Genomic DNA, 217018 nt, shown 5'->3' with positions numbered 1-217018 from the left:
TTTGTGAGGGTGTTTGCATAGGAAATTAACATTTTAATTGGTAGAGTAAAGCAGCTTGTCCTCCATAATGTGAGTAGGGCTCACTCAGTCAGCTGAAGGCCTGAACAGAACAAAAAGACCAGCTTCCCAGAGCAAGAGGGATGTCTCCACTAGACTGCCTTCAGACTTCACCTGCACCCTCCCCTTTGCTGGGTCTCCATGCTGCCAGCCTTTGGACTGGAACTGCACCATTCGTTCTCCTGGGTTATCCAGCTCATACTGCAGATTTGGACTTGACAGTCTTCCTAACTGCATGAGCCAATTCCTTAAATATATATCAAATAAATAAATAAATAATCATTCTGTTTTTCTGGAGAACCTTGACTAATATAGACTTTGGTACCAGTCTGGTTTTAGAGGACTAGAATCTTCAAGATTAATTTTCTGAATTGGTTTTGGGGCTTCTGGAATTGACTGTCCAATGTGATTAGAATTAAGCACACTAATGACTATCTCCATTAGTAAAGAGAGCACTGAGAGTCCACGGTGTGACCTGGCAATAGAGAGATGCAAAATATCACCATTGGATACCCTCATCAACCTAATCAACTTTAAGAAGAACAAAACATTTTTGTCAACCAACAAATATGTAATGAGATTGGCTGGTTGCTCCTGGCATCACTGAGCAAAGTGGAAGAAGAAAAAGATGAGATCAGGGATTCAATTTCCCAGCTCAAACATCATATAAATGACCTCACAGTGTCTATGTCTGCCCTGAAAGAGATGTTTATCACCTATGGCACAGCTGATATTGCTGAGAGCCAAACTCCGAACCTCATCATGGGAGTGGCTGACTTATAACACAGATGGCAGTCCCAGCCTCCCAGGTGTCTACTGTTAAGATAAAGGCACTGACTGGAAAGGAATGAGGTCCTGAAAACTTGAATGCCGACATGTGAGAAAATTGATGGAGTTGGGAGCCTATGACCATTCATTCTGATTCGTCTTTGCCCATAGAAGCAGCCTCTCTATTCCCACCTGTGGAGATTAACTCTGCATTGCTTGGGGAAACTATAATGGCCTCCCCTCTTTCAAGGCTGTTGCCTTGAAAGATGAGACTGATTCTCCTCAGGACCCACTCCCACCACCCCTCTTTGCTTCTAGGCAATGTCTTAGTCTCTTTGGACTACTGTAACAAAATACCATACACTGAGTGGTTTATAAACACCAGAAATGTATTTCTTACAGCTCTAGAGGCTGGGAAGTCCAAGATCAAGGAGGTAGCAGGTTCAGTGTCTGGTGAGGACCTGCTTCCTTATTGACAGTCCTCTTCTCAGTGTAATGTCGCATAGCAGAAGAGGCAAGTGATCTCTTTAGAATGCACAAGCATTCATTCTATCTATAGCAACCTGTAATTAGACACAAGTCCCAGCAGGCCACTAAAAGTGAGGTGCAAAGTGTGACCCATGAGGTGCACTACATTCCAAAAGAACTACTTAGATTTTCTAATTTATACAGACAGAAATCCAGAGAGTATGTGTGGGAATGGATACAAAGTGTGTGAAATAATGTTAGAAGAAACCTAAAGTTGGGTCAGGGCAAATTTATTGATGTGGGCACACTAAGCAGGGATTCTGCATTGAAAGTAGCTCTGAGGGTTAGAAAGGGGTCTGACAATTTGGTTGGCTGAAAAATGGACAAAAATATGGCACACTGTGAGCAAGTTAAAAATGCTGGACCTGCCTTGGTTTAATATAAAAGAAAAGAAAACTCAAGCCTGGTTTACAAATGGTTCTGCATAATATTCAGGCACCACTGCAATACTATAGCCCCTTTCTGGGACATCCTGAAGGACAGTGGTAGAGGGAAATCTTCCCAGTGGGAAACACTTTGAGCAGTACACCCTTGTTCATTTTTCTTGTTAGGAGAAATGGAAGATATGCAATTATATACTGATTAATGGACTGTGGCTAATGGTTTTGCTGGGATCAAGGACTTGGGAGGAACAGAAGTGGAAGATTGGTGACAAGGAAGTCTGGGGAAGAGGTATGTGAATAGATCTCTGTGGAATGGTAAATCTGTGTGTTGTGTCAATGCACACGAAAGGGTGACCTCAGCAGAGGAGGATTTTAATCAGTTGGATAAAATGCCCCATTCTGTGGATAACAGCCTCTTTCAGAGCCACCCCTGTCATTGCCCAATGGGCTCATGAACAAAGTGACAGCAGAGGCAGAGATGAAAGTTATGCATGGACTCAGCAACATGGACTTCCACTCTCCAAAGCTGACCTGGCTACAGCGATGCTGAGTGCCCAATTTGCCAGCAACACAGACCAGCACTGAGTTCCCAGTATGTCACCATTCCCAGGAGGCATCACCCACTACCTGGTGGGAGGTTGATTATATTGGACCACTTCCATCATGGAAGGGGAAGCATTTTGTTCCTAATGGAACAGACGTGCACTGGATATTAATTTGCCTTCCCTTCACACAGTTCACCTACCAAAACTACCATCCTTGAACTTACAGAATGTCTTGTCTATCATTATGGTATTTCAAACAGCATTGCTTCTGATCAAGGAACTCACTTCATATCAGTGAAGTGTAGCAATGGTCTGTGCCCATGAAATTCACTGGCCTTTCCATGTTCTCTACCATCCTGAAGCAGCTGGCTTGCTAGAACAGTGGAATGACTTTTTAAAAAATGTTTATTTATTTTTGAGAGGGAACGAGAGAAAGAGTGCAAGTGGGGAAGGGACAGAGAAAGAGGGGGACAGAGGATTTGAACCAGGCTCTCTACCAACAGCAGAGAGCCTGATGCAGGACTCGAACTCTTGAACCATGAGATCATGACCTAGCTGAAGGTGGACGCTTAATTGACTGAGCCACCCAGGTGCCCCTGGAATGTCTTTTTAACTACTCTGTTACAGTATCAGGGGGGCAATATCTTACAGGACTGGAACAAGTTTCTCCAAAGAGGCTGTATATGCTCTCAATCAGCATTCAGTATATGATGCTGTTTCTCCCATAGCCAAGACTCACTAGTCTAGGAATAGAGGTGTGGAGATAAGATTGGCACTACTCACTATTACCCATAGTGACCCAGTAGCAAAATTTTTGCTTCCTATATTTGTGACCTTACACTCTGCTGACCTAGAGGTCTTAGTTCCAAAGCAGCAATGCTTCCAACAGGAGACACAGCAATGATTCTGTTGACCGAGAAGTTAAGACTGCCACCAGGCCATTTTAAACTCAGGCAAAAAAGGAAGTTACTGTGATGGACTGGAACTACCAGGGGAAATGGGGCTGCTACTTCATGGTGGAGGTAGGAAAGGGTGTGCCTGGAATGCAGGAGACCCCCGTGTTATGTCTTAGTGAGATTAACATTCAAATAGGTGGACTTTGAGTAAAGCAAATTACTCTCCAGAGTGTGAGTTAAAGTCTTCATAGAACAAAGACAGACTTCCTCTGCACAAGAAAGAATTCTGTCAGCAGACTGCCTTCAGACATGAACTGCAACTCTTCCCTCAGAATCCAGCCTGCCAGCCCCACTCCCCATCAGATTTTGGACTTGCCAAGCTCTCTCAATCTCTCTATGTCTGTGTGTGTGTGTGTGTGTGTGTGTGTGTGTGTGTGTGTGTCTGTCTGTCTGTCTGTCTCTCTGTCTCTCTCTCCCCCCCCCCCACACACACTTTTGATTCTGATTATGTTTCTCTGGAGAACCCTGACTAATATATTGGTCAAGATACCTAACCTTTCTGCACCTTAGTTTTCCCAACTATAAAATGAGGATTATATACTTCATGGGGTTTCTGTGAAGATTCAATGATACGACACTCGGAGCATGGCCCAAAACATGCCAAACACCCAGCAAATGTTAGCCATTGAATGGTTATCTGTTGGGTTTTTGCATTGAGGAAGCCTCACAATTTTGTTAGTGTGATCCACCTAAAAGATCTTGGACAATTTGATCACCTAATGGAGCTTCATTTTTCCATCCCCCACCCAGCATTAACTTCCTGGCATTGAGGCTGTCTTCATTCTTTCTTGGTTGTATTTCCTACACATTCTCACCTCATTGAGTGTATGCTGCTAGTCTTCCCACCACCTTCCTGCCAATTCAGATTACACTTTTTCTCTCTCCTCTTCTCCATGAATGTCTTCCAGAATGTGAGTGCAAACTGGCTCCTCCCACTGTCATCTTTCATAGCATTCCCTGACTTCTACATGGCATCTCATCTTCCATTTCATTATTCCTATGAACATTCTGTTTAATCTATCAGGGCAAGCTGGGTTTTGCTATGGTAATAAATAAATGCCTGAAATCTCATTAACTTACTGTAAATGGGGTTGGGCTACTCCCCAGGGATATCCTCCATAAGGTGACTCAGGGCTTCAGCTGCTTTCTTCCTGTAATTCTGCCAGCTCAACACATGACCAGACCATTGTTACCAAAAGGAAAGACTGAGCAGGAGGGATGTCCTGGGTGGTTTTTTTTCTTAAAAATTTTTTTTTAATGTTTTTATTTTTGAGAGAGAGAGAGAGAGAGAGAGAGAGAGAGAGAGAGAGAGAAAGTGAGTAGGGGAGGGGTAGACAGAGAGGGAAACACAGAATCTGAAGCAGGCTCCAGGCTCTGAGCTGTCAGCAAGAGCCCAACGTGGGGCTCTAGCCCCTGTACCATGAGATCATGACCTGAGCTAAAGTTGGATGCTCAACTCGGGTGCTCCAGTCCTGGGTGTTCTTAAAGTCCAGGCTTGGTTGTGGCTTATTCATTTCCACTTTGGTCCATTTGACCAAAACCCAGTCACATAGTCCCAACCCAACTGCAGAGGAGATAAGGAAATATAGTCTTGCATGCCCAAGGATAGGAAAAGGAAAGAGGATTGGTGAACACATGGCTTTGTCTCTGCCACACTCCTCAGCAAAGTTGCAAATCAAATTGGTAAATACATATTTATGGTCCACAGTCTTTGCTATGTATGTTGGGTACCATAAGCAAAATAAATTATTTCTCCCAAAGAGCCTACCATCAGTAGCAAGGATAAGTGACAGCCACAAAATATAAAATAATAAAATAAGTCACAGTTTAGCCAACAATAAATAAGTCTGATATCACGGTGTATGACTGCAAGTCCAAATGAGCTGCATAGATAATAATTGCTACAGACATTGAGAAAAGACAGAGATCTAGTCATCTAACAGGGTCGTCAGATGATAGGGAGAAAGAATACACTGAGTCTTGCAATAACAGTAAGATTTGATTGAAAATAAAGAGGTGTGGAAGGAGATACTGTAAGTTCCCTGGAATCCAGCAGATTCTCAATAAATACATTTATTGAATTGAATTCTTAGAGCAATAGTTCTCAAAATGTGGTCCAGAGATCCCTAGGGTCCCAGAGACTCTTTTGAGGGGGACTTGAGGTCAAAACTATTTTTATAATATTCAAGTGTGATTTACCCTCTTCACTTTCATTCTCCAAGAGTATAATGGGATTTTTCAGAGGCTATGGGATCTGATATCTTAACAAATTGAATATCAGAAGTAGATGTGACAGTAATCCAGTTGTCATCTATGAAGCCAGACATTGAAGGATTTCAAAAAATGTAAAACAATGTCATTCTTCTCACCAAATTTCTTCTGTTGGGGAAATATAGATACTTTCATAAGATAAGTTAATGTGCATGAGTTTCCTGCTATTTTAAGTCAATTAATAAATTACTATTTTAAAATTTTCTCAAGTTTGATTTGTAACATGGGAAATATTGATAGATATAATGCACAAAAGCCCCTTGGAGTGGTCATAATTTTTAAGAGTATAAAAGAGCCCTGAGACCAAAAACTTTGAAAATCTCTGTCTTAGAACATAAAATGGAAATGGAATCTACATGTTTCTGCTCTTAGAAACAATGCAAAGCTTATTTTTCAATTTTCCAAGATTTTTGTATATTCAGATGTTGTCTCAAGTGCTCCTTGCTACCTAAAACACTCTGCAATCATTATCACCAAGTACAAATAATAGCTACAAATGAACATGACACTGGCAAGCTGACACACAAACATGTTTGTTGATACACATCCTATCTCTGTTGAACTTCAGACTGGAGCTCAGAAATAAAGGTACAGGAGGGCAATACAGGGATGTAGATAACCAAAAGATGTATTTTTTAAAGTTTATTATTTATTTTGAGAGAGAGAGAGAGAGAGAGAGAGAGAGAGAGAGAGAGAGAACAAATGGGGTAGGAGCAGAGAGAGAGGGAGAGAGAATTCCAAGCAGGCTCCACATTGACAAAGCACAGAGACCAACGTGGGGCTCGAACCCATGAACCGCGAAATCATGACCTGAGCTGAAATCAAGAGTCAGGCACTCAACCAAATGAGCCACCCAGGCACCCCCCCAAAAGATTTATTTTTAAGGCCGTAATATACACATTGCTAAATTTATTCAGAAAGATTATTTAACTCTAAACTTTCTCAGTGTATACTCATGCCTTAAGTTAACCAAAGAGCTATAACAATAAGTAGTGTACTCCAAAGTATGTGAGAAATAGAATCTGTGGTCAAATAATTTTGGGAGCTTTGGGTTAAATTGAGCTGAGTAGACTGCAATTCTATGGCCCTCTTTGAGCCTTTTTGTATGCCCCATTTCTACATTTCTCTAACCATGGGAGCCCCCCACCCTTTTTTTTGCAAGGCATTTTGCAGGTTTTGTATCCCTGGAAAACAGTGTGAATAGATGCTATAAGTGTAAGTGTGTACAGGATGCTACTGATGTTTTAGCAAGCTTTGGCTGCCTGTACTCAGGTTGCCAAGAATAGGATTTGACCAAAACCGTGAGTCTAAATCCATACTTGTTATTACATGGATTTAGATGACAAATCCCATGCTCTAAAATGTAACCCCAAACAGTCAAAGCCTGCTAGAACATGATTCGCTTGTAAAGCAGGTACAAGATGTCCTAGATCCAGCACTATGAAAGGGTCCTACTACATTTTATTTCCTAATATGACATCTGAGAAAATTCTGGCAGATTTCTGTTTAAGGCCACAGGTTGTATTGTCTCCTAAAGCAAAAGACAGGGAGTTGACAGAAGGCACATATTTCAGAGTTGAATGGTAATAATTCCCTCTGGGTGTATAAATGGGGGAAGCTGGCTAGAAAAGACCTTGTTTAGAGGATAATGTGTAAAGCACTCAGAAGTGTTGAAGGTAAGACCTCAACCCTACAAGCTGATAAGCAGGCCCAGACTTTTATTTATAGTGACATGAGTGACATTTATCTGCCTTTCACTAGAACATCTAATCCACTTGTCAAGGTGTGTCTTGAACAGAGACCTGGTTTCTGGCCATGGTTGGCAGGCTTCGCATACAAATGTGACTACCCTGGCTGAAATTCCCGATTGAAAAACACATCAATGGTATATGAAATTATGGAGTAAATATATCAACCCAGTTTCAATTTGCCTCAGAGACAACATTGTCTGAAAAGGGTCTTGGCTTTGTGATAGAAATTATAGTCTGTCCATGAAAGTAAAAGTAGAGATGAATTACTGAGGGGTTCACAAATCCCAGTGTCTCGCTCCTTAGTCCCAAAGTACAAGCATAACAGGGCCGTAGATGTCTCTTCCTTACCCTCAGTTGTTAACACAGTTCACTTTTAGGAACTGAAAATCAGAATGAACCGAGAACACCTAGAAAAACTGCCCAGCTGCTATAGTTAAGGAACCGTTAGAGATTCAGGATACAGTGCTCTCTTAAGGAGCTTTTTACAGATTATAAGGCATGACACATTTAAAGTTAGCAGTGATAAGCAATTTGAATAACAGTTAAAGAAAAAGAAGGCCATGGTTATTTACAGACAAATTAAACTTACTAGAAGAGTACAGAGGAGAGAAAGAAGAAATGGTTGCTGTGGGTAGGGACTCCAGCTAGAATTTATGGAGGAGGTGAAATTGGAAGTGGGTCTTGATGGAAGAGTAATATAAACAAGATCTTCAGCAAAACTGATATGTTATTAATTAATTTCAGGCCATAGGGATCCTTACACACCCACCCACACACACACACACACACACACACACACACACACTTGCATGCACACTCTCCTCCTCTATTTCCTGTTCATATGCTGCTTTGGTCACTTAATCCACACTGCCATTTATTGTTCTTCAATGTAGGGTCTTTATGTCATAAGACTTCACCTCATCTTCATACTAGATGACAAGTACCTTAGGAAAGTTTCTTCTGTCTCCTCTTTGCCATGTGTAGAACTGTGCCCAAACAGTTCTTTTGTTCTTCACTAATCAACTTTATTAAGATATCATTTACACATATTAAAATGAATCCATTTTACATGTACAGTTCAATGAATTTTGACAAATGTATGTACTCGGGTAACCACCACTACAACCAAGATATAGAACAATTCCATTGCCCCAAAAGTTCCCTGTGCTCCTGTGTTGTGGCAACTCCTTCCTCACCCCTGGTCTCAGGCAACCGTTGATCTGCTTTATATCCCTGTAGATTCGTTTTTTTCTAGAGTTTCCTATAAATGAAATCATACCATTTGTAGTCTTTTGTCTGCATTCTTTTACTCAGTATATGTGTTTTTAGAGTTCATCCACGCTGTGTGAACCCATCATGTTTTTACTGCTGTGTAGTATCTTGTTGTGAACATGGTACCATAGTTTGTTTACCCATTCACAAATTGATGGATACTTGATTTGTTTCCAGCTTCTTGAAATAAAGCTCCTATGGACATTCCTGTACAAGGTTTTTTTGTTGTGAGGAAGTACATTTTTACTTCTTTGGAGTAAATACTTACGGATAAGGGTTGCACTGGAGGTATATGTTTAGCTTTGTAAGAAACTACCAAACTGTTTTCAAAGTAATTGTACCATTTTACCTAACTATGTTTGATGATTATAGGAATGACCTCCATGAGCATTTTTGTCACTGGAAACCTTGGAAGGCTCTCTGATTTCCATAGAATAGAATTCACACTCCTTAGGCTAGCATCCTTGGCCCTCTACAATCTCCCTTTATTTTATTTTATTTTATTTTATTTTATTTTATTTTATTTTATTTTCAGACTTTGTCTTCCACTGCTCTGGTATATGCTCACTTCACTCTCTCATGCACCACTGTACTACTTGCTTATCCAGAGATGAGCCATACCTAAGTCACAGTGCAAGTGGATTTGTACAAGTCCAGCTCCTCTGTTTACCTTGTTGTCCATGTGACCAATGTCACATGCTTGGCAGCCAAATGGCCAGGGTTAGGGCTCAACAGGGTCAGGATTAGGCAACAACTTACATGTGTGACTCAATACAGCCCTAAGACAGATTTCATAAACATTATTTTTTTGAAGTTTTTATTTCATTTTATTATATTTTTTTAATTTACATCTAAGTTAGTTAGCATATAGTGCAACAATGATTCTAGGAGTAGTTTCCTTAATGCCCCTTACCCGTTTAGCCCATCCCCCCTCCCACAACCCCTCTAGTAATCCTCTGTTTGTTCTCCATATTTAAGAGTCTCTTATGTTTTATCCCCTTCCCTGTTTTTATATTATTTTTGCTTCCCTTCCTCTATGTTCATCTGTTTTGTATCTTAAAGTCCTCATATAATGAAATCATATGATATGTGTCTTTCTCTGACCAATTTCGGATAGCATAATACCCTATTGTTCCACTCCACCAAAAGTCTGCTAGAACTGATACATGAATTCAGCAAAGTCGCAGGATACAAAATCAATGTACAAAAATCAGGTGCATTCTTATACACTAATAATGAAGCAACAGAAAGACAAATAAAGAAACTGATCCCATTCACAATTGCACCAAGAAGCATAAAATACCTAGGAATAAACCTAACCAAAGATGTAAAAGATCTGTATGCTGAAAACTATAGAAATTGAAGAAGATATAAAGAAATGGGAAAACATTCCATGCTCATGGATTGGAAGAATAAATATTGTTAACATGTCAATACTACCCAAAGCTATCTACACATTCAATGCAATCCCAATCAAAATTGCACCAGCATTCTTCTCGAAGCTAGAACAAGTAATCCTAAAATTCATATGGAACCACAAAAGGCCCTGAATAGCCAAAGTAATTTTGAAGAAGAAGACCAAAGCAGAAGGTATCACAATCCCAGACTTTAGCCTCTACTACAAAGCTGTAATCATCAAGACAGCATGGTATTGGCACAAAAACAGACACATAAGACCAATGGAATAGAATAGAAACCCCAGAACCAGACACACGAAAGTATGGCCAACTAATCTTTGACAAAGCAGGAAGGAATATCCAATGGAAAAAAGACAGTCTCTTTAACAAATGGTGCTGGGAGAACTGGACAGCAACATGCAGAAGGATGAAACTAGACCACTTTCTTAAACCATTCACAAAACAAACTCAAAATGGATAAAGGACCTGAATGTGAGACAGGAAACCATCAAAACCCTAGAGGAGAAAGCAGGAACAAACTTCTCTGACCTCAGCCACAGCAATTTCTTACTTGACACATCCCCAAAGGCAAGGGAATTAAAAGCAAACATGAACTATTGGGACCTCATGAAGATATAAAGCTTCTGCACAGCAAAGGAAACAATCAACAAGACTAAAAGGCAACCAACGGAATGGGAAAAGATATTTGCGAATGACATATCGGACAAAGGGCTAGTATCCAAAATCTATAAAGAGCTCACCAAACTCCACACCCGAAAAACAAATAATCCAGTGAAGAAATGGGCAGAAGACATGAATAGACACTTCTCTAAAGAAGACATCCAGATAGCCAACAGGCACATGACAAGATGCTCAACGTCGCTCCTCATCAGGGAAATACAAATCAAAACCACACTCAGGTATCACCTCATGCCAGTCAGAGTGGCTAAAATGAACAAATCAGGAGACTATAGATGCTGGAGAGGATGTGGAGAAACGGGAACCCTCTTGCACTGTTGGTGGGAATGCAAACTGGTGCAGCCACTCTGGAAAACAGTGTGGAGGTTCCTCAAAAAATTAAAAATAGACCTACCCTATGACCCAGCAATAGTACTGCTAGGAATTTACCCAAGGGATACAGGAGTGCTGATGCATAGGGGCACTTGGACCCCAATGTTTATAGCAGCACTCTCAACAATAGCCAAATTATGGAAAGAGCCTAAATGTCCATCAACTGATGAAGGGGTAAAGAAATTGTGGTTTATATACACAATGGAATACTACGTGGCAATGAGAAAGAATGAAATATGGCCTTTTGTAGCAACGTGGATGGAACCGGAGAGTGTCATGCTAAGTGAAATAAGTCATACAGAGAAAGACAGATACCATATGTTTTCACTCTTATGTGGATCCTGAGAAACTTAACAGAAGTCCATGGGGGAGGGGAAGAAAAATAAAAGAGGTTAGAGAGGGAAAGAGCCAAAGCATAAGAGACTCTTAAAACTGAGAACAATCTGAGGGTTGATGGGGGGTGGGAGGGAGAGGAGGGTGGGTGATGGGTATTGAGGAGGACACCTTTTGGGTTGAGCACTGGGTGTTGTATGGAAACCAATTTGACAATACATTTCATATTAAAAAAAAATACCCTATAGTTCCATCTATGTGGTAGCAAATGGCAAGGTTTCATTCTTTTTGATTGCCGAGTAGTACTCCATTGGTGTTGTGTGTGTGTGTGTGTGTGTGTGTATACACATATAATGTGATATACATATATATATACACATATATATACATACATATACATATATATGTGTGTATATATATATGTGTGTGTGTGTGTGTAGTGTGTGTATATATATACGCATACACATCTTCTTTATCCATTCATCTATTGGTGGACATTTGGGCTCTTTCCATACTTTGGCTATTGTTGATAGTGCTGCTGTAAACATTGGGGTGCATGTGACCCTTCAAAACAGCATACCTGTATCCCTTGTATAAGTACCTACTAGTGCAATTGCTGGGTCGTAGGGTAGTTCTATTTTTTAATTTTTTGAGGAATCTTCATACTGTTTTCCAGAGTGGCTGCACCAGTTTTCATTCCCACCAGCAATGCAAAAGAGATCCTCTTTCTCCAAATCCTTGCCAACATCTGTCGTTACCTGAGTTGTTAATCTTAGCCATTCTGACAGGTGTGAGGTGGTATCTCCTTGTGGTTTTGATTTGTATTTCCCTGATGATGAGTGACATTGAGCATTTTTTCATGTGTCGGTTGGCCATCTGGGTGTCTTCTTTGGAGAAGATTCATGTCTTTTGCCCATTTCTTCACTGAATTATTTGTTTTTTGGGTGTTGAGTTTGATAAGTTCTTTATAGATTTTGGATACTAATCCTTTATCTGCTATGTCTTTTTGCAAGTATCTTCTCCCATTCCATTGGTTGGCTTTTAGTTTTGCTGATTGTTTCCTTGCTATGCAGAAACTTTATTTTGATGAGATCAAAAATTTTGATTTTTGCTTTTGTTTCCCTTGCCTCCGGAGACGTGTTGGGTAAGAAGTTGCTGTGGTTGAGGTCAAAGAGGTTTTTGCCTTCTTTCTCCTTGAGGATTTTGATGGCTTCCTGTCTCACATTTAGGTCTTTCATCCATTTTGAGTTTATTTTTGTGTATGGTGTAAGAAACTGGTCCGGGTACATTCTTCTGCATGTCGCTGTCCAGTTTTCTCAGCACCACTTGCTAAAGAGACTGTCTTTATTCCATTGGATATTCTTTCCTGCTTTGTCAAAGATTAGCTGGCCATATGTTTGTGTGTCCATTTCTGGGTTCTTTATTCTGTTCCATTGATCTGAGTGTCTGTTTTTGATTTCACAAACATTAGTAAGTTTGAAATTATGTTTGTCTCTAAACATGCCAAACATGTATCTAGGATTTGAGAAATCCTTTTTTGAAAGGGAAGCGAGGGGCGCCTGGGTGGCTCGGTCGGTTAAGCGTCCGACTTCGGCTCAGGTCATGATCTCACAGTCCGTGAGTTCGAGCCCCGCGTTGGGTCTGTGCTGACTGCTCAGAGCCTGGAGCCTGTTTCAGATTCTGTGTCTCCCTCTCTCTCTGCCCCTCCCCTGATCATGCTCTGTCTCTCTCTGTCTCAAAAATAAATAAACGTTAAAAAAAATTAAAAAAAAAAAGAAAGGGAAGGGAATACAGAGGGCATTCTCTCTTCATAGATGCAGTCCACAAACATTCAGTGAGCATCTTTTATGAGCAAAGCTTTGTGGGACATACAGACACATGGTGTCTCTGCAGGATGAGTGTGAGTCACTGCAGCAGTAGGAAAGGGGAAATAGCAGATCGCTCTTAGAGAGCCTAAAGTATCTAAGTGGGTAGATGTGACTTTAACTGAAGCACAAACTGGAAAATTAGAATATATGATTCATGACAATTACAAAGAGGAAGAAAAAAGAAAAAGAGCAATGTAGTTCACCCTGCCTCATTATTCATTCACTGCTTAAGCAAATAAACTTAAAATCATCCATTTGGTGATGCTGAATTTGAATGAAGTCTATTGCTATTAGAAATGTCATCATGGGCAAGATTAGGCTCCACAATGTCTCCTGGGCTCAGCTTGTGGTTTCTTCAAGGTAATGCTAATCATGAGAATGAGAACAAGGTTAGAAAGGAGCAGAATCGTGCACTTAAAAAATCTCCAATGGCTGATTTTGCTTGTAACACAATGATATCAATTTGAACAAGAAAATACATCAATAATTTAGTGTATAGAGTGTGCAAGCACTATTTCTCATTTCTTCTCTCTTTTTTTAAAACCTGATTCACACTGTTCTGCGAATCCCCATATTCTTTCCCGAAATGAATCTTCCACCTGAACTAGTGTGTTTCTTTGTCCTAACAGATGTTGCTTAAATAGAATCATTCAAGAAACTTGAATAAGAGCTAAAAGATAGAATTGGACTCTTGTTTTATGCAAAAATGAGTCATTATTTGGTTTATGACTGCACAATATGTAGTGCTCATACTCCAGATGTAGTATAGCATAATAGAAGAATGCCTTAAATTAATTAGCACTCTCAGAAATGCAACAAAGGTGGGGATCCAAAAGCGTTTCAGTGAGTGAATAGCAGTAAACATGTTTCTATCTTTCTATCATGGAATCACTTTCCTGAGAATTGGCTCAAATCTCTAGCATTTACAGAGAGTTCTTTAGCTGATGGAGGGGTTGGGGGAGGAGGGTGGGAAGGGAGAGGATTTTATGATACCAAAGACCAGGAAACTTTTTCACACAGCTTATCCCACCACCCAAGGCAAATCAAATGACCTGAAAACTCCAAAAGGAATACATTGCCCTTCTGTGTAGTACACAGAGATTTTGCCCAACACATGAGCCTGAATTGTATCATTCAATTCGTATCATCCAACTCATAGTCTTATTTCTAAAATCTCATTTGTTTGTGTCCAGCCAGCATTGCCAGGCTAGGAATGCTCATTTCCAAAAAGGTGCTGTACTGAAGAGAGGGCTGTCCTTCTCTAGAAGAATAAAATACCTGGAGTTTTAACTTTACCTTGTTACCCAAGTCATGGAGCCTGGTTCCTAAACCTACTGCTGTGTGACCTTGAACAAGGGTCTCCCCTCCTTTGGATCCTACCATCTTCACCTGTAAAACGAAGAGCAACACCAAGTCACCTCTAAGGATCCTTCTGGCTCTAATGGCTCAGAATTAGACATTCCTTCCATTGTCTGAAAGCCTGTGACAATTGTGATCTGTATTTAAAATGTTGATATACATGTCCTTAGTGCCACTTATTTTCTGCTGTGTGGGTCTTCCTTTCCTGGAGTCATTCAATGCAGTCAATAACATTTGAGAAATCTGAACTGAGCAGCTACTGTGTGCCAGACTCTGTTGTATGTGCTGAATATTGGGCACAAAATGCCTGGTCTCCTAAATTTTACAGTTTTATTTGGGGTGGGGGATGGGGTGGGAGAGAGATAGCAAATAAGTGAAAAAACAATGTGTAAAACTATGTTGAGTTGTGGTAAGTGCTTTTTGTTTTACTATAAAACAGGGCAAAGGGATGGGAGGTAATGGTGGGGTGGGGCCTCTTTTTTAGGGTCAAGGAAGGTCATTTTTCCATTTTTTAAATCGGGCTATAATTGAAATACCATAAGATGAACAGTTCTTAAAGGTTCAGTCAATGGGTTTTGGCAATTGTTCAGACCTGTGGTGTGTTAAAACATGTCTGACAATTCTGTGGCCTTAGTAACTTGATTCCAATGCACAGAATGTGGTGGAAGGGACATAGTGTGACTTTTGAGGTTAGGTTAGAAAAGGCAATACAGCTTCCATCTGACGCTCTTTCTCCCTCTCTTTCTCTCTCAACCCATCGACCATGCTGTAAGGAAGCCAAGCAGTCACATGGAGAGGCCAGTGTAGGTATTCCGGCCCACAGCCCCAGCTGAGGTCCCAGTCAACATCAACATCAACCACCAAATATATAAGTGAATGGGCCTTTCCAGCTCCCAGCCTTCAAGTTTTCTAGCTGAGGTCCCAGATATCACAGAATATATTGTTCCTGTTGTGTTCTGTCCAAATTCCTGTCCCACAGAAATTCTCAGAGATAATAAATAGTTGTTTTGCATAACTGAATGTGGGATCGATTTGCTACACAGCAATAGATAACAGAAACATCCATGGGAGAGTCACCATCCAAAATGAAATATAGAATGTTCTCTTGTGCCCCTCCAGGCAATTCCCCCTCTACCCAGAGGCACCTCCCTCTAACTTTTACTGTCATAGATTAGTTTTGCTTATTCTAGAGAAGGAAGACACTCAGGATGAAATGAGTTTTGATTAGACACCTGCAGGTAGTAAGGGAGTGAATGACACTGGCAAAGATCCATGGGATGTAGACAAAGGGAATAGCCAATGCAAAGGCCCTCAGACAGGACAATGACTAGGGAGTTTGAGAAACATCAGGGACTAATTTGGCCTGAATGAGGTGAGTGGGAGATAGGAGCTGGGAAAGGGGGCAAGGATCAGATGAGATAAGGTTGACAACCACAGTGAAGAATTGCAGTTTTAGTCTGGACAAGAGGAGAAGCTACTAGAGAGTTTTTAGAATAGGAGTGACATGGTCTGGCTTATGTTTTCAAAGGAAGTCTGGAAGTTATGTGGAGAATTATGGGGTGGTAAAAGTGGAAACAGGAGCTATGGGGGGTTAAAAATGACCACAAATTCTTGGCTGCTCTGCTCATCCAGAGGTGGACTTTATTCCTCCTGATTTAAATCTGGCCCGTCCTGTGACTGCATTGACTAAAAGAATGCACAGCAGTTATTCTGTGTAACTTCCAAGACTGTAATTTAAGGACTGTGCATTTCCCTTTCGGTGCTACTCCCTCATAGAAGTCATGCTGTGTGGCAGCCTAACCAGACCCCTGGCTAATAACTCCAGCTGAGCTCCTAACTGGGAAGTCATCACAAACTGTCAGCCATGACAGTAAGGTCATAATAATCCTTCTAGCCATCCCACACCCCAGCTGACACCACATTAAGCTGTAGAACCCCAAACAAACAAACAAACAAAACAAAAGCTGTAGAACCACCTGTTCAACTCACAGAATCATGAGAAATAATAAAATGGTGTTGCCTTAAGCCATTAATTTTGGGATTGTTTGTTACACAGCAATAAATAACAGAAACAACCTGTAGGAGACTGTTAGTCTGGGTGGGAGATAATGGTGGTGTGACCTAGAGTAGTAGAAGCAGAAAACAAAGATGACAGGATTTGTTATTATGTAATAAAAGAGAGAGACAAGCTCTGGGTGATGCTGAGGATTTAAGCCTGAACACTTAGAAGAACAAAGTAGTCATTTACTGAGATAAGAAGAATGCCTGAAAAGCAGGTTTGGGGAGAAATCAAGAACTCAGGTTTGAACGTGTTGAGTGTGATATGCTGATTAGACTTCCAAATGGAGATGTTGAGTAGGCAGGTAGATCTGTCGGTCTGAAACCCAGGGGAAGAATTTGGGCTGGAGACTTAAATTTGGAAGTCTGCAGTGTATGTTATTTAAAGTCATAAATAGAGATGCCATTACTTTGGACTAGTGCTAAAAACAAAGAGAAGAGTTCTGAGCACTAAGCCTCCAGGGAACTTCAATATGTAGAGTTCATAAAGATGAGGAAAAATCTCAAAGGAGACTGAAAAGAAACTGCCAGTGAAATGAAAAAGAAATCAATGGACTGTGTCCTAGAGGCCAAGAGAAAAACATGTTTCAAGAAAGAACAACTGTGCCCAGTGCAGCTGATGGACTCCTTGAGTACAGCCATGAAGTCTGCTATTTTACCAATCATTTTATATTTGTTGAAACTTGCTCTGTGGCTGAGTATGCAATTGATGTTTGTTAATGTGTCTTCTGCAGCAGAAGGGAGCAGTATTCTGTACATGTCAGATAAAACTTGCTAATTGTTTTCAAATCCTTTATATTTTTCATTATTCTTTTGGCCTGTTTGATCTATTACTGAAAATAGCTTATTAAAACTACCCACTAATGGGTGATTTTATATATTCCTCTTTGTAGTTTTGTTAATTTTTTCCTTTATATATTTTGAGGCTATGTTATTAGGGGCATTCAGTTTTAAACTGTTTAGATTATTATAGTGTTACATCCTTATGAAGTAATTCTTTATTTTGGGAAATGCTTTGTGCCATAAAATCTAATTTGTATAACATTAATATAGCTATACTAGCTTTCTTTTGATACTTGTCAGGTATATAATTTCTCCTTTTTCTTTCACTTATCCTATATTTTGCTTTTTTTATGTGTTTCTTTCAAATGAAAAACAGCTTTTTTTTTTCCTTTTTAAATCCGACCATCTCAGTTCAGGTGCCAGACAGAGAGTTAAGAAGCCATCCTAGACATCCAGCCCAGGTGAGCATTCAGATGACTCCATGTTCAGCCATGGGGTTATCAATGCAAGATCCCAAGCAAGCACCGCCAAGCTAATCCCAGTCAACCCACAGAACTGTGAGAAATAATAAATTATTATTTCAAGCCGTTAAGTTTTGGAGTGGTTTGCTACACATCAGTAGGTAGCTGAAGAGAAAACTAATAAGAGAAAATAGAATAGTGGAAATACTCCCTCCCCCATAAAAAAAAAGAGCTAATGATTTGACTATGTATAAAATATTAAACTCATGTATGTTCAAACAAAAAATATATAGAAAGATAGAGACCTATTCTGCTTCCAGTATCATGTGAAACCAAGAGCTCTGGGCCCCTCTAGCCCCACAACAGGTAGATACTACACATTCTTTTATATATATATATATATATATATATATATATATATATATATATATATATATATAATTTATTGTCAAGTTGGCTAACATACAGTGTATGCAGTGTGCTGTTTTGGGGGTAGATTCTCCTAATTCATCACTTAAAGACAATACCCAGTGGTCATCCCAACAAGTGCCCTCCTCAATGCCTATCACCCATTTTCCCCTTTCTCCCACTGCCCCCCGCCCCGCATCAACCTTCAGTTTGTTCTCTGTATTTAAGAGTCTCTTGTGGTTTGCCTCCCTCCCTCTCTGTTTGTAACTACTTTTTCCCCTTCCCTTCCCCCATGGTCTTCTGTTAAGTTTCTCAAGTTCCACAGATGAGTAAAAACATATGATATCTGTCTTTCTCTGACTGACTTATTTCACTTAGCATAATACCCTCCAGTTCCATCCACATTGCTGCAAATGGCATGATTTAATTCTTTCTCATTGCCAAGTAGTATTCCATTGTATATATAAACCACATTTTCTTTATCCATTCATCAGTTGACGGACATTTAGGCTCTTTCCATAATTGTTGAAAGTGCTATTTTGCTAAAGTGCTGTTGTGCAATAGCTAAGTGCTATTGTTGAAAGTGCTGCTATAAACATTGGGGTAAATGTGCCCCTATGAATTAGCACTCCTGTATACTTTGGATAAATTCCTAATAGTACTATTGCTGGGTTGTAGGGTAGTTCTATTTTTAATTTTTTGAGGAACCTTCATACTGTTTTCCAGAGTGGCTGCACCAGTTTGCATTCCCACCAACAGTGCAAGAGGGTTCCTGTTTCTCCATAACCTCCCCAGCATCTGTTGTTTCCTGAGTTGTTAATTTTAGCCACTCTGATTGGTGTGAGGTGATATCTGAGTGTGGTTTTGATTTGTATTTCTCTGATGATGAGGGATGTTGAGCATCTTTTCATGTGTCTGTTGGCCATCTGGATGTCTTCTTTGGAAAGGTATCTGTTCATGTCTTCTGCCCATTTCCTCACTGGATTGTTTTTCAGGTGTTGAGTTTGGTAAGTTCCTTATACATTTTGGATACTAACCCTTTATGCGATATGTCATTTGCAAATATCTTCTCTCATTCCATCAGTTGCCTTTTAGTTTTGTTGATTGCTTCCTTTATTGTGCAGAAGTTTTTTCCTCAATGAAGTCCCAATAATTCATTTTTGCTTTTATTTCCCTTGCCTTCGGAGATATGTCAAGTAAGAAGTTGGTGCAGCCGAGGTCAAAGAGTTTGCCGCCTGTTTTCTCCTGTAGGATTTTGATGGTTTCCTCCATTTAGGTCTTTCATCCATTTTGAATTTATTTTTGTGTATGGTGTAAGAAAGTGATCTAGTTTCATTTTTCTGCAGGTTGCTGTCCAGTTTTCTCAGCACCATTTGCTAATGAAGCTGTCTTTTTTCAATTGGATATTCTTTCCTGCTTTGTTGAAGATTAGTTGGCCATATATTTGTGGGTCCATTTCTGGGTTCTCTATTCTATTGCTGTATGTGTGCATTTTGTGCCAATACCATGCTGTCTTGAGGATTACAGCTTTGTAATACAGGCTAAAGTCCAGGATTGTAATGCCTCCTGCTTTGGTTTTCTTTTTCAACATTACTTTAGCTATTTGGGGTCTTTTGTGATTCCATACGAATTTTAGGATTGTTTGTTTAGCTCTGTGAAGAATGTTGGTGCTATTTTGATTGAGATTGTATTAAATGTGTAGATTACTTTGAGTAGTATCGAAACTTTAACAATATTTGTTCTTCTAATCCATGAGCATGGAATGTTTTTCCATTTCTTTGTGTCTTCTTCAATTTGTTTCATAAGCTTTCTAGAGTTTTTAGCATATAGATGTTTTACCTCTCTGGTTAGGTTTATTCCTAGGTATTTTATGGTTCTTGGTGCAGTTATAAATGGGATCAATTCCTTCATATCTCTTTCTGTTGCTTCATTATTGGTATATAGAAATGCAACTAATTTCTGTACATTGATTTTATATCCTGCAACTTTGATGAATTCATGGATCAGTTCTAGCAGGGTTTTTGGTGAAATTTTTTGGGTTTTCTGTGTAGAGTATCGTATCATCTGCAAGAAGTGAAAGTTTGACTACTTCTTTGCCAATTTGAATGCCTTTTATTTCATTTTGTTGTCTGATTACTGAGGCTAAGACTTCCAACACTATGTTAAACAACAGTGGTTAGAGTGGACATCCCTGTCATGTTCCTGATCTCAGAGGGAAAGCTCTCAGTTTTTCCCCATTGAGGATGATATTAGCTGTGGGCCTTTAATATATGGCTTTTATGATGTTATGTTCCTTCTATCCCAACTATCTTGAGGGTTTTTATTAAGAAAGATTGCTGTATTTTGACAAATGCTTTTATTGCATCTATTGACAAAATTATATGGTTCTTATCCTTTCTTCTATTAATGTGTTGTATCACATTGATTGATTTGCAAATATTGAACCAGCCCTGCAGCCTAGGAATAAATCCCACTTGATCATGGTGAATAATTCTTCTAATATACTGTTGAATTTGATTTGCGACTATCTTGTTGAGAATTTTTGCTTCCATGTTCATCAGGGATATTGGCCAGTAATTCTCCTTTTTAGTGGGTTTTTTGTCTGGTTTGGGAATCAAGGTAATGCTGGCTTCATAGAATGAATCTGGAACTTTCCTTCATTTCTGTTTTTTGGAACAGCTTCAGAAGAATAGGTATTAACTTTGCTTTGAATGTCTGGTAGAATTCTTCTTGGAAGACATCTAGCCCAGGACTCTTATTTGTTAGGAGGTTTTTGATAACTAATTCAATTTCTTCGCTGGTTATGGGTCTGTTAAAATTTTCTGTTTCTTCCCTTTTGAGTTTTGGTAGTGTGTGGATGTCTAGGAATTTGTCCATTTCTTCCAGATTGTCCAGTTTATTGGCATATAATTTTTCATAGTATTCTCTAATAATTGTTCATATTTCTGTGGTATTGGTTGTGATCTCTCCTCTTTCACTCATGATTTTATCTATTTGAGTCCTTTCTCTTTTATTTTTGAGAAGTCTGGCTAGGGGTTTATCAATTTTGTTTATTCTTTCAAAAACCAGCTCTTAGATTCATTGATCTATTCTACTGGTTTTTTTTAAATTCTATATTATTTATTTCTGCTCTAATCATTATTATTTATCTTCTGCTGGCTTCAGGCTTTCTTTGCTGCTGCTTTCTAGTTCCTTTAGGTGCGAGGTTAGGTTATATATTGGGGACCTTTCTTCCTTCTTGAGATAGGCTTGAATTGCAATGTATTTTCCTCTTAGGACTGCCTTTGCTGCATCCCAAAGGGTTTGGACTGTTGTGTTTTCATTTACATTTGCTTCCATATATTTTTTAATTTCTTCCTTAATTTCCTGAATGACCCATTCATTCTTTAGTAGGATGTTCTTTAATCTCCATGTATTTGGGGGCTTTCCAAATGCTTCCTTGTGGTTGATTTCAAGTTTCATAATGTTGTGATCTGAAAATATGCATGATATGATCTCAATCCTTTTATATTTGTTGAGGGCTATTTTGTGACCCAGTATATGATCTATCTTGGAGAATGTTCCATGTGCACTCAAGAAGAATGTGTATTCTGCTACTTTTGGATGAAAAGTTCTTAATATATCTGTTAGGTCCATCTGGTCCAATGTGTCATTCAGAGCCACTGTTTCCTAATTGATTTTCTGCCTAGATTATCTGTCCATTGCTATAAATGGAGTATTAAAGTCTCCCACAATTATGGTGTTATTATTAGTAAGTTTGCTTATGTGTGTAATTAATTGATTCATATATTTGGGTGCTTTATATTGGGGGCATAAATATTTACAATTGTTAGCTCTTTTTGATGGATAGACCCCTTAATTATGATATGATGCCCTTCTTCATCTCTTGTTAGAGCCTTTGTTTTAAAATCTAGTTTGTCTGATATAAGTATGGCTATTCCAGCTTTCTTTTGACATCTATTAGCATGATAGATTGTTCTCTATCCCTTCACTTTCAATCTGCAGGTATCCTCAGGTCTAAAATGAGTCTCATGTAGACAGCATACAGATGGATCTTGTTCTTCTTCTTTTTTAATCCATTCTGATCCTATGTATTTTGATTGGGGCATTTAGTCCATTTACATTCAGAGTGATTATTGAAAGATATGGATTTAGTGCTATTGTATTATCTGTAGGTTTTATGTTTGTGGTGACACCTCTAGTCCTTTGTAGTCTTTACAGCATTCCACTCAGAGTCCCCCTTAGAGTCTCCTGCAAGGCTGGTTTAGTGGTCGTGAACTCCTTAGTTTTTGTTTGCCTGGGAAAGCCTTTATCTCTCCTATTCTGAATGACAGCCTTGCTAGATAAAGGATTCTCAACTGCATAGTTTTACTATTCAGCACTTGAATATTTCCTGACACTCCCTTCTGGCCTGTCAAGTTTCAGTGGACAGGTCTGCTACTACCCTTATGTGTCTACCCTTGTAGGTTAAAGTCTGTTTGTCCCTAGTTGCTTTCAGATTTCTCTCTTTATCTTTGTATTTTGCCAGTTTCACTATGTTATGTCATGGTATTGACATAATTTTGTTGATTTTGAAGGGAGTTCTCTGTGCCTCTCGAACTTGGATGTCTGTTTTCTTCCCCAGATTAGGGAAGTTCTCAGCTATAATGTGTTCAAATAAACCTCCTTCCCCTTTATCTCTCTCTTTTTCTTCTAGAATTCCTATGATATGGATATTATTTCATTTCATTGAATCACTTAGGTGTCTAATTCCCCCATTGTGGTCTAGTAATTTCCTTTCCCTCTTTTTTTTCAGCTTTATAACTTTCCATAGTTTTATCTTCTGTTTTACCTATTCTCTCCTCTGCTTCTTTCATCCTTGCTGTCGCTGCATCTGGTTTATTTTGCATCTCATTTACAGTATTTCTTAATTAATCGTGACTATTTCTTAGGTCTTTGATCTCTGCAGCAATAGATTCTCTGCTGTCTTCTATGCTTTTTTCAAGCCCAGCTATTAGTCTTATGACTAGTATTCTAAATTCTTGTTTAGATATATTGTTTATATCTGTTTTGAGCAATTCTCTGGCTGTCATTCCTTCCTGGAATTTCTTTTGAGAAGAATTCTTCTGTTTCATCATTTTGGCTAGGTTTCTGTCTTTTTTGTTTATGTGTCCTGTACTTGTAAGTACTATATTAAGGGGTCATATGCTGTCCAGGGCCTGGCACTTCAGGAAGTGTTTTTGGAGTGTGTTGCGTGCACTCTGTTGTTGCATATTTGGCTGCCCTATTCCACTACGAGTAGTGGTGGACTATTTGGACCTTCCACCAGGTGTGCTTTGATTTGCTTGCTGAAGTAACCCTGGAAAAAAGGAAAGAGGAGGACACCTTATCCCATACAAAGAGAGAAATGAAAGGGGTGGGGAAAAAAAAAACACCAGGCAGAGCTTCAAAGAAACTATAAGGCTTAATTTAGAGAGGGGGGGGTAATAATGAAGAAAGAGATACAGGAAAGGTGTAAAAAAAAATAGAGTAAAAATGCCTGATTAAACAAACAACGATAACAGAGGAAGGAAGAAAGAAAGAAAGGAAGAAAGAAAGAAAGAAAGAAAGAAAGAAAGAAAGAAAGAAAGAAAGAAATATATGATAAGAATGGACCAAAAATCAAATCAGAAACTATGAGCCTGATTCCAAAGGAAAAAAAAAAAAGAAAAAAGAGAAGGGTAGAAAGAAAAAGAAGGGAAAAGAGACGAGAAGAAAAAAAGAGAAAATAAAAATTAGAAAAAAAAACAGACTAATGTACAAAACCGTAGGACAGTTGTCAGTTGGTGCCTGGGACTGATGGCTGTACTGGTTTGGAGGTGAGGCCAGCTGGTTCAGTCAGTGTTAGTCCCACTCAGTATACAAGCAGTTACCAGGCTCGGAGAGGTGAGGCGTGGTGTAAGTTGTCCCGCCTCCACTGGGGGCCCTCTGTTCTGTTCCCTGAAGGAAGATGGGGAGAAAAATGGCAACAACCCAATCTTTTATCCCCAGACCAGGTGCCTCAAACCACACTGTTTAGGCAGCCCTCACAGAGTAGTGTAGGTGACCAGCTTGCACTGCTCCACAGTCTCCCTCACCTTCCGGGCACTCGGCTGAGATTCAAACCCCAATGTCTTAAAGGGTCTCGTACCTCACAGACCTGGTTCTGGGGTAGCACCACTCTGCCCTTGCCCAGCTGACACAAGGTCTTGAACTCCAGTTTCTTTTGTCTTAGGGGTGGCAACAAACTCTCTTCCCACAGTGCTCAAGAGAAGGGACTGTTGTCTCCCAGTCCGCCCCTGAGATGGCTACCGCCCTCCCCCCACCCCAGGGGCTGGCTCCCTCTCCTCCAGATGCACCCACAGGGCAGGAGCTCCCGTCTAGAGAACATTGGCTGTTTGTAAAGTAGAAACTGTATTTATTGCTCCCCAGCCCATGGTCTGGAGAGGTTTTTCTCTTGTCCAAACACAAAATCCCACACTTCCACAGCCTCTCTTTCTCATCCTTTTGTTTCTCCACAGAAGGGGTTCCCTTCCTTCCATGCCTACGTTTTATCTCTTCCAATTCACGTAAACGCACCTCTGTCCAGCCAAGTTGTCTCCATCCACCTGTGGAGATTTTTCTGTCACTCCACAGCGTGTATACCCGGGTGTTCCAGTGTTCTGACCTCACTACAGCTGAGTTTGAGGGATGAGGGCAATCCTGGTGCCCCTACTTCTCCACCATCTTAACTCCTAGTCTAATGCAATCTGCCTCTGGTCGTGCCTGTGGCTGGCTCAGCCTCCAAACAGACTGCAGTCTGTGTCTTAATTATTTGTAGTATAGTGCATTGTAAAATACTTATTAAAAAGAGAGACTTTTGGTCATGGTCTCATGGTTCGTGAGTTTGAGCCCCGTGTCTGGCTGTGTGCTGAGAGCTCAGAGCCTGGAGCCCACTTTGGATTCTGTGTCTCCTTCCCTCTCTGTCCTTCCCCTCCCCCCCATGCTCTCTCTCTCTCTCTCTCTCAAAAATAAACATTGAAAAAAAAATTGAAAAGGGAAACTTTGGGGCACCTGGGTGGCTTAGTCGGTTAAGGGTTGACTTCTGATTTCAGCTCAGGGTCATGATCTTGCTGAGAGTGTGGAGCCTGCTTGGAATTCTCTCTCTTTCCCTCTCTCTCTGCCCCTCCCTTGCTCATGCTCTCTCTCTCTCTCAAAATAAATAAATAAACTTTAAAAAAAATTTAAAAAGAGATATATTTGATGTACTCTAGATTTTTAAATGTCTTATGAAATATAATAAATATAATATGGTTTCCTACCTTTTGTTTCGGATAAAATGAATATTTTTGGCCACACAATGGGTACATAAGCTTCTATAGGCTTATCTGAACACCTTCCTATAATCATGTAGAGTACAGTATGGGAAAATGCTTTCTGATGGTAAAAACAACCAACTTGTAAATGGACTTTGAAAGATAAATTATTCATAAGATGGGTTCAAAGGCAGTTGAACTACCCAGTAAAGTTTAAATTCTCCATTACTCCTGAAATTCTTCTGCTTCTATTCATCTGTAATTACCTTTAATTGGGAACCGACTCAAAGCTTGACTCTTGCCATTGTTGGATGGTATTATTTTAGCATGTAACTCAGCTCTTCTATTCTTTTCCATGTTCTACTAGGGATCAGTTCAGAAAAATTGTCTAATGAACTGCAAGAAAAAAAGGGATTTTCTACCATGTCACATAATTTGGAGACATGGTTCTCCCAAAGTATGAGGATGTGCAAAGAAAACAAGGTGAGAGAAGGTAATCGATGCCACAGAGATCTAAGGCAGTGTTTCTGAAACTGTGGCCCCTGGACCACCAATAATAGCATCTCCTGGAAACTTATAAGAAATGTATGTTCTCAGTCCCAACCCCCAGACCTCTGGATCTGAATCTTTGTGGGTGGGGCCCAGGAATCTTGGTTGTAATGCTTTCTCCAGGGGATTCTGATGATTCTGATGCCACTCAAGTTTGGGAATTGATGTTCTAAGGAGTTGGGGAGGAGGGTTAGAGCCGCACTGCCTAACAAGGCAGCTGGTTTTCCAGTGGATACAGGCATGCAAGCAGGAAAGGGAAGCATCTTATACTAAAGGGGCAGGCTCAAACAGTGCCAGGTTTGTGCAGATTCAGGTGTTCAGGTGAACCAGAAACTGCAGGAACATTTCCAAGTAAAGAATTTTCTATGTTCACAGAAAATCCACAGGGAACATGTTAAAAGACAAAGTGAGGCATATTAAAAATTATAAGTTAATTTTTGGAGTGCCTGGCTGTCTCAGTTAGTGGAGCATGCAACTCTTGATCTAGGGGTTGTAAGTTTGAGCCCCATGTTGGGTGTAGAGATCACTTAAAATCTTAAGTAAAAATTATAAGTTAATTGGAGGAAAAATTGATTTGAATCAGGGAGCACCAAACAGGAAGTGGTTAGGAGCACTCCATGCACAAGAGCTAGAAAAGGAAGGACTTCCCTAAAGAAGAGGCTGAAGCAAAGCAAGGAAATGATTGATTGGCTGTAACTTGAGTGGTTGCCTTATTTGGAAAAGTCTAGTTGACTGTGATTGCTTGTCTGTGGGTTTTGATTTCTAAACTTTGAGAGATTTATAGGCTTGAGTTTTGGTTTGTTTATGCAGGCTACTAAGGCATTAAGGCTGCCTCGTCGACTGGCCTCCTTGTTTAATTAATTTAACACTAGTAAGAGCAAAAATAATTTCTGTTTGCTGTCTCCACTGGCTCCCCAGCCTATACCTGATTCTGTTTCAGAGAAATCTTCTTGGGATGTTGGTTTTCTCATTGTTGAGTCTCACCAGACAAGTAAGAATGTGGAGGTTCCAAGACAATAGCTATGGGAAGCCTTGGCAGAATAATCTTATGGGGAAAAGTTTGGGGGCCAGGGGCTGAGGGCTATTGGGTAAAGACAAAGGTGCAGGGAGCTTCTCCCTGACCTTGTGGTCTGCCTTTCACAGGCCATGGAGCATCCCCAAGTCCATCCCTTCAATAAGAATGTGGCCACCTCAGAATCTCTGTTTATAATCATGAGGATGGGAGAAGATGACCATGATCCCAAACTGCAGCCATAATACTATTTGACATCTATTTACAATTTCAGGATTAAACTTTTTGCTGTCCTAGAAAAAGAGACTGATGGGTTTGGCAAATGGATGCAGAGTTACAATGGAGGGGTGAAGAATGGTTTCAAACAAGCCTTGTAAATAAGCTATGCAAACAGGACCTGGTGTGCTATTCTGGACTCATGTGGGCCAATGTTATCTCCCACTTTCTGCGAAGAGAGGCTCAGAGTGACTTAAACCTTAGGCTTCTTCAGCAAATTACAAAGCTAGGAGCTGTGACAAATGCTTTCCTGACCAGGGCAACAAAGGCAGCATGAAGATCTAAACACTTTGTATTTAAAGATGAATTCAGGCCAAGACTGGCCTCAGAGGGAGAACCGCTTAGTCTCTTTCTGCCCACTCAAAGCCAGGCTTGAGAGTCCTACTGGGCTGAGAGGCTCTTCAAGGATCTCAAGTTTGCCCAGCAGGGATGATGTTGACCTTCTGTTTTAATCAACGGTTCTTCCCCTGAGGCCACACGGAAGATGGAGCCTGCAATCTGTCCTTTCCCCTTCTTTTCTCTCTCTGAAGCCCTTCCTTAGTCCTTGCAGAGCTATTTCCTTGGGAAGAAATAGGTAAACATTTACATCTGACTTCCATGGTCCTAGGGATAGTCTGTGGGGTTCCCATAGTGGTCTGTTTTCTGATACTTTCCTGGGGTAGAAGGTGGAAGAGGGGAACTGTCCAAACCAAAGGTCATGCATGGTCCCTTTCCCTGCAGGCAGAGGACTTACAGGAAAGGGACTGTGCCTTAGAGAACTGAGAACATGAATAAACCTTCCAAAGACCTTGTACACATTTTGGTGTCTATTAGAATAAAATAATGACTTCCCTACATGATGCAAAAGCAGCAGAAGCTCATCAGGACCCTTCAGGATCCTTCCATGCAGTATCAATAAGAAGCTTGTGAATTTATTTGACTTTAGGCTAGATAATGTGCAAACCAAGAAAAATTAGAACAGTGTATGTCTGGTTCTTCCTGCAAAAAAAAAAAATTACTTTTGTTAATGCCATGACTAGTGTTAATAGACTCTTGTATTCTGGACTCCTCCCTGAATGTGGAGATATGCCACCATCCCTTCCACCAACAGAAGCAAGAAGGTCCTGAGCTGACTTACTTTCACTCTCTTGATACCACATTGCAAAAACTGTCCACCCTCTTTTCTTCCTAATCACCGGGTCTCATTCTTTCTAAGCATCACTTCCCAGAGTGATTAATCTCTACTCAAAAAAGGTACCCTGAAGTAAACATTAAGGAGGTAGGCGTTCCCATAGAGGAAATAACTTGGAATTACTAATATTATTACAATATACCATATAAGCAAAGATACTAAGTGTTTATGTATGACCATAAGTGAAAATAATATATATGAAACATGTTATAACCTAGAAAAGACTAGTTTAGAATAGTCTTTACCACAAATGATAGCTCCCGTTAAAACTCAGGACCTGTGACAAAGGTAGAACAGGTGTTGCTCCCCATTCTGAGAGGAGCAAATTGCTGCCCAGGTAATAATCACACTGTGAATTTCTAGTTATGATCCTTTTCTTCAGTAAGTTCAAGAATTCTACATGTCTCTAAAAACCAAATGCAGTGAGTAAGCCTCAAGTAGCTTCTGCAGCTTAAAAAAAATTGCCCTAAGGATTCATTTGGGCACAAATAACAAAATTCAAATATAGACTATCCGTTGAATGCCATTGCTGAGTTAATGTTAATTGTCTTAAATATGACCATAGTAACGTGATTAGGTAGGAGATGTCCTTATTCTTCAGAGATGCAAGCTGGAGGATGTAGAACATCCATCAGGGAAAAGGGTACCACAGAGGAAAGGAGAGTAGAGGTATCAGAAGCCCCCACTGGTTGGCTCAAGACCCCACTCAGTTAGATGAAAAACATACTTTTTTGCACATCTCTTGCTGCATAAATAAACCAGCCTGAAACATAGAGGCTTACAACAACAATTGCTTGTTTGTTCCCAATCTGCACTTTGGGCAGGCTGCTAGTATCTCCTTTGTGTGGCATCACCTCTGGTGCTCAAAGGGTTGAGGACTGGACTTGCTGTTGTCCAGGTTCCTTGGTTCTCCTCCTCAGATCTTCTCATGTGGTTAGATTGGACTTCCTTACAGCATGGTGTTCTCAGAGAAGTCAGATTTCTTACACAGTAGCTGATTGCCCTTGAGCAAAAGTTGGAACCTTCCAAGTGTTCATAAGTCTTAGGCCTAGAATGGGCACTGTGTCAGTTCTGCTGCAGGCCATAAGGCCAGGCCAGATTAAAAGACTTAAATACCAGAAGGAGAGGCTCATTGTGGGGGTCACTAAATGAACAGTTTGCCACACATAGGGATCAGGGACTGTGACCAGTGATATTTCCAATGGGCCAGGAACGGCTGGAACAGGGTACATGAGAGGTGACTATGTTTCAAAAATCTTTGGCTCCTTGATCTCTGTTAATAGTAGTTGAACTGTTCCGTAAAAACAGAGGGAAACAAAGGTATTCTTCTTGCAGCTCCTCTACAAGAATTGAAGAAGCTCATCTACATTGGGATATAGTATAAAATATTTCCCAGACATATTTGACCATGGGAACACTTTATAAGAGTATGCTTAGAGACATTAAGAACTGTAAAGACTCAAATTTGGATGAAAGTAAATTTAAAATTTAATAACACTTTAAAAAACTGTGGTAAAATATACATGACATAAAATTTACTATCTTGGGGCACCTGGGTGGCTCAGTTGGTTAAGAATCCGACTCTTGGCTTTTGCTCAGGTCATGATCTCGAAGTTCACAAGTTTGAGCCCTGAGCCGGACTCTGTGCTGATGATGCAGAGCCTGCTTGGGATTCTCCCTCTCTCCCCTCTGTCTTCCCTTACCCCCCCCACCGCCCCTCCCAAATAAATAAATAAATAGAAAAAAATTACTGTCTTAACCATTTTTAAGTGAATAGTTCAGTGGTATTAAGTGCAGTCACATTGTTATGCAATGATCACCACCATCTGCAGAACTCTTTTCATCTTGTAAAACTAAAAGGCTATATTCATTAAACACTGATTCCTCATTTCTATCTCCTGTCAACCCCCCAGCAACCACCACTGCACTTTCTGTCTCTACAAAATTTATCCACTCTTAACTATGTAAGTGGAATCATACAGTATTTGTCTTTTTGTGATTAGCTTATTGATAGCCACCCTTGCTCTCTTTTTGTTACTATTTGCATGGGAGATATTTTCCATACTTTCACTTGCAATCTGTTTGAGCCTCTAGGTTTAAAGTGAGTCTCTTGTAGACAGCACAGAGTTTGATCATGTTTTTTTTTTTTAATCCATTCTGCCAATCTCCGTCTTTTGATCAGAGAGTTTAGTCCATTTACATTTAAAGTAATTACCAGTAATAAGGGATTTGCTTGTGTTATTGTGGTATATTTTATATGCCTTGTAGCTTTTTGGTACCTCATTTCCTTCATTATTATCTTCTTTTTTGTTTAGTTGATTTTTTTTTTGCAGTGAAATGTAATTCTTTTCATTTCCTTTTGTGTATATTCTATAGCTATTTTCTTTGTGGTTACCATGGGAATTACACTTAACAGTCTAACATCATAACACTCCAATTGAAATTTATACCAGATTAACCCCAGTAGCATACAAAAACCTTGCTCCTATACAACACTGTCCTCACCCCCTTTCAGTTATTGATGTTACAAAATTACATCTTTATACATTGTATGTCCAAAAACATAAACTAGCAATTGTTTTTTAATGCATCAATCTCTTAAATTATGTAGGAAGCAAAATGTGAAATTATAAAACCAAAGCTATAGTAGCTTCTAAACTAATAGTTTTAGAAAGTATATTAGTCTCTTAAATCATGTAGAATACAAAAATTTGAGTTATAAACCAAAGTTAAACTAATACCAGCTTTTACACTTGTTTGTGTGTTTATATTTACTGAGATCTTTATTTCTTCATGAAACTTCAAGTTACTGTCTAGTGTCCTTTCATTTCAACCACAGCATTCCTTTTAGCATTCTTGCAGGGCAGATCTAGTGGTAACCAACTCTCTCAGCCTTTGTTTATCTGGGAATATCTTAATTTCTCCCTCACTTTTGAGGGACAGTTTTTCCAGATGTCAGATTCTTGGTTGACCGTTTTTTTTTCCTTCAGCACTTTGAATATAACAGCCCACTACCTTCTAGCCTCCAAAGTTTCCAATGGGAAATCTGCTAATAATATTACTAAGGATCCCTTATATGTGATGCATTGCTTCTCTCTTACTGCTCTTAAGATTCCCTCTTTGTCTTTGTCGTTCAACAGCTTGATTATAATGTGTCTTGGTATAGTTCTCTTTGAATTCATCCTACTTAGAGTTTGTTGAGCTTCTTGGATGTTCATATTCATGTCTTTCATCAGACTTGGGAAGTTTGGGGCATTATTTCTTTGACTAATCCCTCTGCCTCTTTCTCTCTCTCTTCTTTTTCTGAGACTCCCACGATGCATATGTTCATCCAATTTATGGTGTCCTACATGTCATCTAGGCTCCATTCACTTTTCCTCAGGCTTTTTTCTTTCTGTTCTTCAGACTCAATAATTTCAATTGTCCTATCTCCAAGTTCACTGATTTTTTTTTCTTCTTCTGGCTGCTCTGCTATGCCTTTGAATCACTCTAGTGAATATTTCTTTTCAATTATTGTACTTTGTATTTCCAGAATTTCTTTTTAGTTTCTTTTTATGTTTTATATCTCTATTGATATTTCCATGTTGTTCACATTATTTTCCTGACGTTCTCCCTGTCTTTCTTTAGTTCTTTGAGCATCTTTACATACAGTTGTTTTAAAGTCTTTGTCTAGAAAGACTGCCCTCTGGTCTTTCTTTGTGACAGTTTCTGTTGGTTTCTTTTTTTTCTTTTTCCTTTTAATGGCCATACTTTCCTATATACCTTGTGATTCTTTTTTTTTTTTTAAATACTGGACATTTGAACCTAATAATGTAGTAACTCTGGAAATCAGATTCCTCCATTTTCTTGGGATTGATGCTTTTTGTTTTTGTGTTTTGATTTTTGTAGGCTGTGTCTGTGCTGGGGATAAGCCTGAGGCATAAACTTAAGGTCTTTTCAGGGCTTTTTTAAGCCTGTGCCTTTCCTGGCCATGTGTGGTGATTTTTTAAGTGCCCTCATATATGTGATTCCTTTTGAAAGTCCTAGACTTTATATGTCTGGCTCTCATAAAGGGGAACGGAGAAAGGAGAAAAATGAAGAGGATAAAAAGAGGGAAATAAAAGGAGTGCTGGCCCTTGAATTCCCCTGGAAGTTGTTTCAGTTGGAGTGGGAAGGGCTTGCAACATTGTGAGGAGAGGTGCAACAGTGGACACCTGCCTATGTTTCTGCATCTCCAAGATCAGAAGCAACAATCAACAATCAGAACACAAATCCTCAATTTTTGGAAGACAGTGTCCTTATTGCCCACCCTGGCACCCAATAGTTGACTGATGCCACGTGCTATATGGCTGAGTGCAGGAGGAGGGGAGAGTGCTACAATGTTGGGAGCTGAAATTGTCCAGAATTAACTGCAACAGGCATTCCAATTTTCCTCTGGAAGTTGCAAGTCTTGAAGCATACTCCAGAGTTCCAAAATAGTTAGATCAGCCAGATTCTGCCAATGCAATCACTGCATAGATCAGGAGACAGATTCCTGGTGCTTTCTACTCTGCCATCTTCGCAGAATCATTTCTTCTCTAGTTTGGACTCTTGTCCTCCAAACATAGAGGATGAGTTTCTCATTGTATTATAATTCTGGTTTTTCTGCTGTCTGTCTTCAGTGCCAACATGACACCTGCCCCTGAGTCTCATGATGTATGTTGATAGTCTTTCTTCTCCTATATCCTGCCAAGGGGATCTGAGGTTCAATGTCACTATAGAGTCAGAATGTGAGACTCAGGAGCCTAATATGAGCTCCTTTGGTATAAGAAAATCCTAATTGCTCAAAGGTAAAAGTAATTATGTGGTCACGTAGTCCCTTTGGCACATGCATGCCCAGAATGACTGAACTCCCACTTGCTCAATTTCTATTGGTCCTTTGAGACTTAGCCAAAGTTTACCTTCTTATATAAGCCTGATAGGACTCACTCACAGACAGTAGTCTATTTAATCCTTTAACTGTATTTCCATGGAATGGCAAATAATATTCTTATCTAATACTAATCGGGTACCTACTATGTGAATGATATTGTGTTGTGTACTGGGATAGGCTTGTTTGCCTCCTGAACCTGAGTGTTTAACCATTTCATGATTTGGCCTCTCCAGAGATGTTCCTCTATCAATATTTAGCACATAGCATTGTGTGTCAAAGGCTATCAGTTTTCCACCAAAATCCATTTTCCTCTTTTTCCTGGCAATATGGCTGCCCAGCTGGAGATTGTTTCCCAACCTACTTTATAGCTAGGTATGGCCAAATAACTAAGCATTTGCTGATGAAATGTAAACAATAACCATGTCATCCCTTAATAGAAAAATTCCTTTCCTAGGACTTCCAGTCTCTACCTCCTCCTGTATCTGCAACCCAGTTTGGCCATGCAGACCAAGATGATGCCCTAGGAATGGTAGAGGAAGAAAATGGAAGGAACCTGGATTTATTTTTTTTAAGTTTATTTATTTATTTTCAAGAGAGAGTGAAGGAGCAAGGGAGGGGCAGAGAGAGGGAAATATAGAATCCCAAGTAGGCTCTATGCTGTCAGTGCAGAGCCCAATGTGGGGCTCAAACACACAAACTGTGAGATCATGACCTGAGCCGCGATCAAGAGTCTGACACTTAACTGACTGAGCCACCCAGGTGCTCTGGAACCTGGATTTCTGAATGTGTAAGAAAAGACCATATGCCAAACCTGGGGCTGTTAATGAAAGAGAAATAAATTTCCATATTCTCAAAGCCACTGTATTTGGGGGCCTATTTGTCATAGCAGCTAAAACATCACCCTAAACAATTTGCATATAGATGACCTGTTTCTTTCCTATGAGACAGGGAAGTCCTTGATTCATCTCTCCATATATTTGGCCTGGCATAATGGCTGGGGCATAGCAAGTGCTCCAGAATGAATGCTCTTGTTAAACAAGTGATTGAATAAATTGTTACTTCTTATACAATTGCAAAGATGCCTGTGAGAAATGTTTGAGCACTGAGAGTACATACAGGCATATCTGAAAAGGGAGAAAGAACTGGTCCTTGGCAAGAACTGGGACCAGGATGCAAGACTGACAGCATTCTTGTTGCACCAGAGGGAGGGATGTATTTTGATTTCAGCTGATTTCATACAGTTGCCGTAAGTATTCTTGCAAGTGCTATTAAGGCCTGGCCAGCAGGGTCCTATGAATACCATTTAGTAAACTACCATGGTGATTAAACCACAGGATGCTACAGAATGGCTTCCTAGCTCTTTTCTCCAGCATGTTCCCTTGGTTGAGAAGCATCCAGCTTTAAATTTGGGAAGGCAGGGGATGGCAGCCATACTGTCCATCAGTATCATCTGTCGCCATCTTTGAGCTGCCAGCATGACAGCTGGGGTAGAGCAGGATCAGGTTGACTGGCAGAATGTTTTACATCTAATGAGTTTGTGCACAATAATAGTATAATAAATAAGGCTCTAGAGGAACTCGGTTATCGCTTGCATTCCAAAAGTGAGATATGGCCTTACCAGAAGCTCACAGAGCCATCTGTCATCAAATATTAGTCTTTGTGTCAATGGCTGGACTGGCCTGAGGAAATGGAAAACATCAGTGCAGTGAGGCAAATGGCGACACCACGTCGTTCAAAAAGATTTAAAGGGAACTACCTTAAGGAGCCAGAGATTTCCAGATGATTCTGAAATAAATACACAGGACCACTACCAGAAGCAGTTAGACTTGAAATATTGGCTGCTGAATGCTAATGAGTGTTTCTACTGGATGAGTTCAGTTTCTGTCACTCGGGGTAAGTTCTTGAGTAATATAATCCTTATCTGCTTGGATTTGGGGCTGGAATTATTGCAATCTTCTTTAATGTGTTTTTGCCAGTTTGATACATCGAAATCTGATCATCACCGAAGCACTTTGCTGATGACACAGCTGTAGTGACAGGAATATTGAAAGTGGACGAAAGCTTGAGAACTGGATAAAAGCTTTCAGGATTCATAGTTTGGTTTCCTTATTTTTTCTTGAGGGTAGGGAGGAGGGAACTCATGAGCTGTCACCAACGGAGAATTGGTCAGTTAATAACTCCACTAATGCTGAGAGTGGCAAACCACACGGTAATGAGAGAAGCCTGGGAGGACATAGTGGCGACCAACAATTTAAAAAGCAAGTGCAGTTAGAAAAGCAATTCACCGAGATGAAAGGTTCAAGGCTAGCCAAATCCCAGTGGCAGAAAATGTGGGAGATTTTATGGGCCTTTTTCTAGATCATGTCTTCATCCAGCACTGACCTTCATAGGATTTATGCCTGGAGGAAATGTGATTTCCCACTGTTGTTGGAAAACCCTGCCTACACTTCCGTGGGGAGCTACAGGGATGGATCCCAGGGACAGACTTCAGTGAGGGCGACTTCGGTCATTCAAACTCAACGTAATCCGCCCCTGAATATGGCTTCCCTGTTTAGAACAACCCTTCCCAAGTGTATTCCAGGACCAGTACTGGTAGATCTTTACAGTAGATATGGTAGGATGGTGCTTAGCTGGAAAGCTAAAAATTACATTTTCTAGATTCCCCTCAGCTAGAGTTCTTTGTGATTTAGGCAGGTCCTACCAATCAGATGTATGGGATTTGGACAGTGGTTTCATAACAGTGGCTGAGATGGGTCAGTTGGTGTTTAATAGGCACAGAGCTGCAGTTGTACAAGATGCAAAGAATTCTGGAGATGGATCGTGGTGATGGCTGCCCAAAAATGTGAATGTACTTACTGCCACTAAACTGTGCCCTGAAAATGGTTATGATGGCAAATTTTACTTTATGTGTGTTTTACCATAATTAAAAAAAAAACTTAAAAAAATATTCCACTTTTGTGCACATATAAAAAGGCAAATGTAGTAGACCAATTAAATGTCACTGCTTTCCTAAAACTCCTTCACATATAGAATGTGCATCTTCTAAACCATTTTTTTTTAAATTTTTAAAAAATATTTATTTAGTTTTGAGAGAGAGAGAGAGAGAGAGAGCGTGAGTGGGACAGGGGCAGAGAGAGAGGGAAACACAGAATCTAAAGCAGGCTCCAGACTCCGAGCTGTCAGCACAGAGCCCGACACAGAGCTTGAACCCATGAACTGGAGATTATGACCTGAGCCAAAGTCAGACGCTTAAGTGACTGAGCTACTTGGGTGCCCTTAAATCACTTTTTGATTCAGAGTTGCTGATGTCAACAATTCTCCATGTTTTCCTTGTCTGTGCCATGAGGTGTGTTGGCAGGGTAACATTTAAGAGTGCTCCCCAGGGCACCTGGGTGGCTCAGTTGGTTGACTGTCTGACTCTTGATTTGGGTTCAGGTCATGATTCCAGGGTTGTGAGATTGAGTCCCACCTCAGGCTCCACACTGAGCATGGATCCTGCTTAAGATTCTCTCTCTCTGTCTCTATCTCTCTAAAATAAAAAAAAAAAAAAGAGTGCTCCTCTAGTGTCCCCATAATTTTCACCAAGTGGCTGCCGTGCATTCTGCACATTGGTGCATCAGCTCAGGCAATGACGTCTATGCCCCAAGTGTTAACTGGACAACACGATACATGCCAATTGCAGAGTTATTCAAATAAAAATGTGTTAGAAGCAATGACATATTTTTCCTGACTGTTATTAGATGATGAGCTGGATAAGCCTAAGATAAGAGTGCAAAATTCTCTCTCTATATGTAAATCTCTTCCTCTGTTTAAAACTCTTCAATGGGGGTGCCTGGGTGGCTCAGTCGGTTAAGCGACTGACTTCGGCTCAGGTCATGATCTTGCGGTCCGTGAGTTCGAGCCCCGCGTAGGGCTCTGTGCTGACAGCTCAGAGCCTGGAGCCTGTTTCGGATTCTGTGTCTCCCTCTCTCTGACCCTCTCCCGTTTATGCTCTGTCTCTCTCTATCTGAAAAATAAACAAACGTTAAAAAAAATTTAAAAAAACAAAAAATAATAAAACTCTTCAATGGCTTCCAAATACTGATCAACAGAAGAAAGTCCAGACACCTTAGCATGTGATACAAAGTTCTTCATGACTCGTTTCTTTAAAAAATTATAAACTATTTAATTTAATTTATTATTTTTTTTAATGTTTTATTTATTTTTGAGAGAGAGACAGAGACAGAGCATGAGTGGTGGAGGGGCAGAGAGAGAAGGAGACACAAAATCCAAAGCAGACTCCAGGCTCTGTGCTAACAGCTCAGAGCCTGATGCAGGGCTCAAACTCAGGAACGAGATCATGACCTAGGCTGAAGTCCGACACTTAACCGACTGAACCACCCAGGTGCCCCCAAAAATTGTAAACTATTTTAAACACACAAAAAATGCAGAGAACAGCATTACATGAATGACATGAAACACCACCCGAATTGGACAGATATTTGACAAACGTTAACATTTGGCCATATTTGCCAAGAATATTTGCTTGTTAATCTAAAGAAAGAAGCTGTTACTGATGCATTATACTTCTCTATTTACCACTCATAATAGTGTCTTCTTTTCTTCCCCAGAGCTAATCACTTTCTTGGAGATGTTGTGAGCCCCTTCCTTGCATGTTTTCATACTTTTGTCATATACAAACCTTCTCTCCCCTTTCTATAAACAACACACTGCATTGTTTCATGTTTTTCACTTTTACATGTATTTTATGAACTGTATAAATCCTCCAGCAATGTGTTTCTTATTGTTTTCTTGTTGGTGGGCACTAAATGTCCAAATTTTTACTATTTCAAACAATACTGCAGCTAAGTTTTTGTCTCTCTGTGTACTACAGTGAGAGTTTCTCTTTGTCCCATAGAGATATCAGAGAGCCACAAATGTGTGTCACATGGTAATTTAAATTTTCTAGTAGCCACATTAGAAAATGTAAAAAAAAAACAAAACTGGTGAAATTAATTTTAACAATATATTTTAACTCAACATATCCAATGTCTCTATTTCAAGTATAACCAATATACAAATTAATGAAATAATGAAATAATGAAAAATATAATGATTTTACTTATATGTGGAATCTAAAAAAACAGTTAAGCAGAAACAGACCCATAAATACAGAGAACAAACTGTTGGTTGCCACAGTGGGGGATAGAGGGATAGGCAAAATGGGTGAAGGGGAGTGGGAGATACAGGCTTCCAGTTATGGGGTGGCTAAGTCATGGGGATAAAAGGCACAGCACAGGGAATATAGTCAGTGGTACTGTAATATTGTTGTATGGTGATAGATGGTAGCTACACCTGTAGTGAACATAGCGTAATGTATTTACAAAATTAGCGAAGTATGTTATGTTATTTCTTTCAGAGACAGTCTTGAGATCCAAAATGAATTTCTCAGTTTGGACTAAGCCAAACTGCTCATGTGCTCAAGAGTCACGCACGACTGGTGATGACTGTATTGGACAGTGTGGCTCTATATATTTAGAGGGAGAACCATAGCGTCATAGGATCTGATATGCCATCTGCAACCTTACTTGATGTGTGTTTCTTCATAGTTAATGAAAGTCCTTCTTTCCTGCTATCCTACCCAAACCTCAGAGTGATCTGCCTCCAATCTTGGCCAGTCTACTGGCTATGAAATGACACCCCACTGTACTTTTCTTTTGCTGTTTGGTATACTAGTAACTCTAAGTACCTTTTATGTTTACTGATCATTTGGTTTTCTTTGTCTATGAATTGCTCATTCTAATCCTTTTTTTCATATTCTGCTGAGTTGTATTTTTTATTGATCTATGCTTCTCTATGTATACAGATCTTTGATGGGCATGTATCCTACATAAGTCATCTTCTAGCCTATAATTTGTCTTTTAATATTGGTGTTTCAGTTGTACGGAATATTTTCATTTCAATGTGGTAGTATTTATCAATATTTTCTTATGTGAGTTTGTGCATTTTCCTCATGCGTTAAGAAATTCTTCTTTGTTCTGAAGTCATAAAATTAATTGCCTATTTTTTTATTTAAGAGTTTTCAAGTTTTTCTTTTTTACATTTGCTTCTTTATTTGAGCTGGAATTTCCTTTGTATTGAGAGTGAGGGGGGTGCCTGGGTGGCTCAGTCGGTTGGGCATCTGCCTCTTGATTTTGGCTTAGGTCATGATCTCATGGTTTGTAAGATTGAGCCCCACATAGGGTTTTGCACTACAGTGTAGAGTCTGCTTGGGATTCTGTCACCCTCTCTCTCTCTCTGCCCCCCCCACCCCTGCACTCTCTCTCTTTCAAAATACATAAATAAAAAAACTTAAAAAGGAAAGAGTGAAGTAGAAATTTAATTTTACCACCTCACCACCTGAGGATGGTTACTATCAAACAACAGAAAATAACTGTTGGTGAGGATGTGGAGAAGGTGGAATCCCTATGCACTGTCCTTGAGAATGTAAAATGGTACAGCCACTGTGGAAAACAGCTTGGTACTATAATTATCATTAAACAAGCAAAAAATAGTATGGCGTTTCCTCAAAAAATTGAAAATAGAATTTGGGCACCTGGGTGGCTCGGTTGAGCTTCCTACATAGGCTCAGGTCTTGAAGTTTGTGAGTTTGAGCCCCAGATTGGGCTTGCTGCTGTCAGCACAAGCTGTCCCCCTCTCCCTGCCTTTCCCCCACTTGCACTCTCTCAAAAATAAACGTCTAAAAAAAATAAATAAAAATAAAAATAGAATTGATGATCCATATGATCCAGCAACTCCACTTCTGGGTATATATCCAGAAGGCCTGAGATCAGGATCTTGAAGAGATGTTTGTACATCCATGTTCATAGCAGCATTATTCACAATAGCGGAAACATGGAAGCAACCCAAGTGTCCATTGACAGATGAATAGATAACCACATATCCATTCCACATATCCATGGAATAGATAACCATGTATATGTGGCATATACATACAATGGAATATTATTCAGCCTTAAGAAGGAAAGAAATTCTGACACACATCTCCAGTGTGGGTGAACCTTAGGGACATTTATATGAGTGAAGTGAGCTGGTCCCAAAAAGACAAACACTGCATGATCCCACTTATATGAGGTACCTTGAGTAGTCAAAATCATAGTGACAGAAAGTAAAATGGTGGTTGCCAGGGGTTGTAGGGAGGGGGAATTCAGAGTTTTAGTTAAACAAGACGACAGAGTTCTAGAGATGGATGGTGGTGATGGGTGCACATTGTGAATGTATTTAATACCACCAACTCACACATTTAAAAATTCTTAAGATGATACATTTTATGTTACCTACATTTTGCCACAATAAGAAAGCTTGGGAAAAAATGTACTGGGGGGAGTTGGAAGGGCATCGAATGTACCCTGAATGAATAAATGAATTAATTAATGGTGGGAAGGAGTGAGGCAGGGAAGAGGGAACGGCCTTTACTTTCTTTAATCTGGAAAGAAAGGAGATGTCAGCCACTAAGAGGTTGCATCAAAAGGAAAACAAAGCAGTTTATACTTCAATCTCAGCAAAATAGGGGACAGGTTACATCCTTCAGCCAGGGGAACAAAGAGGTTCAGAAGGGCTGGGGCAGTGGCGTGCCATTGATAAAGGGCCCTAAAGATGTCACTAGGCACTGAGAGTGAAATTTATGCAAAAATAAACATTTCACGATGACCATTTAAAAAAAAAAATTAGCTTGGTGTCTTGCCACGTGGTTTGCCAATTGGTCCAGTACCATTTATTGAAAAGTCTGTTACCGCCTCCCTGATTTCTAAAACTACATCTGTCTACACTCAGTTCTCCTGCCTGGGAATATCACTAGAGCCTCCCTTCTGCTCCATGTTTTTATCTCTGAGCCACTACCACAGGGACTAATTACTATTCTTTATAATAAATCCTAATGTTTGCCACCACAAGACCTCCTTTCTATTCTTCAAACTTGTCATGGCCATTTTGGTCCTTTAAATTCCTTCTCAGTTTTATGACCAGTACTGCAAAAGACCTGTTGGGATTTTGATTGAAATGGAATAACTTTCTGGATTAATTTGGACAGAATTGTGAATTTCAAGATATAGGATTGTCCCGAAAATGGAACATGTCATTCTCTCTTGTCTCAGTGTGTACAATTTTGTCTTTCAATAATTCCTTAAAAAAAATTTAGATTTTTGATACATCATTTTGGTTGTTACTGTAAATGACATCTTTCAAAAATTTAGTTTCAAACTGGTTTTCCTAGTGCATTGCTGAACTGTCACCAACTTTGCTGAGCTCCATGGTTCTAATACTTTGCCTTTAGAGTCTCTTGATTTTCTTTGGAGATCATCAGATTGTGTGAAAATAAAACACACACAGAGACCAGTCTTGAAAATTCTGGGCAGGGGCACCTGGGTGGCTCAGTCGGTTAAGCATTTGAGTTCAGCTCAAGTCATGATCTCATGGTTTGTGGATTCGAGCCCCGTGTCAGGTTCTGAGCTGACAGCTCTAAGCCTGGAACCTGCTTTGGATTCTCTGTCTACCTCTCTCTCTGCCCCTCCCTCGCTCATGCTCTGTCTCTGTCTCTCTCTTTCTCTGAAAAATAATAAACATTAAAAAAACAGTTCTGAGCAGACAAAACCACTTCAGTCATACAAGCAAAGCTTAATTTAGCTTAGTTTGTGAGACAAGCGAGGCTAACTTGACCTTTACCTCTTGCTTATACTTTTGAAAATCATAAGTGAAACTTAAATTGTTACCCCAAGTTGATAAGTGGTAGCCACTAACCAATTCCCTTTCATTTAAGAATATTCTAACGTGGGACACCTGGGTGGCTCAGTCGGTTGAATGTCCAGCTTCAGGTCATGTCATGATCTTGCGGTTCATGAGTTCGAGCTCCACAAACTGCTGTCAGCTTGTCAGCATAGAGCCTGCTTCAGATCCTCTATCCCCTTCTCTCTGCTCCCCCCCCCCAACTTGCACTCTCCCAAAAATAAATACAAAATAAAAATAAAAATAAGAATATTCTAATGGAACCAATCACTATGAAGAATAAGTCACTGGTTCTGCACTAAGCTGCTTGATGAAAACAGACCCCTGGGCCTCATTCCATGTTTTGGTTTCAGTGCTCCTGGTTTGCATTTTGGCATGTGCATGACAAACTTCTATGAATTACTACTTCAGTGATTGAATAGTTTTGCTTCTCGTCTTTTCGAAACATTTGACATCTGTGGCTAATGAGCACAAATTCTTTCCCTCCCAGCCAGAGTTGCTACCTTCTCTTGGTGTGCCCCCCTGCCTTCGCAGATGCGTGCTCATGCTTGCTGCACACATGTCTTGTGCTAGCCTCACGCAAGCATTGCTTGTTTACACACATTCTTTTGGGTCTCAGTCTTGCAAGAGTCATCTCTCTGCCTATAGTTCCTTATTCCTCCAGCACCGCCCCATCCCAACAAATGTTACCTTCCCTAACTCAACCCAGGAGGGACAATGTTTTCACTCCTCTGAGCCTGTGTGTGTGTTTAAGCTTATCTATCATCTGTCATCATCTTACTGTACATAATGTACCTCGCTTCAAGCTTTGTCTCCTTTGTTGAAGTGTGAGCACCCTGAGGTCAATGACTATGTTAGATTCATCCTTGTATTATTCCCAATGACTAGCACAAACAGTGCCTGACATGCAGAAAGTGTCAGAAGAGGCTTGCTAGTAAGCAGATATTAAAGCTGTGTCTGAAGCTAGATTGGTAGGTGCTGGAAGGGCAGTTACCTCTGACATAGAGTTGGGTCCTTAGCACTGAGCTATAGCACTTGATTTTGTCGGGTGTTCAGGTCTCCATGCTAACCAAGCTCACTAAAGTCTCATTTATAAATTTGAAGACCACTGGGAATTAATAGAGAATGTATATTCTGGTCTCTGCTCTCTGGTTCCTGACACAGAGCTCTAAACAGTTTTAAACTCTTGGAATTTCCCTGGGTGACAGGAGTGTCTTTTGTTCTGATGAGGTGATTCTGGGTGGGCTCCTGGTAGCTTCAGATTAGGGGCTCGTCATCAGGAAGACCAAGTCATGATGAGAAGCTTGGAACTTTCAGCCCCATCCCCCCATTCTTTGGAGAGGGGAGTGGGGCTCTGTAGAAGTGGGGTTGATAATCTATCATGCTTACATGATGAAGCCTCCATAAACATCCCAAAAGTAGGAGGTTTGGGAGCTTCCAGGTTGCTGAACACAAGCAGGTGCCAGTAGAGTGGCCCACCTGGCCAGGGCATGGAAGTTCCGCACCTCTTCCCACACACCTTGATATGCACCTCTTCCATCTGCATGTTCATCTATATCCTTTATCATACCTTTCATGATAAACAGGTAAAAGGAATTGAGTGTTTTCCTTAGTTCCATGAGCCACCTAGCAAATTATCAAAACCAAGGAGGGGCTGTGGCCATCAGATTTGTAGCCAAGTCAGACAGAAGTTGTGGATAACCTGGGGACCTACTACTTGTGACATGTGTCTGAAGTCGGGCGGGGGTGGGGCGGTCAGCCTTGTGGAACTGTGTCCTTAACCTGTGGGGTCTGCACTAAGCGCAGGTAGTGTCAGAACTGAATCGCATTGCAGGACGCCCAGCTGGGGTCAGATAATTGGTTGGTGTGGGAAAACCCCACATGTCTGGTGTCAGGAGTGTTGTGAGTTGTGGTAGTGGTATGAGGGGACAGGAGAACGCGGTGGGGGGAGGGTGGTTCATACAAATAGTTTACAAACTTACATTGTCCCACTGCCTTTACCTGGGGAAACAAGACCACCTATGGGCCAGTGCATGACCCTCCAGGAATTTAAACCCCTGGAGACCCCAAAATGGACCAGAGAGGTGTCTGGTGAGCACAGCACAGTGGAGCTTAGTTAGCCAGCCCCTTAGCCATGCCCACCAATCACTTGTCCTGTTATTTTCATAGTATAATTTAAAAAGTCAATTATCTTCTTTTCTTTACAATGTATACAAAAGGGAAACTTTGTATTACTTCTATGCATTTTAAATCAGGGTCACTTGAGGTCAATAGGAAGGAAAAAAAGAATGTTACTAAATTTAGCTGGAAAATTTGCCTGCGAAGGGTGTTGGGTCCCAGGCCTACTCTACCACTATTCAGAAGTAAGATTAAGCATTAGGAAAGTGGTAGACTGCACAAAGCTAGGCTTTGTTCTGGGTCATCATCAGTACACATGACATGTGATCTCCAGCAAAAGGTGTTCAGATGTAGGACTCTATATTCCATGAGCACTGCTGACAAATACCTGGCTAGTGTGCTGGCTGAAGGGCTGTGTTATTGTCTGCTAAGATTTAAGAATTAAAAAATGAAATGTTCAAGATAATTTGAAAAACAAAGAAAAGGTAAAAACATAGAAAAGGTCTAGAAGGGTATCACCCAAATGTTCATGTTTACTGCTGGATTTTTGTGTGTGGAATAATTTTAGATTTATAGAAAAGTTGCAAAGATAATACAGAGTTCTTGTTACATCCCTCTGATCTTACCTTACCACAGTACATTTGTAAAAACCAAGAAAACAACACTAGTATAATAACTATCAACTAAACTCCAAACTTAATTTGGGTTTCCCCAAACTTTCCATTAATGTCCTTTCTTGGTTCGAGGATCCAACCTAGGATCCCACATTGCATTTAGTTGTCATGTGTCCTTTAGTTTGTGACTGTTTTTGTACATTTTCTTTGGAGCAATGTCGATTCAGAACTTTTGCTCATTTTTAAATTGAGTTTGTTGTCTTTTTATTGAATTATAAAAATTCTTTATATATTCTGGATACAAGTCCCTTTTTAGATATATGATTTGAAAATATTTTCTCCCATTCTTTTCACTTTCCTGATGGTGTCCTTTGCAGCAAAATGTTTTAATTTGGGTGAAGTCCAATGTATGTATCTATTTTTCTCAGTTAAGGACTTTTGGTGTCATATCCAAGAAACCATTGCCTAATTCAAGGTCAGAAAGATTTACACAATGCTTACTTCTGAGAGTTTTATAGTTTAGCTCTTACACTTAGGTCCTTGATGCATTTTGAGTTAATTTTGTATACAGTGTGAGGTAGGGATCTAACTTCATTCATCTGCAGTTCTTTGGCTCTTCAGTTGTCCCAGCACCATTTGTTGAAAAGATCACTCCTTCCCCATTGAATGGCTTGGCACCTTTGTCAAAAATTAAGTGACCATACACATGAGGATTTATTTCTGGATTATCAGTTCTAGATTATATATAAATTGATATTTCACTGATCTGTATGTCTATGCCAGTCCCATACAGTCTCAATTACTACAGCTTTCGTTTGTTTATTTCAGCTTTTAAGTAAGCTTCAAAATTGGGAAGTGTGAGTACTCCAACTTTGTTTCCTTTTTCAAGGTTGTTTTAGCTATTCTGGGTCCCTTGGATTTCCATATGAATTTTAGGACCAGCTTGTCAATTTCTACAAAGAAAGCAACTTACATTTCAATGGGCATTGCATATCACTTTGTTTTTTGATAACACTTCAAATGAATATGCTAGTTTATGTTTATGCCATGGAATTTCACTCCAGTAGCAATATGGTCCCAAGTGCTCCTATTAAACAATTAGGAAGCTTTAAAAGACATGTTTGTTTAGGACATCACATACAAACACAGGGTTTTAGGTTATTTAATGACTTTATTTCCAATGGTTGTTACTGCTTATTAGTCATAAAAATCACCAAAGTCATCGGCAGATGTGTTATGGTTTCTAGGGCGTAAAGCAGCTTCAATTTCTGAGTTACTGTCGTCGGATTCATCCCAAAAGGCTGGAAGAGAAAAACAGACAGCTATTTAACATCTCTCCACTCTGATAAGCTTGGCTTCATCAGTAGACTGGTTCCAGTGGACTGGAAGCACTGGCCTGCAAAAGGCCTACTAGGGGCACTGAGGGCTGAACCTGACCAGGTACATCTGGATGCATGTCCATACTGCACAAATTTGCACATCTCAGTGTGTTCTATGGAAACACTGCAGAATATTTCCTTCCCCTTTTGTTGTGCTCAGCTCTTTACTGCAGGATGGGGATTTAAATCAGGATTAACACAGAAGCAGGGTTAGCCAGGTATTTCACCAGGCCCGAGACCACCTCAGCTTAGCTGCTCTTGCACTTTGATCCCCTTCTATACTTCACAAGGAAGACATGGTGGAAGAATAGGAGGCCTTGGGTGCACATGGTTTACTTGGGAGGTGATCCTGGGAACGATGGGAGGGGCTGGAATAGTGACACAGGAAGACAGGAAGCCAGCAGAGGGTGTGTTAATGAGGGGGGCTGGCAGTGGACAAGGCAGCTCAGGCCTGCAGGGCACTCTCTGAGAAACTCAGAACTCTCCTCAAATTGTCCCAACAAAGAGTAAGGCAGTGGGGTTATTTATTGACCAACTTCCATTTCTCATTGGTTGAAGGTTATTCTCATCCTCAACCAGGGCATCAACTCCCGGGTACTCTGGGCTGCCCCATTGGGGCTGGGCATGCGCCTGCAGCCAGAGAAAGCCCTTAGGCAGATGCACAGCTGCTTGTGGTGGAAGGCCACAGCATGCCCGCGAACTGCACTGTGATCTCCAGCGTGGTCGGACAGGATGTGGTAGGACACGGTCTGCTATACAGACAATCTCCATGACCGCCACTATCTCCACGGCACTCACTACCTGCCATTCTGTGATGACTTCTTATACACAACCCCATTTCATCCTTGTACCAACCTGGGAAGGTAAGTGTTAATGTCTCCATTTACTGAGCAAATGGGCTGAGAGAGGTTAAGTAACTGGCCCCAATCACAGAATTAGCGGGTGTTGAAGCCAGGAGTCCCACCCAGGTTGTCGGACTTATACCCACGCTCTCGACCACAACCTACTGGGACGGGGGTCTAAGCAGACAGGAATAGAGCAAGCCCAAGCTCTGCATAGGATATGCCACAGTGTTAGCATGGAAGGTGGGGCTGAAAGACGAATAGGAGCTCATGGTGCTAAAGAAAAGAGGGGAACAGCATGAGCAAAGGCACAGAAGTACAAGCGTGGTATACAGGCATACCCCATTTTCCTGTGCTTTGCAGAGACTGTGTTTTTTTATAACTGAAGGTCTATGGCAACCCTACACAAGGCAAATCTATTGGTGCCATTTTTTCAACAGCATTTGTTCACCTTGTGTCTCTGTGTCACATTTTGGTACTTCTCTCATTATTCCAATTATTATTATTTCCATTATTATATTTCCTACAGTGATCTGTGATCAGTAATTATGACTCACTGAAAGCTCAGATGATGGCTAGCATCTTTTAGCAATAAGGTGTTTTTTAATTATTTTTAAAGTATTTTAAGTTAATTTAATGTTAATTAAAATTTTTTTAGACATAATGAATGCTGTTGTACACTTAAGAGACTACAGTACAGCGTAAACACAACTTTTACAGGCTTTGGTTTACTGAGAAACCAAAAAATTTATTTGGCTTTATTACAGTGGTCTGGAACCGAACCTGCAGTATCTCTGAGGTACATCTATATTTGGAAAAAGCTGACTGTGAATAGATCCACAGAGGACAAGATCTTGGTAGGGACCGAGCTGGAAAGTAGGGATGTGGCCAGACCACAAAGGGAGAAAGTTGTGGACTCTATCCTGCACGTAGCAGGAGGCATTAGCAATTTTTAACCAGGAAGGTAAGAAGTTTACATGAGATTTTAGATGCTGGTGGCCAGGTGGGGAGTGGGAGAGGGGCCAGATGGGAGGAAACCAGTTAGTGTCTACTGTAAGAGCCCTGTCATGTCATGAGCAGTGGGTACTCTCAGGGCATTAGCCATGAGGATGGGGACAGAGTCAAAAACCATTTCACAGGTAGAATATACCAGTGTTGTCAATCAATTGGATGTGGAGGCTGGGATACCCTGCAAATTCATACTTGCAAGTTAGAATGCTATGCCACCGTGGCCCATGGCACCCCATATGTTGTCAGCTCATAGCCCTGTCGCTGAAGGATGGTTCCTCGATAGCCCTCCAATCCCCCTCAGAGACCATAATCACCCTGGGGAGAGCCACAGGGCGCCCAGTGATCGCACACACGCTTCACAGTCCTTACAGGAGGGTGCAGGAAACAAGAAACACGTCACAAAACTCTGGGTTAAAACACAAGATGAAAATCTAGCCTCCAGTGATTTCTCTTACCTTTAGACTCTAAATTGGTAGTTAGTTTCTTTTCATTTTCATGCCTGAAAAATAAAGAAATAGCCTGAGTCTTGCAAAAAAAATGACAATCAGACTGATATTTTTACAATGAGCACATTAGCAAAGAAGTACTGCACTGAAAGGCCAGAAATTTTACACGTTCTCCCTGAGTCTTAAGAGCAAGAAGAAAATGTCAGGCGGCGCCTGGGGGGCTCAGTCAGTTGAGCTTCTGACTTGTGATCTCAGCTCAGGTCATGATCTCTCGGTTCGTGGGATAGAGCCCCGCATTGGGGCTGTGCTGACAGCATGGAGCCTGCTTGGGATTCTTCCTCTGCTCCTTCCCTGCTCTCTCTCTCAAAATAAATAAATAGAACACTTTAAAAAAAGAAGAAGAAGAAAATGTCAGGACCTCGGTGGCCAGAGTTACTTGCTGATGCTTTGGTGGGTGGGTCCCCATTGCGACAGCATCACCAGTATCCCTGAGTGCATTCTCTGCTGGCCCTGCAGACACTGGGTCATAGTGTGCCCTGCAGGCATCCCTTGCAGCGCAGGACAATGAGCACCTGGGCGGTGAGGTAGAGGATCCACTTCCCTTCAACAGCCTTCCCAAAACATGTCCAGGCAAAGCTTTGGCACTTTTAGACAAGCTAAAAGTGAAATACCCGAAGTAGAGAATCCAAGATAGAATACAAGGAGAAGCTGGCGGGGAAGATAAGATCCTCATCTCCATCAAGCCAGTGATACCAATCCTTAACGGCTTGACAAGGGAGTCCAAGATAAACTCTCAGTCTGCTTAATTAAAAACACTAACTTAAGACAGAAAAACGTAAGTATCCTGGACACCGAGGTGTAGGTTTCTGGGTATCACATACACAAAGATGCTAGTGTCTATGGCATCTAATACCTAGCAACCTGTTCTTGCCAAGGTATTTGCTGGGATTTACATTTATATATTATTGCATTAAAACAGATTCCAGTCTCTTAGAGGAGAAGAATGTCAAGAAAAGACAGACCCCAATGTGTATGGTCACTGCTCATGGCCAGAACCCTGGTCCTCTTAACATAGGAAACCCTGTGAACTTATCTTCTCCCTCCTTTGTGTCAAGTCTGGCTAACCTATGGCTTAAAAATTTGCTGTTTTCCGTAGCTGCCATACTTGGTTTTTTTTTTTTTTCTGTAAAATAAGCTCCATTTAGGTATAATTTTCTAGGCTCAATATCTGTCAATGCTTCCTTTAAACTTGGTGCCTGTTTCATTATCTGTCATGACCAACTAGTGGCCCACAGCTGCTTCTCCATGAAGAGTGGATGGTCCTATGAAAGGGCCCAGCACTAACCATCAGTCATGGAGGCTGCAGGTAAGGTGGCCACTGACCATATGAATCCATCTTTCATAAAGTACTAGGGTATACACACACACACATACACCCACATACACACACACACACACACACACACACACACACACACACACAATGCAACTGTGGGTTGTATGTCTACTATTTACCTACCTCTCATTTCATGAGGACTAGTCTAGATGCTGGAGGCAGAGGTGGGTTAGAACAGTGCTGGTGGGGGCCAGAGAGTCTCCAGCTGTAGTCCAGGTAATAAGAGCCACAGCGGGGAGAGGGATAGAGCACTGAGGGCTAGGAGAACAGGGAGCAAAGGGTGGGTGATGGGTGGCTGCAGGACCCCTGAGGAAGCAGGGCATCTCCTGGACTCTGCTTTGAAAGCCAGAGAGGATTGCACAGGCCAGTAAAGGGGTGGGGGGATGCAGTGGGATGTAGTAGCAGGGAGCCCTTGTTAAGAGCAAGGGCACAATGACAGATAAGCATGGGCCAGATCCCCGTGGCCCCAGCCACTTCTCTGAGCTCCAGAAACATGGCCTGTGCTCATGTGCTAGTTCTACTTGGCCACCTCCCAAGCACCTTGTGGGTGCTCATCCATGACCAAATTCACAATCTCCCCACTGTGATTCTCTTCCCCTGCCAGGCCAGGTCCCTCCTGTTTCAGTCAAGGGCACTCGGATCCTCTGCTCCCTCCCCAACCCTTTCCACTCCTAGGCCCTCCTGCACCCAGTCAGCTCCGATGTGTAAATCAATAGACAGGGCTGTATTACAATTCAATCCTTGCTCTTCCCTCCACACTGCCACAACCTGGCCAACTACACCAGCATCTCTTGCCTGGACCTTTGTAACAGCCCCTAACTGGTGATGCCACACACACCCTGTCCCCTACAGTCCATCTTCCACTCAGCAGCAAGAATGAACTTCTCACTCCACTTCCTTGCTAAAGCTCCTTAAAGCCTTCCCATTGTTTTTTGATGAACTCCCTAAATCCTAAACAGCACCTCAAAGGCTGATCCCCAGACTTGGTTGGGTCCTTCTACTACAGCCTCACTTCCCCTACTGCTCCCCCACCCACCACTGATTCCTCACTCAAGTTGCTGTTTTACACTCATTTGTGTAACTAATGCATGTGTGATCACTTCTGCTATAGACTATGAGCTCTGTGAGGGAAGTGATGGCACCTGCTTCAGCTCCCCTGGGTAACCCAGGGCTTTGTGCTTGGTGATTATGTGCAGAATGAAAAGATGAAGCTCACCAAGAGCAGGGCCCTGCTTAAAGACACTCGACCTAGTTGCTGGCACATTATTTGACTTTCATGTTTCTACTTCTGTGACTTCAGAATCAGGTTAAGTTTCTTACCGGAATCGTGCAAGAAACCTGCAGAACTAAATGCATGTAGGTCACCCACTGAGAAAGGTGGACGCTGCTTCCAGGTGTCTTCTACTCCATCCCCATGCACTAGGGGCAATTATGTTTCCCTTTGGGAAGCCAGCTCTGCCCACCAATGTGACACCCCAATTCAAAGCTGACCTAGAGTCACATGCAATTCTTAGGGTCAACGGTTCTTTCTGAGTCACACCTAATGTGTAAAGCTAAGACAAGGCCAACGGGCATAGTGGGAGAACTTTCCCTGGAATACTGGATATAGTCAACTTGTTGAGCTACTATAATAAATAAGACGAGGAACACATTCACTCTGGCAAAGTATAAGAAATGGAAGAGTTAGTCTTATAGGCCATGGGATTGGGTCACACATACTTGGAGCCTGACTGCTTCGTCTTTCCTAAGAGCATGAAAGTAACATTTTCATCTTGTAAAACAGAGGTTGGCAAAGGTTTGCTGTAAAGAGCCAGAGGGTAAATGGTTCAGCTGTTGTGGGCTATATGGTTGTAGGACAACTCACCTTTGTGGCTGTAGCATGGAAACAAGCCATGAACACGATAGGTGGGGCTGTATTGTAATTCAACCTCACTTATAGGCACAAAAATTTGAATTTCATAGAACTTCCAGGTCAGGTGTCATGCAACATCATTCTTCTTTGGATTTCCTCCAACCATTTAAAAATGTAAAAACCTGGGTGGCTCAGTTGGTTAAGCGTCTGACCTTTGATTTCAGTCCAGGTCATTATCTCATGGTTGTGAGATCGAGCCCTGTGTTGGGTTCCATGCTGAGTGTGGAGCCTAAGATTCACCTTCTCCCTCTTCTTTGCTTCCCCTCGCCCCCCAAAAATGTAAAACCCGCTCTTAGCTTGAAGGTGTACAAAACCAGGCAGAGGCCAAGACTTGGCCCTGGGGCCACAGTGCACCGAGACGGTTGAACAGGTGACACTGCCATACTTACAGCACACCAAAGGGTCTGCCTGTCCCCTGCATCGTCTTTCATGGGTAACTCTTAAAATCCAAGATGGCAGACTTGATTTTTTTTTCCCCAGAAGGTTACAATTAGATTGGAGGTCCTACTTCAAAACAAACCATTTTCAGGTAAAACACCACAGACAATGGATTAAATTAAAATGTGACCATGTTCTGCTGGTCTCATCATAATGGGACAATGACCTCCGCAGAATTTCCCAGCAGGTTAGGTAATTTTTTCCCCATAGCTGTGCAATGAATACCACATACCCATGAAGGGGATGCTTAATTTACCTTTTGCTATATTGGCTTTATCACATATCTTCCCTCTGTCTACCCATCAAGCCATCTCATTTTTTGATGCTTTTCAGTAATTGTTTATGAATTCCCCTGCTATTGATAAACCAGATTAGGACAACTCTAATCAAAGTCACTTTTGTTCTCATCCTTGCTAAACTTAAGAAGTAAAGGTTGGTCAGGGCCTTAACAGTTTTTATCCAAAGAGCAGCACCTGGCACCCACGTGCACTATCCGCAATCGTGGTGAAACAAGGTATCACTGAAATTATGTGTGTCAACTATTCATGTTATATGAGCAAAAGGCTAATGTAGCTAGGAATACTTAGTCAACACAGTCAACATAAATACAAAATTAGATGGCAAGGCCTACTGTAAGCATGAAGTTTTGCTTTGTGGAACTGGCAAGTAGAGACAAAATGAGAAGTGGAAAACCTATGAGCTTCTAAGAAACCCATTATTAAATTATAGCAGAGCACTTATAGATTATCCAGCACTTTCACTGTATGGGTGGTGGGGCCCAGAGAGGCTGTGAAGGCTGTGCTTCAAGACACACAGAACTGTCAGATGGGAGTGGGGGCAGACGAGGACAGAGCCCCCCAGCACATGGATGCTTCCCAAATGCAAACACCTGTCTCACCTCGTGAGATGTGATCAAACAGCAGGGTGGAGAGAACCTGGGTTGGGGCAGCCGGTCCCTGTCCCAGTGCAGGACTGCTGATGGGAGACAGTGTCAGCTCTGGGGCCAGACAGCCTCTACTCCCTTGATGCTCTACTCTGCTCCCTGTGTGGCCCTGGGCAAGCTCCCTACCTCTCTGAGCACCTGTTTTCTGTCTGCAAAATGGGGAAGTAGGCCTTCGTTGCAGTGTTCTGGTAAGTTTAGAGAGAATCCTGCTTGACAGCCTGGCTACGGCAGGTGTGGGGGAGTGGTGCTGCTCACTGTCACAGCATTCGGGTGCACAAAGCCATGTGCTTGGTTTGGTGATGGCACAGTCATGGGTTCTAAGTGAAGGTGACAGGTACTCTGGCACAGTGGCCAAGGAAAGGGAAAATGTGGGGACAGAGAGAAAGGAAACAGGCCTGAGATGCATGAAGTCTACTCCTTAAGGAGCCTGATGGGCAGGAGCACTTGGGACGGGGAGGACACAGGGAAATGGCCTCTGCTAGGTCTTGCACAAGCAGGTCGGCAGAGCAATGGTTTGTTCATTCATCCATTCCCTTACTCATTCACTGTCTCATAGGTCACACTACACATCAGCTCTATGCTGGGCCCACAGCAACAAACAATACCCATTTGATCTCTGTATTTGGGCCTCTCATGCTCCAGTGGGGAGACAGATACCAAAATAACTGTGACACAAGCCAAAAAGGGCAACTGTGGGGTAAGCTGAGAACTGACAGCAGCAGAATTAGGGGGTAACGTCCAGGCCCCTAGCACATACCAAGAGCCCATGTCAAGTTCAGGGCCAAGAGCCAGATATCCTTTTACCAATAGACAGGACAGCAGTTAGGTGAGGACCCCAGTAATGCACTGTATGAGGGTTCATGCCCAGTGTGTTTCCTGGAAGCCAAATGCAGGGTGCACGATTGGAGAGGGTGCAATCGAGGTTGACTGCAGGAGTCTCCCTTGGGAAATGTGTGTGTGCCCTCCCTCTCCTATACACTCATGCAGAGACCTTTGTGGAATGCATGATTTCCTGCAGCTTGGGTACGTGATGCCACCCAGAGGTGAGGGCATCTAAGACAAATGCTTGAGTGAACAGTGGAGCTATACACAGAGGTTCACTTACTCAGCAAGTCCAACCGTTATTGAGCACTGGTAATCAGAAAAGCCCTCCAAGCCCCCAGTGAGGAGCTCACAGTGAGGGGAAGGTACCTGCAAATGGCTACAATCCCTATGCTACAGATGATGGTAGAAATAGCCATGGGGCCACAGGAGGGGCGTCTTGTATGACCAGATCCTTTGCTTAGGAGACTTTTAGAAGGTTAATAGTTAAACCCTGACAATCTAGCAGGCATCATCCAGGTGAAAGTGTGGGGCAGAAGCATTCCAGCAAAAGAGCAGGAATAGAAGCTGGGGCTCATGACATAGCTGGTTGTATGAGGGCATGACATGAGGCTGTCAAGTGGGCACAGGGACATGGGGGAGCAGGCTGGAAGGCGCTGCAGACTGTAGGCCATGCAGTGCTTGAGGGGGGATGGGTAACAGAAGCCCTTGAGAGACTCACAGCAGCAGAGGTGCAACAGTCAGTCTAGGATTTCAGACACTCATTCTTGGCCCTGTGGGAGGAGGAATCTGGAAAATAGCAGACCTGGGGGATGTCCTAATATTAGTAACACAATGATTCTCAACCTCATGGTCAATACTGTGTTGAAGGAAATAAGTATCCACAGCCTGTCAACAAACTACCCAAGTTATTGTGACCTTGAGGTCATGTCAGTGGAGTCTGGCAATGAGACTCTGAGGGTCCTGCCAAGAGCAGGGGTCTATGGGTTGGGAGACCACGAGGGGGGGGGGGCTACTAGTGAGAAGTGTCCTTCCTGTTCTAGGGTCTTACTATATAAGACTGAAAATATTAACTAATGAGAAGATGTGGTCTCTAGACTCCAAAATCTGTAATTTTTAATGATTTTGACTGCTAGCTAAAATCGGTATTAAAATGTCTCAAACAGCATCTTCAGCTACAATTTTGCTCAAGAGACATATATTTCTGAAAAATAGAAGGCATAAAATTATTCAGGAAGGAAGAACCCCATGAGTATGCCAACAAATCTCTGTAAATTCTAATTTTAAGGGCTGACCAAAGGCTGAGACAGTTTTAATTTGACAAAGTCCGAGCGCCCCCTGATGGTTAGCCAGGGACCCTGCAGCAGAAGCCTTTTTTTTTTTTTTTTTAAGCTGCCTGGGGTCAATTTGCTAACTCCTTCCCTTCGGCTAATCTAGCAAGTTACTGTTCTTTCATGCTCTGTGTAGAAAAAAATAAAGTAGGTGGGTCTATGAGGAGAACACGTAGGATATTTAGGCAGCTGCTTATTCAGTAGGATTTAAGGCGATTGCAGATTTGCTAAGCCAGAGACAGAGAACGGGTGCTTTAATAAAACCTACAGGACTTCCAGGAATACCTGATTTTTATTTCACTGGTATTGATTCCGTGCAATCTTTGTATTCTCCCAAGGGAAAATGGCCCAGTGACCAGGCAAGGAGAGAGACACGGCATCAGCTGCGGCCAGGCGCCCTCCGCTGGCCACTCTGGTGGTTGCAGGGTGGACACAAAATGCCACCCACAGCGGCCCTGCCAGGGTGCCATGGCTGGGTGACTTCTGCTACCTTTCCCCCAGGCAATTATGTTGCAAGCACACATCCTTTTCTTCGGTAAAATGTTATCTCGATCCAGACGGTAAACTGAAGTTATATGGCAGGCTGTTAAAATATACTCTCCATTGAATAAATGGATCCGGGAGCGTGAAAACCGCTTCCTGGGGAAGGTAAAGCGAGACAATGTTTGCAGAGGAGAGGAAGCTCTGGCATGCACCCCTGAACAAAAGGGAACAAGTGGTCTTTACTTGGAGAACGGCTTCCTATTAGGACTCACTCCTTCGTACATTATGCCTTTCATCCCCACTCAACCACAAAATGATTTTGCTGAAGCAAATACAATGGTAGAAAAAGATTTACACTGAAAGAATCTTTAATAATAAACTGTTGCCGATCTGCCTACTTGCCCGTGATTTATAATACAATAAACATCGGATTCTATTACGGCTCATGCACTGAAGCTGCTGCTCGGAAAAACGGAATATGAAAGCACCCGGATCCCACCACCATCACAATGAAATGAGCATGGATAAATGTGCTAAGAGTATCTCTTTGCATCTTTTATAGCTGGTGTGTATTAATCTGTAACGCTTATTAAGAAAGTCATTGCTATGCAAAGCAGCACCCAATCCCTTTCTCTGGCTTTTCAACAGAGTGCACTGTTTAGCCAATAGGACGGACCCTCTGGCCCTCATTCTGCATTCATCACAGGCAACATTTGCACAATGTATCTCTCAAAGGCGGCTGAAAAGAAGGCCTTAATACTCATGTAAACAACTGCAAACCAATTACTTAATGAATCAGGCCCACACATAATGAGGTGCAGACAAAGAGCTATAAATGCATTTTTGCACCCAAGCCGCTGCTTTAAAGTAAAATCCCTCAGCTGTAGTTTGGGCTTAACTAGCACATCATAATTATTGTCTCTAGGACATCAGAAGAAGCCATTTTTTTTTTTTTTTTAGGTCCAGCAGGGTCTTTTTTTTTTTTTTTTTTTTTTTTGAGGTTGCTCATCAGCTCACTGACAAAATAGAGCAAAGAAGAATTTTTAAAAGTGCTACAGCAGCACTGCACTGTTATGTTTATTCTCAAGTACTGGGTTTCGAGACCACTTGTAAAAGCAATAAAGCACGAGGAGTGACTGCAGTAAGTGGGATCCTTAAATGTAAGCCTCTAAGAAATTTCAGTGAATCCAGGCACAAACAGCAAAACCAGAGCTCTCCAAAGCCCAGGGTGGTGTATTAACAACACCAAACCCAGCAAAAGAACTAAACCGTAACAAACAGCACGCCAAACCCACACACTCAATGCCCAGACCTTTTTCATCACTGGATTATTATCAAGTGTCTAGAACCAAATGTTTCTTGAAGACCTTTTTTTTTTTTTTTTCTTAAAGAGGGTTATGAGATTACTCGTGATTTATTTAGAAAATTAATTTCATGCAGGAGCAATAGTAACACAAGGTCCCTGCCTCAAAATGGATGGGGAAGAAAGTTTGAATTTAGTTTAGTGAAATATATACACAAGACATGAAATTACCAGGCCGAGAAAACATTCTTTGGGTCTAGCTGCTTTCTGAATGTATTTTAACATTGCCTGAAGAGTATATACATATAAAGACAAGTTCAAGAAGAATTGGGTTTTTTAATGCCTCTAAAATATAATGGAGATGACCATTTCCAATGATCTTTTAACAACTACAGGATGTGTTAGTGAGCCAGATGGTAACAGTGAGGGCTGACACCTACCTGTAGAACTTACTGTCTTTTAAAATATCCTTTAAAAGACCTAGAACTTGAATTTACAGGATAATCAAAAATATATAACACTTGAACATTCTTCTTGTCCCATAATTCATTTCCTCCCACTTCTTTCAAAACCAAGAATGAAAACCCAGATATTAAACATGTTAATTTTTGGTAACTACATGAGTAGTTTTCTAAAACTGAACTCGTCGGGTTTCTAAAAGCAACAACCTAATTTTAGAAAATCCATCTCATTTTAAGATATTCCAGTCCTAAAAATAGTATAATGTTTTTCAAAATATAAGTGAAAATAGGATTTTTTTTTCATTTAAAAAATACTACATTTCCGGATCAAATCGCTTTATATTATGGGATACTGGATATGATGTTAGAAATGTAAAGTTTGTTTTAAAATTTTGTCAGGGCAAATTAATTCTAATGTAATGTAAGCATCTAAAAGACACCTTTTTAATGAGAAATGTTATTAGAAAAGGAAATTTGTGCAGTTTTAAACAATATGCAGCCAAAGCCTAAAAGGCAGGTATTTCCTCAGACAATTGCTTTGATTCCCATCTATACATTTTTTCCGACCCAATGCCATCGCATGGCTAGTATTTTATGTCGATGACAAATCCAGCACACAACTCACCAACTCACTTACGTTGCTTGAAAAACTTATAAGAGGTGCTGGGGTTCAGCAAATGTTGGATACATCTTGTTCTTTATGGACAATAAGCAAGGAAGTATCAGAAAAGGGAAGAATAATCTTGCCCAAATGCCTGGTGAAAAAGAGGAATACAAAAACAAATACCCAGCAATTGCCAGTATATATATCAGCCGTCTCAGAAAGCAGAAACGGGCCACTTTATTTCTCTTAAGGCCCGATGTTTTCTCTCTGCCCTTTTCCGACACCCTCCATTGTGTGGTCTCTAAGCAGCCCTACTGCGAGCAGCTGTAGACGCTAATTTGTGGTTCACTGAGGTGTCAATTGAGTCTTAAACCAACGAAACAACAGCTGCAAAACAATACTTGGCTCTCTGGTACAAATATTTTCAAAGGTAGACTGGAGTTTCAACTGTTATTTTAGATAAACAAAAACCCAAACCATAACCTTCCCTCAAGTCACACAACAAAATAATATGCAGCCAGAGTTGCATTCATTACGGAGTGACAGTTCTCATCTTGTGACCGCTGTTCAGAAAGGCTTTCACGACTTTACCTTGACAAAGGACTTCCTTCGCTCGATGAAAAACTAGCCTCCGAGGCGATTTTGTTAGTTGTCTTTGTCTTGAGTATACCGCTGCCAATGTTCAAACCTGTGATAAGCACAAACGTGGAGAGTGAGTGCTGGCCGCCACGCAGCAGAGAAATGCACTGAATGAAGAAGCAGCCTCACAATAACTTTGGTGAAACAAACGTCGACGGGGGAAGATGCTGTCCAAGCCACAGAAGGCAAAGGAGCTTCTGAGGCAAGGAACAACATGTTGGCAGAATACTGAAAGGAAGTGTGTGTGCATGTGGGTGGGTGGAGGGGCTTCCTGTGACATGCAGAAGCCACAAAAATGAAAAAACAAAATCATTCAAAGACCTAAATTTTAAATGACCAAGTCACATGTCTGCGCATATGGGTCTCTCCTATGACACTAAATGCTGATAATTTACCTTGTTGTAACACATGGGCAGTGAGAAATCACCAAAATGATGGGTGCTGGGAACCAGGTCTCAGAAATCACTGACATCCCAGGATGACAGATACCCCTCTGCCAAATCCTCTCTCTTCCATCTTGCAGAGAAGAATGAAACTCCACTGAAAGCCATCAAGGCCACTCTTTAATCAGCCTGAAAAGGTTGATGGGGAAGATGACAATCCACATTTTCTCTGGAGCAGGGGAACCAGACCATGCCCATGGTACATCCAGCTTGCAGGGCAACCCTCACCTCATCTCCTGGGTGCCCTTAGATGTCAGCTACCAGTCTGATTCTCAACTGGTGGTCACTGGGGTCATGGACAGAGAGTGCATGGGCATTGCTGGGAAAGGCACTGGCAGAGTTTCTGACCTGTAACCTGCCTGTCTCACAGAACCTCTGCAGCCAAGTGATTCCCTTAATGAGGTGTCCGTGTTTGCCCAAAGAAAGTCCCCCATGCTTAACAAGACAAGGTCTTCTCAGACATGAACATGAAGGCACAAGGTTTAAGTGGCTTGCCTTAAGTGGTCCAGAGACACAGCATAAGACCTATGAGCAGAAGTTAATTGAAACCTGAATTTCTTCAACAGTTAGATGAACTCTTGGGTTCAGGGTCCACAGCGCTATGGCTACCTATAACAACGCTGTGAGGTCTAATACGAGTACGTGGCTTCCATTTCCCTTCACCGTCCCATCCCACTTCCTGCTTTTCTTTGGAGCTCAGAGAAGTCCCTAGGCTCAGAGTAAGCATGAAAGTGAAAAGGTAACCATGACCAAAGGTAAAATAAATACAAGAAGCAATGTCTAACTACAATGACAGCCAGGACCATCAGAAGCACCTCTGTGATCCCAGTGTTAGAAAATATGGAATCTTGCAAAGCATATAGTATAATTAAGGGTAGGTGAGGAAATTGGATCTAGGGCTGCTTGACTTGATACAACCTATCACTTCACTTATGAATAGATTAAGAAATGAATATATTAATTATTACTATCTTAACAGTACCAAACTGTTTAATATACATCCAAGGGACTATAACTTATGTCAAACTTACTTATCCTTTGAACCTGTCCATGGAACTATCATGAATATACTTAGCAGAAACAGACTGTGGAGTCCCCTTCCAAATGTGTGTCTGCTAACAGGCTGTACTGTTCTGAGAGAGACATCACTGTCTTGGGGCCTCATTTGTAAAATAAGGGGTTGGATAAATACTTTCTAAGATCCCTCTGGACTCTAATACTGTGACTCAAATGTGAAGAAGGTGATGAAAAGCACAGCTGCAGGTTCACAGTGCTGTATCTTTCCATCCGGGTAAAGGCCCTGCATTATACAGCAATAGACTGCAAGGTCTCATGTTTGCGGAGTTCAAATAATAACCACCATTCTCCTAAGGGCTTTTCTCTAACAGGCACTGTGCTGGCATTTAACCTGCAAAGACTCACTGAATCCTCAAAATAGCCAAAATAACTGAATTTTACAGTAACTGATTCTAATACTAATATTATCTAGGAAATAGCTCTCCAAAGACAGCTAAGTCTGATACACCGTAAGTATGTCCCTCAAAAGAAAGGTCTGTCTCATGAGACAACTGGGAAACTTGGATATGGACTGGAAACTACATGATATTAAAAAATCACTATTCATTCTGTTAGGTGAAATTATGACACTGTGGTTTATGTGAAAATAAGGTCAATTAAAGTATACTTTAATGCATTTACTTTCACGAAGGGAGCTGAGGTGACTCCAACTAAAAAAAAAAGGTACAATAAGATAAAAACCACTGAAAATAATAAAAATACAATAACACAATATATGAAAACAAAGAAAGTTACAGTTGAAGGAACTACATTTAAGCTTAAAATTTAGCTTTACTGGGATTTGCAGTATTTTTATTTAAAGAACCAACATTCTAAGGAGGGAAGGTAGCCCAGCCTGATGCTCCCACTGATGATTAATAAACTGGGAGGGGGTGCCTGGGTGGCTCAGTCGGTTAAACATTCGACTCTGGAAATCGGCTCATGTCATGATCTCATGGTTCGTGAGTTTTGAGCCCCACATCAGGCTCTGTGCTGACAGTGTGGAGCCTGCTTGGAATTCTCTCTCTCTCCCTGTCTCTGCCCTCCCCTCCTCAAAGTAAATAAATAAACTTAAAAAAAATGAGAGAGAGAGAGAAACTGGGAGATATTGGGAAAAGAAGGAGTTTGGGGTGTTTCCAGTGGTACTTAGTGACAAGTTACTATCATGACATACCAGGTAGAATCCAAGGGACTGTTTGGGCCATTGCCATGCTGGGGGCCTGTACATATCCAGGAGGGAAGACTTCCAAACTGTTGTTCATTAAGAACTGAAAAAGTATTGGCTTATTCTGACCTGATGGCAGCTTATTACAAAGCAAACTCCAGAAACCTTCAGAGGGTGACCACCCTTGCTTGAACCAGGCACTGGCTGCCCTCCTAGGTCCCCTGGATCCTCACTTGGAGCACTGAATATGCCCTTGCTTACCTGACAGTTGTATTACAGAAACATCCGCTTTTTGGAATCTGTCTTCAGTGTGATTTATATTATCCTGAAGGGTAGACTGCTTCAGCAACTGGTAGGCTTTTGTTTCTACAGATTAAAAAGAAAGACACAGATAACTGGAAATTCACATGCAAAAGAATAAATTTGGACCCTTGCCTTACACCATACACAAAAATCAATTCAAAATGGATTACAGACTTAAACATAAGACCTAAGACTATTAAATCCCTGGAAGAAAACATAGCAGAAAACTTTCAGGACATTGGAGTTGGCAATGATTTCTTGGATGACACCAGAAACATAGTCAAGAAAATTAAAAATGGACAAGTGGGACTCTAACAAACAAAACTTTTGCATGTCAAAGGAAAAAATGAACAGAGTGAAAAGGCAACCTATAGAATGGGAGAACATAATTGAAGTAATATATTTGATAAGTGATTAATATCCAGAATATATACGGAACTTCTACAACTTGGCAACAACAACAACGCAACAATGACAACAACAACAACAACACAAATGACCCGGTGAAAATGTAGGGAAAGAACTTGAACAGACATTTCTCCAAAGAAGGTATACAAAAAGCCAAGAAAAGATGCTCAAAAATCACTAATCATTAGGGAAATGGAAACCAAAACCACAATGAGGTAATCAGGTCTGACCCATCAGGATGGCTATTATCAAAAGAACAGAAAATAACAAGCATTGGCAAGGATGCAGAGATGTTGGAATCCTGTGCACTACTGTTGGGACTGCAAAATGGTGCCACTATCATGGAAAACAGTGTAGAGGTTCCTCAACAAATTATAAATAGAACTACCATATGATTCAGCAATCCTACTTCTGAGTATATATCCAAAGGAATTGAAAGCAGGATGTGGAAGAGATACTGGCACATCTGTGTTCACTGCAGCATTATTCATAATAGCCAAGAAGTAGAAGGAGCCCAAACATTCATCAACAGATGATACACAAATGTAGCATACACCTACAGTTGAATATTAAGCAGCCTTTAAAAAGAAGGAAATCCTGACACCTGCTACAACATAGATGAACCTTGAGGGTATTACGTTAAGTGAAATAAGCAGTCACCAGGAGACAAATACCATATGATTCTGCTCATATGAAGTATTGAAAGGAGTCAAAATGATAAAAACAGAAAGTGGAAAGGCAGTCACTGAGGGCAGGGGTGAAGGGGAAATCAGTGTTTAGTGGGTAGAGTATTTCAGTTTTGCAAGATGAAAAAGCTCCAGAGATCTGCTGCACAACAATGCGAATGTATTCAACACTATTGAACTGTACACTTAAAAATGGTTAAGATGGTAAACTTCATGTTATGCATTTTTATTCACAGTTAAGAAAAAAAAAGGAGAATGACCAAACATCGCAATTGGTCCATGACAATTCAAGTTTGTGCCTGTTGTCCCAGTATAACTATTAATAGAATCCCCTTTTGTTACAAAATGTTTCCTTATTTCGATGGTGACTTATGTGGTCACCCAAACCAAACACAGTGTGTTGGCATAGTCTGGCTACTGACTCAAGAAAAAAAAAAAAAAACAACTGTAAGGAAGAGTAGAACACTGATGGGATAGTTGATGATACTGATACATTATCATTAACTGTTTTAATTGTGGGGAAAAAAGACACGTAAATACAGAAAATTCTACTGCCCAGAAAGAAGTTTCTTAAATTCCTCCTGTGATGATACTTTCAAATGCATGCAGATTATTTTCTTGAACTGTCACTTTTTAGAAATTCTGAAGACAAACAAAAAACAATTTAGTTGAACCCAGGTTTTAAAACTCGAAGATAAGTTGTATGAGTTTATCTGAAGTGGCCAAATTCCAGCCATTATTTTGAGTTGGTCTGTGGGTAGTCTCAACATCATAGTAAAATGGTTTCTCTCCTCTTTGGGCCTTGCAGAAGCCACTAGAGGAATGAATCTCAAGAGACAGAACTGATTTCCTTGGTTTCCTGGTCCCTCCAGAGCACTCCTCACCCTGGAGTGAAGGGGAACCAGAGGAGAGGCTGGGTGGGGATAGGAAAGTCAGGAAGACTAGCTGCCACAGGATGAGCTCCGAGGCCCGCAGCTGAGAAAATCGAATCTGGGCTCATCGTGCGGACAGAGTGTTTGCAGGGAGCAAAGCCAGGCACCCCTGAGGGATCAGCAGCAGCACAGACCTGGCTCAGGTCCACTTGACTGAGGTTCCCACAGGGCTTCTCATCGTGTCTGCTGTGAGTTAATGTGGGGACGACTGTTGGGAACAACGACAAATAAAAAGAACCTGAGTGACACAACCTTCTGTATCCCCTCAAGTCTCAAGGATACCTGAATGAAACTGATAGCACAAACATAACAAAACAACATCCATGGCTGTACCTTCAACGTGGCCACAAAATAAAAGGATTCCTGCTGTCAGCACTGGGGGCTGGCAATCAGCTGCATCCCTGTGTTTGCTGGCTCCATTTAAGAACTTAACCATGAGGCCCTTCTTACTGGATTAAAACTACCATCACACTGAAGAAGAAGAATATAACTTCTCTTGCCCTACTGAGAATCAATCAAGATAAAAATAAGTATTGAAAATGAGCATCATATTTTGGAATGTTAAATGATATATAATTAAAAATATGTACAGATCAAGGACTCTTAACTCTGAAAATAACAAATTCTAAGGCAACATTTTTTTTTAACACTGCTGGATTGTGAACACACTGGAACCAGATTTAGTACAGAAAACACCAGAGGCAGTGGATGCAGAATGGGAAAGTATTGTTTTGTGTGATGCGTGTGTGTGTGTGTGTGTGTGTGTGTGTGTGTGTGTGTGCATGCATGCGCGTGCGAGCTGCCCTGGGACAGAAAGTGTTTCTTGCTATAGGTTAGTCTCATTGTCCTAGGATGGCTTCAATAGGATGGCATCATAATACTCTCTAATTAAAATCATCACGTCCATATTACTCCAGACTTGTAAGGTTATTTTGGAAGAGGGGAGGTATTAATAAAATCAAAGACAGAGCATCTGGATTCTAAGTAGGTAAAGAATCATTGTAAAGGAGGTGAAAATGCACAGTTTTGTTTTTACTATATAAAAACTTTCCAGCCTTTAGGATATGAGTCCAGAGCATAATGACCATATGCTATTTCTGCATTCAATTACATTTATTTGGTCAAGGAAGAGATAGCAAAGCCAGACATTTAACAACAACAACAGAACACAAAGATTTTGTTTCCTGGCATCTGGAAACTTGAAGTGGGGTTTTCTCTCAGCTGCTGTTTTAAGTGAATCATTTCACCCCAATGAGCTGGCTCTCCTGCTCCTCAGAAACCAGGAAAATGTGTACCTTTTATTTTCAGCTTGAAAAATGGCAAGCCAGTAGTTGAGAGGTAATTTCAGATTTGGGGGGATTAAATGTGTGGTCCAAATATTAGTGCTGATATTGTTACTGGTCTGAGTCTAGCAAGGGAGAAATGTAAAGTGAGTTCATGCTTAGCAGTAAGGGGCCATTTTACTACTCTGGAAAGATAAACCATTTCCACGTTCTGTGTACTTTCTATTCTGGTTTCCTTCCCTTCTTCTTTTTAAAAATTGGGGTGTAGTTGGCATACAACATTATGTTAGTTTCAGGTGTACCACTTAATGATCTGATAGTGTATATATTGTAAAATGATTATCACAATAAGTCCAGTTACCGTCCATCACCTTACACAGTTACACTTTGTTTTTTCTTGTGATGAGGACTTTTAAGATCTACCTTCCCTTCCTTCTTGAGGGACTTGGGCTCTGTAACTGGGCTCTGGCCTTTCCCTTCAAGGTTGCCCCGAGTGTGCTTTCAACTTTACAACAGTTTTGGAGGGAGATAGCTCATCTCTCCTGTTCTTTTCAAGCAGAACCCAACCCCCTTCCCAAACACAAATCCTTGTTGGTATTTGATCCTTAAACCTCCTGTGGCCCTTCTCTGAGCAGGGTCATCGAAGCCCGCCTGGAAAACTTTTATCTTGGATGTAGCTGCCCTGAACTGAGTGATAGAGGGAGGGTTGGCAAAATCAAGCTGGGGACTGCTGGGCACATCGCCTGCCCCATCCCCATGTGTGATTCTTCCAATGGTTTCATGGCAAAGTGAAGCTTAAAAGGTAAAAGGATTAAATGCATTCACTTGGAGGAATAAACACCAGAGACACCAAAACAGCTGGAGGCATTGGAGCAGCCAGGCGCGTGCTGCTGGCTATGAGGAAGTCTGTGTTGGGGATCAGACACTCAGAGCTGGGAGTCACTCTCCCATGGCATGTTCACATCCTTATTTTAGCCATTAGAGCTGCAACAAACAACATATGAAGGGCTGGGAGTGGACTCGAAGGCAATTTGCTGAAAAAAATAATCAGGGGAGGTTGAAGCCTACAGAGCCTGTAAAGAAAGAGGGGAAGAAGGGTTCAAGTCCATAGATACTGCATACAGACTGGACAGGGTGGGACCATAAATGCAGACACTTACTGAGGCCGAGCATGTACCATACAGAAGTAACTCTGGCGTAGTGGGAACAGTGGGCAGGGGAGCCCTGTAGCAGGGCTGGAGCCCTATCCACAGGGGACAGCTATTCTCTGGTGACAGCCAATTGCTGCCAGTTGGGAGAGTGGGCCAGACTTCTTGCCAGACTTCTGGCAAAATTAAAAAAAAAAATGTTTTTAATGTTTACTCATTTTTGAGAGACAGAGAGAGACAGAGAGTGAGTGGGTGGTGGAGGGGCAAAGAGAGAGAGAGACAGAGAGAGAGAGATAGAGAGAGAGAGAGAGAGAGAGAGAGAGAGAGAGAGAGAGAGAGAATGAATCTGAAGCAGGCTCCAGGCTCTGAGCTGTCAGCACAGAGCCTCACTTGGGGCTCAAACCCATGAACCACAAGATCGTGACCTGAGCTGAAGTCAGACGCTCAACTGACTGAGCCACCCAGGCGTCCCTGGACTTGTCTTTTTAAAAAAATAAAACACTGCACGTGTCAAACAGAGAATACCTGTAACCTCAAAACTGAAAGGCAGTGAGCAATTTTTTCTTCACTGTGTAAGCACAAGAACCCTTAGAGAAAAACTTCAGCCAAGGGATACAAGTTTGATGTTAGGAAAAGCTTTTTTAGCTGAAAGTTGATTGGAACATATTATCAAGGGGGGCTGCAACAGCTGTATGGAGATTTTTAATGAGCCATCTTTGGAGGCAAGACTCTAGTTTTTGCTAGGGGTGCTCCAACAATTCAGACATCCTCTTGGAGTGGTTTAGAAGGTGAGTATATCAACTTTATAAAGCAAAAGAGCAAAAGTTACTGGCATGAGGTTTGTGGCAACTAAGGCCCAGGCATTCCTGGAAGGAAGGGAAATAAAGGATCAGGCTGTTAAAAGTTGCACTGTGTTGCCCAGCAAATTCATAGCTACTTAATGAATGAATGAAAAACAAAGAACGAAAAGTAACAAATGTAGAGGTTCGAGTTAGCTGGCTTAAACAAGGTAGGGGCAAAGTTCATATGGTTCCAAGGGATAAGACTTTAGTTTTCCCAACTGCAAGTAAACTTTAAATCTGCAAATTGGAGGCCTGGGTGGCCCCTTAAGTCTTCACTTTCCAGCCTGTGACTTAGAACTCCAGAAAAATGTTTCTTCCCATTGGTAATGTCAGACTCTCAGGAAATTATTGAGTAGTGCAAACAGTTTGATAAAACAAATGTTTCTAAAGAATAGATTCGGGGGCGCCTGGGTGGCGCAGTCGGTTAAGCGTCCGACTTCAGCCAGGTCACGATCTCGCGGTCCGTGAGTTCGAGCCCCGCGTCAGGCTCTGGGCTGATGGCTCAGAGCCTGGAGCCTATTTCCGATTCTGTGTCTCCCTCTTTCTCTGCCCCTCCCCCGTTCATGCTCTGTCTCTCTCTGTCTCAAAAATAAATAAACGTTGAAAACAAAAATTAAAAAAAAAAAAAAGAATAGATTCGAATGTTCTGGTGTACACAGAAACAAATACACATGTGTCCTCAAGCCTTCCTTTCTGGGTCTCTCAGTCAAGCATCCATTGTATACTCAAATCTGAGTCAAGATTTAGTTTAAAAAGTAGAAAATAGTGGAGGTTTAAAACATAAAACATGGCAAGAGGTCCCGGGGGGGTTAATATCTATCCTTGGTGATTAATTCCAGAGCAGTGACACAAGATAAATATATTTTTTCCTACTTTGTTACTTAGCTGGCCAAACCCAATCATGTCTTCCTGCAAAGTGGTGAGGGATCACTGAGACTGTGTTTTTCTTTTGACATGCATTTTGTGTCTAGAAAATGGAACAGCAAGGGAAAGAAAGAGAAAACATGCTGAATAAAGGGAGGTAGGAGATGATATTGGTGAGAAAAGGAGAAAGAAAAAGCTTCAACTTCTTATCGGTCGTTCTCTTTTATATGCAAATGTACACCTGCTAAAATACTTCTAAATCTACAAATAAAAAGAAAATATCTGATGAACAAGTGCTTTTAACAACCCGTTACAAGAGCCAGATAAATGTGGGGTTCACCAGCCTCGAAGGGGTGTCTCCGAGGCAGAGAGTCTGCCCAGGGCTTTCGCAGAAATCCCCCATGAAGAAAGGGAAGAGCTGGGCCCGGAAAAGGAATAACAAAGAGGAATGCAAACAATACTATCACTCCGGCTAGAAAAAAACGACCTTGAACTGACAAGAACTGGGCATCTTCGAGTACAGAAGGATAATTACTATTCCCATCTGAAGTGTGCAGTAATTTTAAAATGAAATTTGAAAAGTACTTTCCATCTGCTGAGTTTCCCACTGCTATTACTCACATATTCCTACACCCATGCAATTTTCCCCCCACCCTGTGCTAGATATGTGGCTGATGCAGCAAACCCAGTCATCTTTGCAAAAGAAAATAAAAATTGGGGGATGCATTTCTAAAATTAATTCTGAAGATAAAGATTATCGCTTAAAATTCAGAACTATTCGTCTAAGTGTAATCTGCTCAAATGAAAATGAGAGACTATGAGGATATGGGTGCTTCCATGATCTGAAAATACAGAATACTCATTATATTTAGGATTTTTAAAGTTAAAGGCCGTAAGTCTATGTGAAGGTGAGACATACAAGGTTGGATCCATAACTACAATCGCTTTTCATGTCCAGATTTTCTGCCATTAACCTCACTCCATCAGTTGTCCTGGGCTGGTAAACCATCGCCAGGGAGAAGGCTGATGCATACAGACGAGAAGAAACGCTGGATTCAGCTGACTTGCCTGGAGCTGCTTCAGAAAATAAGTATTTACATCACATTCTTAAATTCTATGGAGCAATTCAACAATTACACCTGAAAATAAATGGCAGGCTTGAAACTGCCCTTTAATGAATGTTCCAAAACCGAACTGAAACACTTCTGCTGGTATTACTTCCCATGTAAACTTACAGCTCTAGTGCCTGCCACTTAACACTGCTCAGTCCTGGGAGGTAAGTTTTCAACTCTGAAAGTCATAGAAGCTTTAACTTTTCAAAGATGGCACAATCTGATGAGGAAGCTGTATTTTATTGGCACTATTTGTTTTTCAAAACAATATTTTTAGTGGCTTTGCAGGCAATGATTTATATGAGAAGAATCAGAAATAAAGACAGTAATATTATTATTTCATCATTTATAGTAGAACCAAGAATAATTGCTGTATAAAGATGAGCTGGATGCTAGAAACATAAAATACACAGAAAACCCCTCCTCATCCAGTGTAGTGAGTTGAAAAGTATCTCTCCTCAAATTTATGTCCACCCAGAACCTCACAATGTGGTCTTCATTGGAAACAGGTTCTTTGCAGATGTAATTAGCAATGGACCTTATGATGAAATCATCCTGGATTTATGTTGGCCTTAAATCCAATGACTGGGGTCTTGGTAGGAAGAGGAACAAACAGAGACAGAGAAAAGAAGTCAGTGTGAATATGGGGCAGAGACTGGACTGATACTGCCACATGTCAGGAGCCATCAGCAGCTGGAGCAGCCATGGAAGATTCTCCCCTGAAGCCTTCAGAAGAGCACAGCCCCCCTGACACTTTGATTTTAGACTTCCAGCATCCAGAACTGTGAGATAATACAGTTCTGTTGGCTTAGGTTTGTGGTACATTGTTATAGCACTCCTGGGAAAATAATACACTCCCTGTTCCCCAGTTTTATTGAAATATCTAAAGCCCAATCTCTCTTCTTTCTCTTTCTTCACTTGAGTCTCTTGTGTAAAATGGAAGTGTTTCACCACCTGACTTGCAAGGGCTCTCTCAGCTTTGAGACCCCCTGCTCCATGGTCCTCAAACTTGGGGGACCACCTGGGTCTATGTAAGACTGATGCCTGGGTCCCACCCCCTCAGGGGTTCTGATGTCACCGATCAAGGGTGTGGCTGGGGCACGGATGTGTAAAAACCCTGCATGGGATTCTACTGCACAACCACTGAGAAGAATTTCTCTAGGCTCCTATGAGTTGATTACCTTGAAGGCAGGAGCATCCAATCAAGAGCACTCTACAGAAAGATATCTTTCATTCTTTACTGACCACTTTAAATCAACACCACCACCCTCAATGTCACGAGTGAGGAATATTTTGCTCTAGCAAGCAATAGGCAGTAGGCCCCATGGGTGAAGCCCCAGCAACCTGACCCCTACCATATAGGAGGGCCATGGGGACTGCACTGGACAGCCCAGCAGCACATGGCAGGTTCCCTCGGTTTTGCACGAGTTGGGCGCTCCCTGTCTCAGGTACAGCAGGTAACATGTCTTCACATGATTTTTGTGCATTTCTGGGACAGGACAAGTGAGACACACTCTTAGAAAAGTCTTAGCAGTGGAGGTTGTACTCTGGCCACCAGCAGTTGTCACTGCAGTCTTGGCTTCCAGGAAAACTCTAGTCACCAGCGACCACCTGGCTGTTGTGTGTTTCCAGCCCTTTCCCAGTGTGATGAGAAACTCAAGTAATTGTGTTTTGGGAAGCAGCGCCCAGAACCCCAAGTGGCAACCTTCAAATCTATGCTGACCTCCCACAAAGCTTTTAAATGGACGTACCTCAGTATGACCTTGAATATTTCAGCTTGCCAAAGAATATCAGTGAGAAATGGCACAGTCAGGCAACCACTTTCAACACAGCTTGACCAAGAGAATTGGTGTCAAAAGAATGAGAGGCTGAATGGACATTCTTAGAGGCTTAATCCTCTTGAGATAAAAGCTGAGAGGCCTTTTCACATGGAGCTTAAGGAGATGAGTTTTGCCAGGATGGGCACGTGGGGTGGGAAAAGAACTGGTGGAGTGAATGACTGAAAGAGATAGTATTCTGGCCTGAATCAACAAGCATTAAGGAAACTCCTTAATACTCTCATTTTTATTCATTCATTTGACGAAATAAGTACCCACTGTGTGCCAGATACTGTGTTAAGGGATGGGTTTTTATGAAATTTAGCATAAGCATGCATTACTTGCTGAAAAACTCATTTACCCCGCAAAGGTAAATTTAGTGCAAATACAAGGAAAATTCCCAATGTGGTAAATTTTATTCGGGGGTACAAGCTGTTCAGAGGGAGACTTTCTCTCATAAGGTAGGTAAGTATCACTTTAATCCTGGCTTAAGTGTTTCAGGGAAACACTGAGCTGAATATCCAACTACTGGCACATAGTCTCAGGCCTAAGTGCACTCAGGCTCGCCCCTCTTTATCAAGGGCAGACCTCTGGTACAAGCTATGCCCGGAAAGCCTCACAAGCTGCCCACCTCTCTAGGTCTAACATAAGGGAAATGAAACACACGGCTTTGTTCATCAGTGCTCTCAAAGCATCCTTTGCACAGCTCCTCTTTCGCTGGGATACACACTGACATTTCACTGACCCAGACATCCTGATGCAGTCAACTCCAACATAAAAAGAAATTGGAAGAGTGGTGGGATGGAAGGAGTTCAAGGCTTAAATCTTAAAGTTTGTGTTCAAGATCTAACACTCTAGCGACATGGCCTTGAGCTGGAATCTTAACCTTTGTAAATTTCTGTTGGACCATCTGTAGAACAAGGCACTGATGTTTATCTCACAGGGCTGTTATGAAGATTGGGGGTGATGGAGGCTTAGTGAGGGCAGGGTCGCATGCAGTCTTTTGCTGTCCTGGTATTTCCAGGATGCAGCCCAAGTAAAGATGCAGCATACATGCAAATGAGAGACTACTTAGTGTACACAAAAACCACATATTCACTGATATTCAAATTCATCTTTGATTTCTACCTGGATTCTTTAGTGTGAACAGCCAGACTAATAGAAGGAGCAGACTGCATTAACAACAGCAGATCATACAGGCTGTGAATGTGGGTGTGGGTGTGTATGGAAGGATTTCTGTGTAAATTTAAGCACAGATTATGGGAGCCAAAGTTATGAAACTCACACTCTCCCAAATGATGATTAACAAAGCAGATGCCTTCAGAGTGACAGCAAATTCTTTAAAGATGAGCCCCCTTGCCAAGAAAACCTGTGTTTGAGAGTGATAAACAAATAAGAAAAGGAAAAGAAGAAATGAGAATGGTGGTACACTTGATTCCTTCAATATGGACTGAGGATCACAGACTTCTAGCATTAGAAGGAATGTCAGCATTCCCAGAAACAGGAATCCTTCCACAGAGCCCCTCTAGACAGTGCGTTCCTGCCATGGTTCAACCACCCGGCAGCTGGAGGACACACTTGCTTTTGCTGAAATGAAGAGTGAGGAAGTTCTTCCATGACTGAGCTGTGAATTCCTTCCTGCAACACTCACATAAGGGCCCCCTGGGCTACATTCTGTAATTATGCCTGATAAATGTTTGGTATGTGGCAGCCCCACAAATATTTAAAGATAGGTTTTGTGCCCTTTTCAGGTTAAACTTTCCCAGGACCCTTGTCATTCTGAAAACAGTTCTATTTCAGAGCTTCCCACCCATTCTGCCCAGCTTCCTGGTGCCTGCCCTGAATTTTGCCTCAGCCTCTCTCTTTACTACATCTCTCCTGAGATGGCTGTAAAACAAATAGTGTCACACAGAGGACCCACGCTTAAGAGGAGCACTTTGGACTGTCATAAGTTACTACTGTAACCTGCTGGTTGTCCATTCGGGGAGCATTTTAACATATAACTAACATATAACTTTCAATCATATCATCTGGGTTTAGTTACACTAAAGCAGCCCAGGGTCTTATTAGAAGCTAGCTTATCCATGAGGGATGTTCCCACAAAAAGGAACCACAGGAAAACACTGAAGATAAATTTAGACTGCTGAGAAAACCAGTGTCCTCACTAGACTTAAGGTTTTAACAAACGTTTCACATATATGTGTGTATATTTGTATTTCCCAAAATGTGTCTCACAGAACATTAATTCTGTAGGCCATTTATAGGAAGGATTCCATTTTCAGATAGGAGATTATTTGAAACTCTAAATTCACACTTTTAAATGGCTCATTTACAGGGCACCTGGGTGGCTCAGTCTGTTGAGTGTCTGATTCTTGACTTTGGCTCAGGTCATGATCTCAGGATTGTGGGATCGAGCCTGGACCTGGGCTCTGTGCTGAGCATGGAACCTACTTGGGATTCTCTCTTTCTTTCTGCCCCTCTCCCTGCTCACACATGCTCACTCTCTAAAATTAAAATAAATAAATTGTTCATTCACTGAAAGTTCTAAAAGTCTTTAGCAAGCTCCAGAGCACTGTGCTGGCTGTAGAGAGAAAGAGGGGTCAAATAGGGTTTGGTCACAAAACACATATTCCTTGACATATCTTCTGGGTGGAGCACTGCACAGAGCAGATTTGGGGAAATGCTGCATCAGCTCATCAACACCTGTGAGACCACACCAAGGGAAGACTTCTCTGGTGATGAAGGACGCTGCAATGTCCTCAACCGTGGGCACCTCAGGCTTATGGTGCATAAGCCCTCACAGAGACATCCGGCCTCCACCAGGGAAAACTCCAGGAACTACTTCATTAACTTCTTCATGGGACTAAGTAGAAGTTCCTAAAATATCATGGGACTCTCCTTAAGATTCTTTTTTGATAAAGTAAACATCCTTCTGGATTCAAACCATCCATTGAGTTTTCAAGTGGAAATTTCCTGCAGAAACTAATTTAGCAGTACTATGCAAAGTACTGTCTATGAGAAATTATGGCAGCAAAAGGCTTTGGTGGGTCTTGGTCCCAAGTGGTTACTACAGTTCAGGAGGTAGCATTCATGTATTGAGTGTGTAGTACATGCTTGGTGCTTTCACACACATGACCTCATTTCAACTTTAGGACAACTTTTCCAGGTAGTATGTCTTTCCCAATACAGAGGCTCAGAAGGGTGGAGAAATAGAGCAGGGAGTAAAGAGCTGACATAGACAGCTGATGCCAAAGCCCAGGCTCAGCTGCCACATCTCTCCCAGAGGACAGCCCCTGGAATATTCTTTTCCTTTGGAATACTCTAGAAGGAATGCAGCTCATACAACAGGAAAGCCTCAACAAAATTATTATGAAGAGGGTGGCGGACTGTATCTTAAGCCAAACAGGACACCTGCCCTACTCTACCAAAGGCCAAATCTCCAAATAATTATGCCAAAAGTCACAAAGACCTAATAAAAAGACGATGGTCAAGAACTTGGAGACTGAACTAATACAATGTTATATGACAATTATATCTGGAAAAAATGAAAAAAAAAGAACTGAAGATCAAAGTAACTTCAGTGACACATGATACAATATAGTATTAAGCAGAACCAAGGTGCCTGAGGCCCTCAGACATCAACTTCATGGGAGGTCTGGTGGGTGGGAAGCACAGAGGAGAGTGTGGTAGCCAGGACAGAAGGCAATGCTCAAACAAAGTCACTGGCTTTGCAAGTTTTTTTTTTTCTTTCACATTTCCCAAGTTAGTTTATGACTACTACTTTGGCATAGAACCAGGCGCAAGGCATTTTTTTTTAACTGCCAACTATCAATGGGTCAATGGCATGATGATGGAATTGCAATTTCTTTAAAGATCCTAATGGCAAATAATCCTTGTTACCTCTAGGCTTGTCACACCCCTTTCTTCAGGAAGAGGAGAAAATTTTGAAAGCCCAGTATTTAACTATCTCTTCTATTCTAAAGAAAGTCTATGAGAAAATACCATCTGCATTAATTTGGGGGAGAGTCATATATGCAAGGGATGATTCCAAAGAATACTGGAGAAGTAAGAATGGGTAAGTGGATCATTTCCTGGTTTCCACCCAATAAGCCTTTGTCATTTCCTCTGAAATAACTTCAGGGGTCATTAGATACTTGTGCATTCAAAGGTAAATTGCAAAGGAAAAGCATCTAAATGACTTCTTGGTTATTTGCAGTTTGGAATCATCCATACTTCTATTAATAAGAAGAGACTCTACCAGAGTTCTCTCAAAACAAAGAATAAGAAAGCAATAAACATCTCGCTGGGAAAAGGTTTAAAAGAAAAGAAAACCTCTGCATTTTGGAGTGAAATATTATCTGATGCAGAATATATACAATAATTGCTCTACTATAAACTCCCTTTTCAAAACCAGAGTTCATCACAGAAACATGGGCTTAAAAAATTAATCATCAGGCCATGAATTGTACCGCCATAAAGGAATGCCATTCTTTTCTGCTTATAAACAACAAAACTACCACATATGCAGATGCATGCCTCAGTACCTCGGTGCAATGGTGTATTTACTTGTATAAATATTTAAAGTCAGACCTTTGAATTTCTAATGAAGTAGGACACCACTTTACAAAATAAGGTACTAGTAAATTTAGATGTATGACAAATAGAACTCTGTTCAGAATACTAATTGCTGCTGTTGATATTCTAAAAGTAAAAAAAGTAATGATATTCAGATTCCATATAAACAAGCCTAATACATGTGCAGAAATCTTAATAGGTCTTGATGAAGCCTTACTGCTAAAATTGTTAAATTATCAGACAGGCTAACCACCTCCTATTTTTGGTTAGTTTTAAGTTATCAGAGGTACAAGGCAAGCTTCCCGGATGGCATTTCCCCCTTCCTGCTCTTATTTTAATAATACACATTCAATTATCACAGGAAAGAAAAGAGTAACATCAGAAACATCTGTAGTTTGCCATATAATGACTGGGTGCTCCCCATGGAGACTGACCTTGTCACCCAGACGCAGGTGCTGAAAGGCTGTGTGATGGGGTGCTCACATGTGTAAATGTAAGACATGATTATGAAGAATTCAATAGACGCGGTTATTTTCCACCTTAGTTTATGTTAACGTAAACTCAGACATCCTGCTCTTACAATTTAATCTCCTGCTCCAGCACGTAGCAGTTGAATATCCTCGCTCTTAGCGGAGTCCACAAACCACTAACCTAGAAGGTTCTGATTACATAATAAGGTTGAATCCTGTGTTTGAAACTCACAGGCGACCGTAACTTTACCTGTGATGGGGATCTTTGCTGCCATGCTTTCTTCCCTGCTCTCGTCTCCACAGCCACTGGAAACTTCTAAAAACAGAACACATGATGATAAAAGTGTATTTCAAGGATATATTTATGGAGTAGACCTTCATCCTTTTATTTTAACTGCCATTCCTTTTATTTTCATTGCCTCTCCATGTCCGTTTTTTGATTAGTTTATTTTTTTTTTTTTGTCTGAAATAGTACTGTTTCTAAAAGGAAACTGATTCTAAACCAAAAGTTCTCTCTATGCTGTTTTCAAGCAAAATAATTTAGCCTGACATCTATCAAATTCAAATGGGGCTTAAAACAAGTAAGCTTCAAATCCTGCACATGTATATCAACCGCTGAGTATGTCCTGAGCAACTCACAGCTCTCTTGGAAATACCATCACAGCAGTTTACTGGCATGAATTGACAGTAACACTAAAATTATCACAATTTCTGGACACTAAACATTGGTTATTAAATTTGGCAGGCATAAACTCAGATTCTTGGTCATCTGTTTAGACTTTTATGAGGTTCCATTACAATTAAAAAGAATGTTTACAAATTATGAGTAAATTTTACTAAGTGATATCAAAAACTTCACAGTATTGTATGGAATCATCTTCATCTTTGTGACACAATCAAAATGATCTACTGTCTAGAGGTTAGTTTTGCTAAGATTTCATTACTTATGAAAACTTATTTTGTTGGAAATTCAGCAGAACTGCAGACCTACGATTAGGTTTTCCATTCCTGTTAGACTAAAGGAAAACAAATACATTTACTAAAAGGTGGCTTAAAACAAGTAAGATATTATGCATATTAAAATCAGAGGTATTCTCTGGTCAGCTTAATTTTATACGTATACCTTGAGAAAGAGGGTGTTATGGTGACTCTGAACGCATTTCTTCTGTGGACAGAATTTATAACAATAGTTACCTTGTTCTCCTGTACGAACACTGTTGAGCCACAGAGCGGGCTTTGCTTCCTTTATTCCACTATTGTCATTCAGAATAGATGGCAGGCTGCAAGATGATTCATTACTGTGAATAGCTGACCTATCATCACACTCTTCCGTAAGGGCTTTTTTCAATAATGCCGTTGCCTACAGTGTTTAAAAGAAAGCACAAAGAAATAAAAACAAACTCTAGTCACATTACTCTTGGTCTCAAAAACCCAGCCTTCAAATGTAATTTCAGGTTAAGCTTTACTTGGGATTTAATTTGCTTCCTGACATTTAACTGAAATTTAAATGTCTTCAAGATAAGACAACATCTGATTATTTTCCAGCATAATTTCTTTACAACAACTTGCACTTGCAGTGACACCTTTTTTGAGGACTTACGGAATGCGTAAGTGTTGACTCATGAAGTATGTATATGAGATGTGAGCGCCTCTGTTAATCTGGGCTTGTTTATCCAAGATTTACTCTTTCATTGCATGAATCTGTTTTTCGGGCATGTAAGACAGTTGGGTTTGGAAAGTAAAAGAGATCTGGAAAATTGTGACCTTAAGATATCCCCATCCTTCTGTTTTTTAAAAATTTATTTATTTATTTATTTTGAGAAAGAGAGTGAGCATGAGTAGGGGAGGGGCAGAGAGAGAGAGGGAGGGAGGGAGGGAGGGAGGGAGGGAGAGAGAGAGAGAGAGAGAGAGAGAGAGAGAGAGAATCTCAAGCAGGCTCCACACTGCTTGAGCTCAATCTAATGAACCATGAGATCATGACCCGAGCCAAAATCAGGAGTCAGACACTCAACCAACTGAGCCACCCAGGTGCCCCAATATCCTCATCCTTCTAGAAATGACCCCTGAACTTCCCCCAAACGGGAAGATTACAGAAAAACTTTGTGGCTAAGGAGGATATACTAAAGCAAAAAGAGAACTAATCTTATTCTAAATCATAGTCTTCAATCAAGGATAAAGACACTCTGCACTTTGCCCCTCAGTCTGCTGGGGAGCTTGGGAAACTTGCCCACCACACTGCCTATCTGTTTTCAAAGGGCCCTGAAGTGTCTTACCTGTATCAGCTCATGCCTCACGGGCAGGCAGGTGGCACAGATTTCATCATGGCCAACTTGAGCAGTGGAGAACAAGTGGCAATTAACAGGACAGGTTAATACTCACGTCTATTTGTCAGGTCAGCACTCTCCTCCCAAGAAATAAAAATACACTGCTAACAAGAGGTAACCAATGATGACATCACCTCCTTCCAGAGAATATGTTTTTACCTCTCTTCCTACTTAGAACTGATGATTTGCCCAGTCTTTTGGCAGAGGAAACCGAGGTGGTGGTGCTGACCTATCACTGGTATCAGACAACAGGAGTAAACACAGGGTGGTGTTGAACCCAACCTGTGGGAAATGAACACAAGACTCTAGAAGAGTGGAAATGCACAAAGCCTCACAGGTTATCTTTAGTCTAAGTGAAAAGTGGTAAAACCATAATTATCTAGTAAACAAGAGGGAAGATAATAATCTTTCCTGTGATTAATATGAAAGAAAGTGAAGATGCCCTGACAAAGGGAATTACTGAGGCAGAACATGGAAGATCCAGCCTTGTGAGTTTGGCTTGGAACATACTTTGAGGTCACTGCTGTCAGCTTTGACATTCCTGCAAGGTTCTTGCCTTCTGCCTTTCCTAGGACCAGCTGGCCTCCTGGACTCATGCCCATTATAGAGGATTGCCATGATTGTAGAGGATTTAAGGAGTTCTGGTCTAACTTCGCATCAGGTTAGACTTATAGCAAGAATCTGTCTGTAGTCCACTTCTAGTAACCAGGTGCTTTTCCTCTATTTATTTAAATTTGTCCTTGATTTTACTTTTACTCCAGTTATGGTAACTCTGTACTGGGATGATCTGCACAGTATCTGTGTTTCTGCAGACTAGAGTTCAGGTGTAGAGTCCTGTTTCCGAAGCTCAAGCAAGAGCTGGTTCCCATCACTGGCTGCCATAGTGCCCTAATTCCAGTTGCCTACATGGACCACTGTGCTGCACCTGCTTCCAGAATCTGTCCAGGAAGAGAGGTATAAAGAGTAGGACCACCTCTTTGAACTGCCATCACTCTGTCATTATGGTCTCTGGACCATTCCAGCATGTCTCAGTTCTAGATCTCCACCCATCCTGATCTAGTCTCTTCCCCCAGAGAGTTAAGCTCCAATTCTGTGTCCCCAATAATGCTGGCTATGTGAAAAGCATTTTAGAACGTGAACAAAATGATTTCGCCCAAAATTCTGTAGTGAAAGCTGTACATTTCTTTTTCTGATAGTTAAAATAATCCAAACATTCTGAAAGAGCCTCAAATATGCATTTCTTCCCCATCTTACCTTATGCAATAGCTGTAACTAATAATTTCTTGGCATGACTTCATAATAGCCTCTGTCTTAACACATATCTTAAGAATAGAATTGTTCAAGGGCTATTGAAGCTTCTTGTGCTTTGTGCTGTAGAATTTGCAGATACTAGAAACTGGGGTTGCCAGTGATTCAAACTACTTCTCACTAGGTCCTCAGAGATGACACATAATTTATCTCACTGGTTTGTGCATCCCTTTTCATAGAAGGGATCCCTTCCATGAAGCAAATGGGATCCCTTTTGCTTTAGCTGGGTTCCAACTGGGTCTCAGAAAGAACACAGAATAAAATGCTATACTAATACAGTAAATTTCTTTCTAATAAGTCCTTACATGCTTGATAACCATACAGCACTACCACTAGTTCTATACCAAGCACCCCTCTTCTTTCACTCCAGAGAGGTAAGTAGAGTGATAGGCATACTGCAGGTTTTTATTTATTTTGTACATTTCATGCCATTTATCTTTACTCAATACTCCTGTCTCTAGAATTTCTCTTACTTTTTTTCATAGAGACATTTACTAAAAGGACTCATCTTCTAAGATAAGTCTATAGATAATTTCTCTTTTTTTCTAAGTTTATTTATTTACTTTGAGAGAGAGAAAACAACGTACATGAGTGGGGGGTGGGGAGAGAGAGAGAGAGAGAGAGAGAGAGAGAGAGAGAGAGAGAGAGAGAGAGAATCCCAAGGAAACTCCATGCTGTCAGTGCAGAGCCTGACTTGGCTTAATCTCATGAACTGCGAGATCATTAGCTGAGCTGAAATCAAGAGTCAGATGCTCAACCAACTGAGCCACCAGGCACCTCTATGTCTTAACAATGACTTTTTTATATCTGTGAAGATTTTTGGTAGAGGGTCAAATTATAACATGAGAATGGCTAGGTTGGCTTTACTGGATCATGGAGCCAAAAGAGAGCAGATGTGCCCACTGGGTCATCTGCAGAGGAATCCACAATATAAGGCCCTAAAAGCAGGGAATAATGATAAGCAGGACAGAAAGAAATGTCAGCCTCAGACAAGGAACAGTCATAAAGTTTCAAGTAAAAAAAAAACTTCTGCAGAGTCAGAAGAAACATCTGTAATACATTCTCAAGACGTACTGTTTGCAGACCTTTCAGAAGGGCATATTTCTAAGGAAGCCCCCAGTTTGAAGGAGTTTGCAGTCTGAGGCCACAACACTAACCAGTACCTGCAAAGGAACAAAAGCCCAGAGAAGAGAGAACAAGCTACTTTACACAGCTCATGCTGGGACTGAATGGGCTCTGCAAATTGGAGCTCTCTATGTGAAAAATGCCACCAGACAACAACTTTACTAGCGGCCTCCTGATGGTGCTTATGAATGGACTATGCTTGGGTTTCAACTTACCCGTTAGCGAATAAAGGCTCTGTTTGATTTCATGCATTTGGAGCCTAGGAGGGAGATGGAGACTGTCTCACTTCTCTCAGTTGTCTGATGCCTAAGTCAATACCAACAAACTAGTCCCCTCACTTTTCTGGCTTCCCAGGAGCCAGGAGAAAGACACACTGTTTGCAGGATGACTGATGGTGGTAGCTCCACATTTCAGATCTTATGAAAGATAAATCGTCCCATGAATTATACTCAGCAGGACACCTAGTTACTGGTTCAACTCTACTAGAATTTTTCTCAAAGTCCGGTTTAAATATGGATCCTGCTAGGTCTAAAATCCCAAGAGTCATCTCTTAATTTATATCCAGAAACTTATCAATTATGATATTCACATGCATAGATAAATGAAGATATTACTGGAAAAGACATTATGTCCAAAACACCATTAAAAGAAATGAAAGGAGAAAATCAAACTGCTCCAAATATTGTAACAAATCGTACCAATTTATATTAAAAAAGTTCTTACAAGTCAGTAAGAAAAAATATTTCTAACCTAATAGAAAAATAAGCAAAGAACACGGACCTGCAAATTATAAAAGAAGAAATACAAATGGCTAACAAATAGGTAGGGGAAAATTTGACCTCAACTATAATGTAAAGGTCAAATGAACAAAAAAAATTGGATGTCATTTGCACTTCTCAATGCTGGTGCTAAAAAAAAAAAAGTCTGTAGTATCCAGTTTCATAAAAAGTTCACAGAAATGATATTTTCATTCCTTCCTCATAACTGATGACCCTTCCAGAGTGAGATGTACCAGTGCATAGCTATAGCCTGAGAGATGCACACACCCTCTGACTTGACAGTTCCACAGCTAGAAATTAATCCTAAGGAAATAGCATAAACAGTTGTAAAATCTGAATTGCTCAGATGTTCTTTGAAACTTTTTTTTGCTAGAGTAACAATTAAAAACAAATGTTAGGGGCGCCTGGGTGGCTCAGTTGGTTGAGCATCTGATTCTTGATTTCGGCTCAGGTCACGATTCCAGGGTCATGGGATCAAGCCCTGTGTCGGGCTCTGTGCTGAGTGTGGAGCATGCTTAAGATTCTCTCTGCTCTCTCTCTCTCTCTCTCTCTCTCTCTGACCCTGTCCCCAGCTCACACTCTCTAACAATTAAAAAAAAAAGAAACCACAAAAACAAACAAAAGCAAACAAAACAAAACAAAAAAACCACAAATGTTCAACAGAAGTGTGGTTAAAGAGACTGGAGTATCCACACAGAGGTCTCAAACATCCATACAGATGTTTGAAATGATGTGATGTGATGTGATGATATGAAGGGAATGTGATGATATGAAGGGAAGTTCACTTGTGACAAGTAGGAAAAAAAGAAGCTTTGTACACAGCCAGTATAGCCCACGCTTGTCAATACATTAAATATTGAAAACCACACACTGCAATTTCAATTGACAATTTTCTTTTATTCTTTCTGTTTACCTTAATATTCCAAGTTTGGAAGTTTTTTTCCTGTTAGTTTTTTGTTTTTTTAAAACTTATGCTAGCCCTAAAGGAATGTGATTTCTGTGATAGGCAGTACAAATACAAACAGAAAGTGAATGTGAAAGCATCTAGTAGAAATAAATCCTGCTCTATATGTAAATCAGTGCTATTAATGCTGATACAAAAAAGCAAGAGAATTAGGGCTGTCAACAACACATAACATTTTCTCCTAATACACATATTTAACTGACCTTCCTCAACAACCTCACTTTTGCACACCAAAAGTAATTTTTCAGAGTTTAAAATGAAATGCTCTTAAGTTATAGGAGGGGAAAGGGATAGAAAGAGAAAGGGATTTTATCTATGGAGCAATTGGAAGAGAGGGGGAAGTATTCATACAAGCTGGTAAATGAGTATTCAAGAGATAAGATAAAAAAAAAACAAAAAACAAAAAACAAAAAACAAAAAACAAAAAAAACCCCAAAAAACCAGGCCATCATTTAGGAAGAGTTTGAAGGGATTTCTGTGACCAGTCACCTGTCTCTTTTGGCAATGTGTGTGTGGTAGGGGACAGGACTGACCTACTGTACGAATGATACCAACATGCCCCTCTGCTTTTGCATGGAGAAATTCTCTTGGGTGGAAAGAGACATCACTTAGGAGAAAAGGAGTATTAAGGCACTTTGTGTTTTAATGAAGCACCCAACTCATTTTTTTTTTGTCCACATAAAGTAATTACAATTTTTTCTGATTTAAAAGCATGCAGCTCAATTATGTAATTACCTAATAGGTTATGCAGGTGCTGTGGATCTTATCTGGTCTCGAGGGGACATAATCTGAGTTTCGGTGGCTTTAATGATGTATTTACTCAAGAGACGGGATTGACTCCAGCTGACAGCAAAGGGACCCACAGGTAAACATCATTTACATGTGGCTGTTTAATTAGCCATTTACCCAAGAGATCAAAGTAAATATTTCTGAGCTTCATTAGATTCTTAACCAAGTAATTTCTAGCAGAGCTTCCTTAAATTTTGAAAATCTCTTAGTTTCACGATTTTTATCTATGGGGAACTATTTAACAGATACTATTTATTAAATGTGTATATTGTTTCAATGCAGAGAAACAACTCAAAGACACTTGATTTTGCTAATTGTGACAAGATGATGTGTGAACGAAGTAAGTCCTAGGACTCACAAAAGCATTTTGTCATAAAGTTCACAATGCCTGTCCTGCTCATGTCATTTTGTAATGTACTTCTCTCAGGCTGTGCATTTCTTTGGTCCCAAACTAACAGAAATTGCCTGCTTACTTCTATTTTTAAGGACAGACTTTGTCATTAATTTGTTGGTAATTTTTATGATTGTCACTAATATGAGATCAGGATCATTTAAAAAGGAACAAAAAAACCTACCAGGGGACTCTCTCTCTAGAATAAAAAAAAAAAAAATTTTAAAAAGGGGCATCTGGGTGGCTCAGTCAGTTGAGTGTCTGACTCTTGATTTCAGCTCAGGTCATGGTTCCAGGGTCATAGGATCAAGCCCCGTGTTCAAGGGCTTATGATTTTCTTATGCTTGTGATTTCTCTTAAGATTTATGATTTTCTCTGTTTCTCCCTCTGCTCCTCTCCTCCATTCACACTCTCTATCTAAAATTAAAAAAAAATTTTTTTTAAGAATCTAAAAAAAACCTGCTAGGGGAGGCATACTATCATTTGAATCCTAAGCTACTAATTGGGCAGCCCCCTTTCCATTAATAATGGAGTTTTAATTTGAAAAACCATGACTGAATTGTCTGGAACTTGGGACATGTTTTCTAACATGAACAACTTAAAAAAATAAGATGATTAGATAGCAAAGTGAAGTAGACCAATACTTCTTTCACCCCTTTTTAAAAAATGTTTATTTATAAACTCAAAATGGTTGAAAGACCTAAATGTAAGACAGGAAGCCATCAAAATCCTAGAGGAGAAAATAGGCAAAAACCTCTTTGATCTTGGCTACAGCAACTTCTTACTCAACACGTCTCCAGAGGCAAGGGAAACAAAAGTAAAAATGAACTACAGGGACCTCATCAAAATAAAAAGCTTCTGCACAGCGAAGGAAACAATCAGCAAAACTAAAAGGCAATCGACAGAATGGGAGAAGATATTTGTAAATGACATATCAGATAAAGGGTTAGTATCCAAAATCCATAAAGAACTTATCAAACTCAACAACCAAAAAACAAATAATCCAGTGAAGAAATGGGCAAAACACATGAATAGACACTTCTCCAAAGAAGACATCCAGATGGGCAACGGACACATGAAAAAATGCTCAACATCACTCATCATCAGGGAAATACAAATCAAAACCACAATGAAATACTACCTTGCACCTGTCAGAATGGCTAACATTAACAACTCAGGCAACAATAGATGCTGGCAAGGATGCGAAGAGGATCTCTTTTGCATTGTTGGTGGGAATGCAAGCTGGTGCAGCCACTCTGGAAAACAGTATGGAGGTTCCTCAAAAAGCTAAAAATAGAACTACCCTATGACCCAGCAATTTGCAATTCTAGGCATTTATCCACGGGATACAGGTGTGCTGTTTCGAAGGGACACATGCACCCCCATGTTTATAGCAGCACTATTGATGATAGCCAAAGTATGGAAAGAGCCTAAATGTCCATCGATGGATGAATGGATAAAGAAGATGTGGTATATATATATACAATGGAGTATTACCCGGCAATTAAAAAGGATGAAATCTTGCCATTGGCAACTACGTGGATGGAAGTGGAGGGTATTATGCTAAGTGAAGTTAGAGAAAGACAAAAATCATATGACTTCACTCATATGAGGACTTTAAGAGACAAAACAGATGAACATAACAGAAGGGAAACAAAAATAATATAAAAACAGGGAGGGGGACAAAACAGAAGAGACTCAGAAATATGGAGAACAAACTGAGGGTTACTGGAGGGGTTGTGGGAGGGGGGATGGGCTAAATGGGTACGGGGCACTAAGGAATCTACTCCTGAAATCATTGCTTCACTATATGCTAACTAATTTGGATGTAAATTTTAAAAAATAAAAAATAAAATTTTAAAAAATGTTTATTTAGTTTTGAGAGAGAGAGAGAGTGCGTGCGCAAGTGGCGGAGGGGTAGAGACAGAAGGGGTAGAGGATTTGAAGCAGACTCTGTGCTGACAGCAGCAAGCCCAATACAGGGCTCAAACTAATAAACCATGAGATCATGACCTGAGACAAAGTCGGAGACTGAGCCACCAGGGCGCCCCAATACATCTTTCACCCCTGACATGGCTGAGATGTGAAGTATTTGCAGTGAATGGAATGAATGAAAAACACTGTTGTTATAAAATAGTACTAAATAAAATGGACAATAAAACCTGAGAAAATCTTGCTTAAGAACTACATTTATCAACAGATATGGAATGGACCTGTTTTTCCCTAAGAATATTGTTCTTTATTTACTGAGTCCCACAAAATGCAGTAAAATGCAAATGTGTGTGGGAAGGATACATACAAGGTTATCTGTGAAAAGGGAAATGGGATCCATGAAAGGCACATGGGGGCTGTGTCTATATCTGCAATAATTTATTTCAGAAGAGGAAAGGGGGGAGGAAGCAGGTAAGAGGAGAAAGAGGAGGGGTAGGGCAATGGGGGAGGGGAGGCAGAAGGTGAGGTTTGAAACAAATATGGTGCAATGGTAACAACATCCATGAACTTGGGCAGGCATGGGACTGTTGAGATCATTATATCATTCTATGTGCATATTTTGAAAGGCTTAAAGTCTCTCTCCTCTCTTTTTTAAAGAGGCGAGGAGTGGGGGGGAGGCACTTGGTAAGGGCTGAAGGTGCTCTGAAAGGCTTGTGGGGGCGATGGCAGAAGTTCTGGACCACAGTGACACAGACATGTAACTTTGGTGCAGAGGGGGCAAGGCTTGCCTCCAGGAGGGACACATGTCGAATCCTTGAACTTTGAACATGATAAAAATAAAAACTTAAAAAGGATCAAAGCCAGAAAACCCTACATTACAAAGATGAGAAAATATACTTTGAGACAAAACACATTGACAAGACAATAAATTTAGAGGAAGTGCCACCTCTCTCAATAGACGGCGTTCTAGGGAACAAGGAAGACTACAATGGGCACACTCTAGATCTGGGCTTCTGGGTCCTCCCTAGTGCTCCTCTAGGGGATCTACTCCATCGCTTTCCTCTTTCTGTTCAGCATCTTCACACTCACCCACGGGTGCCTCCTTGTCTGGTCAGAACCACTGTGGGGGTCCCTCCTCTGCCTTCTCAGTCCAAATCCAAGGGGGTACCATTCCCTAAGGCACTGCAGAAATCTTATTACAGCCCTGCTCAAAAAGCTCTCAGGGCTTTCCAGGGTCTAGTAAAGCAAACACAAACTCCCTACTTGTGCTGGATGGTCATTGCACACAGGGCCCAGCACCACTTCGGACCTTCTTGCCCACCACCGCTAGCCTGAAGCCTGCCTTTCAGCCAGGAGGACCAGAGCTTGGGTCTACTTCCTGGGTCTGTTCTTTGGCTCCTAACAGCCCTTCCCTGTCACCCCTGCCCCTCCCTGCCTGATGCAACCCCCTGTAATCTTAGCCTGTCAAAATTCTGTCTTTCTCTCTTTTTTAAAGTTTATTTATTTATTTTGAGAGAGAGAGAGAAAGAGAGAGAGCACAAGCAAGGGAGGAATAGAGAGAGAATCCCAAGCAGGCTTGGTGCTGCCAGGGCAGAGCCTGACTCGGGGATCCATCTCACAAACCATGAGATCATGACCTGAAATCAAGAGTCAGACGCTTAACTGACTGAGCCCCATTCTGTCTCTCTTTTAAGGGTCACCTCAATACTTCTCTACTCCCTCCACTGTAAGGTCTGCCTCACTTGTTCTCCAGATGGCTTGGCTCCTTTTACTGGAGGCCGATATTCTCTGATATTTTCTTATTACACACATCCTATTATGCCATTTCCCAGAAGGAAATGTTACATTTTATTTATCTCTTTCCCTTCAATGGATCTGGGCTGGTACCTTTATACAGAAATGAATCAGTACATATTTGCTGAATTAACATGTATGATTGCTCAGTATTTTTTGTTGTTTATTTTTTAGAGAGAGAGAGTGTGTGAATTGGGAGAGGGGCAGAGAGAGAGAGAGAGAGAGAGAGAGAGAGAGAGAGAGAGAGAGAATCTTAAGCAGGCTCCACATTCAGTGACGAGCCTGACTTAGGGCTCAATCTTCCAAGCACAATCTCTCAATCGCAAGATCATGACTGAGCTGAAATCAAGAGTCAGACACTCAACCAACTGAGCCACCTGAGCAACAGGTGCCCCAGACTGTATTTTTAAAGTATAGAGTGGGGAAAGAAAACCAGAATGCTACAAGATGCTTCTAAGTTACTTGGAAAATGTTGTGGTCATTATGCTCAGTTAGGTTACCTCCAGGATCTGAACGTAGGAAGTTGAGATTCCTACACAAAACTCTGCACAAAAGGCCTGAGATCAGAAAGTGTCAATAAACAAACCACAAAACCTCACTTATTACATAACATTTTTTTCCAAATATTTTAACCATGGTTAAGAAGGTGACTTATTTCCTCACATGAATCATTTGTATAATCTTGAAATTTCATTTTTTTTTAAAATAAAAATTACTAACCCTTGTCATCTGGTTCACTTTTTTGACTGGGAAAACTTCAGATGGCTTAACTACTACTTCTCTGATAGAATTATCATGTTCTTTCAAGGTGGCAACATGCTGACCTGGTGCTTGTTCAGATCTATAAAACAGAAACAGGAGACACATTAGACATTGGCAGTACTGTGTGACTTAATGAGATTCCTTCATTTTTAAAGGCCCCATAATCAAGCTAGTGAAGGATTATTTATTCAGAAACATCAGGAACCTAATATATTCTAGACTAAGGTAATTTTCAGAGTTCAGGTATGTTTTTTTAAAATTTATTTTGGTTATGATTTAATTGTTAAATGAGCATTTCAACTTTGACCACATACTGGAACCACCTGGGGAACTTTGCAAAATCTAGGTGCCTGGTGCCATCACTAAAGGATCTAGTCAAACTGGGCTTGGGTGTGGCCTGGCCATTGGGATTTTTTTAAAGGCCCTCAGAGTGGTTCTAATATATAGTAGCCATGGTTTCAAATCATGGGACAGATAGTCCAGCTACTCTTATGTGTGGTTAAGAGAAACCCATCACATTTCTTTCTGAACAATAATTTATCCTTGTTATACTCTCACTAAGGTCTACTTGTAATTAAAAAGCATTGAGATAATATTAGTAAAGAGTTAAAAAGTGAGCATGTATTATATGTGCAGACTCTGGCATGTAGTACATCTCTAGGGTAGGAGATGTACAAGATGAGCCTGGAACATCTGGGCATCACAAAGTAGGGAAGCTCTCAGAGGCTACTGAGTCATGTTAAAAGGCCTCAGAAGCTCCCCTGAAGGGGATCCCACTGGCCCAAGATGAAACAATTTGAGCACCAACAACAATGACTGCAATGGACTGAAACACAGCAAATATATGAAAATCATGAGTTCATTTAAAAAATAAATAATAAAAAAATACTTAAGTTTTAAAAATAATAAAAACCTTTGGATTCAGCCCTGCAAATCAAGTACATCTTGTCACATGCTACATGGATGAATCTTAAGGACATTATGCTAAGTTAAATAAACTAGTCATAAAAAGGCAAATACTGTATAATTTGACTTAACGTAAGCCATCTAAAATGGTCAAATTCATAGAAATAGTGATCATAATGGTGCTTGCCAGGGGTCTGGGGGGAAGGAGAAATGGAGAGTTGATTAATGGGTATAGAGTTTCAGTTCTGTAAGACGAAAAAGTTCTGGGGATCTGTTGCACAACAGTATGAATGTACTTCATGCTACTGCACACTTACTTAAAAATGGTTAAAATGGTAACTTTTGTGGTGCATTTTACCACAATTAAAAATATAAACCAACCAACCAACCAACATTTGGAGGCTGGTAAGGCAACTACTCATTCTGACAATTGGTAAGTAAAGGGACAGTATCATTTATCCTGCCTTTGTGGTAAAAAAAAATGCATTTCAGGGTTACCAAGTAGTTGATGGGCAAAGTTCTTCCAACTAATAAATGCAGACCAAATGAATAAATTAGAAAAGCCACCATTTCTAAGTCCAGATTAATGAATGCATCTAAGAGATGATTATAATTTTGTGAAAATTGTGTAACAGTAAACGCTGTACTAAAGGTATCAGTGTGCCAACACTCGAACCCATGGATTAGTCCTAGCAACACTACCAGTGGGACAACCAGCCATCGTGTGCTGCCTGCAGAGGTGTACCAGAAGTACTAGCGCCACTTATGATGTTGTCTTGCCAAAATAACTGGCCTGGAACATAATCTTGTATTTGTATCGAGCTACCAGTTTATGGGTAATATCACTTGGATCCTGATTCAAACAAATCAAATGTAAAAAGACTGAATCAAAGACTGAGACCATCAAGGCCAACTGGCAAAAAACAGGTATTAGATAAGGAATCTAATTAAACAGTAATGTATTAAATGCTTATAGATTAAAGAGATAAGCATTTGTATTTGTAAATGAAATGTTTTGTCTGTTTTAAATGACTCAGGAAAAAAATGTGGGGAAGGGAAAGAGTTAACACAAGTCTAAAAAAATGTTGACAATTGGTGGATCGGGATGACGAATGCACGAAATTTCATTATGTTGTTATATTTGCTTTTGCGAATTTTTGTTTAAAAGTAAAAAGTTAAAAAAACAGTGCATTAATATCTGTGACTTGATTGGAAATGCATAAAAATAAATGACTGAGATTGATGGATAGATGGAAGGATGGAAAGACAGACATAAAACATCAGTGCAATAAAACGTCAGTGGTAGATATGGGTGGTGGGTGTATGGATGCTCACTGTACCATTCCCTTTATTTTTCTGCATGTTTGGAAATTTTCATAATAAAATGTTTGGGGGAAAAGTAAGTCTATATACAATTCAGAACCTTCTTTAATGCATCTCAATTGTTATAATCTTTGCTTCACCTAACCAAGACTTGCATAAAGTGGGATGTGTCAGGGGGATGGATCCCTGAACTTCTTTAAAAACTTCCTAGAATGATTCTAAAGTTTCTGGCTTGTCTGGTAGAAAGGTCCTTCAGCACATTGAATTTCTTAGTTTCTTCCAGACTTCACTGAAGTCATAATGCCACCCAATTCCTTTGTTCTGATTCTATATAAATGAAGGAACATCCATTTACATTTGGTTTCACAATAGATTTCACTACTGGGAAAATGCACTCACAGGGCATGAGCAAATTCTAGTCTATTCAACTGTTGTATTTCTTATAATGAGTAAATCAATTGTGTTTCTGGTCTGAAAGCATGTTTAGCTAAATTGAATTAAACTTGAAAACAGGTTGATTTTGGATGAATTAAATCAATTAAATTAGTTGGGATGGATTGAATGATCAGAGACCAATCTCTCTGGTGATTGATACACATGACTTCTGTAGAGGCAAAGCCAAGGCAAGACTCTGGCTACTAATACTCCCACCAACTATAACCATCTCTTGGGTCTTGGGATGAAGAACTTGCTAAGGTTTCCTATAATTATTATACATACTTCACAAAAGGACAAAACCATTAATTGACTTGCAGGGGGTCAAACAGCAAAATGAGCTCCTGAAGGAGGTACAGCATCAAGAATTTGTGGCTTTGGAAGAGCTAAGTCAAAAATCAAAGCACAAAACCAGGCTTTTCTGCAGATTTATTTCAGGATAGATTGGGCAAGGAGTCCAAGAGTCATGGCTGCCTTTGTATGAAGTGTTGCCCATAGTTCTACATGAATACACATATCAGAAGATCTGCAAAGTGGTACAAAGGACTTAAAAAGTTTTTTTTTAAAATTTTTCCACCTTGATTGGAAAATTTATAACATCAGTGCCACACAGAAAGAAAAACAAAATTTGGTGTCAGATAAATTATATACTCCTCTAATTAAAATTTTAAATTATTTATTTACTTTTGATAGAGGAGAGAGAGAGAAGAGAGAGAGAGAGAGAGAGAGAGAGAGAGAGAGAGAGAATGTGACCAGGGGAGAGGCAGAGAGAGAGAAGCATAAAGGGAGAGCCTGAAGCAGGCTCTGTGCTGTCAGCACAAAGTCCAGTGTGGGGCTCGAACCCACAAACTGTGAGATCATGACCTGAGCCAAAGTTGGACGCTTAACTGACTGAGCCACCCAGGCGCCCCAATATACTCCTCTAATTAAAAATATAACAAAAGAAGAGACTTTAATCTTTAACTTCATATATTTGGACTGGCTTCTAATCAGAAAATTGCAATTAAAACAAATGTACCAGTTCTTCCTAACCACAACTGATTTATAACAGATTGGTAATTTGACCAAAGTTTTAAATGGAGACAAATTAATAAACAGCCTGAATTTTGTTGTGAATACAGGCAGAATAAAATAAAGAGGATTTTACATACTGTAACCCAAACAATATAAAGCTGACTCAATTTTTCAGCATGATTTTGAGAGTACAATTGGGCAATTGTATTTGAGAATAGCCAGTAAAAGAGACAACTAATTAGTTGCACCTGGAAAAACGTATAAAGTAATAGGTAGTCTCATTATGGTTTTTGTGTAAGATAAAACTACTTATTTAGTAACCATTTTCATTTTAAAATATGTTTTCCTAAAGGCAACGATGAACGGAACTTTTTATCAAGTACCCCAAATGACATGAATCAAATTGTAATAACTCATCATGGTCTAAAATAGTGACTTGATACTCTACCTAATAGGAAGCCTTTCTTTCAAATGAAGGACTTTGAACACTTAATCCTTGATATAGCAAAGATCAATAATGACGATAAGAATCATTTTGTTCTTTTTTCCTTTAAGATGCTTCATTTTATGAGCAGGAATTTGGAGGTCTTCACACTATCTTTTAGAGTATGCTATGAGGCAGGTGTCCCATTCTACACATGAGATTAGAGAGACAGATGTCGATTGCCATGGTTTGGTCAGGGGCACAAACAGGAATTCGGACACACCGAACATGGCTCTACTGAATGGGCTTTAAGGAGTTCATAACCTGTTAGAAGCTTCCCACTCTGCCTGGCTTACACTTCTATGACATCAAAGTCATTAGCAATTGAAGAACAAAAGCACATCATTCTTTCCAAATCTGTGTTTCTGGAATGGTTTGTCTAATTGACTAGTCTGATCCAGGGGAGATCACCAAGCATACAGGAATATTTCACTTAGGGGAGTAGCCAGCAATAACTACTGATGTTGAGGGGTGCAGGGGGTGGCTGGAGCAAGGAGGGCAGTGGGGAGCTGGATGCCACGGTTAAAACCATTAGAAGGAATACGTATTTAAAGACTTGACTACTTGTCTCTCACAGGTCATATAAACACTTGGCACTTTTTCTGAAGCTAGAGAGTGAAGCAGTGACAATCAGAATGCATTAAACACTACTATCCCCAGTCACAGTACATGGGACAATTCTAATTGTAACAGAACATAACACTGACATTAGTAACCATTCCTGACTTCTTTATCTGGCTTTAAAAATGATTGTGGTAACCAGTCTTGAAGGCTCCAGATATTAATTTTAAAATTTGTGTTGGTCATAAAGAAGGCTCATTTCTTAGGAAAGGCTGATTTATACATAACTGTAGGTCAATAGTAATGTAAAATGCAACCTTTCATAATGGAAATCAATGCTTTATCATGCATGTTGAGAAACTATAACAAACATCAGTCTAGTAGATGTAGATATTATATCTTCTCACCCACAATCACACTTTGGCAGCCTAGGTTAAGAGAGTCAAACAATGAATCATTTAGTCTAACAAGTCAGTTTGCACAGAGAATTATAAATGCATATATGCTTCCTATGCCACACGTCACACTATGGTTTATGCCGAATAGTATATCAACAGACATAAAAGGCAGTGAGAAAGAAACAGGAGCCCAGGGAAAGAGCCTCACGACACATAAGCACCGAATGACCTATAGAGCACAGAAAGACTCCTCCCAGCCAGCTTCTTCCACCACCTTGTAAAGGAGTATTTTAAGACTGCTGTTTTTTTTATTTCACATGATAAATATATGTCAGAGGATTTTCTTGTATTTTCTTGCCTTTATTGCTTCAGGCTGAAAAGCTATTGAATAGGAAGGTCATTTCCAACATTTTCCATAACTTGGGGATCACTAGTGGAGATGTAGAAGTTGATGTAAATAAACTCAGGACTCGTGAAGCTCATCTTGTGGTCTGTGAAATGGAACCATTCACTTGGCCAAGTTTTCTTGTGACAAGGCCCTTTTAGAGACCATTATTTATTTGACTTCTCACGCCTTAATGGGATCCAATACACACTAGACTTAGGCTGAACTCTACTCTAAAAACTTGTGAACATAAAACAGCCTACAGGGCACATTAAAGATAGAGAATGATATTGGAGGTAAGATAACCAGACCCCAGAAGCCCCTCCCAGGCTCTCAGCCAAACAAGGTCCTTGCAGATAGACTTTCACAGACACCCTTCTGCTGACCACGCCTGAGTAATCATCTGTTCTCAACTAGTAAATGGCAGGATATATTTTACTAAGAGGAAATAGAGTCAACCCCCAAAATACAAATCAAAGTTACAACACAGGCAACATTTACGCCACATGAATTAGGAACCCACCAGATAACAGTACTGGATAAACCATTACACACATTACAGATTTGTAATTCTACGAACTCGGTAAGCAGCCCAATGCCACAAAACTTCTGAGGCCATGAAAAGAAACCCAACTGCCTAAAAGGCGGGTAGAGGGTATGGAATTGGTTTCTAATTGACTTAGGAAAAGTGTACAAGAGTCATGGTTCATATGTGCTGACTACCTTGCAAATAATTAACTCTCCCTCTCTCTCTCTCTCATCCCAGAGTTGTGGCCATTTAAGGGATATCTCTGAAATGGTGGCTCTCAAACTTGAGGGAGCAGAGTTCCCTTAAGGGCTCATTAAAACACAGGTGGCCGCACCCACCTCCAGATTCCTGATTTAGTGGGTCCTGGGTGAGGCCTGAGAACACATGTTTCTAACAAGCTCCTAGGTCTTGTTGATGGTCCAGTGACCCATACCTACAGATTGGAGACCGGTATCACTAGCACGACCTTGGAAATTAAGGAGTGCTTCCCTCCGGGTGGTGGTTATACTGGATGGTATCCTGGGTTGCTCTCGGGTATACGAGTATGCCAAAGGCTACCTGTGCTCCCTCCCCACTTCCAAAGTAAACCCTTAAAACATTGCTATGATCAGGGATTGAGTGTATATATCCAATTAACAGAAACAAATACATTTACAAAGTAGTAAATGATACAGTTTGTAAGAAAAGGCTAAATTGACAATTATAAGTGACGACCCCAGTGGTGACTGTGTGAATTCTTCTGTGACCCTTTACATTTGGAAGTGTCTGGGAGCAAGAACAGCCATCTCACCCCGCAGTGATTAACACTTGACTTGCTTTTCATCACTGCCACCCCCAGGTAAGAGTTCTGGGGGCTGGTGAAGGACAGCTGCTCTGCAGGCTTCAAGGTCTCCTTTCAGAATGTCACTGTGATTATAGAGCCTATAAAATAAAACAGGTGCTGCATGAGATGTTTATTTAAGCACAGACGGCCCGCTTCTAGAATCTATAGTGGTTTTCATGGTTTATTGAAATATATCTGCAATATAATCTAGACATAAAAATGCACCAACTAGACTGTCTCTCGACAAAAATGTAAAACGGGGCAGTTTGGGAAAACTTGTTTGTGTGCATGTGGCAGTTTTAAATCCATCAGAGGAAGCAACTTTTAACCCTTTGAAGACTTTAATGTTTTCAATCTACAGCTATGCAATCTCATGCCACATTGCACCTGACTGATAGGAATGCTAGATAATCTTAACAGCGGAAAAGGCTAATTTTATATTGTCAATCATAACAAAGTGAGAGCCCCACAACTCATGTGAAATTTACTTAAATTGTCACTGCTGAGAAACTGAAAACTGTTGGCTAGAGTATGGGTTATATCCTCCATTCCTGAATAATAAAAAAAAAAATGACTATTATTTCTTCATTTGGATCTCACTACAATAACATTTTCTTTGTAAGAACAGGAAGGCAAGGGAAGAGGGATTTAGCCTTCATTGTCTACTTCCAGGTAGAGGGGAGGAGTGGCAGAGGCTAACAACTTGGCCACTGTTTCTAGTTAGGTCTGTCATGGTACCAATAGCCTCCAAAGAGATTGGCTAGCAACTTGCCTTAAAAAAAGGTGTCTGTTTGGGGGAAAGCATGATTCTAGAAAGTTATTGGGGAGGATATCAAAAAACAAAACAGTATTTCTACATTAAAAAAGATCACAGTTGGGAATGTTTGATACATGCCCCCAAATGCAAATGAAGCAATTCCTAAGGCAATGGGTTAACAGCAAAGTATTATTAATTTGTAATTAGTTCTATAGTTGGTTAAGTCACTGGATCCATTTGATGGCCATGTGCCTGATATCATGGGGATAAAAGAGATGTGATCTGTCCTACTTGAGGGTGAGAAAAAACTGTGGGCATAGTACCCTCCCTACCCCTCCCCTCCCCCCCCCCCCCCCCCCCCGACACCCCTCACCATTCCCTTACTCTGATACAGGCTTTTACCCTGGGCAGGAAATAAAAATGGATCCCTGGATTCAAAACCTGTTCCGGGCTCTGGGCCACACTGTCAGTGCGCCAGCTCATTGCCAAGTCCTGACCTGTTGTCTAGACTCTGAGTTTGGAGTCTTAGTCCCTGTGGGCCAGACCCTGGGTTGGGCCCTTCACTTATGAGCTCTGCTGCCCAAAACCTTCCAGACTCCTGGCCTATGTCACTTACAGTACCTAGGAATACTTTTTTCTTGGGTAAAATCTGTGTCCTAATTCTTCCCGGAAGGCTTTATCTTACCGCCACTCAATTCACACAATACTTGCCCTTAAGAAGAGGAAGATAAGCCCATCAGTGGTGAGCCAATTTTAGAGATGTAAAGGGGAGCTCAGGATGAGTAGGCAGACAATCAGCAATGATGAGGAAGACCTTCTGCCAGCGATCATTAAGACAGAAGGGGAGATAAGACTGCAAGCTCAGGAGCAGGTGATAGGAAATGCCAGGTAAGGGGGGGTGTGGGTGCCAGTAAGGAGACAAGTTTGGCCAGGTAGGGACTGCTGTTGGTGGAGATAAGCTAGCATGGGTGACTGGTGAACAACACGGGGGTTACGGGCACCGAACGCCCATGCAGTCAAAAATCCATACATAACTTTTGACTGCCCCCAAACTTAACTACTAATAGCCTTCTGTTGACCTGAAGCCTTACTGATAACATGGTTAACACACATTTTGTATGTTATATGTATTCTATACTGTATTCTTACAGTAAAGCTAGAGAAAATAAAATATCATTAAGAAAATGATAAGGAAGAGAAAATACATTTACAATACCATATTTAGTGACAAAAAAACCCCAAAAAAACCACGTATACGTGGACCTGTGCCATTCAAACCTGTTGTTCAAGGGGCAACTGTAATGGGAAATAAAATTCGATATAAAACTCTGGTGAGAAAATAGCAACAAATCTTTCAGATGTCCACACAATGGCTGGTTTCCTAAAAGCAGTGTTTTTGAGAGGGTTAGCCTGGGGGTCATATGCTAATGATACTGGTGAGGCCCCAGGAGCCAGGAGACTAAGCTCATGTTCTAGGAGCCAGCAGGGGGAAAGCAGTGGTGGGTGAGGCAGAGGAGGGAACGATCACCCACAGTGGGGGCTGGTGGGGGCAGTCGTGGAAGGCTGGGGCCCGTGCTTCCTGCAAAGGGCCAGCCACTCACAGCTCCCACTGTGAAATGGGGGTCTCAGTGATGCTGATCTTCCTAGTGTTCAAGAGAAGCTAGAAATCTACAATTGCAAAGTTTATTTTTATTTGCCATGTTCCAGGTTTACAAATGTGGCAGTTAACTCAAAAGAAGGTTAAATACTATGCTGCACAGAGCCTGCCTGTGGGTTTGGGGTCTCCAGTTCGACTGCCTTTAATTTGATTTTCAGAACCAGGTGGTGCACCCTGGACAAGGACCATGGCTTGGACGTTTCTATACCTCCTCTAAAATGTCCCCACGGGTAGTGAAGTTAGCAGACACTCACTAATGCTGGGGTACCAATGTAGGGTGTGGGCAGGGTGTTGCTATGAGAACAGCCTCCCTCCAGGGGAAGAGTGTTTTATCTTTGCCATTCTTAGGAGTGGTGATAAGAGAAAGCAGACAGTTTTTTGTTACTGTTTATCAAATTCTCTAGAGAAAGCGCATCCCTCGTTGCCTGTGTGTGCCTCTCTGTCCCCATCGAGCATGGTGTGCCAGTGTTCAGTAACACCTGATTGTCCAGTCACATAACCTTTGTTCTGTTCTAAATGTGAGCCTCCTGTAGACTAGCTTATCTCACACCGGTCTAGATGCTTCTCTGACCATCTCATTCATCGGGCTCTTTCTTATCCCTGATTTCCTTTAGCACTCACCATACAGACGGCATCCTTAGTTACACTAAACAGTCCCCTAGTTATGTCCTTTCTGCTTAGCCTTCTCAACAAAACCAAAAGCTTGTTGAGAACAGCAATTGGACTTGTGAACTGTTATGTTTTAAGTTTCATGTAGCACTCAGCATGACACTGAAGACACACTTAACAGCAATATGTGTTCAATGGCAGGCCAAGATTTAAACCCAGATTAGAGAAATTCATGACACACCTATTTCTACAGTTTTTACATAGTTGTTCTACCAGCCCAGTACTTCCAGGGCTGGGCAACAAGTGATCAATGAGATGGATAATTACTATCTGCACAGAGCTTACAACTACTCTAGATGAACTCAAGTTTCTCTGGCTGAAAGAAGAGTTGGTATGTGCTGGGGATTTCTAATAGGTATTTCCCCACATGGTACCTGGCTTTAGTTTGCAAAATATCCATCAGTCCTTTGCTAAAACTAACTCTAGTCAAGAATTCAAACACTATGGAACTAAAGATTAAAGACTATGTGTTATGGAAACACTGACTAACTATATTGGAATTCAGGACTCAACTTCTTTTGTGTCTTCTATTTGTATTCCTACCAAAATGATTCCTGCTGGAGGGGCATTGGTCCAGTGAGGCCAAGTCCAGTCTTGCCTGGGGAATGTGTGGACTGGCCTGGCCTCAACACACAGGGCCAGTTTGTTCTTTGTGAAGTCCAGCAGGTGGACAAATCTGCTGGTTGACAGGGAATTGTTAGACACACAAATGGAACCTTTAAGAGGTGTATTTTATTTTACCCAGCAATGGTTAAAGCATACAATACATAAAATTTTGGGAGGGCCTAATTTAAAATAATTCTTCCTAGTTTCATTTTCATCTTTTACTGACACAGAATTTTGGAGATAATTGAAAGAAAACAACCCCATTCTAGGCTAATGTGAACACTCAGTATATGTATTTTAAAGTGAGGAAGAGAGAAAAGTGCTATGCTTTTTTCTTTCAGTATTGTGACCTGAGAATTACTTTTTGACAAGACAAAAACATAAAAATAGACACAAACCCTGTATGAGGGTTACAGAAAGTAAATGATTCCTTAACGCTGCCTGGTAACTCTCACCCATTCCTGTAGGTGTTACCTTTTCAGGGACTTCGAATTTAAGCATTTCAGCTGCAGCACTACAGGCTCAACTTTCAGGTTTTATTTTCTCTAGGGAACAACAGTCTCAAAATAGTATGGTAATCACTGATGGTAAATGGTAATGAGTTGGCTTACAAAATTTTTAATGCTACTGAAAGATTGTAAAGCACCAGGGCTGGTCACAGAGCAAAGTTTTAGTGAAGGAAATCTGTATTTCAAAATAAGCAAAATGAAAAGGCATCATCCGAAGAGGTGGTCCACAATCTGGGAGCTTGCAATTTAGGAATAACCCATACACAGAAAGGTGGGAAAAGAGCAATACATAGGACCTTTGTTTCCAATTCCAGTGCCTGCAGCAACACTGGCTGGAAAACTCAACTTGCTCCTCTTCATCGGTTTGACGTAAACATAAGAAGGCTTTGATCTTTAAGCTAAGAGCACATGTTCGGGACAGAAAAGATTACTTTTTAAAACCGTCGTTTTATCTAGTTCTGGTTATGGTTTTTTACACTTCATTCCCATGGACATTTGTTGATTACAATTAACATTTCAAATCCTAAGAAGCATGAGGATTCTTTAGTTTAAATAGAACAGAGTGCATTCATGTACCAAACATTCAGACCACAACTGCTACAAAATATAACTAACGAACCAAAGCCGACTGTAGTCAGTCAAAACCTGAGACGTTAATTCAATTTGTGGAGCTTACTGGTCATCCTGAGGCAATTTAGCACCTTCACCAATAAGAGAAAACCTCCAGTGACCTCCCACCCATAGGTATACAAATACAACAGAGAACCAGAGAGGTCTCTAGAAGCTCTACCTCCATAAAGATGCAAATTAAGATTTAAACAGTGTAACAATTGGCCAGAGCTAATCCTTTTACAGAGGTGTAAATGGCTATTGAGAACTGAATTCCGGGCTGCTAGCTTTTGTTAAGTATCATTACAGACAAATTTCATCAGAGAGTAATGCCAAGCCACCAACTCTGAGGACTATGGATAAAATAGTTTCATAAATCCAGTGCAATTTGTTTGCTTTGATACCAAATTTCCTGACCATAAATCCAAACAAACGTGTAAATATAAACCACATCAAGAATTAGTGCCCTGGGAAAATAAACTGGAAGCTACTATCTCAAGCCTGACACCCGATGGCTGGAACAGCTGTATGTGCGGCCACAGTGAAGTTTGTATATGGGGTTTTGTTTGCCACACAAAACAGTTGTAGAAAGGACAAACACATACATAGTTAAACAGTATTTTTCTTTTAACGGGCTGTCTTACAAAACCTATGTTTTGGTGGCTACCTCGGTCCCCATTGTGCAGCCCTCTGGGTGGTCCCTTCCAGGGGGCCACTTGAAGGGAGCACAATGACAAAAAGGAGGAAGGAGGGGACTGCGACACAAAGGCCAACAGAGCAGGGCGGTCTGCGGCAGGCTAAGGACCAGGGGTCAGCAAACAACGCTCCTTCTCTTTACCCAGGAAACAAGGGCTCCTTCTCTTTACCTGGAAACAGTGTGATTAAGCTGACAGCTTGAATTATGGGTTACATTTTGTAGGGTACTGTCCGTCTGTGTTAAGGTCCCCTCCATTGTAGCGGAGGCTGCACAAGCAAAACCCTTGCCTTTTCCCCCACTTTGGCCTCAAAACAGACCTCATCACTCTGTAATTTTCAGAACTGCTCTCTCTCCCAGGCCACCTTTTTTTTTTTTTTTTAAATTTTAAGTTCCTGAACGAGACACTGGACAGCCTGAGAGAATTTGTAGTAGGTGTTTTCTTCACCCTTAAACAGAGATAAGCAGCCTGAACTTATAAAGAGATTTTAGTAGCCCAGAATCATTAGTTCCAGCTGCAGACATCCTTTGTGAAATGTGTAAGGGTTCCAGTCTGTTTTCTCCTTGATAATCTATGGATCCCCTACTTAACACTTTGGTTGATAAAAACCCTTGCAAGGAGGGTGAAGACCAGAAACATTTACTCTTGCTCCCTGGGTTTCCTTTCAGTCAGCACTGACATGTTACCAGAGGGGTGTTGTCATTAGGGATGCACTCCCCAGTCTCAGGCACACACAACAGATTTATGGAACCGTTCACTTAATTACACCTGGCTTCAAATATCTGCTGCAAAAGAGAACACGGTAAACGTCCTACCACCATACACCTTATGCCTTTCAAAAATGGAATACAATCAGGACCTTCATTTTGGAAAAGTTTAAAAAATATTATGAACATAATAAATTTCTGCTTATTAGACATTATCATAATCATTTCTACAATTAAGCTCTACGGAGTGCTTTTGGTAAAAGGGCATCTGATATTGTCAGGGTAGTTCCATCTTTGTTGGGACTTCATGACTGATGGAGGACCATAAAACAAAATCAAACTTTTGCTGTGCTGTTACCTGGCTGCCTCTGCATGTGTGTGTGTGCATGTGTAAGAAGGGAAGCATGGAGCCTCAGATTGGGCTGACAAGGGTTACAGCACGGGAGGGGATCCAGAGAGAAGGGAAACCAGAGGATACAATAGGGTGGTGGGTGGGCTTAAGGAGGGCTCTTGCCACATCCAGACCCCATAATAAGTTAGTATGCCAGTTCGTGGGATAGGTGAGTCTCCTTGGAGGCCAATAACTGATGAATGGGAATGAGGTCCAGTGCAGTCACCCTCACTGAGGGGGAGCTCAGATAAGTAGACCAGTTCCCTCTCTGGATTCTGACTCCATGTTCTGGGTCCACCACCATGAAGACAGTAAGATGGAAGTGGCAGCTCCCTGGGAGGACACTGCCAAAAAGAACACTTGGCTGTTGACATTTGCCTTCTGCTATGCCAGGATGGTAGAAGTCAAATGCAGGACTGCTGAGAAGACTGCTGGTTTGCTGCTGGCCCTTCACAGGTCATTGCTGTATTACAACGAAGAAGCTGAATCAACTTATTACTTAAATGTGCATTCACCTAAGAGGCTGCTCAGAAGAAGCCAAAGACGAAAAGAGAAAACAAGAAACAAGAAAGTGGGAGATGCTAAATCATCAGTACGAATTAATAAATGGATTAACTGTGGAGGAAAGGCAGGCAGGATGCAAACAAGAAAATGAAAGCTAACAGCTCCGCCCTCCCACATAGACCTTGGGAGCCAGGTGATAAGGCTTCTTCCCTTTGGGTCAGAGTTCAGGGGATGTCAGACAAGCAAATCCCTGATTCCTGCTAAGTATACTTTTCAAAACAGTGGGAACCAATTCCAAGTGTGCTCATTATTACATATGTAATAGTGCTTCCAAACTACCAGGTGCAGTACATGTCCTTGTAAATACATAACACAGCTCATCAGTAAGGACATAGGATGCATGACTCAATACCAGAAATTCAGGGATTTGATTGCCCAGGAAAGTAGTGCTTTCCAATGTTTAAGGTGGCAGAACACCTGGAATTCACAGAACTTTTTTTTTCAAAATAGCATGAAATATTGATATATTTCATTTCATCATATAAAATAGAAACATTTTTATAAGCAATGACTATATGTATGCAATATAAAAATCAAACCACAGGTACATATATGCATGATTAAAAAACCAATCTGTCAAAGCTAACAAGATCAGCTGCTCCACATTTTGTTATTATTCATCTGCTGCTCTCATGCATTTTATCTTCAAGTAGGCAGGCAGTAGCAGGTACCAAAGTTTTAGTAAAAGGATTTTGAGAAAGTTCTCAAAATCACAAAGATTCATTGTCCTACAAACTTGGAAAAGATCATTATACTCAACTGCGGAATAATTCTACTGAAATACATGTGAGAATCACTGCCAAAAAAATCCCCAAAAAACGAAACCACATTATTTTAAACAGCAGATTCAAACACATTTCCTGTGCATCAAAATGACAAGCAGATTAAAATAAATTTACACTGACAAAGGAAAATAGCAAAAAAAGACAACTAGTTCAAGGCATAAAAGACAGGGGATCCAGAACTGCTCCTCACATCTGGGGCACTGGGGTGACTCGGTCGGTTAAGCATTTGGCTCTTGATTTTGGCTCAGGTCACTATCTCACAGTTCGTGAGATTGAGCCCATGTTGGGCTCTGCGCTGACAGCAAAGCCTGCTTTGGATTCTCTCTCTCCCTCTCTAAATAAATAAGTAAACATTAAAAAAAAAAAAAAAGAATTGCTCCTCACATCTCTCTTACAGGTTAAGGCAACAGTGCAATAGTTGGGAAACTAGAACTTAAACAGTAAGATTAAATATAAAAGTACAAGCAAATATATCAAAGTCTCGGTTTTTGCTTAACTTTTGAGATTTTCCTTGTCTCACCTGCTTGTCCTGTCTGCACACACTCCCTGCAAAAGCCCTCACTGAAGGGAAGGTTTCCCACTCAGCTCTCAGGATCAAATGTTCTTTTTCAAATCCCACCTTAAAATGCATTTGGGTTTTCCAGCAGGCTATCACTAACAGCTCAAAGACTGTTCTTTAAAGGTGAGAAATATAAGTTAAAGAGACTAAAAGGAAAGATGAGCCATAAGGAAGTGAAGGAGGAGGAATAAAATAGGCAGCAAAATGGGGAAGTGAAGCCAGAGATGAAGTGTTGAGGTTTGTCACCCAGCAACCTGTAACATTTCAGTTTTGCTCTAAAGAACTACCACTCCCCCATCCCAACCACTCCCCACCATGGATGGGGCTCAGGGTGAAGTCTGGGGTCCAGGTGCAAGCTAGTGGAGCTCTCCCCTTGCTACAGTGACTGTGGAAGGGCTAGGAACAGGATAGGATCAGAGCCAAAGAAAGATTTTGGCTCAGCACTCCAGGACAAAGGCCACCAGGATGCTGGGGCTGAGAACTGAGCCAACCCAGGGGAAATGGAGCCAAGAAAAAGAGAGTCAGAGCCCAGTGGCATCATCTGAGCCTTGGATGAAGCCAGGCTGCAGATTATCTACCACAGGACTTCTTGCCACATGCCAATAGAGTTCCCTCTGACTTAAAGCTGTTTAAAATAAGTAAATACAACAGAAATAGTAATGGACACAAAGAGTAAAGAAATTTTAAAATAAGTGAAAAGGCAAAAATTTTCAGTAATTCCTTGCTTTTGCCTCAGTTTTATTTTTATTATAAGCATGCTAAGCATTTGATTATAAAATATAAAATACTTTCTAAGGATATTTAACACACATGTCCAAAAAAGTGGCCGTTAAAAGCATCACCGTTACAGGAAGCTTTCCAAGGCTGTCAGTGAAATCTATGAAACCAGCCATATAATCAAAGGTGCCCTTGCCTCCACAGGGCAAACACCACAGAGCTGCAAGACATGTTTTTTAATCTTTGGAATTCAGAAGATTAAAAAAAAAAAGCCCACAACAGCTTTATTGACATATAATTCATATAACATAAAATTCGCTCATTTAAAGTATATATTCAATGGTTTTTATTAACAGACTCATAGTTGTGTAATCTCCCACAATCTAATTTTAGAATATTTCCAAAAGATAGTTTTGAGGGCTTGTTTTTAGCTTAACTATTTTTCTGATTATAAAAGCAATACTTATTCATTATTAAAAAAGCCCGAGTGCTATCTTGGACACACCTCCTTTGGCTGTTTCTGCATCCACAAAGTCTTCTTTTGACCAAGTGTAGCAGCAGTGTGGCTGCCTATTCACTGCCCAGCTCCTTACTTCCCTTTCACAGAACCTCAATTTTGTTTAGGAATCAACCTTCCTCTCGAGTAACTCCAATTCAGGACTAGATCACAATTAGTCTAAGCCAGGGGTAACCAAATCCAGCCACGGCCTTCTTTTGTACAAGCCTGGAGCTAAGATTTAAAAGGGGAAGAAGGAGGGAAAGGCGATGGGGGTGGGAAGAGGAAAACAAAGCCTAAAATATTTACTACCTGGTCCCTCCCACAACAGGCTTCTTTCATCTCAGCCAGTTATAATAACCCTTGCCAGTGATTGACTTAGGAATGGGCCTGTGACTGAATTTAGGCGATGAGATGTTAGAGGAAGTCTACTGAAGGCTTTCCCTGCTTCTAATAAAGAGAATGGAGAAGAGCAAGTGTCTTTCTATCTTTGGTGTCTCTTTACCTTTGTGGTATCTAGATGAAGTTCTTGGCACTTGCATTCGTCAGCTTGTACTGCTATAACAAAATGCCACAGATTGTGTGCCTTAAATAGCATATTCATTTTTCACAGTTTTGGAGGCTAGGAAGTCCAAGATCAAGGTGCAAGTTGATTTGGTTCCTTGGTGAAGACCCTCTTCCTGGCTTATAGACAGCCACCTTCTTGTTGTGTACTCACTTGGCAGAGGGAGAAAGAGAGCTGTCTCAAGTTACTTCTTAAAAGGGCACCAATCCCATTATGAGGGCCCCAGCCTCAATGACCTCATCCAACCCTAAACACCTCTTAAAGCCCCCATCTCCAAATACTATCACATTGGGGTCTAGGGCTTCGACATGAGTTTTGAGGGGCACAATTTAGTCCATAATAGCATTCTGCTGCCATCTGCTCCTGGCCATAGGATAAGGCCAGTACTAAGGCTGACAGCAACAAAATGGAAAGGGTCTGGGTCTCTGATGACAGAAGTGAAGGGTGGCATTAACCAATCTGAGGGCCTGCTTTATTCCTGGACTTCCAGAAATAAGAAATAACAAATATATTTATTATTGAAAGGAGTTTGAAACAGTGTTCCTGTTATTTGTAGCCAAGAACAACCTGATATATCAAGATAATTTATAGTTGAATGTTCAACAAGGCCAAAACACTAACTTTGAAAAACAACAAACTCTTACAGATGGGTTTTCAGTAATTCAGATTCATATTTCACTGAAAAAAATTTAAGGAGCTATCTTAAAATGACAATCCTGCTCCTGTCACCCTGGCCCCCACCATATCTCCTCTTATTTTTACAAATATGAGCAATAGAAGGATCCTAGGCCCGTTTGCTATTAGCCCCATTTTCTTGAAAACCTAGCCATGTTCCAGTCTTTCCTACCTTGTTTGGGTCTTAAACAACCAGGGCCTGACTGTCAGAGTTTCCTCTCCCAACATCTGAAACCATGGTAAACTTGTCCCACTCAGAATAAACTACTTTCAGATCTCAAATTTGTGTTGAAAGAGGTTTAGTTTTGCTACACCCTGAGCAGGATTTGGTCCGTTGTTCCCTCCCTGGCAGAGGTGTAGGTCTGCTACCTTCTCCCACTAGCCTCCCTCATCTTTTCCTCCTCTACCATCTCCCTCCCCTCCCTTTCCAACTCTTGTTTGGCTCCCAGAAAGCTGGGGCAGGGCACCTTCACAGGTCATTGGGAGACTGCTCTTAAAATGTTGTGATTTACCCAAATATCAAATGGTAAAAAGAATTCTAGGAAAATAGTGTCAGCGTACTTTTTTTTTTAAATCTCTCAGAATTCCCCTATAAAATAAAAAAGAAAGACAACAACTAGTAGAGCAAACCAAAAACTCACAAGTAATATCTACCAAAAAATTAGGTGACAGAACACAAGGCAGTGTGACCAACTCAAGAGCAACCCAACCCATTACATCTGCAACTGTACAAAAGGAAGTGGAGGGACAACAAAAAGACACAGGATGTTCCCCAGAACACAAAAACCTCCCCTCCACATCAGCAGGTGGCACTCACCAGAAGGACAGCAGCCCATCTGGAAGGGGGTCTGCAGGCCCATTTCAAGGGTGAGAACAGAGGGGCTTGTGGCAGGGATAGGAGCGGCCCTGTGGTCTGGGACCTCACTGTTCTCAGTGCTTTTTCAGCAGAGAGTTCAGCCCTGAGAAGAAACTGCTGGAAGTGACCTCTAAGTTGAACTGAACTGAGGCAATAAGAAAGACTCTTTCCACTTAATGTGGATGAGGGGAAAGAGGCAAGAGATCCAAGAAAGCTAGAAGCCACACTTAGAAACATTATGGGAGAACCACAGAAGAGGGAGCTCTGGAGCCATGAAAGCAGGAAAGCCAGCCTGGTCCACCTGCTCTTCCAGAGTGCGGGAGAAGGCATCTCATTGGAAGGCAGTCCCAGAGGTGATTCTGGGTCCCCTTATCAGTAAAATGCAGGCAATGACACCTCTACTACATAGGACCATTGTCGTAAATGAGATAATGTGTATAAAGTGACTGGCACAGCATCTGCTATGTAGCAAGCACTATTATTATAAATATTAGCATATCAAGTTTATATGACAACCTTAAGCCTAACCCTAACAAAATATTAAAGATTTTGGGTAGGTCAGGTGAAGTGTGGTAAAACTCCACTGTTCCACTCCAGGGGACACCTCCCGAGTTGTCCGCCCCTGGACTTGGTGCGTCTCTCCCCACATCAGTACTGGAGGTGGAACTACCCAATTCTGCCTCCAGCCTTCCCTTTCCTGGGCTGTATGCTGCCCCTGTTCCACCTGCTCACACATCCTTGCTTCAGACAGACCCTACAGCTGATTAGTCTATGACCTTCCTTGAAAGTAACTTTTCAGCCCTGATTACAGGCATGCCTCAGAGATACTGTGGGTGTGGTACTAGACCACAGTGATAAAGCGAGTATCACAATAAGGCAAGTCAAATGAATATTTTTGTTTTCCAGTGCATATCAAAGTTATGTCTACACTATACTGTAGTCTGTTAAGTGTGCAATAGCATTATGTCTAAAAAGACAATGTAAATACTTTAATTTTAAAATATGGCTAAAAAAATGCTAACCAGCATCTGAGCTTTCAGTGAGTCATAATCATTTTGCTGGTGGAGGGTCTTGCCTTTATGGCTGCTGAGTAATCAGGGTGGGAGTTGCTGAAGGCTGGGGTGGTTGTGGCAATTTCTTAAAGCAATGAAGTTTGATGCATCAATTTACTCTTCCGATCACGAATGATTTCTCTATAGCAGGTGGTGCTTTTTGATAGCATTTTACCTACAGTAGAACTTCTCTCATGATTGGAGTCAATCTTCTCAAAACCTGCTGCTGATTTATCAAATAAGTTCATGTATTCTAAATCCTCTGTTGTCATTTCAACAATCTTCACAGCTTCTTCACCAGGAGTAGATTCCATTTCAAGAAAACACTCTTTGCTCATCTATAAGAAGCAACTCCTCATCTGTTCAAGTTTGATCATGAGATTGCAGCAATTCAGCCACATCTTTAGGCTCCACTTCTGATTCTATTTCTCTTGCTGTTTCCACCACATCTGTAGTTACTTCCCACTGAAGTCTTGAACCTTCAACTTGTAAAAAAATGCAGAATATGTGAGGCTCAATAAAGTGAAGCACAATAAAACAAGGTATGTGTCTTTTTTCTGGAAAGTATCCCTTTTTAAGGAAAACTTCTGGTCACACCCATTTGGATGATGATTTCCTGGTTGAACTCTCCAAGTTCTGGGGCTTTGCTGGTGACCTTATATATTGATGTTAAGTACAAACTATACTTATAGTGAGTGCACCATACCCAACACTTTTCAATGAAAAGGGTAAAGTAAAACAAAATGCCCATTTTGTCATGATTCTGATTATTTGATGCTAGAAAAGAAATTTACCAAATTACCAACAGTCAGAAATAAGAGACACAGAAGCCAAGGTCATTTCTAACTTAAAAAAAAAAATGTTGGCCATTCCTGTTTTACTTCATGTATGTCCCTGGATCTTGACTTCTAGAACCATCATATCAGGTTATCATCAGCTGATAAAGATTCAAATTATAACATATGCCAGCCACTGTACAAGTGCTTTAGCTGAAAGAAATGAATCTGATGAAGGTGGAAATGAGAACTAGAAGTCAAGTTCAATTAGTCAATTTCAATACTGGCCACAAAGAGATACAAGATGACAATTACAAGAGGTCATGGCTTTGCCATTCCTCCTGTGATTTCACATGTCTAGAGCAGGGAGACAGCAAGAGAACATTCCAAACCAATGTGTTCCCGATTTGTTTCCTGTGATCACCTCTAGTTAAAGAAATAGAATTAGCATTAGCCTGACAGGAGAAACAAAAGGAAGGAAACAGGTTCATATTCTGGATGATTTCTTGTAAGTGGGTGTAAACCATAACAACATTTTGAAATAGCATATTCTACAGGTCAGCAGACAGTCATGAGTTTGGAAGGCTTTCCAGTAACTACACATAGGAAAACAAGAAAGTATTGTGTGCAAACTACAGAGACAGACTGTTAAAAGACTTGAGAGGGTTCATACAGGCAAGAAAGATAAAATGGAAAGGAAGAAAACCTTCCAAGTAACAGATTTAAAGGGGGAAAGGCAAACCAAGTTAGGAAGGCCTTGGCCAAAGCTATGCATTTCATAATTAAAACTCAAAGGGGCCAAATGATATCTGGTTTCCTTGGTCTTCAGAAAGGAAGCAGCAGTTAATGGAAGTGATGATGAGGGAGAAGAGTGGGAGGGGGACAAAGAGCAGGCTTTGGGTACCAAAACCATTTCTGGACAGGGAAGGGCTACCAGGGGTGTTCACTCTGTGATAATCAATCAAGCTGTATACTTATAATTTGTTCACTTTTCTATGTGTATGCTATACTGCAATAATAAAATTTATTTTTAAAAGCGCATATGACAAAGACTTCAGGTTCTCCTAATGGCATCCTAGGTAATGCAGGTGAAACCTTGCACTAAGAACAACAACATATATTTGAAAAATCTCCTTGACAGCATTAGACAGATAAGGTAATGAAGGACTACAGGATCAAATGTAAAAAAAAAAAAAAAAAAAAAAAAAAAAAAAAAAAAAGAAAAGAAAAAAAGAAAATTCAGTGAAATGAGCTTAGTATGTGCAGCAACTTTTCTTTGAAGGGCATGTGTAAATTCCAGAACAGGAAGCTGAGAATCTGAGATGCTAAGTAGAGCTTTGGACAAACCCACAAAGTTGGAGAATAAAAACCGACATTGGGTCTACTAAAGAAGGGAACCCTAATAAATCGCCCACACTTTGAACTGGAACCTCAAAGGGCTACTTTCTATAGATAAGGGTGAAATAGAATAGTCTGGTCATCAAAGGGACTAAAGTCTGGCTCCAAACCATCAAAATCCTCACACCTGGATGAAAGAATCCAGGATTGCTTCTGCCCCAGACACATGCCAAAAGCATATGTAAATCCTCTCCAGAGGAAGAGAACTTCTTAGGTCTCAAATCACTTCAAAAATGCTTCTATACAATATCCATTCAAAAATTACCAGAGATTTGAAAAAAACAAGACAGTGATTAAGAAACAAAAGAAAATAGACCTTCAAGGAATAAATGGAGATATAGTGTCTAAGGTACTTATATTGCCCAGGAAGAATGTAAAAACACTAATTAACAACAGATTTTTGAAAGGTCTGAAACTTATAGATCAAAAGTTAGTTAACTCGCAGGTTAAAACTATGTAATTAATAAGCTTGAGCTAATAAAAGTAAGGAAACAGGTTCATATTCTGGATGATTTTTCATAAATGGGTGTAAACCATAACAATATTATGTGAGCTGGGAGGGGCAGAGGGAGGGGAAGAAAGAGAGAGAGAGAGAAGAAAGAGAGAAAGAGAGACAGAGAGAGAGAGAGAAAGAGAGAGAGAGAGAATCTCAAGCAGGCTTCACACTCAGCAAGGAGCCAACACAGGGCTCAGTCTCACAACCGTGAGATCATGACCTGAGCCGAAACAAAGAGTCAAACACTTAACCAGCTGAGCCACCCAGGCACCCCAGAAATGAATGAGTTTTTAAAAAGCAATAGATGGGATAAAATCTGATTTGAAGAAAAGTAATAGCATAGACAAATCTTATGCAGGATTGACTCATTAAAAAATAGGGCAGACAAAAAAATTATGAGTGAGAAAAGGAGCATAATTATGGATACAGTAGAAATCCTAAAATATAAAATAGGCCCACACATTTGAAAACTTAGAAAATGGATCTATTTCTAGCATAGTATACATTTGCAAACTGAGTCAAGATGAATGAAAACATAAACATATGAGCATTTAAGAAGTGGAATAGGTAATCAAACACAAATTGACGGGCTCTTCATTGGTAGAGCTGTCTTGTAAAAAATGTTTAAAGAGGTTCTTCAGGCTGTAACCTTCGCAAGTGTTCCTCAGTACCCCGCAAGACTGTCTTTGCTACAGGTCACTCACCTCATCTGACCCACGCCATCAACATAAGATGGCTGGCAAAGGCTGAGGTTCAAGATGGCCAATGGAGTTGTTGTTTTTTTTATTTCCTGCATAGACACCAAGGAACAATGACTGTGATTATTGCCTATTTTGCTAATGATCAGGTATCAGAACTACTGCCCTCTTAGAAACACGGCCCTGGACTTTTACATTTTTAACCAAAGTAAAGATAAGGAGGTCCCAGATTTTTCAGACTGAAATAGGTTCGCTAAAACAAGAGGCACAAGCAAAACTGGAGAATGATACACTGATGGCCTCACTGCTGGCGCTGGGTTATTTTTCCAGAAATGTAATGCACAACATGACTTTGGGAACAAAGGCAAGAATCTATGGGGTGGCAAGAAAAAGTTCAGGGGACCACCTGCATTGAGGGGTAGAGGTCATATCCAGGAAAAACAAGTGACAGTGGTGAAGAAAAAAAGCAACTGAAAACAGATATCCGAAGGCATCATAGCATCTGAAGGAATGCTGAATGTGTGTGTGTGTGTGTGTGTGTGTGTGTGTGTGTATGTTTTCAGCTCTTAAAGTGAATTTAGGGAAAATTCTAAAGGAACACAGTTATAACCTGTGATTCCTGGCAATTATGATTTTCAGCAGCAATCCTTTCTCAAATATAAGAACTTCCTTCCTATGTTTAACTTTGAAGAGGGGCTAAATTAACACCACTGGATGAGATTCAATCTATGTGATCACGTTTTTATGACCTTGAGAAACCAAGGCTTTCATTTGACTTACCTTAAAAGGCAGCATTACATTTTGCTTTCAGTCGTACTCCAGGGGGGAAAGAACAAAGCAACTTTGCAAGTACTTTGTTCAAGTTTGAAGAAAGGCACACAGCTCTTCACCAGATTATTTGAGACTGGAAGGTACAAAAATCAATATGGATGGAGCAAAAGATCAAATTGTCATGGCTTAGTTTTCCTTTCTTTTTCAATTAAAGAATCTAATTTGCTTCCTGAACTTCATTATTCGACGCTATGAAATAATATCCTCAATGACACTCCAGTTATTTAGGCAGGGGAAGGTTACTGGGAAACAGCCCAGCCCAGGGTACCAGTTAGGATTGTGGAGGCAGCCGAGTTCAAAGTGCACTGAGATACTTTGTAACTCTGAACATAGCCTCTCTGTGTCTGTTTCCTCCTCTGTAAAATGGTGATGATAGTAGGAAAAAATGGATTTACAAAGCTGTCAGAACAGTGCCCAGCACAGAGTTGGTGCTATTGAAGGATACTGTCACCATTATGATTGTGATTTGGGGGATAGAGCACAGAAATTGAGAGCATGAATTCTGGCATCTGACTATCAGCATGGATGCTAGCAGCACCTCTGACTAGCTCTATGATCTGGGAATGTTACTCAGTCTTTCTAAACCCCACCTGAGACACTCCACTTGACACCAACGGCACAACTTCTCGGTTCTCCTCATTCTTCCCTTGCATTCCTGACCTTGAATATGGAGTCAGGCTTGGGCTGTTTTCCTATTTATAATCACTCTCTAATGGCTTCCGGGTATATGATTTAAAAATGCATTTATACTCAGATGATTTAGTAAAATTGCAGAATACAAAAACAACAGACAAAAATCAGTTGCATTTTTATGTAACAACTCAAAAAGGAAATTAAATAAACAATCCCATTGACAATAGAATTAAAAAGATAAAATATTTAGAAATAAACTTAACCAACAAGGCAAAAGGCCCATACACTGAAAACTACAAACCATTGTTGAAAGAAATTAAAGAAGGCACAAATAAATGGAAAGACACCTCATGTACATGGATTAGAAGCCTCAATATTGTTAAAATGTCCAAATTACCCAAAATTATCTACAGATTCAATATGATTCCTATCAAAATCCTAAGGGCATTTTTTTTACAGAAATAGAAAAAAACAATCCTAATTCATATGGAACTACAAAGGACTCTGGAATAGCCAAAGTACACTGAGAAAAAAAGAACAAAGCTGGAGGACTCACACTTCCTGATTTCAAAACATATCACAAAGCTACAATAATCAAAATAGTATGGTACTGGTAGAAACAAAGGCATATAGCCAAGAGGAATAGAACAAAGGGCCCAGAAATAAATCCATGGAGTCAAATGATCTTTGGTCAAGCATATACAATGGGGAAAAGATAGTCTCTTCAACAAATGGTGATGGGAAAAATGGATATCCACATTCAAGGATGAAATTGGATGCTTATCTTATTTTTTTCTTTTTGAGAGAGAGAGAAGAGGGAGAGTGTGTGTGCACAAGTGAGAGCAGAGGAAGGGAAGAGAGAGAGGAAAAGGGAGAATCTTAAGCAGGTTCCACACTGAGCATGGATCTCACAACCATGAGATCATGACCTGAGCTGAAATCAAGAGTCAGGTATTTAACCAACTCAGTTACCCAGGAGCCCCTGGACCCTTATCTTATACCACACACAAAAGTCAATTCAAAATGTACTGAAAATGTAAACATAAGATCTGAAGCTTTAAAACACCTAGAAAAAAACAGGGGAACAGCTTCCTGGCATTGGTCTTAGCAATTATTTCTTGGGTATGACACCAAAAGCACAGACTTAACAAAAGCAAAAATAGTTGTCTATTTGTATGGGAATACATTGAACTAAAAAGTTTCTACACAGCAAAGGAAACCACGAACTGAGTGAAAAAGCATCCTATGGAATGGGAGAAAATATTTTCAAAACATATATACGATAAGGCATTAATATCCAAAAAATATAAGGAACTCCTACAACTCAACTGAAAAAAAAAAAACAATTTAAAAATGGGCAAAGGATTTGAGGATCACCTGGGTGGCTCAGCTGGTTGACATCCAACTTCGGCTCAGATCATGATCTCATGGTTTGTGGGTTCGAGCCCAGTGCTGGGCTCTGTGCTGACAGCCTGCTGTCTAGAGCTTGCTTCAGATTCTGTGTCTCCCTCTTTCTGCCCCCTTCCCACTCATGCTTTGTGTGTCTCTCTCTCTCTCTCTCAAAAATAAACATTAAAAAATTTAAAAATAATAAAAATGGGCAAAGGATTTGAATAGATATTTCTCAAAAGAAGATATACAAATGACCAAGATATATGTGATAGGATATGCATGAAAGGAACTTCAAATTAAGACCACAATGAGATATCACTTCAATGATGTTAGAACACCTATCGTTTGGGGGGGGGATAAAAAGGCCAACAGGAAATAACAAGTGTTGGTGAGTACATAGAGAAAACTAGATTCTTGTGCACTTTTGAAAGGAATGTAAAATGTTGCAGCCGCCACAGAAAACAGTACAGAGGCTCCTTAAAAAAAAAATAAAAATAGAACTACCATATGATCCAGCAATCCCACTTCTGAGTATTTATTCAAAAGACCTGAAATCAGGATCTCACAGTGATAGCATCACTCTCACGTTCATTGCAGCATTATCCACAATAGCCAAGAGGTGGAAAAAAACTAAATGTCACAGACAGGTGAATGGATAGAGAAAATCTAGTGTATATATACAGAATGGAGTATTATCCAGCCATTAAAAGAAGGAAATCCTGTCAGATGCTACAACATGGATGAACCTTGACGACATTATGCTACAAGAAATATGCCAGTCACAGAAGGACAAATACTGCATGATTCCACAGATATAAGATATCTAAAGTAGTCAAACTTAGAAGCAGAAAGAATGGTGGTTGTCCCAGGGCTGGAGGAGAAGTCAATGGCACTTGCTATTCAATGAGCATGAAGTTTCAGTTAGTCAAGATGGAAACGTTCTAGAGATATGCTATATAACATTGTGCTTACAGTCAACAATACTGTATGGTACACTTAAAAATATGCTAACTTTTTAACAAATGGTACTAAAATAATATCCATATGCAAAGAAAAAAAATGAATCTAGATATATACCTTATACCCTTCATAAAAATTAGCTCAAAACGGACCACACAATGTAAAACACAAAACTACAAAACGAAAAGAGAACAAAGGAGAAACCCTAGATGATGTTGGGTTATGGCTTTAACTCTTTAGATACAACAACAAAGGCATTAGAAATAATTGATAAGCTAGACTTCATTATAATTAGAAATTTGAAAAGTAATAGCAAGAGAATAAGAAGACAAGCACAGACTTGGACAAAATATTTGCAAAAGACACATCTGATAAAGGACTTGTATCCAATATATACAAGGAGCTCTTAAAAGTAGACAATAAGAAAATAAACAACTTAATTAAAAATGGGCAAAAAGAGACACCTCACCAAAATATACAAATGATAAGTAAATGTATGAAGAGATGCTCAATATGTCACTAGGGAATTGAAAATTAAAACAACATGAGATATTATTACAGATCTATTGAAATGGCTACAATCCAAAAAACTGACAACAACAAATGCTAATATGGCTTTTAAGCAACAAGAATTCTTATTCATTACTGGTGGGAATGCAAAAAACACTCTGCAAAACAGTTTGGCAGTTTCTTACAAAGCTAAAGTCTTACCATACAGTCCAGCAACTGTACTCCTTAGTATTTACCCAATGAGTTGAAAACTATGCTCACATAAAAATCTGCACAGAGATGTCTATATCAGCTTTATTCATAATTGCCAAAACATGGAAGCCACAAAGATGCCCTTCAGTAGGTGAATGGATAAATGAACTATGGTATATCCAGGTAATGAATATTATTTAGCCCTTAAAAGAAATGAGGTATCAAGCTACAAAGAGACATGGAGGGACCTTAAATGAATATTGCTCAGTAAAAGAAGCCAATCAAAAAAGGCTACAAACTGTATGATTTCAAGAATATGACATTCTAGAAAGGTAAGACTATGGCAACTGTAAAAGGATCAGTGCTTACCAGGGGGTAGGGGTAGGGGTATGAATGGGTGGAGCATGGAGAATTTCTAGTGCAATGAAAATACTCTTTATGATACTCTAATGATGGATACATGTCATTATACATTATTGAAATCTACAGAATGGGCAACACCAAGAATGAACTGTAATTTAAACTATGGATTTGGGGTAATCATGATGTGTCAATGAAGGCCCATCAATTGTAACAAATGAACCACTGTCAAGCAGGATGTTGATAATGAGGGAAACCATGAATGTGTGGGGGCATAAGGTATATGAGAAATCTTTGTCTCTACCTCTCACTTTTGATGTGAACCTAAAACTATTCTATAAAAATAAAGCCTTAAAAAATGTTAGGGTAAATCTCATGTTATGTGTGTATGTGATTTTTCAACACATACATTTATATTTCCAGAATTTGACTACTTCTCACTGCTGCTACTGTGGTCAAGGCACTACCATCTCTCCCTGGATCACTGTGATATTCTCCAAACAGGTTTCCCTGTTCCCACCCTTTCCCCAATAGTTCACTTTCCATTAAGTAGCCAGCGTGATTCTTCATCTCCCTTAAAGCACAATCCAAAATTCTTCCTATAGCCTACAAGACCCTTCATGATTTGGTCCATTGATACTTCTCTCACTCCATCTCCTACCTCCCCCCCTCACCTCTTCTTGTCCAGCTGGATTGGCTTGTGTGCTGTTCCTGGAAACATCAAATATGCTCCCACATGAGGGCCTCTTTACTTGTGATTCCCATTGCCTGGTATGTTCTTCCTCAAGATATATCCCATCCATCGCCCAGATATGTAAGGGGAGAAAGGAAATATAAATTGATAAACAAATAAACCAGGGTGAAAATTAAGGTGACAAAGAATAAAGCAGGTTAAGTGATAGAGAAGGTATGGGTACAATTTAATGTGGCTTACTCACTCACTTTAGGTCTCTACTCAAATATCATCTTACTAAGACTCTCCCTAACCATCCCATATTAACTTGCATCTATGCCATCTTTATACACTTAACCTGCTATTCTTTGTCATAACACTTTCCACACAGACTGTTTATCAGTTTATGGTATCTTCCTCCCCTCTACATGGATGATCATAAATGTAAAAGCAAAATAGTGCCTGGCACAGGGAGGCACTCAATAAATATTTAAGGTAAAATGAACGAAGTCTTATAGTAGTTATCTGTAGACTCATAACAAAGTACCCCAAAACTTGGTATCTTATAACAACCATCATTATATTATATGTGATGATTTTGTGGATCAAGAATTAGGCAGGGCTTGGCTGAGTGATTCTTCTACTTCATGTGTTAAGAGAGGTTGGTTGGGGTGAATGCACTTGTCTAGAGGGTCCAAGAAAGCTTCACTGCATGTCTGGCATCTTGGTGGAGATAGCTGGAAGGATGGGCCCAGCTGGGACTATAATCTAGAGCACCTAACATAATTTCTTCAAGCACAGCAGTCTCAGATTAGTCAGATTTCTCATAGTGCTTCAGGGTTCCAAGAACAAGTGGTATAGCAAACAGGGCAGAAACTGCATGGCCTTTTACAACTCAACTTTTAAGGTCAGAGAGCATCAATTCCACCATGCTCTACTTAGTTAAGCAGTCATTAGCCTACCCAGATTCAAGGGAAATGGACAGAAACTCCATCTTTTGATAAGAAAAGTGTTGAAAAAATTGTAGCCATATGTTTCTTTCCTTTTTTTTAAAATTTAGATTCAAGTTAGTTAACCTATAGTGTAGTACTGGTTTCAAGAGTAAAATTCAGTGATTCATCACTTACATATAACACCCAGTGCTCATCCCAACAAGTGCACTCCTTAATGCCCATCACCCATTTAGCCCATTCCTCCACCCACCTCTCCTCCAGCAACCTGCAATTTGTTCTCTATATTTAAGAGTCTCTTATGGTTTGCCTCTCTCTGTTTTTATCTTATTTTTCCTTCTTTTCCCCTATGTTCATCTATTTTGTTTCTTAAATTCCACATGACTGAAATCATACTTGTCTTTCTCTGACTTGACTTATTTCACTTAGCAAAATATACTCTAGTCCCATCCACGTTGTTGCAAATGGCAAGATTTCATTCTTCTTGATCACTGAATAATATTTCAGTGTGTGTGTGTGTGTTTGTGTGTGTGTGTGTGTGTGTGTATCTCACATCTTCTTCATCCATTCGTCAGTTGATACACATTGGGTTCTTTCCATAATTTGGCTGTTATTGATAATGCTGCTATAAACATTGGGGTGCACGTGTCCCTTCAAATCAGCATTTTGATATCCTTTGGATAAATTCCTAGTAATGCAATTGCTTGGCCATAAGGCAGTTCTATTTTTACCTTTTGAGGAACTTCCAAACCGTTCTTCCCCTTTCTCCATATCCTCACTAACATCTGTTGTTTCCTGAGTTGTTATATTTTAGCCATTCTGACAGGTGTGATGTGGTATTTCACTGTGGTTTTTATTTGTATTTCCCTTATGATGAGTGACTTTGAGCATCTTTTCATGTGTCTGTTAGCCATCTGGATGTCTTCTTTGGAAAAGTGTCTATTTATGTCCTCTGCCCATTTCTTTACTGGATTATTTACTTTTGGGGTGTTGAGTTTAATAAGTTCTTGATAGATCTTGGATACTAACCTTCTTCTATCTGATATTTCACTTGAAAATATCTTCTCCCAGTCCGTTGGTTGCCTTTTAGTTTTTTGCTTGTTTCCTCTGCTGTGCAGAAGCTTTTTATTTTGATGCGGTCCCAATAGTTCATTTTTGCTTTTGTTTCCCTTGCCTCTGGAGACATGTCTAGTAATAAGTTGGTGTGGCCAAGGTCAAAGGGGTTGTTGCCTGTTTTCTCCTCTAGGATTTTGATGGCTTCCTGTCTTACATTTAGGTCTTTCATCCATATTTTAAATTGCCACAACCCCATAGTGCATAGTACCAAGCTTTGGGCCTAACAGGCATTCAGAATATTTTGGTTCAAAATGGAATTATAGAGTGTGATTTTCAATTGTATATTCAATTAGTTACATACTATAACTAGAAGGAAGAACAGTTTGATTCTTTTATACGCAGCTCCAGAAAAAATGATTAATTTAAAACAGTCTACTTAATTGCAAAACCAAAAATGTAAACATAAAACTCAAGTCTGAATACTTGTGATGGCCTCACAAGTAGACAGGACATAGCTGAGGAAGGAATCAATGAGCCAGGAGATATGCTAGTATACAAACCTGCCAAAATGAAATGCAAAGAGAAAGAATGAACAATAACAAAAAAGGAACAGAATATCCAAGAACTGTGAATAATTACAAAGGGTGTTAACATACAAATAATGGGAATATCTGAAGAAGAAAGAGAAAGAAGCAAAATAAATATTTGAAGTAATAATGGCCGAGAATTTTCCAAAGTTAACGACACCAAACTATAGACCTAGGAAGCTCAGAGAACATGAAGCAGGATAAATATCCAAAAAACTACCTTTAGGAATATCATGAAAATCCTTAATGTGTATGCAATGTGTATGCACCTAATAACAGAGCACCAAAATACATAGGCAAAACTGATAGAACTTCAAGGAGAAACAGATAAATTGACCATTACAGCTGAACACTTCAACACACCTCTGTCAGTAACTGGCATATCCAGCAGGTAAACAAGCAGCAAGGATATAGCTGAAGTGAAGAGCACCATTAATCAACTGGATCTAATTGACATTTACAGGATACTCCATTCAACGACAGCAAAATATACATTCTTCTCAAGCTCAAATGTAACATTTGCCAAGGCCAAATATATTCTAGGCCATAAAACACACCCCAAAGAAATTAAAAGAACATAAGTCAGAGAGAGTATGCTCTCAGACCACAATAGAATCAAACTAAAGATCATTAACAGAAATACAGGAAATCTCAAAATATTTGGAGGTTAAAAAACACATTTCTGAAGAACACATGGGTCAAAGAAGTTTCAAGAGAAATTTAGTATTTTGACTGAGTGAAAATGAAAGTGCAACTTATAAAAAGTTGTGGGCTACATCAAAAGCAGGGCTTACAGGGAAATTTATAGCATTGAACACGTATATTAGAAAAGAAAAAGATCTAAAAATGAGTAATCTAAGCTTCTATATTGGGAAATTAGAAAAAAAAGGGGGGTAAATTTTCCAAAGTAAAAGTAGCAGAAGTAATCATAAAAGTAGCAGAAGAAATCATAAAATCTAGAGAAGAAATCAATAGAATTGAAAACAGGAAAACAATAGACAAAATCAACAAAACAAAAAACTGTTTCCTTGAAAAAAAAATAAACAACAAAACAGATAAACCTCTAGCCAGGTGTATTAGTCTTTTCAGGCTGCTATAACAAAATACCACAAACTGGGTGATTTAAACAACAGAAATTTATTTTTCACAATTCTCAAAGTAGGGAAGTCCAAGATCAAAGTGCTGGTTGATTTGGTTCCTGGTGAGACTTGCAGATGGCCACTTTCTCACTGTGTCTTCACATAGCTGGAGAGAGCTCTAGTGTCTCTTCCTCTTCTTATAAGGGTTCTGGCCTTATGGGATTAAAGCCTCACCTTTATGAGCTCATTTAGCCTAGATCACCTCCTCACTGTATTTGTATATCTCTGAATACAGTCACTTGCAGCACTAGAGCTTCAGCATATGAACTTGGGGGGACACAGACATTCAATCCTTAATATAAGGCTAACCAAGAAAAAAAAAGATATACACAAGTCATAATGAATGACAGACCATCATTATTGATCCCATGTACATTAAAGGGAAAAGAAAAGAATAATATGAAAAACTCTAAACTCACAAATTTGGTAACTCAGATGAAATGACCCAATTCCTAGGACACAATATGCCAAATCTTACACAAAGAGAAACAGAGAATCTGAATAGAACTATATATGTTAAAGAAATTGAATTAATAATTGACAATCTTTCAGAACAGAAAGTACCAGGGCCAGATATGTTCACTGGCAAATTCTACCAATCATTTAAAGAAGAAATTATACAAATTCTCTACAATCTCTTTCAGAGGATAGAAGGCAAGAGAATACTTCCTAACTCATTACATAAGGCTAGCATTACCCTAACACCAGAACCAGATAAAGACATTATAAGAAAGGAAAACTACAGATCAGTGTCTCTCATGAATATAGATGCAAAAATCCTTTAAAAAATGGCAAACTGAATCCAAGAATGTATAAAAAAAATTACACACCATGACCAGTTGGATTTTATCCCAGGTATATCCCTGATTTAACATTTGAAAATCAATGAATATGACCCATCACATCCAAAGGTAAAGAAGAAAAATCATATGATTGTACCATTACATGCAGAAAAAGCATATAAGAAAAGTCAATACCCATTCACAATAAAAATTCTCAGCAAACCAAGAATAAAGGGGGAATTTCTTCAACTTGATAAAGAACAAATGTTCTTCAACAGATAAAGAACAAAAAACCTATAGCTAACATCATATTTAATGTGAAAGAATTAGATGCTTTCCCCAAAAGATCAACAACAAAGCCAGAATGTCTCCTCTCACCACTCCTATTTAACATTGTACTAGAAATCTTAGCTAATGCAGTAAGAAAGAAAATAAGGGACATCTGGGTGGCTCAGTTGGTTGAGCATCTGACTTCGGCTCGGGTCATATCTCACGGTCTGTGAGCTCAAGCCCTGCATCAGGCTCTCTACTGTCAGCACAGAGCCCACTTTGGATCCTCTGTCCCCTGCCCTCACCCCTCAGAAAAAAATAAACATTAAAAATTTTATTTAAAAAAAAAGAAAAGAAAAGACATATAGATTGGGAAGAAAAAAATAAAACTGTCTTTATTCACAGATCACATGCTTGTCTATGTTGAAAATCCCAAAGAATCAAAAACAAAATACTCCTGAAGCTAATAATAATTATAGCAATATTACAGGATATAAGGTTAATCTACAAAAGTCAATTGCTTTCTTATATAGCAGCAATGAACAAGTAAAACTTGAAATGAAAAACACAATACATTTAGATTAGCACAAAAAAGAGAAAAGTACTTAACAATAGGTCTAACAGTTTATGAACAAAAATGACATGAAGAAAACTACAAAACTGATGAAAGAAATCAAAGATCTAAATAAACAAAGAGATATTCCATGTCATGCATAGGATGACTTAACATTGTTAAGATGTCAGTTTTTCCCAACTTGAATTCCCAGTTCTGAATTCAAAACAGTATCAATCAAATCGCAGCAAGTTATTTTTCTGAATATTGACAAACTGATTCTAAAGTTTATATGGAAAAGCAAAAGACCCAGAGGAGTCAATACAGTACTGAAGAAGAGCAAAGTCAGAGGACTGATACTACATGAATTCAAGACTTACTATAAAGCTAACATAATAAAGACAGTGTGATACTGGTGAAGGAACAAACAGATCCTCATGGACCAGAACAGAAAACTCAGAAATAGACCCACACAAATAAAGTCAACTATTTAACTCTTCAATGGAAAAAGGATAGTCTTGTCAACAGATGGCACTGCAAAGAATGACATCCATAAGCAAAAAGACAAAATGAATCTGGAAACTGACTTTGTGCCTTTCACAAAAATTATCTCAAAATGGATCACAAATCTAAATGTAAACTGCAAAACTATAATATTTCTAGAAGATAACATAGTAAAAAATCTAGGTCACCTTAGATTCAGTGATGGGACCTCAAGATGGTGGCAGGGAATGTGAGTGGCTAAGCCCTGCAGTACTGGTGGGCCAGCACTCACTGCTGGGGTTCACTGCCCTGGGAGAGGTTAAATAAAAAACAAAAAAAACACAAAACAAAACACTTCTGCCTTGAAAAAGACACTGTCAAGAGAATGGAAAGACATGCTACAGACAGGGAGAAAATATTTATAAAACATATTATCCCCCTGATAAAGGACTTGTATCCAAAATATGCAAAGAATTATTTAAGCTCAATAATAAGAAAACAAACAATCCAGTTAAAAACTAGGCAAAAGAACTGAACAGGTACCTCACCAAAGAAGACATACAAATAGTAATTAACTACATGAAAACATGCTCACCATCATATGTCATTAGAAAATTGTAAATTAAAATAATATACCATTGTGTACCTATCAGAATAGTTAAAATTAAAAAAAAAACTGATAATACCAAAGGCCGACAAGGATATTTACTAATGTCTACACAAAAACCTGCACGTAATTGTCCACAGTGTCTTTATTCATAATTGACAAAATGTGTAGGTCACAAAGCTTCAGTAAGTAAATGGATAAATAAGCGGTGGTATATCCAGGTAACAAAATATTATTTAGCACTAAAACGAAATGAGCTAGCAAGCCATGAAAAGACAAGAGTTCAAAATATGCATATTGCTTGAGGCCCCTGGGTGGCTCAGTCTATTAAGCATCTGTCTTTGGCTTGGGTCATGATCTCACAGTTCAGGGTCGGGCTCTGCACTGACAGCAGGGAGCCTGCTTTGGATTCTGTCTCCCTTTCCCTCTCTGCCCCTTCCCCGCTTATGCTCACACATTCTCTCTCTCTCTCCTAAAAATAATAAATAAACATTAAAAAAATTTAAATGCATAATGCTTAGTGAAATTTGAAAAGGCTATATATACTGTATAATTCTAAGAATATGACATTCTGGAAAAGGCAAAACTATAGACAATAGAAAGTTCAGTAGTGACCCAGGGTTTGGGTGAGGGGGTGGAAAGAGAGATGAGTAGTAGACAGAGCATAGGGGTTTTCAGGAAGTGAAAGTATTCTGTATGATGTAAAGGTGCATATATGATACTACGCATTGTAAACAAAGCAAAACCAAAAAACCATCAATACATTGCTTCATTCACTAGAAAAGTCACCAGAGAAATACTGTTTGCATGAGAAACTGCTTGTTGAGTAATGCAGTTGTGCACACCCACTTTTCTAGGTCCCTACGAGTCGACCATGTTCCATGCCTGGTCACCTGCACGTGGCCATGTGTAAAAATGCACTTGCTCAGATGGTGAGGGTACAGGGCAAGAGAAAGCACGGGTCGGTTGCTGGGCCCAACCCAGGTAGCTGCTAGGTCACTCATTTTGCCACCCTGGCACCATGTGCTCCCACACTGGACCCTGAACACATCTGATTCAGCCTGCCTTGGGTCACTATGGGTAGTGACTTCTACCCATAAAATCTTGCAAAGATACAATCCCTGATTCCAATTTTTCAATTGGATCATAACTGCTGCATAACAAATTACCACAAATTTCACACTTACCATAAACCTTTCTCACAGTTCCCATGGGTCAGAGGTCTGGGTCTAGGTTAGTGGAGCCTTATTCTCAGAGTCCCACCATGCTGACATCAAGCTGCTGGCCGGGTCTGCAATCTTGTTTAAGTCTGGGTCCTCCTCCAAACTCACTGGTTGTTGGCAAATGAATTTCCAGCCAACGATTTCCTACCATGTGGCCTTCTCCACAAGATGGCAGTTTGCTTTTTCAAGGCAAACAGGAGAGTACATCAGCTGCTTTGAATCTCTGACTTCAGTAAGGACCCAGTCCCTTTTAAAAGGCTGATCTGATCAGTTTAGGTCAGGCCCACCCTGGAGAATTCCTTTTTTGATTAGCTCAAAAGCAACTGATTTGGGACTTTATCATATTTGCAAAAGTCTTCATATCTGTCACTTAACATAGAGTAATTGTAGGAGGGAAATCCATCAAATGTACACTCCTGCCCACACTCAAGGCAAGGGGACTATACACAGTACACACCAGGAGGCAGGACTCTGGGGAGCCACCTTAGACTTTTGCCTACCTCGTGGATAATTAATCCTGACAAAACTAATCAAGTCAGATTAATTCTCCTAAGTCAAGTTATGCACCATACTATCCTTCAGCAGTTGTGCAAAAGACAGAAAATCAACCCTAAATTTATTAACCAGATATTCTAGGCCTGTTTTCAGCCATGCCTCAGGCACCATTTTAAACCTTTATTTTAAGGAGTCCTGCTCACTGAGCCTCAATCACACCCTTTGCTCTGCCCACCCATCCCCTCTGTGCACTCAGCATCTACATGCCTGCCAGCACTCCTCTCAGAGAACTAACCCACCTCTTCCTACCTCCTTCTTACTCAAAGCCTCAACAGCCTTCAAGATGACACATCAACACCTGTTATAAAACCTTTCCTGACCTTTGGACCCATGATGAACTTACCTTCATTTGAATTTGTCCTAAAATACTGTGGGAGGGTTGCAAAAAATGGCCATAAGCTTCCCATCCCTGTGTGTCTCCTCTTTTGCAATGTGACTCTGCCACTCATCTTATCAAGAGGTGGACCTCTTGACTTTTTCACCTGTTGACTCTGGGCTGGGCCTTGTGACTTTCTTTAGCCATGGGACGCTTGCAAATGTGACTCAGGCAGACACTATAAAAGCATCTGGGCACTGGGGCTTGCCCTCTTGCTGTCTTGGGAACTCTGCTACCACCACCAGATGACAGGCTAAACGACTCTCCTGGATGAAGAGGGGCACATAGCTAAATTATCCTTGAGGCCCCAACTGACACTGGGCCAACACCCGACACATGAAAAGCAGCAAATATCAGGTTAAGTCATGGAGTTTTGTACCAACGTTTGCAGCAAACTGTTTACTGTTTAAGAATAAAAAGATTCTAGGAGCTCTGGGTGGCTCAGCCAGTTAAGTGTACAACTTCGGCTCAGGTCATGATCTCATGGTCCATGAGTTCGAGCCCCGCATCTGGTTCTGTGCTGACAGCTCAGAGCCTGGAGCCTGTTTCAGATTCTGTGTGTGTCTCTCTCTGCCTCTTCTCCACTCACGCTCTGTCTCTCTCAAAAATAAAAAATAAAAACATTGAAAAAAAGAATAAAAAGATTCTAGGTCTTCCTTTTTGACATTTTTTTTAAGCTCAGATTTATTTTGGTATGCTTTCTTGTGAAAAGGGTTAACTCTAACTTGTGATGAAGGAATTATGCATGAAGCACAGCCTGGTTTTCAATATCTGGAAGTATCCATGGGAGTGGGTCATGAAGCTTCTCAAAAACACTTGGCTTTTAGGTAGAAGCAACCCAAGTGTCCATCAACAGATGAATGGATATACAGAATGTGGTATGTCCATACACCAGAATATTATTTAGTCATAAAACAGAATGAAGTTCTGATACCTGCAACAACATGTATGAACCTAAAAGATCTTATGCTCACTGAAATAAGCCAGACAAGTGCAAATAATGTATAATTACCAACAGAATAGACAAATTTACAGACAGAATGTACATTAGAGGTTACCAGAGACTGGAGGGAGGGAAGAATGAAGAGTTACAGAGTTTATATTTGGGGTGAGGAACAACTTTTGGAAAGAGATAGTGCTGATGGCTGCACAGTATGGTGAATGTAATTAATGTTACTAAATTATATGCTTAAAATCGCAATTAAAAAATTTTTTTTTACATTTTAGCACATTTTTCACAAATCAATAATGTAATACACCCCAAACCCTTGGATTATACACTTTAAATGGCTGGACTGTATGTTATGTGAAGTATATTTCAATAGAGCCGTTAAATTTTTTTCTAAACAAAACAAACAACAACCAAACAACACAAAAATAATCCTTGGCTTCACTTTTCCCCTCTAATGGAAACTATCCAGCATACTGTATTCCTCTTTTCACCTTTACTACCAGGAAGCTTAAAACCAAGTTTCATGTCCAAACACAGCAATTTAGTGGGCATACAGATGTGCTAAAACATAATAACTATCATCATCATCATCAAATCAGAGGGTCCAGTTTCCTGTCTGTATCTTTCTATGTGTTTGCCTTTGTCCCATCTCTCATCTTTCTTAACTAAAATTCATTCAAGTGGCTTTTCTCCAAGCCCCCCAAAGACCCTAAAGCTAATTGAGGTAATGAACCTTTGAGATCACAGTGTCAGCTCTGTAAATACAATGTTATAGCCCCAGATTAATAATTAACCTTCAGAGCAAGGGAGAACAACTCATGCTAAATAATAAATAAGAGAAAGTAGGGCCTCAAAAGCAGTAGGAATGTCAGCAGGTTAACCAGCATCATTTAAAAGCACTTCCAACCTATTCGTGGGAATACTTTCACCACAGACAACCAATAGGCTCAAATTTGATAGCACAGACATCAACCACTGCTGACTGACCTTTTATTCTGGGAACATTCTTTTAAGACAAATATTCAAAAATTCACCAAATGACCATATTTCCCAATAAGTTTTGGAACACAATATCCCAAATTCCCAAGGAGCTTGGCTTTAAGGTCATAGGAAAAAGTCATTCACATAGGAGAAAAGGGGATAGAGTGTTCTTAATTCCACACACATGCTCATCGTTTTTCATCTCAGGAAAAGACTGAATTCTGAGTAAAGACACTGGTACACGAGCCCCCTTGTTAGCCTACCAAAGTGCTAACTTGGCCAATGGATTGGTATGAAAAGAAGCCTGTGAATACAAAACCCAGAAGAGATGATTTTATCTCCGGTAATAAAGTTTCTGATGATATAGTATATAATATCTGTACCTCTTTGATGAGAGAGAAGTATTATGACTAGAAAAATCCATTTGGCTTGCCTCTACAATAAGTAAGTCCAGGAAGTTTGTCAGTGCTTCCATCCATAGTGCAAGTGCTTTGTACTTGATGTGCTCTTAATAAATCTTTCTTGAACTCTCGGAGTCAAACTATAAATTAAACTTTTCACCATAAGTAGATTATGAATGGTGAAAAGCAACATATTTAAAGGTACAACAGTGCTCTAAAAGAGAGTATATATCCCAATACACAACAATGCCTACTTGTCTCTTCACTGCTGCTGAGACCATTGAAAAGAAAGTGACATTATCAGGGCACCTGAGCGGCTCCGTCAGCTGTGTGTCTGACTTTGGCTCAGGTCATGATCTCACAGTCTGTGAGTTTGATCCCCACATCTGGCTCTGTGCTGACAACTTGGAGCTCAGAGGCTGGAGCCTGGAGCCTGCTTCAGATTCGGTGTCTCCTTCTCTCTCTGTCCCTCCCCCTCTCATGCTCTGTCTCTCTCTGTCTCAAAAATAAATAAACATTAAAAAAAATTTTTTTTTAAAAAGGAAGAGTGACATTATCATAGTACAAGAGAAATTTCTGAGGGTAGCATGTAAGTTGAGGAGGCAGGTCTGCCCCAATGGCACAAATGTCATTCCTATGCCCCTGGCCTTGGTTTCCCCATTTTTAAAAGATGACATCTACCTTAGGTTGTTTACTTAGGTTTCTTCTACTCCTACAAGAGATGTGATCCTATCAGTGCTATTTTTCATTGCAGAATAAGTTTCCTAATAGTTTCAATGCTTTCTACATAATTCCACCCAGTATCTCTAGTCAATAGTGAAAAATCGTATGTGAGCTTTTATAAGTTGGATATTAGAAGTGATCAGAATGTTTAACACTAATGTTGTTCCTATTTAATATTAAAGATTCCAGTGTCTTCATTCAAAAAATGAAAGCTGACTTGGAAATATACTTAGCAGAACTTATAAACTCATGTTTAATCGTAAGACACAGTGGCAAGGAATAGAAGGATTAAGCAAATTAATTAGACACAAAGTTCTTAGCCTCTAAAGCTGAACTCCTAGTAAGTTTAACTATTTGTTACCTTCTGTGCTACCACAACTTCAAAAATGATTTACTTTCTAGAACGCTGGAGGGCAGGGTGTAGGGGGGAATGACTTAGGAATTAACCAGGGATTGTTTGGATATAATTATAAACTGCCAATCACCATGAGTCAATGATATTCAGACTTTTAAAGCTATTTCATTAAAAAGAAAGAAAGAAAGAAAATTAAACCTTATCTAAAAGACTGTTTATGGGACTTAAGGAACTTACACATCCATGGCTGGAGGTTCAATAATACATTCCCAGTGGAATGGTCTCTAAAAATGTCTATAATTAAAAACAGAACAGTAAAAAAAAAAAAAAATTGAATGTCTTACTCTCTTGTTGGTGAGTGAGTGGCGGATTCCTTTTTTGAATCAGGAGAGCTTAGGGTTTGCAAAATACAATTATGTTTTTCGGTGGATAGGGCATCTCGTTCTTGCTCAAAGTGGATTAATTTTAAGGCCTCTATTCCATTTTCTCCTTCCATCACGTCACCCGGATTTGGCTGTGGTTCTGAACTCTTGAAAATCAGATCATCTTCACTTACAGAGACTGTGAGATCACTGCTGCTGCTGCTCAAACTTTCCTCCTCTTGCTGTTCCTGCATTTTTCTGAAGGGTTTCTGTGAATCTGGGTCCCCAGGAGGAAGATGATCTATAAGAGGGAATATGAACAGACCACTGATCACTAACTTCAGGGAGAAGTGAGGTTAACACATTTTGCCTCACAGGCAGATAAATTACTCAAGTTAAAAACATGTAGAAACAATCCACAATTAATTATATAGTATGTGAAAAATCATTAAAAATATCTTTAAACCTATCACAGTGGGTTTTAAAATCAGTGAATTAGCTTGCAAAAATATTTCCACCTGTGTATTTAAGAACTCATGAGAATGGAATTTTGTTAGCCAAGTCACTGGTTTGCTTTTTGACAGAGGTAAAATTAAAGTATGTATTTTGTTCTTACAAAAGACCACCACCACTCCCAAAACCTAAACACCAAGAAAAACCAGCAATCTCAGCCTCTCAACCCACCTGGGAAACCTTCCCAAGCAGAGTCCTTCTCTTGAGAACACTTATTTACAGATGCACAGTATTCTGAGGCTGATAGCGGAGAGACTGGCGGTCTGGCTCTTTCTTCCTTGACTTCAATACATTCCTGTGTCAGTATTTCTCCCTCTGATCCCTCTGATCTGCTGCAACTGTCACACTTTAAATCAGTGGTTCTGTTCTCTGGACTTAATCTTTCCCGTAACGGGGAATGGAGTTCAGCAGACTTTTTGCCTTCAGATAAACTACTCCCGCCGTGATGCGTGTTGCTTCCTATCTGTAAGCAATGAGTTTGTTCCTCCTCAGACAATGCGCTGGCTGTGACTGGCGTTTTCTCACCAATCTGAAGAGATGTCTTTCCATCTATTTTGTCAGACTTATTTAAGCACTGTGTGTCACTATTAGTTTGTACTACATAGCTGTCTGTCACATTACCGCTCTGGGCTGTCTGTCGGTGTGAATGTGGGTCAGGAATTGAAAAGTTCTTTGTGGGCTGGGGAGATTTCTGCTCTGTACTGAAACCTCCAATGCTTGAGATGGCTGACATTTGGCGGCCCATAAAGATTGTTGCTGGTTGATACAATCCTCTTGACATGGCTGTCCCCGAGTTAGTTCCTGCCTGCCTTGCAACCTGCAACGCAAGGTAGAGGTGAGTTAAACATACTGTGTCTGAACGATTGGGTTGTTTACATCCTTCTCAAAAATGAAGTGAGGAAAAGGAAGCATGGCCACTGAAATCAACACTGACCACATTTTATAAAACCCACGGCTTCCACAGAATAAGTCAGAAAAATGGTACAGTCCATAGTATTTACTTTGAATCACAATATTGGTTCCCCAAACAAATATTATCTAACAACTATGTAATCTACATTTCAAAAAGAGATGCACACATTGCACAACTATGTGAAAGTACTTAATGCCACTGAATTGTACACTTAGACATGGCTAAAATGGTAAATTTTATGTTACATATATTTCAGCACAATTTAAAAAACTGAATTCTAACCACTTTTCACAGAGAGGCTTGGATTTAATAGAACTAGGGAGATACTATACCAAAAAAAAAAAAAAAAAAAAGAAAGAGAGGGAGGGAGAGATGCATACAAAGGACTATAGGAGTTTTAAAAACTCTTTCTAGTATTATAGGTAATATAAAAAAAAACTTCCACTAATCATATACAGGATTGCATTAAAATATACTCCATTTGTGCAAAAATAATCCTGATTGCCAGTCAAACTGCAAATAACAGTTTTTCCTCCACATCTTCAAGTAATTTTATTTATTTATTTTTATTTGAAAGAGAGAATGAGTGCAAGGTGGGGAGAGGGGCAGAGGGAGGAAGACGGAGAGAAAAAGGAAGAGAGAGAGAGAGAGAGAGAGAGAGAGAGAGAGAGAGAGAGAGGAGGGAGAATCTTAAACAGGCTCTATACTCAGTGTGGAGCCCAATGCGGGGCTCAATCCCACAACCCTAGAGTCATGACCTGAGCCAGAACCAAGAGTTGGATTGTCAACTGACTGAGCCACCCAGGTGCTCCTCAAGTAATTGTAAAGACATGTAAAGCAATTTAAATTTACAGTCATGTCTATGGGGAGAATGAGCATTGTCTCTTTTTTAAAAAGAGAGGGGGCTGGGTGAGGCAACAGAAGCAATCGGTTCAGTGGCTTGGTCAAGGACACACAGTGGGAAGTAGAACTGGGTGTAACAATAATGAAGCCTTGAGGAAGTTACATGCTTTTCTTTTGAAGGGACCAAAGCATCTCTACAGACCTGATAGCATTTAGTTCACAGAGGCTTGCAGAATGGATGGGGAGATATATTTGCATCTCTCTTTTGCAGACAAGAAAATCTGAGGCCCAAATTTTAGAAGAGAAAATGTCACATACACAGCTGAAACAGAATCCAGGTCTTGCTTCTCTTCAAATATACCATCCCTCCCTGAAAGCATAAAACTTCTAGAAGAAAACATAGGCAGTAACCTCTTTGACATAAGCCTTGGCAATAGTTTTCTAGATATGTCTGCCTCCTTAGGCAAGGGAAACAAAAGCAAAAATGAACTATTGGGACTAAACCAAAAAAAGCTTTTGCACAATGAAGAAAATCATCAATAAAACACGAAGACAATCTACTGAATGGGTGAAGATATTTGCAAATGATATAGCTGATAAGGGGTTAATATCCAAAATATATAAGAACTTCTATAACTCAACACCAAAAAATAATCTGATTGAAAATGGGCAGATGACCTGAATAGACATTTTTCCAAAGCAGACAGACAGCCAACAGACACATGAGAAGATGCTCAACATCACTCATCATCAGGGAAATGCAAATCAAAACCACAATGAGATATTACCTCACACCTGTCAGAATGTCTAGAATCAAAAAGGCAAGAAATAACAAGTGTTAGCAAGGATGTGGAGAAAAGGAACCCTTTAGTGCACTGTTGGTGGGAATGTGAATTGGTATAGCCACTGCGGAAAACAGTACATAAGTTCCTCAAAAAATTAAAAATAGAAATACTATATGGTCCAGTAATTCCACAACTGGGCATTTACCCAAAGAAAACAAAAATACTAATTCAAAAAGATATATGCACCCCTATGTTTACTGTAGTATTATTTACAATGTCCAAGATATGGAAGCAACCTAAGTATCTATCAATAGATAAATGGATAAAGAAGATGTAGTGATTACTAAAGTAACACACACACACACACACACACACACACACACACACACACACACAGGAATACTACCTGGCCACACACACACACATACACAAATAAGATCTTGCCATTTACAACAACACTGATAGACCTAGAGGACATTATGCTAAGTGAAATAAGTCAGACAGAGAAAGATAAATACCATATGATTTCACTTATATGTGGAATATAAAAAACAAATGAACAAACAAGCAAATTTTTGTTTAAAAAAAAAGCAGAAACAGGGAACCTGGGTGGCTCCATCAGTTAAATGTCCAACTCTTGATTTTGGCAGCGCAGAGCTTAAGATTCTCTCTCCTTCTCTCTGCCCCTCCTCCCCACTTGCTTTCTCTCTCTCTCTAAAAAAAAACATAAACATACCCATAAATACAGAAAACAAACTGATGGGTGGCTCATGTCAACAAACTCATGGGTGGCTCAATCAATTAAGCACCCGACTTCATCTCAGGTCATGATCTCACAGTTTGTGAGTTTGAGCCCCAAGTGAGGCTCTGTGCTAACAGCTCAGAGCCTGAAGCTTGCTTTGTGTTCTGAGTCTCCCTCTCTTCTCCACCCCTCTCCCGCTCACTCTCTGTCTCTCTCAAAAATCAACACTGAAAAAAAAACCCCCCAAAAAAAACCAAACTGATGGTTGCCAGAGGAAGGAGGATGGAGGGATGGGCAAAAAAGATGAAGGGGAATCAGAGGTACAGGCTTCCAGTTATAGAATGGATAAGTTACGGGAATGAAAAGTACAGCATAGGGCGCACAGTCAATGCTATTGTAATAGCATTGTATGGTGTCAGATGGTAGTTATAGTTGTTATGAGCATTGCACAATGTATACAGTTGTTGAATCACTATGTTGTGTAGTGAAACTAATGTAACATTGTGTGTCAACTATATTTCAATTTTAAAAAGGGAAAAAAGTGGGGCACCTGGGTATCTCAGTCGGTTAAGTGTCCGATTTCGGCTCAGGTCATGATCTCACAGTCTGTGAGTTTGAGCCCCATATCAGGCTCTGTGCTGACAGCTCGGAGCCTGGAGCCTGCTTCAGATTCTCCCTCATTCTCTTCCCCTCCCTCACTCATGCTCTGTCTGTCTGTCTCTCTCTCAGAAATAAACTTAAAAATTTTTTTTAAAAAGGGAAAAAGTGAAATAAATAGCACTAATAAGGGTAACTACATTGGTAAACATAAAAGATAGCATAAATATATTTTTGTAACTTTTTTCTCCTATATGATTTAAAACACAATTGCATCAAGCAATGATTACAAATATATGTTGATGAGCAGCACATGAGATATAAAGACATAGCTCGTACTATAATTACAACACAAAGGAACAGGAAAGGAATAGAACTGTATAGCAACAAAGTTTTGGCATGCTATTAAAATTAAGTTGGTATTGGGGCGCCTGGGTGGCTCAGTCGGTTAAGCGTCAGACTTCGGCTCAGGTCATGATCTCACGGTCTGTGAGTTCAAGCCCCGCGTCAGGCTCTGTGCTGAGAGCCTGGAGCCTGTTTCGGATTCTGTGTCTCCCTCTCTCTCTGACCCTCCCCTGTTCATGCTCTGTCTCTCTCTGTCTCAAAAATAAATAAACGTTAAAAAAAAATTTTTTTAAAAATTAAGTTGGTATTAGTCTGACTAGATACTTATAAGCTATTAGTTATAACACCAGGAAACCCACAGCAACAGAAATGATAGGGAATCAAAATGGCACACTAAGAAATATATATTTAAAGCAAAAGAAGGCAGTATGGAGGATAAAAGGACATAAAAAGATATATGGAAGAGAAAGTACAAAATGGCAGAATAGAATCCTACCTTTTTAGTAACCACATTAAGTGTAAATGGATTAAACACTACCATTAAAGTCAGAGATTAGCAGAAAAGATTTTTTAAAAGCCATGATCCAACTATATGCTATCTAAAGTGACTCATTTTAGATTCAAAGCCACAAACAGGTTAAAGGAACAGGAGAGTAAATGATATATGAACAGAACCTCATGAAAAAAAAATAGACAGTAATCAAAAGAAAGCTGAAGTGGCTATACTAATATCACATGAAATAGACTTTAAGATACAAAATTGATACTAGAGACAAAGGACATTTTATAATGTTAAAATGGTCAATTTGTGAAAAAGATATAACAATTAGAAAAACATATATATATGACAAAAAATTCCTAAAATACATGAAGCAAAAACTGAAAGAATTAAAAGGACAATTCAATAATAATAGTTGTTATTACTCCACATTCAATAAGACTCCACATTGCACAATATATAAAACTAAACAGAAGGTCACTAAGGAAATAGAAGACTTGAACAACTGTAAACCAACTAGACCTAACAGACATACATAGAAGACTCTACCTACCAACAGCAGAATCCATATTCTCAAGTGCACATGGAACATTCTGTGAGATAGACCCATATTTTTGGCAATAAATCAAGTTTCAATACATTTAAAGGGTTAGAAAGTATGTTCTCTAATGACAATGGAATGAAATTAGAACTCAATAAAATAAGGACATTTGGTAAATTCGCAAATATGTAGAAATTGCAAAACCCACTCTAAATAACTAATGGGTCAAGGAAGAAATTACAAGGCAAATTAGAAAATAGTCAGAGATAAATGAAAAGCAAAACACAACATACTAAAGCCTACAACAAGCAGTTGTAGAGGCAAATTCATACCTACAAAAGCCTATATTAATATTCATAGCTATAAAAGCCTATATTAAAAAAGAAGAAAGAACTCAAATCAATAGCCTAACCTTCCATCTTAAGAAATTAAAAAAAGAAGAGCCAATTAAATCCAAAGCAAGCAGAAGGAAGGAAATAATAAAGATCAGAGCAGAACTAAATGAATTAGAGAAGAGAAAAGCAGCAGTGACAATCAACAAAACCAAAGGTTGATTCTTTGAAAAGATCAACAGATTGACATATGTTTAGCTAGACTAAGAAAAAAAAAAACTTAAGTTATCAAAATCAGAAATGAAAATAAGTACTTTGTTACTAACCCTATAGATATAAAAAAGATTATAAGGGAATACTATAAATAATTGTATGCCAACAAATTAGCCAACCTAGATGAATTGGACAAATTCTTAGAAAGACACACACTATTAAAACTGACTCCAGAAGAAATAGAAAATCTGAATAGACTTGTAACTAGTTAAGAAACTGAACTGTAGTAAAAAAACTTACCCCAAAGAAAAGTCAGGATCACAACTCTTCACTGGTTAATTCTACCAGAGGTTTAAAGAGTTAACACCAATCCTTCATAAACTCTTCCAAAAATAGGCAAGGAAGAAAAACTTCTTGACACACTCTATAAAGTCAGTCCCTAATACCAAAACCAGACAAAGATATCTCAAAAAAGGAAAACTACAGGCCAGTATTTCTTATGAATATAGATGTAAAAACTTCCAACACAATACTAGAGAACTGAATTCAGAAACAAATAAAAGGAATTATACATCATGACTAAGTAGGATTTATGCCAAGAATACAAAGTTAGTTCAACGTATGAAGATCAAGTAATGTAATAGAATAAAGGGGGGAAAAACTTCCAAAAGATTATCTCCATAGACACAGGAAAATCATTTGATAAAATCCATCACATGCTCATGATAAAAAGCACCAAACTTGGAATAAAAGGGAACTCCCTCTGAACTCAATTCAGAGATGTTTTTCATCTCTGAAAAACACCCAACAACATAGTCAATGGTGAAAGACTGAAAGCTTTCTTCCTAAGATCAAGATTAACACAAGAATATCTGTTCTTACCACTTCTATGTAACACAGCATGCAGATTCTAGCCAGGACTGTATGGTAAGAAAAAAAGAAAAAACGAAAGACATCTAGATTTCAAAGAAAGAAGTAAAACTATCTCTATTGGCAGATGACATGATCTCATATAAAGAAAAACCTAATGGGGTGCCTGGGTGGCTCAGTCGGTTGAGTGTCCAACTCTTGGTTTTGGCTCAAGTCATGACCCTAGGGTTGTGGGATAAAGTGCTGCACTGGGCTCCATAATGAGCGTGGAACCTGCTTAAGAAAGATTCTCTCTCTAGCTCTCCCTCTGCCCTTCCCCTCCTCAAATTAAAAAATGAAAAGAAAAGAAAAACCTAAGGAATCGCAAGAAAAGATTAGAGGTAATAAGTTCAGCAAGGTTGTAGGATACAAGAGCAATATACAAATAGAAATAATGTATTTCTATTCATTAGCAATAAACAATCTGAAACTGAAATCAGAAAACAATTCTATTTATAATAGCATAAAAACACAGAAGAATAAATTTAACAAAGAAGCACAAGACTTGTATACTGAAAACTACAAAACATTGATGAAAGAAGTTAAAGAAGGCCCAAATAAATGGAAAGACATTCTGTATTCAAGGTACATAAGACTTGATATTAAGATGATCAAATCTGGGGTGCCTGGGTGGCTCATGGCTCAGTCGGTTGGGTGTCCGACTTTGGCTCAGGTCATGATCTTGCGGTTTGTGAGTTCAAGCCCCACGTCCAGCTCTGTCTGATGGCTCCGAACCTGGAGACTGCTTTGGATTCTGTGTCTCCCTCTCTGCCCCTCCCTGCTCACGCTCTGTCTCTCTCTGTCTCTAAATAATAAATAAACGTTAAAAAAAAAAAGAGAGGACCAAATCTTACTCCCAAATTGATCTACATATCCAATGCAATCTCTGTCAAAATCTTGGCTAGCATTCTTGCAGAAACTGGCAAGATGACACGAAAATTCATATGGAAATCCAAAGAACCCAGAATAACCAAAGCAATTTTCCAAAAAAGCAAACTTGGAGACCTAATATTACCCACTTTTAAAACTTACTACAAAACTAGGGTAATTGTAGACCTCATTGGCATAAGGATAAACATACAGATCATTGGAACAGAATTGAAAGCCCAGAAATATTCATGCATCTACAGTCAACTGACTTGTTTAAAGACATTTTAAAGAGTAGTTTTTGATTCAAGGCTAGAAGGGGCTGGAATTGGTTATTTCCCTTCCTCCACATTGAAGGCTATGCCTTCTGGGTTGGTATTTCTCTTCTCTCAGGTCAGTTAGGCTCTGGTCAGTTTCTCCTGAGGGCAGATCTTTTTAAGAACAGAATTCTTGCCTATATTTCAAAATGATTACTTTTTCCCTGCCCATGCCTGAATTATAGGGGGATTTTTCTCTGATATTCACTGTGCGGAACTGGTAAAGCTCCCTGGAATTAAAACACAAAAGGTGGGATCGGGGGGCTATGACTAGGTCTCTCTGGAGTTATCTCTCAGACCTGTCCATGCTGAGCCTCCAGCAATTTGTCAATTACAGCTTGGATTTCTCTATCCTGGCACCAGTTATTGTAGTGGTTTCAGCTCTGCTCTAACAAGCTGTGATTCTCTGTATTCCCTGTTGGTCTCTCCAATTTTAGAGGCAGCAGATTGCTCTGTAACCCCACTTCTCTGAGAGATCTAAGAGTTGTTGATTCTTTGGTTTGTTCAACTTTTTACTTGTTAGGACAGTGTGGTGACTTCCAAGCTTCGTATATGTTGGGTCAGAAAGCAGACTACAAAGTAATTTCAGTAGCTGAATATTATCCTATTCTATAAATGTACAATAATTTATTTAACCCATCTTATTTTGATGGACCTTGGTTTGTTTCCCACCATCTACCATTCCAAGCCATGCTGCAATGATGATCCTTGAGCGTATGTCTCTCTGTACACATGCAAGTACAAGACAGCTTCTTATAACTGAAATTGCTGGATCAACACTTGACTTATAGGATATTGCCATTTTGCCATCCAAAGAGGCCATTATGTCATTATTAAGAATATTCCATTGCACCATAAGGTTTAAATAGCAAAATTATAGTAACCAACATTCTGATTCACCTGATATAAATATTATTTGTGACTTCTATTCCTTTTGTCTCTCTATTCCTTTTGTAATTGAAAAGCTAATATAAGAACAAAGACAAATTTAAAATAGGCAAAATCACCTATTACCATTATCCTAATCTAACAACTACTTTCATTTTTCCTATTGTCAAAAAAAAAAGTTCTTTAAATATATGGCTTCAAGGGATGGGCTCTTGTGTAGAAGTTAAAGCTGGCCATATGCTGAGGTCAGCTAGTACAAAATTGAGGCAAATCAATGATCAGACTTATGGGTTTGGGAGGTCTTTGATTTTTCACTTTCAAGACCCATTTAGAGAATGTTAATGAACCAATACCAGAGTAATTACTAACCCAGCACAGGGAATACACACCTCCCTCTTTGGTGGTCTGTTAAAGGCCAAAACATAAAGCAAAGGAGTAGGCATGTCTTAGAGAGAAGAAAGCCACCTGGGAAAGGCCAAAGGAAGTGCCCTGGATTACTCCTTTCTACCAGTAATTCTCAAAGTCCTCTGACTTACTAAGAGGCCAAAAACTCCAAGTCCATTCCCACTGAACAAAGAACCCCAAGAGCTAAGAAATGGAGAGAAACAGCAATATAGTAACCTGCACAATCAACAAAAGTAGCATGTAATGATTTAACTTACAGTAAATGCTTCTAAAACCACAGTAAGTGAAAAACAGCAACAACAATTCAAAACAGTGCTGTTAATGAAGAATACTTCATAAAAGGAGGAGAGATTCCAAATCTCTATGACAGCAAATGGTTATAAACTGCCATTTTTGCCAAGCGTTCAACACTTTTTAGAATATGGAACTGCGGATCCTCAACAAACTCTACTAATATACTACTTACCAACATAGTAATCAATGAGAACATCACATTTATTTTAATTTTTTAATATTTTAAAAATGTTTATTCATTTATTTTGAGAGAGAAAGAGAGACAGTGAAATAGAATATGAGTGGAGGAGGAGCAGGAGAGAGAAAATCCCAAGCAGGGTCCATGCAGTCAGCACATAGCCTGACTCAGGGCTCAATCTTACCAACTATGAGATCATGCCCTGAGCAGAGATCAAGAGTTGTTCACTTAACTGACTGAGCCACCCAGGCACCCAGAACATTACATTTTAGTGGCGTATAATAAATCAGAAGTTATGGAAAGGTGGCCTGTAATTATGCATAAAATTAGAATCATACAGACTGGTGCATTTGTTTGCCTATAGGACCAAAAGAGACAACTTGCATTTGAAGATCTGTTGAGACCCAATAGGAAGTTTTTTCTGCTCTATCTCTAGTTGTTCGTTTGTGGGGGAGGAGGGTTAAGTTTTTGGTATGATTTCAACCTTACAGAAAAGTTTCAGGAATCATAAGAAAAACTCCCCTAATATCTTTTGTCTAGAATAATCAATTATTTACATTTTGCCCCATTTGTTTTATCATTCTCTCTCTACATATATGTGTATGTTTATACACACACACACACACACACACACACACACACACACACAATTTTTTCCTGAACCATTTGAGGGTAAATGGAGATATCTGGTCCCTCTCCCCCAAACATTTTAGTGTATATTTCCTGAGCACAGGGACATTCTCTTTCATCAGTAGAGAGAGTTCAATGATTAAAATCAGGAAATTCAACACTGATAAAATGCTATTTTCTATTCCACAGTCCTCATTCAAACTTTGTTACTTGGCCAAATAATATCCTTTATATAGCTACCTTTTTCCCAGTTTCAGGATCCAATCTAGAGCCATCTCTCTTTGAGCTTATTTTAACCTGGAACAACTCCTCAGTCTTTGTCATTCCTGACCTTGACATTTTTTAAGAATATAAGCTATCTACTTTGCAGACTGTCTCCCAATGTGTGTTTGACAAATGTTTCCTCATGATTATGTCCAGGTTATGCATTTTTCGCAGGAAAACCACAGAAGTATGTTTACAGTTTTCAGTAACAGGAATACTACTCTGATAAAGCAAATTTATTGGGATGGAAATTAACCCCCAATCCTCCCACTATGAAGCAGAATAATTAGAAATATTTGTTTAAAAATTTGCCTTCTTAAAAAAACAAAAAAAATTAAAAAACAAGAGGGACAACAACATAATATCACTTTATACCTATTACATTAAATTTTAGAAATTAAAATTATAACACCCAATCCTGGATTGGGTCCTGGAACAGAAAAAGGACATTGAGGGAAAATCTGATGAAATACAAAGTCTGGAGTTTAGTTAACAGTAATGTACCTAAGTTAGTTTTTTACATCTGACAAATGTGGCATTGTAATGTGGACCATTGTGGGAAATGGGTGAGGGATCCAAGGAAGCTATATTGTCTCTGCGACTTTTCTGCAAATCTAAAATTATTCTAGAATAAAAAGTTTACTTAAAAAGATAACCCCTTGGGGAGGAGAAGCCAAGATGGTGAAACAGCATGGAAGTTTTTTGTGTGTCTCGTGTCCAAGAAATACAGCCAAACCAACACTAAACCATCCTACACACCTAGAAAACTCACTGGAGGATTAACACAACAATCTGCACAACCTGAACCACAGAATTCAGCAGGTACGTGGCACGAAGAGCTGAACTTGGGAAGCGAGGAGCAGGAAGGGCGGTGCTTTTGCAAGCAAAGAGAGGATGGAGACTGGTGGAGGGAGAATATGGGTAAAGCACCCCTCCCCAAAAGCAGCTGGAGAGAAAGTGGAAAATTGGAAACAGCTGCAGGGACTAAACTAAAAAGGGAGAAAGGAGAAAGGAGAGGGTTTAAATTCCAATAAGACTGTAAACAAGGGGAGTGCAGTCTGCAACTCTGCATCTTGATACCTGGCAGTGCTCTGCTGGGAAGGGTGAATCCCCAAGAAAAGAGTGGGGTCCGGGAGGTTCTCAGGCCACACAGAGAAAAGCAGTTTCACTGCTGGAAGGACATTTGGTAGAGACTGTTGAAGCTACCTGGTCCCAGCAGACTCCAGAAGGTGGCCACATTTGCTGGTGCTGGGTGAAGGTCATTAGGGTCTGGCCTGGTGCCAGAGGTGTGTTGTGATTTTCCACAATCCCTGAAAAGCTACTGCTACACTATCTCACAAACTTTTTCTGGGGCAGGCTGGTACCTGGCCGCAGTCTCAAGGCACCGGCAGCAGCGGGGTCTAGCAAGCATTCCTGGGTGCAGCTGACATTCGGCCATTGCTCACTCGACCATTGTGCAGTGAGACCCTCCTGCAGAGGGGCAGAACGGGTCAAAGCTACAGTCCTTCAGAAGTAAGGGGCTGGGAAAAACAGCCACATTGGAGACAAAACTCGAGAGACAGATACTGCCTGGGGTCTGGTCATGGAGAGTGAAAACGCAGGGAGTGGACAAAAGCTGAAGACAGAGGACAGGTGTGCGATTGCTAATCTGGGAGAACAGAGTTCCAAAACTAGAGACTGGGTAGCTGGGTGGCGCCATTTTCACCGCTCCCACACATGTGCATACACATGCGCTACAACACTCCACCCCACTAGGGTAGCAGCGCCATCTAGTGAAGAGCAGAGTCGTTATACTGAGCCCTGTCCAACTGGGCCAACTTCACTCTTCAAGAACACAAGTCTCACCGCCTGCTTAGTTTATGGACTATAAAGCGCTACATAGTCTGACTTCTAGGGGAAAGCGAAGTAATTTCACTCCTACTTCAATCTGTTAGCAGGTCCATCTATTCAATTTTCTTTCTTTTTTTTCTCTTTTATACTTCTTTTCTTTTTCTTGAATACAGAAAGAGAAAAAATTCATTTTTATTAAAATTTTTTTCTTTAATTTTTATTACTGTATTTTTTACTTTTGTGGAAAAATTTCCAAATTCTATTTTACTTCCATCATTTTATTTTAGTCTACTTCAGTGTATTCACCTTTTTAAATTTTCAAACAATTTCCTTTTTTTCTTTTTCTTTTTCATTTCTTTTCTTTTTCTTGAATGCAGAAAGAGAAAAACTTCATTTTTACTTTCAATTTCTATTAAAAATATTTTTATTTCATTTTTTACTATATTTTTTGCTTTTAGGTAAATTTTTTCAAATTTTATTTTACTTCCATCATTTTATTTTAGTCTACTATATTCACTTTTTCAAATTTTCAAACGATTTCCTTTTTTAAATCTTTTTTCTTTTTTGTTTCTTTTCATTTTCTTGAATACAGAAAAAGAAAAAAAAATCATTTTTATTTTTAATTTTTATTAAAAATATTTTTATTTAATTTTTCTACTATATTCTTTACTTTTGTGTATATTTTGTCAAATACTGTTTTATTCCCATCATCTCATTTTAGTCTACTTCAATGTATTCATGTTTTCAAATTCTCAAATGATATCCTTTTTTTTACTCCCCCTGCTTTTTTTCCCTAATCTGTCAAACCCCTTTCAACACCCAGACCAAAACACATCTAGGATCTGGCATCATTTATTTGATTTGTGTGTGTGTGTCTGTGTTTAATTTTTAATTTTAATATTTTTTTCATTTTAATTTTTCTACCTCATTAATTCCTTTCTCCCTTCAAAATGACAAAAAAAAGGAATTCACCCCAAAAGAAAGAGCACAAAGAAACGACAGCCAGGGATTTAACCAACACAGATATAAGCAAGATGTCTGAACCAGAATTTAGAATCACCATAATAAGAATACTAGCTGGAGTCAAAAACAGATTAGAATCCCTTTCTGCAGAGATAAAAGAGGTACAAAATAGCCAGAATGAAATTAAAAATGCTATAACTGAGCTGCAAACATGGATGGATGCAGTGGTGGCAAGGATGGATAAGGCAGAACAGAGAATCAATGACATAGAGGACAAACTTATAGAGAATAATGAAGCAGAAAAAAAGAGGGAGATTAAGGCAAAAGAGCACGATTTAAGAATTAGAGAAATCAGTGACTCCTTAAAAAGGAACAACATCAGAATCAAATGGGTCCCAGAAGAGGAAGAGAGAGAAATAGGGGTAGAAGGATTATGTGAGGAAATCATAGCAGAAAATTTCCTAACCTGGGGAAAGACACAGACATCAAAATCCAGGAAGCACAGAGGACCCCCATTAGATTCAACAAAAACCGACCATCACAAGGCATATCACAGGAAATTCACAAAATACTCAGGCAAGGGGAGAATCATGAAAGCGGCAAGAGAAAAAAAGTCCCTAACCTACAAGAGAAGACAGATCAGGTTTGCAGCAGACCTATCCACAGAAACTTGGCAGGCCAGAAAGAAGTGGAAGGATATAGTCAGTGTGCTGAATCAGAAAAATATGCAGCCAAGAATTCTTTATCCAGCAAGGCTGTCATTCAAAATAGAAGGAGAGATAAAAAGTTTCCCAGACAAACAAAAATTAAAGGAGTTTGTGATCACTAGACCAGCCCTGCAAGAAATTTTAAGGGGGACTCTCTGAAGGGACAAAAGATGAAAAAGTATATGTATATATACATATGTATATATATATATATATATATATATATATATATATATATGTGTGTGTGTGTATACACATGTACATATACACGTGTATATGTACATGTGTATACACACATATATATATATACATATACACGTGTATATGTATATATACTTTTCCATCTTTTCTCCCCTCAGAGGGAGGTATTTATTTATATACATAAATAAATACCAAAAGCAACAAAGATTAGAAAGGACCAAAGAACACCACCAGAAACTCCAACTCTATAAGCATCATAATGGCAATAAATTCGTATCATCTAGAGTGAGTATCAGTACTCACTCTAAACGTCAATGGACTCAATGCTCCAATCAAAAGACACAGGATAAGAAAACAAGATCCATCTATATGCTGTTTACAAGAGACCCACTTTAGACCTAAAGACACCTTCAGATTGAAAATAAGGGGATGGAGAACCATCTATCATGCTAATGGTCAACAAAAGAAAGCTGGAGTAGCCATACTTATATCAAAAAATCTAGACTTTAAAATAAAGACTGTATCAAGAGATGCAGAAGGACATTATATCATAATCAAGGGGTCTATCCACCAAGAAGACTTAACAATTGTAAACATTTATGTGCCAAATGTGTGAGCACCCAAATATATAAATCAATTAAACACACAAAGAAACTCATTGATAGTAATACCATAATAGTAGACTTCAACACCCCACTCATAACAATGGAAAGATCATCTAATAAAAAAATCAACAAGGAAACAATGGCTTTGAATGACACAGTGGACCAGATGGACTTAACAGATATATTCAGAACATTTCATCCTAAAGCAGTGGAATATACATTCTTCTCTGGTGCACATGGAACTTTCTCCAGAATAGACCATATACTGGGACACAAATCAGCCCTAAGTAAGTACAAAAAGATCGATATCATACCATGCATATTTTCAGACCACAATGCTATGAAACTGGAAATCAACCACAAGAAAAAAATTTGGAAAGGTAACAAATACTTGGAGACTGAAGAACATCCTACTAAAGAATGAATGGGCTAACCAAGCAGTTAAAGAGGAAACTACAAAGTATATGGAAGCCAATGAAAATGATAACACCACAACCCAAAACTTCTAGGATTCAGCAAAGGTGGTCATAAGAGGAAAGTAGATAGCAATCCAGGCCTTCCTAAAGAAGGAAGAAAGATCTCAGATACAAAACCTAACCTTACACCTTAAGGAACTGGAAAAAGAACAGCAAATAAAACCTAAAACCAGAAGAAGACAGGAAATAATAAAGATTAGAGCAGAAATTAATGCTATCAAAACAAACAAACAAAAAAAAAAAACAGAAGAGATCAATTAAACCAGAAGCTGGTTCGTTGAAAGAATTAACAAAGTTGATAAACCACTAGCCAAACTGATCAAAAAGATAAAGGAAAGGACCTAAATGAAATCAAGAATGAAAGAGGAGAGATCACAACCAACACAACAGAAATAAAAACAATAATAAGAGAATATTATGAGCAATTATATGCCAATAAAATGGGCAATCTGGAAGAAATGGAAAAATTCCTAGAAACAGACACTACCAAAACTGAAACAGGAAGAAACAGAAAATTTGAACAGACCCATAACCAGTAAGGAAATCAAATTAGTAATAAAAACTCTGCCAAAAAACAAGAGTCCAGAGCCAGATGGCTTTCCAGGGGATTTCTACCAAACATTTAAGGAAGATTTAACACCTATTCTCTTGAAACTGTTCCAAAAAATAGAAAAGGAAGGAAAACTTCCAAACTCTTTCTATGAAACCAGCATTACCCTGATTCCAAAACCAGACAGAGATCCCACTGAAAAGAACTATAGACCACTTTCCCTGATGAACATGGATGCAAAAGTCCTCAACAAGATATTAGCCAACCGGCTCCAATAAAACATTAAAAAAATTACTCACCACAACCAAGTGGGATTTACACCTGGGATGCAGGGCTGGTTCAATATCCACAAAATAATTAATGTGATTCATCACATCAGTAAAAGAAAGGACAAGAACCATATGATCCTCTCAATAGATGCAGAAAAAGCATTTGACAAAATACAGCATCCTTTCTTGAGAAAAACCCTCAAGAAAGTAGGGATGGAAGGATCATACCTCGAGATCATAAAAGCCATATATGAACAATCCAACACTAATATCATCCTCAATGGGGAAAAACTGAGAGCTTTCCCCCTAAGGTCAGGAACAAGACAGGGATGTCCACTCTCGCCACTGTTATTCAACATAGTATTGGAAGCGTTAGCCTCTGCAATCAGACAACACAAAGAAATAAAAGGCATCCAAATCGGCCAGGAGGAGGTCAAACTTTCACTCTTCGCAGATGACATGATACTCTATATGGAAAACCCAAATGACACCACCAAAAAACTGCTAGAACTGATTCATGAATTCAGCAAAGTTTCAGGATATAAAATCAATGCACAGAATCGGTTGCATTCCTATACACCAACAATGAAGCAACAGAAAGACAAATCAAGGAATCGATCCCATTTACAATTGCACAAAAACCATAAAATACCTAGGAATAAATCTAACCAAAGAGGTGAAAAATCTATATGCTGAAAACTACAGAAGGCTGATGAAAGAAATTGAAGAAGACACAAAGAAATGGAAAAAGATTCCATGCTCCTAGATAGGAAGAACAAATATTGTTAAAATGTCAATACTACCCAAAGCAATCTATGTATTCAATGCAATCCCTATAAAAATAACACCAGTATTCTTCACAGAGCTAGAACAAATAATCCTAAAATTTGTTTTTATTTTTTTAATATGAAATTCATTGTCAAATTGGTTTCCATACAACACCCAGTGCTCATCCCAAAAAGTGCCCTCCTCAATACCCATCACCCACCCTCCCATCCCTCCCACCCCCCATCAACCCTCAGTTTGTTCTCAGTTTTTAAGAGTCTCTTATGCTTTGGCTCTCTCCCTCTCTACCCTCTTTTTTTTTTTTCTTCCCCTCCCCCATGGACTTCTGTTAAGTTTCTCAGGATCAACATAAGAGTGAAAACATATGGTATCTGTCTTTCTCTGTATGACTTATTTCACTTAGCATGACACTCTCCAGTTCCATCCACGTTGCTACAAAAGGCCATATTTCATTCTTTCTCATTGCCATGTAGTATTCCACTGTGTATAGAAACCACAATTTCTTTTATCCATTCATCAGTTGATGGACATTTAGGCTCTTTCCATAATTTGGCTATTGTTGAGAGTGCTGCTAATAAACATTGGGGTACAAGTGCCCCTATGCATCAGTACTCCTGTATCCTTTAGGTAAATTCCTAGCAGTGCTATTGCTGGGTCATAGGGTAGGTCTATTTTTAATTTTTTGAGGAACCTCCACACTGTTTTCCAGAGTGGCTGCACCAATTTGCATTCCGACCAAGAGTGCAAGAGGGTTCCCGTTTCTCCACATCCTCTCCAGCATCTATAGTCTCCTGATTTGTTCATTTTGGCCACTCTGACTGGCGTGAGGTGGTAGCTAAGTGTGGTTTTGATTTGTATTTCCCTGATGAGGAGCGACGTTGAGCATCTTTTCATGTGCCTGCTGGCCATCTGGATGTCTTCTTTAGAGAAGTGTCTATTCATGTCTTCTGCCCATTTCTTCACTGGATCATTTGTTTTTCGGGTGCGGAGTTTGGTGAGCTCCTTATTGATTTTGGATACTAGCCCCTTGTCCGATATGTCATTAGCAAATATCTTTTCCCATTCCGTTGGTTGCCTTTTAGTCTTGTTGATTGTTTCCTTTGCTGTGCAAAAGCTTTTTATCTTCATGAGGTCTCAATAGTTCATGTTTGCTTTTAATTCCCTTGCCTTTGAGGAAGTGTCAAGTAAGATAATGCTGCGGCTGAGGTCAGAGAGGTTTGTTCCTGCTTTCTCCTCTAGGGTTTTGATGGTTCCCTGTCTCACATTCAGGTCCTTTATCCATTTTGAGTTTATTTTATGAATGGTGTAAGAAAGTGGTGTGGTTTCATCCTTCTGCATATTGCTGTCCAGTTCTCCCAGCACCATTTGTTAAAGAGACTGTCTTTTTTCCATTGGATATTCCTTCCTGCTTTGTCAAAGATTAGTTGGCCATACTTTTGTGCATCTAATTCTGGGGTTTCTATTCTATTCCATTGGTTTATGTATCTGTTTTTGTGCCAATACCATGCTGTCTTGATGATTACAGCTTTGTAGTAGAGGCTAAAGTCTGGGATTGTGATGCCTCCTGCTTTGGTCTTCTTAAAAATTACTTTGGCTATTTGGGGCCTTTTGTGGTTACATATGAATTTTAGGATTGCTTGTTCTAGCTTTGAGAAGAATGCTGGTGCGATTTTGATTGGGATTGCATTGAATGTGTAGATAGCTTTGGGTAGTATTGACATTTTGACAATATTTATTCTTCCAATCCATGAGCACAGAATGTTTTCCCATTTCTTTATGTCTTCTTCAATTTCCTTCATAAGGTTTCTATACTTTTCAGCATACAGATCTTTTATATCTTTGGTTAGGTTTATTACTAGGTATTTTATGCTTCTTGGTGCAATTGTGAATGGGATCAGTTTCTTTGTCTTTCTGTTGCTTCATTATTAGTGTATAAGAATGCAACTGATTTCTGTACATTGATTTTGTATCCTGCGACTTTGCTCAATTCATGTATCAGTTCTAGCAGACTTTTGGTGGAGTCTATCGGATTTTCCATGTATAATATGTCATCTGCAAAAAGTGAAAGCTTGACTTCATCTTTGCCAATTTTGACGCCTTTGATTTCCTTTTGTTGTCTGATTGCTGATGCTAGAACTTCCAAAATATGTTAAACAACAGTGGTGAGAGTTGACATCCCTGTCATGTTCCTGATCTCAGGAAGAAAGCTCTCAGTTTTTCCCCATTGAGGATGGATGATATTAGCTGTGGGCTTTTGATAAATGGCTTATGATGTTTAAGTGTTCCTTCTATCCGGACTTTGTTGAAGGTTTTTATGGAGGATGCGGATTTTTGTCAAAAGCTTTTTCTGCATCGATTGACAGAATCATATGGTTCTTATCTTTTCTTTTATTAATGTGATGTATCACGTTGATTGATTTGCGAATATTGAACCAGCCCTGCAGCCCAGGAATGAATCCCACTTGATCATGGTGAATAATTCTCTTTATATGCTGTTGAATTTGATTTGCTAATGTCTTATTGAGATTTTTTGCATCCATATTCATCAGGGATATTGGCCTGTAGTTCTCTCTTTTTACTCGGTCTCTGGTTTAGTAATCAAAGTAATGTTGGCTTCATAGAATGAGTCTGGAAGTTTTTCTTCCCTTTCTATTTTTTGGAATAGCTTGAGAAGGATAGGTATTATCTCTGCTTTAAGTGTCTGGTAGAATTCCCCAGGGAAGCCATCTGGTCCTAGACTCTTATTTGTTGGGAGATTTTTGATAACTGATTCAATTTCTCCGCTGGTTATGGATCTGTTCAAGCTTTCTATTTCTTCCTGTTTGAGTTTTGGAAGTGTGTGGGTGTTTAGTAATCTCTCCATTTCTTTCAGGTTGTCCAGTTTGTTGGCATATAATTTTTCATAGAATTTCTTGATAATTGCTTGTATTTCTGAGGGATTGGTTGTAATAATTCCATTTTCATTCATGATTTTATCTATTTGGGTCATCGCCCTTTTCTTTTGAGAAGCCTGGCTAGAGGTATCAATTTTGTCTATTTTTTCAAAAACCAACTCTTGGTTTCATTGAGCGTTTTAGATTCTATATTGTTTATTTCTGCTCTGATCTTTATTATTTCTCTTCTTCTGCTGGGTTTGGGGTGTGTTTACTGTTCTGCTTCTAGTACCTTTAGGTGTGCTGTTAGATTTTGTATTTGGGATTTTTCTTGTTTCTTGAGATAGGCCTAGATTGCAATGTATTTTCCTCTCAGGACTGTCTTCACTGCATCCCAAAGCATTTGGATTGTTGTAGTTTCATTTTCCTTTGTTTCCATATATTTTTAAATGTCTTCTCTAATTGCCTTGTTGACCCATCCATTCTTTAGTAGGGTGTTCTTTAACTTCCATGCTTTCGGAGGTTTTCCAGACTTTTTCCTGTGGTTGATGTTAAGCTTCATAGCATTGTGGTCCGAAAGTGTGCATGATATGATCTCAGTTCTTTTATACTTATGAAGGGCTGTTTTGTGACCCAGTATGTGATCTATCTTGGAGAATGTTCCATGTGCACTTGAGAAGAAAGTATATTCTATTGCTTTGGGATGCAGAGTTCTAAATATATCTGTCAAGTCCATGTGATCCCATGTATCATTTAGGGCCCTTGTTTCTTTATTGATCCTGTGTCTAGATGATCTATCCATTGTTGTAAGTGGCGTATTAAAGTCCCCTGCAATTAACACATTCTTATCAATAAGGTTGCTTATGTTTGTGATTGTTTTCTATATTTGAGGGTTCTCATATTTGGTGCATAAACATTTATAATTGTTAGCTCTTCCTGATGGATAGACCCTGTAATTAATATATAATGCCCTTCTTCATCTCTTGTTACAGCCTTTAAAGTCTAGTTTGTCTGATATAAATATGGCTACTTCAGCTTTCTTTTGACTTCCAGTAGAATGATAGATAGTTCTCCATCCCCTCACTTTCCATCTGAAGGTGTCTTCAGGTCTAAAGTAAGTCTCTTGTAGACAGCAAATAGATGGGTCTTGTTTTTTTACCCATTCTGATACCCTATGTCTTTCGGTTGGGGCATTTAGTCCATTTACATTCAGTGTTATTATAGAAAGATATGGGTTTAGAGTCATTGTGATGTCTGTAGGTTTCATGCTTGTAGTGATGACTCTGGTACTGTGTCTCACAGGATCCCCCTTAGGATCTCTTGTAGGGCTGGTTTAGTGGTGATGAATTCCTTCAGTTTTTGTTTGTTTGGGAAGACCTTTATCTCTCCTTCTATTCTAAATGACAGACTTGCTGGAGAAAGGATTCTCGGCTGCATATTTTTCCTATCCATCACATTGAAGATTTCCTGCCATTCCTTTCTGGCCTGCCAGGTTTCAGTAGATAGATCCGTCACGAGTCTTATCGGTCTCCCTTTATATGTTAGAGCATGTTTATCCCTAGCTGCTTTCAGAATTTTCTCTTTATCCTTGTATTTTGCTGGTTTCACTATGATATGTCCTGCAGAAGATGGATTCAAGTTACGTCTGAAGGGAGTTCTCTGTGCCTCTTGGATTTCAATGCCTTTTTCCTTCCCCAGATCAGGGAAGTTCTCAGCTATGATTTCTTCAAGTACACCTTCAGCACCTCTCTCTCTTCCTCTTCTGGAATACCAATTATGCATATATTATTACGTTTCATCGCATCACTTAGTTCTCTAATTCTCCCCTCATACTCCTGAATTTTTTTTATCTCTCTCTCAGCTTCCTCTTTTTCCATAATTTTATCTTCTAATTCATCTATTCTCTCCTCTGCCTCTTCAGTCCGAGCTGTGGTCGCCTGCATTTTATTTTTCAGCTCATTTATAGCATTTTTTAGCTCCTCCTGTTTCTTAGTCCCTTGATCTCTGTAGTAATATTCTCTGCTGTCCTCTATACTTTTTTCAAGCCCAGAGATTAATTTTATCACTATTATTTTAAATTCATGTTCTGTTATATTGCTCAAATCGTTTTTGATCATTTCGTTAGCTCTTGCTACTTCCTGGAGTTTCTTTTGAGGAGAATACTTCCATTTTGTCATTTTGGATATAGTCCTTGGAGTGGGGCGGAACTGCAGGGCTCTTCCTCTGTGCTATCTGGAGTAACTTGCATTGGTGGGCGGGGCCACAGTCAGACTGGTGTGTACCTTATCTTCCCCTCTCCCAAGGGCAGGACTCACTGTGGAGTGGTGTGGCCCCTGTCTGGGCTACTTTGACACTGCCACACTTGTGGTGCTGCTTTGATGGGATCTGGCATATTAGCTGGGGTGGATCCACAAGGTGCACAGGGGCAGGAGGGGCAGACTCAGCTAGCTTTGCCTTTGGTAGTCTACTTCGGGAGGGGCCCTATGGCACTGGGAGGGAGGCAGACCTGTTGGAGGGATGGATCCACAGAAGCACAGCATTGGGTGTTTGCGTGGTGCAAGCAAGTTCCGTGACAGGAACTGGTTCCCTTTGGGATTTTGGCTGGAGGATGGGTGAGGGACATGGTGCTGGCCAGCGCCTTTATTCCTCACCAACCTGAGCTCTGTCCTCTGGGGCTCAACAACTCTCCCTCCCATTGTCCTCTAGCCCTCCCACTCTCTGAGCAGAGCTGTTGACTTATAACATTCCAGATGTTAAGTCCCACTGGCTGTCAGAACATACTCCATCTGGCTCCTCTGCTTTTGCAAGCCAGACTCAGGGGCTCTGCCCTGCCAGGTGGGCTGCCCCTCCACCGCCCCGGCTCACTCCTGCCAGTCTGTGTAGTGCGCACCGCCTCTCCACCCTTCCTACCCTCTTCTGTGGGCCTCTCGTCTATGCTTGGCTCCAGAGAGTCCATTCTGCTAGTCTTCTAGTGGTTTTCTGGGTTATTTAGGCAGATATGGGTGGAATCTAAGTGATCAGGAGGATGCAGTGAACCCAGCATCCTCCTACAGCGCCATCTTCCCCACACCTAAACCCAAATAATCCTAAAATTTGTATGGAACCAGAAAAGACCCTGAATAGCCAAAGTAATCTTGAAAAAGAAAACCAAAGCAGGAGGCATCACAATCCCAGACTTCAAGCTATACTACAAAGCTGTAATCATCAAGACAGTATTGTACTGGCACAAGAACAGACACTGACATCAATGGAACAGAATAGAGAACCCAGAAATGGACCCACAAACGTATGGCCAACTTATCTTTGACAAAGCAGGAAAGAATAGCCAATGGAATAAAGACAGTCTCTTCAGCAAGTGGTGCTGGGAAAACTGGACAGCGACATGCAGAAGAATGAACCTGGACCACTTTCTTACACCAGACACAAAAATAAACTCAAAATGGGTGAAAGACCTCAATGTAAGACAGGAAGCCATCAAAATCTTCGAGGAGAAAGCAGGCAAAAACCTCTTTGATCATGTCCGCAGCAATTTCTTACTCAACACGTCTCCAGAGGCAAGGGAAACAAAAGCAAAAATGAACTATTGGGACCTCATCAAAATAAAAATCTTCTGCACAGCGAAGGAAACAATCAGCAAAACTAAAAGGCAACCGACAGAATGGGAGACAATATTTGCAAATGACATATCAGATAAAGGGTTAGTATCTAAAATCTACAAAGAACTTCTGAAACTCAACATCCAAAAAACAATCCAGTGAAGAAATGGGCAAAACACATGAATAGACACTTCTCCAAAGAAGACATCCAGATGGGCAACCGACACATGAAAAAATGCTCAACGTCACTCATCATCAGGGAAATACAAATCAAAACCACGAGAGACCACCTTCCACCTGTCAGAATGGCTAACATTAACAACTCAGGCAGCAACAGATGTTGGCGAGGATGCGGAGATAAGAGGATCGCTTTTGCATTGTTGGTGGGAATGCAAACTGGTGCAGCCACTCTGGAAAACAGTATGGAGGTTTCTCAAAAAACTAAAAATAGAACTACCCTATGACCCAGCAATTTTACTACTAGGCATTTATCCAAGGGATACAGGTGTGCTGTTTCGAAGGGACACATGCAACCCCTATGTTTATAGCAGCCTATTGACAATAGCCAAAGTATGGAAAGAGCCCAAATGTCCATCCAACTACATGGATGGAACTGGAGGGTATTATGCTATTAGTCAGAGAAAGACAAAAATCATATGACTTCACTCATATGAAGACTTTAAGAGACAAAACAGATGAACATAAGGGAAAGGAAACAAAAATAATATAAAAACAGGGAGGGGGACAAAACAAAAGAGACTCATAAATATGGAGAACAAACTTTGCTGGAGGGGTTGTGGGAGGGGGGATCGGCTAAATGGGTCAGGGGCATTAAGGAATATACTGAAATCATTGCTTCACTATATACTAATTTGGATGTAAATTTTAAAAAATAAAAAATAAAGTTAAATCAAAAAAATAAATAAACCTGGACCCCTCAATGTAAGACAGAAAGCCATCAAAATCCTCGAGGAGAAAGAAGGCAAAAACCTCTTTGATCTTGGCTGCAGCAACTTCTTACTCAACCTGTCTCCAGAGGCAAGGGAAACAAAAGCAAAAATGTACTGGGACCTCATCAAAATAAAAAGCTTCTGCACAGCGAAGGAAACAATCAGCAAAACTAAAAGGCAATCGACAGAATGGGAGAAGATATTTGCAAATGACACATCAGATAAAGGGTTAGTATCTAAAATCTACAAAGAACTTCTGAAACTCAACACCCAAAAAACAAATAATCCAGTGAAGAAATGGGCAAAACACATGAATAGACACTTCTCCAAAGAAGACATCCAGATGGCCAACCAACACATGAAAAAATGCTCAACATCACTCATCATCAGGGAAATACAAATCAAAACCACAATGAGATACTACCTTGCACCTGTTGAATGGCTAACATTAACAACTCAGGCAATGACAGATGTTGGTGAGGATGCAGAGAAATAGGATCTCTTTTGCATTGTTGGTGGGAAAGCAAGCTGGTGCAGCCACACCGGAAAACAGTATGGAGGTTCCCCAAAAAGCTAATAATAGAAGTACCCTAACAACCCAGCAATTTGCAATTCTAGGGATTTATCCACGGGATACAGGTGTGCTGTTTCAAAGGGACACATGCACCCCCATGTTTATAGCAGCACTATCGACAATAGCCAAAGTATGGAAAGAGCCCAAATGTCTATAGATGGATGAATGGATAAAGAAGATGTGGTATATATGTACAACGGAGTATTACTCAGCAATCAAAAAGAATGAAATCTTGCCATTTGCAACTACGTCGATGGAACTGGAGGGTATTATGCTAAGTGAAATTAGTCAGAGAAAGACAAAAATCATATAACTTCACTTATATGAGGACTTTAAGAGACAAAACAGATGAACATAAGGGAAGGGAAACAAAAATAATATAAAAACAGGGAAGGGGATAAAACATAAGAGACTCTTAAATATGGAGAACAATCTGAGGGTTTCTAGAGGGGTCGTGGGGGGGGGGGGATGAGCTAAATGGGTAAGGGGCACTAAGGAATTTACTCCTGAAATCATTGTTGCACTATATGCTAACTAATTTGGATGTAAATTAAAAAAAAAAAAAAAAAGATAACCCCTGGGAAGCAGGGTGCTGGGGATAGGCTTAACAGTATAAACGTGCATTGAATAGTAAGTCCTAGAGATTTAATGCCCAGTACAATGAATATAGGCAACAATATTGTATTACAATCATCAAACTTGCTAAGAGACTAGAACTCAATTATCCTAACCACTGAAAAGAAATGGTAATTATGTAATGCGATAAAGGTGCTAATTATCACAAAATGGCAATCATATTAAAATATATATGTAACAAATTAACCTGTTATACACCTTAAATTTACACACTATTATAAGTCAAGTATATTTCAATAAAAAAATAACAGTAACAATTTTCAGAATCTCCAGTAGTGATGAAGGTTAGGTGAAATAGATGCTCTTGTATTGTTGGTAGTGAAATAAACAGGCAGAATCCTCTGAAAGCAAATAGGAAAGAATCCAGCATCAAGAGTCCTAGACATTTTTATTGTCTTTGATTCTTTCATTTTACAAGGAAACACCTTAAGGAAATAAGCCTTACAGGAAAATAAAAAGCTATGGGACAAACAAGTTCATTTGCAGCATTACTTACAATCATGAAAGGTTAGAAGCAAACCACATAAAATAGGGCAAGTCACAAAAATGAGGCAAATGAAGACGATGCCATAACAAGGGAAATGTTTAGATATGGCAAAAGAAAAATAAAACGCAAATTATATATTTAATATGCTTACACCTATGTAAAGATAAATCAACAGAAGAGAAATTAACCAAAATGTGTTTATATAGGATTATGCCAGGAAAATGAACATTGTTCTGCTCATCTTGTCCTTTTTCCAATTTCACAAACTTAACAAAAACCATTTTATTGAGATATAACTCACATACCATAAAATTCATCCTTTTAAAGTATACAATTCAGAGGCTTCAGTATAATCACAGTTGTGCAACCATCACTATATCAATTTTAGGACATCTCATTACCCCAAAAAGAAACCCAGTGCCCTTTAGTAATCACTCCCCATCCTCCCTGACCAGGCCCCAGCCCTAGGCAACCACTTATCTGCTGCACCATTTTACATTCCTATCAGCAATTACTTAAACTTTTATAACAACAAAAAATGTACAATAGGCCTGTACAATTGAACTGCTGCTTGCTGTAAGGCAATGCTACATCTCAACTGGCTCAACATTTGCAAAGTAAAATAGTGGCTCCAGTAAAATACAAGCTGGGCTTCTACAGGTTGGCAGCTTTCCTGTTTGCTGAGATGGGTCGTGAGACAGGTGCCTCTTTTCTTTTTTAAAACAGTCTGCATTTTGTTTGCTTAGCAACAGGAAATAGGGTGGTCTTTAATCTTAAAATTCTGACATTGTTATGTGTCTCAAGCAGTTTCTGAGCCAGGAAAGCTGAAGAGAGAATGTTGTGTTTCACATCCTTGTTGACACAGGAATAATATTAGGAATTGAACAGTTTGAGACAGACATTATTGCCAAAAGAAGGTGCATGTATCAGTATTTAAGGATCTGAAATAATTATCAATGTTTCTACGCCTTCCTATTACTTTCTGTAGCTCAGTGCTTGAGGTAAATCTCTAATCCAGGATTTTGGTTCAGTTCTTCCTTTTCCTGACACAATTCTCTATCTGTAGTTTCTTTAAACATTTTAGGAGCTGGGGAAAGTGATTGCAAAGGAAATGAATATGACTAAAAATACTTTTCAGTGAACAGAAGGTAACTTTTTTTTTTAATGTTTATTTTTGAGAGAGAGAGACAGAGCATGAGTGGGGGAGGGGCAGAGAGAGACAGACAGAATCCGAAGCAGGCTCCAGGCTCCAGGCTCTGAGCTCCGAGCTGTCAGCACTGAACCCAACACGAGGCTAGAACCCACAAATGGTGAGATCATGACCTGAGCCAAAGTCAGACGCTTAATGGAATGAGACACCCAGGGCCCCCAGAAGGTAACTTTTAAAACCAGGACTACATCTTTACTGGGGGGAAAGAAGAGAGACCTAGTTTACAATTATTATAATGATGACTTAGTTAATAATTACTAACTACAGGGGCACCTGGGTGGCTCAGTCAGTTAAGCATCTGACTTCGGCTCAGGTCATGATCTCATAGTTCATGAGTTCAAGCCCTGTATCAGTCTCTGTGCTAAGAGCCTGGAACCTGCTTCAGATTCTGTGTCTCCCTCTCTCTCTGTCCCTCCCCTGCTCACACTCTGTCTCTCTTTCTCTCTTAAATAAATAAACATTTAAAAATTTAAAAAAATTACTAACTACAGCTGTCAAAGCAGGTAGATCTTAATCACTACTGTACTTTGAAAAATACATGTTATACTTCACATTCTTTAAAAAATGCTCAGAAAATCTTAATTTTTTTCTTACTATATTATTATTTCTTTCACAGGTAAGGGAATTGAGAAATATCAAGATGAATGCAGACTAGAAATGGAACTATCAGACCAAATTTTCAGCTTTCACACAGTTCAATGATTATTTTTAGTTTCTGTGTAAGCAAGTCCTTAAGTCACATTGAGATTTCAAAAACAATCCCTTAATAAAAATTTATATATAACAATCCTGAAGGAATTATTTTACTTCATCATGTGTTATAAACTGAATTGTGTCCCCCGTCCCCAAATTCTTATGTTGAAGTCCTAATTCCCAGTATAACTACTAGGAGACAGAGTCTTTAATGGGATGATTCAGGTTAAATGAGTTTGTAAGGGTGGGGCCCTAATCCAATATGACTGGTGTCCTGATAAGAGGAGGAGATACCAGAGATCTCTCTCTATACACACACACACACAGAGAAGAGGCCATATGAGGACAGAGAGAAGGGACAGCTGTCTGCAACCCAAAGAGAGAGGCCTGATCTTGGACTTCCAGCTTCCAGAATTGTGAGAAAATAAATTTCCATTGTTTGAGCCCCCAGTCTACGGTATTTTGTTATGGCCACCTGAGCTAAGACATCATGCCAAAGCAATTCTTAACACTTCTTTCATTTTGCCACTGTGATAGATTATAGACACAATCAATTCACAACTAAGGCCACAAAGAGATATCTCTGGCCATTAAATCCAATAGTCACTAGAACCATATTAATTTTAAAATGGATCCGTTAAGTTTAGGCTTCAAACGTATCTTCTAGAAGTAACTTTGTTGGGCAAATTCCTATAACATAAATCAACTTCAAGCTGTTACCAGCCGGTGGCTTTACGTCCCATTTCTTTAACTCATAGGTAGCCTCTCCATCCCCAGAGCTCGTGCCACCACTCTCTAGATAAGTGGCAAAAAGCTGGACCAAAGAATGGCTACTCTCACGGAGAACAAAGAAGGAGATGATGGGGACAGTGGTGAGAGTGGTGGCAGGATCAGTGAACATTTGCCAAGCACTTACCAGGTGTCAAACAGATTTATATTCATTACCTTTTTTAATTCTCAAAACAACCATTATTATTGTACTCATCCTTATGGGACTTAGCAAGATTGAACAATTTGCTCCTGGTCACAGATTCAAACCCACACATGAGGACTCCAATGCCTATCTCTTATGCTACAACACTCAAAATGGAATCAATGAAGCTCAAATTGTATCATTGAGCCACAGCTTTTTTGAAAAACAAACATAAAAGTCTCTAATAATAAATTGGAAGTCTACATCTAATTTCCTACTAAATTCAACCAGTATAAAATCAGACCTATTAAAATAGGACACTAAGTGGAACCTGTACCTGATAAATAAAACCAAGTCTATATAGGGTAAATGGGAAGAGTAGGAGAAGAGCAGATAAAAACTTCAACATAAATTCAGCATTCCTAATTTGTACCAATTGGTGATTTTCAAAAAATAAACACACACACCCCAGCACCAACATTTTCCCCAATACCCCTAGGTTTATGCAATTAACCTTGATCAAAACAATAGAAAGCCACAGCTTGCAAAAAAAGAAGCTTAACAAGTGTCTGAGAATATCAAGACAATAGTCTTTTCTTTTATAATACACTTTAGTATGCTCTGTACATGCTCTGTGGTTCCTACACAGGGTGGCTCAGGATATAACTGTGTCTCTTAGAGCTTCCTGTTAAAAAAGAAATGTGCAGGACTACATTAAAAAGACAGAATGCCAACTCCAGTTTCTAATTTTGAGAGATGTGAGGATAGAAGCAACTAACACACTACAATTAAAAGAGCGATCCCATACACAGGCAGGCTCTTTCTTCCTAAAATGGATTAACCACTGCTCATCCCTTCCTCAAACTTTTTGGTTTTTTTTTTACTGTATTAACATTATTTAAAAATTTTTTAAATGTTTATTTATTTTTGAGAGAGAGAGAGAGAGAGAGAGAGAGAGAGAGAGAGAGAGAGAGAGAGAAACAAAGCATGAGTGAGAGAGGGGCAGAGAGAGAGGGAAACACAGGATCCGAAACTGGCTCCAGGCTCCGAGCTGTCAGCACAGAGCCCGAGCCAGGGTTCGAACCCACGAACCACAAGATCATGACCTGAGCCGAAGTTGATTGCTCAACCGATTGAGCTACCCAGGAGCCCCTAGTATATTAACGTTATTAAACTAATTAGAGTTTCTATTTCTTGAGGATAGCTGGATTGCTGGCACAAAGCATACGTGTACATCCAACCCCCTGAACAGTCAAAAATCTGTATATACCTTAACTACTAATAGTCTCCTGTTGACTGGAAGCCTTATCCACAACACAAATGGTCGATTAACACATACTTTTAATATTGTATGTGTTATATACTGCATTCTTACAATAAAGCAAGCCAAAGAAAAGAAAATCATAAGGAAAATACATGTACAAACTGTACATAAAGTTCAATATCTGTGTATAAGTGGACCCGTACACTGTTCAAGGGTCAACTGCATATATAATTGTGATAGTTATTGCCAGATTCCTTTCCAAAAAAGTTCTAGGCATGAATACATTTTTTTCAGACTATATGATAAAGACTTTTTTTTTCTAATACATTATTTCATAGAATATAAGTATATGAAGTTTGGAAAATCTTATAAAAAATGGAAATCAAAATTTGTTCTCCTGTGGAGGCTTCCATAATCCCTTGGACCATCAAAGGGAGAAAAGAAACAGTGTTTTCCACAAATTTTATCTTCCTCTTGCCAAATCGGCTTGTTTCCGTTTCCCCTTCTCCTTGACTTTTTCTCTCTTCCCTATCACTCTACTACAAGATGTGTACCTATATATATATATATATATGAATGCAATTTTCTCACCTGTAAGAGTCTTTGACACATAACACACTTGTCACATAATTCCACCACAGAGACAGCAAAGGAGTGATAGTTGTGTAGCCAAATGTCTTCACAAAAGGAAAATTTAAAAATATGGTTATTTTCGTTCTTGACTGTGAGAAAGAGGTTAAGTCTCTTCCAGAGAGACTTCTTCCCACCATTCTCCTAAGTGAAACCTTTCTTGCAATGATTGAGAAGCAAAGTTGATGTATTTATTAATTAAGGCTCTGCCACTGACCAGCTATGTGATCTGGAGACAAGTTACTTAATTTCTTTGGGCCTCCATCTCCTAATTTGTAAAATGGGCATAAAAATAAATCTTACTTCGGAAAGTTGTTGTAATGAGTGTGTGTAGACGTGTGTGTGTGTGTGTACTGTATTCTATAAAGTCCTTAGAACCGTACCTGACACAGAGTAAGACCAATGCAAATGTTAGCTGTCAATCTGAGCCACACTACCCACTTGGGAGGTACCCTCAAAAGGAAGCAGGATGTGGAGAGTTCAAACTTCATCTGGCCTCAGACTCCAGTGGAATGGGGCACACCCCTCGCTCAAGAAGAATGGCTCCCTCCTCTTCCTCACTGCAGGCTGGTGGGCTGCTACCACTCACCTGGTGGAGCAGTGGATGGGCCAAGACCCTACCGTGCAGGAGCTCATGGTCTAATGAGCAAGGAGAGAAGAGCATTTTCTAGCCTCTCCTGAAAAAAAAGGCCTGCAAATCTAGTATTAGCGCCAGGACTTGAAAAACTTTGTGTAATTCAGTTTAATTTTTAAATGTCTTGTGAATAGAAACACATACAAGTGAAAAAGCTATTTAGATAAAAGAGGCCCAGCTGAATACCTTCTGACTTTGTCATTGCTCTAGGTCAAATAAAGTCACAACTCTGCGAGGGTGACAAGCAAGGTACAATGTCCCAGTATTAGAAACCTGGGCAACCGCTCAGAGCCCCACTTTAGGGAGATGCTTGCACTCTTCAGAATTGAGCAGTGGTTCAAGGAGACTGCTGGTGAATGAGGTACTCTGGGCCAGTAAGGGTAAGAAATTGGGGCCTATATAGATAACTTTAAGTAATAACCCAACCACTTTACTCTCGCCCTGCACTGCTCTCTCCAGTAGCCGGTATGACAGGGCCAGACCCATATCTATGGGAACCTCACCATCCCAGTACATGCCCACAGTATCCTTCTGGCCTGGGAGCTTCCCTCACTGCTCTGCAGCAGCCAGGAGTAGAGCCAGCCACAACATTCAGTCAATGACAGATAGGAACTGAAGAATATATCCCCACTCCCTTTTCTACGCCCATGTGTGAAGACACTAAGGCATGTGCTACACAGTCTTCCAAGGTTCCCCAATAGGACTGAGCTCTGGCTGCTCACAGTAGTAACCCATTCAATCATTCAATCACACACTACTGGTTGTGTCACCTTCCTCTCTCCTCTGTGCTTCCTGGGACCACCTCCCAAATAAACCACTTACACTCCAATCCTTGTCTTAGGATCTGCTTCCAGAAGATTCCAACCTAAGTCATTTTCTCTTTATGGGTATTTCAGTAGAGTCTTATGACTCCTTTACCCTTGCCATCATGTTATTTCAATCACTTGTCTCCTCCACAATGCCGGTCACTTCAGCCCTTAGAGATGAGCCCAGGCCCTACAGTGGCTGCCTTGGTCTTGTGAATACTGCTCAGATCCCAGGAGCCACGGTCTGTCCTCTGGAAATGGAACTCTTCCCATCATGTAATACTGGGCTGTCTTCCCTGTTTGGTGCCTCCCCTGCAACAGGGCTGCTCCCCACCACAGTTTCACCACCTCTCCTGACACAGCTCCAACCCACAGGTGAAGCCACTGCACACAAAGTGCACATGTCTTCTCAACTGGAAGTTCTTCTTCAGCAGAGCTTTAAGGTATTTCTTCTGCCCTACCAAGCCAACTCAAATGGATTCTCCTTTTAGTGTAAACATGAGCTGTTCAGAGACAGATGCTCTGCTTTCCTTGGCTCACCTGATTTAGCTGGAATATTATAGCACCAAATGAGACCAAGGTTAGGCACAAATGCAGCATCTAAATGGATAATTGGAATATTTTGCATGATATTGGCCAGGGTGTTTTTATTGGATCAGGAATTTTTCCCAACTTTTGAAGAGCATTTCACCCATACCACCTCAGATGGCAGGGCAGCAAGATGGCTAACTGCATGGACACTGAAGCCAAAGAGTCTGGATTTGAGTTTTGGCTCTGCCTCTTCCCTCGTCTTGGGGAAGTTAACTAACCTCTCTGAGCCTTCCCATGAAATGAGGATAACAACAGCATCTACTTCCAGGATTGTTGAGATGATTAAATGAGTTGATGACCATAAAGTGCCTCGTGTAGCACCTGGCACAGAATAAGTGTGCACTGATCATTACCCATTGTTACAATTAACATGAGAAGTAGAAGTAACAGCCTGCATAACCATTCTCCATGTGACCCTTGCAGGAAGTATTAAAACAGTGAAATGGAACTCTCCAGTTAGCCTTCAGCCCTGTGACAAAATTCCCTGGTCCTCCACAGATCTCCAGCCAGGCCTAGCATGGTACACTCTTGCTGTGAAGGATCCAGTTCACTTCTGCTTTTAGTAGAACATGTTTCACAGTATAATAGTTCAAAGATTGCCTTGGGTAGTTTCAACATTTTAACAATATTTGTTATTCCTATCCAGGAGCATGGAATCTTTTTCCTTTTTTTTGTGTCTTCTTCAATTTCTTTCATACAATGGAGTATTACTCACTAATCAAAAAGAATGAAATCTTGCCATTTGCAACTACATGGATGGAACTGGAGGGTATTATGCTAAGTGAAATTAGTCAGTCAGAGAAAGACAAAAATCATATGACTTTACTCATATGAGGACTTTAAGAGACAAAACAGATGAACATAAGGGAAGGGAAACAAAAATAAAAACAGGGAGGGGGACAAAACAGAAGAGACTCATAAATATGGAGAACAAACTAAGGGTTACTGGAGGGGTTGTGGGAGGGGGGATGGGCTAAATGGGTAAGGGGCACTGAGGAATCTACTCCTGAAATCACTGTTACACTATATGCTAATTTGGATGTAAATTTTAAAACATAAAAAAAAAATTTCTCTCTCTCACACAAACACACACAAAAATAGTTCAAAGAAACTTCACAAACCCCATCCCAAAACTGATATCTCATTCACAAATGACAATTCATACGCTTTGATTTTTTTTTTAATTTTTTTTTAACGTTTATTTTTGGGGAGAGAGAGACAGAGCATGAGTGGGGGAGGAGAGAGAAAGAGGGAGACACAGAATCTGAAACAGGCTCCAGGTTCTGAGCTGTCAGCACAGAGCCCGACGTGGGGCTTAAACTCATAGACTGCGAGATCATGACCTGAGCTGAAGTCGGACGCTTAACCGACTGAGCCACCCAGGCGCCCCTTGATGTTTTTTTATGTATGTTCTCTAGTCACTGCTCATATGAAAAACTAAGTAACTAGAACATGCCAAAAGACCAACAGAATTAGAATTTACATCCTGCCCCAACAACAAAAAAATGCAATGTATAATAGAGGGAAAGGATTACTGAATTATAGTAAAATTTGTGAGGATCCGAATGGGGGCTTGAACTTTGATTTTTTGCTATCTATTAACCAAAAACCAAAAGTTTACTAGGTAAACTAATCATGGAAACAAGCTTGGGGAACAAGTAGACCAATTATTAATTCTCTTAAGAGAACACAGAACTCTGAAAAGTAGCCAGAGGAGGCATGAAAACTCTGGATGCCTTATTATGAAACTGAGCTAGAGTTTTACATTGAGAAAATGGACAATCACTGCTTGATGACTTTTCTTGATAGAGTATCCATGTTACTGCTATGGTTGAAAGGTATACAATCACTTAAAAAATATAGCTTCTTATAATTCAGAATTATCATTAATTTGACAAGTCCTCTCCCCCTCATCAGTGTTTTCCACTTTAATGGCAACCCTCAATTTAGGCTCTTAGTTAATTCTTCCTGTCTGAACGAACCCTGATTCTTCAGTTCCACCAACTCCTTCCCCCAGTTCGTCCTCCATGGCACCTCCAGCCTTATCTCCCTGCTGCTGCACAGCTGTGATGTCACTGCTCCATCCACAAGCCCTGCCTTTACCTGCCCCAACACATACACACACTATTACATGTGCCCGCACGCGCGCGCGCGCGCGCGCGCACACACACACACACACACACACACACACACACACGATTCCAGGAGGAAATCTCAATTCTTAATGTGGCACTAAGAAGTTCCATGATGTAACTTTCCAACCTTACTGTCTACCACTTCCGTACAAGAACACTGGACTTCAGCCAGGCTGCACAACTGCCCACTGGGCTTTCCTGCTTCTACTCCTTTAATCATGACATCTCCTGGCCTTCGAATGTCTAACACATCCCCACTGACTGATATCTTTCCCATCCTTCACACTAGTTCAAACACCACCTCCTCCACTGAGTCTTGGGCCACTCATTTTGGTAGAAGCATACCTTCTTTCTTCATGCAGCACATACCCACCACATGTAACTGCCATTCATTACATACTATCTTGTGCCTTAGAAAGGACATCTCCTTGTAGGAAGCACCTTGAGCACAAGCACTGTGGAATTCATAGGGGGATCTACTGTGGCTTCTCACACAGATCACATGCTTAAAAATGATTTATTGACTTCAACCAGTGACACCATACTGCGCTTCAGGCCAATACCTGAAGACCAACAACTCTCGGAACAGAGACTAATTCATATGACTGTCTAAAGAAGACATGTATGGATTTCCACCGGAAAAAAAATGTAACTCATATGATAAGCAATTATTCTGGAATTAGCATATAATAAGGATTCATTAATTCATCATTTTACTGAAATGTATTTACCTTTTAATTGATGGAACACCAATAAGAAATTGAATATAGGCAAGAAAGAAATTTCTCAAAATGTTACTAATTGATTGTTATATACAGTCAATAATCAAAGCTTTTAAGATGATACTTTATAGTACACAGGAAAATACCTGTCTTCTAATTATTATATGTAACGTCTTTAAGGGGTTGTCAGCTGTATGTCTCTTGCCCTAATTTTAAATATAACCTAAAAGGAGACTATGTAATTGTATGTAAGGTAAGGGATCACTAGTGCAAATAGAAAAAAAAAAGTCTCCCGTTTTACTTAAGTACCATTGACACTGTCGTACTAAGAATGCCTTTATCAGGAATGGCATAGAAAGAACAAACCGGCTTATAGATTAAAAACACATCAATTATTTCATGACCCAATGTCAAACAGAAAAACTGCCTGAGTGGTTTAGAAGTCTATCACATCATACCACATTTGGCATACATCTAATGGCACAGAAATCATTTATCATTAAAAGGCCTTTTTATATAGGTCAAGGTTTCTGGGGCTTGGTGTTTTGTATCTTACAGTTTAAAGAATGCTCTAAATTCTAGGTTTTTTAACTTTTTAATCTTTGGGAAGGAAAACTAAAACTTCCTATAAACTCAGATTAATGCCTGCTAATGCATGGAAAAAAGGAAAACTAAAACCTTCCTCCTACTATAAAAACAAAATAGTGTGGCCTCTGTTTCTTTTCTGATAAGAGTCTTAAATACCAAACAGTTAACTGCATAATAACATTTACTGGCAGCCAGGCAGCCTGCTTAGCAGATATATAAAGCAGGTAAAAGGAGAAAAAGTTAATTTCTTGGCTGAATGATTCCATCGGTAGCTATAGGGCAAACCTGAAAGTCTTTTAGTAAAGTAGCAGTTGGTTCTTCTATCAATCTGTAGCACACATACTCTTCCAAGGAAAGCATTAAATATGAAAATCATATCCCGTTATCATCTGTTTCCAGCTTTCAGCCCAGTAAGCTTTTCTTAATGAATGCTGCAGCCTAAGGAACAAGCACGCTGTTGGCTTTTCTGAATAATGGAGTGATGCTACCATTTTTGCTTATTACAATATCGACTGGCTGAGGGGGTTTCACACATAGTCACAAGTGACTACTCTTGCCAGCATGCTCCAAGTTATTACAAGATGTTTTTAGACATTTCATCTAAAAGAGCTTTACTGCTTTTAGTGAAGAAAACATCTATGGTCTTGAACAGAATCATTTATATGGAGATAGGCTGCAGGATTAGAAGCCTGCATTACGGCAGATACATAGCAGAATTTATTTAAGTATTCCTTGCCAGTCTTTTTGTCTGTTGCTTAGATATGCAATCTTTTCTTTCCACTTTCTCTGTGAAAAGGTTAAAATGTACAAAATTATATATACAAAGAAAAGCAAAATTCCATATTTTGTTTACCTTTTATTTAAAACATTTCTGGAACGAAGAAAAAAAGCAGCGACAAAGCATTATTTAGAGAAACATAATTTCACCTGCTAACAACACTAAGGTTTTCTTTGGAATCTATCTCTTTTAAACCTGCTGTGACTGCCTTTTAGCAAATTTAATTGAATTAGACATTAAAGCAATACTCTATAAGTCTTTAAATAATACTTAAGGTTTAATAAAAAAGATCTCTGTAATAACATGATTTTATTTAAAACAATATAGTAAAAGAGAAACACTCCAGAAATCCTCTGTTAACAGAAAGTTTATTGTTTTAATTTATTACCTTTTCTCTGTCTTCATCTTTCAGTTCACCTTTTATTGCAGGTCTATCTTTTGAGAGTAGCTGTGTCTTCTTAATTTGAGCCTCATATTCGGTCTAAACAGAAACAAAGTTTTGATTTTGTGGTGGCTCTTATTATAACCAGCATCTGCCTACATTTTTTAGTCTTTAGAGTATAAAACAGTGAAGTAGAAAGTAAAAGTTGATGTTACTAAGAAATTCAACTTATCTTAGAATAGAAAATTTCACAAATAAAATGTCAAAAGCTGCGGTCTATAAAATGCTGTATGTTTTTACATAAGACCTGATGGCTTCTTACTGTCTTCCATCAATTTAGGGAATAAAACCTTAGCATATTAAGCTATCAGGAAAATCCAGTTACTTTATTATGAAAGCAGCACATTAGACGGTGTTTACCCTGAAAAGTTTTGTCCTAAAGGAAAAGAAATCAATCCTACGGACTTATCTTTATAGATATCTACATTAGTATCATGGTCCTACTCATCACAGGAACAGAGTATATTATTTGCTAGCTCATCGACTTGAAACAAACTCCATTTTCTATGAATAAAAATATACAGGAAACATCAATGATCAGTACCATAGGAATGAAGTTTGCTCTGGCACTAATAACTACATGACGATGCCTGCATCATTATCGCACTATAATTGATGAAAGTGATTCCATCATATAATGACTTTTTCTTAAAAGCAAGGCATAAAAAGGGCTTTGATTCAGTATGTTAGTAATTAAAGCCTTAAGAAATTCACGGATGGTGGTTCATCACAGATAAGTATCAGAACATTTTCTAAATTAGGCCGTGATGCACTGCAATTAGAAAAACACCTATGAGATAATCAGAGAACTGTTTTCTTAGTTCTTAGTCTGAACATGAAATTGGCCTGAGCTTTGTTTTGACATATAAAAAAACAGACAATCATCATGAAAACTCACTTGTTTCTCTCAAAATATCTTAAAAGATATTACATGCTGCCCCATTTTTAATAAGAGTTTAGCAGGGAATTTTTTTTCTCTATCAGAATGCTATTAACATGATAGATGACAGTAATAATCTAAAGAAATACCTAATTAAATGAAAGTTTTATAAGGCCGGTAAAAAAGATAAACCAAGAAAAGATTTAAAAATAAGGCAATTAAGACAATACAATTTACATCTCTCTGTTCTACCTACTCCTTTGGACTCAGAGATAGTTACTTTTCAACTCCAAGAGCTTTCAAAAGGCATACTTTACAGATTCTAAGGGAAAGTATCTTTAAAAAGGGATGGGAGTGGATTATGAAATAAACAAAATAAATATTGAGGTTTATTAAATAATTGCTGGTTAAATAAAAACTCTGTTCCTGTGGCTGCAAATATTTTCTTATGTTCTTTGAGATCAGTTATAAACTCGCAACAGGCATTATACCTACTTTTCTCATTATGGGATCATTTCAGAGCCATACCTTCTAAAGACAGAGCACTTTCTCATGGAAACATGACTTTTGTTTAATTCATTCTGCTGCAGCAAAAAACTTGTAACTGCATTAGGACTTTATAAAGAATAGTAACAGAAGTCTCAAGAGTCCAAATTACATTGCTCTCAATGCATCTGAAAAATTCACTGCATTGTAGGTACTTTCCTAAATTAGTGATACAAATAAAAACTGAACAATGTACTTGAAATCAAAAGTTGCTATGATAAATTGAAAATTGATGCAAACTATAATTCTGCATCCCCTAGGACCACAGATTTGTACCTACAAACATTTTGTTCTCTTTGCCTTTTATTCATACATATGATACTTGGTTACTATCCATCAAATTTACCTCCTAAACATTGGAGAGCAGGGATTTTCAACCCCACCTCCTATTCTATCTGCATATAAAGGGTTGTACTATGTTTAAAAGTTTTTTAAGTTTGGAAAACTGTATAGACAAATCTTTCCAAAAACTCCCTAGCTAAAAATGATAAAACAGCAGAGCATGTGCCCTATTTTTCCAACCATCAGTCTTTCCATGTTTTATGCCCCACTTCTTCTTTGGTAAGGTCCCATTATATTTCCACAATACATCAGGATTTGTACTGCATCCTTTCTGTCTGGTGCTGATTCAGGTCTCTGTTCCCTTCTTGCCATGTGGCCCAGATTCCTCTTACATTTGCTGTTTCAGGGGCCAAAGTTCTCATGGCCCAGTAGCATCTGCCAGTCCACAGCACCTCTAAGGACAGTCCCCTCTTCCCACAAATCCCCCAGGGAAACCTATTTTAATGAACTCAAGAGCACTGAATCAACCTATCAGGTAACTAACTTGTTCCGTCTGCTAATGTATTGCTTCCCAGCACTGAGCTTGATGCTGCCCACCTAAATTTAGGAGAACCTTTCTGTTCACTTCCCCGCTGTGCACAAACAATTTCATCTAGCTCAACTGATGAAATCTGTTGACGATCATCTGGGGTTATCTGAAGGAGGTGTAGGTCATGGGATATCTTTCAGGTCTCTGGGATATGTTTCCATGTTAATAGCACATCTCATTTTCCATTCTTTTCTTCTTTTCTTCTGTATCCCCACTTACATTCCTTCAAATTCCCCTCGTCACATTACCATTTGCCTGAAAGTGCCACCACTACCTTTTTTTTTTTTTTTTTTAAACAGGCTTCCTTCTTTCAGTGGTCTCCAGGATTATCTAAAAATTCTTGGTTACAGAACTGAACAGACATTTAAGATCTGCTGGCCCAGCTTCCTCATGTTAGAGTTGAAAAAATGGGTACAGAGAGTTACATAAATTGTTTGAGTTGACCCTCAGGACTACAAGTCACAGTCTTTTCTCTTCTCCTATTTTTTCCAGGATATGGGTTTCCTTTTATTATTTCTTAAGCATTTATTTATTTTTTAGAGAGAGTGGGGAAGGGTCAGAGAGAGAGGGAGACAGAGGATCCGAAGCAGGCTCCAGGCTCTGTGCTGACAGCAGAGAGCCCAGAGTGGGGCTTGAACTCACGAACTGTGAGATCATGACCTGAGCCAAAGTCAGACACTTAACTGACTGAGTCATCCAGGTGCCCCTATGGGTTTCCTTTTTAGATGTTTTTTTACAAAAAGGTATGCAGGAACACTTATTTATATTCAACTAATACATATTAACAAGTAAGACACTCTGGTTGATAAAAAATGGGAAAAGCTACAGACTGTCCTCCAGGAGCCTGAAGGTCCTGCCCTGCCCAGAGTGGCTGTCACAATGCTCAGTAGGAATCGAACGAGGGCTCAAATATTTGTTCTCTTCAAATTTTATCCTTCGTAGGCACATATACCCTAATGACTGAATTTCCAACAAGAATCACATCTTTAAATAGTGACATTGTATCTTCAGAGTGCCTCTGCTATTAAACAGAAATGCTCCTGGGAAGGTATAACACAGGATAGAACCAATACCACATTAGCTCTCACATAGTTGTTCATGGTCCAGAAGAGAGCAAGTTGAAAAATACAGAATTAATTTTCAGTCAAGGGGGAAGTCCCAGTGCTTACTGAGTGCTTAAAGAATAGGTAGGTGTTCCTCAAAGCTTACTGAGTGCTTATTATGTGCCACATTGTGGCCCAGATATTGACAGCACTGAAATAGTAAGATGAGGAGCCCACAACGAGGTGGAAAAACAGACATGTAAACAATGACAACACTATGAAGGAAGTGCTTACTGAGATAATTACGGCCCAGACCTAAGGCAGGATATAGAGAGAGAGGGCTTCTAGTTGAAGAAGATAGGAAATGATGTGATGCTTTCAAGAAAATATAGCAGTCAACATGTTTAAAACTTGGTGGATGCATGTGAGTGAGTGTATGAGTGTGTAAAAGAAAGAACGTGCACATGATTGGAAGATAAAAGATGGAGAGGGACAGTGGGAAGACATGGGAGTGGAGGGAATATTGCATAAGAGATGGGGGGAAATGGAGGAGACAGGTGCGGGGAGAGCAGAGCGTGGGCAGAGAGTGAGCAGAGATGGGAGGCAGAGATGGGGAGAGAGGAAGGAGGTGAAGGGAGGCAGTAGGGAAGAAAAAATGTGCACATGTCTGTATATTTGTGTGAGACAGAAATGAGAAAGGACATGTGTGTGTTAAGGGTCACAAGGTTGAGCTGCAGGGTGGTATGCAGGCAGACGCCAGCATCTGGGGTTTATCCTGAAAGGCTGAGCAAGCACTCAAGGATTTCAGGCAGATGAGAGATATCATCAGATGGGGACTCTCCCTGAATGCCCTGACATACCAGCCTCATGCCTGGCACTTGAATGGGGAAGGCTGAAACAGATGCCATGCTCCACACATGTCCCTGGGACCCTTTTGGGTGCTCCTAAGTCTCAACATTCCTGTCTCTGTGCCTAAGGAGCCTGTGGTTAATTTCTCTTCCCCACCCCACCCCCCCCCATCTCTTTGTCATCAGCCTTTAATCAGTGATGCTCAGGAGCCACGTCTGCATATTCCAAATGCTTGGAACCATTTGCCAGGGTTTCCCTGTAAGTTAAGTTCCAGATGCTGACTATGGTGGTTGGCTTGATAATACACCCTTTTCCATGGGGGTTGTTGGGGGAGGTGGGATGATGGCGTCCCGTGGTGGCGGCGGCGAGGCCTGTTGGGCGGTTGCCCGTTGGGCCTACAGCAACACGGCAGCTTTGGGGCTGGCGCCCTTGCGGGGCCCTTAAGGCGTCAGTGTTGAGGTGGCGGCTTGCGGCCCCTGGTCCCCCACCTCGCTCGCCCCCACCCTGTCCAGGTACCTAGGGCGTCGCCCGCTCAGAGGTTTAAAGACCCTTTGAGGGGGTCGCCCATCCGCTTCGGGTCAGGGTGGTCAGGCCTGTGGGGAGTCGTGGAGGCTGGTTAAAAAAAAACAAAACAAAACATACATACATATATATATATATATATATATATATATATATACACACACACACACACACACACTATATATGTACACACATATATACATATATGTATATAAAACATACATTTGTGTATATATGTAAAACATATATTTGTATATACATATAAACATATATATGTATATATACACTAGTATATATGTATACACTATTATATATACAAATACATATATATATTTGTATATGTATATACTAGTATATATATACCCTTTTCCAGCTACCTGTCCTTCCTGTTTCACCTCCCCGTTTGCCTCCTGACATCCCATGCACTTCCCAGATGAACCACTTACATTTGAATCCTTGTCTCAGGGTCCACTTCAGGAGAACCCAACCTGAGATAAGCACAAAGGGCACCAAAACATCTGCTTTAAGGCCCAACTGGGGCTCTTCTACAAGCACCAACGCAGGGAGGGGGAGTAGAGGCAGGAAGGGAGAGAGAAGGACACAATCTTCACAGTACTACTAATATTTATATTCTTGAACTGAGCTTAGTTGGTCTCTTTATCTATTTGACAAGTAGCAATATAGCCACAACACCGTGTTTTCAAAATGACATGACAAATCAACATCCTTAAAAGCCCTGAAAATTATCATAGGCCCCCAAAGTAGTATAATTCATAAAATCAGTTTAAACTAAAAAAATTCATAAAATATGTTTGCCTTTATCCCATTTAAAAAGATTTTAATATTATATAATAAATAGTCTTACAGTCTTACAAAAAGGGAGAAATTCACTTAATACAACTTGGGCCAAATCCCCACTTCTCACATACTGCCTCATTTCGTTTCACTTTCTGGAACTCTACCAATTATTAGTCCATTTGCATCAACTATATTCTATTCAAGGGGAAACACTTCCTGGCATTGTGGGGTGTGTGGGCAATATGCTTCCCCAGAACACCTTTCTCCTAAGACTTACATGTGGTCAGTCAGTGGAAGTAAAGACCTGCTACCTGAGTGGGGCAGAGTCCAGCCTTCCTAAGGCTACCACTGGATACCAAGATGAAATGAAGAGGGGGAAAGGAATGGGAAGACAGCACGGCAAACATTCCCTACTCTGAATCTCTGCTTACTGTACAGCTTGCTGAGGTAAGTGGTGTCACTGGCTGGCGTTTCAAAGATTGCTGCCTGCATTCAGCTTTGGACTCAGGGTGACTCCCAATGGTGCTCCCATCTTTCCCAACTGTAGCTACATGATCTGCTCTTCTGTGCCATCACAGATTGTTTTCTAAAGGCATTCCTTATCCATTTTAAAATGCTCTCAATATAAAAGTATGGATTCTCCCTTTCAAATTCCTCCCTCTCACATTTGGCTATATCATCAAATCAATAATTAAGTAAAAAAGCATCAATGTGAAAATAAAAGGAAAACTTCTATTATTTCCTTTTTTCTATTGGGAAGGCAAAATTCCCTGCTTTGTCCATCACTTTTACTTTCTCTGTAAAATCTCTGAACAGCAAAGAGATTTACAATGTTTATAATAATTACTTTTTGAATGTTAAGTATTCTACTTGAATACTAAGAAAGAAAAAAAAAACTGTAGTGCTGTAGCTAAAACGTGCTATTGTTTGAGCACATCTACTTCCAGATCTTGGTTTCTAAATACCCTTCCCCACTAAAAGGAACCACAGCTCCTTGGAAAAGAGGCTAATTCCATGTCTGAGGCAGCGGTGTACAAAGTAAACCTGGAACATGTTGTGCCCCAAAGCAAAGAAGGCTCAGGATTAATGAGGTGAGGCCAAAAGGACACAGAAGCCAATTTGAAGAGACACTCCCAAGCAAAATTTGGAGAAATACAAACAACAAAAATAATAACTACAGTAATTGATAATATACTAAGTAAAAATTCGTAAGTATATGGTGATACTTAAAAAAAGAGAAAGAGGAGAGAAAAGAAAAAAAGCTCTTCTTTATAGAACAATTTAAGCTAATAAAGAGGAAGATTAAATTAGAAAATCCCCATTCCACAACCTCCACCACACTGATTCAAGCATCACTAACAGATGCTAAAACCACTAAGTAAAAGACTATTTAGAAACAAGATATTCCCAAGATGTCAAACTATCACTCCACAGATTATATGCTCAGTTGCAAATGAAAAAAAAGGTCCTTATAAGAGAGATCTAGAGCTTGCCATCTTAAGCAATGCATCAAACTCAACCTCACTCAGGTCAGACCACCTGACATCACGACTCATAAGCCTCCTGATGGGACACAGTAGGATGTATGTAACCTCAGCTGTGATTATTTAAATTTAACCAATTAAAATTAACAAAATTAAAAGTTCAGTCCTTAGTGTCACAGCCACATTTTAAGTGCTCAGTAGTCATGTGTGGCTAGTGGCTACTAAATTAGCACCAGTATAGATCGGGAACATTTCTATCACTACAGAAAGTTCTATTGGGCAGTGCTGGTCTAATCCAAATTTCCAGTTAAATTATGCCTCAAAGAAATAACCAAATTCTGAATGTGAGTCATCATACAGGCAACTAAATTGCCTTCTTCAAAAAGCCAGTGTCATGAAAAACCAAAAAAAAAAAAGGAAGAGTGGTAAGACACTAAATTTGATTTAGAGACCAAAAAACCAAAATAGCAAATGTAATGTGAACCCTCGTTGGCTCCTGGTCTGGAAAAATAAAGAAAATTTTGGGAGGAACTGGGGAAATTTAAATATCAGATAGATATTAAGTGGTATTATGAAATCATTATTAATTTTCTTGGGTGTGATAATAGTAGTGTGATTATGTAGGAGACTGTCTGTGTTCTTAGGAGATCCACACTTAAGTATTTAGGGGAGAACTGTTATCGTGTCCACAGCATACTTTCAACAGCTCAGGAAAAAATGTACACACACACACACACACAAAGCAAATATACCAAAATATTTACAACTACTGTATCTGGGTACAGAATATGTGAGTTATCTTAGTCCATTCAGGCTGCTATAACAAAATATCCCTGACTGGGTGGCTTATAAACATCAGAAATGTACTGCTCACAATTCTGGAGGCTGGAAAGTCCAAGATCAAGGTACCAGTGTGGTCACCTTCTGGTGAGGGCCTCTTTCCTCATTCAGAGCCAGTACCTTCTCACTGCATCCTCACCTGGTAGAAGTGCTCCAGAGCCTGTTTTAGAAGGCACTAATCTCATCCATGAGAGCTCCACCCTCATGACACAAGCCCCTCTCAAAGGCCCCTGGTATGAACACCATCACATTTGGTTAGGATTTGGTTAGGGTTAGGATTTCAAGATACAAATTTCAGGACACAAACATTCAGACCACTGCATAGTATTTTCATTTTCCTGTGTACCTGAAATAAAGCCTCAGTGGGGGAAATTGCTAGAGGGAAAAAAAAAAGTAATTAAAGGCAACTTCTTCTATAACCAGTATTTTGTTGGGTTAACATGAGCAACAACCCTTGGCCAGCACAACTGCTTAGAGAAAAAAGGCCTAGCCCTCCTCACTGGGCATAATCTGTGGAGGAGAAGGTTGCCCAGCACCATAATTCAGAGAGGGCTGCAGAAAGCAGTTGCTCTGGGTCACACAGATGAGGAGTATGAAGGTGAATTCCGTAGGGCCAGTTCTACCCTCAGTGTTTCCCAACACACTGCCTGATGGGAACAGAGGAGCCCAGGGAAAAAACCCGTTAAAGAAGGAAACGGTCTCTGGAGAGAACCCTAATGCTGCTCAAATTCAGTCATGAAGCCACCAAATACCACGTGCCAGGTAGTGACTAGTGCCCATGTCTGTTACAAGTTAATTATTTGTGCAGTATAACAAAGTACAGATATTCCATTAATTCCTCAACTAAAGTAGAATCTAAGAAAATTCAATTTCAAGTTCCCTGATCAAAATTTGGCCACATGGTAAATCACAGAGAAAATGAGCAATTCTCTTATGGATGAACAACTGAACATTAATGACCACCACTGATCTGAAACTTAGTGCTCATTACTTCCTTCCAATTTTAGCAAAAGAAAGAGAGATAAAGAGAAATATAGTGAAAAACAAGATGTTACCTTCAGTTCCTGAAGCTTCTCTGTATTTGTAGTAAAGTGTCCAACATGAGCTTGGACATGTTCAAATCGCTTTAAATATTCTCGGTTTCGAGTACGAGCCTTCTTTTCTGATTCACATATTTCCTTCAGATATCTCTTTAGTTTCACATACTTCAGCTTAACTCTAGAAAAATAAAAGCAGATTTGTAAATTATGCAGTTAGACACTAACAAATCAAAGAAAGAGATTTTTCTCAAAGAAAATTGTTAATGAGACAATGTATTCTGAGATACTTTACCTAACTAAACACTGAAAGCTAAAGAGCAGAATGTACACACATTTTTAGAAGAAATTAATGCAACATCACTGAGTATCACATCCAGGCATAACTCTCCTGAGAAATGTATACAAGACTACATTATAACATTCACACAATAAAGATTTATATGGATTTCTTTCTCAATATTAAATGTGGTTTCAAGAGCGGTGGCTATGTGGCCATGGTCGGATGAATAGTCCATTAGCATTCTTTTTATGACAGACAATTTCAGAACTATCTGCTCATATGGAAATAGAATCAAACTATAAACCACAATCCATAAACATTGAGAAATTCTAAAATTTAAAATACCAAAAAAGTTCTCCTTTAGATAATATTAAAATTTTATTAGGAACTGCAACAACCTACTATATTTTAAAATATTTTATGATAATATATAGGCTGTGACTCTACTCAAATTGTGAACAAAACCTTTAGAGACTCTCATCCAAAGTGTAAAACAAAAGGCACACATTGGGGTGCTTGGGTGGCTCAGTCAGTTGAACGTCCAACTCTTGATTTTGACTCAGGTCATGATCCCGAGATCGATGAGATTGAGCCCCGTGTCGGGCTCCACCCTGGGCGTGGAGTCTGCTAAAGATTCTCTCTCTGTCTCCCTCTGCCCCTCTCCCCTGCTCCAGTGTACTTTCTCTCAAAAAATGAATGAGTGAATGAATGAATGAATAATGAATAAACAAATAAATGAAAAGGCACACTGAATGGCTCAAGCTGTGCAGCCCACTCTTCCCACAGAACCAACCCTGCATGTTCTAGCTCTTTCTTCTTCACAAATTTTACATCATAAGAGTACGTGATATGAAGCATTTCTATTGTTAGTTCAATAAAATAATTCAACATTTTTATTAAGTATCTAATAATTCAAGTATATATTTTAATTCAAGTATAGTTAACACACTATGTAATATTAGTTTCAGGAGTATAATTCTATACATTACTCAGTGCTCACAATTTTCATGTTCTTCTGTCAAAGAAAAATAAGATGAAAAGCACAAAAAAGTTCACCCTCAAAAACAGATTCGCAAACATGCTGCAGATATTAAAAATTAATCAGCAACTACTGGCACAAAAACAGACACTCATATCAATGGAACAGAATAGAGAACCCAGAAATGGACCCACAAATGTATGGCCTACTAATCTTTGACAAAGCAGGAAAGAATAGCCAATGGAATAAAGACAGTCTCTTCAGCAAGTGGTGCTGGGAAAACTGGACAATGACATGCAGAAAAATGAACCTGGACCACTTTCTTACACCAGACACAAAAATAAACTCAAAATGGGTGAAAGACCTCAATGTAAGACAGGAAGCCATCAAAATCCTCAAGGAGAAAGCAGGCAAAAACTTCTTTCAACTTGGCCGCAGCAACTTCTTACTCAACATGTCGCTGGAGGCAAGAGAAACTAAAGCAAAATGAAATATTGGGACCTCATCAAAACAAAAAGCTTCTGCACAGCGAAGGAAACAATCAGCAAAACTAAAAGGCAACCAATGGAATGGGAGAAGATACTTGCAAATGACATATCAGATAGAGGTTAGTATCCAAAATCTATAAAGAACTTCTCAAACTCAACAAATAGTCCAGTGAAGAAATGGGCAAAACACATGAATAGACACTTCTCCAAAGAAGACATCCAGATGGCCAACCAACACATGAAAAAATGCTCAATGTCACTCATCATCAGGGAAATACAAATCAAAACCACAATGAGAATGGCTTGCACCTGTCAGAATGGCTAACATTAACAACTCAGGCAACAACAGATGTTGGCAAGGATGTGGAGAAAGGATCTTTTTTGCATTGCTAGTGAGAATGCAAACTGGTGCAGCCACTCTGGAAAACAGTATGGAGGTTCCTCAAAAAATTAAAAATAGAACTACCCTATGACCCAGCAATTCCACTAGTAGGCATTTATCCGAGGGATACAGGTATGGTGCTTTGAAGCACCCCAATGTTTATAGCAGCACTATCGACAACAGCCTAAGTACGGAAAGAGCCCAATGTCCATTGATGGATGAATGGATAAAAAAGTGTATGTATGTGTGTGTGTGTGTGTGTATATATATATAAAGTGTATGTATGTGTGTGTGTGTATGTGTGTGTGTGTGTGTGTGTATATATATATATATGTATACATATACATATATATATACACACACACACACACACATACACACACACACACACACACACACACACACAATGAAGTATTACTCGGCAATCAAAAAGAATGAAATCTTGTCATTTGCATCTACGTGGATGCAACTAGAGGGTATTATGCTAAGCAAAATTAGTCAGAGAAAGACAAATATCATATGACTTCACTCATATGAGGACTTTAAGATACAAAACAGATGAATATAAGGGAAAGGAAGCAAAAATAATATAAAAACAGGGAGGGAGACAAAACATAAGAGACTCTTAAATATGGAGAACAGAGGTTTACTGGAGGGGTTGTGGGAGGGGGGATGGGCTAAATGGGTAAGGGGCATTAAGGAAACTACACCTAAATCACTGTTGCACTATATGCTAACTAACTTAGATGTAAATTTAAAAAATAAAATAAATTTTAAAAAAAGAAATAAGGAAATTGAAAAAAATTCATCAGCAATAGACCTTAAACCTCTACACCTAAGCCAAAAATTTTCAAGAAATTCTTTATCATGTTAATAATTTTGTGCTTTTGACCTTGGTTGGCTGTCCCCATTTTTCCTTCTGAAACAAAAAAAACTTAAAACCGGTTTTATTGTTGCCCATGTCCGCCACTTTTGACGCTGAGCAACAATAATGGAGGTGGAACCTAACATACTGTCTTCCACATGCAGGCACCTGGTGAAGTTGCTGGTGGTGGCCAGTGTCCAGCTGGAGTACATACAATAGTAACCATGCCTTCTCCACCCAAAGTCTAGTTTCATTCCTGCCCACATGAACCTTCAAAGCTCACCACTTCAGTCATCCACCCACTTGTGCAGTCATTCATATGTGCAGTACTGTGAATAGGAAAGCCACTCACTAGTCAACAGGGAAAACAAAAAATTAGATGAGTCCAATGCAGTGTGATAAATGCTAAGAGGGAAAACTGCCAAGGACTCTTACAGAGTGGGCAATCTGACCCAGTTGAAGGGGTCAGGAAGGCCTTCCCAACAGAAATTAATTTTTAGTTTAGACATGAAGCGTGGGTGAGAATTAAACCCAAAACTGGGGAAAGCAAGGGTGAGAAGATAAGGGGAAACACTCAGTCAGGGGAAATAGCATGTTGGAAAGCTTAAAGGCAATAATTAAGAAGAATAACAGTAATACTGATTTTAAAAATAGCAACAAATAATAAATTATTGACTCTTACACAGGGCCAGATACTGCTTTAAGGCCCTGTTAAGTCCTCATAGCTACCATTATCCCCATTTGACAGATAAAGGAATGGAGGTACAGAATGTTGAAGTAATTATCCTAATGGCACATGGCTAACTGCTGGTGGGGCTCAGACTGAACAGAAGTCCCTGGTAACAAAACCCACCTGCTTACATGATACTACAAAAGTCCTTGTCATGCTTCAGACACTGAAGATTCTGTGTAACAAGTTAGTGGAGGCTGGTGAAAGAGGATGATGATGAAAATGAACCAGGGGAAGATAAAGGAGGGTCTGGTAAGCTGTTGTTCCAGATACTTCTCAGGCCCTCCTTACATCCTCCTGGCCCAGCATTTCCTCTCCAGCCATGGTAGCACCTGGTATCTTGCTTTTCCAGGGCTGCTTCTCTGTGTTTGCAGCATGGATGTGAGAAGGAGTTAACACCTCCCGTGGCCCTGTCCAATGTGGGATTACGGATAGGTAAATGGCCCCCCTTCCTTCTCGAGTGAACACTTGTGAGGAGCAGAGAGGCAATCTACATGGCTCCTCTGAAGATCTAAAAGGATGGAGCCCCAGGTGCCCACAGCAGTGACCAGCTCCTATTTCATTCTTCCCAGCCCTGCTTGCCAGTTTTATGTGACCACTTCCTAAAATAAACTACCATCTACATACAAACCCTTATCTCAGACTCTGCCTTCTCAGGGGGAAACCAGGTTGAAACAGCCATGTTAGACAGTTTGGATTTTATCCTGTTGGGCAGTCAAAGAAAGGATATTTTTTAGCCAATCATACCCTCTGTCTTCTAGGAAACAAGAGGGGAACAGACTCAGCAAACTGACAGCTTGCTAAAAGTCTCCAGTCTCTTCTCACCTCCCCGTTCCCATCACCATTATGCCAGGAAGCTGCCCCCAAACAGGCTGCAGGAAAAGTCTACACTCCATTGGCCACCCTCTTAGCTGCAGTCTAGAAAAATGGCAGCTGCCACAGATGCTCTCAGACTTAGGCCCACTTCTGAGGCCATGGCATCCATAACACTGCTATTCCTTACACTATTTTACTGGCTTCTTGTCTCTTCTAGAACTACTGGGGACATATCAATGTCCACCATGACTGGTATCCTTGGAAGTACACTCAATCCTAAAACCAAAGAATAATTTTGCATAGGAGGAAATAAATGGACCTGATGGGTGATTTGGTTTTAAATCTCTCTTCTGGATGAGGTGTTTTCATTTCTCACTCATCTTATGATGTGGCTAAATCACAAAGTTAATGCTATCATAGCCAGAAATTTTTCATATGAATAATATTGGAGGTAATACCACACATTTGGCTTAAGGATGAAGTTCAATTTACATAAAATAGAATTAAAAATATTAAAAGTTGGCTCTTCAGATTAAGTAACCTGGAAAGGACAACATTTATATTATCCATGGCTCATAATAATTTTCACAGGCATTGTCAAATATCCATGAACAAATGAGACATCACGTAACCCTGCCTTCAACAGTTTGTTGAAAGGTCAGCTATAGTCATTATGCCTTAATCATTACACAGGCTCAATGTGTTTAAATTGTGATCAAAAAGATAAAGACTATGATGCATCTTATTCCTCAGACATTTAAGCAAAATAGATTCTGAATTACCACGAATACCAAATAGCGAAAATAAAATCATCTTACACAAAATTTAGCCAAATTTATTCCTACATTTGATAGTGATTATATTAAATTTCAGTATTTACTTGAAATGATTACATATTAGACATAAAAGAATGGTAAAAGTATTGCAATTATGGTATCTGTAACATACATTGGGGTTACACTTTTTTGATTAACATATGCCAATTGGTTTAAAAACTATTCCCACTATCACATCTTACCTGCATACATCAGACTGATTATATTCATAAAGTTTCTTTTCCAGATCCAGTCTCTTTTTTTCACTATAAAATAGAAAGAAAACACTTTATGAATAAATTACACTGATAAGTAATAAGCAGCTGGATTTAGAACATGATCTCTTTTGAAATTACACCTTTGTGAGAATGCATCTCTGGACTCTCTAAGAAGCAGAAAATGCCAGCTGACTGAAACTCAAGTCACAAAAACATTTGGTAGTCACCATGGGAGTCTAGAAAGCAAAATGATACCAATATGAAGCAAAAAGAACAAGATTTTCCAAGTAAATGGGGGAAATGCACTAAGAAAAGACTGGAAGGTAGATTCATTCATTCAATAAGAATTTCTTGAGTGCCATGAGGAGCCAGGCACTGTTCTAGTCCTGAAGACTAACATGGGGAACAAGACAACCAAGGCCTCTGCTGTCAAGCAGCTGACATTCTAGTCCTCACCTGGACCATTGTTTTAATGTTTATTTATTTATTTTGAGAGAGAGAGAGAGAAAGAGAGAGAGACAGAAGGGGAGGGGCAGAGAGAGAGAGGGAAAAAGAGAATCCCAAGCAAGCTTTGCACTGTCAGCATGGAGCCAAATGCAGGGCTTGAACCCACGAACCATGAAATCATGACCTAGGCCAAAACCGAGTTGGAGGCTTAACCACTGAGCCACCCAAGTGCCCTGAATTTGTTTTTGTATTTGTTTTTTTTTTTGAGAGAGAGAGAAGTGGGGAAGGACAGACAATAAGAAACATGAATACATAAAATATAATATGGCCAGATTTCTCTGGACAGTGGCATATGCATGATAGGGGTCCCGCCAGGTCAAGACACCACACTTCCACAAATCCACCTTGGACTGAAGATTGGTGGCTTGCTCTACTCCCAACCAGACTTGGGTAGAGCCAAGTCTCTGAAAAGTAGGCCCAACCCCATTCAAATTTAATAAAGATCAAGTCCCCTAACACAATTACTTCAAATTTGGAGGAATTTCTTTCTATATCTTTGTAACATCATGATCTGTCACTGACTGCCATTCCATGGAGCTACTCCACTAAAGATTTATTAGCTTGTGTTGTGCAGGTGACTGCTGGCAGTAAGCTAGAGGACAGACCTTACCCTGCACACCTATATGCCCAAACCTGATAAAAGGGAAGGGAAACTGGGCAGCAGACGAGGTGGCAATAGCCAAAGCCAAGGGGCTACGGGGTAAAGCTGCTGAACAGGACTAGCCATCCCAATCCCAGAAAGAGCCCTTGGGGGGTTTGACCATGGGGGGTTCTGTTCTACCACCAACATACCAGCTTCCACTGAAGCCAAATTGCTAATCTAAATTAATACTAACTAAAGGCCAAAAGAGAAATCACATAATGTCTGCAAGAAAAATGCCAAGAAAAAAAAAAAAAAAAAAAAGACTGAATCAAAGACATATCCAAACAGAAGGTGACCTCAGGTGGCCTGCTAAGGGAAAGGGGCTGAGCCCACATTCCATTTTGGAACTCTTAATTATTAGTTTCCATTTTCCTTCATATATATTTTCCCTTCTAAAAAAAAAATCTCAAAAGTTACTGTTAGTTGCATTATAAGTAAATTTCTTTGCTTAGCATAATCTAGAATGGAAACTACCATTTAACCAAATTCTGTTAATGGGAAAATGGGGTCCAAAATCCAAATACTGAATCTTGGCTTGGGCAACACAATCTATCTTTTCTTTTTAATGTTTATTTATTTTTGAGAGAGAGACAAAGCATGAGTGGGGGAGGAGCAGACAGAGAGAGGGAGACACAGAATCCAAAGAAGACTCCAGGCTCTGAGCTGTCAGCACAGAGCCCAAGGTGGGGCTCAAACCCACGAACCATGAGATCATGACCTGAGCCGAAATTGGACACTTAACCGACTGAGCCACCCAGGTACCCCACAATCTATTCCTTAATTGGGGTATGCCCATGCCTAAAAAGGGAAAAAAAAGATTACAAGGAAAAAATTCATAGAGACACCATTTTTTTAAGTAGTAGCTCCACACAGATCTTTACTTTCTCATCTTCTAAGAGTGAACTTAGAAAATAAATGAAGGAAATATGGTATAATTGCTTCCATGTTAGAAATTTTTATTAGTCGCTTTTTCCTCTTCTAAGATTTCATGTTCAACACTTAGCTCATATAGAATGAATGACTGGACAGTCAGCTAGCTGTCACTAAATTACAAAGACAGAAAGACCCTAAGTGTATCTATGACCTTGTGCCCCTGATGTCATGCTTCACTTCTATGCTATTCTTGTCAAGAAACGTGATCAGAGTCTGGTCATGAGGAACCATCAGATGGACCCAGCTTGAGGATCACCCTCTGGAATGAAAGTTGTACTCTATGAAACTTTCAGGAACACAAGACAGGGAATGACTGAGGAATAGCTCCAGACTGGGGCTGGGGAGACTAAAGAGACATGGCAACATGGGTGCACAGATGGGAGCCTGGACCATTAAAGGAAAAACACAGCCTTGGGACAGTTGGCAAAATGGACACATGGTGAAATTTTATTGGAGTCTGGGTACTGGTGTCAATCAGTGTTGATTTTCTTAATGGGAGAGTTATAGGGTAATCATGTAAGGGAGCATCCCCTTTTTGGAAATAGACACTTAATTTTTAGGAGTAATGGGGCATCACTTCTATAGTTCTCAAATGGTTCAGAAAAGACTAATAATTTTAAACAGGTTGATAGACAAAATAGAAAAAAATGGAATACAATGTTAAGAGTTGGGGAATCTGGGTGAGGGGAATACTAGACACTTGCAACTTTTTTTGTAAGCTTGAATTTAATTCAAAATAATTTTGAGGTGCCTGGGTGGCTCAGTCAGTTAAGCGTCCAACATCAGCTCAGGTCATGATCTCACAGTTCAGGGGTTCAAGACCCACATCAGGCTCTGTGCTGAGAGCACAGAGCCTGGAGCCTGCTTTGGATTCTGTGTCTCCCTCTTTCTCTCTGCCTCTCTCTCTCTCTCAAAAATAAATAAACATTAAAAAAATTAAAAATAAAAATAATTTTAAAAATTCACCTATGACCTCTAGTGAAAAAGGACCACAGCCTTTTTGGGAATCCATCACCTTCCGTGCATCAAGTTCTTTTTAATCACAAAGATAAAACTTCTTTGTTCCTGCTCTGTCTTTAGTACATACAGACATCTGCAGGTCACACTTCTCTATTATGACACTTCATATGGTGAAAAATCGCAAACACTTCCTGGCCTTCCGCTCCAGACAACCTAATGCTAATCTCATTAACTCTTAATCACAGGCCCTTTCCCCAACCTCCTCACCACACTGCAGAGCTTCAGAATGCTGTCCTTTAGTTTAAATTTAAGATGTAAAACAAAACATTTGCCTCAATAAAAAGCCACAGAGGGACGCCTGGGTGGCTCAGTCAGTTAAGCATCTGACTACGGCTCAGGTCATGATCTCATGGTTTGTGGGTTTGCGCCCGTGTCGGGCTCTGTGCTGACAGCTCAGAGTCGGGAGCCTGCTTCGGATTCTGTGTCCCTTTCTCTCTGCCCCTCCCCCTCTTTTGCTCTTTCTCTTTCAGAAACAAATAAACATTTAAAAAAAATTTTTTTTTAAGCCAGAGAAAGGTTTACAGGGAGGATCTCTTGCAACCCTTACATACTAAATCTTTATTTCAGAATATCTGAAACACCAGCCCTGGGAGGTGTATCCATAGCCTATGGTTTCCTTCACCTGCACCCCTCACCTGGACCATTGTTTTAATGTTTGTTTATTTTGAGAGAGAGAGAGAGAGAGAGAGAGAGAGAGAGAGAGAGCAGGGGAGAGGCAGAGAGAGAGGGGAAAGAGAGAATCCCAAGCAGGCTCTGCACTGTCAGCACAGAGCCCAATGCAGGGCTTGAACCCATGAACCATGAGAATTTGAGTTGGAGGCTTAACCACTGAGCAACCCAGGTGCTCTGTTTTTTGTTTTTGTTTTTTTGAGAGAGAGAGCTCACACAGGAGGGGAGGGGCAGAGGGAGAGAATCCTAAGCAGGCTGCAGGTTCAGCACAGAGCCCCAAGATGGAGCTTGATACCACAACTGTGAGATCATGACCTGAGCCAAAATCAAGAGTCAGATGCTCAATCAGCTGAGCCACCCAGGTGCCCCTGGACCATTCAAAGGTTAACACAGCTGGGTGGTCTTTACAGCAGAGCCACATGGTTCCCTTTTCTCCTTTTAGGCCACTTGTTATTCTGTTTTTGCCTCAACACCAACTTCAGCTTTACTCAACTAATATCTTAGAATCAATTTCTGGACTATTATGATATCTCACTCTGAATCAATACTGGCATTGAAAGAACTGGGGCTGGTTAATGGGCCTTTTAAAGGGATGTTTTTATATAATTATAAGAGTCAATTCCACTCACATGTTTCTACCGTGCTTGTGGCACTACACACACGGTAACGAGTCACTCCAGCAGGCTCTTTAAGATTCCATGATTGATTTCACCACAGTGCAGAGAAAACACCATATACAAAGAGGAAAAAATTAAGACTATATAAGTACACCTACATGTGACTACAGCTGAGACAATCTGGGCTAGAAATATACCACTTACAAGAGAAAGGCCCAGTTATTAGACCAGCTAACACCACAATGTCCCAGCTCTAAGAGGGCCAGAAAAGGGCAAGTTTTTTTTTTTTTTTTAATCTCACACCTCCAGGAAATTTCTGGGCTGGTAAAGCAGCTGTGATGATCCAGGGATGTAGATTTTAAAAGGACTCTGAAGTTTTACAATCCTTGCAGTCACTGAAATTGGTTAAAAACCAAAACTAAAAACAAGTACACTCAAACAGTCAAATAGGATACAAACAATGATATTCATTACTTGTTGCTTTGCAAAACTACAGATTCCTTTTTTTAATGTTTATTTATTTTTCAGAGAGAGAGACAGAGAGTGCAGGGGGGAGGGGCAGAGAGAGAGGGAGACACAGAATCTGAAGCAGGCTCCAGGCTCTGAGCTGTCAGCACAGAGCCCAATGCAGGACTTGAACTCACAGATCACGAGATCGTGACCTGAGCCATAGTCAGATGCTTACCTGACTGAGCTACCCAGGCACCCTGCAAAACTACAGATTTCAACTTTTTTAGTACGAAGCTAGTTACTAGAGAAAAAAAAAAAAAAACCTATGGTCTTACCTTACATATAATTCAATGCTCTTCATTTCTGGTGAAGAACTAAGGTTCAAAGAAGCTGAACAAACTACTCAAGGTCACACAACTGTTCCTAGAGTAGAAACCAACTTTCCACATGTCTACTGCAGTTTCTCTGTATCGAAAGTTATTTGCCTCTATGCTTACTATGCATTGGAGATAGTTATGGACTTTTAAAATGAAATATGAATACACACTGCAACAGATTTGTACTAACTAAAAAAATAAATTTAAAACCTCCAAATGCAGAACCGTGAATAGGCTATAAAATCTGACTTGAATTCCTTATATAATTTCAACAGCCTCACCTTGCTTAACAGTTAAAACATTAAGTGTTAAACATAAAGTGAGTACTAATCATTAGAGTTATTATACCATAAGGACTATAAGCAGCCAGGTGTTCCTAGCATGGAAGCAAAAATGATAACTCACAATGAACTTAGTTCAAAAAGAATGCCATTTGAACCAGTAACATTTTAAAATTAGAAGCTGGGCTAAGAGGGGTGCCCGGGTGGCTCAGCTGGTTAAGCGTGCTGACAGCTCAGAGTCTGCTTCAGATTCTGTGTCCCCAACTCTGTCTCTTAAATATAAACATTAAAAAAAAAAAAGAAGTTGGGCTAAGAGATAACGAAAGGCCTTAGATAACTAAGCTATTCTTCTAGCGAAACAGAGTCAAAAAGCACTTTGGGTGCACTAATGTGCAGACCAGTGTCTTGTCTTTTAACTATAAGGTGTGCGCAAACATTTAATACTGTCTTTGAAATATCATACTGTTCACTTTTCCTGGTTGACTAAAAATGGTCATGATTTAGTGACAATGGGTGGCTACAGTGTTGTATATAAAACATTCATAAGAGCTGGACCCTGGATGGTTGACTTTGGGATTTCTACCATTCACTCAACAAACATTTGTCAAGCTCCTCCTCCACCTCAGCTACTCTATTATCAGCTAAAGATCCAGCTAGATATGGTTCCTGTCCTCTTGGAATTCTGCATCTCAGCAAGGAGCCACTTGTCTACAGTGCTACAAAAATATAGAGATCACATAATTTAGAGAATGGGTTGATCAATACTTGCCACATGGAAGGCACTGCAGGAAGTGATTTTTTTTTTAAGTTGGAGGTGAGGAGGTCCCCAGAGTGGGCGAGTGGCACTATGTCAGAAAGAAAAATAGGATATAGAAAAGGACTGAGGGATAAAATATGGTGAGGACAATTATGGAGGCCTGTTGTGGATGCTCTATAAATATTTGACAAGAATTAAATCTAGGATAAGATGAATATAATTCCTTTTCATAACCACTTACTCCTGCCTTTACATGTAATTATTGTTGTCATTTTAGAATTGTCACACACAAAGCTCTCCTCTTCACTGAAATGATTTTGTAACTTTTAACATTCATTAAACGCTTTGTTTATCAAGTGATCCAAATATCTATTTCCTTTCTTGTCAACTAATGAGATTTCCAACTCCAATTAATTTAGCAGCTAAATAATAGTTCCAACAACTTACCTTTTATGTTTGTATTTATAGTAAATTGCTTTATAATTTTCTCTCTGTGCTCTCAGATCTAGCTGTTTTCAGTGGCTCTCATCTTTCATGTCTTAATCAAAGTATGATGAACCCTCTGGAAGCTGGACTTCTGCTGTAAATTTCACCTCTGCTGGAAATCTGGCCAGCCCTCGTTCCTCCCCAAAATGTTTCCTGCATTTAAATGTTTCCTGCATATGTTTCTCATACATACACACACACACACACACACACACACACACACACACACACACTCCCCGCCTGCGTTCCTGGACTTGTCATCACTGATGCAGTGCAGCTGTCAGGGTGGGATGACAATTTGAAGAGAGACAGGGGAGGAGGCGTGTAGAAGGGGAGTAGAGAAATTCACAAGGCGTAACTGAGAGTGACAGGCAGGAGAACTCCACTCTCACTTCTAGGCACATGCAGTGATGCGGCCGCATCTTCCGGCAGAGACCTCCAATAAAGGCAGTGGGCCACGGTATTTGGTAAACTTTGTCCTCCAGGCCCCACCAGGAACTTGGGGCGGGGGGGGGGGGGCGTCGCGGGCGGACCCGGGCCCTGGGAAACACGGCGCGGGGAGTGGCAGGGAACAGGGGTTAGGGCACCAGCTAACCCTCGGCCGGGCCCACTCCCCGCCCCCGCCCCGGGTAGGCCGTACCTGTCCCGCAGCCCGTGCTGGAGGCGGCCCAGCCTCTCGTAGTAGTCGGGGCTCGCCAGAGGCGCTGAGGATGATAAGGCCGGGTGCATGTTACCGCCGCCGCGCTCGCTCTGCAACGCCAAGGGACTGTCGGGTGGCTGGGTTGTCCCAGGCGACGGCCCCACTATGCACCGCGCGCGGGTAAACAGGGCCCAGGCCGCCGCACAGGGGGGCGGGGCGGAGGTCTGCAGGGGCGGGGCGCCGTGGATGGGCGGGACAGAGGGCCGCGGTGGGGGCGGGACGGCGTGGAGGGGCGGGGGAGGGGGCGGAGCCTCTTGTAAGGCTGCGCAGGTCTTTTCCGAAGGGACTGGCGGATGCTCGCTCAGTGCTTGTGTCCAGGCAGGACGCGGCTTGGCCGAGGTGCCCTGGCCTCTCCGCCCGAAGTCTGCAGTCTCCCTTTCCTCTCACCCTTCAGAATTCTCCTGAGACAGACCGTAGCCCACCCCGAGGCAAGGAGCCCCTGTAAGGGACAAGTGAGAAGTGGGCCTGACTACTAACCCCCCACCCTGATAGAGGCTGGGAGGGTGGGGGCACCGCTGGGCGGGAGCACTTCACTTGATTTTTTTTTTTTTTAATATTTATTTATTTTTGAGAGAGAACGCGCGCGCGCGCGTGCGCTCATGAGTGGGGGAGGGGCGGACAGAGGCGGACAGAGGATCCACAGCGGGCTCTGCACTGACAGCGAAGAGCTCCATACGCGGGTGGAACTCACAAACCCTGAGATCATGGCCTGAGCCCAAGCCGGATGCTTAACCAACTGAGCCACCCAGGCGCCTCTGACTTGATCATTTTTGCCTTTGGCATCAGACTGCATGAATTTTCCAAAGCTCATTCTCTCCTTCCTCCCCCAGCTGTCCCTTCTTTCAGGATTTCTGAGTTCCAGGCACTGTGGTAAACTTGTTTTCCTACCACACTTAAAAGCAGAAAAAAACACTACAAAAAAAGACAAAACCCAAAATACTAAGCAACTGCTCTCAGCCCTGACAGTAGAACAACCCATTGCTTGAAAGTCTATGCTGACCAAGGTTGTGGTTAATGCTGGTGACATTATTGGTTGGTGAAGAGGGAAAAGTTGCTAACTAGGTGCTCATGAAGCAGGCATTTGTTTGTGTAGACCAAGCTCGGTGTACAAACACCCTGGTGAATCCTTCCTCATGGATTCTGGACCCAGACTCCTGGGCTTGAATCTCCTCTTCCTCTGCCCAGCTGTGTGACTGCTGGCAAGTTACCCTCTTGATGCCCAGATTTCTTCTTGTAAAACAGGGAGGCTATTAGTGCAGGACCCACCTATGCTACTGTTATAATAATTAATTAATGTGTGTGATGTTTATAAGAGGGCCCCACACATAGTAAGTTTTTATCATCATCATCATCATCATCATCATCTTGGGGGATAAGCTTCCTGCAGAAAAACAAACATATTTAAACCCACAGTGCAGAAGAAAAGGAACTACTACAGTATAGAGTTTCTTTACTGTCTTATTCTTCACTTGGCTTCTTAGTCATTAATTTCACTTATTCTTAGATGTGACTTAAGCTAGAAAATTGATCATTAGTAAGACAGATGGGCCACTTAAAGGTTGGCAATATAAAATTATGATGTTACTCAGCCTTCTCTTTGTATTTGCCAAGTCTAGGGCAAGAGTACATGGAGGCCTGTGTACTGTCTCTTGTGTATTAATTATAACTCATGATGACAGGTTATAGATAAACTATATTCTCTCCTCCAACCTTGACCAATGTACCTTCATAAGAACCTGGAAAGTCACAGGGGAATTTAGTTCTGTGACTCATTCCCCAACTTACTCTCTTATTCATCACCCCCAGGCTCAGTCCTGCACTGTGAGGGGCACCCCGTACAGGCAGTAATGTGTCTCCCTCACTCCAGTCCACAAGTCCCAGATCTATCGTCATTCCAACCTTAGTCTCTTCTTGGCCATGCATGAAGCCTGATGGTGAGCACACCAGTGATAGTCACCCTCACAGGAAGGATCCAAGAAAGAGGTCTTTAAAGGCCTTGGAAAGTTAGGCCCCTTTGAACAAAGAATGTTGGTGTTGTAGGGACCTGAAATGTGTTCTGGAAGGGTGTGTGTATGTGTGATCTTCAGGCAAGCATGTACCCTGGCCTCGGGGCCTCTTTGCTTTGTATGGAGTAGCATGGCCAAAAAAGAGCCAGAACAGCCTATGTAATACACAGAGGCTGGGGCAGGGGCCCTCTTACCTGGGTCTAAGAGTAGTACTAACATTCCATTTTATAGTTGTTGTATGAAATCATTACACCAAAATGATTCTATGGTCATGTACAAACGTTTATTTTGCTGATTTCAGCGCAAACTACATTTTGCCACCACTCTGGCAAAAAAAAAAATGCATATTTTTAGCATATTTTATTTAGGTTCACTCTCACCCAGGTAAGTTTTTAGAGGGAAAATATTCCTCTATTAATATAACTAATTATTTTCAGCAAATATACAGAGTAAGCAGATGAAGCAGTCACTTAGCATCTCAAATTTTTATTAGGCCATTTTAGGGGAGCCTAAAATTAAATATAATTAAACAGTAAATAGATATTTCAAAATAATTACAATTTGCATTTTATGGTTGGATTTATTAATGACATATGACAAATCTAGATGCAGGACCTCCTTTATTAACAATAGCACATAGCAAACTAAGTGAATATTTCTAGAGTATTTATGCCAAAATTATGCATTCTAAATGGTGACACTTTTAATAAAATGCAGTGTTCTTCACTTTGAATATTTAATTTGCTGGAGCACTGTCTTTTAATATTGTTCTTAAATCCCTTTACATTAGCAGAGGTGATTTCTGTAAGCAGCTCTACTTTTACTTACCTGGCCTACAGGCCAGCAAGTCTGCCTAGGTGGGCAAGGCTTCCTATAAGCTACACAATGTCTTAGGTGGAAGTTAGAAAGAATCTAGTCACCCCTTTATTTTTTAGAGGAAGAAAAGTATTCAGGGCAGGTAAGGGACTTGGCCAAGGTCACACAGCCTGCAATCTGTGTTATACCAGTGAATTGTTCTAAATACGGGTCCCCCGGAGCCCCACTAAGCAAACAGCAAGGAAAGCCAGTGTGTCAGTCCTGTAGTCATGGATCTTAGGGTGACCCAAATGAAACTGCTGCTTTTGTAAGCTCAAAAGCAGATTAACAAATAGAAAATTGGTTTTGGAAATACGTTGAAATTAGAATTGGACAATTTAAAGTTTACGTTTTTAAATGCCATTTTAAAAATGGATCCTGTATATTTGAGTCAATAACTGTTTGAATATTGTGTTTGTTTGCTAGGGCCACCATACTAAAGTACCCCACATGGGTACTTTAAACAACAAAATTTTATTGTGTCACAGTTCTGGAAGCCATAAGTCTGAGATCAAGGTGTCAGCAGGGTTGGTTCCTTCTGAGAGCTGTGAGGGGGAATCTGTTCCATGCCTCTCACCAAGCTTCCAGGGGTTTGCTGGCAATCTTTGCCATTCCTTGGCTCATAGATGTATCACCCCAATCTACCTTCATGTTCACATAGTGCTCTCCCTGTGGACACGCACATCTCTGAATGTCTCCTTTTATAAGGACACTAGTCATACTGGATTAGGAACCCACCTTCCTCCAGTATGACCTCATCTTAACTAATTACATCTGCAATGACCTTAGTTCCAAGTAAGGTCACACTCTGAGGTATTGGAAATTAGGACATCAACATGTGAATTTGGGTGGGAGTTGGGGGAGAAGCAACTAAACCTACCACAAACAGGAGCATGGAAAAGTATTTCATTATTTGCAATCACTATGCAAATATTAGACCTTGTGTCCTATGCTATGAGAAAATTCAGTTTGTGAGAAAAGATGACTCCAAAGTGGAAAGTAAGAGAAAAAAAGAAGAGAAGGTAGGAGAAAAGACTATCACATACATGTGTGGATGCAACCCCTCCAGCCACTGAACATTTACACTGATGTTAGCATTTATTACCTCGTTTAAACCCCGTGAGTGAGGGTTCTTTGAGGGCTCCACACATTTAAACAACAGGCCTAAGATTATGCTGCCAGTGTCTTCTTGGCCAGCTAGCAGTAAGTAGTGCTAGAATTCCAACACAAACCTTTTCCAATTCCAAAGTCTTTTCTTAACCTCCATTCTACATGGCCTTGAAACTCACCATTTTCTATTCATCAATACCTACTGATATTTTTTTATTTTCCAGTATTAGATGTGTAAAATATAATGTATGCAGGAGGGTTTTCACATATACATGGTTCATTTGTTTGGGGGAATATTAATTATATACTGACATAGAATGCATTTTTCTACATGCTGTGATATAGCGCTATGTGTTCACCATTCTGTTCATTTTCCTCTTTGGCACTACATTTCCCATCCTTTCTAGCAGTTTAGATGGGTCTACATGATGGACTCTGGCCAATGAAATGTGAACAGAAATGATGCAGTCACTTCTAGGCATGGCCTGCAAATATGCTATACTCTCTTCCCCAGTTTTCATTCATTGGCCGCCTACATGCAGAGATTCCAATGGAGAACTCTGTGGCTCTGGAAGAAGAGAGAATTCCTGAAAAAAGCACAGGATGTGACTTGGGCAAGCAATCAGCCTTTATTGTGTTAAGCCATTGATATTTGGGGGTTGTTTGTTTCAGCAGCTGGCATTACTTAGCCTGATTAATACACAAGCATTCCACAGAACACTTACACAAGTGCATCAAAATGCCTTTCCACAACATTCTCAAACAGGATTTACATGACTATCCAGATGGTCGAGGAGGCACCAAACCTGGAACTCAGAGATTGAGGGTCGATATCTGAGGAAGAAGCATCTAGAGTAGCTGTATTAAATGAGACTTTCAGCAATGATGTAAATGGTCTATTTGGTGCTGTTCAATATGGTAGCCACTAGCTACATGTGACTGTTGAGCAATTGAATATGGCTAGTGCAAATGAAGAATTTAATTTTTTATTTCATTTAATTTTGATTAATTAAAATTTAAATTTTATAGGACATGTGTATCTAGTGGCTACTATGTTGGACAGTGCAGATCTAGAGATAAAGTGGAAAGATGGATAAGCACAGTGAGTTAAGGGGAGATTATAAGTTACCAGGAGGTAGAAAGGTAGGAGCTAGAATGTGAGATGCCATCCTTGGTGGGAGGTAATGGTGGTCAGCAAGGGAGGTGTGATCAGTAATTTTATGTGTCAAGTTGGCTAGGCCATGATGCCCAGTTGTTTGGTCAAATACCAGTCTAGATGTTGCTGTGAAAATATTTTTATGATTTAAATCAGTAGATTTTGATTGAAGCAAATTGTTTTCCATCATATGGATGGGCCTCATTCAATCAGTTGAAGACCTTATGAGAAAAGACTGAGGTCCCCAGAAAAAAGAATCCTGCCTCTGGATTGCCTTTGGATTCAAGACTGTAACATCAATTTCTGCTGAAATGTCTAGACTGTAGGTCTGCCCTATAGACTTTGGACTTGCTTGCCCCTACAATTGTGTATGCCAGTTCCTTAAAATCTATCAATCTCTCCCTCTCTTCAGATTCTCTCTCTCTCTCTCTGTCTCTCTCGCTCTCTGTCATCTATCTTATCTATCTATCTATCATCTATCTATCTATCTATCTATCTATCTATATCTCTCTATCTGTCATCTGTCTTACCTACCTACCTACCTACCTACCTGTCTTCCAGGTTCTGTTTCTCTGGAGAACCCTGGCTTATACAGGATAGCATGAGGTTACTAAGCGAATTTTGCTCAAAGGCATTTATAACAGCTAATTTGAAACAATAAGAATTGGGTGCAAATTCCAATAAATAAAGTGAAAACATAGTTTTCCTCATTTTATTTCATATCATGTAAGCCACCAACTAATGTGCGGGTTTCTAAAATACACAACTTCTGTGATAGCTAAATAACAGCCAAAAATAGAATAACAGAGCATTGAAATGGATCTAGCTAGAGACTTCTAAAACGAGATGGGTTCACTTCATCTCACAGCTCTTGCATACCTATGATTTCCATGGAAGTCCTTGAATTTGTGCTTCCATGAGCCCTCCAGGACTATCCCTTTGTTGACAAAGAGGAATCCCCAGAGGCGATAGATTTGCAGTACCAAATCTTTCTTTGCATGTACTCTTTTCTCCCTGTAGGACTGGATGGTGGCTTGGTGCTGCCCTGCACCCAGGGACTGCTCTGTAGCTGTGGCTCCCTGGGTGCATGAGTAGCAGCCCTGCCTCCCTAGGTGTTGACGTCATGCGTGAACAATCTTTGAATGCTGAGATTCTCCTTAAAAATCATTTGGTGGATTTTATAATTGTTTGCCACTTGGATGCACTTCTCATCAGGGTTCAACAAGTACTCCTAACGACAAGGATTGGAAACAAAGGGATGCTCTGGGCTTGCTCTTACAACTCACAGACAGGTTGAAACCAAACGGTTTTGCATAATAAATACCATTTAATTTGCCAGCTATGTAGTTTATATTTATAAGGTGACAGGGTGAAGAATGTTCCACTTCTCATCGTCTGCAATTATCTGTAGCATGTGTCTTTGTAGAAATGTTGACTTCATTCATTCCTGGGGCACTTGGATGGTGGCTGCCACACAGAGCACCCTCCCTGCTCCAACAAACACTTGCCATCATGTCCTAGAGAAGTGGTAGAATACAGAGGTTAAGAATTTTGGCTCAGGTCCCCCTCTGCATAGTATACCTTCTCTTACAAACTATGCAAACTTGGGCAGATTACTTAAACTTGCAGTGCCTCAAATTCTTCAGGCTTGTTGAGCAGACTGAGTGTGGTAACCTGTGTGATGCACTTGAACCATGTCTGATAGAATTAACCCTCAATAAACATAAGTTAACATCACTTCTTCAGCAGGCAAGAAGAATATCCCTTTGTGAGATGGAGAGAGCCATCAGAGGTTAGGGCCCACATTCTGCTTCTTCCTAATTGTCTGTCTTGCAAAGACATTTCCCAAGTTTTCTCTCCATTGTCCTTCATCAATCCTCACATGCCCACTGAGAGGGGTTGAGTCACCTGAACTTATCACCAAGGACTCAGTATGTGGTGTTCAGTTGGGAACCTCAACCATGGTTCAGTTTCACTCCTTTTGTGTTAGCCCTTGAAGCTGAGGAATCCTAGCTTACCATCTCTCAAGAATAGAAGTCAAGGGCACGGGATGGGGTATGTCAAAAGATCACATACTTTAACATCTGGAGACCTGAGTTCAAATCCTAAACTTGCATCATACCATCTGTGTGACTCTGAGCACATGTCTTAACATCTTGAATGCTTCATTTTGCTAGTTTCAGACTTGAGGGTAATGACATTTTTTAATGGAGTTACTGTGAGGTGTGAATAAGGTACCATTTGAGAGGCTCTTAGCACAGAACTGGCCCATAGAAAACATTCAATAAACAAATGGAGATTAGTAAATGGTCAGTATGGAGGTTAGCTTCCAATGTCTCCCTGAGGACAAGGAGAATTCCTAATTTCTTAGGACTTTTATTTAATTTTATTTTTTAAGTTTATTTATTTTGAGAGAGAGAGCAAAACATGGGAGGGGCAGAGAGAGAGGGAGAGAGAGAATCCCAAGCAGGCTCCATGCAGGGCCTGACCCCACAACCATGAGATCATGACCTGAGCCAAAATCATGAGTCAGTGCTTAACCAACTGAGCCACCTAGGCACCCCAATTTCTTAGAACTTTTAAATGTAATCAAAGAGGATGGCAACTGGTTCATTTTGTTAATGGTTGTGTGTACACACACATGCACCAATAAATATCATCAAATAGCTACCATTAATGGAGCTTTACTTTGTTCCTAGCTCTTTATAAGTATTGCCCCCATTTTCCAGATGAAAAATCTGGGGCACATCAAGGTACACAATCCAACTGAGGCCACACAGCTCATAAGAGGAGGAGTGGTATTATAACCTACACAATGTAGCACAGAGCCCAGACTCTCAACCCCTCTGTTCTACTTCTCACAATGACAAGTATTTGTTCATCAGGGAAAATGAGGTATGAGAGGTAATACATGACCAGGGCAGACCACTGTAGCTGGAGCAGAAGTTGGAGTGGGCCTGTGGAGGTGTGATGGAGGTGTTGTGTCTCCCCAGTGGTAGACTTTCTTAGGCTAGACTCAACCTGGAACCTTGGCAGCTATTTAAATAATACATTGGGAATATTTTAAAACCATGTTTCATTATCACAACTCAATTGTAAGTCTTCTGCAGGGAGGAAGACTGGCATATATTTCTTTGGTGTTCTTTAGCTTAGCTGCAGGACTAAAACCCAGCAAGAAGATTATCCCCAAATACCAACTGATGGGCAGAAGCAGCAACAAGAAGCATTTTTAAAAAATTGCAGTATAGTTCACATATTATAAAATTCACCTCTTTAAACCATACAATTCAGTGGTTTTTAGTATATTCTCAAAGTTATGTAAACATCACTGCTCTGTAATTACAGAATATTTTTATCACCCCCAGAGGAAACCCTATAACCATTAGCAGTTCTCTTCATTCCCCTGGACCTCTAGTCCCTAACAACTGCTAGTCTACTTTTGGTCTCTACTGATTTGCCTGTTCTGGAAATTTCATATAAATATAGTACATAGCCTTGTGTCTGAAGAAGCCATTATTTTTTATTTTTATTTTTATTTGACTTTATTTTTAAAAAATTTTTTAATGTTTATTTATTTCTGAGAGAGAGACAGAGCATGAGTGGGAGAGAGGCAGAGAGAGAGGGAGACACAGGATCCAAAGCAGGCTCCAGGCTCTGAGCTATCAGCACAGAGCCCGACGCGGGGCTCGAACTCACAAACTGTGAGATCATGACCTGAGCTAAAGTTGGTCGCTCAACCGACTGAGCCACCCAGGCACCCCTATTTTTATTTGACTTTTAATACATTTTATTAATTTATTTAAAAATTTTTTAAAATTTAAATCCAAGTTAGTTAACATAAAATGTAATAATGATCTCAGGAATAGAATTTCATGATTCATCACTTACATATAACACCCAGTGCTCATCCCAACAAGTGTCCTCCTTAATGCCCCTTGCCCATTTAGCCCATCCCCCACCCAACACCCCTCCAGCAACCCTCAGTTTTTTCTCTGTATTTAAGAGTCTCTTATGGTTTGCCTCCCTCTCTATTTTTATCTTATTTTTGCTTCCTTTCCCATATGTTCATCTGTTTTGTTTCTTAAACTCCACATATGAGTGAAATCATATATTTGTCTTTCTCTGACTTATTTCGCTTAGCATAATACACTCTAGTTCCATCCATGTAGTTGCAAATGGCAAGATTCCATTCTTTTCAATTGCCAAGTAATATTCCACTTTATGTATATATACCACATCTTCTTTATCCATTCATCAGTCAATGGACATTTGAAGAAGCCATTATTTTTTAAATGTGATAGGACGGTCAATATGGAGGTTAGCTTCCATAATGACCCTTGCCTTTGTTTGCTGGGGCTGCCATAACAAAGCAGACGGATGGCTTAAATGAGAGATATTTATTATCTCAAAGTTCTAGAGGCTGAAAGTCCAAGACCAAGGTTTCAGCAGGGTTGATTTCTTCTGAGGCCTCTCTCCTTGTCTTGCAGCTGGCCACCTTCTCCCGAGTGTCTTCATGTGGTTTTCCCTCTGTACTTGCCCATGTCCTAATCTCATTTTATTAGAACATCAGTTATATTGGATTAGTCCCACACTAGTGACCTCATTTTAATTTAACTACCTCTTCTTAAAATATTTATTTATATTTTTTGAGAGAGAGAGAGAGACAGAGAGACAGAGCGCACACAGGAAAGGGAAAGAGAGAGATGGAGACACCATCCAAAGCAGGTTCCAGGCTCTGAGCTGTCAGCATAGAGCCTGACGTGGAGCTCAACCTCATGAACTATGAGATCATGACCTGAGCTGAAGTTGGACACTTAACCAACTGAACCACCCAGGACCCCTAGTTTAATTATTGTTTTAAAGTGCCTATCTTCAAATAAAGTCACATTTTGAAGTGCTAGGGGTTAGGGCTTCAACATATGTATTTTGGGGGGAACACAATTCAACCAATAGCAGCCCCTCAATGTTCCTTTCCACCAGGAGTTCATGCCCTTGTATATTACTCTTCCACATTGAATAGAGGCTAACTCATGTGATGGTGATAACATCCAAGGATGGCTCTCTTTGTGAGGACACCTAAGCAGTCCTTAGGAAGGGGCCATTAGGAGAGTAACTGAGGCTTCTTGCTAAAAGCCAGTACCAACTTAATGGTCATGTATGTGAGTGGGAGTGGATCCTCTAGCCCTATATAACCTCCTGATGACTGTAGCTCTAGCCAACATCTGATTATAACCTTGTGAGAGAACTCGAGAGAGAACTGAGCAACCAAGCTTTTGTTGAATTCTTTTTTTTAATTTTTTTTTCAACGTTTTTTTATTTATTTTTGGGACAGAGAGAAACAGAGCATGAATGGGGGAGGGGCAGAGAGAGAGGGAGACACAGAATCGGAAACAGGCTCCAGGCTCTGAGCCATCAGCCCAGAGCCCGACGCGGGGCTCGAACTCACGGACCGCGAGATCGTGACCTGGCTGAAGTCGGTCGCTTAACCGACTGCGCCACCCAGGCGCCCCGCTTTTGTTGAATTCTAATCCACAGAAACCATGAGATACTAAATGATCCTTGTTATTTTAAGCCATTGTTTTGGTATTATTTGTTATGCAGCATCAGAAAACTGATACAGCTGAGATGGAGAGCAGTGATTGAAGAAGCTAATGACTATTACATGCCCACTATCTTCTAGCCATAGAATCATCTGTGGGAATCCTCTCCAAGCCTCCCAAGAGCTCTGTAAAGTGTGTGTTATCATTATTATTTCATCAAGGCTCAGGGGTTAAGGAGATTGCTGAGGTCTTAAGTATATGTACTTTCCACTGTTATCACTGGATCCCTATTGTAGGATACTCTCATACCATGACTGATGTTGTGCACACACTTAACTACTTGCTATTATTTAGCAGCAATGAAAGTGAGCTAAAAGGTGTCTTATATTTACCTTAGAATTCTTCTTTGGAAAAGTCACCCTTTTTTACTCAACATTTTCTTCTTCTTCTTTTTTTTTTTCTTGCCTCTCATATATTTCTCTTCTCTCTCTCTCTCTCTCTCTCTCTCTCTCTGTGTGTGTATGTGTGTGTGTGCATTTTAGTGTTTTCAAAGAAAAATGACTTATTACCCACGAATCTGTGACTTGGCTGGGCTCAGCTGGGTGATGTAGGTTGCATATTAGGCTGCATTCAATCAGGAGCTCAGCTGAGACTGGAATGTCCAAGACAGCTTCACTCATATCTGAGCTATTGGCTGGACCTTTCTTTCCACATGGTCTTGCACCATTTAATGGTTTAGCTTTGTTCTTCAGTGGCCAGCTTCCAAAAGAGCTGTCATATATTTCATTATTTTTAAAGCAATATGTCATGCAAAATTCAACTGAGAAGATGTACAGTGAAAATGTCCCTGCCACCAGAACCTCTGTGCTTCTTTTCCCAAAGGCAACCAGTTACCACTTTTTAAATTAGATTTCCTGAGTCTATATGTATATCTATATGTTTTTATCTATGAAACTAGCTATTACAGCATTTGAAATATAAATGGTACTATTCTTTACACACTTCAGCATCTTGCATTTTTGCTAAAGCTATCTTGGTGATCTTTCTATATTAGGATATGGAGAGCTATAGATCCATCCCATTCTTTTTAAATAGCCATACAATGTTTCATTTTACAAATATTACATGAAACAACTTAATGAGTCCCCACTCAATGGACCTGTTTTTATTTAATATACAATGATATTGACAGTGGTGACACTTAATGCAGTAACTATTCACTTTAAAAAATTGGCTTTATAATGTTATAGAGATAGGTATCTTTCTGGTGCACCACTGGGCCACCCCACTGTAGCACTACGAGTGGGTCATTCATCAAAAGAATACATGTATCATGCTTATGAAAGCATGATCTCAGAAATGCTGCTGACTGAAAACTCTGGTGTTTTTAAAACTTGCATCGTTAAGTTATACTTACAGATATGCTCTACCACTTTAAGGTCACTCTCCCCAGTTTTCATTAGATTTTTTTAATACCCCACACACCACTTCTACTCCATTTTCTTAGAGAAATTATCCCTTCTTGGTTTTAGTGACCTGCACCTGAGCCCCTCCTTCAACCATTAGCCATTTATGTTGCTGCCTGAAACCACATAGAGTCAGATCTATTACTTTGTAGATCTATTACTAGCCTTAGGAGACAAGTGGGGCAGAGTCAGTACTGCACCATTAGTATCCAAGTACATGCATCTCAATGTTGTATCATCATTATTTCAAGTGTATACTCTCATATTCAGTAAGACTAAAGGACACAATCTAGAGCCAGAGGACCTGAGTTCTAACTCTAGCTCTGCTACTGGCTTGATCATTTGTCAAGCGACGTGCCTTAATTCAAGTCCCAAAGGCAGATCTCAAGACAAGGTGTTTTGTTTTGTTTTGTTTTGTTTTGTTTTGTTTTGTTTTGTTGTTGTTTGGCACAATTGGTCCATGTAAGGTGTGATCCCAGGAAGTGGTTGACAGAGAGGAAAAGTAAGACATGAAAGGGAAGGAAGCAGACATAACATGCCTTAATGAGTGGGTCACCACTGTGGGAAACTATTCTCAATTCAACTGTGACATCTAGGCGACTATGTAGCAAAGAACAGAAACATCCTGATTTAGGGATGTGAAAGTAGGGTTTTTATTATCTACCTACTCTCATCACTCGCTGATGGAAGATTGCTCCTGGTGTTTCCAATTGTCCATGCAACCCCAGGACCAAAGAACATCCTCAGGCAGAGAGATGCAGGATGTCCTTGGCTATACAGAAACTGTGAAGGTTGCTTCTGGGGGTGGGGGGGAAGGGAAAATGGATTTGAGCAGAGTTTGCTGTGTTTGGAAGTAGCATGTACATTAGCTAGGAATTTAGCCTTTGGCCCCTTAATGGAGTACTTCATGGTAGGGCTTTCTGAGCACTTAATTCTGGGCCTAAAGGGTACTTAGCATGTGAAGGTGCAAACGAAATTACTATATGGTGTTTAGAATATCAAGCATGCTAAGTGTTTGCCCTGGGTAGGCCTTTAATATACATGATCCCACCAATCCTAATGTAGTATGGCAAAGTAAGCATTATTATCATGAGGCTCAGAGATTGTTCAAGATTCCACAGCAGGTAGAGAAATAGAGGTCAACCAATCCATGGTCATCTATGTGACAAATGTCCTCTAAGCTGGCTAAAGGTGAGTGGGGACACCAGGCTATGTCTGACTCCCCTTCAGAATGGCCTGCTGAGAACTAATAAATGAGGTTATTAAGGTTGGAGAAAATATCAATATTTTTAAAAAATCCATGTTTCTATATACCAGCAGAAAACAATGGAACTTAAAAAAAATACTATTTATAATAGCATACAAATTGAAATACTTAGGGATAAATCTGACAAAAGATGTGGAAGTTTTATACAGTGAAAACTGTGAATATTGTTGAAAGAAATTAAAAAAGATCTAAATAAATGGAGGGAACTCTGGGTCAGGAGACTCAACTTTGTTAAGATGTCAGTTCTCCCCAAACTGATCTATAGATTCAATGGATTTCCAATCAAAATCCCAGAAGTCTTTTTTTTTTTAAGTAGGCTTCACACCCAACACAGAGCCCAATGTGGGACCTAAACTCATGACCCTGAGATCAAGACCTGAGCCAAGATCAAGAGTTGGATGCTTGACTGAGCCACCTAGGTGCCCCCTAGTAGGCTTTTTGGTAGAAATTGATAAGCTGACTCTAAAATTCACATGGACATGCAAAGGACCTAGACTATCCAAAACAAGACTGATTTCTAGACTTATTACAGGGCTGCAGTAACCTACTATCTTGCTTAAAAAGAAATGGTTCAACTGCCTCCTCGTGATTTGGGTTGAAGAAGTCAGTGGATACACTCAGAAGCTGGAAGGTAGGAGGGGATTGAGCACAAGCAGGTTTCATCCTGAGCCTAAGTCTTGGGCCAGTTTGTTGTCTTGTGACAGTGGCAACTCCAGTGCATTCAATAAAGTGACTTTTTTTTCTTGCTGATTATATACTTGCGGATTTTCTGGCTCTTGTTTTTGTAAGATTGGGAATAGCACTCTTTTCAGCTCTCTACAACACCAAGAAGAAACTGTAAATCAATGAAATGAATCTTAAATAAAAAGGAGAGGGGATGAAATAATTCAGTGGTCTAGAAGTGACAATGTGAAATAAAAAGAGGGCCTCAGGCCAACTGGTTGCTTAAAGGTGTGTAGAGAAACTAAGACTGTCAGAAAGCCCTAACGTCAAAGTCAAGGTTCTCTGTCACTTTCCCATTTTGAACACCACATGAGATTCCTTCTCCACCATTCTATAAATTACTTACCTCTTAAAGCTTCCTTGAGTATTTCAAAGCTGATTCTCTGACATGTTGGAACATGTTGGAAATTGTGACATCATTATCTTTGGGCAATAAAAGGATAGAAGGGGAAAGAATAGTATGCTATCGCAGTAGAAGAAAAATGCAAGGAGTTCCCATGACGTCCCAAATCTCAGAAAATGCCCCTGGCATTCCAAGAGTAGAATATTGGACCTCATGTTATTTCCATTAAGATATTCAACTATGTCTCTAGAACATTTTGGCCACATCATTGACAAAAATGATTACCTTTTGGACTTTAAGACACAGAACAGATGAACATAAGGGAAGGGAAACAAAAATAATATAAAAACAGGGAGGGGGACAAAACATAAGAGACTCTTAAATGTGGAGAACAAACAGAGGTTTACTGAAGGGGTTGTGGGAGAGGGAGTGGGCTAAATGGGTAAGGGGCATTAAGGAATCTACTCCTGAAATCATTGTTACACTATATGCCAACTAATTTGGATGTAAATTAAAAAAAATTAAATAAAAAGAAAAAAATTATTACTTCTTGTTCTGTAGAATGCCTATAGACATAGTTGATTGTCACTGTGTTTTACAGAACATTAGATAAGAGCTCCCTCGTCATGAAACCGCAGAAATATTTAAGGTTTATTTGAGCAACTTTATAGAGAAAGTGAAATAAAGCTTCTTTCACCTTAACTTACCAACTATTTAATTCCATAACCTCTTTAGGTCCTACAATTTTTATAGTTCAATAGTTGGTCCATATTATCTTATTTCATTTTTAATTGTTTATTATTTTCCTTGCCTCAGTATTAACAAATTATGTGTTATCAATTTAACAACAGCAAAATATTCCATCTCACTAATAAGTCTTGGGATTTTGAGAACAAGAAATTTTGAAAAGATCTCAATGATAAATCTAGAAGATATTCACTGTAGAAATGATGAAACTGAGACCCAGAGAAGCAGAATATAGAATATAGTAGACAGTGTCAGTTCCTGTTCTGATTATTTCTTGTTTACATGATAAATTATTTTTTTAATGTTTACATTTTTGAGAGAGAGAGAGAGGGAGCGAGCATGAGTAGGGGAGGGGCAGAGAGAGTGAGGGAGACACAGAATCTGAAGGAGGCTCCAGTCTCAGAGCTGTCAGCACAGAGCCTGACAAGGGCCTTGAACTCACAAACTGCGAGATCATGACCTGAGAGGAAGTTGGACGCTTAACCACTTAATAGACTGAGCCACCCAGGCCCTCAGATAAATGATTTTTTATTATCTTTCATGGTTCTGTGGTTTGATTAGATTAGAATCAGCTGGATGGTTCTTGTTTACAGTCTATACCAGTGTCCTCCAAGGAAACAGAACCATTTATATAATATATAAATACTTATATATCATATATTTATGTATACATTTGGTTTATAATTTATATAATGTATATAATATTTATATAATTATTTTACACATTAATATAAATATACATAATTATAGTTATCATCATCTTAATTATATGATAATTATTGTATAAATTGTATTATATAATTATATGTTATATCAAGATAATAACTATAATATATAATCATAATTATATATTGATAATATAAAGAAATGTAAATTAATAATTATGCAATTTATAATATATTATAATTTATATGTTATATATTAAATTATATACATATATACTTTTTGAAATCTTTTTTTGAAATCCTGCTTGGGCAGGAGTTGGTGTAGGCAACTCCTACAGTCGTGAGGCAGAATTTCTTCTCTCAACCTCAGTTTTTTCTCTTAAGGCCTTCATGACTGGATGAGACCCACCCACATATTTGAGGGTAATCTCCTTATTTAATGTCAACTGATTTTTGATGTTAACTACATCTACAAAATATGTTCACAGTAAAATCTAGATTGGTGTTAGATTAAATAACTGAATACTATAGCCTAGCCAAGTTGACACATAAAACTATCACATGGCCTCTCATAGGGGTATAGTCAGATGTCTTCTGAAGACTCAGTTGGGTGTGATGTCCAAGATGAGTCATTCCCATGGCTGGTGATTTGCGCCGGCCATCAGCTGGACGCTCAGCTAGGGCTCTTGACCATGCCAAACTTATCCCTCTCCATTGATTTGGAATTCTCTCAGCAAGAGGGCTGAATTCTGAAGGGAGTGTCCTAGGAGCCAGCATTCCAAGAAATAGGAAATGGAGGCTGCTAGGCCAGTTAAGACCTATGCCTGGAGCTGGTACAGTGTTCTATTGGTATGTACTATGTTCTATTGGTCAAAGCAGTCATGGAGCTCACTCAGACTCAAGAGGGTGGAAAAATAGATTCCATCCTTTTATGGAAGAGTGGCAAGGCCATACTACGGACCATATGGGCTGGGAGATTTAGTTGTGGACATTTTTGGAAAATATAATGGCACTCACCTTTTCCATGTACACTGGCCAGCCATCCAAACTACCAGCACCTGCAATCCTGTGCCTCAGAGCTTTCTCTGGTGACCAGGGTCTGCTGTGCTTCTTGTGGGACAGGTTTGCATCTGTGTGGAATTAACACCCACCTCCTATAGTTCCCAGCCAATAATTGACAAGAGTTGGATACAATTCCCTTGCTTCCCAGATCTCCTCTAGCAGGATTAAATTCCAGTTGCAGACAATGGTAACTTGCTTGATAATTCACTCTTTATTAATGCCTTCCTTTCACTCTTTCTCTTCCCTCATCCCCCTACTATATTGCTTCCTGAGATCACCTCCTGAAAAATTTACTTGCTCTCAAATCTTTGTCTCAAGGTCAGTTTATGGGAGAACCCAACTGAAATTATAGACTAATGTGTCCAAAGTCAGAGCTAAAACTAGAGGCCAAGCTAACCCCCGCCACCCCAGTCAAGAGTACTTCCCATATTTGTTACATTCTGAAAGTTTCAGAATAATCAAGTGCTTGACTTTATTGAGTGATGGGGGAAGGGCTTATAAAAGAGAAAAATTTGAAGTATATATTGGCTATACTAAGCAGATGTTGGTTGGAAAGAGCACTGGACTAGGAGTCAAGGAATCTGGGTTCTTGCTTATTATTCTGCATCATGAATAAATTGTGTAATTTCCCCAAGCATGAGCTGGAAAGATTTTTGTCTTTCTCCGACTAATTTCACTTAGCATAATACCCTCCAATTCCGTCCACGTAGTTGCAAATGGCAAGATTTCATTCTTTTTGATTGCCGAGTAATACTCCATTGTATATATATACCACATCTTCTTTATCCATTCATCCATTGATGGACATTTGGGCTCTTTCCATACTTTGGCTATTATTGATAGTGCTGCTATAAACATGGGGGTGCATGTGTCCCTTTGAAACAGCACACCTGTATCCCGTGGATAAATCCCTAGTAGGGCAATTGCTGGGTCGTAGGGTAGTTCTATTTTTAATTTTTTGAGGAAACTCTATACTGTTTTTCAGTGTGGCTTCACCAGCTTGCATTCCCACCAACAATGCAAAAGAGATCCTCTTTCTCCGCATCCTCGCCAACATCTGTTGTTGCCTGAGTTGTTAATGTTAGCCATTCTGACAGGTGCAAGGTGGTATCTCATTGTGGTTTTGATTTGTATTTCCCTGATGATGAGTGATGTTGAGAATTTTTTCATGTGTCCGTTGCCCATCTGGATGTCTTCTTTGGAGAAGCGTCTATTCGTGTCTTTTGCCCATTTCTTCAGTGGGTTATTTGGTTTTTGGGTGTTGAGTTTGGTAAGTTCTTTATAGATTTTGGATACTAACACTTTATCTGATGTGTCATTTTCAAATATCTTCTCCCATTCTGTTGGATGCCTTTTAGTTTTGCTGATTGTTTCCTTCGCTGTGCAGAAGATTTTTATTTTGATGAGGTCCCAATAGTTCATTTTTGCTTTTGTTTCCCTTTCTCCAGAGACGTGTTGGGTAAGAAGTTGCTGCGGGCAAGATCAAAGAGGTTTTTTACCTGCTTTCTCCTTGAGGATTTTGATGGCTTCCTGTCTTACATTGAGGTCTTTCACCCATTTTGAATTTATTTTTGTGTTTGGTGTAAGAAAGTGGTCCAGGTTCATTCTTCTGCATGTCGCTGTCCAGTTTTCCCAGCACCACTTGCTGAAGAGACTGTCTTTATTCCATTGGCTATTCTTTCCTGCTTTGTCAAAGATTAGTTGGCCATACGTTTGTGGGTCCATTTCTGGGTTCTCTATTCTGTCCCATTGATGTGAGTGTCTGTTCTTGTGCCAGTACCATACTGTCTTGACGATTACAGCTTTGTAGTATAGCTTGAAGTCTGGGATTGTGATGCCTCCTGCTTTGGTTTTCTTTTTCAAGATTACTTTGGCTATTCAGGGTCTTTTCTGGTTCCATACAAATTTTAGGATTTGTTCTAGCTCTGTGAAGAATGCTGGTGTTATTTTGATAGGGATTGCATTGACTATGTAGATTGCTTTGGGTAGTATTGACATTTTAACAATATTTGTTCTTCCTATCCAGGAGCATGGTATCTTTTTCCATTTCTTTGTATCTTCTTCAATTTCTTTCATCAGCTTTCTATAGTTTTCAGTGTATGACTTTTTCAACTCTTTGGTTAGATTTATTCCTAGGTATTTTATGGTTTTTTTGTGCAACTGTAAATGGGATCAATTCCTTGATTTCTCTTTCTGTTGCTTCATTGTTGGTGTATAGGAATGCAACAGATTTCTGTGCGTTGATTTTATATCCTGCAACTTTGCTGAATTCATGAATCAATTCTAGCAGTTTTTTGGTGGAGTCTTTTGGGTCAACAAAATATTGTGTTTTAAATTTTCTTGCAACCTTCTCATGTAGACTTGATCCACATTCTACATTTCAGAAGTACACAATTGCCTAGTCCATCATTCCACACTGTTTGGATGATCAGGTTATATTGAAAGTCTCTGGGTGGTTTTTTTTTTTTAATTTTTTTTAACGTTTGTTTATTTTTGGGACAGAGAGAGACAAAACATGAGTGGGGGAGGGGCAGAGAGAGAGGAAGACACAGAATCGGAAGCAGGCTCCAGGCTCTGAGCCATCAGCGCAGAGCCTGACGCGGGGCTCAAAACCACGGGCCGCCAGATCGTGACCTGAGCTGAAGTCAGACGCTTAACCCACTGAGCCACCCAGGCGCCCCTCTGGGTGTTTTTTTTTTTTAATTAATATTTATTTATTTTTGAGGGAGAGAGACACAGCATGAGTGGTGGTGAAGGGGGGATGGGGGGGAGGGTTGCATAGAGAGGGAGACACAGAATCCAAAGTGGGCTCCAATCTCTGAGCTGTCAGCACAGAACCCAACATGGGGCTTGAATTCACAAGCCGTGAGATCATGACCTGAGCGAAAGTCAGATTGAACCATGAAAGTCTGTAGATTGTGCCCTGAAAGTCTCTGGTTTTAAAAATAAGTCTTCAGATATAATTTTTAGCAGAGAGTTGCCAGTGGCCTACTTTAACAAGAAAGGGCTCCTGGAATGGAAAGTGATCTCTCTGACCAGACAACAAATGTTCTATCATTGCGGAGCATACATAGGCATGAATGGCCTGGATAAGATTTTTTTTTCCACTGGTTTATTTAAAAAAGAAAATTCTATGTCTTATAGCTCCCCCCCAACTCACTAGCTTCTTTAGGATTTATGAAATTCACCTGGTTCTTGGTGTGTGTGTGTGTGTGTGTGTGTGTGTGTGTGTGTGTGTACTGGGTTTTTGATACCTATCTCTTTGTGTGCTAGTGAGTAGGGTAGAAAAATACAGACAACAGATTAATAGGAGACAGGATATCTCAAGAATGGTCTTGGACACCAGTAATAATATTGATAATTTTCTGTGATAAAATGTAACCACAGGGTCAGGATGTATCTATTTATTTGCTTACTAAATCGATCACACTTTACTGGTTGAGAAGGTAAAATGTGATTTAGGTTCTAAGGATTTGGAATTTACTTTCATTTGACATATATTTTTATGTTATATTTTTTAAGGGAAATAATTTGATTTGGTCTACAGTTTGTTTAGAAAACTTTACTTTCCAACTTGACTGAATCCACAGTTATTTCCTACAGGAACTGGCCTCTTGCTACACCTAGCCTTGGCTTCTGCTAAGGTGAGAAAAGACTTAATTTCGGAATTACATTTCCCTTAAAGACTAATTTCAAACTGAATATTAAAAAAATATGTTGGTTGACAGATTCATATCTACATTACCCCCTCCAGGGCAGTGGACGCTCTTTTGTTTGTTTTCTGCTGGTGTGTTAGATCCTGAACACTGAGAACTAATTAGCCTTCTTTGTGTCACTAAAACAACTTTTTATGAGCACTTGCTTCTTCATTGTATGGAATCAAATCCTACTAACTTTCATTCAATTAGTGTATTCATTAAAAAATATCCATCTAATAGAGGGAAAGGGAAAAAAAACTAGAAAATAAAATCAGTTTCTAAGACTTTAGAGTGAAACGCATAGATTAGTTTTAAAAAGAAAGCCTCAATTTAAGGATTGAATTGAAAAAAAAACACCTTTATTTTCCTTTCTTGACATCTACAGTATGCAAAGGTAAGAAAGCCCTTTTGAACTGGGGGGGAAGTTGTCCTTTGAAATGACTTCAGTGATATGATTTCATCTGTATTTCAAACGCATTAATTTCACACCGTCCAAGCTAGGTAATGAAGATGAACAGATTCGGGTCAAATTCACCCTCCAGAAAAACTACAAATTAAGATGCTGCTGATTGATCCGCTGCTGGCTGTCTTAATCATCTTGATCAAAATCCAAACATTAAGAAAAGGGGCCCGGAGAGATGCCTTTGGGCTTTTGGCAAACCCTCGACCAAACTCTAGGCTAGGCTAGGCTAGGCTAGGCTGTAAGCCCAGCCTGTGCTTTCCTAATCTTTTTCCAGGCAAGAGACCCCATCAGCCCAGTGGGGCTCGCAGCGTTCCTCGCGAGGGCTTCGACACCCCCACCCCCACCCCCCAAACCCAGACACACCCCGACCCCGCGAACGGGTCTGGGCTGTCAAAACACGCAGCGGCGTGCTGAGTCCCAGTAACTCGCATGACGATTAATGAGCGACTTGATAATTTAATATCGCGTGTGATTAAATTATAAGGCGTGGGGGAGGGGAGCTCTGAGCTCCCTCGCCTGTCAGGGCCGACGCCGCCAAGCCTCCGGGTCTCCGCTGAGTGCGGACCGCGCTCTTCCTTCGCTCAGTGCCTGGCAGGCTCGGCAAGCGGCGGGTCCGCGCCTTCCCAAGGTCAGTGGGCCGCGGGAGGGGAGGGCGACGGGATAGGGGTTTGAGGTGGGGGGAAAGGTGACTCGAAGAGCCGAAGGGGGAGGTGCTGGCACCAGGCAGCGTGGGTCTGAGCGGAAGAGGTGGGTGAGCGGCCGGCTGTTCCTTGGCAAAGGCGCGGAGGGGTGGCCTCAAAGGGAAGATCTCTTTCTGAAATCCCCTGTCCCTCTGGGACCCCGAAACCCCTGGAAGAGGGGGCGCGCGGCCTGGTCCGGCTGGGTCTCCGCCCGGCCCCCACCCCATGTGCCTGGACTTGGAGAGGGTTTCTCTGCAGGCAAGGGGTGGCGGCCGGGTTGAGCCCCCAAAGTCCCTTCTCCCCAGCCGCGGACCCAGCCCTGTCCAGTGCCACGCGGAGTCCAAGCCAGCCTAGGGTACGTCCGGAAGGAGAGAGGGAGTATAAAACCACGCAAAAGCCTGAAGCCTCTGGAAAGTGGACAGACGCTGACAGTCTCTGGGGTTCCCAGCTTGATTTATTGGGGAGGAGGCACGGGAATCCTATCTAAGCCCCTTTGAGGTTACTGGAGGGACTCCTTACTGTCACTCCCTTCTCCTTAAAGACTGGTCGGCAGGCTCAGGCGTGGCCACCCCTTCCTCTGGAAGTGTGAGCTCAGGTTTCGAGGCGAAAGCCCCCCGTGGGCCCGCGTGGGTAAAGGGGCCGACTGCCCGCACAGTCCCCGCAGCCCTGGCGCAGCCCTGCACAGCCCTGGCTCAGCTCCTGCGCGCGAGATGTAGACGGCTGCCTTTGCTGCAATGCAGAGCCCCTACTCTGCGCGGAGGACGGCAGTATTGGAGGGGGAACCCGAGAAGCCCCTCGGTGGGCCAGAGGGAGCGTCGCGTCTTCGTGGTCTCATCGGAGGGCTTCACGTTCATCACAGGGAGGGCAGGCCCTCGAGAGGCGAGGATGTCTTCAGAAGACCCTAGGAAACCACCTGGGGCTGTTCAGACGCGGAGCAGGAGGGTGAGAAATGAAAATGCCCGATCAGGGCTCCCAAGGGTGGGGTGTCCAAGCTCTGCTCCGGGCCTGGCAAGAGGATGGGTACTGGCTGGATTTTCAGCCAGGCAATGAATGCTAGAGGCGATGCCGCAGGATGAACCCAGGCTACCTGCTGATCGTCAACTAGAGGCCCGAAAGAGCTCCAGGAATGGCGCCTCTGGTGTCGGGTGTTTTGGGCTCCAGGTGCGATGGCAGAACGTCCCTCCGAGGTGCGGTGGCAGATGCTCCCTGCTAGGAAGGGATAGAAGCTTCCCAGGTCGGGTTCCTCGGATATGCAGGAATCACCACCCTTTTTTTTTTTTTTTTGGCTTCTTTAAAAATTTGGAAGTAGCGCCAAGTGCGGAGGGTGGTGGTGGTGGTGGTGGTGATTCCCCCCTGCTTGGCGTAAACAAAGGTCACAGTACTGGGGGAGACTATATATATATATATAGAATATATATATATATATATATATATATATATATATATATATATATATATATTCATTCAAAACATCCAGAGAGACTATGAGAATGGACCTGCCTAGCTAGAGCAGAAACAAACCACAAATTTGTTCTAGGAGGCTTAGCCCGACATACCTCAAATTACCAGAGGGTGTAGGTAGGCTGTACCTGCAAACCCAGGATATTCAAAACACACAAAATGCTCCTTAGGAAAAAAAGTTTGAAGGTGCGGTGGGGTGGAGGAAACACACCCAGAAACCTTCTCTCACTCTTGGCCTGCGTGTGTCCTTGGAAGCGACTTTACCCCGGGTGGCTTTGTTCCGGTCGAACTCCACTCTGTCCAGGCCCACAGGTTCTAAGGAGGAGGCCGCCCCCTCAAGGTGCCTGAGTACTAAGTAAAAGGGTTTCATAGGCAAGGATGCTGCCTGCGACCGCCTCCGTATCTGGGAATAATTCTGCAGAGAGGTAGCCCCGGACATGACCAGTGTGCATGCTGGCACTAGACCCCAGCATACTGACACGCCCCAAAGCCAGACGGGAGATTATGGAAGGCTGCTTATGTCCCTGTTCTTAAAACATTCCTGAAGTTTGCTCCTCCTCCGTGCTTCTGTCAGATACAAGCTGCATCCCTGTATCTGGTTTCCACCCAAAACAGTGGCTGGGCCCACGGAGGACAATTTGAAAGGACGGGGCCAATTTCTTCCTCCAAAAGGTACCACTTACTGTGTGAATAACAGACGCCTCGTGGACGCAATACCTTTCCCCGGAATTAAATTTGGGTTCCAGAAATGGGACTGGAAAAGTCCTAGACAGAAGTGTGTCCTTGGAAGGAGGGACCCCCGCGTTCACGATTTTAATGTGTTGTGATGACGGGCGCCAAGCTAGGTTTTCCTTCCCAGATTATTGTCCATCTGTAGTCTGACTAAACGGCGCCAGGATACCTTGAGAGCGATGGCCATATCCAATTTCTAACTCCCAAAGTTGCAAAAGGAGGAAAAGTTAGTTTTCTTTCATCCACAAGATCACTCCTGTTTAATGATGTCGGACATCTGCAAAATGACGTCGAAACCGGCGGCGCATTGGGTGGCATTGTTCACTCAACCTGCCGGGACTGAGCGCTAGTGCCTTTTCCCTGTCTCCCGAGGGCGAGTTCGAGCATTGATTTCACCCCTCGCTCTCAGCCTGCTGCCGAACACCATTTAGGCCAAGATCGGGTATAATGGGAAACACTATCAGCAGACAATTACCCTTTCAGAGGATTCACTTCTCCTCACAGACACTGTTATTTGAGAAATAGGATCATTTGATTTCATATTGCACTAAATAACACCCAGCCGGTTCAAATTGCCAGCTTCTTAAAAACCGCCCATTGGAATAAATTGCGGCGGCCTCTTTTGCTTTTTCAGGGCAATATGATGGGCACCGGGCAGAACTTGTAAAAATAACTACAAAGCCAGCCCTGAGCTGTCGCTATTGGTGGGAACAGCTCTGCTACCCTGCAGGCAAAGGCATTTAGCCACCCGATTTCCTGCCACCTCCCCCTCCGCCCTCCAATTTAGCGATGGTTCATCCACCTGGATTTGGGATTAAAATGCACAGCCCTAGCCGCTCGGAGAAAGTGCTTCGGGATACACCGCGAGTTAGGGATGAGCAGAGAGAGATGGGCGGGTGCGAAAGGCACGGATTTGCTTGGGTGCCGCCGAGGTGCCAACAGGGCTTTGACGCTGGGAGACAACCGAGGGTCTGGGGTTCGCAGTTGGGCTGTGCACTCCGCAGGTTCTCGGGTCTTGGGTTCCCACCTGGAGCGTGCCACTGCCGCCGCGCCCGGCTTACCCGTGCACTCTCCAGACCTGCCGGCCGCTGCGACACACTCTGACCTCAGTACCTGCGCCAAATCGGGAGCTGTGGCTCTCGGGGTCCGAGTTGGGACGGAAAGAGAAGGGAGCCTCACTGTGGCTTCAGTAAGGAGTCCAGAGGGACAGAAAGCGGGCGAAGGAGAAAGGGAGAGTTCACTGCACACCCGCCGCCAGGGACATTTCAGAAAGAATTAAGCTTTTTAAAATTGGTCACGAGCTGAGGTTTAATAGACACTCTGTTCAACTGAGTGACAATTGTTCAGCTCGATGGGGGCGATCCATCCCCCCTCACTTTTATGTAAAACAAGATTTGACTCCTTGGTGCTTGTTTCATTCGTGCTAAGGGGATGGGTGAATTTAAAACCAACGGGGCCTTGGCGAATCTGCCCTTTGAAGTTTTTATTACATTTGTGTTAATGTACTTCACGAATGCCGAATTAGACTCCCTCAGGTAAATTGAAGGCCGCATCCTGGGAACTCATATGTACACCCCAATTCGAGGCATGAGTTGGATCGCTGCGAGCCCCAGAGGGAGTTAGTCTGGGCCTTTGGGGACTGGGTGGGAGCGTTTTCTCTTCCCTGGCACTGGGAGGAGCCAGGGAGCAGGGGTTTGTGGACATGAGTCCAGAAGGAAGGTTGCAGGCGCGTCGAGTGAGAAACTAAATTTCTTCTGCTGGGCTTGGCGCAGACTTCAGTGCCGGGGCAATGTCGGGGGTTGAGGAAAAGGCGCGGATGCCCGCCCTAGATGGAGTGATGGGGCTCTGAGAGTGCCTACACCTTCCACTTGGCCTTGCCCTGCGGACCCTGAGCCGCGCTGCGCCTTAGCGTTTTCCCCCTTCATTCATTTCCCCCAGCAAATAAAAGCGCAGTCCGCGAGCATCAAGTGTGCGTGCCCAAACCAAACTCTGGACCAAGTTGTGCGCCTGGGCCTTTGAAGCTGTCTTCCGGGCCTGGGAAGAGGCGGCGATGCGCAGTTTCCCACGCAGCCCGCTCTGGCCCTGCGCCTCTAGATCCAAGGCAGGCCTTGGGCTGCCCACCAGAGCCCACGAAGAGTCCCGGCGCGTGCTCCATCCAGGTCCCTACCTCAAGGCCCTGGCGTCCCCACCCAGCTCCCCTCTCTCTGCCCCAACCCCCCCCCCCCCCGCACTCAGGGCGTTCTCTCCCGACTTGTCTTCGCTTCCCCGTGGGGGCGCAAGCAAGGAACCCTTATCTTGCCAAACGCCAAGCCCAAACGCAGCCACTTTTCGACGAGGCAGGGAAAGGGTGATCAAATTCGGAGGAGCCGGAAGACACGTCTTGACCGACTCCAATCTTCTCAGCAGGCAAGAATGGAACCACAGAGCTACCTCTGTGGAACCACCGCGCCTCTGCCCTTGCTATACTGACCCGGGGCCGGAGCCCTGGAGCAGGCAGAGGCTGCTGCCGCGACTAGTTGCGCCCCTGGGGTTCCCCAAGGGGGCTCTCAGGACCTCGAGGGTCCTCCGCACGCACCTCTTTCTCTCTCAGACCAGGGCCGGGGCAGCGCGTTCAAAATCGGCCTCCAGCACTGGGTGGGAGCTTTGTGTCCGCCCTGTCCCGGCCTGGGAGCCCGAGGAGAGGGCGGCGAGAACCAGTTGTCGCAGCTCCCGTAGGCTTTGGCTTCGGGCTTTGGCTTTGGCTAGGGCGTCCTCCCCTTTGCTCACTATTCCCGCCCCCATCCCTGATCTCCTCTAGGCAGTGCGGACCCCTGCGCCACCCTCCCTTGCTTCCTCTCCTTCCACGTCGCCTAGTTTACCAGCGCGTTTTGTTCCCTTGTCGGATTCCCGGCCGAGGGGCAGTTACCGTGCTCTGCTCCGATGGACGCTAATCAAGTAATTTCCCCATCCCAGCCCCATCAAATTGCTCTTTAGCTGTTGAACCGCGGAGTTTTGCTCGCCTTTTCACATGCTAATCATTCCCATTCAGCGGCTCTCGGTGGGGCTGTTTGTCGCGGGATAAATCTCCTTGTTTGCCGGCTGCATGATTAATTGATATTGTTGTCTGGCTTTTGTGGGGGCCGTGAGGAGCTGAAAGGCGGCGCGTCGTGACTGCGCCGGGGGCCGCTGGCTACATCATCGGGCTGCCGAGGTCCCGGCGAGGTCGAGCCGGGGCTGATGACATTATGCGCCCGATTTGGTTTTCCTTATTAAAAGGATGATGAAAGACTCGGAGACCCCAGTTTTACAACCCACCACTGGGGCGTAGAAACCGCACAGAGTTTAAGCCACAAGCGCAGACAAAGCCTGGACGTTTGCTTAATTCTGAGAAAAGAGAGGGTGTCACTCTCCACGCAAGAGACAATTAAATCGCATTTCGGCCTACCCGGGATTTCCATAGGAGTTGAACTTGCGCGCGCAGCGGTGTGTGTGTGTGTGTGTGTGTGTGTGTGTGTGTGTATGTGTGTGTTCAAATAAAGAATAATTTTGGGGGGGGAGGGAGAGGGGTGTTTGTAGAGACAGGTTAAAACACTTAAAAAATAAGTAAAGGGAATCCCGAGCACAGAAGACCTTACAGGTTGCGGTCGAGGAAAGCGGCGCAAAGGCGCTTCCAAATCTGGACCCGGGTTTGCCGAACGCTGCTTAGACCTAATCACCTGCCACAAAGGGGCCCGGCGCTAACGCTCAGCTCTCTCAGGATCAGTAAGGCGGGTAACCGCCTGCAGGCCAATATATTACTTGCTGTCCGGGTTCCTGCTCAGTGGTGCAGTTTTCCTCCTTCCGCAGGTGTACAGTCAAACCAACAAATTCCTCCGCGCTCTGCACACCTCCCGCCTTCTCCCCTGGGTCCTGGGGTTTTATCCTCTACGGACATCCCTGAAAACTTGGAGATTCAATTAA

At 40.5% G+C, this 217018-nt stretch overlaps 1 protein-coding gene across 2 annotated transcripts; it reads right to left on the bottom strand.

The window, feature by feature from the left end:
• Positions 1-46088: 46088 nt before the first annotated feature.
• KIZ (kizuna centrosomal protein) lies at positions 46089-189268 on the bottom strand. 2 transcript variants are annotated; one of them, XM_027069473.2, is made up of 13 exons: positions 189046-189268; positions 181651-181713; positions 176108-176270; positions 167166-167258; positions 129920-130565; positions 129218-129536; positions 88193-88313; positions 77261-77426; positions 76317-76382; positions 61888-61992; positions 58915-59011; positions 48640-48683; positions 46090-46253 (listed from the first exon to the last, which is right to left on the bottom strand). In XM_027069473.2, the coding sequence occupies exons 1-13, from the start codon at positions 189132-189134 to the stop codon at positions 46150-46152; spliced, it is 2076 nt and encodes a 691-aa protein (XP_026925274.1). In that variant the 5' UTR covers positions 189135-189268; the 3' UTR covers positions 46090-46149. The 2 variants fall into 2 exon arrangements, with proteins under 2 accessions (XP_053056284.1, XP_026925274.1); XM_053200309.1 differs by lacking the exon at positions 88193-88313 and having other exon boundaries at positions 46089-46253; positions 129430-129536; positions 189046-189266.
• Positions 189269-217018: the final 27750 nt, after the last annotated feature.

This window comes from Acinonyx jubatus, chromosome A3 (genome assembly GCF_027475565.1).
Source record: "Acinonyx jubatus isolate Ajub_Pintada_27869175 chromosome A3, VMU_Ajub_asm_v1.0, whole genome shotgun sequence".
NCBI lineage: Eukaryota > Metazoa > Chordata > Mammalia > Carnivora > Felidae > Acinonyx > Acinonyx jubatus.
The sequence above is the reverse complement of the archived record's forward strand: the minus strand, read 5'-3'. Positions and strand labels throughout refer to the sequence as shown.

Bases quoted from the DNA above. Each gene is read 5' to 3' on its own strand.
- KIZ (XM_027069473.2), bottom strand. From the start codon at position 189,134: ATGCACCCGGCCTTATCATCCTCAGCGCCTCTGGCGAGCCCCGACTAC. The intron at 176,271-181,650 runs GTAAGATGTGAT...TTATTTTTCTAG, and splicing joins AATCAGTCTGATGTATGCAG to AGTTAAGCTGAAGTATGTGA. The intron at 129,537-129,919 runs GTGGGTTGAGAG...TCCCTCTTATAG, and splicing joins TGCTTGGGAAGGTTTCCCAG to ATCATCTTCCTCCTGGGGAC.